A 256,890-nucleotide genomic window follows, 5' to 3' on the forward strand; every position below is an offset into this window, starting at 1 on the left:
TCTTGGTTTGGGCCATTGTCTCATAAAGGAAATTCCTTAACGGTATCCAGCTGTGGTTAGGGAGGCGGTAGCTGGGGCAGAGGCTAATGATAATCGGCTTGGTCAACGACCTGTTAGCCCAGCGAATTAATCTTGATAAACGTGGCTCTGTATCAGGCCCCATAGTCAAGGAAAGCGAAATGCCAACTTTATTTGAAATCAATAAAAAAAAAATACCAATTCAATTTATATTTGAAGCTCACAAATAGTCAATTTTTTGTTTTTGCAAAGTTTAGTCATGTTTTTCGTAAACTTTCGATTGAAACTTTTAATTGATTTGCCATAAATAACGCCTGTCCCCGAATCCCGAAACTGAAACTGAAATCTACAAATTCAGCAAGCCAGATTTTGCAGAAGACCCCCCATTTGTGGATCGAATAGATTTTCAGATCTCATCTCCAGCCGCAGCGTCCACCAAACAAAATGAACTCCGACTTCACTCACATGTTCCGTGGGGGCGGCGGCGGCGACGGGTGGCACACTAAATGGGTGTTCGCCAGCTTGCGGATAGACTGTTATTTCCGTTGAATAGAATTTGCATTTCCTTGGGTTTGGTTTATTAAAAAATTATATAATTTTTTTTTAGCCAAGAAGCTAGCAAATAGCGTAAACTGTCACACAAACACACACACGCGTGGACTCTGGGCGGGCGCCTCATAAGCACATTTGCCACATTTGTTGTTCCTGTGTCTCCTTTCGAGCTGACCGAATTTTGAGGCGCTTTTCCGAAGACTTTTCCGACCGAGGGCGACGAGCATTCAAATGCGACTGAAAGCTGAGGCTGAAGCTGAAGCCGAAACAGCGACTGCGACTGCGACGTAAAAGCGACTGGGCGCCCGAAATGAACGCACGAGTGGGGCGGTGGGGCGGTGGGGTGAGTGGGAGCGAGGGATAGCACGAGGTAAAACAGCGCGAATCTGCGTGGAAAGCGGGAAAGGCGAGCATAAGAAGAAGCAGCTGACACATATTTCGCTTTGTTTTGGTTGTGACCCCCCGTGATAGTGTGTGTAATAGGGTGGTGGACGGGTTGGTCGAGAGGGCGGGCACGTTCACAGCAGAGCCGGCATTTCATATCTCTCTCTCTCTCTCTCTCTCTCTTCCCCTCTCTTGACGCCTGCGCCTGACGCACCTCTAAGCCTAGTCTATTCAAAAATAAAATCTAAAATTGTACTTTAGCCAGCGCCAGTGGAAATAGTGGCTCGGTGGATGTTTCAACAAAAGAAAAGTCTCCGTGCACAGATTGCGATTCCAATTTGATTCTTCTCATTCGGTTTCCATTCAATTCTCATTCGGTTTCCAATCCCCACTTGCGTGCCTGTTTATTCTATCGATTTCCTTTTGACCAATATTCCGATGAACGTTTTTGTTTACGAATTTGTGTACCACAAGCCAAACCAATGAATAAGTGAGTGAGAGAATGAATGAATGAATGCACACACACAAACGCACAAAGCATGGGCTCCTTCCTCCATTTAGGTTGAATGACATTGGGCACAGGCTGCCCTCCCTCCTCCGATCGCCCCCCTTTTCTGCATTTCCCGTTAATGTAATGTCACACGTTGTCCTCAATTCCGAACGGGAAGCCCGCGGGTGTCTGTGTGTGTGTGCATGGCACGTCATCGTTGTCTAATGCGATGCACATGCACCATGGAGATAACGACCTGAGGGCTGGCGACCCTAAATGAGCAAATCAACAGCCAGCCTCCTTGTGTGTGGCGTGGCTGCTCTATTTGCTCTATTTTAGCTGGGGCGGTGTAATATGGTAAGTGGGAATGCTGGTCGTCTCCTCTGCTCCTCCGGACAGTTTTCAATTACACGAGTGCTCCAGTGGACCAGAATCAGTTGAGTATCAATGAAGCAGACAAACGGAACAATTTGACATCTGCTACTCGGCAACTAGAAGAACAGCTGGACAACTAGGCTTGTTAGCTTCTGTTAAGAACTAGTCACCTCTTCTCAAGGATCCCAAAAGGATACTGTTTTAAGACCTTTTCCATCGCGAATTTTAAAGGATAGTTCTGAAAGTCGAAATATTATATTACTACAACTACATGACAACTACATGTATTCTACACCAAAAGTCAACCCAAAAATATGCTACGATACATCACCTTTGCGTCATAGTGTGTGCGCATAAATAAAACGTAATTTACCAAGAGTCAAATACAATTATCGCCCGAAAGTGTTCAATTATCTGTGGCAATCAACGCTTTAATTTAACCCGTTGATAAAGCTTTCGCTGGTTCACAATAGCAATTACACTATGCAACAGCAAACAAAAAAATCTGGCATCAATATTCTGAAGAATATTAAATTTTTAATTTGAAAGTTTATTATTTTTTTAGGTTGCATTTTATTATCGAAATTTACCGATCAGTACCTCTGCCTCAATGTAGTTCTTAATTTCCTCCGAAAACAAACTTTTTTAAAATCAAAAATAATAGAATTTTCAGCGTATTGAACGATTTTTAAAATTCCCAATTGTAAAGTTCTTAAAATCAAAAAATAAGGAAAGAAGAGAACCGTGCACGTTACGTGCAACACATATGTATGTATGTACATATTTGGCGGTCAGTTATGCTTATTTTTTAATGGAATGGAATTTAATGAAACTTTCATTCATTTCATTTTTGCAATAATCAAGTATGCTTTTGAAAAAAAAACTGTCAAAATTTGCACAAATTATTGTTTTTGTTGCTATTGCTGATATTGCCGTTCGCAGAAAAACATTATTTTAAAATGCGCAATACCATAAAAAAGGTGGTTTCTTTTGCTGCATAGTGTTATTTCAACACACTCACAGATAAGTAAGCAAATAACACAAACAAAGCGTCGAAAATAGTGGGCAATAAATGAGTAAGTGTAAACAAACAAAAAACTGCCGGTAAAACAAATGCTGAACGGAATAAATTATTTAGAAAATAATACGTGCCGCATGATATTCAAATTCCACGGTAAACTGCCGTATTAAAGCGCGGCTTGTGGAACTTTGTACATCAGTTGAGTAGACGCGCGTCGCGAGAGAGCTTCGCTGCTCAGAGAAGAGATCAGGTCGAATCTCAATACAAAAGTGGAAAAGAGAAAGAGCAAGATTCAACAACAAGAACGATTTCCAGAGTGCAGCAACATCAGAAAAAGATATAACATCAGAAGCAACAACGAGAAGGTGCGGTTAAAAATGAGCAGCGACGCAGAGGAGAAAGAAGCGCAGGTACAAACTTCAAGCAATTTAAACTTTTGCTGACCCTTCCCTTGGTTCTGTCACTCTCTCTCTCTCTCTCTCTCTACCAAGCCCTCTCTTTATACATATATGCACTGGGCGAAAAAGGAAAGTTTGTAGTGTTGAAACGTTCAAAGTTCATACTAATGTCGGGTCGAGGTGGGAGATCATTGGGAATGTCTTACCTTATATAAATAAACCTTGTGTGAGAGAGAGAGAAAGAAAGAGCGAGAGCGTGAGTGTAGAGTGGTGAGTGGTGAGTGTACTCTCCGCGATTATATTGTTTGGACTGTGTTCGATAGCCACAAAGGCAACAACACAAAACTTGCGTTCACACATGGTACTATCATATTAGGTGAGGCCCGCTCATCGTGGAACATACACAGACAACGAATTTTCCTCGATTTTTGCCTTTTATTTATGCGTATACTTTATATTAATAAGTGTGAAATGAGTGGTATTTTTTTGCAGCAATGGAATTTTATCTGTTTAGGCAGCGAGCTCTAATGAGTTGTCCTTACCTTATATAGTTATGCCATGGCCAATGGCTATAGCTATCAAAGTTATTCCAAGTTATAGATACAGTTTTCAGTTCAGTTACTGTTCGATCAGTTGAGCGCGTTGCGGCCAAGCGAAAGGTTGCCTCCAATTGAAGCAGTGCAACCAGTTAGTGGTACGATGAGTGTCAGTGGCAACGACAAGAGCGTGCGGCGACGCGTCATAACGCCGACCAGTGATCCTCACAACACAGATCCTCTGTTGCGGCAGCGGAATTCGCACCTGTATGAGGTAAGTGCCTCAGCTGCGAGTAATTGCTCTACGATTAGATTGCCTAATTTCGGGTGGGGCATAGGTAATCTTCCCGTTGATTGGATGGCTCCAACACGAGCATTAAAATAACCGTGAGCCAATTCCTACGTATCGGTATTGTTTCTTCTGCTCTTTTTTTTTTACTCTGTCCCCCACTAACCCTTTTCCGGCCATTCCTTATCTATGTTCACTAATTAACGAACCGCGGATACCCTTGAGATATGATACCTTCGGAGCCCTAGTTGCAATCCCCGACTATATCAGCCCCCTGTCTGGCCCACTTCCGTGGAACCGCCAGTCGAACTGAACCCCTGGCAGAAGGAGCAGCCGTGTACCCGCCTATCGAGAACTGTTTTAGGTGGCAACCGGCTCTGGGGGCTTCGCCAACAAGTTGACCAGAGATAAGATAGCCGATGATGGATTAAATCTAACATACGAGTCGGTACACGAATTCGGTCTGCTTTCTACAGCTGTCGTTTCGGGTGTTAAATGATTGGAAACTGACTCACGGACTGTCTATCACGGTAGCCCAATTCTATCGCAGCAAGAAACACTAACTATTCCCACTTAAATGTATCATAGGAACGGCTGTTCCTACAAGAACCGTGTGATATGCAAGAGCATAATGCTTCTGACTCATAATGCTGAAATATTAAGGAGGGATGGGATCTTGATTGCACAGAAACAATAATATAATCTATCAATTTCGAAATGGTTTCATTCTTCCAAAAAATGGCATAAAGCTAATGATTACACCCTTTTTTCTACCGATCTTTAGCAGAATAAACCCAATGGCTGTGAGCGCGCCTTCGTAGAGTACAACAAGATCAAATGGTTTTGGGCACCGGCCTTCTTTGGGTTCTGGCTGCTGCTGTACGTGGCCATCTCTATTCCGGCCTGCCATCGGCTGCCGCGCCCGCTGAGCATCAAGGATGAGGCCAAGTATCCGGATCGATTCATTGCGGAGCGGGCGGAGCTCAATCTGCAGCAGCTAGTGGCGCTGGGACCCCGTGTCGTGGGCAGTAAGGAGAACGAGATGGGGGCCGTGAAGGTCCTGTCCGGCAGCGTGCAGAAGATCCGTTCGGGACTGGGCTCCGCCAACGACATCGAGGTGGATGTGCAGGTGGCCTCCGGCAGCTACGTCCACTGGACGATGATCAACATGTACCAGAGCATCCAGAACATTGTGGTCAAGGTCAGTCCCAAGGGAACCAACAGCACCACCTATCTGCTGGTCAACAGCCACTACGATTCGGTGCCGGGTGGACCTGGCGCAGGCGACGACGGTTCCATGGTGGCCACTATGATGGAGACCCTGCGAGTATTGGCCCAGTCCAAGCAGGCCCTCAAGCACCCTGTTGTTTTTCTGTTCAACGGAGCCGAGGAGAATCCACTCCAGGCCTCGCACGCCTTCATCACCCAGCACAAATGGGCCAAAAACTGCAAGTAAGTGATCTCTGAATGTTTCTTTCGGTATCCAGCTAATCCTGCCTCTCACAATTCGCAGGGCTCTCATCAATCTGGACTCTGCCGGCAACGGCGGTCGGGAGATCCTCTTCCAGTCGGGCCCCAACCATCCCTGGCTTATGAAGAGCTATCGTCGCGCCATCAAGCACCCGTACGCCTCCACCATGGCCGAGGAGATGTTCCAAAACAATTTTATTCCCTCTGACACGGACTTCCGCATCTTCCGCGACCACGGCGCGGTGCCCGGCCTGGATATGGCTTACCAGTACAACGGTTATGTGTATCACACCCGATTTGACCGCCCGGAGATCTTCCCCCGCGGCAGCTTCCAGAATACTGGCGACAACCTGCTGGCTCTAGTGCGGGAGATTGCCAACTCCCAGGAGCTGGAGGACACCTCGGTAAGATGCGCTCAAAGAATACCAGAGAACTGCTCGACTTCATCACCGATCTGATATCTGCAGAAACACGCCGAGGGCCACACCGTCTACTTCGATGTGATGGGCTGGTTCCTGGTCTTCTACACCGAGACGGAGGGCATCATATTGAACGTGATTGTGTCGCTAGTGGCCATCGGAACCTGTTTGTATGCCTTCAAGCTGATGGCCTCCAACTCGGGCATCAAGCTGGAGAAGATCTTCAAACGGGTGATGCACACCTTCGTGGTCCAGCTCTTTGCTGTGATTACCGCCGTCACGCTGACCGTATTCCTTGGATGGTTCATGGATCTGGTGCACCTGCCGATGTCCTGGTTCACGCACTCATGGCTCATCCTCGGGCTCTACTTCACCACCTTCATCTTTGGCCTGGCCATAGTGCCTGCCCTGTACTATCACTACACCCAGCATGTAAGTAGCGAAGACCAAATCAAACCATATATCCGCATTATTCATCTTTGATTTTATTTCTTTTCCAGGACAAACTGCCCATTGGACAGCGGGTCCAGATGCTGCTGCACTGTCACTGCCTCTTCCTGGCCATCTTCACCATAGTGCTAACCATCTGCGGCGTCCGATCAGTTTTCGTCCTGATGCTGTCCTGTTTGTTTTACACAATGGCCCTCATCATTAATCTGGCCACCAAGCTGCACAGCAAAGGTGAGAAATAAGTTCATGGATGTTCGCGTAAAGCTCCGTTCTAATCAGCTTTCTTGCTCTTCATTAGATGTGGCCTGGGTTATTCCACACATCATATGCGGAGTGCCTCCATTTGTGTTTTTCGCCTACTTCTCGCACGGATTCTTCCTCACCTTCATTCCCATGTTCGGCCGCTTTGGAGAGAATGTTAACCCGGACCTGGTGGTTGCCGTCTTCAGCATTGCCGTGGGTCTCCTCACCTGCGGCTTCATTGTGCCCGTACTGCATCTGTTCCGCAAGTCGAAGACCATTATTTGCGCCCTCCTGGCCATCACGTTCGTTTGCGTGATCATTGCAATAACGCCAATGGGATTCCCCTACCGACCAGAGACAAGTGTTCAGCGATTCTCCGTGCTGGTAAGGATTTCCCCTACGATCTGCTTAGAGTGGGACTAATACGCTTGACTGTTTTTATATAGCATGCCAAGCGGACCTTCCATGATGCCGATAACAAAGTGCGTCGCCAGGAATCGGGCTACTTCATCATGCCCCAAGATAGACGTACCTACTCCGTCAAACGTATGTTCGATTCTTTTTTCTGTTTCGTCATCTCGCTTATCATATCCGAATTTTAGATGATGTCATTAATATGACACTGGCTCAGAAAATCGGCGACGATTGCCAGAAGGAGATGATGTGCGGTCTACCCTTGTACAACCAGCGCTGGCACAAGACTAGGTAAGCCCATGCTCTTTTTCCCAGTAACTCATTGAACTGATTAACCCCCAATTGTGAACCCCAGACAGAACACCTTGTGGATACCTGCCTCCGAGCCATTGCTGGGCAGTGTGCCGGCCGTCAAAGTGATCAGCAAGAAACAGGTGTCTCCCAGCAAGATTCGCTACGAACTCCAGTTGAGCGGACCCGATCATATGGCGCTGTTCATTCAGCCCTTGAACGGAGCTATCATGAAGGACTGGTCCTTCCATCAGGTTGGGACTCTCAAATATTTATATAGTGCCTGGAAACCTCTAATGCTATCTCTCTACCTTTAGGCTCCACTGCGACTAAGCTTTCAGCCTCCTTACTTTATCTACTTCTCGTGGGGCGTCAATGGAGATCCCCTTAACTTCTGGCTTGAGCTTGAGGTATGTTTCGGTACGACACTTGAATCCAGTATCTAAATATTCCCATTCGATATTTGCAGAAACCCAAGGGAGACTTCAAAACGCCCACATTTGAGCTGGGCCTGGGCGGCCATTGGACCCATCACAAGGAGATGTTGACGCCAGACTTTAAAAAGTTCCTCGACAGTTTCCCCAAGTATGTGGATGCCACCCCTTGGCCGGCATCTTATGAGACCTGGATCTACTAAGAATCGGGAATTAATTGTTTAAAATAAATGTACTTTTAATTAAAGACAACACATAAATGTTAAACAATATCTAGTGAACTTTGGACTAAAGATACGAGTAGACTATAGATGACTGATTGGTTTCAGATATGCATGTAGTGCGCTTCATCAGTAATCACTGAACCATGGGAATTAAATGAATTATAATTAACAACACATCAAATGATAAGAAGTGTGCTTCAAGTTCATTAGGAATAGCTATCCTGATAATGTACCTATGATTATGAGTATACTCGTAATGTAAAATTCCCTATTCGCCTCATGAGTACATGACAAGTCCAGAAAGTGTATAGCCCCTTCGGTGACTTCCAATTTGAGATTATCAAATTTAGTACAAATCGACTTTTATGATTGCGACGGGGGCTAATCAGCAATCGATCTTTAATTTATAATCCATTCCTGTATCGGGCTTGTGCCTTCGACATCGACGCAACGGAAGACCCAAGAAATCCCCGCTCACGAACAATTGTGGAATGTACATTCACCAGAAGTGTGGTGCAGTTTCGCATATAAATATAAATCTGTCTGATTTGTAGACAGATTAGAAATCCTTTTTAATAATTCAATACTTAAAGTACTCATGTACTGTATATATATGTGTGGTAAGCATATCCGATTATTAGCATGAGTAGGTAATTGATATCAGAACTAGATTAGGGCAGTTAATTGAATCGATCAAGAATACGTATATGTACATCATTTATAAGGTCTAAATTGCTTCCTTCTATCATCTTTTGTGTAGCAGACAAACTCCACACTAATAACAGAATATATAAATATTTATATATGAATCTTTATATGTATTTACGTAACGCATTGAATACAGTTGCCCTGACGATCACATAAATTGAACTCTCTGCAGTATGCATATGTGTACTCGTATGTCACCCGACACTCGACACTGGACCACCCAATATCGTGGTTCGGTTACATATGTGCCCAGTACTTACATTTGTACTTAGATGGAGGGCACTAATGCTGATCGTGCATGTACTCTGTAGACAAACAATCACTTCAACACTCCGATGCTCGCTCAAGTCTTAGCCTAAGCCAATCAGTCCTTCTCTACACTGCAAAGCGACCGGATCTTTTTACTGTAAAGTATTCAGTGTTTATTTATTAGAAGAGTTCTTTAATAACAGTGAATTATTTCTTAGAATGGTCATCAAAGATAATAAGGTAACTCCCCCAGACAGTTAGTCATTATTTCCAAATAAATTGTTATTAGTGCGAAATTGAAAATTTTTTTATTTCACCTATGGAATGAATGAAGTTGAATAGATAGGTTCTGCCAGAGGCTGGTTAAATTTAAAGACCTTCGAATTTGTGAGATTTCAGGGATTCAAGTTTTGGATTTATGCTTATCGATAACAGGGGTGTGTGTGTATCACCCTCTAATGAAATTATCATAAATGGGGGCCCGGTACCCCACGCCAAGAATTCTTCTGTACTTATGGCACTAAGATCTCTGCCGCCACGGGAGCGGTGCCCTAATCGGTTTAACTGGCGGCCATCAAGCTATAAAGAGCAATAGCTCCTGCTGTTTTTAAGATCGACTATCGCTAGGATGTAATCTTTTTATGCCCAAGAACCCCAAAATGATAAGGGTTCTGCGGCGGCGCCGCAACCATTGGGATCGAACCGGACCTGGCCCTACTTAATACTTGGGACACGGTCCGGTGCGTGTCAGTTGAATTTATATTTCATCCAGTTCAGGTCCAAGTCGCGTGCTAGAAGGTTGGTGAGGCTCCAAACCGGTTGCCATAATTCACAGTGAACGGGCGAAAGATTACGATCTGAAGGAATTTTCGTTGTGCTAGAGATTGCAGTGAACAATTTTTTCCGTTAAAATATAAGACATGCTGTAAAAAATGTGGAAAGAACGTCTGTAGATAAGCATAGCATAAATGTCGAGTGAAGGATTCAAGGAACCACCGATATACATATATTGAAGTTAAAGTGTAAAGGATATATAAAGATGAAGGCTCTTTTCAGTTTTCATTCCTTACTCTGGATTTGTCTTCAGTATCTATTTTAGATAAGAAAGTGAGAATATCTATTATATATGAATCAGTGACATAAGTGATATATGTACATATGGACCTCGTATAAGGTATATGTGATGAACGGGGACATACATATGTAGTTATCTTTTATTTTTCCTCTCTTTGGTTGATAATCCATTCTGATAAGGATGTTTATATCCGTTGTAAAATATTATCGGATTCTTATTTTAGCCCACCAATGGAATTGGCCATCAGGCCATTTGCATCATATAGTCGAACACTCTTAAGGTTTAATTAGTTTATGATCTTCCTACACTTTCCCACGAAGTTTATTCTACCAATAAAAACATGATAAAAACGTTCCTGGCTGAAAAGGTTTATGGTTCCAAATCGATGGCAGTATTCCGATCACGTTCAATTTCAGTATATTCATAGATTGTGGGGCTTAATCGTAGATCGTAATCGTATGCCTTTTGATAATCGTAAGTTCCGTAAAGTATGCAACATAGGGAATCAAGTTGAAGATAGCAAGGCCCGAAAATATGTTACAGAATTTCTCCCTTTGTTGGATCTTTTGCATCATCTCTGGACACCCAGCCTGAGTATCTGTATTTCTTATCGGATTCCCTCAATTTCAGATGTCGTTCTCCGCCGTTGACATAACCACCGAAAAGGATGGGGGGAAAACTAGGGATAAGAAATGGCCCTGGTACGGAGCACCCATCTATGCGGCCATCTGCTTTGCACTCTTCTATGTGTCCGTCCTGCCCAGCTTCTACTCGTACCCCGACATGCTGTACCAGCGCGACGAGGCCCAGCACCCAGATGAGTTCATCGGGGAGCGGTCAATGAAGCAGTTGGCAGAGTACGCGTCCATCGGAAACAAGATGAGCGGCTCGATAGCCAATGAGGTGCACACAGTCAATTTTCTGCTGCGGGAGTTGCAGAAAATTGTGGACGAGTCGCGCACCGACCTTTACGATATCGAGGTGGAGAAGCAGTACTCCTCGGGCTCCTTCTACCTCTGGGGCATGGCCATGACGTACACCAATCTGTCCAATGTCGTGGTAAGGATCACCCAAAAGAGCCAACAGAACGACAACTATTTGCTGGTCAACTCGCACTACGACTCGGAGGTCGGAACGCCGGCGGTCAGTGATGACGGAGTCATGGTGGTAATCATGCTAGAAGCACTGCGTGTAATCTCCCGCTCGGAGAAGACACTGGCACATCCTGTCGTCTTCCTCTTCAACGGGGCCGAGGAGGCCTGCATGCTGGGGTCACATGGCTTCATTACGCAGCACAGATGGGCAGCCAACTGCAAGTAAGTAGTGTAGACGCATAGCCTCAGCTAAGTCATCAGCACTGACTGATGAACCAATGTCCTTCGTATGTAATCAGAGCCCTGGTCAACCTGGACTCGGCCGGCGCTGGCGGACGCGAGATTCTCTTCCAAACGGGACCCAATCACCCGTGGCTGGCCAAATACTATCACCAGAGCGCGGCTCATCCGTTTGCGAATTCGATGGCGGAGGAGCTGTTCCAGAACAACTTTATACCCTCGGACACGGACTTCCGCGTCTTCCGCGACTACGGAAATGTGCCCGGTCTGGACATGGCACATGCATTAAATGGCTACGTGTACCACACCAAGTACGACAACTTCAAGAACATAGAGCGAGGCACCTACCAATCGACGGGTGAGAATGTGCTACCCCTGGTTTGGGCCCTGGCCAATGCCCCCGAATTGGATGACACCGCCGCCCACGAAGAGGGTCACACGGTCTTCTACGACTTCGTGGGCTGGTTCATGCTCACCTACACAGAATCTGTGAGCATAGCCATCAACGTGACTGTTTGCCTGATATCCCTGGCGTGCATCGGCATTTCCGTCTACCTAATGACAATGGACAATGGGGCAGATGCGGTCAAGGCCGTGTTCCTACGATTCGGCATCATATTCTTGGTTCAAGTGGGAACAGTATTTGTGGCCTGTGGCCTAACCATTCTCGTGGCTGTCTTCATGCAGGCTGTGGGCCTGTCGGAGTCCTGGTACTACGGACACTGGATGATCTTCGGACTGTACTTCTGCAGCCTGTTCTTCGTGCTGGGTCTGCTGCCCGCCGTCTACATTGGCTGGACGAAGCGGAAGACCAACATGAAGCTAGACCAGACCATAGCCTGCTTCATGCACGCACACTGCATTGTGATGATCGTTTTGTGCATCATCATGACCAGTCTGTCCATTCGCTCCGGCTACTTCCCCATGATTGGCATCTTCTTCTACACGATCTCGGTGGTTGTGCAGATTACCCTCAAGCTCTCCTTGAAGAGTAAGTTCGTTAGCAGCCCCAAGAGCAGCAGTGGATTCTAATGGATTCTCCTTTCGTTTAGAGAGCTACTTTGTGACGAGCCACTTGATCTGCCAGGTCCTGCCCTTCATTTACTACACCTACATGTGCTACGCGATTCTGATTGTGTTTTTGCCTATGCAAGGTCGCGACGGCCCCGAAAGCAGTCCCGATGTCCTTGTCTCCGTGTTCATCATTTATATGTCTGTGCACTTTGCTGGATTCATAGTAAGTGATCTTCGAGAATTCCCATCTGTCGATCGATATCCTAACACTGTCTCTTTGCAGATCCCCATTATGCACAAGTTCCGCAAGCCCAAGATTATTTTCTCCATTTTTGGAGTATTAACCATCATATTCATTATACTGGCCACGACATCCGCGGGATTCCCCTTCGTCAAGGAGCTGGCACCACAGCGATATTATGTCCTGGTAAGTCACTAGCTCTAGAAAGTAGAGTCCTGGTCTAAACTAATCGAATCACTTGCAGCACACCACGCGAACATTCCACAATGCGGACAATACCGTCAAACAAGATTCCGGCTTCTATATACAACCCGTGGATACGCGGCTAGGCGAGCTGGACGGTACTACGTTCCAAAATAGAGAACCCTCCAGTTGGACTGATGCTTCCTGTGCTGCCGAGCCCTTCTGCGGATTGCCCATCTACAGCGGTCGCTGGATTGACTGGAAGTAAGTTCTACCTCACACAAAGCCTCAAAAGGAGGATGGGAATGGTTTATCTAATGCTATGTGTATTTGTCTGAATAGGGACTCTGCTCGGTGGATCTATAGCACGCCTCCACAGCTCCCCATAAACATCGATCTGACGGAAGTCTCTAAGGCATCTCTGGGACAGAACAAGGTTCGCTACGAGTTCAGCCTGCGGGCCAGCGATCGCGTCATGATCTACATAGCTCCAATGGATCAGGTCAAGGTCTCGGACTGGTCATTTGACAAGACACCCCTGGATGAGGGGCACACTCCGCCCTATCTTATGTACCACATATATTCTATGACCGAGGAGCCCTTCGACTTCTGGGTGGAGCTCGAGCACGAGGTCAGTAATACGGAGGGACCGTATTTTAAACTGGTAGTCTCTGAGCACTTCCTCTACCACAAGGAGCACTACACCGAGGACTTCCGGGAGTTCCTCGGCACTTTCCCCGACTGGACCTACACCACCGATTGGTTTTCGTCCTTGGAAAGCTGGGTATTGTAAGCAGCGAATAGTTTTAAGGATACATCGATTTGTTAACTTAATACAAAATTTATAGTATATTTTAATAAGCTAATTATAATCTTAAATCTTAAAGCATTTATGACGTGACCAGGAAACTGGCACTTTGTTCGATGGATTACCAGGATAAGGAGGATAAGGCTATCCCGGGGGACATACATGGAGAAACATTAACCAAATTTAAGAGTGACTGAATGGCAACATTGGGATTCAGTTTGGTTCGATTGTCGACTGTACTGGGGAACACTTAGAGCTGCCAGCTGTTGTAGGAACCAATCCAGGAGCTTACATGCGCCCACGGCGGAAACGTGGCCAGGAACTCCCTGAACTCCTCATCTATGTACATGTCATGGTGTGTTCTATGTCCCATTATGGCAATCTTGAACGTGTCTCCAGACCAGTTATCGTTTTCATGCTCGAACTCCATGCTGAACTGGAGGGGAGTGGGATCCAAGGCGTACGACCAATAAACATAGTATGGTGGCTTCACGTTCTGTTCGAGAGGCTCCTTGGTGAAGGTCCAGTCCACCAGCGTAGTGCCGTTCACCGGCTGAATGAATATACTCGTGTGGTCGGGCCCCGCGATCTCTAGTGTGAACTTGATGTTTTTAGCAGAGCTGCTGGACTTGTCGATTATGCTCAATGTGGGCAAGTAGTCCTTGTTGGGCTCTGGGCCCGGGACGAAGTAGCTGTTGTCACTTCAAAGGTACTGATAAGTCATAAGCTCACTTCTGGTGCTCAGCTCACTTACACTGCGTTCAGCCATCGAGAGCTGTATATGGGGTAGCCGCACATAATCTCTGAATCACAGTCAATTGGCTCGGCCTTGGAGTAGTTGGTGTTGTCGAACAATATATCATCAAGGGTATGGGGACGACGATCCACGGGAACGACAAAGTATCCGGAGTCCGTGTGGTTTACGGTGCTTGCTCGATCCGCATTGTGGAAGGTACGAGCCGTGTGCTGTAAGAGAAGGCAATCAAACGGATTTAGCAAGTAAGATATGGAAATATTTGATAGATAGCACTTACCACAGCAAAGAAACGCTGGGGGGCTGTCTTCTCGGCATAGGGGAACGCAATGGGGGTGGCGGCAAATATGATAAAGAGTAACGTACACACGCCGAACATCGAGATGATAGTCTTCGACTTGCGGAAGAGGCAGAGCAGAGGCACCAGAAAGGGGGCGAATAGAATGACCATCAGGGCCGTAAAGAAACCCATCAGAATCTCGGGATTGGTGTTGCACTCTCGCCCCTGCATCGGCACGAAGACCACGTAGAATGCATAGCAGCAGTAGGTGTAGAACATGAAGGGCAGCACCTGGCACAGGCAGTGTGGGATGAGCCAAAGAAAGTCTGAAAGGACATGCAAGATATGTGTGTTGGAGTAAACTCAGAGATGCACTATCGAATAGATACATACTTGTCTTGTGTGCCCGCGTGACCATATTGATGATTACGGAAAGGGTATAGAAGGCAATGCAGAGCATGATAACAAAGGCCGATCGAATGCTGTAGCTGATCATGACCACTGTGACGACGGTCAGGATGAGACAATGGGAGTGCATCAGCAGTTGTATGCCATAGCCCAAGGGAAGTCCATGCTAATGAGGTAAAAGGGGAAATAGTTAGTTATCAATGAACCAAAGCACTTTTATTTAATCCACTCACCTCCTTTGTGCGGCTAAAGTAGATGGCTGGGACGATGCCCATGCCGAATAACATGGGACAGAAGTAGAGGCCAAAGAGCATCCAGTTTTGAGTAAACCAGGACATGGGCAGATTCACAGCATCCAGGAACATGGCTATGGATAGGACCAGCCCGATACCCAAGCCCACCCCAGCCACCTGCAGGGCAGTGAGAATACCGAACTTGGCCCAAATCCTTCGCCTGAACATGCCTGTGCTGCTCGACATGATCCAAATGTAGCCCACAATGGTGGCGCACACCACAACACATACGGATATATTGATGATCTCGCCCGTGCTCTCCGGATAGTAGACAAAGAACCAGCCAAGCACATCAAAAAATATCATGTGTCCCTCGGCGTATTTCTGCATAATTGCTGAAGCTATTAATATGAAATTGTCGTTTGTTATGTGAATAAAACGCACCGAAGGATTCTCCAATTCTTCGGCATTTGCTAGTGCCTTCACCAGAGCCAAAATATTATCTCCCGTCAGTTGATAGGTGCGTCGCGGGATAAGATTGAAGCGATCGTATTTGGTGTGGTACACATACCCATTCAAGACCTGTGCCATATCGAGTCCTGTTTAATGGGAATATATACATACATTTATTATCTGATTTTTGGAAGGCAAAAGAATTCCGTACCAGGTATATTGCCAAAGTCACGGAATACTCGAAAGTCCGTCTCCGATGGCACAAACCCATTCTGGAACAGTTCCTCGCCAATAGTGGAAGCAAAAGGATGAACTATGTTCTTGCCGTAGTACTGAAAAACAAAATAGGAGATTAAAATGAGCTCCAAACTGAAGTAATGCCAGGGTCTGTGCACCTTCATCAACCAAGGATTGTCAGGACCAGATTGAAAGAGAATTTCCCGTCCTCCGCTGCCTGCCGAGTCCAAGTTCATAACCGCCCTAGGGGATAGTAAAGTTGTGATAAAAATATATATGCTCGAGGTCCCAGCATCACTCACTTGACGTTCTGGGCCCAAGGGTGCTGTGTGATGAAGGCGTGGCTTCCCTGCAGCGGATTCTCCTCGGCTCCATTGAAGAGGAAGACCACCGAGTAGGTGAGCGGGGTCTCGTACTTGGTGATGACCCTCAATACTTCCAGCATGATCACACACATCATGCCGGCGTCTCCCGCTCCCGAGCTGCCCGGCACCGAATCAAAGTGAGTGTTGATCAAGAGGGCGGCCTCGCTGGTGGCGTTTTTGGGTGACAGCTTGACCACCACGTTCTGGACACTTTGATAGACATTCACCATGGACCAGAGCAGGTAGTTGCCCGACGCAATCTGCACATCCTTCTCGATGTTGTAGAGATCGGTACGAGCACCGTCGATGATGTCGGTAATTTCACTGAGCAGGAACTGCACGGCCACCTGCTCGTTGGCCGCACTGCCCACGACCTTTGGCCCAATTTTGGATAGTCTCAGGAGGGTGTTCTCGGCCCGCTCCCCAATGAATTGGCCCGGCTGCTGAAGCTCATCCTGTGTTGTCTTCAGGCGCGGCATCCGATGGAAACTGGAAACCGCCACCAAGTAGAAGAGCAGGAACCAGAAGGACACAAAGAGAGGCGCCCAATACCAGCCGATCTTACTCCGGTTATAGATGATCTTCATGTTCTCGTACTTTGATTTCATCTTGAGCTGCAAGTGAAATCGAAAGTTAATGAATTCTTGTATATCGTTTGTCACCAAAAAATGAACAAAAAGTGTCACTGTCCTCCCCCATTAATTGACTTCAATTGTCTGTCGGCACTCGAATATGGAGTGTGACACATTCCGCTGATAAAGCCAGATATTCCACTGTCGTGTCATCGTCACTAATCTCTACACTTTCGTCGGTCAAATGGTCTGATGGGGAGGGACTAGGGTTGAAGCCGCCAATTCAACGGCGAGCACCGATTTAATAATTAGGCTCTCAGATAAGCGAGTGCGATCAACTCGAAGATGTCAGGCCACAGCGGATTTCCACTGAACGATCCTCATCGGTTATGTAGAGTGGCACATGAATCAATCAGAGGAGGTGTTTTCTAGAATTTTGACTAAACAGACACTGATAAGAGCACAGAAAACATCGATTAATAGTGACTATCATAGACCTCGAAAGTTGAATGAATTTTTCCTCACAGAACGACACTTAATCAAATCATCTGCTACAGATAATACCTATCAGATTGCTCAATAAGTAGTGGGGAATGGGCAGGAAATGAAGTGACTGGAGTGTATAGACTAGACGAATATGAAATCTTGAGTGCCCTCAATTTTGGGGGAAACATGAACGAATCGGAGCAAGAGATTAGCTGGGAAAATACTACTATTTTGTTTACCAATTATATGAGCCACATCTAAATTAAAACTGTACCGGACAACATCTGTTGACCATTCCGCGGCATTAATGACAACGACGACGATGAAATGCTGCAGGGTTTCAGATAGAATGTATCGACAGGAATGGCTGTTGGCAGAGATGCAGCCTTCCAAAACAATAAACAATAGACCAAATATTTATATTCAGTATTTGAATAATCTGACATTTCGGCAAAAGTACAAGAAAAGTCGTAACCATCAGCATCCGAAGCAAATCAGCATTGAACGGGACACAATTTGTAATTTTTTGAGCGATATTTCATTCTTATTTATAGCCAGCTGGGTCGTAATATTTTCGTTTAATGTTCACACATGTGTGTGGGGGAAATATCTAATAACAAATTGGGTACATTTTCTCAGGCTGAATAGACGATACACTACTAATCTGTTAGAGAAAGATCAGGGGATTTTCAATCATTCAACATTTCTGCAGGGCATACAAAAGTGTTTCACTTTCGTACTTGCACCGCACCAGATGAATGCAGTAAAAACAAAAGCTCTGCCAGAAGATCGCCCAGTATCGCATGGTCCATTTTGTTGAATGTGTACCACAAACAACTTAAGCTGCTGAATTGCGCGGAGGCAAGAGGATCACCGACTAGTAGGGCAAACGGCGACAAGTGTTCTCTCTGCTGCCAAGCGAATCAGAGTGCTCTGCATATTGCAATTTGGGTCGCACGGCGTCGCGACTTCGACCCATTTCCATTGACTTCCAAGTGACCCTGCAGAGGCGGCGATTACGAGTGCAGCGGCATTGTGCATCGATTGTGCAGTGAAAAAGTGTCGATTAGCTGCTGCGGCCTACTGGGAGTAGGTGTACACCCCGCTCTCTGCATGATTATTCCGTTATCGAGCTACCCAATCATCTCGCGTACAGCCACTCAAAACAAACCAACAAACAGTGTCGGAGCTCTCTGTGTGTGGGTGCCACGCCTACTTAACAACAAAAAGAGAAACGGCAAAGGAGGGGGGGAAGAAGAAGGAAAAACTATTTAAAGACCATTTGAATGGGGGAAAGGAAATGCAGAAAGATCCAAAACAAAAGTAAAGTCATGAATAAGAGGAAAAAGAAAAGAACGAGGCGGCGGCAATCAACTGTGACAAGATGAAGCGTGAAAGGTCAGCCTAGGGTTCGACGCTTTACATACCCTTGGATATCGATCGTAGTGGGAATTACAGGATATAGTCCTACGGTTCGTATGTACTGCTTATGGTAATATCTAGGGCTTTATTTACATTCTTTTTATACGTTACAAACACCTGATGAAACAAAGCATACTCTCTGCAAGGGAAGGGTATACCAACAGCAAGTGATGCCTGCCGGCTACAGAAACAACGGTCGCGACAGACGAAGGCAGCCGGAAAGAAGAGGTTCAAAAAACAATCATAGTATCTGCCACAAACAAATGCAGATGCTTGCCGCCACACACACACACACGCGCACACAAACAATACAGAACAAATACATATGTATATAACGCGACACGCTGCAGGCTAAAGTCAATAACCTGACGGAAAGGAAGTTTGTTGCGGTTGCACTTGCGGTTGTTTGTTGTCTCTGGAAAGAAGGCAAGCGGAGGGAGCGGACGATCTCGCCGAAGCCTTGCAACTGGAACTCCTGCACTCTCTCACCTCCCGCATCCAGAACTTTTGCGAACAGAACACTCCTATGTGTTCTGCTCTCGACGATCGCTTGGCACTTGGCACACTGTGTGGAGACACCGACAACAAATTGTTGGCACACGAAATTATTAGCACATCTGCCCAAAAATAAACCCAAACTATTCGGCTTTCACGTTGACAGAATTTGGCCGAAATCGTATTTGAAACGCGGTCAGTAGAGACGCGAATAAGTGTCCAAGTGTCCAAATGTCCGAGGGATCAGCTGATTCACCGAGAAGCGCATCTGTCCCGTTCAACGGTCGGCGGAGGTCTGCGTCTGCGTATGCTTCTGCCTCTGAGGCTGCTGCGTTTACCAACTGAATGCTCTTACAGGAGAGATGCGGCAGAGACACGATCGCTCGAATGTCGGAGAGAACTGGCTCTCCCTTTCGCTCTCTCGAAGCAGTGGTGTGCTTCGGATCACTCTCACTCACTTGCTAGGCTGATGCACTTGTCACGTCACTGGCTATTGTTGACCCGATCCTCCTCCGCTCTGATCTGAAGAACCCAATGTTCTCGGTGGACGGACTGGGAGCCGACTAAAACGATCGCTTATGGCCAGTGGCAATTTTATAAGTACTCAGTTGATGGATTTGTGTGTTGGATTTCGGCTATTTCCAAGTGCTTGAGCCTCAAGAGCCTCCCGACGCTCTGCTGGGGCTTATCGTGGAATTATCAGAATTGGACACCTAATCAAGTAATTTGACAGGAATAGAACACACACAAACACACCTGCCCAAGAGGGGGGCTGGCAGGCGGCAGGCAGTATGCAATAGGCATTGACATTGGCCAATCTGTTTTCGTTTTCTGGACACGTTCCTTGGCTTAACTTGGATAAGCACCGCAAAGTGCCAGGGATTTCATCAATAATTAGCCGCAATCACGATTAAGGGGGGCTTCGTAGACAAGTGAGACGCACTTGGCGATACAGAGGCTGAAATCATTTATGATAAGGATGCGGTGCGCATAGTGGCGATAACTTGGTCTCAAGTGCCCATTTCTCTCCCCACGACAGATCTTCGGCAGACATATTTATTTTATTGTTCCATTGCAATTTTGAACGATACGAATTATATGGCCCATTGGAATGTGTGTTTTATCGTACTTAATACAGTACCTAAACAGAACTTCTTAGGCAAGATAGTGGCTAATTGGCAGATATACTCAATAAATGCATCATATATATTCCTTTTGATGTTTTGCTGAAGCACTTTCCGATGCATTCTAATGCTTCTGGATGCTGGGGAACGGGAACTGCCAGTTAAGGTGACTCTGCGCCGTTCAGTCGAGCGAGAAAATGGGTTGACATCATTTGATGGCAGCAGCCCAACAGTTTTCCCAGCTCTGGAGTCCACTCAGCCGGAACGCGTGCAACAACAGCGATGATCCATTGGGCAGGTGAATCTGAAATACATACGAAACTAATTCAAATAACGCAAAATAGTTTGTTAATCAAGCGAGTTAAACAACGGAACCCGATCCCAGATGGAGGATTCGCAAATAGGGGGGACAAGGCGAGGCAAACGATAGGCAAACAAAAGTGGAATGACACATAAACGAAACGAAATGAAATCAACGACAGACTGGCAACAACACAGCACAAATTAATTAGTAAACTCTGTAGAAATGCTAGAGCAGAGCAGGCAGGGGCATTGCGAAACAAGTGCCAGTGCCAGTGCCAGAGACAGAGGGCATGGGCTTCAAATAGTACAGGGATCGGAACTGTCATTGGGGCTGGGTGTGTTCGGAAACTGAAGCTAATGTTAGTCAGTCAGAGACAACGATAGCAAAGACCCACAGCTCGGGTTTACGGGAAAAGCTGGCGCATCTGGTGAATCTGTACGGAAGAAGAACCTTCCAAAGTGGCAATCTTTATGAGCAGTAGTACAGTAGTAGTACGGACTAATCAAGCCGTTTCTACACCGTGTAGATTTAATGGTTCCAAACTTCCAATTCGAAGGTGCCGCCGCAATTGTGTATCTCCGAGGGCTGCAGGCTGGCAACAACAAGAAACGGGGAAATACGAGTATCTAGGAACTTGTTTCTGCGCTTTTACGATACACAAAGGCATTTCTTCATAATAAAGATAAAACTCGGTTGGCAATGGCAATGGATCTATTGTTCTACCGCACACTACTGTAGCCCCCGAATGCGAAAACAAGAAGTCTCATAAAATCCCATCCGCACGCGATCGGAACCCAAAGGGGTGTGTGGTGTTTCACAATCGGAGCAGCACTTAAGATATTGTCGAGCCCACGATACCGATAATTTACCTATTCGGCGAATTCCTGAAAGCGTTGGACTCTCATATATCTTTGGAAGACCGACCAGACTCGAACCTCAATCGGAATTCAAGGGTGACGGGGCCCAGACGTGATCGAGCTTAAGGAGTTACGAGCAAATCCTTAAAGTGTCAGTGCTTCGGATTTGTCGAAGGATAAATCCTGTGGAAATCTCAATATATAGAAGTTCCAGCAATCTATAAAAATGAGTGTACGTATGGAATTTGTGTGGATTTATGGAGTGGCAACAATATGAACAGTGCAAAACAAGTGATTTATGAAGTGAAACTAAAATCCTTATAGTATTTTACTTTGTTCTTAAGAAGAAGCACGCCCCACAAGTGAATACAATATTTTGAGAGAGTCAGGAAGTTTTATTTAATTCTGGGAAACATATTAGAAAATGAAAGTGTTTGTTACATAATTAGGATGTATTAAAATTGAAATAGAAATAGGAGAGATCCATAAGCAATCCAAGAAAGGCAAAAGGATGAGAAGAGCTCCTGGTCAATGTCCAGAAAAAATAAAACAATCGCTATGACAGATTATATGCTCATACGTACGAGTAGATAAGAAATCGATTAAAAACCATGAACCAATACAAAAATTACACCCTTCAAAGATGCCGCCGGTCTCGCCAATTCTTTTTCTTCGTTTTTTGCATGTTCACTCCATATGTTTGTAGGGTTATTTGTTCTTTATTAATCGGTTATCGGTTTATGGCCTCAACTTGAACGGTTGACGGTGGATCCAGCGCAACCTACCGCTGAGCACACGCCCGTGAATCATGGATTAACACGCGACGATGAATTCCTTCAGTGCTGACCGTTGTTTAATCTAGAAATCAAAAAAGAAAGTAGAGAATGTCTTATCGGTTAACGGATTGTAAATCAATAAATGTTTAACTTTGTATTCGCCCAAAAGCCTGGGCACAATTGAAATGCATCGCATCGGATTGTGAAGTTCACGTGTTCCGGTATTGCTTCGATTAAAAGTCCAAGATTAGATATGGATAAGCTATAATTACCTATATACACGTAACGGAAATTTATAGAGCAACCACCTTATCACTGGACACTGCAACACTCTCTCTTCAACAGTTCAATTCCAAGTATCACATCGACGTGGACTTCGAGGTGCCCAAGAAGCTGCAATGGTACTACGCCCCCGTCTTCTTTGCCTTCTGGCTCTGTCTGTACCTGTCGCTCGTCAACACCCAGATAAACAGCATGCCCAAGGCCCTGATGCGTAGCGATGAGGCCAGCCATCCGAACTCCTTCATAGCCCAGCGCGCCGAGGACACTCTCATAGAGCTGACCCGCATTGGACCCCGCGTCGTGGGATCTGCGGCCAATGAGGTGGCTACCGTTGACTTTCTGCGCGCAGAGGTGGCCAAGGTAGAGGCCGAGATGAGCGATCGTTACGAGATTGAGATCGATGTCCAGCAGGCAAGCGGCGCCTACATGCACTGGGAAATGGTTAACATGTACCAGGGCATTCAGAACGTGGTCGTGAAGCTGAGCGAACGGAACTCCAGCAACGAGAACTTCCTGCTGATGAACAGCCACTACGACTCCGTTCCCGGCAGCCCCGGTGCCGGGGATGATGGGTCCATGGTGGTTTCCATGCTAGAGGTCATGCGTGTGATAGCCAAAGCAGGCGAGCCACTGGCCCATCCAATTGTTTTCCTGTTCAACGGGGCCGAGGAGAATCCCCTCCAGGGCTCGCACGCCTTCATCACACAGCACAAGTGGGCCAAAAACTGCAAGTAGGTGACCCAGCAGCTGCAGCTAGTCAAGATCATCCTCATTCGCTCATCTCCAACTCCACAGAGCTCTCATCAATCTGGACTCTGCCGGCAGCGGCGGTCGGGAGATCCTGTTTCAGTCCGGACCCAATCATCCCTGGCTGATGAACTACTATCGCAATGTTCCGCATCCGTTCGCCAACACCCTGGGCGAGGAGATGTTCCAAGCTGGCATTATTCCATCCGACACGGACTTCCGCATCTTTCGCGACTATGGCGGCGTTCCCGGCCTGGACATGGCCTACATATTCAACGGCTTTGTCTACCACACCAAGTACGATAGGATAAACGCTTTTCCCAGGGCCTCCTTCCAGCACACGGGCGACAATGTGCTGTCCCTGGCCAGAGCTCTCGCCAATGCACCGGAAATGGACGACACCGCCGTAAGTAGAAAATATTCTTAGTCCGCTCTCGAATGCCTCAAAAAATGCCGCATACTTTCAGGCGCACGCTGAGGGCCACAACATCTTCTATGACTTTCTGGGCTGGTTCATGATATTCTACACGGAAACCACGAGCATCATTGTGAACGTTGTTGTGTCTCTGCTGGCCCTTCTGGCCATTGGCATCTCGTTGTACTTCATGTCCGTGCGCTCGGGATGCAGCTGGAAGGGAGTCCTGCTGCGTTACGCGATCACCATTGGCATGCAGCTCGCCTCCCTCGCTCTGGCCGTGGGCCTCGCACTGCTCGTGGCCGTCTTTATGGATGGTGTGAATCGCTCGATGACTTGGTTCACCTCCACCTGGACGATCTTTGGCCTCTACCTGGCGCCGATCATCTTCGGAATGAGCATCCTGCCAGCCCTGTATCTGGAGAAGACGAAACGCGATCCCCTAGGCCTGGGGTTCCGCATCCAGCTGTTCATGCACTCGCACTGCTTCTGGCTGATCGTGATCATGGTTACGCTGACGGGACTGAGCATTCGATCGGCCTACTTGATTATGCTCTGTGTGCTCTTCGATATAGTGGCTTTGATTGTGAACTTGGTCACCAAGTGGCACCGCAAAGGTAAGTAGAAAACATAAAGGAAACTTAAAACTATTTCCATCCTTCGACAGCCTATTTGTTTGCCATTGCTGTCACGGTCTGTCAGATCCTTCCGTTCGTCTACTTCACCTATTTGTGCACGGCGGCTCTCCTAACTCTGATGCCCATGCAGGGACGCTCGGGTTCGTCCTCCAACCCCGACATGGTTATCGCAGCCCTTGTCTGGTTATTTTCCCTCATGTTTGCTGGTTTTGTTGTAAGTGAAAATTGGATCGCTTGTGCCTGACTTGTGGCTAAGAGAACTCCTTCGTAGGTTCCACTGATCATGTTCTTCCGCAAGACGAGAACGATTGTGCTCTGCTTCCTCGGGATTACCATTCTGTTCATTGTAATCGCCGTCACGAATGCCGGATTCCCCTACAAGGAGAAAACCTCAGCTCAGCGCTACTCATTGATCGTAAGTGACACCTTAATCGCTACTTAAACTATCCTGCTTGGATCTGATCGTGGCCCTTTCTTAGCATGCACATCGTCGGCTACATAACGCGGATGGCACCACTCGCATGGACGAATCAGGCCTGTACATATATCCCCAAGATCGACGCATCGAAATAGCGCGAGGTAAGCTTACTCTTTAAATTCATAATTCTCTGGATTAATACGAGTATCCCATTTGATTCTCAGACGAAATAGATTCCATCGGAGAGGTGCAGAGGGTCAGCGACACTTGCGACGAGGAAATGTTTTGTGGGCTGCCCCTGTACAATCATCGCTGGAACAAGGCTCGGAAGTACAGCCTGTGGGTGCCTGTGCCGGAGCTGCCAGAGATACCCACGGAGTATCCATCGCTCATTCTGCAGGACAGCAGCGAGCTGGAGAGTGCCACGCGGCGGCGTTTCAGCTTCTCACTGAGTGGACCCGACCACATGGGCATTTTCGTGAATATGAAAAATGATGCCAAGCTGGTGGACTGGTCCTTCAACGACACTCTCGTTCGGGAGAAGGCAGAACCACCGTACATGGTGTACTTCTCCTACGGACTGGACAACAGTTCCCTAGAGTTTACTATCGACGTTGAGGTGAGCTCAATCCACATTTAATGGTATTCCATATTCCATAAGTATGTGACCTAACAAACCAATTTATTGCTTGCAGAAGACAACTTCGACATTCGATACTCCCACTCTGGAGATTGGCATTGGCGGACACTGGGTTAATCAGGATATAACTGCCATTGGAAGGCTGAGCAAATACATAGATCGATTTCCCTCGTATGCCTACATACAGGGCTGGGTTGGGACCTACGAGACCTGGTATTTCTAAGGGGAATTACTCACAAGAAGAGATTGGGCTTGCTTTACTAATTGTAGTCATTAAGCGTTATCGATTAACTGTATAGAATCTGATAAAAAGTATATATATTTTATTAAACCATTAAACCTACGAATACTACAAATATAATGGAACGTCTTTTTGAGTATTTGTTTTGGTAAATTATGCATTCCATTCCCCGGTTGGAAAGGCATGTTCGTGAAAGGAAAAGTGTTTACTTAAGGCGTACGAAACAGGGCCAATATAAACAACAGGTGGTACGGTGGAAGCAATTAGCCACAAAAATATTATTCCACTAGGACTATCTGCTAAATTGTAGCTAGAGAGCCACTAAGGCACATGCTAAAGGCCCAGTCTATCTTCATTTCGAGACCGGGGATAGCTACGCTCGGAAGACGCTCTCCAAAACCTACGAGATTACACACTACATACTGTAGAGTGTATATGTAGAGTGTCTATGATAGAGAGCACTGCTACAAGAAACAATATAGGCTCTTATAAAAAGCTTAAAATAAACACAGAGAGCCCACGAAATTCCAGATTAAATAGTCGAATAAGCATCGCCCATGATGATGATGATGAGGCTGAGAGAGATCACATCTCAGTTGGATTGTTCATGCCCAACGGAGATGTGGGGAGCCCTGCGTACCCGATTAGATTCTTTCGAGAGCGAGGTGAGGTGACTTTTGGTGATTAGTGATTTAATGGGCCCGTCCACAAGGTACAATTATGATAACACAATTCATATATTCGAATAAGTGTGTGCATCATTTGATTAGCTTAAGTGTCTGATATTAGTGCCATAAATCGGTTATCAAGTTTATAAACTCAATTAGGGAATAAGTATGCATATGTTCAAAGTTTGTTAATGGTGTATCCAATTGATTTTATGCCTCGCCTTTGTGAAGATATTCGCCAAGCCCCAAATGATTTACATACATGTGCAAATACTCGTACATATGTATGTATGTATGTGTGTATATACTCGGAATATAATAGGAAACAATAGATGTTCGGTTGCGGTGGTCTGGTTTAGAGCCATAAAGATCTCCTATCTGTGAAGAAAGGAGCGGAGGTGATTGAGATAAGGCCATTCAATTGATATCAGTAATTATACAATTATACAAGTAATGGTTATAAAAACATAAATTTCTTGCTCATAGAAGAGGGCTGTTTGAGAAGTCCTCTAGGAATGGATGACGGATGGTTATTTTGGTTATTGTTCCGATATATGTAGTTCTCCAGGATATTCTTCTATGGCTATCCGGATTCAAGAATGGAAAGCCTGGATGGGTGGCAAACTATCCTGTTATTTGGAAATTAATTTCGTTTTGCTCCTCATTTAACGCTGGTTTCGTTATAGCCACCCTCGTTGCGATGAGACTAGTATCCAAGAAAACCTAATATAAATACATCCATGAGCACATATCAACGTAGCACATACAATAAATTAATTTGTATCATGGAGTATTCAATTGGGCCCCCTTGGTTTTTGGCGGATATAAAAGGAATTGATGTTGGGTTTAGGCCAACTAGTCCCATTCTGGAGGGTTCAGAGTGCAGAGCTGTAGCTACAGAAAAGGGAAATGGGTGACAAGGACAAGCTTGTAAGGGCCACATGGAAAACTGACATTTTCCGTTTCCACTAAATATCCGGGGATATTTCTATTGCAGATTTCTGACGAACCCGTCGAGGCTGGTTTGCTGTCGCCGAAGAATGCCAGGAAACAGGAGCAGACCTCCAGAGGTCCCTGGTACATGGCCAGTGGCTTCCTTCTGTTTTGGCTGCTCCTCTTCTTTGCCGTAGTGGTGCCACTCTTCTACCGCCTGCCCGCGGCCATGACCATCGAGGATGCCTCCAAGGGTGTGTTTATTGCCGAGCGTGCACAGGGTAACCTGTACGAATTTGACAAAATCGGACCCAAAGTGGTGGGCAGCGATGGAAATGAGAACAAGACCGTACAGTTCCTGCTCAAGGAATTAGCGCTGATTGAGGCAAATGTCCTGGACGAGTACTTTGACATTGAAATTGACCTCCAGATTGTCTCCGGCTCCTACATTCATTGGACTATGGTCAACATGTACCAGGCGGTGCAAAATATCGTCGTTAAGCTGAGCCCCAAGAACTCGACCAGCGACACCTACCTACTGGTCAACTCCCACTTCGACTCAAAGCCCACTAGCCCTTCGGCCGGCGATGCCGGTCAAATGGTTGTCACAATCCTGGAGGTGCTCCGCGTGATGTCCTCTACCAAGCAAACCTTCGAGCATCCAATTGTCTTTCTGCTCAACGGTGCCGAGGAGAATCCCCTACAAGCCTCCCACGGCTTCATCACCCAACACAAATGGGCCTCCAAGTGCACGTAAGCAATGCAACACGACTCCCAAGCTAACAGAGCAATCAATAACACAGACGACTCCCCACGTTACAGGGTACTCATCAATTTGGATGCAGCTGGCAGCGGAGGTCGCGAGATTCTCTTCCAGACTGGACCCAATCATCCCTGGCTTGTAAACGTAAGCAACCCTTAAGCCGCTGCCATCTGATGCAACGATTCTATACCACGATTTTCCATATTGCAGTACTACAAGACGAATGCCAAGCATCCATTCGCGACCACCATGGCTGAGGAAATTTTCCAAACGGGTATCCTGCCCTCAGACACGGACTTCACCATATTTACAAAATATAGTAAACTCGTCGGTAAGAATGACAGCAACAACAGCAACCGAAAAATGTGCAACTAAATGATGACAAATATAATCGATTCCTTGCTCTAGGTCTGGATATAGCCCAGTGCATCAACGGCTACACGTATCACACCAAGTACGATCGCTTCGATGTCATTCCACGCACTTCTATTCAGAACACGGGTGAGAACGTTCTCAGCTTGGTCCGCGGCCTCTCTAATGCCACAGAGTTGCATGATCCGGAGGTAAGTTGATCCAGCCCAACCGAGAAAATTCTCCTCATAATTTGAACTTATATCAGGCATACGCCTCGGGACACGCCGTCTTCTTCGACGTCCTGGGACTGTACTTCATCAGCTACTCGCAGAGCACTGGTGTGATCCTCAACTATGCCGTGGCTGGAGCTACCATTGTCCTGATCTTTGTGTCAGTGTGGCGCACAGCGAGTGTCTCCAATGTCTCCACAGGCCACATTGTTGGCTTGTTCATCCTGATTTTGGTGGTACAGATCATTGGCTTTGTGCTCGGCCTGGGAATGCCCGTTGTGGTCGCCTATTTGTTCGACATGTACGGCCTCTCTCTCACCTACTTCGCCACTCCGGCGTTGATGATCGGCATATATGTGTTCCCCAGTCTCCTCGGACTTAGTTTGCCCTCGTTCATCTACTTGAAGCTGCAACGGAGTGTAAGTAGATTGGATACCATTCATATATGCTTGGGACTAAATACATGTAACTTTTGTTGCAGGAGAAGATTTCCTTTGCCCATCAATTGCAAATGGTGCTGCATGGACACGCGATTGTCCTGGCCACTCTCGGCATTGGAATAACTTACTACGGCCTGCGATCCGCCTACGTGATAACATGGACGCTCATCTTTTACGTGGTTCCCCTGACCATCAACCTGCTGACGACTCTGCACGATCGCGGCTTCTCCTGGACGGGCGTCGTGAAGATTGTCCAGATCGTTCCCTTCCTGTACAACAGCTATCTGTTTTACACCTTCCTGGTTATCCTCAGTGCAATGATGGGCCGATTCGGCAGGTCGACAAACCCCGATCTGATTATCTCTGCTCTGAATGCCTTGGGAACTATTCTTGCTATGGGCTTTTTGGTAATGACTCTTTTTATGAGCTTTCTACAGTTATCTAACGATGCAGTATCATTTAGATTCCCCTTATCAACGTCTTTCGCCGACCAAGTATGATCCTCTTCGCCCTGCTGGCCGTAAGTGCCCTGAGCATCTACACAGCCAGCTCCACCCAACTCGGATTCCCCTATCGCCCCAAGACCAATGTAGAGAGAGTGCCATACCTGGTGAGTACTTACTGGACAGTGGTATCTCTTGGACATTCCATTATAGCTAACTAACTCCATTTCCAGCAAGTGCGACGAACCTTCTACGAGTACGATGGGTCCGTCAGCAAGGAAGACTCCGGCTACCTGTTCAACTTCCAGGATCGCCGGGGACCTGCACCCCTGAAGGGTACCAAGGCGAACCTAACTGGCTTGGTTGGCATCGAGGCGGATTGCGCCAAGTACATGATGTGTGGCTATCCCCTCTACGATCACCGTTGGGTGAAGAACCGTCTAAAGGGAATGTGGCTGCCGCGCGAAACACCCGTCGAAACCCCATCGGTGCCCACTTTCGAGCTTCTGAACAAGACCGTGCTGGAGGACGGAAAGACGGTGCGGTTCGAGTTCAGGGCGGAGGTTACCGATCACACCAGTGTGTTCATCCAGCCCTACGAAGACGTGGCCGTAACCAACTGGTCCTTCCCGATCGATTACATTGGACAGCAGACGACTTATCACATCTACTTCGCGCATGGCAAGGATAATACGGCACTTTCATTCTTCATTGAACTTTATGTAAGTGTTCGGCGGATGGTGTACAGTTTGGAGTCCATTTTAATTTCTGCATTCTCATCCATTACCACAGAAACCCGATGGCGACTTCGACGTGCCCGTTTGCCAGGTGGGAGTGTCTCATCATTTCATTGGCGACGAAGGCGATGAGCTCAGCCAGAAGTTTGCGAAATCCTTCCCGTCTTATGCGGCGCTGGTCCAATGGCCCACCTCCTACCGGCAATTCACTTACTGAGTGTTTTCCTTCTGCCTGTATTATTGTAAGACCCCTCTACAGTGGAGCGCAGACAGTCCATGAAAGCAATCGTCCAGCCCGAACTTCAGCTTTAGATCCGACAACGCACCTTGCCTTGTCGTAGTCCACTTGAAACACCAATTATTCTTGTCACAAAATAAAAATATGATGAACACACGCCCGTGCAATCAAGCTCTAAATCAATCGTGATAAAAATCTGCGCCATAAACGTTTTATTACAGATTTAACCAATTATACGATTGTATAGGAGGAATTACAGTCAATACTGGATTTTTCTAAGTGAAAATTTCGCATCTGGGATCTCATCTGAGCAGCCCAGCCTCAGATTTTGTTTTGCGAGCTGAAATAATTTGTTATACTTTATTAAGAAGATTTGATCTCCGGTTACCAATTGGTGAAATATTCCAAGACAAGGTTTGGCATAATAAATTTGATTATCAAGCGGCGATTAGGATAAGTTGTCTCGAGTACGTGCTCCAGTAATTGAAAGGCGGCAGATTAGTACTTGGTGAACTTGACGCCCACGCCGCATATATAAGAGTATCTCGACCTTTTCTTTAGGCAAGCAGTTTTATTCCCGACAGCGGCCAGTGTGTTTCTGCAAAATACTAAAGTGATGGGAGACAAGGACAAGCTCGTAAGGAAACCCCTTTCGTTTCCCCTATTATATTTATGAATATGCAAAATTCACAAATTGGCAGATCTCTGACGAGGAATCCGTTCAGGACAAGGCGGCGATTGCCGAAAAGGTAGCCACACTGGCAGTGAAGGCGAATCGCCACTGGTACTTTGAAGCGGGATTCCTCCTCTTCTGGGCCACGCTCTTCCTGACCATCGTGGTGCCGCTCTTCTATCGCCTGCCCACACCTCTGACGGTTCACGATACCAACCAGGACGTATTCATTGCGGAGCGGGCCCACAAGACATTAGCCGGTCTGGCCAACATTGGCACGAAAGTGGTCGGCAGTCAAGGAAATGAGGTCTATACGGTGCAGTTCCTGCTAGCTGAACTGGAGCTGATCAAGCAGCAAGTCCTGCTGGAATACTACGACATTGAGATCGATGTTCAAATTGCCTCGGGCTCCTACATTCATTGGACCATGATCAACATGTACCAGGGAGTGCAGAATATCGTCATCAAGCTTAGCCCCAAGGGTTCCACCAGCGAAACCTACCTTTTGGTCAACAGCCACTTTGACTCGAAGCCCACTAGTCCGTCGGTGGGCGATGCTGGACACATGGTCACCACTATGTTGGAGGTGCTGCGGGTGATCTCCACAAGCAAGCAATCATTCCAACATCCGATTGTATTTCTCCTAAACGGAGCCGAGGAGAATCCCCTACAAGCCTCTCATGCCTTTATCACCCAACACAAATGGGCTCCATTCTGCAAGTAAGCAATCCATCCCTTGATCCCAGCGATTACTAAAGAGTTAAGATTGCATATTGTATAATTACAGGGCCGTCATCAACCTCGATGCCGCTGGATCTGGTGGTCGCGAGATTCTCTTCCAGAGTGGCCCCTACAATCCCTGGCTTTTAAAGGTAACTGTTCCGTCAAAACATTTCCCCAAAGGGCACTAAATGTACGTACCAAATTTTGTACAGTACTACAAAGAGAGCGCCAAGCATCCGTTTGGAACCACCATGGGCGAGGAAATCTTCCAAACGGGTCTCCTGCCCTCAGACACAGATTTCGGCATTTTCAACACCTATGGAAACCTCGTGGGTAAGTCCAAAGGAACATCTGCACGTGGTATTTGGTTTTCAGATATGTTTTGCTTCCCAAAAAAGGGTTCGACCTTGCCCAGTGCATCAATGGCTTCGTATACCACACCAAGTACGATGAATTGGACGTGATCCCTCAGGGTGCCCTTCAGAATACGGGCGATAATATCCTCAATCTGGTGAGGGCCTTGTCAAACGCACCAGAGCTCTACGATACTGAGGTGGGTCCCACTGCAGCACAGTATAGAAAGGTGTCTGAACGGATCTAATAATCTATCAATTTTTGTAGGCCTTCACTTCAGGACACGCCATCTTCTTTGACTTTCTGGGCCTGTTCTTCATCAGCTATTCGTCCAGCAATGGCGAGTATCTGAACTATGGAGTGGCTGGTGCCGCCATTATCTTGATATTTGTATCCTTGTGGCGCATAGCGGCAGTCTCGAATGTTTCGCAGGAGGATGTAAGGCAGTGGGCTATCCTGGTGCTGGTGATTCAAGTCATCGCCTTCGTTCTTGGCCTGGCACTTCCCATTGTTGTGGCGTACGCTCTTGATCTCTACGGAAAGTCGCTAAGCTACTATAGCAGTCCCCTGCTGGTTGTCGGTCTGTTCGTGTGCCCAAGTCTCGTGGGACTGAGCTTGCCCTCCACCATCTACTACACACTGTACCGCAATGTAAGTGTCCACTGGCACCCATTAGCTGCCACTTACCAAGTCTTCACTCTATTTATACGTTCTATCGTAGAGCAAGGTCTCCTTTGCCCACTACATCCAGCTGGCGCTGCACGGACACGCTGTTGTCCTGGCCGTTCTCGGGGTCGCATTAACATACTATGGCTTGCGATCCGCCTACGTTATAACATGGACGCTCATCTTTTACGTGATTCCCTTGGCCATCAACTTACTGACGACTCTCCACGATCGCGGCTACGCCTGGACAACCATCCTTAAGCTATTCCAGATCTTCCCGTTCCTGTACAACAGCTACCTCTTCTACACATTCGTGGTTGTGCTCACTCCCATGATGGGACGCTATGGAATGTAAGCAATGCGAAGCCACTAGCTGCACTGACTTCCTAACCAACCTGTCTCATCCCATTTTAGGGCAACCAACCCGGACTTGATTGTCTCTGCCTTGACTGCACTGGGCACCATTTTGTCAATGGGCTTTTTGGTATGTTGCCCTGTCCCGATACAGTACTGATCGGTGATCACCTTCTATAACTGCATCATTACGTCTACAGATTTTGCTTGTGAACATGTTCCGCAGACCGAGCATAGTTTTTGTCATTCTGCTGGCCGTAAGTGCCCTATCTATATTCGCTGCCACCTCCACCGATATCGGGTTTCCCTATCGTCCCAAGACCAACGTGGAGCGGATCAACTACTTGGTTCGTTCACTATCTTACTAATCTACGGCAATATTTGACACATTTAAAATTCGATTACAGCAAGTGAGGCGAGTGTTTTACGAGTACGACGGAACAGTCAGCTGGGAAGACTCCGGCTACGCGTTCAATTTCCAGGACCGACGTGGGCCAACTCCCTTGGAGGAAAGCGGCATGCCCCTAGAGGGCTTGGTCAGCCTCGAATCGGACTGCACCGAGCGCATGATGTGCGGGGTTCCGCTGTATGATCAACATTGGGTAAAGAGTCGCCTAAATACAATGTGGCTACCGCGTGAGCAGCCCATTGAGACACCAGCGATGCCTACCCTCAAACTTTTGAGCAAGACTGTGCAAGCCGACGGTATAACCGTACGGTTCGTGTTTGAGGTAACGGGTCCGGATCACACGAGTCTCTTCATTCAGCCCTTCGAAGATGTGACCATAAGCAACTGGTCCTTCCTGCAAAGCTACCTGCAGACCACCTCTACGTATCCCCCACCGTTTCATATTTACTTTTCATATGGAATTGATAGTTCCCCGTTGAACTTTTTCATTGATATTATGGTAGGAAAATGACTAATTCCAAACTGTTTAGAACTGGAGTTTACTATATTACTCATTTGTATTTCACACAGAAACCCAATGGCGACTTCGACGTTCAACTGTTCGAGCTGGGTTTGTCGGGACACTTTATAGGAAGTGTTGGAGATGCTGAGAGCGTGAAATTCGCTGAATCATTCTCAGCGTATTCGGCCATTGTCCAGTGGCCAGCTTCCTATCAGAGATATATCTTTTAAAATAATTGCTTCAACTGGTAAAGCTGAAAAATATATAAAATTATACATGCAAATACGATTCTTTGTGTATCATGAGTGATACGGATACGATACGGATGCGGATAACGGATAGGTTTCATATAAATACATACCAAGGGCTATTTTTTTAAATCTTGTGCTACGGAAGAGGGTAAATTGTCATGGAAAGACGCTTCGCTATAGCACAGTCCGTCTGTTTTTAAGGTCAACTAGTTGCAAAGTTTTTTATAATTCACATTGATTTATGAAGGGGCAGATCATTCGTAGTTATCGGAATGATCGAGTCATTAAATTAATGGTTCCGCGCAGAATGGGACCACAAAACTTTAGCAGTTGTGTTTATGATTGGTTTTTCTGTAGGATTTGTTTTATAGAGTATTATAAAGTACTGCATTGAATTCAATTTCCAATCGTATTTAGATTGTTGTTTAGTTTGCAATGAAAAAATTAATTTTAAATGCCACAAATGTTTATTTATACAAAAAAAAAAAAAAAAAAAGTAAACAAAAATGTGTATTTGGAAATACAAGAATCGAATAGCCTGTCAAAGTAAGTTTAACGAAAACCATCCATGAAACTTTGACATCGAGAGAGGAGAGGGAGAGGCACTCACGCAGAAAGTATAGTCTTTGAGATTTGGGCCTACAATTCATATGAGTATGCCATAAGTGCCTATGAATAGAGAGATCTGCTTTAAGAGAGCCAACAGGGAAATTTTTTGGAAGAACATGAAATTTTCATTTAACATGAAAACCTCGCATTTCAGTTGGATTTGTGGCGGGGACTGCGTTTGCGATTGGATGTCATCCAAAGAAAGGTGTGCGATGTTGCCTAGGAGTACGTTAGGCAATAACCAAATTTATTTATAATGCTTTTGGGTTTGATTATGTTGATTTATCAAGATAGTGTCGAGTTATCAACAGAAGTGTGTCTCATATTAATTTTCCCAGTAATAAACCCCATAAAAAGTCTGCGATAATTGAACATTCATGCATTCATAGATTACAGGGATTCTGAATTGGCAACAGTTGTTGGGTTGCGGTGGGTCTGAAACTATAAAGATCGTGTTTATCAAAAGAAAGAAATCGGAGCATTAAATTTGTATAATCATATACACGTTTTAGTTATTACCGAATGGGGGGAAAAACGAGAAGAATAATAATGCGATAAATGTACAAAAAATGGAGTTTTTAATGACTGTAAAGCATATTGAATGATATGTCGCTTTTCGAGGAAGTATTTAAAAGCCGCTGGCATTTTTCGTTCAGTCTCGCCCGGGAAAAAAGAAGACCAACATGGGCGACAAGGAACAACTTGTAAAGACCATTTCCCAAGAACAACATTAATCCCTTTCCTTAACCACATTTCCATTGTATTTCCTTCAGATATTGGACGAACGCGTCGAGTCGGCGTCTCCTAAAAATGTTAAAAAACAGGAGAAAGATTCCAAAATTCCCTGGTACATGGCCAGCGGCTTCCTTCTGATCTGGCTGCTCCTCTTCTTTGCCGTAGTGATGCCACTCTTCTACCGCCTGCCCGCGGACCTCACCATCGAGGATATCTCAAAGGGAGGATTCATTGCCGAACGCGCACAGGCTAACCTTTACGACTTTGCCAATATCGGCACGAAAGTGGTAGGAAGCGATGGAAATGAGAACAAGACTGTCAAGTTTCTGTTGAAGGAGTTGGCGCTGATTGAAGACCAACTCCTGGACGACTACTTCGACATAGAAATTGACGTGCAGATTGCTTCTGGCTCCTACATCAAGTGGGAATTGGTCAACATGTATCAGGCGGTGCAGAATATTGTCGTTAAGCTGACCCCCAAGAACTGCACCAGTGAAAACTACCTCCTGGTCAACAGTCACTTCGATTCACAGCCGACAAGTCCCTCTGCTGGCGACGCAGGCCACATGGTTGTCACGATCCTTGAGGTCCTTCGAGTGATCGCCACCACGAAGCAAACGTTCGAGCATCCAATCATTTTTCTTATTAACGGCTCCGAGGAGAACTCTTTGCAGGCCTCGCATGGCTTCATCTCCCAGCACAAATGGGCTCCATTCTGCAAGTAAGCTACGGGATAACTACATTTTGGTGTGACATAATCCAACGATATATCTAATGTTTGCAGGGTTGTCATCAACCTGGATGCAGCTGGCAGTGGAGGACGCGAGATTCTTTTCCAGACTGGACCCAATAACCCCTGGCTCGTAGACGTAAATAATCTGGGGAAGCCCTTCCATGCCTAAGATTCTTATTTCTGTCTACTTTTTGTTCTATTTCAGTACTACAAGCAGAACGCCAAGCATCCGTTCTCCACCACCATGGCTGAGGAAATCTTTCAAACTGGGCTCATCCCATCGGACACCGATTTCGGAATTTTCCGCACATATGGAAACCTTATTGGTACGCACCTATGAAAAACAGTTGTGACAACCTATCTACGAGAGACATAACATATCCTTTTCCCTCCTCAGGATTGGACATAGGACAGTGCTTCAATGGTTACGTCTATCACACCCGGTACGATCGCGTCGACGTTATCCCCAGGGCTTCTCTTCAGAATACAGGCGACAATGTTCTCGCCCTTGTGCGAGCTTTTTCCAATGCCACAGAGCTCCACGATACCACGGTAAGACAACTGAATTAACAAAGCCTTCACAAATTATAAGAACATTTGTCGTAACAGGCAAACCCTTCAGGGAACACAATCTTCTTCGACGTCCTGGGACTGTACTTCATCAGCTACTCGGAGAGCAATGGCATCATCTTCAACTATGCCGTGGCTGGAACTACCATTGTTCTGATCTTTGTGTCCTTATTGCGCACCGCAAGCTCGTCCAATGTCTCCGCCGGACACGTCGTCGGCTGGTTCATTCTGATTATCGTACTCCAGGTCATTGCTTTACTGCTTGGCCTGGGTCTGCCCGTTGTGGTCGCGTATTTGTTCGACATGTACGGCCTCTCCCTCACCTACTACAGCACTCCAGCGCTCCTGATCGGCCTTTATGTGTGCCCGACTCTCATCGGTTTCAGTTTACCCTCTTTCGTCTTCTTGAAGCTGCAACGGGATGTGAGTAGCAACCAAATCCGATTCTATACCATATACTATATCCATCCATCTGTTTAGGAAAAGATTTCCTTTGCGAAGCAACTGCAGCTGGTGTTGCATGGACACGCCACTATCCTGGCCATCCTCGGCATTGGACTCACGCTCTATGGACTGCGTACCACCTACGTCGTCACGTGGACCCTTCTCTTCTACGTGATTCCCTTGGCCATCAACCTTCTCACGACTCTGCACGATCGCGGCTTTGCCTGGACGGCCGTCCTTAAAGTCGTCCAAGTCATCCCGTTCCTGTACAACAGCTATCTCTTCTACACATTCATTGTGGTGCTAACCCCCATGATGGGTCGCTTTGGCCTGTAAGTAGTGTCTGACGGTTTTGTGGGATGATTTCTCGTTCAATCCCTCTCTTTTTAGATCTACCAATCCAGACTTGATTGTTTCTGCCTTGACTGCATTGGGAACTATTTTCTCCTTGGGCTTTTTGGTACGTTATTCTGCTGCTGTACGCCACAGTCAGTATGTAAAACCATTTAAATATTTCCTCAGGTCCTGCTTGTGCATATGTCACGGCGCTCCAGTCTTATTTTCCTCGGCTTGCTGGCTGTGACTGCCTTAACTGTATACATTGCATCTTCCACCCAAATCGGATTCCCCTACCGTCCCAAGACCAATGTGCAGCGAGTCCCATATTTGGTAAGTATTTTAAAAAATTGGGTTTATTCCTTTAATTATGTCACTCTTTAATCGTGGTTGCAGCAAGTGCGCCGAGTGTTCTACGAGTACGATGGAACAGTCAGCAAGGACGAGTCCGGATATCTATTCAATTTCCAGGATCGTCGTGGGGCTGCTCCCCTGAAGGGAACCAAGGTAAACCTTACTGGCTTGGTCAGCATGGCATCGGACTGTGAGAAGCACATGCTGTGTGGCGTGCCTCTGTACGATCACCGCTGGGTGGAAAGTCGCGAAAATGGGATGTGGCTGCCGCGGGAGCAGCCCGTCGAGACACCGTCGGTGCCGGTTTTGGAGATGCTAAGCAAAACGGTGCTGCCCAATAACAAAACCGTACGGTTCGAGTTTAATTTGACGTGTCCGGATCACACGAGTCTGTTCATTCAGCCGTACGAAGACGTGACCGTTAGCAACTGGTCGTTCCTGCTCAGCTATACGGTACAGTACACCCCTCCGTACCATATATACTTCTCATATGGAATAGATAATGCACCATTGAACTTCTTCATGGAGCTTACGGTAAGGAATTCATCGGTTATGAACTTTTAATAAAAACTCTCTAAACTTGCGTCCTTCCTACTCATCCCACAGAAATCCGATGGGGATTTCGATGTACCTCTGTTCCAGCTGGGAATATCGGCTCAGTATATGCATACCGAAGGCGATGATCTGAGTAGGAAATTCGCTGCATCATTCCCTTCATATGCGGCGATTGTTCAGTGGCCAGCTATATATCAGAGATATATATATTAATCTGTATTTTATTTATACGAGTATAAATATTTTGAATATATTAAATCTGAGATTTATATGCAAGTATATTGAGCTAGTTTATTTCTAATATATATCGACTTGAAAGGCAATTGGCATTCTTTACTTGGTACAAACGTATTGGGAAAGAATTTCCATCTTTCCATATGTATAATCCCCTATGTGAAGACTGAAAATATTGATTATATGCTTCTATATACATATATAAATATATGTTTCTTTCTTATGAATGGCCTCTCCACAAGATAATACGCAGGATTTCGCGAAGGGGGGATTAAAATAGGTTTCAAAATAGGTATTCATCTTATTGGAGAATAATTTTAAAACCAATAAAACCATTTTAATTACCAAAGTTCGCTTTCTCATAATTAGGCGACAAAAATAAATAACATGTCCTTCAAAATCAAGTCCAACACACTTCAGATGCAACTCAAGATCCATATAATAGAATAATCAATATTTAATTTTTTCGGCTATAGTTTCTGCATTCAAAGCATGCAAGTCTATAAAGACAACAAACTCTTCAATTATTTTCATTGGGCCTTGGTAAAACAAGGGATTAATTGAAGGATGAAACTTTAAGGAAATTTAAAAAAATGTAAGTAAACATACCCCTCTGGGTACGCCCTTGCCTCTCTAAGCAATAAATGTTCTGGCATTATCATATTCAAAAACTTATCGGAAGATACGAAAAATAAAAAGTACCATGAACATAATATTTTATCTATTTAATCAGTGACCGATAATATGTACATATGTATAGTCTTGGCGACATATGTATGTATATATGTATGCAATAAAAATGTAGGAGTTCGATGCAATTAGCAATTTTTGCGCTAGGGACAAGTGTATAGATTGCTGTTTATATGGGATCCATAAGGAGCTCTTATCTGCGAAAGCGAAAGAAGAAAAAGACGGGAAGTAATCAAAACTGCTTCAGATAAAACACATTCAACTTTGATCAGCTAATACTCATGCTTTGCTTTTCAGATCCGAAATTTCCATGAGTAGTTTGTATAGTTATGAACCAAAATAGTCCCAATCAAAATATAAGCTTATTCAAAGAGTTTGAGGCTAAAGGACAATGAACATACATTCATTAATTTGTTCTTAAATATAGTTTTTATTTACTTATTTCGTTAAATATTACACTGGCCGCAGTTTCATATAAGATTAAATATTAATGAATATATTTTAAATATAGTTATTCTTGTATACCGCACCACTTTAGATAAAGTATATTATGGGATTGCTTTTAGTTCTTTAGCCACCCTCGCATAAATTGTCTTATAATCATATAAAACTGGTAAAAAACTCTGAATTTTAACTATCATTTGAACGATAAATGCGAATAAATCACCCCTTATAAACGGCCATTAAATCATATCATAATCGCATTTCGCTTTGGATATATAAGCACCTAACTCTATTATTTACCTTCAGTCGCGTTCTCGAGGAGTTGAGCTGGAGCCACCGAAAATGAAAATGGGTGACACGGAAAAAACTGTAAAGAGGATTCTCGGATTGTAACCCCTTCACTAAATATTAATATGCCTTGTTTCTGTAGCAGGTTTCATATGAGCGTATCGAAGATGGAGGAGAACCGCAGGAATATAGGAAAAAAGTGGAGCAAGACTCCACAGGTCCATGGTACTTTGCCAGTAATTTTCTTCTGTTCTGGGCTCTCCTCTTCTTTGCCATTGTGGTGCCCCTCTTCTACCGGCTGCCTGCCGCTATGAACATTGAGGATGCCTCGAAGGGAGGATTTATTGCTGAACGCGCTTACGACAACCTGTACGAATTTGACAAAATCGGATCCAAGGTGGTAGGGAGCGATGCAAATGAGAACAAAACCGTTCAGTTCCTGCTCAAAGAACTAGCGCTGATCCAGGAGAATGTCCTTGATGACTACTTTGACATGGAAATTGACGTGCAAATTACTTCCGGCTCATATCTAAAATCGGAATCCATCTACATGTATCGAGCGGTGCAGAATATTATTATAAAACTCAGTCCCAAGAACACCACCAGCGAGACCTACCTCCTGGTCAACAGTCACTTCGATTCAAAGCCGACCAGTCCCGCTGCTGGCGATGCGGGTCACATGGCTGTTACTATTCTTGAGGTCCTTCGAGTGATGTCCTCCACTAAACAGACGTTTGAACACCCAATTGTGTTTCTAATCAACGGAGCTGAGGAGAAATCACTGCTTGCTTCCCATGGCTTTATTTCCCAACACAAATGGGCTCCATTCTGCAAGTAAGTAATTTAATAACTACCTTTTAGTGTCACATTATAATCCAACGACTAACCTATTATTTTGCAGGGTTGTTATCAACCTGGATGCAGCCGGCAGTGGAGGACGCGAGATTCTTTTCCAGACTGGACCCGATAACCCCTGGCTCGTGGACGTAAGCGATCTGTTTTGGGCAAGCCTTTCCATGGACACGAATCCAAGCTCTGAATATTTTTTCTGTTCTATTTCAGTACTACAAGAAGAACGCCAAGCATCCATTTGCCACCACCATGGCTGAGGAAATCTTTCAAACAGGGCTCTTACCGTCGGACACGGACTTCCGCATCTTCACTAAATATTCGAACCTCATAGGTATACATAAATAGAAACAATTGAATAGCCCTAGCTCACATACGTCTTTGTTAGGCTTGGACCTGGGCCAGTGCATTAATGGTTACGTGTATCACACAAGGTACGACCGCATTGACGTCATTCCCCGAACCTCCCTTCAGAACACTGGGGACAATATACTTGGTCTTGTCCGAGGTCTGTCCAATGCTACAGAACTACGCAATCCAAAGGTATCTTTTATCTTTATATGATATCATAATGATTAATAAAGCCATAATTCTATCTTCGCACAGGAATACGCAGCGGGACATGCCGTCTTCTTTGATGTATTAGGATTGTACTTCGTCCATTACTCGGAGAGCACTGGTGTAATCCTCAACTATTTCGTGGCTGGGGCTACCATTGTCCTGATCTTTGTGTCCTTGTTGCGCACCGCAAGCTCGTCCAATGTCTCCGCCGGACACGTCGTCGGCTGGTTCATTCTGATTATCGTACTCCAGGTCATTGCTTTACTGCTTGGCCTGAGTCTGCCCGTTGTGGTCGCGTATTTGCTCGACATGTACGGCCTCTCCCTCACCTACTACAGCACTCCAGCGCTCCTGATCGGCCTTTATGTGTGCCCGACTCTCATCGGTTTCAGTTTACCCTCTTTCGTCTACTTGAAGCTGCAACGGGATGTGAGTAGCAACCAAATCCGATTCTATACCATATACTATATCCATCCATCTGTTTAGGAAAAGATTTCCTTTGCGAAGCAACTGCAGCTGGTGTTGCATGGACACGCCACTATCCTGGCCATCCTCGGCATTGGACTCACGCTCTATGGACTGCGTACCACCTACGTCGTCACGTGGACCCTTCTCTTCTACGTGATTCCCTTGGCCATCAACCTTCTCACGACTCTGCACGATCGCGGCTTTGCCTGGACGGCCGTCCTTAAAGTCGTCCAAGTCATCCCGTTCCTGTACAACAGCTATCTCTTCTACACATTCATTGTGGTGCTAACCCCCATGATGGGTCGCTTTGGCCTGTAAGTAATGTCTGACGGTTTTGTGGGATAATTTCTCCTTCAACCCCTCACTTTTTAGATCTACCAATCCAGACTTGATTGTTTCTGCCTTGACTGCATTAGGAACTATATTCTCCTTGGGCTTTTTGGTACGTTATTCTGCTGCTGTACGCCACAGTCAGTATGTAAAACCGTTTAAATTTCTCCTCAGGTTCTGCTTGTGCATATGTCACGGCGCTCCAGTCTCATTTTCCTCGGCTTGCTGGCTGTGACTGCCTTAACTGTATACATTGCATCTTCCACCCAAATCGGATTCCCCTACCGTCCCAAGACCAATGTGCAGCGAGTCCACTACTTGGTTAGTCTTTCATCCCATATCTGAATTAATCTGAAACTAACCCCGTTGTTTGCTGGTTGCAGCAAGTGCACCGAGTGTTCTACGAGTACGATGGAACAGTCAGCAAGGATGAGTCTGGATATGTGTTCGACTTCCAGGATCGTCGTGGAGCTGCTCCCTTGAAGGGAACCAAGGTGAACCTTACTGGTTTGGTCAGCATGAAGTCGGACTGCGAAAAGTACATGATGTGTGGAGTTCCCCACAACTACAAAAGCAGTCAAAGCAGCCGTGTTAATGGGATGTGGCTTCCCCGTGATCAGCCCGTAGAGACGCCATCGGTGCCTGTTTTAGAGCTGCTAAGCAAGACTGTGCTGGAAAATAACAAAACCGTACGGTTCGAGTTTAATTTGACGTGTCCCGACCAGACCAGTCTGTTTATCCAGCCGTACGAAGACGTGACCATCAGCAATTGGTCGTTCCTGCTCAGTCACTTGGAAGAAAATACATCTAGTGGCAGTCCGTTCTACATTATCATCTCGAACGGAATAGAGAGCTCTCCACTAAACTTATTCATGGAAATTACGGTAGGATATTTGGATCATTTGTTTTATTGAATCTAACGGTTTTCAATTTTACGTGCATTCAATTTTGAACAGAAACCCAATGGCGACTTCAACGTACCCCTCTTCCAGTTTGGCGTATCGGCGCTTTATATACACAGTAAAGGGGACGCAATGAGTGTGAAGTTCGCGGATTCCTTTCCATCATTTGCGGTTGCCATCCAGTGGCCAGCAGTCTATCAAAGATACATTTTCTAAGATGTCAGAAATATACCGTTTGACTCATAGAACTGTATGTTCTATGTTTTATTAAATTTGAATGCTTTCAACGTTTGAATTTAAGAATTTAAATAATTTGGTACTTTGCAACTGTACAGAAATGTAGTTGTCACGGAGGCACCTGGCGACGAAATCTGTCAAAACGGCGTGTCTACATGACTTTTACATGGGTTTTACAGGGGTTCATTGCGACTGATTTTTTGTTGAACTATTTTGTTTAAACCTTGTTTTAGTCAAAATACAATAAAAGCAAGTAATAAAAATAAGCCAGTTAAGTAGAAAATTGATTCATCAATGGGCTAAAATTATGTGGGCACGGCTAAATGTTCTATATAGCTAGTAATATTCAACGGAAGAAAGAAAACGAGGAATATGTAAAATATAACTTGAATTCGTCAGTATATTTACGGTATATTTTTCAAATGAGACCATATATATATGAGACGGTATATTTGAGCGATAAACAAGCGATAACAAGATGCCGCCGCTTTAAAAAAAATCTAAAAAAATTTCTGCCAGATAAAAAAATTTAAATATAAATACAATTCAAGTAAGTAAAATCAGAGACGGGATACCGATACAATAGCTAAAGTACATATCACCCCTAGATGCACGTCGATGACAATGGCCTCGAGACAGACAATGACTTTGGAATTGCGCGAATCGCTATTGACCAAATTGACAAATAATTTGGTGGAGATACGCATGCGGGCCCTGGAGCAGGTTGAGACGCGATTCTTTCGCTGCTTGATGCTTCACGAGAAAATCGCGGTGAACCCAGTGTTTATGCTCAAACAGCTAATACGATGGTTTGGCTGCAAGCCCCCCCTGGCCGCTGACCGTGTGCTGGCCATTCTGAAGGACTTGCTGCGCTCCGAGTATGCCGAGGAGGTGGTGAAGAAGATACCGCATGAGCGGCTCTCTGCGGAGTTGGACAAGATCAAGAAGATAATACGGTCCCTGGAGTCCACGCGAGCAATGGAGTTGCTGGACGAATTACAGCTTTTGCTGCCCGATATATATTTAAACCATAAGCCCACCCCGCCGCCATCGATCAGTGAGGCCGAATTGACGAGCGAGACTGAGTGCAGCTGGAAAGATCAACTGGTGGCGAGATTCCAGCCAGAAGACTTTGAACCGGCCTGGACACAACCGTGCACGGAGGATGTGGTCACCATGAAGGCCATGATCGACATGGAAGACCCGGATGCCGAAATGCATGAAAAGCTTACCAAGTTAACAATCAAAATGGGCGACTATCCCAGCGAGTATTTCCTTCAGGCGCCACACATTTTCTTCAAGCTTGTAAAGATTCAGGAAAGGGCAGACTCCAATCTTCTCAATGTGAATCGGGCCCTCATCAAATATCTGCTGCAGATGCAGAGCAGTATAGAGGTGCGGAAAGCCACTCTTAGCTATTCCTGCAGCATCGACCCACCAGACGCTCGCCCCAAACAGCTGCGTGTGGAAAGTGCCCTGTGCTTCCTCCTGAACAGCTGCACCAAGCTGTTGGACCCGGTTCTGCATCAATTTACCAGCCAGAATTGGCTCATCCTGGAACTAATTATGACGGCTGTACGAACCTATAAAGCTCTGTGTTGTCCCGTCTCAAACTTATTTATAGAGCGGCTAGTCGGCCTAGTCAAAAAGGCCCATACATTTTGCTACAATACGGAAGGGAACGACCTGGCAAAACTGGTGGATAAACTCGCGATGCCCCGTTTGCAGTCACTTATTTGCAATGGCCTGCTGCATGATTCAATTGCGTTGAATATAACCTACGACATATCCATGGACAGAAATCAAGCCAAATTACGGCTTCTACCTGTCATGATGGACAGCACCTATATGATGTGCATGCCAGAACGCGAACAATCGATCAAGAAACTTGTCTCTGCTATTTCACAACCCTCAACGACGGATAAACAGCTGAGTAGGCTATACAGGGGCTATAATCTGGCCATCAATCAATTAAATCCGCTCAAAAAGATGACTTCAGAGGACGTACTCCTACTACAGAAGCACATCTGCCTGGTCGTCAACCAGTTGGGCAGCCACAGTTTGCTGAAGGAGCTCTGCGACGCCCTTCTAGACTGCATTCTGCAGTATACCAAGAACCCAAAATTGCGTAAGGAAGCCGAGAGCTTGATGTATAGTCTGATGAACATTCGCGATCCAGAGCTGCGCGGCCACTTCTATCACCTTATGTGGTATCCTTGTGGTTTGTTCTTTCACGCAATCGTTCAAAACAGCGTCTATCAGAGGGGCTGCAGTAATCTGGAGCTGATACGTCAGCGTATCTTTGGACTGCCGCTGAACACCAAGCTGCTACGTCAGTTTGTTTTGCAGAGCTGGCTAGAAGATAAATGGGATAGGGTCCGAGTCTGGTGCTTACAGTACCTGGACATGCTACTCAATTTGACCTGCACCCTAAGAGATAATGACTTCAGTGCAATGTACGAATTTCTTCAACCCGTGATGGTTCCCCTTATGATCTGCCGTTCCGTTACGAACAGTACCATGCACAACAAATTATGGAAGATTGTTTGTCCGGCCGAAGGAGATGTGCTTCTAAAGCTGCGCGCAAACGTCTGCTACCTATTCCATCCCGATCCTCAGATAAGAATAGAGGCCGCGGCTAGACTGGCTTACATCCTGCAGTACGTTTCCAAGGGCGACGAGAAAAAGGTGCAGGGAAAGATATTAATTTATGACTTCGGATGGGTGCAACCACCTCGGCTGTACCAAAGCATTTTCCCGGCGACCACCGAAGAGCCCTTTCTGGGAGAGCGCAGCGTGGACGCCCTACTGCGGCTGCTGGAAACCAAAGATCTCAAGCCAGCTATCAGAAAGTCGTGTCTGACACAGCTAAATGTTTTGTTGCAGAACTGGAAGGCCTGCGAGCACTTTTCGAAAACAAACAAAGGCTTAATAGTGGTCATGCAGGCTTTATACATTGGTCGCGCCAACATAAGAAACTCGGAACATGCAGATAATCTACTGACAACTGTGAGTATTCTGATCAAAATCCATTTTTACAACAAAGTCTTTCTGCAAGAGTCGGGGTCATCCTCTGAAATGTATTTACTTCTAACGTCGCTCCTCTTTGAAACTGCTAACGATCTGGAGTTTCGGGAGAGTGTCCTCATCTGCCTATTCCAAATGCTCTTCCACGAACATATGACGGCCACCAAATCGAAGCTCGTCTTGGATGTGGATCTTAGTTCTTTGATCATCCCCATAACATATGAACTCGATCTAACTGAACCACCGTGCACCGCCACGGAGGGGCTGGCCTTGGAGCATACCCTTCGGCAGACCCATTTCGGCCAAGATGCCGACAGGGCTGCCCAGCATTGGCGGCTAAATACGGCGATTTTCATATGCGGGACCCTGGAGGATATTACGCTGGAAGCGATCCAGAAAGTGGACATCAAGGAATCGCTAAAGCTGACGGCTGCGGATCTTGCCCTGATCCAAGCATCACAAGTCGGCCCACAGCTGGGTCGCCAACTCACGGCAGCCAGCAACTGCAGCAGCCACGACGAACTCAAGCAGATTGTGGCAAAAATCCAGATATATCTGGTGCTGCTTCGCACTAGTGTGCCTGAAGATGCGGGAATCAGCCTGTGGAACTTTATGCACAAGTATCTGCGCGTAGCCCCCGCAAACGCAGCCGATCGAGAGGTATACATGTCCGTGTCGGAACTGTGCCTGAGCTGCATTCGCTTCGGTGTGCAACATGTATGGAGCGGTCTCAATCGGACTCTGAAACTAGACGCACTCCACAGTTTTCTGTTGATATTGTACGATCGCACCACCGACCTGAATTTGCTCCAAGCGATCTGCCAAATCTTTACAGCTCTGCTCGAGGCCAAGATGCAAGTCCCCGCTAAAATTAGCTGGCACGGACAGTTCTTTATTCAGCTGAGTGCCGTGGCCAGGACTCACTTTGAGCTGCGCCAGCTACTGCACGTGCGCTGCATTCTCAGAGTGCTGCATTTTGTCAGCGAGCGGGACCTGATGTTTAGCGACGATCAGCTGATGGTGAGTGCCAAAACAGATTCTTCCGTATTTCGACTTAGCTAAGACATCTATTACCTTTGCAGTTCTATATCCGACACTTTGTGCAACTTTCCTCCGACCTGAGAAACCCCACACAGACTGGATCTCAGTGGCAGCGGGACTGTCTACACATTGTATGCCAGCTCCACACACGGTACTTGGGAAAATTCGCAACGACTGCCACATCCGACGATAGGGATCAGTTAGCCTACAAGATAATTACGTATCTTTTGGGACTGTGCGGGCACAGTGATGGACAAGTGCGTTCACTGGCTTGGGTAGCGATAGCCAGTTGGCTATCCAATAGTGGCTCCAGCGCGGGAAAGATCTTGCCGCACCTAAAGTTTCCGCCTGGTGATCTGATTGAATGCTGTCTGTCTACCATGCAGCATGTAGCGGAAATGATGCTGGTACGAGAGCTGGCTGGTCGTATGTTTATAACGCTGATGCCGCAAATGGATGCGGAGAAAATCATCGAGCTACTGCAGCGTCATAACTTTCTGGAAGATGCGCATTACGCTTTGGAAACGCTGCATGTGACTCCCTGGCTGGACAAACACGCACACGGAGAGAAGAACTCTTGTGGAATAATCAGCTGTTACATAGCTATTTGTTCGCGTCTGGTGGTCCTCAAGCCGACTTGGTGTGCCCTGCTCTGTGAGCACAGATTTATGAACTGCCTCAGCGATGTGATGAAGAGGTCGCCGCCACCACAGAATTTCTCGGATGGCTTTCTGGAGCTGTGCGCTGATATCAGTGAACTCTATGCCCTTTGCTATTCTACTAACTTCGAGTTCTTGCAGCGCAGCATTTGTCGTGATCCCGCCCTGCTGCAGAGCTACATAACGCTGATAGATACTATACTGGACCTGGAAGAGCCCGATCGCTTTTTGACAAGGTTTATTAAGCTATTTCTGGTTTTCTGCAAGGACCCCAACGCATATGACTTTTTGTTCGAGCAGCTTTACATTCGACCCACTATTTTAATCGAGATATTCCTATACGGAACGAATCTAAAGCACAAGGGAACATCTCTCCAGCAGCACACTCTCTCGGCTTTGACTATGGTGTGCCTCAAGGCTCAACATGCACCTGAACATCTCAATTTTGTGAAGAAAATGGAAAAAGCCAGCTTGCCGGTCAGTGTTGACACTAAAGATAAGACTATGAATGAGCAGAACAATATGAATGCCTTGAATAACCAGCTAAAGCCGAAGTCGAACCGAAAATTTGCGAAAGGCGATGCAAAGCTTTCTTCGGTTACAATATGCCACGATGGTTTGCCTGTTGTCAGTGCAGTGGTGATCCTCTTTCAATGCCTGAACCGTCTTTTTGATCATTATTTCCCAGCTAAGACTTTTAACTTCTTGCACCCTCCCGGAACGGGTCATGTGCAGATCTGTGAAGTGCTCGGAGCATTGCTGAAGGTCTCGCCCTATGCTATTGATGTCGCTCAAACGCTTAAGCTGTTGGATCGAGTGTTGGGTCTGCTCGACGCCTTTCTCAGCGACCTCGACATTGGAAACGCCACCACTTATGTGAAGCGCGTTGGCGCCCACAAGTCGCGTGATATACTGAACAATCTTGTGTTGCTGCTTAACATGATGGTGCAATGGCACAGTTCACCTTACTCAGTGATCAACGAAGCATCGGTGGCAGTCATATTTGTACGACTGCAGATACGCATTTGGCCCTGGTTGTCGCACTCTCCACACCTAAAATTGCTTTGCGTTCAGCTGGCCATGTCCCTCACCGAGTACTCATTGGAAATGTGCAAGCATAGCTCCTTGTTGCTGTCCGGACAATCCCATTCGCTGCTGCAGCTGATGGTGCGGGTGGCTGACTACGAGACCACCAGGAAGGAGACTCCCAACGCCATACCCAATCAGAGTCTAGTTCCTGCTTTGCGTGTGATGGTCAACTGCTGTGCCTGCCTCGAGGGTCGTCTCAGTCTCTTCAAGATGCATGTGTTGGACATGTTTGACACGATTCTGCCCGCCACCGTAAGCGGGGCTCATGCTTCCAAGATCGGACCCGCTGCTTTGCTCGCATGGCTTAGCTTTTGGGAAGTCTACTCGCGCTATGATAGTGGTTCCAAGATCTGCCATTTGCATGGTCTCATCACTGCTATCCGGCGCATGCCACCGCTCAGCCAGGGTAGGATTCTCTGCCTTCGCATCCTCCGCAACATGAGCTTCTCCGTTGGAAATCGCCTGCCACTAGTAAACAATGCCGACTTTTTGTCTATGCTGAGTGACATTGTCTCCCAACCGGTCAAAGATGTGGATGGTGGCGGGGACGGCAGCCTAGAATCATATGAAGAGCACAGCTTGGTGGTCCTGATTCTGTGGAAACTCTTCTGTTTCATAGCAAAGTACCAGGCCATTCTGCGAGGCACCAAATTGATGAAAAAGTTGTCCTGCCTCCAAGAGAAACTGGCCGTCTTTAAACAGGAGCGTCCGGGATTTTTCCAAGAACTATCTCATGCCGCAGAGCTTGAAGAACTGCTGGAAAAAGTCATTGAATGTATGGAGAAGTAGCCCGCCAATGTCCACCCAGTATCTGAATAAAGTACAAACCTATTGCATAGTTATACATACCATGTTATTTGCATTATAAGTACAATTGCTTCTTAAATAAGACACCTTTTAACCATTAACCTTGTACTTTAAAAATCAGATATATCATAGTCGAATGGAATTCTCCTCAAAAAAGGTACTCGATTACGGCCCTGCCAGGGGGACATGCGATTCTAATCTCTTCTGATTTATTGTATTCTAATAAAATTCAAGTGATAATGGTTGTTTAGGTTTTTCCAGCTGTAAATGCTTTCTTATTGTGATTTACGCTTACGACTCGTCAAAGTTCCATTCAACTCAGCCTCTGTAGTGTGAGGAATCTATAATTCTTTGTTGCCTCAATAAGAGGATGTACTGAGGTAGCGAGAGGTGTACTCGATAAACACAGCAACCGTCTAGAGATATAAAGATAGGCATTGCAATGCTCAGCATGTGGCTATTGGACAAACAAGCGTGCCAAAAACATTCCAATTTTAAAGCGTTGTAAAGATAGGCAGGGCAGGGCATAAATCTGCCATTATTTAGATACCACATTTCCCCAAGGAAAACTATGGGGTTTGTCACCACCTCGTATCAGGCGATATATTGCTAGCAGGAACCGATTTATCTTTATGGGATTCAAAGTGCGAATCAGTGCTGATAATATCCCTCTAGCTCCAAACTGAAGCTCTCAAGGCAGATATAGTCAGTGTTCCGACGACTGGACAAAGGCATTGTTAGACCTTTCTTAGCTCTTGCCAAGGACAGAACGCCATGAAGCTACCGAGCGGGAAGGTAAGTTTAAATATATGAATCCATCGCTTCTAAATGATTACCTGGTAATCTTTCTTTTAGGACTCCAGCAAATCCAAACATCATTCAGATGTCTCCCTCGTCCGGGTCTTGTCACAGCAAAAGCAGCTAAAATCAAGACTGCCCTGGTACTATGCACCTTCGTTCCTTCTTCTATGGGTGGCGCTCTTCTATGCCGTGGTGATCCCCCTTTATAATCGACTGCCAGACGGAATAAGCATTAAGGGGGAGTCCCTGAACCCCGGCGAGTTTGTGGCAGAGAGAGCACAAAGATGGCTCTACAAATACGATCGCATTGGACCCAAAGTCGTCGGCAGTGTGGCGAATGAGGTGACAACTGTTGCCTTTCTTGTGGATGAAGTGGAAAATATTCGAACGGAAATGCGCAGCCATCTTTACGAACTGGAGATTGATGTCCAGGCGCCATCTGGCGCTTACATGCACTGGAATATGGTGAATATGTATCAGGGAGTACAGAACGTGGTAGTCAAACTTAGCTCAAAGGGCTCCAACAGTATAGCGTACCTTCTGGTAAACAGCCACTTCGACTCGAAGCCGACCAGTCCAGGTAAGTGATTCTCCTCCGTTTCCATTGATGGATCTAAGCAAATGCGAACAGGTTCCGGAGATGATGGCACTATGGTGGTGGTCATGCTGGAGGTGCTGCGTCAAATGGCTATATCAGAGATGCCCTTTGAACATCCCATAGTCTTTCTGTTCAACGGAGCGGAGGAGAACCCTTTGGAAGCCTCGCATGGCTTCATCACCCAACACAAGTGGGCGCCCCATTGCAAGTAAGAAGAAATTGAAGATCAATTTGGGTTTGCGGCTAAAGAGGCTGTTTTCTACAGGGCCCTGATCAATTTGGAAGTCGCTGGCAGCGGAGGACGCGATCTGCTTTTCCAGAGCGGTCCAAATAACCCATGGCTTATGAAGGTATGTACAGACATGCATACTTTGTATCGAGTGTACACACTTTATAGAATGCTTTCGCTGAGAACGTGAGGCAATGAGCATAGTCATTGGCAGTTTATTAGCATTGTAAACGGTCATTGTGTGCCGATACTAAAACGCTTGATTGCCCCAATTTATTTGTTGGATAAAAGTGTGCCGAAAAATTACATGATTAATTGTCGTTTTATTTTCCCGTTATAGTACTACAACCAAAATGCCAAGCACCCGTTCGCCACTACCATGGCGGAGGAGATCTTTCAGTCGGGAATTCTTCCGTCCGACACAGATTTTAGAATTTTTCGCGACTATGGCCAGGTACCAGGTGAGCTGGAAAGCTTACAACTTCCATACACAAACGATAACAACCTCAACTCTATCTATCTATAGGTCTGGATATTGCCCAAATCAGCAACGGTTACCTATACCACACGAAATTTGACAATTTTGAGGCGGTTCCCGGTGATTCCCTTCAAAATACTGGCGAGAATGCACTCGCCCTAGTGCGGGCCTTTGCCAACGCCAGCGAAATGTATAACCCAGAGGTGGGTGGTGAATTTTACAACTATACTTGGACCTAGTCCACTAATCTAATATTACTGCAGGAACACAGCGAAGGCCATTCCGTGTTCTTCGACTTTCTGGGGCTCTTCTTTATATATTACACTGAGACCACTGGGATAATCCTGAACTGCGTCATTGCGGTGGTCAGCCTGGTGCTGGTTGGATGTTCACTACTGAGAATGGGTCGCGAGTCAGAGGCGACACTGGGTCAAATCCTAATTTGGTTCGGCATCATTCTGGGGCTGCATGTGGTGGGATTCTTCCTCAGCATTGGTTTGCCCCTTCTTATGGGCGTGCTCTACGATGCCGGAGGTCAGTCGTTGACTTATTTTAGCAACACCTGGCTGGTGATCGGCCTGTACATCTGTCCAGCTATGATTGGCCAGGTTCTCCCCTTGTCCCTCTACTACACATTGAGACGAAACGTAAGTTAGCTGAAGGTCGAGCCTTTCGGAAGGGCGACTAATGGTGAATTTCTCCCATAGGATAAAATAAGCCACCCGAATCACCTGCACATGAGTCTGCATGCCCACTGTGTACTCCTGGCACTGATCGCCATCATTCTCACGGCAATCAGTCTCAGGACGCCCTACTTGTGCATGGTCTCGATGCTCTTCTATGCCGCTGCCCTGTTGATCAATCTGATAAGCACCCTGCATGATCGAGGTAAGTACCTGGCCGACACATGTATTCTGCTTTCTAACATCTTGATTCATTTGAAGGCTACTATTGGGTGCTGATTGTGCAAGTTCTTCAGCTGATGCCGTTTCTTTACTTCTGCCACCTGTTCTACATGTTCCTGATTGTATTTTTTCCCATGCTGGGACGCTTCGGGCACTCCACTAATCCCGATCTTCTAATAGCGTTGATATGTGCCATGGGAACTTTCTTTGCAATGGGATTTGTGGCTCCTCTGATAAACATGTTCCGCTGGCCGAAGCTCATATTGCTAGGCCTAGGTGTCGTCACCTTTATATTCAGCATGATCGCTGTTTCAGGAGTGGGTTTTCCCTACCGCGCTAAGACCAGCGTTATGCGGGTGCACTTTTTGGTAAGTCCGTTTGCAATAATTATTTCCCCAGTGCTCGATCCAAATCTTATGATTTTCCATGTTCCTGCAGCACGTTCGTCGCATCTTTTATGAATACGATGGTTCCGTAAGCCTTAATGACTCTGGCTACTACTTTGACTTCCAGGATCGTCGTCTCTATTATCCACTCGAGGACACTTCGCTTAATCTTACAGGTTTGGTCAGCACGGAATCTGACTGCAGCAAGTATCTGATGTGCGGCGTGCCGTGCTTTAATCATCGCTGGTGCAAGACCCGCTCAAGCAGTCATTGGCTGCCCCGCGATGAGCCGGTGGCCATACCAGGTGCATCGTCATTGCAGCTCTTAAGCAAAACCGTTCTAGACTCTGGAACAGCCGTGCGATACTCATTTGAAATGTCTGGTCCACCACATATGAGCTTATATATACAACCCCTGGATGGGGTCACAGTGGAGGATTGGTCCTTTATTCGAAACATTCTGGACGAACCCGAAAAATACTCGGCGCCATATCATATATTCTTCGCCTATGGCAAGGACAGTACGCCATTGAAGTTCCACATTGATTTTGCGGTGAGTTCATGGGATTCTTTTGCAAAATTGGATTTTTATGATAACTATTTTTCAGATATCATCTGGAAACTTTGATGTGCCTGTCTTTGAGCTGGGATTTTCATCGCACTTTGTCAGCTATGATTTTGATCGTGACGCAGTTGGCTTGCAATTCATTTCCGATTTTCCGGACTTTGCTCATCCGATGGAGTGGCCTACGTTATTTGAACGCTATGTATTCTAAGTCCATGAAACTATTGTGATTGTCTCTTATTTCGTTTGTATGCCTTAACTAAGTAGATATTAACTAATATAATAGATTGTAGACCTAGATTATAGAAATCCACAAGTAATTTAACAGAATTATTCCTTCTACATAAGCATTTAGCAGAGTGCCCAAAAGTCGATCTTAGTTATGCATAGACTATATTCTGCCCCGATTGAAGTGGCCTTCGCTCTCGCGTTCTCTCTCTTTCACTTGATTAAAGATTTATTGATAAGATTTGCAGCAAACATCAAAAACGCATTTAGATTTGAAACTGCTAAGAAATCTACCACAATTCAGATACTACATATCTGCACTTGGCCCGAGTTATGGGAACTTTTGTTTGCCAGAGAGTTCGCCTTCGGGCCTCGGTCCCCTATCAAGGCACACACGACTCTATCTATATAGGCTTCAGAGGGAACAGAAGCAGCACCCCGACAACGTTCAGTTTAAAAAAATCCGGCCATAGGCAACGTTCCGTCTTGCGGAGAGTTTGCAGAAAATATGGAATCGAAAGCTCAAGGAACTGATAATGTAAGTTCATATATTTATATACATTTGTTATGCATTAATCACCATATTTTACAGGGCAACTACTCGGGCACAGTACTTTACAATGTGTTGTCCAAGGAAAGGGCACTCAGATGGAGACTCGCCTGGTACTATGCGGTGGCCTTCCTGCTCCTCTGGGTGGCACTCTTTTACGCTGTCGTGATACCGCTCTTCCATCGCCTACCGGAAAAAATAACCATTGCACAGGAGTCACTTAAACCCGGAGAATTTGTGGTAGAGAGAGCGCAGAATATGCTTTACCAATTCGATCGCATTGGACCCAAAGTCGTTGGCAGTGTGGCGAATGAGGTGACAACAGTTGCCTTTCTCGTAGATGCTGTACATAATATTCGCAGTGAAATGCGCAGCGATCTCTACGAGCTGGAGGTGGATGTGCAACAGCCAACAGGGTCCTTTACAATTGGGACAATGACCAGCATGTATCATGGCATCCACAATGTGGTTGTCAAACTCAGCTCGAAAAGCTCCAACAGCTCGTCGTATCTCCTGCTTAACAGTCACTTTGACTCGAAACCGAGCAGTCCAGGTAATCAATTACTCGTATATTGTTTCCATCACGTCGATAGTAATACAGTTGAACAGGTTCCGGCGACGATGGAACCATGGTGGTGGTCATGCTGGAGGTGCTGCGTCAAATGGCCATATCGGAAACACCCTTTCAACATCCCATAGTCTTTCTGTTCAACGGTGCCGAGGAGAATCCACTGCAAGCGTCTCATGGATTCATCACCCAACACAAATGGGCAGCCAACTGCAAGTAAGTATATATATATATATAATCGCTTCCGATCTTAAAGCTCTATTGTATTGCCTGTCGTCAGGGCCGTTATCAACTTGGAAGTGGCTGGCAGTGGGGGACGTGATCTACTATTTCAAAGCGGTCCCAACCATCCTTGGTTAATGCAGGTAATCTTTATATTGACCTAATATATTTGTACGACAATTCATTCTCAGATATATGATTGCAGTATTATAAACATCATGCTAAGCATCCGTTTGCCACTACCATGGCTGAGGAGATCTTTCAGTTTGGAATGCTGCCATCTGACACAGACTTTAGAATTTTCCGCGATTATGGTCAGGTGCCTGGTAAGATGCTCTTTTAAAGTTTTGAGTACTCGCTTAACACACTGTACTTCGTGTTTGAAGGTCTTGATATTGCACAAATTGACAACGGTTACGTCTACCACACTGTCTTTGATAACTTTGATGCCGTACCAGGACGTTCCGTACAGAGCACTGGTGAAAATGTCCTGTCGCTAGTACGGGCCTTTGCCAATGCCAGCGAGATGTACGACACGGAGGTAGGTCATCGATATTTAACCAAATCGTAGAACAAATGTATCCTCTATTTATAACAGGTGCATAGCAAAGGCCATTCCATCTTCTTCGATTTTCTCGGTCTCTTTTTTGTGTCCTACTCCGAGAAAACTGGGATAATCCTCAACTGTGTCATTGCCGTGATCAGCCTGATTCTGGTGGGAGTTTCCTTGTGGAGAATGGCCCTCGCGTCTGAGGTGACAGCTGGTCAGATATCTGTTTGGTTCCTCATCATCCTAGGGCTCCATGTGGTGGGGTTCGGACTCTGCCTTGGGCTGCCCCTGCTCATGGCCGTACTGTTCGACGCCGGCGATCGATCTTTGACCTACTTCAGCAGCAACTGGCTGGTGATTGGCCTCTATGTGTGCCCGGCAGTCATTGGCCTGGTGCTTCCACTGACCCTCTACTACACGCTCAAGCCAAACGTAAGCAGAAAGTATGTTAGTGGACCACATTTTTAATATCTTAATGTCATGCAGGGACAGTTAAGCCATGCCTACCATCTGCACATGAGTTTACACGCTCATTGCGTTATCCTGGCCTTCTTTGCCATCATCTTGACTGCAATAGGGCTGCGCATACCGTACGTCTGCATGGTATCGATGTTTTTCTATGCTGCCGCCTTGCTGATTAATCTGCTGAATTGCTTACATGATCGCGGTAAGATCTCTGTAGCGAGATTTGTTACCTTCTTGCTGAAGTTTGGCTTATTTGCAGGGTACTACTGGGTATTGATTGTGGAAATTTTCCAGCTGATGCCGTTCGTATACTTCTGCTACCTCTTCTATACATTTCTCGTGGTCTTCTTTCCAATGATGGGCCGAAACCGAGACTCAATCAATCCCGACGTGCTCATAGCCTTGATTTGCGCTCTGGGAACTTTTTTTGCTTTGGGATTTGTGGTAAGGAAGATTACATTTAGTCAGTGCCGCAGCCACTCCCACATTTGTCTTTTTCTTTGAAGGTTCCCCTAATAAACATGTTTCGCTGGTCTACTCTAGTATTACTCGGCCTTGGAGTTGTCACCTTTGTATTCAGTATGATTGCTGTCACGGACATTGGTTTTCCCTACCGCCCCAATACCAATGTGATGCGGGTGAACTTCCTGGTAAAGAGATCACATCACGCTTGTATTTACGGATATCTTATTTTTATCCCTCTTTTTACCAGCACACTCGTCGCATTTTCTATGAATACGATGGCTCCGTGAGTGTAAATGATTCTGGGTATTACTTCGACTACCAGGACAGGCGAGCTCTGCGCCCTCTTATGCATTCATCCGTCAATTTGACCGGGCTAACGTCCATAGAGCCCTACTGCGACAAGTACGTGGTGTGCGGTATGCCCTGCTTCTGGAGCAGCTGGTGCAGAGCTCTTTCCAGCGCTGCCTGGCTGCCCCGAGACCAGGAAGTTATTGCACCCGCCAACTTAAGGTTAGAGCTCTTGGATAAATCAGTTATCGTGGGGGGAAAAACCGTGAGATACGCATTCGAGCTGGCCGGTCCGCCGCACATGAGTCTGTTTATACGACCACGGAAAGGGGTCGTTATCGAGGACTGGTCCTTCATTAGAAATATGCTGGACGAGCCGGAGAAATACTCTGCGCCATATCAAATATACTTTTCATACGGCCCGAGCAGTGCGCCCATAAACTTTCACATTGATTTCGCAGTGAGTAGAGTTTATTTATAATGTAGACGGATGAGAGCTATAAACGTTTCGATTACAGACATCCGACGGAGATCTCGATGCACCGATCTTTGAGCTAGGAGTTGTGGGTCACTTCGTTAGCTACGATTTCCAGCGGGACGCCGAGAGTCTCAAATTCATGGCGGATTTCCCAGACTTCGTTCATGTTATGGAGTGGCCGGCATTATTTAAGCGATATATATTCTGAAATCTTGAAGATCTTTATAGACGTAGATACTAGATTATGTATTATTTATTGTGTCTTCCCCAGACGCTTGGAGTCGGGACTGAGATAAGAATTATCGCGTTAATATAACAAAGCGTCAAGCGTCACATCCATCGGACTTTCAGTCAATGGCTAATGATGACTAAGCTGTTAATCGCTGCTCTCGTGCGTCGGAATCTCCGGCTATATTGAAGTTGGGCAGTAAACTTCCTCCAATTTAGATACTCTGAACTGGCACATGCAGAGCCCGCCAATGTGAGGTGTGCCTTAAGGCAAAGCGACCACTACCAAAGTCGGCAGCAGCTCCATATCTTGCAGCGATACACGACCCTATCTTTATGGCCTTTAATTTGGGGTTTCAAGTCGATCTGCCCGCGGTTCAGACGTTCAGTTATGCGACGGCCGGACGTCGCTAGGGTTTGACTCTGCAGAAAAGATGGAAAAAAAGACTGATAAAGTAAGTATGAATTCTTGGAAAGACGGACTATTGAACTGAATAACCAGCGTCCCGCCCAACCAGGACAGCTCATCCGACGATGCGCTCGTCAAAATTCTGTCGGGGCCAACCGGAAACTCCCGCAGACGCAGACTTTCCTGGTACTATGCGCCCTCCTTTCTGCTCCTTTGGGTGGCGCTCTTCTATGCCATCGTGATCCCGCTCTATAATCGACTGCCAGACAGAGTGACTGTTGCCGACGAATCCCAGAAACCAGGACAGTTTGTGGCGGAGAGAGCCCAGAGACAGCTCTACGACTTCGATCGCATCGGACCCAAAGTGGTTGGCAGCATAGCCAACGAAGTGACAACGGTTGCTTTTCTCGTGAACGAGGCGGAAAAGATACGTGCCGAAATGCGCAGCGATCTCTACGAGTTGGAGGTGGATGTGCAGGCGCCTTCAGGTGGCTACGTGTTCATCGACATGGTTAACATGTATCAAGGCATTCATAACGTTGTCGTGAAACTGAGTGCCAAAAGCTCCCAGAGTGAATCGTATCTCCTGCTCAACAGCCACTTCGACTCGAAACCGAGCAGTCCAGGTAAGTGATTCTCCTCCGTTTCCATTGATGGATCTAAGCAAATGCGAACAGGTTCCGGCGACGATGGCACCATGGTGGTGGTCATGCTGGAGGTGCTGCGTCAAATGGCTATATCGGAGACGCCCTTCGAACATCCCATAGTCTTTTTGTTTAACGGCGCCGAGGAGAATCCCCTGCAAGGCTCGCATGGCTTCATCACCCAACACAAGTGGGCCAAGAACGTCAAGTGAGAATACTCAATAGAAACTAAGAAAATATCTTTACCGAGTCGTTGCTGCAGGGCTTTCATCAACCTAGAAGTGGGTGGCAGTGGGGGCCGGGAACTTCTTTTCCAGAGTGGTCCCAACAATCCGTGGCTAATGAAGGTGAGACATATTTCTGCGAAATGCTGCTGGCTTATGGCAGGCCACAAAATTAACTTTGAAGCCAATTTTACTGCCTATTTTATGGCCAGTTCGTGAAATGTCGGAACGTTAAAAGGTTTTGCTTCTTTTCTCTAGTACTATAGAACCCATGCCTTGCACCCATTTGCCACAACCATGGCTGAGGAGATCTTTCAGAGTGGAATTTTGCCATCTGATTCAGATTTCCGAATTTTCCGTGACTATGGAGATGTTCCTGGTGAGTAACTAAAACACATATGTATATGCCAATAATTGAATTGCAATCCATGTCTTTCTGCAGGCCTCGACATTGCCCAAGTTAGCAACGGTTACGTGTACCACACCGTCTTCGACACTTTTGAGGCCGTTCCTGGACGTTCTGTGCAGAACACAGGTGAAAATATTCTCGCCCTAGTGCGCGCCTACACCAATGCAACCGAAATGAGTAACCCAGAGGTCGGTTAGAACTCAATGTTGTTCCGATCTATGGATCCGATAATAATCGTATATTTTTTGACAGGAATATGATGAAGGGCATGCCGTATTCTTCGACTTCTTAGGTCTATTTTTTGTGTATTACACCGAGACCACTGGAATAGTACTAAACTGTGTCATTGCCGTGATCAGCCTGGGTCTAGTCGCAGTTTCCTTGTGGAGAATGGCCCGCGCGTCTGAGGTGACAGCTGGTCAGATATCCATTTGGTTCGGCATCATCCTGGGGCTCCATGTGGTGGGCTTCGCACTCTGCCTTGGGCTGCCCCTGCTCATGGCCGTACTGTTCGACGCCGGCGATCGATCTTTGACCTACTTCAGCAGCAACTGGCTGGTTATTGGCCTCTATGTGTGCCCGGCAGTCATTGGTCTGGTGCTTCCCCTGACCCTCTACTACACGCTCAAGCCAAACGTAAGTAGAAAGTATGTTAGTGGACCACATTTTTAATATCTTAATATTATGCAGGGACAGTTAAGCCATGCCTACCATCTGCACATGAGTTTACACGCTCATTGCGTTATCCTGGCCTTCTTGGCCATCGTCTTGACTTCTGTTAGTCTGCGCACTCCGTACCTGTGCCTGTTGTCGATGATCTTCTACTCGGCCTCGCTGCTGGTGAACCTGTTGAGCACTCTGCATGACCGTGGTGAGTGTTGTTCAAGGGATTTGCCGGAGATGTGCCTGGACTAATGAGATACTTCTTCAGGCTACTACTGGACCATTACCGTGCAGTGCCTTCAGCTGCTACCGTTTTGCTACTTCTGCTATCTCTTCTACACCTTCCTCGTAATATTCTTTCCTGTCCTGGGCCGCAATAATAGCGGCACAAATCCTGACTTGATCATAGCCCTTATCTGTGCCCTCTGCACCTTCTTTGCCCTGGGCTTTGTGGTGAGTGTGAAAGTTTCCTTGGGAGCCTTTACCTTTGCTTTTCTCGTTTTCATATCTACATGCGAGTATGTATCACACAGGTGCAATTTATTAACATGTTCCGCTGGCCAAAGCTCATATTGCTCGGACTGGGGGTGGTCACTTTCATATTCTGCATGATCGCTGTCTCGGATGTCGGTTTTCCCTACCGCCCCAAGACCAATGTAATGCGGGTAAACTTCTTGGTACGTATGGACTCCTCATATACATATGTACTTACAGAGTCTCATATTTTCATTGCTTTGCAGCACACACGCCGCTTTTTCTATGAGCAAGATGGCTCAGTGAGTCACAATGATTCTGGGTACTATTTCGACTATCAGGATCGTCGAGAACTCAATCCTCTGAAGGACTCCTCCGTCAACCTAAGTGGTCTGGCTCGAGTGGAGCCTGACTGCGAGAAGTACGTTATGTGCGGCATTCCGTGCTTCTACTACAGCTGGTGCAGTCAGCGTACGAGGGCTGGTTGGCTGCCGCGCGAGACGGAAGTGGTTCTGCCCGAGGTGGAGCTTAAGTTTGAGCTTCTGGGGAAGAGTGTCTCAGAGTCCGACAGAACGGTACGTTTTGACTACGAGCTGGCGGGGCCGCCCCACATGAACGTGTTTGTCCAACCACTGGGAGGGGCAAAGGTTGAGGACTGGTCCTTCGTCAGAACAATGCTGGACGAACCCGAAGAGTTCTCGGCTCCGTACCAGATATTCTTCTCCTACGGAAAGGATGACTCTCCGTTAAAATTTTACATCCTATTATCGGTGGGTTTCTGGTTTTATAAATCATCAAAAAAAGGAGATAAAGATTCATATTTTGAATTATTCTAGAAATCCGATGGAGATTTCGAAAGCCCCACCCTCGAGCTAGGGATTGTGGGACACTACGTGAGCTATGATTATGAGAGGGATCCAGAGGCTCTGCAGTTCATTAAAAGCTTCCCCGACTACGTCCATGTCATGGAGTGGCCATCGATATTTAAGCGTTATATATATTAGACCTATCATAGCTATAAGTGTGCCAATGCCCGTACCCATACTCATACCACTCGAAACATTTCCACAATAAAACGCGATCCATAACCTGCCTGAAACTGGCCATGAAAATGATTGCCTTCTTATTCTCACGGTTGCCGAAAATTCTGCTGCTGATTATGTTATCTTCACATCCCATTTGATCAAGAGAATATAAAACCGATACATTTATTCCTATGCTAATAAAATAAGGTACAGTTTACGTACCCAATTATTGTATTGCTTTTCATAGAACACGGCCCGCAATAGTGCCGGAGAAAATAAATCAATGAATTCGACTTTAGCCCTCGAAAGATTATAAAATCTATATGCTCGTGTGCTAGGCCATAAATATCGGGGGGGAACCGTACTCAACCCAGCATATCAGATCTGGTAAAAAGAACCTCGAATTCGCTTGAACTTCAAAAGCGTGTCCGTTCGGAAACCCGCCTGAAGCTACCTCTTCGTTATCAGAGTTACCAACACATACATTTGATTTCACTATAAATGTTATCATTATATCCCATTTGATTTAAGGACTATAAAACCGATACATGTACATAACGTAAAGCCTATATTAGAGGTTGATATCTTTGAGCAGAAACCAACTAGGAACTCACAGACTTTCACTCGATAAGATCGGTACATATGGAGGATTGGTATCGTATCTAGATGCTATGCAATGACAATAAATCAATAACTTCACCTTATTAAGATTGAACTCGAAGCGACTTTGGCCCCTTAATGGATTGTAAAATTCATGTGCATTGTACAATAAATCTCGTTGGTAAGGCGTGTGTGCCTATATTGCTTATGGGATCTCGGCTGCAGATAGCATATCCAGTCTGATAAAAGAGAACATTTTCGAGAAGTTCGCTCAGTTCTGCGCCACTTTTCGCCGTGATCTGATGGTGAACACGGCAGGCAGGGAATCAGGCAACATGGGAGAGAACAATACGGATAACTTTGCGGATGCCGTTCCGGAGTACACGGATCCAACAAACGGTTTTAAGAGCACCATGCAGCTAATGACGGACACGCAGGATAGCGAAGACACGAGAATCGACTTGAATGAGAAGGGTAGGTCACCCAAGCAGCTGCCCTGGTACTATGGGCCGGTGTATCTGCTGTTTTGGGTGGGTCTCTTCTTCGCCGTCGTCTATCCCCTCTTCAACCACCTGCCCACGGGGGTCAAAGTGGAGGAGGAGTCCGCCAAGGCAGGCAAATTTGTGGCACAACGAGCAGAGACCACTTTGCTAAAAATCGATCTGATGGGTCCAAAAATCGCTGGCGACTATGTGACCGAGGTACTCATGGTTCAGTTACTCCTCGAAGAGATAGAAAAGGTGCGTCAGGAGATGCGACAGGATCTCTATGAGCTGGAAGTGGACGTGCAGAGGGCACAAGGCGCCTTTCTCCACTGGCAGATGATAAACATGTACCAGGGCATCCAGAATGTGGTCGTCAAGCTGAGCGCCAAGAGCTCCAACAGCACATCTTACCTGCTAGTCAACAGCCACTACGATTCCAAGCCCAGCAGTGTGGGTAAGTCCATCCTCTCACCCGGTTTACGAATACTCTTCGGTTTTGAAACTCGAAGCTCTTTCCTGCAGGCACCGGAGATGCTGAGTTCATGGTGGTGTCCATGCTGGAGGTGCTCCGCCTGATGGCCATATCTGACGACCCTTTCCTACATCCCATTGTCTTCCTCTTCAATGGGGCCGAGGAGCAACCGTTTCATGGCTCGCATGGATTCATCTCGCAGCACAAGTGGTCCGCCAACTGCAAGTAAGTGGAAGCACCACGGATCATACAGCACTATGACCACTACAATTTTTGTTATCTTCTCCTAGGGCTCTCATCAACTTGGACTCCGCTGGCTGTGGCGGTCGTGAGCTCCTCTTCCAGGGGGGTCCCAACCATCCGTGGCTAATGAAGGTAAGTCGATATCGTGAATATTATCTAAATTAGTGCTTGGCGAACTGGTTTAGTGGCCTTGTTTATCTAATCTGCACTTTAAGCTCCCTCCAGTCGGCTCGCTTATCTAATGGAAACTGCGACCTTTTTTATTCCAGCATTACAAAAAGAGTGCCAAGCATCCGTTTGCTACCACAATGGCCGAGGAGGTCTTCCAGGCTGATCTTATACCCTCGGACACAGATTTCCGCATGTTCCATAACTTTGGACCAGTTCCAGGTGGGGTTTATTAAAAGATTGACACAAAATACATGAAACTTCATCGTATCCATGAATCTGATCAGGTCTGGATTTGGCGGGCGTCTACAATGGCTTTGTATACCACACGAAATTCGATCGCTTCAGTGCGGTGTCCAGAGACTCGCTGCAGAACACTGGGGACAATGTTCTGTCCCTGGTACAGAGTATCTCCAATGCTGAGGAAATGTACGACACTGAGGTAATATTCACTTTCTGAGTAGCCTTTTATTAAAGCTATTCTAAGCACACTTTACCTATCTTTACAGGCACACTCTGAAGGCCATTCGGTGTTCTTCGACTATCTGGGCCTCTTCTTCGTGTACTACAAAGAGTCCACGGGCGTGGCACTTAACATTTGCTTCTCCCTGGCGGCAATAATTCTTGTCTGCCTCTCGCTGTGGCGCATGGCCAGGGTGACGGACCAAAAAATTGGCACCTATGCCGGCGCCTTTGGAATTATGTTTCTGCTGGCCATCCTGGGATTCCTTCTCGCCCTGGGCCTCCCCCTGCTCATGTCCGTGTTTTATGACTCAAGCGATCGCACTATGACCTACTTTACAAACAGTTGGCTGGTCATCGGTCTGTTCATTTGCCCCTCCGTGATCGGCCTTGTTCTGCCGATGACGCTCTACCTGTCTCTTCGACCAAGCGTAAGTTGAGCAGAATAGTTTTAATTCTGTCACTAAACTCTTCCGATTTATATTCCAGGAGAAGATCCCGCACGCCTACCACCTGCAGATCGCGGGACACGCCTACTGCATCTTTTTGGTTGTGCTCTGTATACTACTCACGGTGGCCAGCATTCGCACTGCCTACCTCTTATTGATCTGCATTTTCTTCTATGTGTGCGCTCTCATTATCAACCTGCTGAGTCGTCTCCATGATCGAGGTAAGTTGGCGGAGGGGACTCGAATCCCTTAGGAATTCTTTTAATATATATCGTTTCTTTTCAAGGCTACCTTTGGTCCCTGGTTCTGGGCGCTTGCCAGATACTGCCGTATCTCTACTTCACCTACTTGTTCCACAGCTTCCTGGTCATCATCATACCCATGACCAGTCGCAAAGGCATGGAATCGAACCCGGACATGTTCGTTGCACTTCTGTCTGCCTTAGGTTCGATCTTGTCAATGATTTTTGTGGTAAGCAAGTGATGCCACCTCGTGGGGATTATAGACAGCATTTAAGCTCTTTCCAGGCCCCTCTGATTAATCTGTTCCGACGACCCAAGAGCATGATAGGCGGCCTTGCGCTGGTTATGTTCATATTCTGCATGATCTCCGTCTCTGAAGTTGGATTTCCTTATCGGGCCAAAACAAATGTTATGCGTCTGCACTTTCTGGTGAGTCGGTAGCATTCCAATCGAAGCAACTCCCAACTCACCGGAACTGTTCTTTTCGATCTCTTTAGGAAGTGCATCGAAAGTTCTACGAGTACGATGGATCCCTTAGCCTGGAGGACAGCGGCTACTACTTTGACCTGCAGGACAGACGCCTGGAGGAGCCGCTGCGTGACAAGATCAACCTCACAGGATTCACGCGCCTCGACGAAGAATGCAAGAAGGAGATGAAGTGTGGCATGCCCTGCTTCAACCACCGCTGGTGTGCCGCAGTGGAAGATGCCCACTGGCTGCCCCGCGATGAGCTCGTCGAACTGCCCGATGTCCCCACCGTGCTGGAGCTGCTGAACAAAACCGTTCTAGTAGGGGAGTTCGATACACGAGTTCGATACGACTTCAAAGTGTCGGGTCCGCCTAGGATGAGTCTGTTCGTGATGCCCCTTGATGGGGTGAAGATCCTAAAGTGGTCCTTCCTAATGGGAATGCTGGATAACCCGGCCATCTACAAACCGCCGTATCACATCTTCTTTGGCTACGGTAGCGACGACTCACCAGTTGAATTCTACTTCGAGCTGAGGGTTAGTATTGCAAAAATTCTTCCATCAGGTGAGAGTTTATCTAATACGGGGAACTTTCGCATTCCAAATGTTTACAGAAAGACGATGCCAACTTTGACGTGCCCCTGTTTAAGCTGGGCGTCTCCGGGCATTACATGAGCCACCTCAACAAGCGGGATGCGGCCACCCAGAAGTTCCTGGATGATCTTCCCGATTTCGCCCATCCCATGGAATGGCCGACCTCCTACGAGCGATATATATTCTGAGAATTCCTAGTGTAGAGTTGTGCTATGTACATATGTATGAATAAACGATTAGTATAATAAAACGGAAACTGAACTGGAGACGATTACTAATTGGCCGTTACCGTTCGGATGCGACACAATGAATCCATAAATCCGCTATTAACTGCTTTACGATATGGGGCAAAGTTGGGCGTTATGATTTCCCCTAATCGGCCTCACAAAAATCGTCACGTTCACGTTTTGGAATCAATCTACATAGTACGTACTCATGTACATATGTATGTTCTGCGAAGTATTGCCAAGAGTTATATAGATTTTATATATGTATGTTGATTAGTAATTGTGAAGCCATTAGGGCCATTAGGCCATAAATATCGAATATCTTTATACTATGCTGCCGATACCAATACTACAACCATAAATGCAAAAAATACCATTTTAAAATAGGATGGCCATGGCAGACCAGACCCTTGTTAGTAGTACTCTGGCTGTAGGCAGAAATGGGCGCTCCAACGGATGGAAAGGTATCGGTGTGCCTCCAGATTTTTCTGGAATTAGTCACGGAATGAGTAATATTTATTTCCTTTTCTGCAGACCATTCAGGCTACGAGCATCGGCTCAGACTCTGCCAACCTGATCATTGAGCTCGAGGGGCGTGAAAGGGCGGCCAAGCAGTTTCCCTGGTATTATGGCCCCACCTACCTCCTCTTCTGGGTGGGTCTTTTCTTCGCCGTGGTCATACCACTCTTCCAGGCGGTGCCTACGGCTCTGAAGATCGCCGAGGAGTCGGCCAGTCCGGGGAAATTCGTGGCCGAGCGAGCCCAGGGCATACTGCTGTCCATCAGCCAGATGGGACCACGAGTCGTGGGCGACCATGTCAATGAGGTGACTATAGTGGAATATATGCTCGCCGAGATAGCGAAAGTCCGTTCGGCAATGCGCGACGATCTCTTCGATTTGGAATGTGAAGTACAACGGGTCTCGGGGTCTTATCTTCACAATGGCTTGGTCAACCACTACCAAGGTGTGCAGAACGTGATCGTAAAGTTGAGCACGAGGACGTCCAACAGCTCCTCATATTTGCTGGTTAACAGTCACTACGACACCAAGCCCGGATCGCCGGGTAAGTGCAAGATATAGTCCTATCAGAGAGCAAAAGAGATAATTCCTGACGGCCCAGGTGCCGGCGACGATGCCTACATGGTGGCGGTAATGCTGGAGGTTCTCCGACAGATGGCCATATCCGCTGATCTGTTCCTGCATCCCATTGTGTTCCTCTTCAATGGGGGCGAGGAACAGCCAATGCTGGGCTCCCACGGCTTCATCACACAGCACCGATGGTCCGCCAATTGCAAGTAAGTGGACAGACCGCCACCGGACTCTGAAGATTGCGAACAAAAAACAAAACACTTTCTTCCTAGAGCGCTGATTAACTTGGACGGCTCGGGCGGTCGTGAGCTGCTCTTCCAGGGCGGTCCCAATCACCCGTGGCTGATGGAAGTAAGTAACTTGCCTCATTCACCCGATGACTACTACTTGCTTTGTTCTACGAGTATTGCTTAGATATGAACGAAATCGGTATCGCCTGTCTGGCAGCCATTTTATCTAATCGGATTCTACTTTCAACCTTCAAAATATCGCTACAGCATTACAAAAAAAGTATCCCGCACCCGTTCGCCACAACCACGGGCGAAGAGATATTCCAAGCTGGCCTAATACCTTCGGACACCGACTTCAGGATCTTCCGTGACTTTGGCGTCGTACCGGGTATGTGACACGTGTCTTGTTAATTTAGTTCAATTTAAGAAATATCTTCTACTAGGCCTGGACATGGCTGGCATTTACAATGGATTCGTCTATCACACTGAGTTTGATCGGTACACCGTCATATCCGGCGGCGCCCTCCAGAGCACTGGGGACAATGTGCTGGCCCTAGTTCAAAGTATCTCCAATGCCCACGAGATGTATGACACGGAGGTAATCAATGCTCGATATCTCCTCATTTGATTACTTCTTTTCGGACACTCTTAACGCCGCACTGCTCTTTTCAGCCGTACTCTGAGGGCCATTCGGTGTTTTTCGACTTTATCGGGCTCTTCTTCGTGTTCTACAAAGAGTCCACTGGCGTGGTACTCAACATCTGCTTTTCTATTGGGGCCATGCTGCTCGTCTGCCTCTCCCTGTGGCGCATGCGCAAGGTGTCGGGTCACGCCGTTGGAACCTTTGCCGGCGCGTTCGGAGTACAATTCCTGTTGGCACTTGCCGGTTTCGTTCTGGCCCTGGCACTGCCCCTGATCATGTGCGTCTTGTACGATGCAGGAGATCGTACCCTGACTTACTTTAGCAACAGTTGGCTGGTCATCGGTCTCTTCATTTGCCCCTCGGTGATTGGCCTTATTCTGCCGCTGACCCTCTATCTGACTCTTCGGCCAAATGTGAGTTGTCCAAAACAAAATACTCAGGGGACCACGACTAAAGCTCCCCATGATTGACACACCTTGCAGGAGAAGATCACGCATGCCTACCACTTGCAGATCGCGGGGCATGCCTACTGCGTCCTCCTGGCGGTCCTGTGTCTGGTGACAACGGCTCTAAGCATCCGCAGTGCCTACTTATTCCTCATTTCTATCGTATTCTATGTGGGAGCTCTGATCATCAATCTGGTGACCCGTCTGCATTGCCGAGGTAACGTTAGTTACGTTAATTATTTGTTGTCTCTGATGGGATGAGTATTTCTTTATTTCCAGGATACTACTGGTCCTTCGTGCTCGGAGCTAGCCAGCTGATGCCGTTCCTCTACCATGCCTATCTATTCCACATGTTTATCGTGATACTCATACCAATGGTCGGACGATTTGGTGTCACAACCAATCCCGACACCATCATAGCCGTACTGTGTGCGTTCGGCACGATTCTGTCCTTGTCTTTTGCGGTAAGGAAGCAGAACTATCCCTCAACTTAAAGTAACTGAACGCCTTATGTGTGTAAGCAGGCTCCCCTCATAAATATGTTCCGGCGACCCAAGAGTATGCTCGGAGGCTTGGCGCTGGCGATGTTCGTGTTCTGCATGATCTCCGTCTCCGATGTTGGATTTCCCTACCGCCCAAAGACCAATGTGATGCGTGTAGATATGATGGTGAGTCGACTAATGTTTACCAAGAAATGCCACCAACTGAACTGTTCTATGGAGTAGCAAGTGCACCGCAGATTCTTCGAGCACGATGGATCCATGAGCTCGGAAAACAGCGGCTACTATCTGCATATGCTGGACAGGAACAAGGACGGGCCTCTCCACGATACGATGAACCTCACTGGTCTCACTCGCCTGGGCGAGGACTGTGACTCGGAGCTGATGTGTGGCATTCCCTGCTACCGTTGGTGCTCCGCTCGCAAAGAGGCGCGTTGGTTGCCACGGGAAGAGCCCGTGCAGCTGCCGTACCCCACTGTTCTGGAGCTGGTTAACAAGACTGTCCTGGCCAGGGGCGATCAGGCCCGCTTGGAATTCCGGCTGTCAGGCCCTCCCAACATGGGACTCTTCTTCAAGCCCCGCAGTGGAGTGAAGCTGCTGAGATGGTCATTTGCTCAGGGCATGCTGGACAACCCCGCCACGTATAGGCCACCGCTGCAAGTCCAGATAACCTACGGCATAGACAGCACTCCCATTGAGTTCTACGTGGAACTATCGGTTGGTATTACTATTTAAACTTTACAAGGCTATTTAAATGTTTGCAACCACAGCAATGTCTGTCCGTCTCCATCTCAAACTATCCTAATAGAAGCTCTTTCAGAGTCCAAAGACTTCTAAAAGTAGTTTTATAGTTGGTATATTAATATGATTCTCGATTATAATCAGGTTATCATTTCTAAGCCCCAGACTTTTCCGAGCGTTCATTCCATCTTCATTCTGAATTGATTTTGCAGAAGGACAATGGAAATTTCGATGAACCCATTTGCGAGCTTGGCGTCTCCGGGCACTACGTGGGTCCCAGGGTCGAGCGGGACGCTTTGAGCGAGCAGTTCCTGGCCACGCTGCCCGACTACACCTTCTCCATGCAGTGGCCGAGCAGCTACGCACGTTATATATACTAAGAATGTATTAATTTAAGCGCCAGATTAAGGAGATCTTGTATAAGTAAAAGTAAAGGTACCATAAGTGTGGGCCCAGACATTGACTTGCTCAACTTTAAAAAGGCCGACTAGCATTGGAAGGGGAATGTGGAAGTGGAAGTGGAAGAAATGATGCATTTCAACACTTGACAGCCGCAAGACTAACACAACACGGGAGCGGAGATGGGGAATGAAGAGCAAACAAAGAACAATGGAAACATTTGCGCAAACATAGGCCCGGCCCGCTCGTACAGACCTGTTGCATTCGGCCCTTGGCAGGAAAGGGGTTGGATCACGTATAAAAAGTGTGCCATGGCCCACAGATAGACACACTTCGAGTTGAGCAGCCTCCAGCAGCATCACAACCAAGCAAGCCCCAAGCCCCAAGCCCAAAACAAAACAAAAAATACAATATGAAGTTCTTCGCATTCGTCGCTGTCTTCGCTGCTGTCTTGTCGCTGGTCTGCGCCCAAACGCCGACAGGAACTGCAACTCCGACAACAGCGACATCGCCGACATCACCGACATCGCCTACGACAACCACCTACACGTACACGACGTCACCCACTTACACCACCCCAACCGTCACGGTAACAACAACAACCGCCAAGCCCTTCAAGCAGGCGCTCTTGTCGCTGCTGTTCAACAAGAAGTCCGGATAGAGACCTGCCACTCCGACCACCGATCCCGCCGATTAGTAGGACGCCAATGATTTGATAAGCCAAACAATAATAAAAACAACAAACAAACACAATCCCACACTTGAATACTTATTCCCCCATGGCCGAAAAGATGTTCTTTCACTGAGCGTAGCATCTCCGGTTCGGTTCTTTAGCTCTCTGGGATAACTGATATTTGCTCAAGTGTGGTGGGGCCTGGCCCATCACTAACCACTAACGCCTTTCGGCCATTCGTAAAGACCAATCATGGGATAGAAATTGAGATGCATCTGTCTCCGCCAAAGGTCAAGCAGTACGAGCACTCGCACCGTTCAGTAAGTCAGTAAGCCAGTGAGCCAGTGAGCCAGTGAGCCAATGAGGCAGACTTTATCATGGTCAGGTGGCCGTCATAGTTGTGTACATCATAATGATCATCGAAAATCGGACTCTGAATGCCACGCCATGGGTTAAATGTCTAATGATTAGCTGACAAATTGATATAAGCATTTAATGGTGCTGTCCTTGTCTGCGGCAGCGTGAGGATGAGGAGTTATGAATGCCACAAGCCGGCCACGACGGGTTTCATGTACAACACGACACAAAATGATCGAAGCACCAACGCCCCCTGAATGCAGACACTGTACAGTGGGCTCCAGCCATAGATGGATTTGAATTCTTTGGATTCTGTGTAACAAATTTAAGAAAATCGTAAGCGAGTTTTGTCACTAAATATATTCATCACTGTGTGTTGGACGACACAGGCATCGACAGGTCATCATGTATACGAGTCGTTCGACAAATTGCAGCAGCAAACACAATTTCAAATCTGTTAGGGCATCTTTGACGGGGGCCTTGCATGTGTAGTAGTGGGTGGACGCGAGCGATGGTTCACGAGCGCGCTATGGGAAGATGCAATCAGTGGCCAGGCTTCCGATCTGTGCGCCTTCAAAATGCTATACACTTGCCCAGCTTTGGGCTGCAAATCTTTTGCCTCAGTGCTGCCGCTGCCGCTGCTGCTGCGCTGCCTTCTGTATACTTCTATGGCTGTGTGCGGTAACTGTAAAGTTCAGGCCACAATGAGAGTCCCCAAGCTGGAGCCACTGAATCGAGCTTGGGTATAAATATGCAAACGGCTGGCAATTCTGGCCACAGTACCCAAACGAAGCTAGGCCGCAGCAGACGGTCGCAAAGGATCAGATCACAAATCAGAGGATACAAAATGCAATACAGAGTAAGTTCCTACCAGACTTTGTTGGCTTAATGGAGACTCAGTTGGTTCCGTTCCGCCTGCAGCTACTCATCGTCGTAGCCTTGCTGATGAGCTTGGCCCAGGCAAGACCACAAGGACAATCCGGAGAACCTATTCCCATTCTCAGGCAGGAGCAGGAGGTGAACTTCGATGGGTCCTACAAGTACTCCTATGAGACGGGCAACGGCATCAATGTCGAGGAGGAGGGCTACCTCAAGAACGCTGGCACCGACGATGCTGGACAGGTGAGTTCAGCTCAGTGAATCGTGCCCAGACAGCTTGGCATTTGCTGGAGACCTGCACCTGCCCCTCGGGCAGCTAATTTGCCAAATAAACTCAAGCTAATTTTGATTTACATCTTGTGTGCCATTTGCAAAGGTCGCGCAGGGCTTCTTCTCCTACACCTCCCCGGAGGGCATACCCATTCGGATCACCTATCTGGCTGATGAGAATGGCTTCCAGCCGCAAGGCGATCATCTGCCCACGCCCCCACCAATCCCTCCGGCGATCCAGAAGGCACTAGCCTACCTGGCCACGGCGCCGCCGCCGCCTCAAGAGCAACCGTCTGGTGGGTTCAACAACCGACGGGGCTAGACAATGTGGATCACCTACATATGTATTCCCCTGTGTGAGCAATAAATCGGGACACACAACAAGCGAATGTGGAAACGATAATAAATTGATTTAAATGAAACTGTTTGAACGATTTTATTGGTATACTAAAAACAGTCAACTAAGTTGAATGAATAAGGCGCAGAATAATTAGTTGCTGATACTTACCAGAACAATTTATTCATCCCGAAAGTATGCCATTCCATTAGATTCTATAGTCCCCTGCAGAGGATTGCTATCATACACATTCGCATAGCATACTTTTAGGCGAGACGCGGAGGAATCTCAATGAGAAACTACTGGTAACTGGTAGCCTGTCCAAAATTATCTTCGCGTGACCCCCCCAAAGAAATGTCAATGTTTGGTCCAGCCTTTGGAGATGGCTCATCGAATCACTGCAATTAATCTGCATCAAGTGGCGGCATCCACTGTGCCGGCTGCTTTCCAACAAATTATGAACTAATCGCATCGTAAACCCCGACGCTTAATTGATCAAGTCCCCCACCGGTCAGATCGGTGCCAATTAGGCACAGCAGCAGTCGCACACTTGGCCCAGACCAGACCAGGCCGGACCGTGGGCACTTACAGAATAGAGCTCGATTCTTCTCCATGTGGGCGTAGTGCGGCGTACCAGCGAAAGATATAAAGCTGGGGACCACTGGCCAAAGCTTCTCATTGATCATCTTCAACCATGTGGCTGCGTATAACGGTAGGTTGGGTGCTTCACTCGGAACAAAGGCCACGTCGGGTTTCTTACGGACTTCCTGTTGCAGATTGCTCTACTACTGGCCTGCGTGGCTGGAGCCCTGGCCCAAAGCGACGGAAGGTATCGGCCTCCTCCAGCTGCGGTGCGGGCGACTGCTGGCGACGGACGCTATAAAGGTGGTAACGACGGACGCTATACGGGTGCCAACGACGGACGCTATCGCGGAGGAAACGACGGACGCTACTCCGGCGCCAGCGATGGCCGCTATGTACACGTGGACAACAAGTATGAGCATGACGATCGAGCCGGCGGTGCTTATACCGGAGACCGTAACCGCTATGTGGGCGACAAGAATACTGGCGGCGGAGCAGGCCGTGCTGGGGCAGGAGCAGGAGCAGGGTCAGGGTCAGGGGCTCGACCAGGCGGCGGGGCAGCTGGTGCGGCAGGCGCAGGAGCCACCAAAAAACCCCAGCCGCGACCCACCATACCTCCACCGCCAGCCGTCGTCGATGTGACCGCCAATTTGCCCAAGGGACGGGGCACAGGCGAAGGCGGCAATGGTTGGGCCATCATCCGACTGGAAGATGATGTCGAGCAAGATGGCTACCACTATCTGTGAGTATACTCGAACCAAGACTGCAGCAGAGAATAAAATCGGGGATAATTCGATTCTCCCCCTAGCTATGAGACGGAGAACGGCATTCTGGCCGAGGAGAGCGGACGCATCGAGAAGCTGGCCGAGGATGATGGCCTGCGCTCGAAGGGCTTCTACGAGTACACTGGCGACGATGGCATACTCTACCGCGTGGACTATACGGCCGACGACAATGGTTTTGTGCCCAGTGCTGCTCACCTCCCAACGCCACCACCCCCGCCGCCCTATGTGGCCAAGCTGTTGGCCTACCTGGAGGAGAATGCCAAGAAGAAGAAATAGATATTGAATCGAAAGTGTGAAATGAAATCTAAGATTTGATAATAAACCGATGTGCCATTAGAACTGTTCATGGATTACAGCTAAAATAAGTGCTTTAAAACCGATTCCAGTTCCGCATTACATTTATTTCACCAACTCCAATACATTTCATTTATCATTCATTTTACCGCAGAGTGGGCAGGATACGCTGTTGTATGTACTCCAGGACTTCGTTAATGGTCTCATGAATCTTCTCGGGCTGTCAATGAACCAAGCTTTAGTAGGAAAAAGTGCGTACCCACCACATAACATAGACTTACGTCCTGTTCGGAATTAATGTTGCTTTGAGGCTGAGCCTCGTGCTGTTGCTGCTGCTGCTCCTCGCTGACCTCCGCAGGTGGCTCACAGCTCACCTCTGAGCCTTCATCGGGCTGGTGGTAGTGATAGGGCTGTTCCGCCACTCCCGTCGCCTTCTCCGTTCCCGTCTCCCACAGCTTATTCTCGTTAACGTAGCTATATTTTTTCATGTCCGGATGGGTCTCGTCGCCATCGCGCACCCATTCGAATTGGATGATCTGCCAGCCCGTGCCGTTGTAGTTGAAGTCGATCATGAAGCGCAGATGATCGCGGGGACCCAGGGCGAAGTTCTCGTTGGCCTCCTGTACACTGGCGGCCAGCTGCTCCTCGGCCTTTCGGAAGATGCTGCGCAGATCGGCGGAGTACGGCTGTCCCCGGTCCCCGTACCCGCCATCATAGGGATTGTGCTCATGCCGGTACTTTCCGCTGTCGTCCGGCATATACCAGCCCGTGGCTCCGTGCAGTTCGGGAATGTACCGGCCCCGCTTGGGCGGCCTTGGTTCCAATTGTTCCTGGCCCCAGGAGCAGGTGATGGCCAGGCCAAGCAGCGCCAGAGCACTCAATGGCAGCGTTAAGCGTGTTTTCATGTCGACTACCTGATTACGTTTGATTCGACCCCAATGCACTCGCTGGCCATTTTAGTTTGGGTCTCCACGCCCGATAGCCGTTTGGCTAATAACACCCGAGGTTTATGTGCCAGATGGCATCGTTTAATTGGATTAAATATGGGCGGGACTGAACCCGAGCTTATTCGGCGGCAGATGATTCAGCAGCCACTGCCTGGCAATAAGTAGAAGCTCTTTGCATACTAACAAGTCATCAAATACTGTAAGCGACTAACTAAGCAACTCGTTTGCATTGGCAACAGCGGGTCGCTTTTAACCTTTCGGAGACCCAATGCATTGCAGCCCCCACCAAAACGGAGACGACCACTTCGGAATAGAGATCAAACTGTGTCAAAGCCATCACACCCAGATGTTGGACAGAATGCCACCGATGACCGACACAGGATAGGATTCCACAGGCTACCACCAATTGAATAATTTATCAATTGAACACTTAACACATCCAACACAACGCCTTTCCATTGATTTGCTCAGTGCTTATCATTCAACAGCTCTGTTCCTTCGAAAGCCTTTCAACCGCATCACTTATCGATGATCGATTTGTCAGACATGTTGCCGTTTGTCACCTTAATTGGCTGGACTTTCGGCAAACCAAACCCAATAGGATCAAAGGTAATTAGTGTCGTTTAAATCAAATTTAAAACGCATTATACAAAATGAGACGCTCGTTTGTCTTACTTAAAAGGCATTTATAACAACCACAACTGTCAGTCCATCGAGCTGTGAGATCGGTCAACGGTTTGGGTTCGATATTCATTAATCACCTTGTCAGCCCATTGATTTGGGCAGTCATACCATTCATAACATCGCTGTAGATCCCATAGCCCGACAACTCTAGAATGTTGAGGCGGTGTCAGAAATCGAAAGCGACCACGCCCACGCCTGCTGCCAGACAAGGTATCGTTTCCGTAGGCTGGGGTCTTGACTTGAACTCTTGACTTGATTGAACCTTGCAAATATTTCAAATACCTGATCGTGGTAAGGAAGTGAATGATGATTGGGTGCCGTGAATCATGAGGTCGTAGAACCTACGTAGAATCATCACGGATTACTCACTTATAAGTGATTCCGTTCGATCGATGGATCGCTCGTAGGAATGTGTATGTATTCTATTAAAACTGCAACAACAGGTTAGCATTTATCTCTCTCTCTCTCTCTCTTTGGGATCTGGATTGGTGGCGGGACTTTAAATTATTCGCTGGAGATAAATAAAGAGAGACTGCCCCTGGCACTGAGTCGCCAGAAACGCGTAATTTGGTGTTTTGCATGCAATTAATTAATTTCACAAAATGTTCGCTTGCATGTTCATGCCTGCACCTCCCCACTGCCCCTCTGCCACCACTTGGCCCGCGGAGCGTCCTTGGGGGGAAATTTATGAGAGTGCCGAAAAGTATCACCGCTTTAGGCTGACAATTGGCAGGATATGGCCGTTTACTCGTAAATTGAACTCAACTTAAAGTAAAATATTTAACGACAGTTCTGTGGTCAGCGTTAACGTTAACCCATTCGAAAGAAGCTCAGCCAGCGGAACTAGAGATTTCTGGGGAAGTTTATACAAGATTGAGATTCCATTGGCATGATGTCATACCGGGGGCGATTGTGAAATAAAACACATTTCTCTTCTTCGCACTTGTCGGGCTGGAAATTTATTTATATGCGATTTTTCCATTTTATATAAATTTATTTTATGCGCTTTTTGGCCAAACGACAAGAGAGATTTAAAAATTGAAGTCACCCAAAACATGAATGCGTATTTTATTTAGCACCTTTAGATTTTACAATCGCGGCGGTCGGATATTGCTGGGGTCCGACAATAATTTAGGAGAGGATCTTTGAACTCGCTTGCAATTTGGGTCCCTCAGTCCCAGTCCCAGGTGTCAGGTTGAAGATCCCACATATCACATATCACGAATACCAGACTGAAGAGGCATCAACTCGTATCCAATTACGCCTCATTGTGGCTGGTAATTTGTTTCATTGTTCTGGAGTCTGCTCCAATTGCAGTTTGTCAGTAAGCCTGATTTTTTTGGGTGGGTTTGCCTCGGACCTACAGCAAAATGGCGCTTTGTAAATTAATTCGTTGGGCGAAACAAATGCCAGCAATTAATGGCACAAATCGTTTGTATTTAATGGGATCGATTAAAATGTGAATGCGCCGTGTGCTACCAAAAACCATCCATCTATTCTGGCATTCGGTGGCCAAACTGGCTTCAGCATCCACCAATATTTATAGACGTTCCATTTTGATTTATACCACCCGTGATGCCTCAGAACATACTAATTAAACCAAAAAGAGAGCAAATGATATATAAGCAACAAATATTGAGAAAAAATCAAACCTAAATAAAAAAGGAGACGAGTCGCATTGACAGTTCCAGTGTGTGTGAAAACCCACGCAAAGTCGGGGGTAATTTATGGACAGAAATACAATGCCAGCCTATAAAGATTTCATTTGTTTTGCACGAAATGCTAAAGGCTGTCTGTCCAAAAGGCCGACTTAGAGGGGGTGAAAATACGCGTAAATCATATGTGGGGAGCCCAGTCTCTGGAACGGGAACGGGAACAGGAATGGGAATGGGAATCGAACTGAACAATGCTGTCATTATAATATCCAATTAAATTCCACTGGTAAACCCCGGGCTTGGCCAAGGGATAAAGTGCTCAAACAATCGATAGGAATCGATGAGCGCAAATACATATTCGCATCTGCGACGCATTGGAATGGCAAAAGAAGAGGCATCGATCGCATTCTTGATAAGAGCTGTCCGCCTCCCAATACAGAGAGCGAAAGAAAGACAAAGAAGCAAACAACGGTGCATAATGAAACATCTGTTATCTGGAAGCATTTGGAGAGAGAGGAACGGGGAGTGGAAGCAGTTGCTCAAGGTTTATTCGAATAATCCAAAGAAATTTCATGCATACCCAGTATGTTATTTCATTTCACTTCAATTGTAATGCTGCAGAGCACTCGGTGATATGAGAACGCCCTCCAAAAAAAATAAAACTTTTGTCGGTTGAGATTAATTTTAGTTGATCAGCGACTGCTCCAGAAGGGTGCGTATTACTCATAAATTATCTTTTTTAAACATACGAGACTTTCCTTTCCCACTGTGCCTCCAGTTCTCTTCGGGCCCTCGAAGCGCAAAGCTTGTATCGGAAACGCAAGCGCAAACGACTTCGGAAGCAGAGTTACTCGTATTCTATCCCCGGAAATAATGGGCATCGGAACCAAGCTCTGGCCGACTGTGGGAGCAGTGGTTTTCCTAATCGGAAGCGTGGCAGTCGGCGAGATTCTCAAGTGCTACCAGTGCAACGAGGCGGACCAGACGTGCGGCGGCCCGCAAAAGCCCCTCGGACACATTGGAGAGTGCCCCCACTCAACCATGTGCACGAAAACCGTATTAACCATGAGCCTACTGGAGGGAAACCAGTGGATCAAGACGATGCGGGGATGTGCCCAGCAACTGAGCACCACACACGTCTTCGTCAACAAGTCGTGGGAGGAGAAGTCCGTCGTGGAGGAGCCGTACGAAGAGGGCTGCATCGAGGAGAAGGTGAACTTCAGGAACACCGTTCTGCTCTGCCACTGCCGCGGACACTTGTGCAACGCATCGAGCAGTCCCGCGCTTGACGGCCGAATGCTGCCGCTGATCCTCATAGGCTTCATCTGGTACTGGAGCTATAGGAAATTACACATGTGATCGCCTACTAGTCGGGGGCACTTTTTGGGAGTGCCCGTGTTGATACTTCCTGCTCTCTAAGCCGACTCAAATTGTTTGAAATTAGTTTTAAGCAGATTAAAGATTTATGTGCGACACTTTCCGGAGGAGAGATGCCTCGTCAATGAAATAAAACACACTCAAACTTGTTCTGACATTGGATATGGATCGTAAATACTTGAATTCAGCGGAGATTAACATCCAACCGAGCCCATCCAAGCCGATCCAACCTGGTCGTGTGATGTGATAGTGACGCATCGTATCGAAGAAAGTGTGAGATTTGGACAGAATGTGATCCAAGGTCAATGCCAGTGCTGGCCATTAAAAATATTTCTCCATACAGATATAGTCTGTATGTGTGGATTTTTATAATAAAATAACACCAGCAGCACCCTGCGGTGTGAAGATCTGATCTGATTTCTGATCGCAAATACTTGTAGCATGCAAATCAAGTGACAACCGCCCGGGCATCACAAATCGAACTTGTAATTGATTAAAAAGACATTTTATTTAAATATTTATTAAGTATTTGTGACTTTTATGAATGCCCCCCCTATATAGTATGTAGAAATCGACAGAGCCCAAAAACAAACGAAATGATTCAAAAAGTAACAATAACAGCACGCGCCGTGATTCACACAACAATCTGGCTCTGCTTTGGGTCGGGTCTGGTATGGCCTGGTCTCTGGTCTCTGGTCTGTGGTCTCGTTTCATTCCATCTCTGCTGGTCTGGCTCCCAGCCGTGGGTTCAGCGTACGACCTTTGGAGTGCACTGACTGTGACGCATCATCGATACTTGGTACTTGGTGATCGGTGCTCGGTACTCTTTACCCTCTGCCCGTGGCCAGCCCGACACTCGGCTTCCCGTGTCCCAAACTGTTGCGTTTTAATCACAGTTTATGTTTATGGTCGTTATTAATTGGCTTAAGACCGGCAATGTGCGCTGACAATCCTTCTCCGTTTCGGCTGCTTGCATCTACATACAAATGGATGTACCTAGTAGTATATCGGTAATCTTGGATTCATCTCCAGACTCCGAAACCGTTAAGGACAAATTCCAAGCCGATCCCCGAGCTGTCACTGCCGCAGCTGCTGGCGGTGTCAACGTTTGCTACAAACAATTAAAATCATTTTTGTCAACATTTTTCTTATGCCGGTTCAATCCGAGTCTTATTCCGATTCCGATTCCGGTTATACTTATGCATATGTCTGTACATATGTATGTATGCTGTGAGAGACCCAGCCCCAATCGCAGCCCCATCCTCATCTCCACCTCGAAATCTCCATCTCCAGCGTCGAATTCTGCTTCAGCTTCAATATTAATGCATTTCGCGTTGTGGCAGGCGCGCGCATTGTCTGAATGGTTATTTATTTTTTTTTATTTATATTTTTTTTTTGTGTTTTTTTTCTTGGCTGTATTTCCGCTGGTGCGTAATTTATGATTTCATTACGGCACTTTTATGGCGCTTCCGAGTGCCTCCAGGTAGTTGGGACATGTATGTATCTCCGATGCCGACGATGTTGTCATCGGTTGCCAAAGCTAGTTAACGTTGGACCCCAGCTGAGAAATTAACGGGCGTCTGAGCATGGCTAAAGCGATCCAGGGAAGGAAGATCCAGCCCAAGACCCTAAATAATGCCATCCTCCGCAGGATATTTATCTTTCCCGGAAACCATGCACATCGTCAATGTCAATGTATCTTCGAGCCTCTCTTCAAGAGGGGGATTTCGTATTTGTTTAAAATCATATTAAAAGAATTCGGGGTGTTCCCCGAACAAAGTTTTGAGTGTCACTTACATATCGAAATATGCTAGTTAGCTGTTGAATTCCTTCCTAGCAAAACTTTATCTGTTAGACTCTTCAGTATACAATTTTCATTGGCTCTGTTTTGCCGCATGTCCTTGACTTAAATAGGTATTTTCCCTTTATTGTGCGACTATGACCAATCAAAACAAATTAATTTTTATTTTTCAAAAGTCGTTATCTGCGCTGACTTTATGACGTCTGGGGCCTGAACTTTACCTTCGATTATCAGCAAATGAAGCGATTTCCAAAAAAATTGCTCGCTCTCATTGTTCGGCAGAATTTTGATGACAGTTCGCATCGAAATCACGGGAATTTCTTCAGCAGAAGCGTAGTAAACAGCGCGTCATCCACTGCCATATATCCTGAGCTGCAGATCGCTATAGTTCAAGTTCAAAAGGTCGCTGAACCCGAGGAGACGACGTTTGCCAAATTATACAAATTTTTAATTGATTATATATGTAATTACGATTATTGACGACATTGATAGCCTTATAAATGATTACCTCAGTTATTGAGCTAATGAGAGCGTCTAAGCTGCATTCCATGCGAAAGCCAGTAGCGAGATGAGACGCGCACAAGACAAGAAGAGTGCGACTCGTCATTGTCGAAAACCCATAAGGGAGTAGCCGGAGAGAGAGAGAGAGAGAGGGTGCCAGAGCTGTTGTTCTTCTTTCTTATCGAATTGAACTGAGGTGAACCGGTACGTACACACACACACACAATCTCACACACGAAGCAGAAACAGAGCAGCCCACAGCAAACGAGCGCGCGGATGCTGAGCCGGCTGAGGCTGAGAATTTTAGGAGCGTCGTTGCGCCGAAAGCACAGCCACCGGCACATCTCTATATAAATGGGGCGTACTTGATCGAACTCCAAACATTCCTGTTGCAGTCGCCCTCAGAGAAGGATTACCAGCGAGAACACATCAGCCAGCAGAAAACAGCAGCAACAAGCCCGAGGATAATTACCCAAAGGATATCGACTATAATCTAAGAAAAGCAAACATGTTCACCCAATCCATGCTGAGATTCTCCGCTGTGGTGGTCGTGGTAAGTAATCCAGTGCCCAGATCCTGCCAAGTGACCAGAGTGACGCCCAGTGCTGGCGGTAAACGTGGTGAACAATACGTGTATTACGTCTCCGTCACGTTGCCAGCGCGAGTTCAATTAGCAAGAAAAGAAATAAATACGCATTTATTTAATTACCTCGTGCCGACTCGATTCGGAGCAAGTTTTGGCACAGGCGCCGCTGATTCATTAGATCCGGAGTACATTCAACCCGTCCGCACTTTGGGGGCCACTTCCTGTCACTGTTTTAATTGCATTATGCAAATCAGTTGGTAATCATCTAACCCCTCGCCTACAGGCTCTCATTGCTGTCTGCCACACCAGTCCCGTCCCTGACGAGGACCTCAATGGCAAGTACACGGTTTCAGGGCAAAATTCTAACGCCGGCAAATACAGATCAGTGGATGACGGACGCTACCATCCCAGCTCGCAGAATGAAGGTATTTCGTGATCCAACTCTATTAACGCGCCTACCCACGCCCACTGACTGCATGCGGTTGCTGTTGCCGCCCACTAACCCCCAGCCAAGAGCGAATTGGCTGCCACCAGAGCAAGCCCGATCTTGCCCAGCTACCAGTACTAACACACATGTACAGACGTGCCCGAGAGCATGCGAATATGCGTTGATTCCGATAACACACTTATTTATACTCGTACCAATAATCTGTTGACTCTCTAACCAAGTTCAAGCTCAAGGTTGGCCCGGCCTTTGAAACGTTTTAAAATTGCAAATCCAATTCCGAATCGGAATATCGCGATCTTGAGCTGAGCTTCTTCACTAACCGGAGTACACTCTTCCCCCCTCTCCCTAGCACTTAAACATGATATTAAACATTCGATTTCTTATAGGCCGGAGTGGTACACAGGATAGTTTAGGTAAATCATTGAAGTACAAATGAAGGAAAGAAGCCATTCCATTCTTTCAGTTCTTTGTAGAGAACACCATCCACACTATCACAAAATCGATACTCATCTGCAGATTAGGGATGAAAGCTGAACTTTTGCCGTTCTGGCCTCACTGTAGTTGTTTGACTGTAGTTTAACTCAAAACCGAATCACTTTCAGACTTAACTGCAAATCCATTTGTACATTTGTACATAAAGGAAACGAGAAACTAACGAAAGTTGTAAATATCTAATGGCAGATATGCTCGTAACTAAAGGGTCCGAAGTTACCCGCACAACACCCATACTCACACTCACACAGACTCACACAGTGCTTTTCCTATACACAGACCCACTAACCATTGACTTCTGTTGCACCCCAAAGGTCGCTACAATCACATGCCTCAGCCCTACACTCATGTAACGGATCACCGCGAGCTTGGAGCCTACCATCACGTTCCCTACCCCTACGACGGTGGCTATGGGCCATATGCCGGACTCAATCTGCCCTACGTCCACGATGCCAAGCCCTACAAGTGAGTGTAACTGAAAATAATAATCTGTAGTGATATTAACGGAATGAAATCGTTTCATTTGCAGCCACGATCTGTACACAGTAAGTAATGCCGAGTTTAAAGTACCTGAAATCCGCTTGGAGTACGGCTTTCCCGAACATGAACCGCAAATCGCAACACAAACCCATCTACAACCGAGCATCCAGCACTAAAGCGCCAAAAGCCCCAGCCCAGCCCCCAGAAACCCCCCGCAATCCGGCAATTCCCCTTCTGTTCCACCTCCTGCTTTCATAACCAACCAAAATGATTATTTACGAACGTTTTCGGCTCTGCAACTAAACCAACCATAACGCGCTACATGAACACCTCATAAGGTATCCTGCATGATCCAACCCGAACACGAACCCGAACCCGAACCCGCATCCGAGCCCAAAAACCCTTGAACCCTACTCCTAAATCCATGCCCACGTACACGCATGCAACCCACAAGCACACACACACACCCACACAAAAATGAGCAAAATGATAACAAAAAAAAAAACACCAACTACAACCACACAACACCGCACCACCACTCACAGTCCACGACGACGACAACGACGAAGAAGCCGACTACAACGACAAAGCGGACCACCACCACCACCACCACGACCACGACCACGCCCAGGAACATCCTCTACAACTACGACGATGAGGGACGCCACAAGATTCTGCACCAGGAAGAGATCCGCAAGAAGGACAAATACGATCATGCGTAAGTTTTCCATCAACGAAATTCCCCTTCCGTCCAAGCTAATGTCCCGAACATGTCCTATCCGAAACAGTTTCCTGACCGAGAACGGCATCTACGGCGAGGAGGAGGCCAAGATCCATCACACCGGCGGCACACACGCCAAGGGATACTACGAGTACACCGGCGATGATGGCATGCTGTATCGCGTCAACTACGCCTCGAACGATGGAGGCTTCATGCCCGAGGGCGATCATATTCCCACTCCTCCCCCCATTCCCGAGGCCATTGCACGCGCCCTGAAGTACGTGGAGGAGCAGCACAAGGCCAATGGTGGAGCCCAGTTCGATCATCGTGGCTTCCGCATCAACCACATGACCAAGGACATCAAAGCCCAAATCAAGTCCATTCATCTGGAGCGCATGCCTAAGGAGTTGAGTGACCAGATCCGTATGCTCGAGCACGAGGTCGAGCTGGCCGAGGAGGAGGAGCGCGAGGAGGAACGTGCCGAGCAGGAGCGGCAGAAGCGTAAGCGCCTGTCCGACGTACATCCCACAGTGCAGCCAGTTGTGCCCCACTAGGTTCGCTCTCAGACTTGCCTCATCAACAGCCATAAGGTCCCTCTACCTCTACCAACCACCCTCCCGCCCACCCAAACAATCCTAGTCCAACCACCAACACCCCACCATTCCCTTGCATTTGCCGAGTGATCATCGGGCAAACCCTATAACAAGCCATCGAAAAAATCCAGGAAAAAATCCACAAAAAAAGGAAAAGGAAGGAGACAAATGGAGGAATCGAATTGTAGTCGTATATGTAGTACTCTCCTATGTTATTTCGTATTTATTTATCTATCTAACTCAATGTGACAACGTTGCTAAGCATAAGATAATTAATATTTGTTACTTTATATATCAAAATACACACCCAACTATGATATCTGTTACGAAGAATCAAGTGTTTTTTTCCAACGAACGAAAAACTTGAAGATCATCTTGAGCCCTTGAGTTGAACGAATGTTTTATTATTCTGAACCAAAGGCCACATCGCATCGCATTTGATAATGAAACTGTCTGACATTTTGCCAAATTATATTCCACATTTTGAATACCCAATATACGGGCTCCGTTTAAAATTAATGGGTTTCTTGCTCTCCCAAAGTCGAGACAAAAACAAGTCTCCGTCTAAGTAGTCGCTGTATACTCGTACACCGAGTACTCGTACACTCACTATTCACATTTCCGATAAGCGAAAGTTGACCCATTTTTGTCGGCAGGCCCAGCTTGAGCTGGGGGTAACCCATAAGAGTGATTTACTTAGTTTTAAAAAATAAATAGAATAAAATAGAAAGAGACGACTTTTTCGAGAGTAAATGATTTTGTATTAAATATAATTTTAGGTTTACTAATTATTTCTCAATTGTTTTCAGAACAATGCTCTGCATATCCAGTATTCTCCAAGCTCACGCTAAGAAAAATGCTTCCAATATTAACCAGTTCTTCAACAATAAGCTTAAGTGGGTGTATTTGTATTTATGTTATCGAATTGTACTCGATTAAAATTAAGCAGTATATAATAGATATATATATATATATATATAATGTACTTAAACTTATTTCAAACAAAGCAATTGGAAAATAAATGATTCAATCAACTGTGGAGAAATTTTGTTTATATTGGCAAAGGAAGGAATGAGTATATAATAGATATATAAATAATGTACTCAAACTTATTTCAATGATTCAATCAACTGCAGAGAAATTTTTGTTATGTTGGCAAAATTCAAATGTTTCATAAAAAAAGAAAAAAATCGATTGTCATCCAAAAAAATAAAAAATTTTAATAATTAAAAATGAATTTAAAAGCACACTTTTGTGCTGAAGACTTAATTGAAAAAGCTTTCGTCGTAGTATTATTAAGAAGAGCTTATGTGGTTTAAAAAAATCAATCGAAAGAAGCCAAAATGGCGTTCGTCAGTTAATGGCCACATGTGGTTATGGAGGAGGAGAAGACTATAAGCATTACGGTACAAACTCATGTCATTGATAGCGCTGCGCTCTATTATTTGTATGAATTACTTTATTCGATCTATTTTAAGCCTGTTTGGCATCTATTGATAGATAAATCTAAAGATCGTCAAACTATAATATATCTGAGTGATTTTGCAGGGAAATGGTGGATTCCAGATTGGTAATACTCTTATCAATAGTTAAGAGGATCAAATACAAATGTTCTGAATCAATGGACAAGCAATGCCTAAACTAACTGCGGTGTGCATTTTTAGAGTCATGATTCAGGGGCGTTCAAAGATCAAATACGATTTGTAAAGATTATATTTTTATTAAGAAGAAGGCTGAACACACTTATTTCACTCAAGTAACAATGAATAGGAAGGAATCTTGCCTCAATGCTTCGTGTAGACCACATTTGCCGGGGCAGGCTGGCTGGCATAGAAGGCAGAGTTTACGCCATCATCTGAAAGAGAAATACATCACTGTAGTGTTTAGCTCTTGCACTATCACACTGGGCATACTGACAGGTGATCACTGGACGGAAGCCGTTGGCATCGGCCACGTATTTGACGCCCACGCGCAGACCCTCCGGCGAGATGTAGGAGTAGGCACCCTCGACCTGTTCCTCCTGCTCCTGGTTGCCTATATTGACGGGCACACCGCGCTCCTCGCCGTGGATGCCGTTCTCCGTCTCATAATTGTAGACATAGGATCCCGTGCCGTAGTTGGCCTCGTTGGACTGGGCCACAACGCGGGCCTGGGCGTTGGCAATGAAGGGGTTGTACTTTTTGTAGAAGCCGTCGTAGTAGCGGCGCAGGTTGTACAGATCGCGGTTTTTGTAGTACAGGTCCCTGTAGTAGGGGTTCCTCAGATACGGATTGTATTGGGTCTGCCCCTCGCAGGCGATCGCGGCCAAAACCAGCACGAAAAGGCACGACAACTGCAAACACATCAACTTTAGATTAGAACACATCACTTCCTGGAGGGCACACTATGATTTACCAATTTTAGAGACATTTTTAATAACAACTTTCAACGCTGATCTACCCGACAGAACTGTAACAGTTTCGCAGACCGACGGATCGTTTTATAACCAACTTTGGAGACCAATTTAGCATAAGCATCAAATTTCAGTCTATAGTCCATAAAGTTCATTGTATTCGGTCAACGCTCATCTCTAACTTTTGCGAACGGAGAGTTTTGTCAATTTCCGTTTAGAATTTAGATTGCTTTTTATTATAATTTGCTGACTGTATAAATAATTAAAATCAAGAGCAAAGAGTGAAGCTTCTTTTGAACCAATCGCTGCCAAAATGCGGCAAAACGGTTGGCAAGGCAATCGAATAAAATGGCTAAAACACAGTTGGGGGGCGTTAAGTGTTTGCCTAACCATATGAAGTTGTACATACATACATATATGCAAATGTCTGCTATATGAATTTTATATATTCAGTAGTGAAATTCGAGAAGCCACTGAATAAATTATAAATAAATGTTTCTATTATTTTCCAGCTTCTCCCAGTGGCTTACATGAGCACTATTGGAAATCACATAATAATTAACTTTCTTTATATAATTGCATGTTATATTAACCAAACAACTTTTAGTATCTTAAGGACCAGAGTTAATCAATGATGAATAGTTTTTTGATAACAGTATGTATGAAAAGTTATACCTAAACAACAATTGATTCGGATCTAACTTCAATTAATTTCATTACAATTATTTATTAATCAAGGTTGTATAATACGTATAGTCATCGCACCAACAATTTTATAATTACCTCATATTTAACAAAACAATTAGAATATTATTTATTCAATAGACAATTATGTAAAGGACAATCGATGGACGTTTTCCTCCCTTGGAGGGTATAAAGGCAACGATTGTCGAAAAACACAAACCAGTTAAGAGCTGGAATACAAACCTTTCAAAATGTCAGAAGTCGGAAAGCAGCAAAACAAAAAGATGCAGGAGAAGCAACGCGAATACCAGGACTTCACCTTTTTGGCGAACATAATGTTCAAGACATTGGGATACGACTTTCTGGACTCGGTCAGGCCATCGTGGCAGAAGGGTCTCCTCCGCTGCTACTTTTTCGTATGCATTGCCAGCAGCTCTTATGAGGCTTTCTTCGTGGCCCTCGAGTGTCTCCAGGTGGAGTCTGTGGCCGGGAGTCCATCCAAAATCATGCGCCGGGCCCTCCACTTTTTCTACATGCTCAGTGCAGCAGTGAAGTTCGTCACCCTAATGATATACCGCAAACGACTGCGTACGCTTATCCTAAGTTTGAAGGAATTGTATCCTGCGGACGAGTCGCTGCGGAGGGAGTATGAGGTTAACAGATACTATCTTCCCCGATCGACGAGATATGTGTTTTACTCTTACTACTGCTTCATGGCCGTGATGGCAATAGGGCCTCTTCCTCAGTCGTTTATGATGTATTTTCTAAAGGGACATTTTCCCTTTCTACGGACCTTTCCAACGCAGCTCTGCTTCCGCTCGGATACTCCCGTAGGCTATGCGGTAGCCTATTTCATGGACTTAACCTACAGCCAATTCGTCGTCAATGTCAGTGTGGGCGCAGACCTCTGGATGATGTGTGTCTCGAGCCAGATCTGCATGCACTTTGGATATCTGGCCAAGAAGCTGGCCGCCTACCTTCCGAGTCGAGAACGAGAAAGAGAGGATTGTGAGTTCTTGGCCAGCCTCGTGCAGAAACATCAGCTGATCCTCAGGTGGGAATTTTTCACATCACGGGTATTTAATAACTGCTGATGCTTTGCACTTTGTTAAAGGTTGCACAAGGAGGTGAATCAGATTTTTGGCATTCTCTTGGCCTCCAATCTTTTTACCACAGCCAGTCTGCTCTGCTGCATTGGCTTCTACACCGTTGTCGAAGGCCGAAGTGAGGAGGGAATGTCCTACATGATCATCTTCGTCGTCGTTTCTGCCCAGTTCTATATGGTCAGCTCCTTTGGGCAGCAGCTTATCGACTTGGTACGAAGTACATATATATAATCTCGGTAAACACTAAACTTTTCCCCTTCAGAGTTCCAGCATTTCCATGGCTGCCTATTCGCAATATTGGTATGATGGATCCTTACGATATAAGAAAGACCTCCTCCTTATTATGGCTCGCGCCCAGCGTCCAGTGGAGATATCCGCAAAGGGTATTATCATTATATCCCTTGACACCTTTAAGATCGTAGGTAAACCTTTCGTTTTTTGTTTTAATTTGAATAATTTTCCAACTGGTTTGACAGTTGATGACCATCACCTATCGATTCTTTGCGGCTATTCGACAAACTGTGGGAAAGTGATCTATTCTTCAGTATATAGAATTTGATTAAACGTCATTTACTATTTATTCTCTGTATGTATAGAAAAAAAATTACCTAATTTTTTAACTTTTATTTTTATTTGATCGATAATAAATTATGTTTATTGAAATATACTCGTGTGTCAGAGTTTTCTAATCCATAACTGGATCTCTTTCAGCATTTTCTTTGTATATATTTTCCCATGTTTTCCCACTCTTCACCTCAACTCGATTCAGTCAAATTTAATTTATTATTTCCATCAGAAATTGAGGTGAATAAAGCATGAATGGGGCGACTGAGACACGGCCCCATGAATGAATATGAATGAAGTTGGTGTTGGAGTTGGAGTTGGCGTTGGAGATGATACATGGAGTGGAGAGTAGTGTAGGGGCATTCGGGCTGGGGAGGGGAATCATCTCGATTGCATAGCCGGCCTTCACATTTCGCGTGCGATTTGACAGCACTCAACAAGTGCAACAATAGCGCTGTGATTGCAGCTACACTGTCCAGCCAGAGTCACGTGCCAGCCGGCCAAGAATAGTTAAAAATTCCACTTTTGTTTTATTAATTGGAACCTTTTATGCCTATCTTAAAACGAGAATATGGCTCATTTGATATAATAAAATTTGCATACGATATCGTAGAGTCTCGTACAAATTGAGATCAGTAAGCAATAAGAATTTGACACCCAAAGGTCCAAACAAACTCGGTTTTCATTCAAATCGAAACCACACTTTGCTCTCAACTGGACCCATAAATGTCCAAACGCTGCCCATTCGGAGACTTTACTGCTGGAGTCTTGGGTCTTTTGGAAGAAGATCTGCGGAATGCGTTAAACAGATTAGCCCAAAGCCCAAACAAAAGATCTTTATTGGCTGTTTTACATAAACGAGCCGTTGAATATTTGCCATCCAATTAATTTGCTCGAATTTATTTAGCTTCAGTCTTTAAATATTCACTCCGGAATTATGTCAGCTCCTAATTCGCTTCATCTATCGGAAGATAGCAGCCAAACTCGTTATCTGAGGGCTTGATAAATGTCTAACAAATGAATTTATCATGTAATCCAAACTAAATAATGGTTTCTTGTAGATCGGCTCGTGGCAAATGAATAACAAACTTTCAATTTAGATGTTCGATGGTCCTACTGTATTAGATCAGTACCTCTGTGCTGATTGCTAATACATATAGTACTGAAATATTAATATACGTAAATCATACACCCATCAACGGCTTGGTAATAAAACTAATTACCTCACACTTGAGTGCCAAGACAATTAGAACATCGTTTATTCAAGCGGCAATTATAGTACATATGCATGGAAGTATTGACGAATCGTGTAAGCCAATCGATTAACTTGATATCCGAAAGCTTTTGAATTCCGTTTGTTCTTAATATTAGTTAAAAGAGCGTAACAAAAGTGTTTAGATTCACTTGACATATGACAATTGGGGAGTTGCTAGAAGACCCACTCCCGCATATCAATTGTCTTGGCCGCGATTTGCATTAATTAGCCATGATTCGTAATCGACGATGCCTACGTGCTGCGGATCGATCCCTCTGCCATTTAAGACCGCTGTCAATTTGCATAAATCACATTAATGCGAAGACTATGAACTGTGCCCAAAGATACCCCTACTCCGACGCGTACCCAGACGGATTAGCATCGATATCAGCATAAACTGCAACTGCATTTTAGTCGGCGTCATAGAACCCATTCCAATGCTGCTGGCTTCAAGGTCAGAAGATGATTCAGCCCCGACAGAGCTCCAGTTACCAGTTCAGCTTCCCTGACCACACCAGACAAAGGCGAACCAGTTTACGCTGGCAAAGCGGAGCAAAGTTACTCAAGTGCATCCTTGACCATGAAATGGGCAGCACCAACGTAACCCGCGCGGGGTAGCCATTGCCCATTCCAAGATCCCAGCCCCATGCTCCGCGTAATCTCCGCGTGATGCCCGCAGCGGTGCAGTAGCTGTTTTCTCGACATGACCAGAACCACTGACATTTAACCACCGCAACTGGTTCGACGTCTGCAGCAGTGCAGCGGTGCATCGGAGCAGTGGTGCAGCGATGCAGCGTCTCCAGCCATTGAGTGCTACTGCTGCTTCAGCCCCAGCTATGCGCAATTATTTATTTATGCCTTCATTGACATTAGCATTAGCCGTTTCAAAGTATGCCAGGCCAGACCGAAGACCATGCCAAAGGCGGCTCTAGCTTCTTACGCAACAGCTAAATCAACGCGGGCCTATTCAGGTGGAGAGTCGAGCTCTAAATACTCTGGTAAGGATCTGTTGGTGACATGAGACTTTTATTCTTCTCAAATAATCTATCAATTGGTTGTTGGTGGTGAATTCAAGACTCATTTAAATTAAATCCTCTTAATTTGTTAACAATTCAAAATAGTTTGATTTATCGAGGTTCGTTGAGAACCTCATGTTTTGAGTGTACTGCTGGCTCATAATACCCTGCTCTGTGCTAGGTATCAAATTGCAGACGCTGCGCAAACATCTTTAAAACAAATTACATTACGTTGTGTGCCATAAAGAACCCGCCGCGACCTTCAGAGTGGACAGCGGGCGAGAACAGGTTGAAGAAAAGTACCAGAACCAGACGGCAGACAGCGACTGACATTTTGTGGCATCTGTGTAGTTTGTGGCTCGTAATCAGAGAAGTCATGCGTAATACATATTTCAAGGTTCTTGCCCAATAAAATTTGCACACAAAAAGCCCTCATCTGGGAGCGGAAATTCAGTGAGCAGCGAGCGAGCAATCCTAAATTAAACATATTAAAAAGTAGAACAATAAATATTATAATTATTGCAGCCGAATGTCTTCATAATTGCGGCCACCAGAAACGCCGAGGGAAACAATCATCAGACAAACGGCACCCGAGTTGGACCTCCACTTCGAATCCAACTTTAGCCGAAAACAAGCTTGGATTTTCGGTTGCCAAAGACAATAGCAATACAATAGCAATAGTACGAGTATATGCTCACAATCTTTGGGACAATCTTGTCACGAAATTCTACCGCCGTCTGTGTCGGGGCTAGAGTCGGAGTCTTGGAGTCTTGGAGTCAAAGTCTGGCCCCATCTGCTGGCCCAGGCTAAGTATTCATTAGACGCGCCTACACTTTGGCAGCGACGACGACGACTACGATGGCCCCTTGGCGTTTAGCAATTTCTGGCATTTTGACCTCCTGCACAGCTTCGACTGCAACTGCAGCCTCAGTCTGAGGGTCTTGCCGCCTGACTTTGATGCCAATAGACGATTAATGGAAGCGCATTTAAAACCCCGAAAACTCTGAGGCTGCCCCATTTCGAGTCAGGTGGCAGCGCCGCCGGGCCTGATGGGAGTGATACCGATATCCCTCCCCAGTATCATTAAACCTAAGACCATTTTTCGTTGGCCGTTTGCTCGGTGTTTTCTTGGTGCCTTACTATTTCCGCTGGCTGATGCAATTACCATTACCGGCAATCTATTTAAATGTGCAGTCTGTCTGCAAAAACCTGAAACAATTGCATAAATTAAACTTAGTACAAAGCTGATTCTGAACTGCTTGCCCAGAACAGCTGAGTGTCGTGGCTCTGCCTGCAGGCCTGCCTGCCTACCCCTCCGGTGCCTCCTAGCGGCCGGTGCCTGTGGACAGACTGACTCTCTGCCTCTGCTGCTCTTTCCGAGCGCTGCGCCGTCGACATCGGCGACTTAGGCGTTGAATCTTTAGTTTAGTTTTTCTTCTCTCTTTTTTGCCTCCACATACCGCCCACCGCCCGCGCACTCTATTGGTTTGGATTCGTACTCGTGTAGTAGATGCTTGCCTCCGTCTATGTGTGTGTGTGTGTGTGTGTGTGTTTGCGATGCTCTGCCGCCGCACCGTGCATTTTCGTATAAATAGACTCACCTGCCGGCATTGGGTATCATTAAATAGAAAACGTTTGTTCAATTAACAACTCCAGTGCTAGGCCCAAGCCGAAAGGATAATTCTGCCTTTGGATTACAATATTGTGTGTGGAACAACATGAAAAATGTAAGTGAATCGCACAAGTTTGGGGATTTAAAACCGTTGTTGAAAAGGATTGGATGAGCAATATGGGATTGGATAAATAGAAACATAATTAGAGGAGGCAAAAGAAAGGATGCGATACCTTTCATTATCCTCAAACTGCTTTCATTAATTCTCTGCCACACCGACTCCCAGACAGAGCCAGACACACATTTGAGTAGTAAAAGTGCAGACAGCATAAATCAATCGTAAAATCGTACACCGCTAAAACGCACATTAACACATAAGACCCTTCAAGACCCTTCAGGGACCTTCGTCATAACTTCCGCAATTAAAGTACTCCCCAGGCGTGGGAGCTTAGGGCACAGGGAACAGTGGGGAACAGCCTACGGTGGCAGCAGCAACAGTTTGCCATTTAGAGCGGCTAAAAGGCAAAGGCAATTAATGGATGCAGCGAAGACGTGTGCTCGAAATGGCTCTCAGTAGAGCTCGGGCCCGCATGCAATTCAAAGGTCAGACCAACACCTGGCAGCTGTCCATCTGGCCGGCACATTAAACTGAAAAGTTCAGACACGAAAATGGAACCGAAGCCCAAACCAAGTTCCATTCAAAGTGTTTTTGGGCAGCCAATTGCCCAAGAGTCGATCTGGGGTGAACCTACATAGGTTTCGAAAGAAACAGACACTGGGAAGGTGACGATGATGGCGACGGCGACGATGGCGACGACGGCGACAGAGATGAGACGGACGACCGACCACGCCCCACAATTTTCAATGCACTTTTGTGCACAAGTTAATTGGGAATACGTCGTGTGTGTGGAAATGTGGAAAATATTTAATTGGCATCTATTTGCCGACCTCAAAAGGTGTCTAAAACATAGTATGTGAGAACAGCAAATAAACGCGCTAAGGCAATAAATCTCGGCTCCCAGGTAAACAAGTGGCGGGGTGGGGGGCCTTGCATAATATCATCGGAGCACGATTTCAAGATGTTTACTAACTCGAGTAACATTTGCGGCCAACACTCGCTGAAACACTCTCAATGCCTTTCTGCCTGTCTTCCCTTTGCAGTTCGTTTTGTGCCTGGTCGCCACGGCGCTGATGTGCCTGGTTGAGGCGGCACCGCAGCGGGCCGAGGAGCCCATTGCGATCATCAGCCAGGAGTCCAACATCGAACCAGATGGTTCCTACAATTATGCGTAAGTTTGACTCCATATTATCCTACTATAGAATTCTTATTGCTCTAACAAATGCTTGGATTCCCAAAGATAAAACTACAAAATAAAATGAAAGCCCATCCTTCATCTTTCACCTAAACTGCGCTAAAATTAATTTGTTCAAGGAAGTCAAATTTTGATTTGATATAGCTAGCTAGACAGGATTCTCAGTCCTGAGCACATAATATGACTGGCTAGTTTTAAGGACTCTTTGGGATTGTATCTAAAATTTAATTGAAGCCAAATAGAAATTGTTTGAAAGCGAATGAGTGACACGGATATGAATGCAAATTTAATAGGATAATACTACAGTATTATATTATAATTATACCCGATACTCAAAATGAGTATTGGGGTATATTAGATTTGTGGTAAAAGTGGATGTGTGTAACGTCCAGAAGGAATCGTTTCCGACCCTATAAAGTATATATATTCTTGATCAGCATCAATAGCCGAGTCGATTGAGCCCTGTCTGTCTGTCCGTCTGTCCGTCTGTCCGTCCCCTTCAGCGCCTAATGCTCAAAGACTATAAGAGCTAGAGCAACGATGTTTTGGATCCAGACTTCTGTGATATGTCACTACTCCAAAAATATTTCAAAACTTTGCCCCGCCCACTTCCGCCCCCACAAAGGGCGAAAATCTGTGGCATCCACAATTTTAAAGATACGAGAAAACCAAAAACGCAGAATCGTAGAGAATGACGATATCTTTTAGACTGCGGAATCTGAATTGGATCGTATTATTATTATAGCCAGCATCAAGAAAACAATTTCATTTTTTCTCGCCCTGTCTCTCTCTAACACACACGTAGCATAGGCGGCTTTGCTTAGAGTAAAACATTAGCGCCTAGATCTCAGAGACTATAAAAGCTAGTGCAACCAAATTTGGTATCCACACTCCTAATATATCGGACCGAGACGAGTTTGTTTCAAAATTTCGCCACACCCCCTTCCGCCCCCGCAAAGGATGCAGATCTGGGGATATTCATAAATCTCAGAGACTATTAAGGCTAGAGTAACCAAATTTGGTATCCGCACTCCTGTTAGATCTCACTATAAAACGTATATCTCAAAATTTCGCCCCACCCCCTTCCGCCCACACAAAGGACGAAAATCTGTTGCATCCACAATATTGCAGATTCGAGAAAAACTAAAAACGGAGAATCATAGATAACGACCATATCTATCAGATTGCTGAATCTGGATCAGATCAGATAATTTTTGTAGCCAAAAGGAACAAATCAATTTGCAGTGGCTACGCAGCGCCCGACGTCACGCTCAGACTGATTTTCTGTCTCTCTCGCACGCACTCTTTGTCGTGTCGTTAAATATTAGCGGCGTCTGCCGGAGGAGAGCCATACTGACTTAGTATCGGGTATAACCGTAGAGTTGCGGTGTCCGCAGCAACTCACAACGTTCCCCCTCGTTTAATGTTAATACTTATTATTATAATTTCATTATGCTCTAGACCCGTTATGTTTTGTTCGGTGCGGTGCAAGCACTTTTATACCAATCAGCTGCTGTGCACTAGCACCTGTTAGTGATTAGCGCAGCGCTGTTAACCTATAACAGAGTTTTGTGGTGACTGTTAGGCGCAGCATTATGGCTTGGAATGCGGGTATAAAAAACGTCTAGCGCCAGTTAGTGACTCATTCAAATATAAAAAAAAGCCATTAATTTTAAACAGAAATCGCGAACTTAAATTAATATTGTCAAAGAAATTTCGCAAGATTTCAAGGTGAATTTGGTTAAACCATTTTAAATTTGGTTTTTATTTCTTTCTTTCGTTCATTTCGGTTGCGCTGCCTGGTACTTGCAGCTATGAGACGGCCAACGGAATCAAGGCCGAAGAAACGGGCACCCTGAAGAAGGCTACCTCCCCGGACAGCAGCGACGTGATTATCGCCAGGGGCTCTGTCTCCTACACCTCGCCGGAAGGAAATCTGATTACCCTGAACTACTCGGCCGATGATGAGAACGGTTTCCAGCCACAGGGCGACCATTTGCCGACTCCGCCACCAATCCCGCCAGCGATCCAGAAGGCCCTCGACTATCTGCTGAGTCTGCCGCCAGCCAAGCGCCGTTAAGGCGCTTCCTCTGGATGACTCCTTCCAGTCCGACCCATGCCAACATTCTGACCCTGATATACTCTACGGTCGATGTGATGCTGCTCTGTTGCTGTTACCACAATATGCTCGTACACCCCATTATCTGCTCTCCCCCCACTATCTAGACAATCACACAAGGGCTGAAGCCTCCCCAGGAGGTTGTTAGTGGATTTGACTGAAGAACACAATCTCAAACGGAATTGAGGGACATGACACGATACACACACACACACACACAACCAATACATTGACTCTATTACTTCATTTTGTCTGCTATCTTGCTTTCTTCCACTTTCACTTTGACACGAATTTCTTCAGATCTTTTAGTCGCCGGAACTTTGCCATTTTCGGACTCATGTGATATCGTCGATTTATCAATGAAATGAAAGAAAATGTAAAAAAAAAACATACAAGAAATAATATACAGGAACACTAATTATCCACAGCAAACTTTGTGTAAATAGTCTGTAAATTAGGAACATTTACACATTATATATAAGCGATGACGTCGACGAAGACGATGGCCAGCCACCCGAACCAGCTTATGGGACGGGTTAGCGTTCCCGTCCGTTCGCGTCGGAAATTATGTAAACACTTGAGAAGACCTACATATAAAAAAATTCGTTAGGCTTAGCTGCAAATAAAGAACTAAGGATTCTTTCGAAAAACGAAGAGCAGCCTTGGGTTTTATTGGTTTACTATTGCCGATTCGAAAAGAAGAGCCAACAGCTTTTAAAGTCCCCTTTCGAATATCCTACGCATCCGCATCTTTAATAGGAATATTTTAAGCTTCTGTCGAAGCCATAAATCTGGATTCGCAATATCTCGAATACCTGCGATGACAGCAGCACCCACAAGACAGCTAATGAATGCATATAACTCGTTGGGAAGATGCACACTTGAGGATATACTTAGTAGCTTATAAGCCAATCGATGGGTTCTTAGATTGATCTGTCATATATTCATAAGCTGCGTCCAAAAATAACGCTTGTTTTTATTTTTATTTTTACACCTCAAGGCGAGGATTTATAAATTTATTTTATGCAAATTCGATAGACACAGGCGACAGGCAGTCAGGCAGTCAGGCAAAAATGCTGTCACGTTAGTTCCAAACTAAACAAAAAAAAAAAAAAAGAGTGAACGAGAACCAGAATCAGGGTGATGCTGATGCTGGTGACAAGTTCCCATAGAAGTCGACACGGCATTATTATTATTTATTTATTTTGAAAACAACGTGGAAGCGTACGAAACGAAGCGCCGGATCGGGTTGAAGTTGTCTGCACCAAATTTCACACCCATTTTCGAAAGGCCAAACGAATCGAAACAAGTTCAATATTATTTATTGGCCAAATTTTAATTCATGTTAAATATTTTAGTACAGGAATGTTTTTTATGTGGCTCTCCTCTCGGAATCCGCTAATTCCGTTGCCTATATAAGAGCCTTTGTTTACCAACTGGAACTGACAGTCGCTTCGAGACACTTGCTTGGACTGTTTTAAGATTATTGACTAAACATATTACCGGTTACTGATTGATCGCAATGAGGACTCTACTGCTGCTTGTCGTGTTCGTGGTCGCTGCTTGGGCCTCGGACACGAGTGACCTGATCTCCCAAGAATCCAATGTGGAGTACAACGGAAAATATCACTATCAGTAAGTTCAGTCCAGTGGGAGAATCTCGGCAGAGCAGAGCCTAACAGCCACATACTCCCCATCCAGCTACGAACTCGCCGATGGCTCCAAGGCCACTCAGGACGGACTCCTAAAGACGGTGAATGCCGAGCACGATGGCGAAGCGGTCCATGGCAAATACTCGTTTGTGTCCGACGATGGCAACACCTATGTGGTGTCCTACACCGCCGACGAGAATGGATATCATGCGGTGGGCGATCACCTGCCCACACCGCCGCCCACGCCCCTGTCTGTTCTAAAGACTCTGGAGTACCTCAAGCTGCATCCCTACAACCCCCCAGAGAAGCAGCACTGAGGATCCGACTAGGACCAAGCGCAAATGTGATTAGAACCAAAAGAACTGAGAACAATTAAACAATACTATGATCAACTCAACAGGCTGACTTCGACTTGGAGCTTCCACGCCCAAAATATGTAGAAAAACGCTGATCAGAATGCTTGAAAGTCAGGGGCGTAGTCAGGAAGGGAGAAAACTGACTATTCCGGTGGTTCCTTATGGATCCCCCCCTTCATCTGAGCCCCTGTCTCCGAGTGCCCAACTAGCCACATGTGTGCCAAAATGTGTGTGAAATTTGCCTTAGTTTGCAGTTTTTGCTCCGCTGCCAGTCTTGCTAAACAATTACTAATTGAAAGCTAACTTGTTAAATAAGCAATTTGAACCCCAAGCAGACTGGCAAACAGCTGAAGGCCAAGTCCGGTATACCCGAAGATTCAGTGAGAGTTGGTCGAAGAGATCCAATGAGCCTCAGAACTCCAAATTCGATTTGATCAGAATCAACAGGAATTATGTAATCCAAACAGAAACCGAAAGTGTGACTTGTTCGTTTCTGGTTTCATTCGTTTGATTAGCAGACAAGTGTTAACTTTAAGAGCATATCGTATGAGAAATTCAACTTAAAGGAAAGAACAATGGAAACTTGGCTTTGTCTGCCCCAAATTAATCAGATATGCATCTGATGACAATTACCTCTTCTTTTTAAAGAGTTCTTTTGGTTTTTTAGCGAAGTTCATTGACCATTCTGTTCCATGCCCGCTGAAGTCTAGGGCTCTATGACACAATTGTGGTTAATATTCGCAGCATATAGCCATCATATGTGTGAATGTTCCGAACCTTATCAATTCGATTTATGGCCAACAATACTCTACATTTTTATGGCCAGCTTTGTCTCCATCGTTCACCGTTAGAGGCCCGGGCAGGTTTTCGGCCAAATTATTTCCATAATTGAAACGTGTCCGCCATGCGGAATTATCAAAGTATTCTTACTCTCTCATTGGGTATGACTTATAGAAATATTCCAAAGCACTGCCAAGCAATCGCCAAGAATGCGTGCTCTCCCTCAACTCAAATCCTTAACGGAATCTCGAGGAACCGCCATCCGACTCAACGGAACTAAGTTGCGATGACTCCCAGCCTTAAGAATTATTCGACTACGAGTATTCTGCTCAGACCCATCACGTATGTAGCTGTCAAGACCGCCAGTCAGACCATGGGGCGCAGAGATATTGTACATTGGATAAAGGGAGTAGAGGGGACAACTGTCACCTGTTGACACCGTCGCTTCATCTTCATCTTCTTCTCTGCGATCTGGCGGTCTGATCTGATGTTTACTCATCGCGGACAATAAAACTGAAACCAAAAACCGAAAAAAACCCCAAAGAAAAATTAAGAAGAAGAGCGCCCGCTCGTAATTTCTGCGAGAGAGTACTCGAGAGTACCCGCCGCTTATCTAGTGCGCCCATCGTAATGGCAATCGCAAGCAGCGCTGCCGAAGCTGCCCAGAGCAGACCCAGAGTACTACCAGAGTACCCGACCACCAGACGACCAGACGACCAGACGACCAGACACCAGACTATAAAAAGACGCGGCTCGGCTGTGGCAGTCAACAGTCGCACCGCAATCTGCTGGATATCACCCGCACCCAAGGAACACTCAAGGATAAACGGCCAATCAAAATGTACAAGTTCATCTTCATCGCCTACTCTGCTATGCTGCTCAGCTATGTCCTGGCCCGGCCACAGGACCAGCGTGCCGCTGGAGCAGGCGTCACCACCACGACAACAGCGGCCACCATTGTGAAGCAGGACAATGTGAACAATGCCGACGGCAGCTTCAACAGCAGGTGAGTGTGGGAGTAGTTAGATCAAGGGACAAAGAGCGTTTCCTAAGAAGCGACCTTCTATGACAGCTACGAGACGTCCAATGGAATACGCGTGGAGAACATTGGCTACCTCAAGAAGATCATCATCCCCAAGACGGAGACATCCGATGGCCAGGTGATCGACGAGCACGAGGAACTGGTCCTCGTCCAGACAGGCTCGTACAGCTACAGCGACCCGGAAGGCAACATCATCACCCTGCGCTATGTGGCCGACGAGAACGGATTCCAGCCAGAGGGCGATCATCTTCCTGTGGCACCGCAATAAGTTCTGGGAACCGTCCTGAATCTAAATTATATTTTGATTGAAAGTATTATACACTGCCTAAATGCCATACGAAATTGAAATGTTTTGTGTAAATCTTACCTTCCGTAGTTAGTCTTAAGCAAACACACACTCACACACCTCACACTCCGAGTGGAGAAATAAATATTGGGAACGATAATGAAAATGACAACACAGATATAAAGGTATTTGTCCCATTGCCGGGCCATGAGCGAGTGCTTCTCAGCCTCGGATGGCCTATAACATTACCGAACCTTACCCATTACCGAATTTGCCCTTCACGCTTGCGGTTAATGCTGATGATAGCGATCGTGGAGTAGATGCTGTGGGTAGTGATGATATTTGTTTGCACTCGCCAGCATATGGTAAGAGCCCCAAACACTTGATATTTTCAGTGATACAGATGGGCGTACGGTTTCACTTGTTTAGCCAACTCAATGGGCCATACCAGAATATCGAACAATAGCCAAGACATCAGGCAATAATGTTTTAATTGCTTTACAATTTCAACAATTAAACTGTCGTTAGTCTTGGCATGTGGCATGGGGCATGGGGCATTTCATTTCATCAGGGGCTAATGGATCAGTTGATCATCAACAATTGAGACATCGAAATGTGGAGATTGCTCTGGACCATTGGCTTTATGGCCAGCTTCCTGCAGACGCAGCGTGCAGCAGCGGCCAACGTTTTGATAGTAAGTTACTCTGTACGTCTCTACTTTGATCTAAAGACTTCACATTATCTACGTTTCAGCACCAGGGCTACTTCGTGGAGATGAGCCAAATGAACTGCGTGGGAAATCCCATATACTTTACCAATATAAACTGCAAGATTTTGCCGCCTCTGAACAGGACCATGGAAAGTTCTGTTGAACTTCTGAAAAATCTTCCCACTTTAAGCGCTACTCTCAGGGTATCACTGCCCAATCCGAAAAAGGTATACACCCAGATATTCGCAATCACCTTCGATGTGTGCAAAGTAATACGAGAACGCAAGCGGAAGATGCTGATTGATTTTTTGGTGAGCACTTTGGCCCGAAACAGTAATGTGGTCATGCGATGTCCCTTTCCAAAGGTAGGACATGGAACATCAGCATCTCAGTTCTGTACTAAGTTCTACAATTCCAGGGTAATTACTACTCGAAGAACATATCGGTAACCGACCTGCCGCCCATGCTGACCGAGAACGATTTCATGGCCCATTTTGACATCTTCATACCCAAGGTCGCCGTCGTGTTGAATGTAACAGTCCGGGGTCATCTCTTTGACACTGCCAAGGAGAATGCCAGGAAAAAAAAATATCTATAATGCTTTCAATCTGCAGAGCATCTCAATATCAATTAAATTGCACATTCAGACCAAATTAATCGAGTCTTCAAAGTCAATCTAACTGACCGACTGACTGGTGATTGACTTGTTTCAGCGGTGATTCTATTCTTCACTACCTGGTGGTATGCAGTATCCCGCATATGTAACGTTATCTGATCTCCTGATCCTAATCTGATTGAAATAGTTAAATTTTGAATTAATTATAATTAATTATATTTTTAAGTGGCGCCACTAAAAGCCGATGGAAAAATTTGTCAAAACGGTTTCTCCGATGTTTCGTCAGGTGTCGCCACCAAAATGTAGTTAGAATGTAGATATTTTGGGGCTTCTTCGCCCATCCCACTTGCGATTTTTCAAGAATTAACGAGGCTGTCGTTTGGCCCTGTGAGATACATTTGCATCTGTAAGATACATTTTTATCGACCCATAACTATTTTATATTATAGACAGATAAGTATAGACTGTTGTTATTAATTGTTATTTTCCGACCGCATAAAGTTAAAATCTGTGGCATCCACAATTTTGAAGATACGAAAAAACCGATAACCAGATTGCCGAATCCGGTTCGAATCGGATCATCCAGAATAACCCAAATCGTGGATCCTCCCCCATTTACCAACGAATCAGGGTTTTTACGCAGAATTGATCGCTTTAATCGTTAGATAATTGCTGGAATATTATTGTATGCTATGGATATTTTATTATTGCAATATCTATATAAAAATCTATGAATCAATGAGCTCACTAGCTCACTAAATCATTCAGCCTTAGTTGGTTAGCAACTGACCAAGAGTGATGTTCTACAAGTGGTTAATCTTGGTAGCGATCCTCCTCATCACAGGCAGCGAGCCCAAGGTACGAATGAGGGTTATACCTACGAGTGTTATCTAACAAACTGAATATAATCATTTTCAACAGGACAGACGTCTGAGGTGGGATTGTTTTGATTGCCAAACGTTTCCACAATATGCAGACCATCTGAAATGCCAGATTGCGGACCCAAGGCAATCTCTCTTGAATGTGGAAGTTAATTTGCTAGAAGCAGTACCATCCATTAGGACTTACATGAAGATCTCCACCCGATTCAAGCCATCGGAAGCGTATCGGAAGTTCCTTGACATTTCCTTTGATGGCTGCCGCCTAATATCGGATTTGTCAAAAGGCACTACCATGATGGCTAAGATCTATAATGCCGTTGTCAGATTCAGTAATCAGCAGCGAAAATGTCCCATAAAAAAGGTAGTTTAATTAATGGAGTAGCTAAAAACTAAGTGACATCTTTCCATGATTTTCAGGGCTTCATTTACTATCACAACATAAGTATAGAGGAACTTTTACCCTCGTTCCTGCCGGCAAGCAGTATTTTAGTAGAGATCCACTTTTTCCATCCGAAGAAAACGTATTTGAATATGACTCTAAGAGGAGACATTTCAGAAATATAAAAGAATCCATACAATAAAATTCTGTCAAGTTCAGAACACAACTAAATTGGATTCCGACCTTTTCGTTTGTACCCGTGTCCATACAGTGATCGGGAGATAAATACAGAACAGTATTCCACTTAAAAAACAATCACGAAAATAGGTATCTATTACTGGGGCACAATTATCAAAACAATCAACCGCAACTGTTCACACTTATAAGCCGTGATTGGGCCTTGCAGCCAGACAGTACTAATTGTTCGGAGCCCGATCATGGTTAAATTTCACTGGCTGTTCTTGATCGTTTTTCTGCCCTACCATGGGAAAGCAGCGAAGGTATTCTTAGCCAAAAATAAATTGGAAATATTTGAATCAACTCTTCGACAGATTTCGCCTTCTAAGAGTCGCCTGAGTCTGCAATGGAAAACCTTCAATTGCGCATCGAACCCACTCCATGTGAGCCGGCACAAATGCATCATCCTGGATAACGATAAGTCTCTGATTACCATCGAAGTTGACTATCTTCAGGCTATATCTCAGCTCAATGCCACGTTCAAATTGTTTTTGCCTCGACCACCCTTCAAGGAATACCACAAAATTATCGATCTGAATGTCGATGTCTGTCAGTTCTCCAAAGGCCTGTATGGCCACAAGTTTATTGGGGTGATCGTGAAGTCGCTTGGCAAGAAGGCGAGCTCCCAGCTGAAGTGTCCCCGTCCAAAGGTGAGCCTCGATGCTAGCTTTGGCTGCTGATTTGTGACTACAGCACTTCTAATTTTTCTATAGGGCCTCTACTCATATCCCAATATAAGCATTGCCGATAATTTGCCAGGCTTTTTGCCAACAACCGATTTTAAAGTCGAAATCAGTTTTCTATCACCTGACTCTATGTTAAATACGAGTCTCAGTGGAATGTTATATGATCCAGCCAAAACGAGGGGCAAATAAGGTAATTGAATGAAACTTAACTGATTGCTCAGCGAAGGAGATTCTCGATATGAAGAGGTGAAAGAATCTGAACGAATGCAGAGAAATAAACGAAAGCACTTTTGAACAAGTGGTGTATTAAAGTTTAGGAATTAATTTGGTTCTTTATGGCCAGACACTTGTCGCCTACGCTGTACGTGATCTTTATGTCAAGTACTGTGGACGAAACTGTCATCGCCATTCCTTACTAGAGCGTTATTTACGATTCAAGCTCAAGATTCGCAGCATTGACAAGACATTTCACAACCACGAGCCTGGAAATTTATGGCCAGCATCGGGGTTCTGTAAACCAGTCGCTGTCTCAGCGGATGACACTCACACACCGACAGAGTCAGAGCCAGAGCCAAAACCCAAATGTCAAATGTTGTTCAAAAGAACAGCCACAAAAGCAGCAGCAGCAGTAACAGATCACGGCAAATGCTAAGAATGTAAGGGTAAAAATCGTTTGACATTTACAGCTGCCTGCCCCCTTTCGGATGTGGCAGATCCCAGTCTTGTGGTCAGTGTGTGAGTGGGGCAAATTTGGTGGGGAGACTGCATTGGACAGCTAACCTTGCCTAGCTTTCCTTTTCATTTTCTTTTTGGTCTGTGCCTGTGGCAGCATCAGCATCAGCAGCAGTTGCACAACTTGGCGCGCCAATAAGTGACTCACCAGACGAGGAGGAGGCTTGGTTGCTGTTGCTGTTGGAGTTCCAGTTGCAGTTGCAGTTGTGGGTGCGGAAGATGGAGACGCCGACGTGGACAGACACAGAGGCACAGAGGGACGAGGCTTGGAGCACAGCGAAGAGGTCGTTTGTTGCAATAGGCGTCGGTGTTTTCTGCTTTTGGTTCGCCCGGTTTTCATACCCTCACCGAAAGTCCCATAACTTTGGCGAAAAGCTGCTTGCCACGCATGGAAACCATCCGTTGTGGCACCATTTGTGGTGCACTCACATATTTTATTTCCATTCTACTGAATATGAAACCAAGGGTATCTTCAAAATCGATCCCCAAAGTCTGCTTTGACTTTATGTCTTTTTTCGGGTTTTCGCCGGCTCTCCGCCGGTTGTTCAACCCTCGGCGGCATTGTGTTGCAAGTGTTGGATCTCGATGATAGTTAAATTAATCTTTTTTCCTCTCATTGCTGCTGATTTGGATTCTCTTCCCCACAAATTTTTGCAGATTAACCCAATTGTATGGCAACTAATTAACATTTGCGAAGACAAGAGAATACCAAGACCGACCCCGATGCGCCCCGCATTGAACTCAATTATCGTCTTGCCTCACCTCATCGGCAAGACACTTGAATTGTTACAACAATTTTCGTTTCAGTTCACTTGTGGTGTTGTTAGTATGTCACTCTCCTCGCGGATGGCATCCCAATCCAAGCCATCCACGAATCGTCTGCAATTACAAGAATCCGAGTCCGAATACGAATCCGAATGTGAATCTGAATCCGAATCCGAAGCTGCGGAATCTCTGCTGCGCCTCAGATGCATATATCATGGGGCAAGAGCTGCAGAGAGCCCCGAGTAATCTGCATTTGGCAAATACAACAACAAATGCAAACAAAAAACTCGTTCTGGCTTGTTTCTAAATAACGGCATTACGAAGATGAACGACCGGACGAGCGCACAGATGGACAGACAATCAGCAGACATTTGAGCTGTACCTATGTACATATGTTTGTCTGTACGTGCCACACAATCGAAATACATGCAACCGAAAACTCGACTTAGGTGTGGGCCAGAGTTGGGGCATCTCTAGATCTCAAAAAACGAATTTCGAGCGGAGTCTACTAGAGCCAATGGAACACCCTTTTTCCCCCAAGAATTGTCAAAAATTCTGTCTTTGATCGGTATGAGATGATCCAAAGTATCCATTTCTACTGTCGTCCAATAAAATACCAAAATTCTGAATATGTTAAAGTTTCCATGCCACGTGATGGAAAACTTTGGTACTTTGGTCTGTAATAAGTTCGACAATTGATTTTGTTTTTGATTTTAACATTTAAGTATCACTGAGCGTACAAACAACAATTACCCATCGGTTGGATCTGTTCAGTCGGACAACTATAGCAGCAGCAACAACGACAAAGAGAGCTGCAGCAAGAGCAACTATGGCCAATGCAACTATGCAGCCTCTCCAACCGCTGCATCTGGCGCTGTGTGCGTGTGTCTCTCGCTCTCCCGTGGAACCACTGGCAACACTGCTGTGTGGGTAATGGACGAGGCCAGATGTGCAGGAGGAGGCCAGACTCGGAGCGATTCGCCTATATAAGGCTTAAATAGGGCCGCGCTTGGCACAGTGTCTTGCGGAGCTGCTTTCACTTGCCAGTCGTAGTGCCAGCCAAACGGGCGACAAATCGGTCGAACAAAAAATCACCAATCAGTGGATAAAAGACCAATCCCAACGAAATGAAAGTGCTTGTAAGTCCCGTGCCGTCCCCCTCCCCCAGACGTAGAGACCATCCCAGCCGCATCTGTGATTTGTGTGAACTGTGAACTATTAAACTGCAACTATCGTTTGCAGATACTCATCTCGATGCTTGCTCTGTCCTGCCACGGCCAGCATCAGCACCAGCATCATAACCAGCATCACAGCGCCAACAACATACCGCGGGACGAGAAGCCCGACCATCATCGCCACGAGGATCTGCGCGAGACGAGTACATGGATACCCATTCTCAAGTACAACAAGGAACAGAGCGAGGACGGCAGCTATAAGACGGAGTACGAGACGGGCAACAACATCATCCACGAGGAGACGGGCTTCCTCAAGGACTTTGACACGAATCCGAATGGAGTCCTGGTCCAGCATGGCCAGTACTCGTACCAGTCACCGGAGGGCCAGCTGGTAAACGTTCAGTACACGGCCGATGAGAACGGCTTCCGTGCCACAGGCGACCACATACCCACCCCGCCCGCCATACCCGAGGAGATCCAGAAGGGACTCGACCAGATCTATGCTGGCATCAAGCTGCAGCAGGAACGACTCGAGCAGCGGGCCAAAACGGACCCAGACTTTGCCCGGAAGCTGGAGGAGCGTCGCGTTGCCAATCAAAATGGGCAATATATCGGTCTGCTCGAGAATCAATAGATGTGTGTTCTTCAGATTCCCCCATCCTTTCCACCCCCCACCGAACTGATGATCCTGGAAACGTGCTGAAAACATTTGCTAAACATTACTAATCCGCCAACCAACATTCCCCGCCAGAACAACAACAATAAGACTGTGATTTCATTTGCAAATTCGTCCAAAGCTTCCCATCTGGAATCTGGAACCACTCTCCGCTCGGAAAACTATATCGACTAACATGAAATTTGCATAACTAAGATCCACTTACAGAAACACACACGCACTCGCACACGCACTCATCGCATCGGGCACTCAATAAATTATAATTTTGTTAACGAGTGTGAAAGTTTTGCCGCTATAAAACAATAAAAGAAAAACTAACGTTTCCATTACGCCAAACCGACTTGATGATTTTCCCATTTTTCCCATTTCACTACGAGCCACTGCTCCTCCTCCACCCTCCCCATCCATCCATCGTCTGGTGTCCATAATGCTCAGACAGACGTGACAAAGCGTTTATGGGTCTTCATTATTTTTTTTTGTAATTTTTCCTTATTTATTGTTATCATTTTCGTTGCTGGTTTACTGTCTTTTTTCGCAGATCGAGTTTCCTCTGTCAGTTTATTGATCCCATTCCATGCAGCGCAGGTTGAGCTTTTCCCATTTTCCATATTTCTACATCGACTGCCGTCGACTCTTCGTCTTCTTCTAGTGCTGCTTGCTGTTGCACTTACTGCTGCTTGATATATGCATGGAAATTGTCTGTCGAGCGCCTCTGACTGGTTGCTGGTTGCATAATTATGACAGTTTGCGAGATTGGGATTGGGAACGGGGAGAATCGGGTCCACGAGCCGTACAGACGTAGTGGTCCATGAATGGGTTAGTGGCCCAACTCCAGCCGGTCTCTCCACTCAATCGGCCAATTATTTCATAAGCTCATGGCCCAAAACTATTTTACCGTTGGCCTTCGGTGAAAAGTAGCCCTTAGCCAAACAAGCAACGAGAAGAACCAAAAATAGCTGTCATCAACAGGCTGAAAGAACAAACACCAAACGGGCAAAAACCAGCTAGATCTTTTGTGCCACGAAACGGCAAGCGATTTGGCCACATATTTGCATAAGTGTAAGCATACACCTGCGGTCAAAATATTGGTATGGCCAAAAAGCTCTTAAAAAAAATATAATAAAAGCCGTTTAGTTCTATACCAAATATAAGGATGGGTTTGAAGAGCTCCATTTTATAATCATCTAATTTTGTATGATTTAATATAGTATTCTATGGCTAATAATATAACTTGGATTAAATTTGGTGCAATTATTTAGGAGCCTTGGAAGGTGCTACTACTATAAGAAGACAAACTAAATTTATTCGTGTTTAGAACATGTCAATCACAATAGTTTTACCCATAAAACTATTCAGATAAGATCAAACAATACCAATAATGCTTTAAGTTTTCTATTAAGAGTTATTCAAAATTGCAACAAGTTCTACAAACCACCCTCTATAGTCGTCAAACCATAAGCAATCATAATGCCAGTGTGGTGTAGTATTTATTCTATAATTGCGACCCATACTGTCGTATGGTATGTGTTAAGAAATATGGAGAGTCCACCAAAAAATAAATCAATTCCGCTGCATTTTCACCGCCATGGCAGGCAGAGCATAGACCCCAAAAGCAAAACTCCAAAGACTGTTTATTCGCCATTAAGTTTCAACGCTCTTGCGCATAATTAAAATGAAAAAAAAATAAGTTTAACAAAGGAAAAATTTCTATGGCCTGTGATTAGAAAGAATCTTTCTTCTCGGTGTCTGTCTGACCAGAGCTTGGGCTTTGAATTGATTTGGCCAACGTCAGTTGCCGTTTAGAAGCCGTCGCGTGCAGATCACGAATCATCGTCTACGGGAAACCCGAAGATATTGGGGAAAAGAGGAACAGAGGTACCTGGAGAATCTAGAAGGGGCGGACAGGTGTTCGTCGGTTGGTCGAATTCGCGGGAGCGTTAAACCGAGAAGAGGTAGCGGTACAAGTGTGGAGTGGAGTGGAGTGTGTAGTGGCGTGGAGTGGAGTGGGGTGAAAAGAAATGGAGAGAAGTGGAGACGGGGAGAGCAACAAGAGCAAGAAGTGCGTGCGAATATCGAATTGACATCGAAGCTCCGTTAAAGCACGCGCACAATGGTTTGTTATTGTGGCCGCCGCTGAAAACGAGAATGAAACAATAAAGCCGCTGAAAAACTAACTGTAAAATATACGAATAGGTATACTCCAGCAATCAGCAGAAGTGGCACACGAGAGGCCGCGATAATATAAACAGAAATCGAAAACAAAATCCCATCCGATAGGTGAGATCCGAAGATGGTTAGTCACCCGCACGAGTGGATGCTGTGGCTAGTGGCCCTCAGTGGCTGTCACCTGATCAGCGCCCAGCAGCTGCAGGGGCCGCCGCCCCGTCCCCGGGGACGTATACGCATTTCGGATATGCAAGCACAGATTCCTGGTCCAGACCCGATTCTACGAAGTTGGGCCAACGTGGGCGCAGTGCCGGTCAGCTCCACGGTGCACACCCACATTCCGCTGCTGCGAGAGGAGAGCGCCAGGCCAGCCACGCCCAGGCAGGAGTCGTCGGTGGTGTACGGCAACTGGAAGCCGGAGCATCCGGAGAACCCCTACGAGGCGGACACGGAGCAACAGCCCAAGGAGCGGGTCTACGGGCGGTTGGAGGCCATGCTGATGGGAATGCCAGCTGAAGGTAAGAGTGCATGTTTCGGTGTGTTCCAACCCTAAACGCCTCAGTTTCAGGCATTGATGCGCAGCCATCCAGATCCAGCGAGGAACAGCAGGCTCCCATCGCTCCTGGAGGCTATCAGAGTCCAGGCTTTGCGCGTCCCGCCAGCTTTGAGCGATCGCCGGAGAAGCACGGACGTCGGCGCATAAGCTCCCAGCAGGCGCCGCACCAATTCGAAGTGGTACAGTTGAATGCCACCGATCCTCTACTTAGGGCCATGGCCAAGCAAATCAATGAATCTGTGGAGACGACAACGGCGGCCCGTCGACCATCTCAATCCACCACGGACGACAGCTGGATGCCTTTGCCGTATCCCTATCCCTATGACACTACAGTGCCGGCTCCATCTTCAACCAGCTCCTCGAGTTCAAGCCTGCCGCAGTCATCCATGGTGCACCCTCCGGCGCCCACGCAAGCCACGAGGTCAACAACGATCTCGCTCAACTGGCCCACGGATTTTATCGACAGCTCCTCGAACACCGCGAGCACTGAACCCGAACGCGTGGATAGGAATCTCAGCATGAACATTGACAGGCGCGACGATAGCGTTGGGGATTCTGTGGATGACTACAAGTACTACGAGGACTCGCTCAACTCCGCCCAGATGCACAGCGAGCTGAGTGTGCCGGAGACGCTGGTGCCGCAGCGGCCGCTCAATATCACCCGCGTCGGGATACCCTACGAGGAGCGGAACGCGGCCGAGGAGCCTACCATATGCGTGCCCCTAACCGTCACAGAGACATCTCTGGCCTCGGACAGTGCCACGCCTCTGGTGTTGGAGGTTGAGCGTGTCTACTGCTTTCCCCTGCCTAAAGTGGAGGTCCGTCCGGGCAGCGTCATACGCCAACAGGTGGAACAGATCACAAGGTCGAGTCGGGGAGAAGTCCCCGAAATGGACATGGAACCAACGGAGCAGCCAATGCCAACCGAGGTGACAGCCGGGGCCAGCCAGACAACCAGCACACTCGCTGCGACGCTATTCCTCCTCATCGGCTACTGTACCTGGCCAAGGATTTTGATTTAGAATTAGAATTACCACAGATCACTTAATAACTCAGGGGCTAATCGTAATATACAATTAGTTACACAATAAAAGCAAAGCACACGCATCCTATCGGCTCTGCAGATGCTATTTGTTTATTTTCCAATCGGAGAGCGTTGAACGATAAGCCATTATCAATGTTTATTGGTCCGATAAGACGTTTCCATTCATAAAAAGCGAATATTATTATGAATGGCTGAGGATAGTGAGGGCCATGATACAAACACAACGATAAAAGAGTACTCTACTCTTTTAAATAATGTGCTCTGATTCCAATGATTCATTTTTAACACGCCAGACAATATAAAACAATCTATTGCTTCCCTCTTTAGCGTTTTCAAAAGAGAGCAGAGCACCCATCGAAAGACTGGAAAATGTTCTTATGTCTCCATTCTATTGCTTTTAAATGCATATCTTTTAAATCATATTTTAATCAACTAATTAAAGGATTGTAAATATTCATATGTATCTATATACATATATATATGTACATATTATCAGATCGTTCAGATCTCACTTGCCTGTTCCGTTTTGGGCAATAAATAGTTCGCGTGACGTCTTGCGCAAAGTCTTGCCATTGACATTGGCCGGCAGCTTATGGGTGAACTGGACTCCGGCATGCAATTGCTTTTGCAGTGCAGGTAACCGCTTGGCCACGTGATCCGAAATATCCTTTGCTGTTACTACAGCTCCTTTGGCCTTGACCACCAAGGCGCCGGCAGCATCGCCCTCCCGCTCATCGTACACTCCAATGACGCACACGTCCTGCACTTGCGGCAGCTCCGAGATGACACTCTCGATCTCAGTCGGCCAATAGTGAAGGCCCTGGTACTTTAGGATCTCCTTTTTGCGATCGACTATGTAAAGGAAGTTCTGCTCATCGAAGTAGCCCAGATCGCCGGTGTGGAACCAGCCCTCCACGTCCTGCATCTGAAGTGTAGCCTCGGGATTTCCGAAGTAACCATTCCATGTCTGCCCCCTATCCACATAGATCTCCCCAACTTCATTGTATGTCAAGTTCTTTCCATCCTCGTCCACAATGCGCATTCTCACGCCCGCGACGGGTTTGCCAACCGAAGCTATATTGCTGATTCCAATACTACTCGTTATGATAAAGGTCTCCGTCAAACCATAGCCAGAGGTAAGCATCGCATTCTTGCAGAGCTCTTGGGTCCGCTGCAGGGTGGCCATCGAAACCGCACCGCCGACATAGTGGACGTTCTTTAGGGGTGCCAGATCTTCCGGCGTGGCGTCCGGATAACTTATCAGGGCAGAGAGATGGCGAGGCGGCAGCACGGCACAGTCGATCTTGTACTTCTTCACCAGCTGCACAAAGTACTCTGGAGTGAAGGGTTTGCTGGTAATGATTCGGGTGGCACCAAACGCAGTGCTATAGATAAATGTGACCACGCCGGTGACCCAGTCCAAGCCACTCGATGATAACATGCTCAGTTCGCTGTTGATCAGGCTGTGCAAGAATAATATAGAACAAATTAAAATTTTTAATTTTAATTCTAAAAGTAAATAGTTCTATACTCACGGGTTATCCTGCATCAGAACATTGTTGGAAATGCAAACCGCCTTGGGCAAGCCTGTTGTTCCCGAGGAGCACAAAATGGCCATGGTCTGGCCCCCTCCCTCCTTCAATGGCTCTGGCCTACAAAGCATCTCGCGTTAGTCAGAAAATAGATATTTCCTTCGTCACTCACTGGTATCCCGCTTCAGTAGTGGTGGGATCCAGAAGATCCTCTATCTTGTGCACTCCCTCTACGGGATCTGTGATAGTGTAGATCTCCGGCTGCCATCCAGCAGTCGCCGCACGAACCTTGTCGTACACATTTCCATCGCAGAATATCAGACTTGGATTGGTTATCGAGAACACATGGGTTACGGTAGCTGCGTCAACAGATTCCCATACTTATTACTCAGAAATTGTTAAGCGATACTCTTGATGGCAGTACCAACCTTCGTCTTGATCCGGATTAACCGAGTGGAATGGTGTTCCATTCATTAGGCAAGCCACTCCCAGGGGCATTAAGTAAGTACAGTTCTTAGCAACAATGCCAATAACATCCTTGTTACTGAGCGCACGCTTCTTGAAGTACTGAGCAATCCGAATGGCCCAGGTGAGACCCTGTTCGAAGGTGACTGTGACTCCATCAATGTCGTTTATCTGCATGGAGTAGAAATCTGTAGGTGGGTCTCTTCGGGGCGAACCCAATTGGTTCTGACTCACCTGCCACACGTTCTTGGGCCAGATCCTCATAGTGTTAAAAATAATTTTACCAATGGACGTGTCATAGTGGTATAAGGGGCTGCGTTTGGTTCCACTCCAAATTCTCTCCTTCTCATCGTATGTCGTGGGTATTCCTGCCATATTTGAAGAGCTCCAAGAACGACTTTGTCGTTCTTTGTCGACTGTGCCGTTCTCTGTTGTGGAAGAACCTATTTATAGGGACCCACGGCTGAGCACTGTATCAATGTTTGAGGTCGATAGTACATCACAAGACGCCTGTTGTTGCGCTAGGCCCCGACTACATGATACCCTGCACCAGCAGGGCATTCATATAGCAAATAATCTATTTCGCTTGAGCAAAGAGCTTGCAGCTCTAGTCTAAAATATATTTATCCGAAATACCTACTACTGACAGAGACGTAAAATCAGACATGCACATAATCGTTATTCAGCAGTTTTACATATCTTATCAGTGCATAACCTACATATAGTCCACTAATTTTATATACTTGAAGCTATCGCACTTTGATTGTTTAGACTTCTCATTCTATGTTCTATGTTAGAAAAAGCTCTTTTCTACGACATTCGATTCCAAAAATGTTTTCAATTTGTTTAGATACATTTCACCATCCAAATTGATATCAGTCCTAAACAGCTAGAATTTAACCAAAACGTTTGCCTTTGCCTTATCTCTACAACTGTAAATCCCAATTGAAATCAAAAGATTTCATTACCAACGTACGAATAAGTCGTATTTGAGTATTTTTCGGCCTAAAAATATACCATCAAATTTGTAGGGCTTTTAATGAAATCGAGAATACGATATTCTTAAAGATTGATTAACTATAAACTACGTTTGGTGTACTCGTAATTACAAGTATATTTTAAGGCATTCTGATATTTTGTACACCATTCTTTTTATATACTTTTTATATGCATCAAGGACCTAATGTGTCTGCCAAGCGAAGGTATATATAGTTTTAGTCAATACAAAAATAAGATTCCGAATACTTCTGTGAAATCTACCCATCAGTACGGCTATTTCGTTTATCTTAATAGCTTAACAATTGGGAAAGAAGTATTGCTGGTATTGCTCATAAAATTATTGATCAAATTTAAACAACAAGGTCTAAAGTCGATAAACTAACCTGGTACTCGACTTTGAACATGTGGCAAAAAAACAGTCTCCAACATCAGAATAGATTTAACCATGTCCGTATGCATGAACATCTGTATCCTGGAGATTATACCTGCCAAACTTTGTTGGTGCGAAAAATCTGAAGCTTCTATTGGGTGGAGTTTTTTTAATCAACTCATATATAACTTATCTTCACCGGTGCATCGATTGTGAGAGGTGCGTTCTTTCTTGTGCACATTTCACATACATATGTATGTCATTGATTCAATTCCTTATTTGAGAGCGTTGATAGAAGCCCCACCGATATAGAAGCCCATTCATAAGAACTGCATCTTATCAGCAATGCCTAAGAGCTCAAGCTTGCTGAGATATCATAGCTGGTCTTTACAAATCCAGGCCAAAGCATGAAAAAGGACGGATTATTTCTGTTTCAGGAACACTTTATTGCTGACCAAAGGTTCGTCTGTATTGTCGAGTGCTCAGAACTAAAACACTCCAACTGAATATTATTCTTTGAACTTATCTGACACACTTATGATTGCAAAATATAGGAATATATATATGTACTTGTTAGACCGTTGAGAACTCACTTGCCGGTCCCGTTTTGTGCAACAAAAACGTCGCGTGCCGTCTTGCGCAACGTCTTGCCATTCACATTGGCCGGCAGCTTGTCGGTGAACTGGACTCCGGCACGCAGTTGCTTTTGCACTGCAGGTAACCGCTTGGCCACGTGATCCGAAATATCCTTTGCTGTTACTACAGCTCCTTTGGTCTTGACCACCAAGGCGCCGGCAGCATCGCCCTCCCGCTCATCGTAAACTCCAACGACGCACACGTCCTGCACTTGCGGCAGCTCCGAGATGACACTCTCGATCTCAGTCGGCCAATAGTGAAGGCCCTGGTACTTTAGGATCTCCTTTTTGCGATCGACTATGTAAAGGAAGTTCTGCTCATCGAAGTAGCCTAGATCACCGGTGTGGAACCAGCCCTCGAAGTCCTGCATGCGCCGTGTCTCAACTGGATTGCCGTAATAGCCATTCCAGGCCTGACCTGTGTGCACATAGATTTCTCCAACCTGATTGTATGTCATGTTCTTGCCATCCTCGTCGACAATGCGTATTCTAACCCCTGGAATGAGTCTGCCGGCCGAGGAGATGTTGCTGATTCCAATATTGATCGTTATAGCTCCAACCTCTGTCATTCCGTAGCCGGAATTGAACATGGCACGTTTGCACAGCTCCTGGGCCCGCTGCAGTGTGGTGGTGGAAACCAAGCCCCCGCCATAATTCAGATGCGTTAAAGGTGCCAAAGCTTCCGGGGTGGCATCCGGACAACTGATAAGGGCCGACAGATGGCGAGGCGGCAGCACGGCATAGTTAATCTTGTACTTTTTCACCAAATACACAAAGTATTCGGGGGAAAAGGCTTTATTGGTAATGATGCGAGTGACACCGAAGACCGCGCTAAAGACGAATGCCCACAGGCCGGTGATCCAGTCCAGACAGCTGGCTATGAAGATAACCGATTCGCTGTGGACCAACCTGCGTACGTAGAACAGGGAGGATCACACCTTGGACGCGATTAAATGGGGTTCTCAAACTTACATGGAGTCTTGTATGAGGTTACTGTTGGAAATACAAACCGCCTTGGGCAAACCAGTTGTTCCCGAGGAGCACAATATAGCCACAGTCTGGTCGCCTCCGTCCTTCAAATTTTCCGGCCTAAGAAACATCTTGGGTTATCCTCTGTATATTTTATTATTTGGATGAGGCAGTTCCACTTACTGGTACATCTTCTCTGACGTTGTGGGATCCAGAAGAGTTTCAATCTTAGGGACTCCTTCGACGTGGTCTGTGAGCGTGTAGATATCCGGGTGCCATCCAATGGTTGCGGCATGCACCTTCTCGTATTCATTGCCATCGCAGAATATCAGAGACGGCTTAGTTATCGAGAACACATGGGTTATTGTAGCTGCATTTAGAAGCGGATTTACAGATAATTCAGTGAGTTTTAACATTAACGTGCAGAATGGAAAAACGCACCTGCATCCAGCACTGGATTGACCGAGTGAAATGGTGTTCCATTCATTAGACAACCCACTCCCAGCGGCATCACATAGGATGAGTTTTTCGCTGCAATTCCAATTACATCCTTGTGGTTGAGTCCACGTTTCTTGAAGTACTGGGCAATCCGAATAGCCCAGGTTAGACCCTGTTCAAAGGTTACTGTCACGCCATCAATATCGCATATCTGAAGTGAAGAGATAATCTATAAGTGTGTCTCTTCGGGACGATCCTTTTCAGCTAACTCTTACCTGGCACACGTTCTTGGGCCAGTTCTTCATGGTATTGAAAATGATTTTACCTACGGACGTGTCATAGCTGTATATGGAGTTGCGCTTGGCTCCACTCCAGACGTTATCCTTCTCGTTGTAGGTAGTGGGTATCATTGCCATTTTGGGGTTTCTGGAATAAATTGCGTGCTGTCACAGCCTGCAGTTAACTGTAGCGTAGGGCCAGGTGCAGGTCTATTTATAATGATCCACAGCTCTGAAAATTCAGGCCGGAGACACCTTGAGTGGATCCACTTGCAATGGCAAACACCTGTAACATCTTATCTTCTTCCTGGAGACGATAGTGCACCGCATGAAGAATGTCGTGAGCTTGGGCCATGCCTGTTGGATACCCTGTATTAATGTACAGAGTTATAAGTTCCTTTCCGAAAGCTATCAAATTTATCATAGTTTTCCACATTTCGTCTTTTTTGAGAGAAACATTAAAGTGATATTCCATAACGCAATAGGACCCGTGATAGGTATAGCTCAAAACTGCAACTACATTCATGTGTAGGCAGTTTTCTTTATCTAATCTGTTCAATTCAATACTGAATCGAATCAAAAGGAAATTCCAAATCACGAGAACTACGCTATTCCCCAGGAGGCTACTCACTTGTTTATGGTATCTACGAGTATTGCAATGTATTACTTATAAGATTTCCACAATAAAATTTAACGAGCCCTAATCCACAGAGTGCTCGTCATACTGGTTCAAAACAAGTAGTGAACAACTTTTTAATTTGTGTCCATGAGCGTTTGATAATCATTTATTTTCTTGTCTTAACATAAATATTGCCGATTATTTTGGAGTTGAAAACGGAGATAAAACGGAAGCTGAAAAGTATAATACTATTAATGTGACAAATTTAGTTTGCATAGGAATAGGAAGATAAAGCCAGAATCTTAGTTATCTTAGTTGTATCTTATCTTAGTTTTAAGTTTGTACAAATGTGTTTGACCCGACCATTGATCACAATAATAAATTTTTTGATCGATATACATATATACATAGATATGCAGGCTCAGAAAACACTGCTCACACGGTCTGCACTCAAATTGTTCACCTTTTTAAATGGAGGGGCGTAAACTAGGTTTAGTTCGTTCACTCGATTATGGTATATTGGTATAAAATGCTATATTGGATCAATTTTATCAATCTATTGAATCTCATTTCAAAGGTATATTGCATGCATCATTTATTCCAATGGATCGCAATTAAATCATTTTCGCTTATTCACTTTCAAACAATTTCTATTTGGCGCTCAAGTTTGGTGGGACTTGCTCTCTTTTTTTGGGATTTGCTCTCTATTTTGCGATATCATCTCTTAGTAGAGGAATTGCTTCTCGCCTTTCCCTTTTTTTAAGCGCAATAAAATAAAAATTAGTACTTAAAAGTAACTAATCTCTTAGAAAATTTATTTATCAATGGCCTAAAATAAGGGTTTTAGTTAGTCAGCATTATTCAACGGAATATCGAAATTGAGCTTTAGGAACTCTCTTTTTTGTTTGACCTTTTTCGCTAAAACCTTTTTTAATCAAAATCCAATAAAAGCAAGTATTTCAAATAAACCACTCAAGTAGAAAATAGGTTCATTAATTGCAACAAATTATGTGGGCAGGGCAGAAAAATCTATCTTGCTAGTAATATTCGACGGAATATCAAAAAAGAAGAATATGTAATATAACTCGAATTCGTTATTATATTTACGGTATATTTTTAAACTGAGACGGGTTGACGTTGCTCTCGCAACGAAAAAAATGTCGTGATTTCGAATAGGCTTTAAAAAAAGGTATGGACAACAGGCACAAACAGACATGGCATATTGCAATTGAACCTCACCTCGCGGTTGAAGGACAATTTACCTTGAAGACAAAAAGCCGATTTGTGTTCAAGGTATATTTAGCAAGTGGGGTGGACTTTACCTTACATACGTTTCATTTTCTGGCCCTCTTGCCAGTTGTCCATACCCTCTTTATAAAATAGCCTCCATGGTATATTTAGCAAGTAGAGTGGGTTTTACCTTGCGCTCACTGCATTTTCTGAGCCATTTTGGCCGTTGTCCATACCCCCTTTTTTCGACCATTAGGTAACGACGTAACAGACTCGCAATTGAATTTCATTAAATTTACTTTACTTTCAAATAGCCAGCGGAAGCGGCGCTTTGTGATCGATCAGAATCACGCAATCAGTTAAACAAAGTTCAGTTTGGAGAAGTGCTTCGTCATGCAGTGTCCGTTTTTAAACAGATTTACTACTAACTTCGTCCGCAATTATGCGGAGGTGTTGTGTCAGTCATATGGAATGTACTGTCCCGTGGTTGGCAAGACGTTGAGTGGGAGTGAGAAAAAACTTTCTCTTGTCGCCTCATTGCCATATGCAGCAACTGTTACAAGGTCGTTATCCAAACGCGAATACTCAACCGAGAGTAATCGCTTTGGGAGTGACGTTAAAGGGAACCATGAGAAGGAGAGGGCAGTCGCCTCCGCTAGGGATACATTTCCCTACGAGAAGTTCTTCAATGAGCAAATTATGAAGAAAAAACGGGACCACTCCTATCGCGTGTTCAAGAAAGTGAACCGATTAGCTGGCGATGGGCTGTTCCCCCACGCACTGGAATATTCCGAACGGACGGAGCGACCAATTACTGTGTGGTGCTCCAATGACTATTTGGGCATGTCTGCACATCCCAGTGTGAAAAGGGCTGTGCAGGATGCTCTGAATATGCATGGCTCTGGCGCAGGTGGAACACGGAACATTTCGGGGAACTCCTTACATCATGAACGACTCGAGGAGAAACTGGCCGATCTTCATCAAAAAGAGGCAGCTTTGTTATTTACCTCGTGCTTTGTGGCAAACGATTCAACGCTGTTCACGCTCGCCAAGCTTCTGCCAGGATGTCATATCTTTTCTGACGCTGGGAATCATGCCTCAATGATTCAAGGAATACGGAACAGCGGAGTCCCAAAGCACATATTCCGGCACAACGATGTTGACCATCTGCGCATTCTCTTACAACAATTGGACAAAAGCACTCCCAAGATCGTTGCATTTGAGACCGTACATTCCATGACAGGGGCGATATGCCCACTTGAAGAGCTGCTCGATGTGGCCCACGAATACGGTGCTATTACGTTCATTGATGAGGTCCACGCAGTGGGACTGTATGGGGATCATGGTGCCGGGGTTGGTGAACGTGACGAAGTGCTGCACAAAATGGACATCATATCTGGAACCTTGGGAAAGGCCTTTGGTAATATCGGAGGGTACATAGCAGGGTCCGATAAGCTTGTCGATATGATACGCTCATACGCGGCTGGATTTATTTTCACAACGTCGTTGCCACCCACGGTGCTTTGCGGCGCTCTGGAAGCTGTCAATGTTCTGGCCTCGGATGAGGGTCGTCATCTTCGTAGTCTGCACCAACGAAACGTTTCTTACCTAAAAAACTTGCTGAAAAGAGAAGGTACGTGTAATTTTACGCTTTACGTAATTTGAAGGTTATTTTCTGAATAATCTATTTTTAAATTATTTTGTCTATGAATAGAAAAACCATTGTAATATCTTATGATATCTAAATGCATCTGATCTAATTGTCTGTTTTGTGTACTTTTTGGTTTTAGGTTTTCCAGTAGAGGACACGCCCAGCCACATTATCCCAATTAAACTTGGGGACCCATTGAAGTGCACCCAAATCTCAAACATGCTAATCGAACAATTTGGACACTACCTACAATCCATAAACTATCCAACAGTTGCCCGCGGCCAGGAGAAACTTCGACTAGCTCCGACACCTTTTCATACTTTCGAAATGATGAACGCCCTAGTTACGGACTTGAAGAAGGTGTGGCAAATGGTTGATCTGTCGACAAATGTTCCGCTGTCACCGAACGGCTGCATGTTCTGCAACACTGAGAGCTGCGGACACCAGGATACGTGTCCCGACCTCGAGTGTGGTATCCCCAACTGCCCGCGTCTGGAAATCTCTGTAGCAGCATAGTTAACCAAAGCATTCAAAATATTCAACTTTGGCTTAAATTCTTTTAATGGTTTTGGACAAATAAACAAATGGTTTTGGTGCTTTAACATGATGATTACTTACTTTAATTTATTTATTATCACGCGATTCCCTCGTTTGATGTGCACATAAGTCTTCGCTCGGAGTGTCATCTTCGATAAGAAAGTGCGTGTGGCACATGCCGAGTTCAGAAGCAGGACAGGTGGCATGTTAATCAGAAAATGGACTCGAAAACTTCTCCTTGAACTTTGCCCCAAAGTCGAATAGCGAATTGCTAGTACCACTAGTTCGCTGACCATCTACCGAAACGAATGATGAAATTGATAGCAGCTTATTCTGGGTAATTGTGACTCTGCATTTGGGAACAACATATTTTTAGTAACCTGATAGCCATTGTCCGATTGCTGATTATTATTATAATTTCTACAGTTGTAATTTATTAAAATATTTAGCTTAGTATTTGAAGATTATAAACAATGATTCTGCCAAACAGATCTGAACTAGACTCAAATACAAACTTTATCTTCGAACAACTTTTTGTAAGAGATACATCCTTAAAGTAAAAACGCTGAGAAGAGTTGATGTCTTCGGGATAAAATGTCTCTTGGTAAGTGGGATCTCCTTCACACGAATACACCAAAGCCGTAAACTGCTTACCAGCAAATCCACCCTGAAATTGCAAGCTCACTCCACTGACAGTGCGTGGCTCATCCAGCGTCAATATTATCCATTGAGGGGTTCCCTGGCCAAAGTTAAAAATTGCAAAGAGAATATGGTAAAGACACTTGTGCTGTCTCAAGATGCAGACTATATAATACCTCAGCTGAGCTCCAAGCGGAATCATCGTTCGTATCAAACATGTATTGCTTTCCATACTGCTTCACATCTTTATTTAACACGGAACTCACTCTGTGGAGGTACAATAGATAATTTACTGATACTGGCTCATAAAGGTACGCTTGTGAGACATAACCTGCATGTATAGTTTACTTTCGTCAAAACATTCATCTCAATTCAATCATATCAATTTTAATCAATCGGCATAAACAAAACAACAAATCCACGTTGGGTGACATTAGTGATGGCGATAACACGCACCTGTTACTTGTGGTATTCTACTGCACTTCAAGCTAAGGCCGGATCTGAATAACCTATAGTGTCGATATAGTGGAAGTGAATCAGCAGTGAAACGAAAAAATCAATTGATACTATGGAAAAATAATTTGGCTGGTCTGAATCTGCAGTGCGTTTTTATCGACTGTCTCACTTTTCAGATCCAATTTGGCTAGAACACATAATTTTGTTGCAAATCGGAGACGGCTGCAAAAACTAATTTTGCGTATTGTCTCTAATGCTGTCTCTCGCTCCAAACAAAGTTAGTTTAGTCTAGTGTCATAAAGCTATCTGACTAAAGGGGTAGTGAAGAAGTGTAGTGGGTTCGGACAAAATATAGAAAGGAAGCGAAAGTATCGTAGCATTCGATAGCTATCTTGAAAGAAAACAGCTGGTTGCTCAAACATTGCAGGTTGTGGAACTACTAAACAATTAGAAATGATTAAAGCTATTCTTGTATTTAACAACCATGGGAAGCCGAGGCTCTCCAAATTTTATCAATATTTCGTAAGTTTATCTCTTTTAGAATCAACTGTGCCCTCAGTGCTTGTGCACTCAATCGTTCGTACACTTATGACGACTGCAGTTTTTATACACTATATTTTATTTTCCAGGATGAGAATCTGCAGCAACAAATCATTAAAGAGACTTTTCAGCTTGTCTCCAAGAGAGACGATAATGTTTGTAACTTTCTAGAAGGCGGCAGGTGAGTTCTATAAATCCCAAAGTCCTCCGTGGACGTACATATTTACATAGTATGTGGCTAACAAAATTTGTTCTTACCAATAGCTTGATTGGTGGATCGGACTATAAGCTGATATACCGCCACTATGCCACATTGTACTTTGTCTTCTGTGTGGATTCTTCAGAGAGCGAACTGGGTATTCTTGACTTGATACAAGTGTTTGTTGAAACACTAGACAAGTGCTTTGAGAACGTTTGTGAACTGGATTTAATATTCCATGCTGATGCCGTACATCATATTCTATCGGAATTGGTTATGGGTGGGATGGTGCTCCAAACAAATATGAATGATATAATGGCAAGAATTGAGGAGCAGAATAAGATCGTCAAACAGGAGGCGGGTATTTCAGCAGCTCCTGCTCGAGCCGTTAGCGCCGTAAAGAGTATGAACATTCCTCAACAGATTAAAGATATAAAGCTACCCGATCTGCCCCAGGCAATTAAGGACTTAAAGTTCTGACAAATGTATGTTCCACCATAGCGAGAGAAAAATGTTTACCCATTTCATTGACTCTAATATCTATTTTTCCTCAGCTCTATGAATTCCCATGAGCACAACGCCGTATTCCACGTTTTGATGCTTTAATAATATTAGGTCATGTTGGATTTATGTACCCACTCTCATTTATCGAATAAAATGCAGCTTATTTATCTATAGATACTTATTTATTTTGTTTAACATGTAACATGTACATATGTCAACTATTGGGTCCAGCATTTTCTCTATCATCCTCTTCTCCGACTTCCAGCATAACTTGCATTATTTTCCGTTTAAGTCTCTTGCGTGAAATGTCCGAATTCAGGTTGCGAAATTCATTAGCTATTAGTTCACCAAACGAGTCCCACTGATCCCGTGCAATGCTGACGTGTGCTGGGACAGACACCGTTCCTGACGCATCTACTTGTCGTGTTGGAATAGAGCTTGTGCAAGTGGTCGGTGCAGATAGGATAGTGGATGCATATTCAGGAACGCACGTTTCAATTGTTTCACAGATGCTTTGATGCGCTTTACTTTCGTCTACAACAGTGACCAGTTGGTCCATGGACTCGAATTGGCCTTTCGATACTAAAGATGGGCTTTGTGTTTCTACTTCTTCTCCATCGTTACTGACGCCCTTCAGTTTTGCACTCAGTTTCTAAAATAGCCAACAAGAATGAATTTAGAAGGAGAATACTTCGGTGATATTTAGGCTACTCACCTTGCATTGTGCAGGTCCATTTTGTTGATATCCAGGTCTCGGCTCAATAATAGAGCGCAAAAACATCAGAGATTGAAAATGTTCCCACCGACAAGTCGTCTTGTCAGCCATGGGACTGGAATCACCACCCGTCTCCTCCTGACGACGCTCCAACTTTTTCAATTCTGAATTGAATTGATTTCGCAAGTTATGCACTTTTTTCCCATAATCGTTTTTGGTGATTCCAAGAGATGAACAAATGCTTTCAGTCGCCTTCGTGCGACAATCTTTGTTTTTATACAAATCCGAGTAGTGGTTCCATAAACAATCCGATTTTCGGTACAGCTGGATTAGTTTGGAAATCTTCTCGCGGCTCCATATGGTTGGCTTGCGCCGCACTCGGCCCTGTCTCTTAGCTTGGGAATAACATCCGACATCATCAAAAGGTGCAGACATTTTAAGATAATTTATTTAATTAATTAGTCCATGAATGTTTTGATTTTTCCTTCCACCAAACCAAACTATTGCGATAGCTATCGATGACACAAGTCGCAGGTGTTTCAATATTTTGTTCCATACCATACATATTTAATTTAATTTAGAGTTTTAGACTTTCAACCTGCAAATCTGTGGCCAAACACTACCTGAACAGCCGAAATAATATTTATTATAACTATAGCACCTGACTTGACTCTGAGTTCTATCGATAGTTTTCAAGTGCCATCAATAAGTGTCAGTCAATTGGTCGCTATATCGTCATGCAACTCTACAACCATCGCTATATAATGTTCTGCAGATATAAATAAAATAAAAAATACAGTTAAATTAAATTATATTGAATATGTATTTTTGCTGGTTTTAATCTATAAAAAATTGTGTACGGCACATGCAATTCAAAACTAAATCGTTATCCGTGCTGGCTATGGTGACGAGGGACCATTTTACTGATAAATACGGCCGACGCCCACTGAGCAGAATTTCCTTTTCATGAATTTTGGACAAATATAAATAGGGTAATGTAAATAATTAAACTGCCCCTTTTGTATTTGATTGTATATATGTGTTGGTTTGAAATTGCAGACTGGATACGGAACACATTTCGGCTTTTAAGGAAACTCAAACGTGAGCGTAATGTCACAAGTAGTAGCAAACACGCCCACACCCCAAATGCTGACGACATCAACGTTAACGCCTATAGAATCCATGAAACCACCACCAGCGTTTCCGACACTAGCAGTCGGCACACATTTAAATGAACAGGCGTCAGATATAATACTTAGAGCCTCGACCATTTTTGGCGATCTTAAGCATGATTCGGCGCCATTGGATCTCGAAAATGTACACAACGGAGTTGAGACTGAGAATAACCGGAATTCAAACGGAGATGGTTCACAATACACCGGGAATTCTAAAATTCGCATAATGCCCACCATCAAACTACTAGCTACTCCACATGCAGCTGACCCCAAACGAAAATTCGTTTGTCCCTACGAAAACTGTACGAAAAGCTATGGAAAAAGTTCTCACCTGCGCTCCCATCTCACATGGCACACAGGCATCAAGCCGTTTGTTTGCAGCGAACCCAAATGTGGAAAGGGTTTCACCCGATCGGACGAACTCAATAGGCACCTGCGCACCCATACGGGGGAGAAGCCTTTCGAGTGCGTGCAGTGCACCAAGAAGTTCTCCCGCAGTGATCACCTAACAAAGCACCTGGCCACACATGACCGGCAACTAAAGAGCAGCACTCCTAAACGTTCGATACCCAACAATGTTCGGTTAAAATCATCCAGGAAACAAACATCAGAGCCAGAGTCGGGGTTCCACTTCATGGCTGTGCTGGGTACAGGGGAGCAGAACATAGACCGACATCAACAACAGCCTGCGGATATAGTTGATTTTCAGCACAAGCCACTGAAAATCAAATTGGAACGACCCGAGCATAGTGACAAGTACCAGATTGTAGCACCTTTACCTGAAAGTCAGTTGCCATCTTTCCTTAACTCCAAACCTGAGGTCAAGTACGAGCCTGCCGACGAAATTGTAAATACACTGTCTCAATTGCCGCCACAGGATGGTCCTAGTACCTATGGTATACCTCAGTTTGTGCAAGATCGTCCTTTTCGCTGCCGACAATGTGAAAAGCGATTTAAACGGCAGGATGATCTTAACCGGCATATACGAACGCACACGGGCGAAAAGCCCTATGCCTGTCCTCAATGCTTACGACGCTTTGTACGAAGCGATCACTTGAAAAAGCATCAACAGACGCATTTGAAAATACGATAGTCTCTTAAATATTCAATAAGTTACAAAGCCATTGGCATCCCAATTTATATTGGCTAAAACGGGCGTGTGTTGGGTGACACACAGTACAATAAAAATAAATAATTCTGCAATTTAACAATATTCCTATAAATATTTATTCCTGGTTCTGTAAAATCGTAACTTTTATGTGTGTAAATACTTTTCTCTCTGTATTTCATATGAAAATTTTGCTTAAATGAATTTGTGTTTATCAGAACATTAAGATGTATGTATTTTTAAAATGTTTGCCTTTTGGACTGGGATGTTTACATTAAAAGAATATATATATACTACATAGTCAGTATATCTGTGTCTTCAAACTTCAAATGAACTTAGTAAATTGATCTGCATGCTTAAATGTACAGTGGGACGATCATTCCATACGTTGAATTATGTCCGAATGGTAATTAAAATATTCTTCACGCAGGAAATTAAAATAGGTATTTGAATTTTTCTTGAGCATATCGATAGTGATACCGTAGTATCGATCTATTTTTACACTATTCTGCAGGGTTACCATTTACGGTATATTATATACCTTTATTTATATTTCCATAACGAAATTGTTTTGAAGTTATATTGATGGTTTATATTATCAATCTATTATTCACTTATTCACTTTCAAACAATTTCTATTTGGCGAGCACTTCTCGTATAAAGTCGATGGTATACTCTCTTCCCCGAGGTGATTTCAAATTCCGTTGCCACTATTTTTTGTATAACTTTTTTTAACCTTGTTTTAGACCTTTTGTTTAACCTTTTTCGATAAAACACTTTTTCTAGAAAAAATTCAATAAAAGGCAGTAGATAGAATTAGCAAATCTTGTGAAAGTTGATCTATCAATCGGGAAAAATTATGTTTTCAGGTATGAAAGTCCTACCTAGGTAGTAAAATCAAATCTAACATCAGGTTTCCAATCCTTGACGGAGAACAATTAACCCATTGTAGACCAAGAGGTATTTTAATATTCCACCGAACAATATATAAATTAAATAATTTTGCGCTGTTCAGGTGAAAGAAATCCTGTTTTTTGGAGGTTCAGAGGAAAGATGGCATGGATCTGCAAAAATAATTTACAATCAGTAATAGTTACCGCCATTTCCCTCAAGTCGTTGAACTGTTTAAATATAGGGGGACTTAGTGTGCTAAGTTCGCTTTTTCACCTGGTCTGCAAATTATTGTTTACATTTTTTAATAGAATAAGATGTGCGACTTTGATGCTGTGTGGCTGGACGTGCTGAAAATATTTCCAGTTCTGGGTGGTGGGGTAGGTTTTGTTATTGATAGCATGGATATTTTTATTATTTGCATATTTTCACAGAGCCCTGGGCCTTCTCAGCCGGTTGAAGATGCGGTGTACGAGAATGTTCGCCGGCACCTACAGGAATTGGGCAACATTGACACATTTGCGGCAATTTTGGATCTAGAAATTCAGTCGGTGATTCGAAATGTACTTTCGCCCAAATTCTGGAAGCATTTTCAAGGAGACAGCGTACCAACAGATCTGCAAACATGCATACAAGACCAAGCGCTAGTAATAGAAGCCCTTCCGGATAAGAACAAATTGTTCACCCAGTTCATTGATGCTATTAACGAGCTGTATCATAGCTTTAACATTTTAATGCAAGTTAAACCCCGACTTGCACGTCTTATGAACCCGGAAATCAGTTCAGGCCTAAGCTCTGCGAAATTATTGCACGAAGATTCCATCAAATCCTACCTGCGTGATTCGTTGTTATCCCAGTTGCCACCAGCATTCAGTGTGGTTGTGGGAGCCTTCTATTGGGTTCATTTCAAACTCTACACCAAAGCTTCGCATCTTGCTTTAACAACAGTCGGTACGTACATACAAAATTATGGATAATTTACTTTGCAGGCTTATGATTTATAATTTGTAGACTCTGAGGTATTCGACGAACTGTTATGCGTCGGTTGCAATTTCGACGTAGAGCAGTGCTGCTGTCTACGACTTACTGAAATGGTGAACAAGACCAATATGAAATTGTTTGAGATGAACTTAATAGATCGTTTGACTGGCAGTGCTTTAACATCCCTCATAAAGCTCAAAATCAAAGAGCATATAAACGACACGTGCCAGGGTATTTTTGATAGAAGTCACCTTAAGCAACTGGAAAAGGTAGGCCATGCAGTCCTCCAATTGGAGACTAACTTGTGCTAACTGTAGGATATCCTTTACAGTGGCTGGCAGATGTTATAATGACATGGTTGAAGAGCATTTTCACAGATTGGCAAACCAAAGATAGTGCGAAGGAACTGGAAGTTCCCTCATCTGTTCAATCCTTTAAAGTCAAACTCACGTATTATATGTACGAAACGTTTGCCCAGAGCGTTATTGGCCAATTCTTCAGTATTATAATTGGTAGGTTATTATATATTCATTCCTTTCCTATCTTTACACATAAAACCATGTACATTTGTACCGCAGACTATCCAGATTCAATACCAGCCATAGATGACTTGAAGATTTGTATGGAGAAAATTGATATGCGAGTCTACTTAACGGAGTCACTGAGAAGCTCGTTGGAAGCCAGAATTCTCCATCCTGGGGTTAATACGATGGATATATTAACTGGATACGTAGCCGCCATAAAAGCAATTCGTCATTTGGACCAATCTGGGGTAATTTTGGAGATGGTTACTGCCCCGATCAAAGATTATCTGCGTAAACGCAGCGACACAGTTCGACGCGTTGTAACAGGACTTACAGAAGAGGGACCAACCGACTTGTCCGAAGAATTGGCCAAAGGGGAGTCAATCAAAGATGGCAAGGAGTCTGGCCCCGACGAGTTCAGCAATTGGGAGAACTGGGAACCGGATCCATTTGGAATAGATGCTAATCTCATGAAATACAACAACTCAAAGATAATGCGATCCGCTGATATCATATCAATGGTGGTTGATATATATGGAAGCAAAGAGCTATTTATGACTGAATATCGCAATTTGATGGCAGACAGACTGCTCGCACACCTCGATTTTAATTCAGAAAAGGAAATTCGAAATCTAGAACTGTTGAAAATTCGCTTTGGGGAATCGCTTTTGCACAGCTGCGAGGTGATGTTGAAGGACGTAACCGATTCAAAGCGAATCAACGCGCACATTCACGGCGATGGCAATAGCAATGAAAGTGAGTAGCAGCCAATCAATCAATCGAAGTTAATCAGATGTATTAGCATTATTACTACTGCTATTTTAGATCAGATGTTTGACATCTCTTCGCTCATTGTATCTGCACAGTTTTGGCCATCCTTTAACAAGGAGAGTCTTCAGTTGCCAGAGGAAATCGAGAATGAGTTCAAAAAGTATACCAAGGCCTATGAGGGGTACAAGGGAAACCGTACTCTCAACTGGCGTACGGTAACCGGTCGCGTCAATATTGTTATTGAAATCGGAGACCGAACAATGGACATGGTGGTGAGCCCAACGCTGGCCGTGATCATATACCATTTCCAGAACAAGAGTAAGGAATATGCCATTGAAAAGAACTATCAGAAATCCATTTTAAAAAAACCAATCTCAACAGGTGAATGGACCATTGAGGAACTTAGTTCAATCACAAAAGTTCCTGCATCAGCGCTCAGGCGTCGGATAAGTTTTTGGCAAAATCATGGTTTGATTTCAGAATCTTCCCCGGGACTATTTACACTTCTAGAAAAGGAAACTGAAAAGTCACAGTTTGAGGAAATGAGTCTTGCCGAGGCCGACGATGAAGATCTGGAGTCGGCCATGGCATCTGCTAGCGATCAAAGGGAGGAGGAACTTCAAGTAAGTGCAGGTCAGACTCTATTCAAACAGATTATTTAATTGGAAATTACTTTAGGTATTTTGGTCCTATATTGTGGGCATGCTCACGAACCTCGATTCCATGCCCATCGATCGAATCCATCAGATGCTAAAACTCTTTGCCTCGCATAGTGGTGGCGTGGAGTTTACTCAAGACGAGCTTAAACACTTCCTGCAGCGTAAAGTTAGAGAACATAAGCTTCTATTTTCTGGTGGAGTTTATCAATTGGCCAAGTAAATCGGGAGCGTTTTGAATAATGAATAGTACGCACACGAATGAAGAAATCAGTTCATACAAATGATAACATTTATGAAATTCAACGTTAGAAGAATCGATTCTCTTATCAAACCGTAATCGCACCTTATCAGACTGTTTTTCAAGTGTTCTCTTCTATGAAGAGTCACTCCGCTCAAAATGAAGTCGTTACTTTTTGAAATATATAACTTTTGGCTTTGTTAGTTAATGGTTTTTGGTTATTTATGTAATATATGTATATGAAAGGGTGCACCTTTTGGTTTCCAGACACAGTAACGCTATAAAAAATACATCTAAAACTTATTTTATTTAGCAGTTTAATATTATCTTATCCCTCTATCAACAAATCCAATTTCCTTATGGTACTAAATATTAGCGGAAAAGCAAAATGAAATTTCGTTTGACGTGCTAGCCATTACAGGTTGAATATTTTTTGGCTTGGAAAAGGTCAATCACAAACTCAGCGGATACATTGATTACTCAAACAGTGTGCTTAATAAATGTCGTAATCGTAATCTGGCTAAATTGTAATATTTACATCAACGAATAATTCAGGTATGAATACAAAATATAAAACGAATTATTCTACATTGCGGAATCGAGCCTTGTAGACTTGTTCTCTGTGATTTGGAGTCAGGATGGGATTTAGAATTGGAGCTACACGATGTATCCTCTGCTGGAATCGGAAACGATCCCGAGCCATCACTTGCCACTCGCTCTTCCGCGCTGCCCGATAAGCAAAGTCCCAGGCGAGCATAACATGTACTTCGGGCTTCAAGTTGAAACGCACCTATTAAGACACAAATTTAAGGATCAAGAGCATTTATATTTATGAAGAATTCTATCAATACCTTTTTGTTTGTTGTCGAGCTGTCGTTGCTGCACTCACACACCTCAGACTGTTCGTAATCCTCATCATCATCGCTGCATGCTGTGTGTTGCACGCTACTTTCGTCATCGTCCTCGAAGCAAATATCAAAACTATTATCGCTGCATTCCGAAATACTCCTCTGCCGCTGCATAGACTTCTTAGCAGATGAACCAGCCGTGTCATCAGCATTATTGTTCTTGTCGTTGGATAGATGACTAGTGCTATTGCCAAACTCTTCTTGAGAGTCCTTAAAGCGGTTTGTAGTGTTTCGCAGATCGATAAAAAAGTAGCAAGAAGACGACGGTTCGCATTGATGAAACGCATCGAGCCCGGGCATTGCAGCGTTTGTTGACACCTTCGACGTCGCTCGTTTCTGCAAGGCCGTTTGCATTTGGTTGACAACATTAATCGCCATCAATTGGAGAGAATTGAACATGTTGGCCAAAGGTTCTGGCTCAAGTGCATCCATGAGCAGGTTCTCCGTACCCGTTCGCTGTTCAAGCGAAGGCGCTGGCTCTGATTCCTGCATATTGTTAGGTGTCCACAATGATCCAGCATGCTGGCGCGACGGCGCGCATCGGTAGTGCTCGTATATTGGGGAGCTCATGCTGCCAATCATTCGAAGAACAAAGAGGAGGAAATAGTCAAGCAACGTTCCCATAAGGGTGTGAAATTTCGACATCTATTCTTCAAAACACAAGTTTGCGTGTGGAATTCCTTTTGAAAAGCCATTTTCTTGTGTTTTGTTTTGGGTGGCATTTTCCAAAGCCAACTTTAATTTGAGGCAGATTTATACATGATTACTGATGAATTTGTTCAAGTGGAATATAGAATGAAATCATGCATCCAAGTTGTGAAATGTTACGTATATTTCTCATCAGTTCCTTTCCGAGTAGATTTTTAAACAATTGTAGCCTTGCACTGCGTTGTTTTTGCATATACACATATGTTGTCCAGTTACGAAAATATATTTTACACGTTTTATTTATCGCAAAGATTTTCCGTCCGACCCTCATGAATAAAACCAAAATATACTGTCTGATTCTAAAAATATACCGTAAATATACTGACGAATTCAAGTTTTATTTTACATATTCCTCGTTATCTTTCTTCCGTTGAATATTACGAGCTATAAAGAACATTTAGCCATGCCCACATAATTTTAACCCATTGATGAATCAATTTGCTACTTAACTGGCTTATTTTTATTACTTGCTTCTATTGTATTTTGACTAAAACTAGGTTTAAACAAAATAGTTCGATTTATATGTTACAAATACTGCTTAACCTTCCGTCTTTTAAGTGTGACCGCGGACTAATCGATGAAACAGACCCTCATGAATAAAACCAAAATATACCGTCTCATTTTAAAAATATACCGTAAATATACTGACGAATTCAAGTTCTATTATTCATATTCCTCGTTTTTCATATTCCGTCGAATATAACCAGCTATATAGAACTTTTAGCCGTGCCCACATATTTTTAGCCCATTGATGAATCAATTTTCTACTTAACTGGCTTATTTTTATTGCTTGCTTTTATTGTATTTTGACTAAAACAAGGTTTAAACAAAATATCAAATACTGCTTAACCTTCCGTCTTTTAAGTGTGACCGCGGACTAATCGATGAAACAGACCCTGATGAATAAAACCAAAATATACTGTCTGATTCTAAAAATATACCGTAAATATACTGACGAATTCAAGTTTTATTTTACATATTCCTCGTTATCTTTCTTCCGTTGAATATTACGAGCTATAAAGAACATTTAGCCATGCCCACATAATTTTAACCCATTGATGAATCAATTTGCTACTTAACTGGCTTATTTTTATTACTTGCTTCTATTGTATTTTGACTAAAACTAGGTTTAAACAAAATAGTTCGATTTATATGTTACAAATACTGCTTAACCTTCCGTCTTTTAAGTGTGACCGCGGACTAATCGATGAAACAGACCCTCATGAATAAAACCAAAATATACCGTCTCATTTTAAAAATATACCGTAAATATACTGACGAATTCAAGTTCTATTATTCATATTCCTCGTTTTTCATATTCCGTCGAATATAACCAGCTATATAGAACTTTTAGCCGTGCCCACATATTTTTAGCCCATTGATGAATCAATTTTCTACTTAACTGGCTTATTTTTATTGCTTGCTTTTATTGTATTTTGACTAAAACAAGGTTTAAACAAAATATCAAATACTGCTTAACCTTCCGTCTTTTAAGTGTGACCGCGGACTAATCGATGAAACAGACCCTGATGAATAAAACCAAAATATACTGTCTGATTCTAAAAATATACCGTAAATATACTGACGAATTCAAGTTTTATTTTACATATTCCTCGTTATCTTTCTTCCGTTGAATATTACGAGCTATAAAGAACATTTAGCCATGCCCACATAATTTTAACCCATTGATGAATAAATTTGCTACTTAACTGGCTTATTTTTATTACTTGCTTCTATTGTATTTTGACTAAAACTAGGTTTAAACAAAATAGTTCGATTTATATGTTACAAATACTGCTTAACCTTCCGTCTTTTAAGTGTGACCGCGGACTAATCGATGAAACAGACCCTCATGAATAAAACCAAAATATACCGTCCCATTTTAAAAATATACCGTAAATACACTGACGAATTCAAGTTATATTTTACATATTCCTCGTTTTCTTTCTTCCGTTGATGATTACTAGCTTTATAGAACATTTAGCCGTGCCCACATAATTTTAGCCCATTTATGAATCAATTTTCTACTTAACTGGCTTATTTTTATTACTTGCTTTTATTGTAGTTTGACTAAAACAAGGTTTAAACAAAATAGTTCAACAAAAATTCAGATTTATATGTTACAAATACTGTGTTCCAGTGTGACCGCGGACTAATCGATGAAACTGACCCTCATGAATAAAACCAAAATATACCGTCTCATTTTAAAAATATACCGTAAATATACTGATGAATTCAAGTTATATTTTACATATTCCTCGTTTTCTTTCTTCCGTTGAATATTACGAGCTATAAAGAAAATTTAGCCATGCCCACATAATTTTATACGATTAATGAATCAATTTTCTACACAATTGGTTAGTTTTTAGTCCTTGCTTTTATTGTATTTTGACTAAAACAAGGTTTAAACAAAATAGTTCAACAAAAAAAAAGTCGCTAAAGCCCTAGTATAGGCCTTGGAATACCCTATTTTGTTAATTTTATATGAAGATGAAACGTGATTTATAAAGACCTTTTCTCAAATTGATATTCTTTAGACATATTCATGTACATTATTAGTATCTTGTATATATTTATGTCGATCCTGATACCTACGGAGTCTTGGATGACAAACATTTTCTCAATTCTATAACATCCATTTCCCCCAGGGTATGTGTGCATGGAATGGGACTCATTGTTGTGAACCGGTTATGACGACTATTTCTTGGTTAATCTTTCTTCCGTCGAATATTCCCAGCTATATAGATCTCTTATTTTTGCCCAGATAATTTTATACGATTGATGAATCAATTCTATACATGATTGGCCTATTCGAAATACTTGCATTTATTGCATTTTTATATAAAATTGAAAATTAAACTAATAGATTGATGAAATTGACAAAAATACCATGGGAGCGCGGCGAAAACCAGTATTTCTACAGTATGACCCTCAGAACAGCACCGAAATATACCGTCGTATTTTAAAAATATACCGTAAATATAATAACGAATTCAATTTAATTTAATTTAACTAAATAGTTAGATCGTTCAGCCATGCCCACATAATTTGATCCAATTAATGAATCTATTTTCTACTTGATTGGCTTTTTTTAAATACTTAAATTGGTTTGTTTTTGCCTAAATTCGGGTTTCTCAACAACAATATATAGTCTCGTACGATGAAAAACCGAACTTAGCCCACCTAAGCCCCCTCTATTTAAATAGTTCAACTACTTGAGGTAAATGGCGGTAAATTTTACCGATTGTAATTGGGTAAATTGTTCTCCACCAAAGATTGGAAACTATAACTTTATCAAATGAACCTATTTTCTACTTGACTGGATTGTTAGAAATACTTACTTTTATTGGATTCTAAGGTATCCAATTATCGCCGAACAATATTCTGAATCTGCTCCACGTGAATATGGGTTGACCTTTTCAACGGCTAATTTGCATAATTTACAAGGACTCATTGTTGCCTCATTGTGGATGGTGCCAGTGTGAATCGGAGTTTCACATCCATCAAAAAATCCCACCGTTCCCCCGGGATGGGCTCAGTGTGCAGAGCCTATTACCCGCTTCAAGTTCGGTTATCGATAGTTCCATAATGTTTCACAATGAATAAATTGTACACCCAACAAATTCGACCAGTTCAAACAGCTTCGTGCATATAATCGGATAATATCTATATTGAAAAATGTTGTTAATTTATTTGTAATACCTGTACCGAACATATAACAGAACTGATTCTGATTTTTGAGGTGATGAACAGCTGTTTCATGAAATCCATTTTATGATCGTATTGCACCGGAATTCAAGTCCAATCTAGAGTGCAGGATAACGAGACGATGTTAACCAAGGCAAAATCAAGCCAAATTATACATTTATAGTAGATTTTCGGCGAAGCAAAACTTGATAAAAAAAAACTTTCGATAAGATTTTTATATCTGGTCTAACTGCGTGGTTTTAATAATTACAGTACATAATGTGTTCTTATAGAGTTATTTGTGTTAATTGTTATTATTAATAACAAGCGACCAAATCATAAAAAAGTCAACCTGCCTTAACTGGTTAAGCAGATGAGGATTTATATGAGAATATATGATACAGGAAGAGATGTATTTACATAAAAGCATGCACACATATAGATGCATTTATCACATTATCAGGATGCGCATAGGTGATCGCAGAATAACAAAATGAATTTGAATTCCGAAACCATTTAAAGCATCATCTTTTTTTATGACGTGCAAAATTTTTAAAAACTAAACTATTTAGAATAGAATAGAATATTTAGAATGCCCTAATAATACATATTTGACGGAATGTACAAAAAAAACGTGACTTGATCCGCGATATGACCAAAAAATTAATCACGCGTGTCCAAACACGATTAAACACCAAAAATTATTGTTTTTTTTTTTAATGTATAAAATGCAGGTATAAACCTGCAACTGTAAAAAAATGCAAGTGCTTGTTCCGCCGCGTCATTCTGGGATATAGATGCATACATATTCACATATGCAAGCATATGTGTATCCATATGTATATGTATATATGTACTTAGATCGCTTTGAAGTAAATATGTATATACATATATTTATGTGCATTAATAATTAACTTGAATTGCTTATATGTATATGCATACATAACCACATCAATATATGGACATACTATATATGCGATTAGATACATTATTATACATATATATGGATTTATAATACGTATTATTCAGATTTTACATGCATATGCATGTACGCAGCCAGTATTCTCGCTTTTTGTGAGTATACATCTTTGGATGTGTATGTATGTATCTATGTGTGCCATATGATTAATACACACCGAAACAGCTGATTCATACGCGTTCCATACATACACACACACACACACACTCTCTCTCCCACATGTTACTCACACCAGCTAGGTGCAACAGTTGAGAGTCAACAACAGGACCGAATCGAGGGTTGGTCGTTTGTTCTGATTAATCAGACGCAGTTTTGATTTTCAATAAATTGGAGAGTTCATTTAGGGACACCTGCCCAGTATAACAAAGTACAATAACTATTTAGCATTAATATGCTTAAATACTATATCTGTGGCCACAAAAATATATGGAAAATGTTTTTGGAGCCCCAAATCAACTTCGATGCGTCACTGGCTGGTCGAGGAAATAAGTCTGGTTGAGAGAGTCATTGGGCACAAACACAAACAAGAATACACAACCTGCTCTCTCGCTCTCGCTCTCGCTCTATCCCTCTTCACTGCTTAGCAAAATAAATGCACAGCTCGCAAACAGTGTGCGTGTGTGTGTGTGTACTTTGTGTGCTCGTATGCGAGGGATTCAAGTCGTAAACTTTGCAGTCTGTTCATTCGAACCGAACAGCTGTGAGTGATCAAGACGCCGTTGTCGGGGACAAAATATAATACATATATATGCGCCATACATATATGCACATATATTCATATATATTTACATATATTCACCGTGCATGTAGCAGAGCGCATAAGAAATAAGTACAACAAAAAATAATAAGTATATGCACAAAAAAAGTAAAAACGTAAAATCTTTTGCGTAGTTTATTTGCTCGGGTCGTTCGTTTGCTTCACTTGAACTCGTATCTTCGTCGCGCTGGATGTCTTGTGCGGGCGCAGTACTGACTGGCTTATTTGCTGCTGCCGATGTTTTGACCAGGACAAGAAATGCCCTGGCTGTCGCGACACTGTCGTTCGCCTGTTCCGTCGTCCCGTCCCCTAACCACCCAGCAGCACTAACCGTAGCCGTAGTGAGCCGAGACACCAAATAATAACACAGTTACACAGCGCACAGTACCAGACCGCGATTAGCCCGACTATCACGCAGTTCAACTGCAGCTCAGCTCAGTTGAGGAGAACTGAATCTTGTAACAATAACAGGAACGTGTGTGCATACATCAGATTGTGATTGAAACGAAAAACACTAGAATAAAATAAACCAAACCCCGTTTAGTACCCGAGATACTTATACGCAATTGGTCTCCCATTGCACTGGGAAGTTGTGAGAAAATTCTACGATAACGTGATAACATTGAGGAATATCCAAAATAAAATTCAACAAAACTGCAGTACGTAAAACTAACATTTCACAAGTGTGTGTTTGGGTGTGTGTGTGTGTGTGTCTGTGTTTGGTAACCAATTCAATCCAATCTATTAAATACAGTGCATTTATGTATAAATTAATATAATGCTCAGCTGAGAGTGTGCATAAAAAACTAAAGATATACATATACATATACGTATAAGCACATATATGTACATAAGTATAAAACCATTGCACAGACGCAACGCGAAGCGAACGTGAGTCTTGGAATATTGCAAACACAAAACAAAAAATAAATAAATAACGAGGAACCAGTTTCACCTTGAGCACACACATTCACATTCACAATCAAAGAAGACAGAGCAAAGTATCTGTGTGTGCGCGAGTATATTGTTAAATGAAACAGCACGATCGGGCAGGCGACTACGAATACATAATCGTACATAAGTTACATGCATAAACATGCACAGCACAGGGTAATGTGCGGTTAAAATGCTAACCGCTCTATTTAATAATACCCGATAAAATTGGAAGAGCCGAACCTTATCACCAGCTATACAGTTCCAGCTACATCAACATCTCCATCTACAGCTACGACGAGTGCACACAAACAAACCAATCCAAAACCAAAACCAATACCAATACCACTGCCAGCCAGACCCACAAATATGTATCTACTACTGCGAATGCTGCTGCAGATCTAGACGAACGCACTCGGAAAACTAACTGTGCGATGCACCCCACTAACACAGCGCCCCACACGCTGCAAATTTGAGATACAAGTGGAAAGATGATAGCTGAGCCAACTCAGGGAACTCTTGATACCAACACCAACACCGATACGGATACCGATTCGCTTACCAACGGGCCTGCTATTAGTATTGCAACCACCCCAATAAACCCAGCCCCAACTCAACCGATACGGATACGGATACGGACACCAACAAGTAAAACACAAAGCGAGCAAGCTATTACTCATTCGACGACGGCTGTGGCTGGGACTCTGCCTGTGCCTGTGCCCTCGCCTGTTGCTGCAGCTGCAGCTGCACCGAACCCCCCCACACCCACATCCACATCCAGATCCAGATCCAGATCCAGCATGGACAACGAAAGATCTCCAGCACAGGGCACTCCCAAAATGACAGTCATAGTCCTCGACGCAGATGTGGTATTTGGTTCGGCACGGGTGCCTGTCAATTCCAGTACCCCGTATTCAGATGCAACTCAAGTAAGTTAATGATGCACTCCTTATCGGCTCTTATGGGGAAACTGAACACTTACATAGATAAGCCCTAAGAAAATTTTGCAGATATTTTTGGGCAAAAGGCCTACATTTATACTCGTATTCTACATGTGTGTGTGTGCTTATTATTTTTCCAGACTGGACAGATCAACAAAAAGTTTGACTGATAAGATTTCCTGTAGATTAGATTCTATTTCTCTTGCGATTATTTCTTTGTTTACAAACACAAATATGGCAGAACAATTAAGCAAGATTAGTAACCGAATATGTATACGAATGCGTACCAATATCATGGTATTTATTTAACTTTTGACGTAGGGCTGGATGCAGCTGTGTGTTCTTATGATGAAATACTAGTTTCCGCGGACGATATGTATGTATGTATGTATGTATGTATGTATCGATCATGACCGAATACCCTTCTGATGTATCCCTAGACATGGGTAGTGCTACCATCCATGGATTCAGTGGAAGTGCAGTTTCTTTTATTTATTTTTTGCACCCATGCATATTTTTACGGGGCGGTCGTACCCGCGATTCGCTTCCCTTAATGATGACTCACTTGCATTTGTCGTGTAGGAAATACGTACGTATGTACATGCGAGAGTGTATGTCTTTATTTATATGCATTTGTGTGCAGTACACACGAATAGTAGGTGATTAAGAGTACCAATCATGATATTACACTCTGACCGATACCGAAACTCGTGTCATATGATAGCAGCGTCACTTCCATGCTGATCAAAAACTTGATATGGTAGGGGTAAACGTGATCAAAATCCGATTGATCTGATCATCACCCAGCATCGTTTCTAGAACATATCTAGAACCTCTTCTTAAGGACTCCAAATGCAATTTGAAATATACATATATGTACATGTGAAGAATATATAATATTAGCAATGAAATGGAATGTCCGATTGTGTGCACATATACACACAGACGTACGCGTACAAACTCATAGAACATTTGGTGCATTGACCTTGCTTAGCAGTTTGTTTTTTACGGTTATTAGTGCGGACTCGGGGGAGTGGAGGCAATGGCTCCGCCAGCAGCAGCAGCAGCAGAAGCAGCGTCACGAACGCCAAACTCAATTGCGTATTACTTACTATACGTAGATATATGTACATACATATATTGTACACACACAAGACGCACATAAGGACACATGTATTTAGTGAGACGTCGTTGACTTCTGTTTATAGTACATTTGTATCTTTATTGCAAAAATATTGTATATGCATTTAATGTGGCTTGTCAGTGTATGAGTACTTGGACTGGATGACCTTTGGCTCTAAGCGTGCAGCAGGAGCGGCCCTCCGCCCACAGCCGCCCGAGCGAAGAACAGTTAAAATCGAAAGCCAACGAACAGCCCTCCCAGCCCCATTTCATCACTTTTACTTATTCGAGTGTATGCATACATACGTACAAATGTACGAGTATCTTACGGATGCGGGTGTCTGCACAGTCAACTTCTGTTTATGTTTGCGTGTATCTGTGTGCACTGTCTGTGTTATGTGGTGTGCGTGTGTGTGTGTGTGTGTGTAGATCTACGAGAGTCGGCTGCTTATTAGACTTGAACTGTCTGACGCGACATTGAGAGTGAGTATTGGAGCAGACTTGTGGCGAGGGCAAAGGCAAAGGCAACAGCAAGAGCAACAGCAACACCAAAAGCAAAAGCAACAGCCACGGCGATGGCAATGGCCGTTGGAGCATCGCATCACATCCAGCCCACCGTCGGTGCCCAGCTCTCTTCGGCTTCCATCACTCGTTTCGGCGGAAAGTCTGCTCACTGCTCACTGCTCACTGCTCACTGCTCACCGCTGACTGCTTGCTGCTCCCTGCTCAGGCGTCGTTACTGCCAAGGGTATCGTGTGGATGAACTTTACGAGGTACACGAACTGCTGCAAGGTCGAAGTTAACGCTATTAATAGGTAGTTTTTGCCGTCTCTCTTTTGTGTGAATAAAACGGTTATTCACATTGGCCATGTTCTCTCCTCTGGCGTTGGCCGGCCATACGTTGAGGGCGGCGCGTCACAGCGATGACCTATTCCAAATGGTTGTCGAGTTCCTGCGTTCCTGCGTTCCTGTGTTCCCCAGACACGACACTGTTCTGTTTGTGATTTCGTTCGATCTGTCTACTGATTTAAAGGATTAAGTGCACAAAAGCATAACCAGGAAGCAGCGGCGGAATTGCTTATTAATTGAATGCATGCGAGTACATTCGTGCACTTGTCTGTGTATCTTAATAATCGAATGTGAATATACACAAGTATACTCGAACAGATACAAATACAGATACAGATACATACATATTTCGTTTTTAGGAGCGTTTTATTAACCTTGGCGAGGGACATTGAACTTCAAACGCTGCGAATACGTATTTTTCGTACAGATACAAATGCATACAACCGAACATAGACAAGGCGATACACAAAATGCATATATGTAGGCTACACAGATATACGGTACGTACTATATATCCGTGCAAGTGTGCGTGCAGTCAGTGCTTTCGCTTGGTGTGAATTTGTATTTCCTAACTCTTTATCTGTGGAACGTTAATATGGAATGAACACTCATATGTATATATGTATGTATGTACATCCATACGTATATAAATGAATTTATAATAGGGAAATGTGTTTTCGTATAAAAACAATACGAACAGAGTGTTTTACATATATTATAGATGTATCCATTCGAGGTGTGCTTTCAATTCCGCGATTGCATACACTTAAAACTTATTCGGGGAACTTATTGAAATTTAATTATCATTCCGGAATCAACATCAGCGATTAAGATCTATGATCATCTTAATACTATCTGGTTTCACAGTTAAAACACTAATGATTGTTCAGTTTCCCCTTCACTCTTACTGTGTATAAGTAAATCTGTTTTAATTGACAGATTAATTCTTTAACCCTCGCTGATGATTGTTTCACCTGTTCTTTTATTCCAGACGAAGAAACATTCTCCCGGCCATATCAAGAGACCCATGAATGCATTCATGGTGTGGAGTCAAATGGAGCGTCGGAAGATTTGTGAGCGAACGCCAGACTTGCATAACGCCGAGATATCCAAAGAATTGGGTAGACGATGGCAGCTCCTGAGCAAAGAAGACAAGCAGCCCTACATAGCCGAGGCAGAGAAGCTCAGGAAGCTGCACTTGATCGAGTATCCTAACTACAAGTACAAGCCACAAAAGAAGCAGTCGAGATCTCCGGGAGCGCTAAAGCAGAATCAGGATGCGGATGGAAGCGAAGTTAAAAATGACACACAGAATAGCACTTTGTCCACTATTGCAATTAATGGAACCCCCACTGCCGGCCGGAAAAGCAAAAGATCTACCTCTACATGTCAAACTGGTTCAGTTTCGAAACGTATAAGAAATAATGACACGGGTGATACTTCGAAACCTAAATACAATGTAAATGTAAAAGCTCCGATAGAGCAACAGCACAATAATGCCGTTGATATTATGTTACCATCAACCGATAATCTTTTAAGCTATCAATCATCTGAATATTTACCTCTGAACACGAATAGCAATGCTGATTGCGATCTAAAACTACACTCAGACCTAAATGCAGGTCAAATGGAAAATCTTTCCCCCAATCCACGAGAGAATTTAACCGACGATGTTTACAAGTATTACTCATTTTTCGCAAACTCCACCGACAACGAGGACTCCCAGTTGGAGGTGAACTCTTCGTCCAATAGCCACCACAATCAATCGGATCCAGCCGCAGGGCTGATGGAGAATCTATCCGATATAGGTCCGCTGAATGCCACGGAGGAGTTCTCCGAAGATGTCCAGAAGTATTTGCCATTCTGTGACGAATCCTTGTTAGATGTGAACTCTGTCAACAACAATGGAACCAACAACAGTTCCCATACGAACTTCTCGGATTGCCACAATATTATTGAAGACAACATTTTAAATGATGCCAACTTGCATTCGGCCAGCCATCAAATACCTCCGTATGTGCCTGACACTCCCGAGTGTTTTGTGGAAGACTGCGCTGGTGGCGACAACTCGTCCTCCCATCAAGTTCAACCGCAAACTGTTACGATGAACATCGAGATACACAACAGCACTCGTCTATATGGGGGAGGGGGAGATGGCGGGCATACATTCCAAAATGACGATTTCAATCCGATTCCGACGGCGGCTGAAGACAGCGAGTGCAGCATACTGACCGCCTCACATTCGCCCCAATTCGTCTTCAGCAGCATAAGTAATAGTTTCGTTGAATCAGATGCTATGGGTTCACACCCATGTACATATATAACCCAAGACTACACCGGAAACGTAATTGAAACAAACAATGATCTCAACTACACCGCACATGATAACAACGGAGCTCTCCTAGCTTACACATCTGAGGATTTACCCCTTCAGCCTACTGGTAGTCATTTAGAGTTTAACACTAACAAATATGAGTTTGAAAGTTATTATAAAATGTGAGAAATACCTTTAAGTTTTGTGTAATTTATAACTAATATAATTATACGTTTGTAATTTTACACCAAATTATACATATATATATATATATATTCCATAAATTCTATATATACGATTATATACATAAAAAAAGAATAAAATGCTTTGCATTGAAAATATTTATACCGGAGCGCTCTTTCCTTTCCTTGAAGTTTTGCTTAGAGACCGTATGTTCGGGATCTAAACACTGGAGGTAACCGAAGAACCGTATAATAGCTAGCTCTCAAGGAACTCAAAATAAAGAAAAGAAAAGAATCGTTTTGTTTTGCGAAGTATCTACATATGTTTATTTACACGTATATATATTTTACATCAATCATTGGTGGCACGGCACAGATCAATCAACAAGAAACATCCAACATAATAGAGTACACTATGACATTAAACTATGATCATTTGGGGGGTTACACGATAGAAATAATTTCGATAATAAATTAGTATACTTTAATTTCAATTTTGCACATTCCACAGCATGATAGTTTATCCAAATTACAAGGTGCTCGCTTCGATATGTGGGATATTGTGTAGGCCGGTGTCGGGATTGGACCAGTAATAGTTGGGGGGACCTTGGCTGAAGCAATATTTCATGTCAAGAGTCTCCCCATGGTCCACATAGTACATAAGGTAAAAATTGCACATTTCATCTTCGTTGGTGGGGCTGCAAAGGACACGAAAATGTACTTCCTGGCGGTAGAAACGGTACACGAGTGCGTGTGCTATAGATATGATGTACATACCCAATTTTAGTTATCCGATGACGGGTATTTTTGATGGTACACCTCATGGCGAGCTGATCGCCGCTCAAAATGGGTTCGGTGTTCGTGACATTGTAAAACATCTGAGGCGTAAGCGGATCCCGCTTTCCAAGTTGAACCCATTCTTGAATTCCCTCGCTATTCGATCGCACTCTATATCCAGCCACAACCTTTCCCATTTCATGAGTGTGCACACGATAGGCAAATGGAAATAGTACTTTATTCTCAGTTATTTCGCAAGCTGATTCCATGTGCTCTGTTTTCATTGCGGGAATTATTCCGTCTGTGCCCAATAATAGTGTGCCAGCTAACTTTTGAAGGCTGTTGAGAAAGTGTGTAAGACCCTAATGCAATCGCTTAAAATGAAAGAGCAGACTTACGGCTTTTCTGTGTAGTCCAGGAACACGCCAGAGTCATCGGTGGAACCATCTGGAAACCAAAGCAAAAACTTGTTTCACTCGTACGAGTACCACCCTCCCACTGAGGAAACTTGTTGTTTACTCACCTTTGAATCTGTCAACGTGAGCGTAGTGCACTTGCAGTACCAAATACTTGGTTGGCGAGTCCTTGCCAACCTTAAAGCCAACACCCGCAGGCAAACTTACCTTTTGGGCATCTCTCGCCCATGCATATAGGATCTAAGTTGAGAACAAATATATACCATACACACATTAATTTGGTAGGCACTTTACAAATGTACACAATTAATAGTAAGCCACGAGCAACCTCGGTTCTACAGTATATGTAGCTACTCCGCACAGTGTAATCAGTTAACCAGAACAAAACGTCTGCATAGACATACATATGTACATATGTAGGCATTTGCTTACGAGGTTAAAGTCAAGGACTGGTTACATTACAGCTTTTGCCTTGAACACAGTAAAACATTTACGTATTCAAAATGTAATGGAATCACTATCGTAGTAGTATCTATCAGAATAAGTTATATTTAGTTTTATTTACGTATTTTTATAGTAAGGAATTAGTATTGTTTTGATTCTAAAATCCCCTTTGGACATTGCAAATTTTGAGTCTGTAAGTTTTTCACCAAGAATTTAGCCAAACATACATATATTGTTATATATGTTATATGTAGTTTAGAGGATACCCCATAGGTACATATTTGAAATATGGCCCCTACGATCTGCTGCAAGTGCGATAAAGAAATAGACGACCAGGCAATATGCAGCTCTGGCAAGTCGTACCATCCGGAGCACTTCACATGTACGGAGTGTGAGAAGCCCATAGGAATGGTGGAGTTTAAGCTTCTGAAAAACGAGCTGGTTTGCAGCGAGTGCTTTCTGAAAAAGCATGCCTCTAGGTGCTATGCCTGCGGCTCTCTTATTCTGGAGCGTGCCATTGCTGCGGTTGGACGCAAGTGGCACGAAGAGTGTTTCAAGTGCGTCGGGTGCTGTCAAAACCTGTTGACTTCGACGTTCTTCGAAGTCAACGGGTATCTGTTCTGTAAGGATGACTTCCGGGAAGCCTTTTCGTCCCGTTGCGCCGGCTGTGGAGAGCCCATCGACAAGAAAGCCATTGTCGCCTTGAACACGAAATGGCACCCTCGTTGCTTCGAGTGCTTTAACTGCGGAGAGCGTATTGCCACTGATAACTTCAATATCGAGGACGGAAACCCGTTCTGCCTAAAGTGCAGTGGAGAACCCACCCGAAATCAAATTACAAATTAAAATGTTCCAAAATTTAAACTGTTAAATAGGATTTTGTTAGCTTCTATCACACTACTGGTTCCCAATCGAAGGATTATCACATTTACCTGAGAGTGAGAACGAGGTCCGCAGGGGCTGGCCTTTTCCTCAGCCGTTGCTTGGGCCATTTCTCCGCAGTTCCTGTTTCAGAGAAAATACATACGATATTTTATTGGTTGTACAAGTATATTGAAAAAAACTCACCAAGTGCTTTTGGTTGTTCCTGGCTCGCCACACCCGTACAGAAGCATGTGATGAGCCGTGTTCATGGTTGCATTCGGATTAAATCCAACTTTAGAAAAACAATGAAATTACAAAATGTTTAATGGAAAGCTTCTATGACTTTTTGACGTACCAATATAGTATGTGGTAGTTGGATCGACTTTTATTGGAGTGCACAAGTACAAATCCGGCTATATGTTAGTAATAAGTACATAAAAAAACAAACAAAATAATTTTAGATTAGTTATTTAGAAACAATATGCATACTCGAGGGTTCTTACAAGTGCAAAGTGTATATTATTAAAAGTATTTCCCCCACGCATATATTTTTTTGTATGTACATGTGTAATTATGTATCTATCTACAGAGCACCGCGCAACTTGCAGGCCGTGTCCTAGGGCAAACCGCAATCTACAGGTTTCAATGCATCCCATATGGCAAAGTATATTTGTGTGTATCTACACAGAAATAAAAGAGTAACCAACCATATGGAACAGTTTCTCTGTATAACTTATTAATTTGTACATAATATTATTGCTATTGGATTTTTTGCGGAGCATCTGTAGATTGTTATACATACATACAGGCACATGTAATCGTACTTTTGTGGCACAAACCATATGACACTTGAAAAAAAATTAATTTCCGATGTACTACTCACAGTTTTCGGTGAAACCAAGGGCATCAGGAAGGGGAAAGATCCTGTGGAGCCTGTTGCGGATTCATAACTATTCCTTCGGTACATCCCCTGGTCCACCAGGCTGTAAACACTTATTAAATTGACTAGCAAAATGTAGCAACAAGGCATTGAGATTCCAATCTTTCGAGCCATTTTTGCGTCCTTTTATGTGTCTATATTCTATTTTAATATTAATTAACGAAATTAAAACAAAGAATCTACGTGGAAGAACTGTTCTGCTCGTTTCGTTTGCCTAGGTTTTAGTTCTGTGTATTTGTGAGATACATTTTACACACGTAGGCCCAGCTTAGTGTATGTGAAGGTTGTTATCGATGTTTAAAACCCACATATCGATAACATTGCTGGAAATATCCACAAACCGCCCTGAACATATGGTTTATTTTTAAAAATGCAACAGCGTAATTTGCTTGTAATTTCATGCTCAATATTCTGAACAGAAATAAAATCTTATTAAAAAATGTGCAAGTGAGACCGTATCCAATTTGAATGGCAGTAACATTATGAAAATGTTTGTTCGCATGCGCCAACCAATTGATTTTTGTGATAAACACAGTTCCGTTCCCATGTTTAGAGTGTCTTATTTTTATATTATTGTAGGCTGCTTCAAATTATAAGATTGCACAAGCTGAGCTGGAAAATATTTTAACTATAAATGGCGGATCAAAGCGTCATGGTGGAACCTACTAATGGTATGCCCCCATAAACCCAGTCCATCTATTGACCCTGGCGTAGCTATGGATTTGTTTTGATTTTGTCATTAAGAATTAAACATATAAAAAAATGTTAAAAGCTTCTACTATATAGTATTCAATTGAATGTCAATCAGTATTTTGTCAACAAAATTAAGCAAGTAACAGCAAATAGTAGCTCAATGATATATTATTTGCAGAAAATGCGGATTTCATTTAATTAGTGGCAAATTATATGTATTTCAGGCGAAAGCACTTATCAAGACACATCGAGTATTTTAAATATGATGGATCCAAACGCCTTTAATATGCCGCCTCCCAACTTACATTCGTCGAAGGGGATAAACCCAAATAAGGCGATATTTACGATAGACTCAAACACCGGACAGATCTTCATTGTGAACAACAAAGCATGCCACTTGTTGGGATATACGTCGCAGGAGTTACGGAACAAAAGTTTTTTTGATTTACTAAATTGTAAAACGGAAAGTCACATTTCGTCATTGGCGGAAATGCAGATTGATGTCGATGAGGGAAGAGTTGTCCTGCTCAGTGGCAAAGTGATAGAAATGAAGACAAAACAGAGCACTAAGATATTGGTTTCGCTCTGGATTCGACAAATAGACAACGAAGGACGGAACATAGCTGTCGCCGAGCCGGTTCAGAGACACATTTGCCAAATAGGCATTGACCGCTTCGGTGCGATAACAATGGCCGACGCTGCCACTGCTACAATATTCCTTTATTACTCCACCGAAGACGTCGTTGGAGTGAATATTACAACACTAATACCCTTCATAAAACTCCCAGATCCGGACAGTAGAGAGATACCGAAGATCCTGCGCAAGCAGAGAGCCACAGGACGCACCACTGACAATGTTAAATTTCCGCTCTGCTTGCTTATAACTACACCGGAAGCGATTGGTTCTTCAACAACGCATTCCTGCAATACGTGCTTCAACATAACCGTGTGGGTTTTCCAAAATCTGAGTGGGCTTATTGTGGTAGATGAAATAGGCAACATTCAGACTTGCAATCAGCCGTTCTCTGTGTTGATGTTCGGATACGGCCAGGAAAAAATAACAAAAATGCATATATCTTCAATTTTACCTAACTTCGGCAAAGATTTTCGCGAAGATAAAAGCCCAAACGTCTCGAATACATCCATTACCAGCAATGATTGGGAGCCCGATACAGATCCGTTTATCGTTGACAACGAGTCCTCACTTCAATCTTGTAAAAAACTGTCTGCAATCCCACCTGCAAGTGAACATTCTCTCTACGACGCGGGACTCAATGGCGGAACCCACTTAAGCTGTAACCAGGAGGGTAACAGCGACATGATTTCCGAAATTCGTCCACTCGAAGACATTACAATAGACGAGATTTTGACACCAGTGAATCCCTCGAAAAAGTTCCCCTCTGACGAGTATGAAGAGTCGCTATCCCACCTAAATGAAATGAGCTTGGACAAGGTGAAGTCCCAATCTATAGAGGCTTGTGATGCTTCAAGCAGTAATCCAGCCACGAGGCTACTCAGTTCGATTAATGGAAACTTTCTGGGAGAGGCGATTCACGCTGATGGCACTGTCATAGACGTTGTGTACTCGGTATTGCTCCATGTGTTGCCCTGCTCCCGCCGAGTGTATTGCATTTGGGTGTGTCGAGACCCCTCCAATCGCTTAGAGAGCGACAAGTACAACTATGTCAATCTCACATCAACATTCAACAGCATGGCAAGCACTATCGAGCAGTCCCTGGGGCAAGTAATTAAGACAACAGCAGCTCAGAATTCCAGCAGGCCCAACTCTCTCTCATTGATGTCCAAATACGAAGACGAGCTGTACTCGGGGGACTATAGCAAGCACTACACTTCGATCCGGCAGATTGGCAAGGGAGCTTACGGCTATGTTAATATGGCTTTTCGGAACACTGATCGGCTATTGGTTATAACCAAGTTTATTTTGAAGGAGAAACTTTGCCCTCAATTTATGATTAAGAACCGGGATGGTAAGGAAGTTCCTATCGAGATCCACCTCCTGCAGACCTTAGATCACAAGAATATAGTATCGGTGTTAGATGTTTTTGATAATGATTTATTCTACCAGCTGGTGATGGAGAAACACGGTTCGGGAATGGACCTATGGACGTTCATTGAACGACGGCCTTTAATGGAGGAGAAGTTGGGAAGCTATATTTTCCGGCAAATTGCGGATGCTGTCTATTATTTGCATGATCAGAAAATACTCCATCGTGATATAAAGGACGAGAATATAATCATTGATCATCATTTTAACATAAAGCTAATAGATTTCGGTTCAGCGACATTCATGGAAGAAGGTAAATACTTTTCAACGTTCTATGGAACGACCGAGTACTGCAGTCCCGAAGTCCTGGCTGGCAATAGATATGTCGGTCCCGAGCTTGAAATGTGGGCCCTCGGCGTCACTCTGTACGTCTTAATGTTTTTCGAGAACCCATTTATCGACGTCGAAGATACTGTAAAGGCAGAAGTCCAAATACCAAAGATGGTATCGGAGCAGCTGAGTCGTCTTTTGACCTCCATGCTGAACAAAGATCCCAAATACCGCTGCACAATGCTGCAGCTAGTAAACGATGCCTGGCTCACGCAAGAAGTCAATTCTGCGCACTTTAATTTTGCATGGATTGTTCCATGCAAGGCGCATGAGGCAGAACCGGACACTCATTTCATGGGCTACTACTCCAGCACATCAGTGTTGTCAACCATTTCGCCGCAGGAGAGCTTCTCCCATATTGAAGACTGCTCCATAGGCGGGCCAGACGAGGACACAAAGCTGACGGCAACACAAAAAACAGGCATAAAACTATGGAAAAATAATGAAGGTAAGCGATGCAATGCCTATTAATGTATATTTGTATTTTTTTGAGTAAGTATTTTTGGTTCTGTCTATGCCACAGATAAGCACAATAAGATGGAAACACTTTATGCGAAGCAATTTCAATTGAATTCCTCAATCAGTAATCATGAGCTGAGATTATCGCTTCCTGCTGCGAGCCACACTGAGACAGAAAAACAAATATGCTCTTCAAAATCGGAAAACGACATATTTAAACACAAACTTGAACCATGCGTCTCTGCCTATAACGTAGTTAGCTTGCACGACGTTAACACAAAACCTAGAACCCTGAATTTGAAGTAATATGATTTTGGTTTTATTATGTGTGTAAATTATTATGAGTGTCACCAATGTAAATAGCAGTATATGTGAAGAAGACAATTAAACAAAGGTCCTGGAATCTTTTAAAATGAACAAAATAAATCGAATATGTATATTACTGTTACTATCACAGTCTTTATGTTCGAATCGGGGAATCCACCATCCACCACATACGCGTCACTCATAGATCGGGGGAGATATAGGTTACATGCCAAAAGGTAATGTCTTACTTGGGAGATCCCAGTTAAAATCATCCTGTTGCTTGGTAATTTCATTCAGCAGAGGTTACGATACTATACTCGTACCGTAGTTGTAAAAAATGTCCAACATATTATAGCGCAACAAATAACTGAATAACATTTTAATTGCATCATATGGAATTGTCAGATAATTAACACCTACACACATAGATATATTTGACTACGAAAAGTAAGCTGTAACTTAATATCTGTTTTAAAACAATGAATGCTTGTGCGACTGGATTGGATTATGTTTACTGTATGCCAAAAGCTCATATGAAATTGCGTGGTATTTCCATTTTTTGTTCAAAGCCATGGTTTGACATATTATAACTTTGGCCAATTCGTAGTACATTGAGCCATGTACTATGTACATATGTACATCTATCCAGTTACCAACGATTGCTTAGTGAATACACCTCACAAACTTTATACAAATACAATATATATTACGTAATCACATGTATACTCTAAAATTGTTCTAAAATATTGTATTGGCGATGTCGTATTTACGGTCCCAATATCCTCCAGTATAGTTCCAATCTTCGGTTTTGGTGTGGGGGTTTGTTACAGGCTTAAACCATCTAAAAATAAGAATATTTCGACATATTTTAGCTGTAGATCATGTAATTTATGGGTAAGATTGTTACCTTGGTATCCAATTATCGCCATTAGTGGTTTTTCGATGCTTGCGAGTGTGTCTTTGCTTTTCTTCTAGGCGAGTCTTCTCCTTAGATGCACCATCTAAATTTCCTTCTTCGAGGTATAATATATCAGGTCGCAGACGCGAGTCGGTAGGGCAAAGTGTTAGCGGTGGTTTCATATTTTTATCCATAGCATTAAGCTGCAGCGCAAAGTTTGTAAATTGGTAGTACTGCAAGTATAAGGTTATTGAAAATAAAATCATATAAGATATCTAATATATTGTACCTCGTTGCAGTTGGAAGGTCGTGGCTTGCAACTCCATAATACGGTGGAGTCTGGTACATCAAGCGAATATGCAGAGTCGCTCTTTGGTATGTCATTTGTCTCTTGCTCAAGAGGTGGAATGTTGTCGCTCTACAAAATATTTGGATGTTAAAAAAGAACTTATGTTTTTGGGATTCTCGAACTTACATCTTGTATGGACATGCTGCGAAAAGAGCTCAGCTTAAAGCTGTTCAATTTAGAAAACATCCTCTTCGGGGTTCCATCAGGTGAATCACCCGGGTCGCCACCGTCATTCTTTCTGGTTCCCAGTTTCATATATTGCGCATAGGATTCCGCAGAGCAGCATTTAATAAAGTCTGTCCATTTACCATACAGAAAGAATATATTCTTTTCGCTAAAAATATGTGATTCATAAATTAAGATTCATTCTTCCGAGATTTTTGCATCCTTTACCTTGAATCCCGTACAAAGCCCTCAACTCGATGCAAGTTTTTGGCCCCAGAACCAGCTGATTTGAAAGTTAGGTTCGCAATGTGACCGGTGGAATGATTTGTTATCACCATCTTTCCATACTGCTCTATCCACAGTGTTCCAACTATAATGTTGTGCACGCAACAGTTTACATTAGTCCAGGTGTAAGTTTCCTTCCATCTGACAAAAAGCGGATACCGTTAGCATGATTTAATGAATTTATATGTGCATACCCACTTTGGAAACTCAATGGTGACCGTGCCTTTGGGATTAACTTCGACACTTTTTCCCCAGAACTTAATCTTTGGGTTAATGGAGCCATGGAATTTAAAATCATTGGACTCTGCGTGAAATGCAGAAACTGGTGGATGGTGAGAGACCTGCTCACAAACTATTCGATAATCGTCTCTCTGCAATTCGTAAGTTTCGCCCAAGAGAGGGTTAAATGGTTTTCCGAGTCTCTCCCAGTTGCAAGCCAAAGCAGAAACGGCAAAAGCTAAAAGTATTTAAATTTATTAAAATAAATTATAAATTATAAATTAAAATAAAAAAAAATATACTTGGTCACACTTTTTCACTTAACACTTGTTGAAAATACAAAATTTTTGCCGTGAACACCCTGTTATTGTTCAACAAATCCATACTGTTTGTTGCTTTAAAATAACTAGTATAAGTGAATCATTACTACCTGGCTAGCTGTGAAAGAAGTGAATACCGATTTATTCGGCTGTCCATAAATATGTCATGCGTACAAGACATAAATACTGTATATAATGTATGTACATATGTGGTTAAGTACATATGCACTTACATGGTCTGCTTGCTGTGTAATTAAATGAAAATCTACGAACCACTCAATTTAGATACTTGCCTGCAACATATTTCATTCGATCTTCTGGAGTGTCCTGGCGAGCTGCTTGTGTCAAAAGCTGTGCATACTCCATATATTCGCATAGCCTCTGCAGGAAGCTCAGGGGTTCGTTTAGCATTACCGGCATGGTAATTTTACTCAAATCCTTTCCAATGCAGTTCTTGAGGATAGCCCAGATACTTACTTCCCTCCGTGATATCATTGGAGCTGGAAGCTCGGTTCTGCGAAGGCGAAATGTTATTATTATTACAACCGAAAGTAATATTTTAATTTTGTATTCTTACTGTTTGAAGGAACGGAACTTACCTTTCGACACGTTCGATCAAATCTTCCTCTGCCATTTTTGAATTTAATTGAACGTATACTATTGATTGACTTTTGTGCTGTTGGTTTGAACACGTTAAAACAGTTGAATCTGCTTCTACAAAGACTTATGTGGTAGCGTTGGGAAGAGACATGTGGGAGAATGAGTCCAAACTCTGAAAAGGGTTAAGTAAAGTAGGTAAGGCATTAGATTAGTTAGCTACTTGATTACACATTCACATATCTATACATACTATATACATATGTATGTGTACGTATGCGTGTCACCAGAAGTGTCTGTCTGCTTTTGAACCTAGCTGTTAATTGTTGGACTGTAAATCTTGTGACCAAAAAGTGTCGTTCATTTATATTCCAAGTGCAAATAAATGCTCTGATGTATGTTTCAGGTGTTTACAAAATTTCAACCTCCGATTTTATTTTCGTTACATTGTGATAAGCCAGTGGTTTGGATTAATATACATTATTAAATTTTCGTGTTGTATCTGCCACTTACTTCTGAGTTTCAGCTTCTTGGAAAAATTTAATCAATAGAGTGATAAGAAAGCTTTTAACAGCTTTGAAAGCAGGAGCTTTTCTTCAGAGATGATTTTATTGAATCGATTCATGAGTTCAAGTGCACCGATTTTGATTAAATATAAATACATACATACATACGCACCTAAAAATACATGCATACATATGTGTGTGCGCACACAAATTGGCCTTTATCAAACAATTAATGAAGCTGTGGCAGCCGAGTGTTTTGACTCGACAGTAAAATGCCCTTTATTCTGATTTTATTTACGGCGGAGCGGAAAGCTTTAATTTCGAAATGACCAATATGCATTGCGGTCATAAATGTTTACACATTCTGTGCTCTGTGAAACACCTGATGACCTTTATCTATTTTTGACTCGGTGAAAAAGCTATATCTATTCATTTATGGCCGTTTTCGCGTTTATAGGTTTATGGAGGGGAGAACGTGGGAGTGCCGCGATGAGTCGGCAGACGTGTGGGCGTTTAGAAGTCCAACATTGTAAACAAAAATTCAAGCAATTCAAATCAGAATTTTTTAATTAACCAGATAATATATTTATATATATAGAACTTTGGATGTTGTATAATTATTTATATTCCATATATACAAGAAATAAAAACAACATTCTCTTATGCGTACGTCGGAACTAATTGACTAAAATGTTGTGAGCAGTTCCTCTTGGATGCTATTCGATCGAAGCAGTTGAGTTGGTGTAGGTCCACCGGAAACCGTATTGAGGACTTTGGATGATGTAGCTGTGGCGTTTTTGTGGTCATGGTATTCATCGCAGAAAGACTGATTTTAAAAGAGAAATGAATAATCAATTTCAAACCATTTATTGGCATAGGATCGATCGAGCATTACCTTCAGACGATTACCCAAGAATATAGCGCGCTCTCGTTTTCTAACCATATAATCAGAGGACATGAGCCATCTATGCTCCAGGCAATCTTCTGTGTATGGCCGTTTGCTGAAATGATTAATGAAATGTGTAAAATGAAATTAATTGCATTTTATAAATGCTCAATAAATATAATCGTGTATTTCTGGTGTACTTACGTAGGATGACGCTTAAACAAGAGCATAATAAATCGTGTTGCCTCTGGGGTAACTTCCCTGAACAGATTTTCGAATCTATATCGCACAAAGGAAATATTCTGCTTCGTTTCGTATTCGTCGTTTCCGCGGAATGGGCTGCATCCGGATAAGAGCAAGTATGTCAGTGCACCAACAGACCAAATGTCACTCTGAGGGAATATTGGCTCGTCGTTGATCATCTCTGGCGGCTGGAAGTCAAGCGAGCCGCATGGTGTAACCTTGACGCCCAACTTATTCACCTTCTTGGCCGCACCGAAGTCCACCAATTTGACTTGAATCGAGCGAACCGAGGCCATTACCACGTTGTCGGGCTGTATATTGAGATGGCAATATCCACGCCAGTGCAGATATTGCAGGGCGTCCAGCAGCTGGGTAACAACGCTGGCCACCATTTGCTCGGAGTACTCGTGACGGCTGCTGAAGTAGGTGAGGACGTCGGCTCCCTGGAGCTTCTCCATCACGAATATGGCTATGGGCACGTTCAATGGCTTGTAGGCACTGAAGAGTGCGGGTATGCGTTCATGCCGCAACGTCTTGAAGTTGTCAAACTCGGCCACAACCGAGTCCTCGTTTTCATCGGTCACTTCGAGAATCTTGGCCACCACCACTGTGTCGGTGGACTTTTGAATTCCTTTCACGATGGTGCTGAACTCCCCGCGCGCTATCTCCGAGATGAAACTGTACTTGTCGCTCACGGACGAATCGGTGACCCAATTGGGGGGCTCTCGCTCGCAGTGATAGTCGGTGTGGACGCGCTCTTCTTCGGGTATCACCTGATGACCATTCTCGGTGAGCTGTTGTAAATGCTTCATTGCCTTGGTGATGTGGATCTTGGGGGCGTCCTGGCCCACGGTGGTTGCGGCCACAGGGATTCCCATTTCACTCCAGCCAATGCGATTTTTAGAGGCCAGCCTGAACTGGTAGCTTGTGTTCGGCTTCAAATCGTGCAGTAGGTAGAATTCATGATCGATATTGTCGGCCACCGTGGTCCAGGCATCGCAGTTGCTGAGCTTGTACTGCAGACTGTAGCACAGGACCGTAGAGTGGCCATCGTCACGGGGCTGTTTCCATCTGAGCAGAATCTCCGTGCCACTGCTGGCAGAGATTTCGGGTGAGTCTGGTGCATCTGGGAGAGTGGCCACCACGATGCGGCATCTGGCCACAGTTTGGCCCACCTTGTTCCTAGCCACCACCTTGTAGACACCAACATCGAAGTGGGTGGCTGGCTCAAATCGCAGAATGGAGCGACCATCCTCATCGACTGAGATTTTGATGCGCTTGCTCTCAGACAGAACCATGTCGTTCTTAAACCACTGGACGCACGGCTTGGGATCGCCGACTGCAAAGCAATGGATATGACTGGGCTGGTTCTCGGTTATTGCAATCGTCTGCGGCTTCTCCCGGAAGAAGGGTGGATAGCCCTCGCGCTGGGTCTCTATCATGGCCTCGGCTTCAGTGTACTCGTCCAGACGTGGGCCCAGCTCCGTGCGCAGGCGCCTGATGGAGTAGGAATCATTGGCCGCATACATGCTGATGCGACTGCGCGTGCGTTCGTCGTCGATTTCCTCATCCATAATATCGGTGAACCGACGTCGTTCGCGGATCACAGGCAGCTGGAAAGGATATATAACAGTTAACCTAGATACCACGAGTAATTAAGTAGGCTAGTGTACTTACCGTCCAATCCACAGAATCGTTTAGTGCAAACGATGGGGATCGCCTATGGGCCACCTTCATGTATTCACGCAATCTTACGGGGAAGTTTACATCCCGCAGTTGCAGTAAATATGTATCGGGACCATACTGGTAACTGGGAACATACACAGTAAGAGAATTGAAACGATTTATTGGATTGTATACTGGCTTATACTTACTGGCTTTCCGATTGAATCAGGCCTAGCTCGTAGTCGGGGTGCAAGTATTTCGAAACAACTTCCTCGCGCTTCGCTCTCTTGCGTGGCTCTGGCAAAGGCTCTGGTGTCGCCTCCGGGGTATAAACGTGACCGGGGGGATATACCATTTTCGATGGATGTTGGAAGCAGCCACTCAGACGACGTCTGCGGAAGTAGTTCTTGCAAGATGCATTGGCATACCAGTCCCTGAAGTGATCGTAGTAGTTCCTCAAACGATCGGTTCGGATTTGATAGTCATGGTCGGAGGCCTGGCGATCGAGCATAAAGAACCATGGATGCTTCAGAGCTGTCTTCACATCCATTCGCTCCTCTGGGCTGTAGAGGAGCAGACGGCTAATAAAGTCACGGCCATCATCAGAGATGTGAGTCCACAGCTCGTCCTTGAAGTCCCAGCGACCTTCTCGAATCTTGGTCAAGGTCTCCCTATCATCTATGCCCAGGAACGGATTATGCCCACTAAGCAGTACGTAGGTGATCAAGCCCACGGTCCACATATCGTGGGAGTAGTTCACGCCTTCCTTATTAACAACTTCGGGAGAAACAAACTCTGGCATGCCATAATCCAGTGTCGATAGGTTGTGCTTGTTGATTTTCCTCGACAAGCCAAAGTCCGATACCTTAATGTAATCACTGCCGACCACCGAAATGAGCAGATCCTTGATCTGTAATTAAGAATATTTAGAAAGATTACAGATTAGAGTTTGCTTCCAGGCGTCGTCACATTTTCACTCGCTTACCGTGAGACCCATGTGGCCCACTCCCATTTCATGCATATGCTCGAGACCCCAAAGGGTTTGTCTGACATAGTTGGCTATATCCCGCTCTGTGTAGTAATCGCGTCTGAGTAAATTGTCCCTGACCAGCTCGCCTCCCGCCGCCAGTTCCATAATAAGAGTCACGCTGCGGTCAGTGTCGTAGGCATCGTAGGGACGAATCAAGTGCTTGTGATTGAATGTGTTCATCATCTCCAGCTCGTTCAGCATGAAGGGGCGCAGCTCTGGCCTACCGTACATGATTTTTGCAGCATAGTTATCACCGGTAGCACGCTCGACAGCATGATAAGTAATGCCCTGAGTGCCGCGTCCAAGCTCATCGCCAATATCGTACTTGTCCTGGTAGCGCAGCTGCTTGGATCGCACATACGGATGTCTGCCGTACGTCTTGTAGATGTACTGATCCTCGTTCTCCTCAATGTGCACGGTTACCGAGGTGCTAATGGAGCCAGCAATGTTCCTAGCACTAATCGAATATAGTCCGCCATCCTTGATGATCGAATCGTGTATGGACAGAACGTAGATGTCGGGGTCATAGGAGCTAATCTGGTCTCAGAAGAACAATAAGCAAAACTGTAAATGCCCTGCCGTAGGAAAATCGAATCCGATAAAAATATTTACCTTGATGCGAGATGATTCTGCGATTGGCTTCCAGTCCTTATACCAATGAACCTCTGGCAAGGGAATTCCCACCAGTTTGGCCTCGATTCTTCCGTTTTTGCGAGACATTATGAAGGTTTCATCCGGCCGCTTCAAGAACCGTGGATGCTCGGCAATTTCCAATCTCACTCGCTGTCTAGCCTCACCGTGCTCGTTCGTGGCGACCGCCTCATACCAACCCACATCGCGGTCCAGCATACTATGGGTATAAAATCACATATATATACGGTAATAAATATCTTGGAAGTATAGTGGGTTACGGCTCACTTGTTTATGAAAAGCGTGGCCTGTCCATTTCGGGTGTAGCTCTGATCGAATCTGCCACCCGACTCGATAATCATGTCATCGAAGTAGTAGGTCATCTTTGGTTTCGGATAACCATAAACGAACCACATAAGCTCTGTATTGTGGCCTTTCACTCCGTAACTAATGTCGTTCTCGCGAAGCAGGAATCTGTATGGCAAAAATAAAACCATGTTTATGGGCCCGTTCTGTATGATTTAGCCATGCTATTAAATTACTGAGGAGACTGGGCTAATCCGTCATGTGGCGGCCTTTCAATATCAAAGTCCTTGGGGAAGTAGGGCGAAGTCTCCGGTCTGAAGTCCGTGCCTGGTGGCAGGTAGGTGTACGTTTTTGGTGGCTCTGGCACCAGTTTTTGCCTGAAACAGAACAATTTAATTTATAAAAGTGTATGCTTTAGAGGCGTCTTCTGCTCACCTGTAGGTTTGAGTGTAAGGACTAGGATCGCTCACGCCGAACTTATTTTCCACTCGTATCCTAAATCTATAGTCTCTAAATGGCTCCAGATTACGGATGTCACAGGCACAGCTGCGTACTCCAGTTCGAAGGGTACGCCAGTCTCCTTCAGGTAGGTCCATCATTTCAATCTATTATGTTGCAAGTGACGTCAATAATAATTGGGGTTAAGTTAGAGTTGTATCATCATTTACCTGATATGTGATGGGATAACGTGGCGTCAGAGGGACCGAAGGGTTCCACGACAGGAGCAATCCCCGGTCTGTCATACGAGATATAATTGGACCGTCCGACAATGGTGGAGGAGCTCCTGACTTTTTGTACTTCTTGAAATCGGTGTATTGATCTTCCAGTGGCTTCTGCTGGCTATCCAAGGCTGCAACATCAATAATCTTAGAATAATCTGAACCCAAGCGAGAGCACCTGTACCTACAGTCGTAGAACAGTTCCGCGTGGCAAATATCATCTCCATATGGATTGAAAATGCGGCAAGAATAACGTCCCACATCGGACTCGGTGACATTTTTTATTGTCAGCCGCAGGAGTCCGTTCGGCTCGACGTCAATCAGGAACCTATCTGAAGGGAAGAGCCTCTGATCGTTTTTAAACCACTCGACCTCTGGCTCTGGATATCCCGTGGCACAGGCTGTGAACTTGGCTATCATGCCCTCGTAGATGTCGCAGTCGCCAATCTTCTTGAGAAATACTGGGGGCTCTGAACGCGAATGCTTCTTGCTGCGATGAGTGGATCGAATCGTATCAGAAAAGATCTTTAGGATATATACGGATACTCACATTTCATTGACAATATCCAGACGTCCTTGGGTTATGTCTTTGCCCTCCCTGTTGCTGGCGATGCATTTGTAGACGCCTTGGTCACCCTTTTCGCAGTTGTTGACAATTAGCATGTGATGATCGCCATCGTTCTTGATGCTATACTTGTCCGACTTGGGAATGGGCTTGTCCTGGAAGTACCACACCAGATCTGGATAGGGAACTCCGGATACAGTCACCGGGATCTTGGCGTTATTGCCAAACACCTGCTGTTGATCGGAGATCTTTTGGGTGAACACTGGCGGCTTGTACACTTTCCGGACATTCGCGTTGCAGGCGGATGAGTCCTCGCCCAAGGGATTGGCCAGCAGGCACGTGTAGTTGCCCGAATCGGCAGCCTCGGCTGGCTTTATGCTCAGTCCGATGTGTTTGCCATCGCAGGTCATCAGCAGACGCTCGCTGGGAGTGAGCGTGACTCCATCCTTGGTCCAGATCACCTCGGGCATTGGGTTTGCAATGAACGGCGCAGATAGAACCAGCTCTTGACCCTCGTCGGCATTGACATCCCGTAGAGCCGAAACAAACTGGGGCGCTTCTTCAGTGGCCGTTTCGTCTGCTTTTGGAGCCACATAGAGCTTGGCCTTGGAAGCAGTGGAGCCCTCACAGTTTTGAGCTATCACCTCGTATAGTCCAGAGTCGCCGGGAACGGTTTTCTCTATGATTAGGCTCGTGCTGTTGTCTGGATTCTCCACAATCGCAATGTGCTTGGGGTCTGGCAGGATTTCGTGGCCGTTGTGGAACCATTTCAGTTTTGGTTTCGGGTTGCCAATCACCTTGATGTCCATTTTGACAGGGAAACCTTCGATGCTCGATGAGTCCTGAAGCTCGGCCACAAATGCGGGCTTGGACTCCTTGGGCACGATTTCCACCTTGGAAACGCCCTCCATCTCTCCGCCCTTGTTGATTATCAGACATTTATAGACTCCGGCATCTTGCGGTTGTGCGGCATCAATGCTAAACATTAGGTAATACATGTAATTCGTATTTCCAGTAATATATCAAGCCTTACATCAGTCCAATTTTTCCATTGGGATTGTTGATAAAGTTAATCTCCGGACTAGGACGAAGCAACATGCCGTCCTTGTACCATTTAACCTCAGGAGCTGGGAAACCGTACACTTCAGCCTCCAGCTTCAGGGGTTCACCCACGACAACAGTTTGGTTGGCAATTGGTTTAGTGAACCTCGGCTGCACCTCCTCAGCTTTATTTCAAAGGATTCTAATGCAAATATCAGTGGGTAAAGAATAGTGGATGCAATACACACGTTTAACAGCCACCGCACACAGGGCCACCTTCTGTCCATGTGGATTGGATATGATTAATTTGTAGGCCCCAGAATCGTTGGGTTCGCAGTGGTTAATCTCCAATTTGACCAAACCCTCTGGGCTGGTGGAAATCTTCACACTGAAAAGAAAGGCATAAGTGGTATATCATTGGGTGTTCGTGCTCGTGGCATACCTTTCGCTGGGCTTCACTTCTTCGCCGTCCTTTAGCCATTGGACAGTGGGCAGAGGACTTCCATCCACGGTGCACTCCAGCACTAGGGGTTCGCCCTGCAGCACGTCCAGGGCATTGTCCAACTTCTTGACAAAGCTTGGTGCCAGGGAAAGCAGAGCCAGCTTGAAGGGTGCCTTTGTCACTCCGATTTCATTGGTGGCCACACATGTATACTAATAGAAAAACACTCCAGTTACTATACTTTTTATACTGATTTCTTATGGATGTTTTACCGTTCCAACATCGTTTTCCCTGAATGTTTTTATATCGAATACACCTTCGATTTGATCGGATCCTTTCTTGGTGTCCTCTTTTTTGTAGAGCTTGTCCTTATGGGGCTTGTTAATGGCTTCGTAATTAATCGGCTTGTCGTCCTTCAACCACTCAAGGGTTGGCAGGGGGACACCGTGCACCAAAACCTTAGTGGAAACAGGCCTATAATCGTGAATGCTCTGGCTCTCAGGCTGGACAATGAATGTGGGCTTCTCCACTGAAAAATGTTTGAATAATTAGTTGTAGCAGTGAAGAGTCGCATCAAGGACAAGATACCTACCAAGCACAGACAAGTTGAATTCAACACTGGACCTTCCCTCGCTGTTGACCGCCGTAATGGTGTATTTCGAGGATTCACTTGGGGACACCGCCTGGAAGACGAGTCGGTACTTATCGGCATCCACGTCGGCGATCACCTCACAGTTCTCGTTGTTGCAAAGGTTCTCATTCCCCCTGGTCCAGGATACCTTCGGCTTCGGGTTGGCGAGCACCACGGCCTCGAAGCAGATTGTGTCGCCGGGCATGCACTTGCGGTCTTCCAATCCGGAAATCTCTGGCTTGGCCAGAACATCGATCCATCCGCTTGTGGCCAGCTCTCCGTACTTGTTCTTTACCTTCAACTCATATCGTCCCGAGTCTTTTATATCAGCTGCACTCAAACATAGATAGATATGTAGTTTTCTAACTTCAAATAATAATTTTTACCGCAATACCTTCCAAAATATTCAGCGTGCAAGTATATTGCTGCAGACCATGCTCAAGTTCTTTCTTTTCCACCTTTAGCTTGAGGTTATTGCTCTCCTTCACTGGCTGGCCGTCCTTGAGCCACACGATTTCGGGTGCGGGATCGGCTGTGAATATGACCGGCTCAGAAACCTTATCTCCCTTGTTCACCTTTATGTCCTTCAGGCCCGATCCCTGGGTAAGTATCGGCTTGCGATATTCAGCCACACCTTTAAACGCATGAAAAAAAAAAAAAATAATTATTATGAAAACGACAGATTTTCGAATGGTTTATCCTACCTGAGAGAGACAGATCTCCTTGATGCGACTTCTCGCCACATTTGTTTTGCACAACCACCTTGTACTCTCCAGCATCGACAAGATCTAGGGACTGCACCTCCAGCTTATAATGATCCTGGAATATATAAGCCGTTTTACAACCATATATCAACACAGATTGGCATTCATTTGAAACAAACCCCATCCACCGTAATCGCCGTATGCTTATCGGATGTAATCGGTTTCCCATCGTGATACCATATCGCTTCCGGTTTGGGTATGCCCGTGGCGATGACTTCATATTTGAGTGGAACACTCTCGAAACTGTGCGTCTGGAAGACGTCCACGTGGAGGATCTCAGGAACAGCTACAAAGTAAGGAGCCATCAGTACTCGTGGATCTGCTGGATGCTGAACTTAAATGCTACTATTTTATATCTGTACAGAGATTCGAGAATATCGAATTGTATGGTTAGTGTTTGCAGTGCAGCGTTTATTTATAAAGTTGGATTGTAATCTTTCAGAATTATATCACTGAAAGTAATGAAAGACCCCACATATCCAATAAAATAGAGAAATAAATATATTAAAAAGTGTTTGTTTCAGTTCCAGAACGATGATGATGGAGATCTTCCTGTGCTGGAGCTCTGAATTGTTTGCGAAAAAATCCAGAAGATCCACATTTGAATATTTTGAAGAGAGACATATACAAGTGATCAAAATGATATCACCCCTAAAGCAGTGCATATGTACATATAAAGAGACATTCAAAAAAATCATCAGCCTTATAGACTAGTTCTTACAAACTATTTTTAGGTTTTACTCGTACTATTACTCGAACACTGAATAAAAAGTTCAGTATAGTATGTATGATTCGATTTCGATTCAGTCGTGCGTTCTCATTTGATGCTCGTGCATTTTTGTAAGTACTCCAATAATTTCCTTAGCACGATGCACACAGAAATTCGCGTTTTATACAGATTAGAGTTAATAGTCTTCTGAATTAGTATTTCTCTTTGTACAGTTGTAATGATGAAATTATGTTAATGTTGTATGCTTAGAAGATGTTTGATCGTGTTCGATGTTAATTTGTTGGTACTGAGATTACGACTAGACCAATTATTCATTCACATCCATATGCATTTTCCAAATATGTACAAGTGCAAGTAGTGTTAGATTATGGTCTTTAGTTGATGTATTGAAAATGTTTGTGGTTTACCCCCTTCTTCAGGCTGTTCAGTCGTCGCAATCATAGTTTTAGTCACTGTTTGTTCCAGAGACATAGTGTCGCTTGCTGTATCGAAATTGCATATTGAAGATTAGGATATTTTAAATGTAATTTCAAAAAAGAAACCGCTATGAGACAATTTTCACCAGTTCTACGCCCTAAATTTACCAGTCGTTTCCCCAATGGAATAATATAGAGAGAAATAATAGGCCTTGCATCTGTTATGTCTTGGAAAACTTACTTAAAACAACGACCTTGCAGGTGGATGTCGTCTCGCCAATAAAGTTTGCTGCCTTGACCTCGTAAGTACCCGAGTCTTCAGTTTTAGCCAGATTCAGAGTAAGGTAATAGTTTTCAATGCGCTGCGAGTCGCGGGAAATCTTAATGCGTGCATCTTCATAGATTTCATGGCCGTCTTTGAACCTAAACACAAGACAATGGTTGAGTATTCGCACCCACAAAATATATCAAATGCATACCATTTAATATTCGCCTCTGGCTCGCTGTACACTTCGACCTCTAATGTAAAGGATTTTCCTTCCTGTACTTCAATGTTCTTAAGACCCCGCTTCACCTTGGGCTTGCCTTGAGTTGGAAAAGATAAAGATTAGGCAGGGAAATCAAGCAGTTTTGATTGACACTTACAGTTGACGGTCACAACGGAATTGTCTTCCAGTTTTCCGTAGTCGTTCATTATTTTGCAGCAGTATGTTCCTTGCATATTGGTTGCCGCCTTATTCAAAACCAATTTGAAGTCGTTGCCCTCCTCCACATGACGGAACTCGTTCCTCTTCTCGTCGATCTCGATGCCGTCAATGTACCACTTGACGTGTGGACGGGGATAGGCATCGACACCCACAACAAGCTCCACATTACAGTCGCCTTCTGCTACGGTAATGTTTTTCATCTTCTTGGTGAATTCCGGGGAGCACTTGATCAGCAGCTGGGTGGAGCTGGTCGCCGACCCGTGCTCATTTGTGGCCTTGACCGTATATTTGCCAGCATCCACGCGAGTGGCGCCAGTTATCTTCAGAGTGTAGGCGTTGCCATCGGTGCTCACGCTGTACTTCGAGTCTGTTAGCTTGATCTCGGTTTCATCGTGGTACCAGATAAGCTTGGCTTCGGGGTAGGCATCTATCCGGACTGTCATCTGCACGTTCTCCTTTTCCCCGTGGATGTACTCGCTCTCGAAGGGCTTGACTATCACTGGCTTGGATTTGACGGTGCAACTCCAGTACTCGGACGTCTGGCTGATATCGTTGGTGGCCCTAATCGAGTAGTTGCCCGCTTGTGCTAGCTTTATGTCCGAAATTTCGACAACAACCTTCTCCACGCTCTTTCCAACGGAGCTCGATGTGATCTTCACGTTTTTCTCACTGCTCACATCCTTCGCATTGTTAGTCACAATCACGGCGGGCTGGGGGAAGCCTTCCACTTCGATTTCCATTTTGATTGTCTCTCCAGCCGAGCAAGTAATGTCCTTAATCTTCTTTATCTTCGGTGGAGCTACGAGCGCAAAGGAAGAGGTTATATCCTGATTCAGATCGTAGATAATAGTGTTGCAGTATTACCTTTTACGACTAGATTAATCGTCGACTCATCATGGCCCAGTTCATTCACAGCCTCAATAGTGTACTCTCCGGCATCAGCGGTGTTGATGTTCTTTATAATGAGCGACATGCTCTCCTCGTCCTCGTACATGAACTTATGGCGGTCATCCACCTCGACGACCTCGCCCTCGTGCTTGAAGAGCACGGCTGGCTTGGGGAAGCCCTTGCACTGTAGTTCCAGGATGGCCGTTCCACCGATGCTCGTGTTGGCCTCGCGGTGCTCGATCACTAGTGTGGGCTTCTCAGGCTCCCTGTTCAGGGTCTGAATGGCGCCCTGAACCGACAGCTCGGCGCTGCAGGAGATATTTCCAGTTGATGTTTGAGCCACACAGGTGTAGATGCCGGCATCCTCAGGCTTTACATGCTGGAAGACCAGAGCCAGCGAGTCCTCGTCCTCGCCGAAGAGTACTTTGAACCGTTCCTCGGGATCGAACTCCTCTCCGTTTCGCTTCCAAGCGAACACGGGCCTCTCCCCGGCTGGCAGAATTTGTCCACTGAGCGCACCGAACGGATTCCTGTCCTCTATATGTCAAATATGCACAATAGGCACATTAGAATTTCTCATCGACTAGTAGTACTTACCCACTGTGGTTGCTACAGCTTCACAGCTAGCATCGCCATACTTATTCGAGGCCTTGCAAGTGTAGGTTCCACTGTCAGTTTTCTGGACGTCGGCAATGACCAGCTCATAGAATCCCAAATAGTCCTTGTCTCTGATTATCTGAATGCGATCGTTGACTTCCAGGATTTCCACCTGATCCTTGTAGCTGAAGGCAATTGAAATCAAATATAAAATAAATGCCCTTTTGTTCTAAGGCTTTCTTTTTCTACTTACAACTTAACCCTGGGCTTGGGATCGCCTTTGATTTTGATCATGAAGCGGAATAGAGTGTTCTCAATCATTTCAGCATCCTTCAAGCTAACCAAAAATGCTGGCGCCACATTGGTTTTAGTCTCATCATGGCCAGGTGCTGTGGGCGGAAGAAAAGTGTGAAATTAATGAACAAATCTTCATAATTTGAATGTGCTAAACGCATACCTTGGCCCACAGCCAGTTGCGCCGATAAAGTGGTCGTTTCGGACGCGGATTGAGCGCGGATGGTGTAGGTTCCCGCATCGCTCTCACTGCAGTTCTTGATGTCCAACCGGTACGAATTCATTGGAGCACTAGTCTGAATAACTCGATCAGCCAAACGATCTTCCAGGGGCTTGTTATCCTTTAGCCAGGTCACCAGTCCGGGCTGGTCCTTGAACTGGATCTCAAAATGTGCGGTCTCTCCAACTGAAAATCATACATTGCATTGCAGCCGGAGGAACTTATGTGTGAGAGTACTTACTGTCCACCTGGACGCTCTTTAGCATCTTTACGACAACAGGCTTGTCGACAGAGCGTAGTGGTCGATCCTCTAGTTGACGGGAAGCAGACCGGATGCCAGATCGCGATTCGGCCACTGAATAGGAAGCCCGGCTCTCAGCTCGGCTCTCGGCGCGGCTCTCTGTGCGGCCTGTCGCCAGGAGGGATGAGCGTGCCTCAACCTTGTCAACGGAGCTACGATCGCGTCTGGAACTTACTCCATAGTGCTTCTCTGCAGTGCTGTCATACGAAGTACCTCTATCGTAGTCCCGAGTTCTGGAGGACGCTGCTTTCGAGATCGAAGCATGGAAAGTATGGCAAAGTATATTTTAATACGATTTCAATTATCAATTTAAGACAATGAAAAATATTTGCACACTCGTCAAAGATTAGTACATATATTTTTGCATCGTTTTTCTTTAAAATCTGAATTGACTTGCAACCAATTGGAAAACTGACAAGGATTGGAAATACGAGTATGTGGGATTCAATGGAGGATTGTGAAGGTAGACACGAATAAATTGTTAATTAAACAAGCAGAGTCTGTGTATTTGATCTGAACATTGAAATGGTTGTTTTTAAACACAGTTATTTACGTGGAACGGAACGTTTGTAACTCTACAGAGATTTGAATGAAAGACGTGCCACAAATGATGTACCTATAAAATTAAGACTTTGATTAAAACAATGCACGAAACTCACGTAAAAGTACATGAAACTTTCTTAATTGTATTGCTGGAAGATAGAACGTAAAACGTTTCATACGCAACCTATACTTTACATTTGTTTACTTTTATTAACATTTAACAAAGGCATCCCAACGATCGATAGTCACACAAATTACTTTTAGGCACGAGTATTCGTAAATAAATATATTTTAGCTGGAACGGAACTTTCTGGAACTTACTTTCATAGCGCCGTTTGGAAGCCACTGAGTAGCCAGAATAATAATCATCCATGCCACCGACGCTTTGGCCTCTGGCTTCAAAATCTGCACTTGGCTCTCTGAAATCGTCAGCAATAGACTCAGTATAATCGCGTTCAAGCTCATAAATGTTAACGGGCTCCTCGACAATCTCATAAATGGGTCTTTTTTTAACGGGTGGGGTAAATATATGCAAGAAGTCGCGTGCTTTGGCCTTTTGTACAGTATCCTGAGCGTAATTAGTGGAGTCCTTCGATTTGAGAACCGTATTCTTAATGCTCCGCATTTTCTGCTTGGCATTGCGAAGCGAGGTGTCCGACGAGGATACGTCGTAGATGCCTTCAAAGAAGTTCTGTGTCTTCTGCTCTAGACTCTCAGTATGGACTAGAAGGCGCTTAATGGTTGGCGGCGGCGGCGGAGGCGGTGAAGGTGGGCGGGCTTTGACAATTAGTATCTCAATGGTAGTTTCGTACGAAATGAGCGGAAGCGGTTGGAAGAAGCCGGGCATTCGTGTGAAATGAGGCGGAATAGGAGGCGGAGGCGGCCCTGTCTGCTGCAGGAATTGATTAGCGCCGCTCCTGTCGTTGGCGATATTGGTAAGTCTGTTATTCCAAATGGTTAATGAAGCATTATCGGTTATATTAGCAGTGTATCCCTGTCGGCCCTGCGAACCCCTCGGCGCAGTGTCGCTATCCTGAAGGGATTCGCTGTAGCCAACGATATCTTTGAGCTCTATGGGTCTGTGCTTAGTTACAACAGTGTTATCGTTTTCTACTGGATTGTATACTTGGATTTTTGGAATCGAATATTGTGAAGTATTAGGCTTTGCCTCTTCGGGGCTCTTACCAGCTAATATATCAATCTGACTGGTTTCGGTGGTAGATTCTTCTTTCAGAACAACTGATTCGATTGCAGTTGACTCAGTTTTCTCAGATACAGATACGATCTCGTGTATTTCTTGCCTTGCAATTGAACTGGTGACAGCCACAGGCTCGATCACTGGTTCGACTTGTGGCGATGTTTCGACTCCCTTGGAATGTGAAGCCGATTCTGGAGCTAAGACTGCCTCCGGTTTGGGCTGCGGTGGGGGTGCAACCTTTTTGACGGGCGGAGCCGGTGGAGTAGTCTCTGCGGCCCTAGAAATGGACTCTTCTCTGATGGCTCCAGTCTTGGTATGAATTTCCGAAGTAGAGTGCGACTGCGAGCTAGAAATTTGAACTGCCTTGGACTCGACCTTGGTATGCTTTTCGGCAGTTGTCTTTGAAGAATATTGCCGGTCGTGCTGTTTCTTGTACAGCTCGATGGACTCCTGCTCAAGCTTCAGCAGTTCCTGCTGCTCGAGCTGCAGCCGCTCTTTGGTCTCCTTGCTCAGGAAGTAGTTCTCAGCAACATCGGAGGGACGAATACTGGAACTTGGATCATGCGCCTCTGCGCGTTGAGGCAGGTGCAGGAGCAGCTCACTTTCGGCAACTACTTGGGAGGAGTCTACTTTCAGATCATCTGCGTTGTGCTCTTGCAGTGTAACGTCTTGGTTGACGTACGAGGAAATCTCTTTGAACCAGGTCAGGGTAGCCTCTTCGCCGTGGGGCCTAATGTTAATCGGAAAGATTGAGTTTGCGTCCGGGGCTTTCAGGCTTATAAGAATCTGCTTCTCGTCGGCTTTGTGCTCGACATTACAGAGAGGAAGCTTGACGATGTTTTGCAAAATAAATACGGATCTGCTCTCTGATATTTTGCGCACCTTGGTTACCAATATTCTTGACTTGAACAGAAAGCAGTAGCGCTCGTGCGCCTTGCCGTCCTTATCAATCAAAGTGCACCACTCATGCAGCAACAGGCGCCCCAATTTGTAGATGTTGCCGCGACAGCCCTCGATGCTAGAAAGAAATCTGTTGTCATATGCTCTACCCGGCACACTAAGCATTAACTCTAGGGCCCGCTCCAAATCTTTAACATTCTCTTTCAAGCTTTGTGAGTATTTAATGAAGTCCTGCGAAAACAAACATTTATAGTAGTCTTAGCATGAAGCATGATGATTAATGGTAATAGTTAAGATTTGCTTGCATATTATTTTAAGGTAAAGTAAAGTAAAAGATTGCAGAGTACCACTAAAAAATTATATGTACTATATGTATGTATGGGCATGTCCAAACCTTGAACAGAAGTTGATAGTCGTTTATCCGTTGGATGGGGAGCTTAAGATGTTCCGAAAGAGATTTATCGTCCCCAAGTTGTTTTGAAAGTTCCTGCAAGACATGAAAAGGTTATACATTAATGAAATGAAACCCTCTAGCGATAATCTTCGAATTATAATGTTCTAGAACATTTTGAGATGTAAAAGACTCATAGATACTCGTACAATATGTACTCTATGAAAAATCGAGTGTATTGAAAAATGGAAAAATGGAATAATAATATTTGTTGATATTTGCGGATTTGATAGTTTTCTGCATCCGTTTGGATTTGCGCCAGTCCCAGTCTCAGTCCCCGTCCCCCTCTCCGTCACCGTCCCCGTGAGCATTGAATATTCACTTATACATTTAAAACAAAATGTTCTCTATCTCTCTCGCCATGGGTTATTTTTGGAACGATGTTTAAAAATTTATCACTTGTTGCAAAAATGAATATGTGTGCGTGAATGATTTTCGGTTTGGAAAGACATAGTCAGATGTATGTACCATACGAATATGAATATGTATGTATACTCAATATCTGAATACTAGTCGCGAAAGATGTGAATGATGTTTAGAAAGTTTCACTCTGTCATAGACTTGGGTGTTTTTTATTCACTCTTCATATTCACAAGACCACGAATATTCACTGCTGAACCAATTACGAGTAGACACGATCTCTTTAAAGTCAATGTTACAATATATTTGCTTGTCCCGTATATATTTGAATACTTTTAGATGTGAGGTCAAATATGTGTGCTGGGAAAAAGTCTTCGCATATGTGCATACATATATATTTATAAATATATATGTACGTATTAATGTATCTTTAAATATATATGTACACAAGTATTATCGTGCACAGTAAAATGTCGGGGAAATAATGTTGCATAACGGGAAAACGTCACAAATATTAACAAATTGATTTCAAATATTTTTTTCCTTCCTTCCTTCCACTTTTCACACTTGTATCGAAAGCTGGCCGATTTCAAATCGATTTTTGATGGGTAAAAGTTTTTCAACATATATTTAAAGAGTTTCAATTGAAGATATATAGGCCGATAGCAATAACTTTGTGGGTCTCATTTATGACAATAGTATAACTTCAAGTACCTAAAGCGAAACGATTACGTATAGGAATAATTAGCACGACACGACCGCCAACACCACTCAGAATCAACTGAAAACTGCGAAAGCTTTAGGATGGAAAGCGTCTGCCTTTAAAAATAAACCGAACTGATATTCTCGCACATACCATACACCATACCCACACGCATAATATGTGTAGACGATCCCACGTTTGGGGCAGCGCAGCTTCAATTCAACCAATAATTACAGAAATAAAAGTCAAAGATATTCGTTTTGGCCAGAAGCTTGCCAGGAACGGAACAGATGAAACGAGAGCATTATCGACACCGAAAATGATCTATGGGGCACGGAACCTATGTACATATACCCGCGCACACCCCCAAATCAGACCCGGGCCTCTGTAGATGCCGATTTTGAATCGCTTGTGTTAAGGATACTTACTTGAAAGTATTTGCTTGCTTCAGGGTCGGAGCTCAGGTACTCCTGGGCCAATGGCTCGTTCTGGCAGTACTCCACATGCTTGTCAAAGTCCCTCTCCAGGCGTAGAAAGGTTTTGGCCACCATATTCGGCTGATTACTGTAGCACTTAAGTCCTTCCTTGAGTACACTGAAATGGTAAATGTACGATACTCTTCTCTGATCGAATCGACCCTGGATAAACATACTTATTATGAAATTCCGCAATGTGTAGAAAGTTGCAGAATATGACATCCTTGTTGTCTCTCACTGATCTGGGGACTACCGGTTTATCAATGCCTTTAATGTATTTTTCCACTACGTGGAGCAGATCCCTGGAAAATTCTTCCTCGGTTTCTACCAACTCCCTTAGGATGGTCCTGCAAATAGCCAGAATAATGATCCAGAGAGCAGTAGATCTTTAGCTCTTGACGCTTACTGCTTTTTAAACTCCGCATCGCCGGTTTCTTTACCATTCGAGTTGTTCATGTTTGGATTAAATTCTAGTATTTCAATTGGTACCCAACCTTCCTTGGGGGCATCGCCACTATCGAACATTCTCACAAAGCATCTGAAAGGCGGAAACAAAAGCCTCAACAACAAATCGCCATCGCTTTTAAAACTTCTGAATGAGATTGTCATTCCAATCTTTAATCAATCTTTGGTTAGTGCAACGTACCTTGATTTTTCAGCGGCTTTTGTACTCAATAGTTCGACGAGGTCTCCACGGGAAACACTGATCTCGTCAGCGGCCAACGTTTGAGCCTGATAATCCCGACTCACGAACACAATGTCTGGAACCTGTTGAGTTGATTACATTTTGTACAATAAATATGCAAAAAACACTATGTGTAGTATTCTTCAAGTACAAGAAGAAGAACCACAACGGAGAGTTAAACAATGCTTCGATGTACGATTACGATAAGTACTGCGCGCAGCGTATATCTTTATATTGAAGAGCGGGAAAGCTTTCCGTTTGTTCAGATTTATCGGATCTGGCCTCATAACATGTACTACTGCGTGTACGAGAAAAGAAGTGCCTCTGTGCAAAAATTAGCTCGTTAGCTGAAAGTCTATTTTGCGTTGACATAGACAGGCGAGCATGGCTCGTCTATTTATTCCGCTTTTCAATTTTACTGAGTGCAAAGCTTGATACGATCGACATCAGCTGATTGCACGGCAGCACAGTGTCCTCTCGTTAGTAGGGTTTCCGATCGATTCGATACCCTTTCGCACATAAACTCGGAGTTTCCCGGAGTCGAATATTACACTTGTGAATTTTGCTAGTCTGGATGCACTTTTTGGAACAGTTTATTGATTATATGTGTATGTATCACTGAAATATTTACCATTGGAAAAAGAAACTTTTCTCAGCGATCAGATAAAGGGCACTTATAGGGATTTATTTTCATATGATCTATTCGAAAAGAGCTCAAGTTTAATCCAAAGAACGCGTTCGAATTCAAATCCTATCGATTGTCTCACAGTAATAGTGCTCTATATACATATGTGTGTATACTCTCAGTGTATGTATTTGTATATGTGTGTATGTAGGTTGCGTTGCACAAATGTATTAATAAGTAATTTTTGGCACATGTTCATATCTCGCACGAATTTATGTTGTATGTTTACGGGCACGCATGACTTACGTTATCCATGGTTTTGGATCTGATTGACTGGCTATCACTCGATTCACTTCACACTCTACATAAATGTATGCACTTCTGTGGATGGGGATGTGGATGTGTATTGCATAACTTATTACTGCAGGCAGCTCAAAAATTCGTTTCGATTTATTTGCACAGGGTTTTTGGACATGCTCTAGCCCCGTAAATCGATGATCGGTTGGTTGTTTATATTCGGCTGTGTGCACCGGAATTCGTTTGTCATAATATGTTCGCAATATTCGATCGGTTCGGATGCGGGCATGGGCATGCAGCGTAGTATATTAGATTTCCCTATAGACTGTAGTCGCGAGACAAAAGCCAGCCGCCGCGTGCAGATACCAATGATTTTAACTGCATCCCGACAACTGTACGACTGATCGATATTTGCTGATCACAACAAAAGCTCTCCTCGAAAAAATCGTTTCAGAATTTAAAAATAATGCACATGCACCTCGCATGCATAGCTACATATGTGCTTAGATTCTCATCTACTTAAATACAAACACACACGTTCTAAAAGTTTATAGCTGTCACACGCTACTATGTATTAATATATGTGCATATGCATGTATATTGCAACACCACCCTTCCCTCGCATACCTCACTCGTACTGTATATACATACATACATACACATATAGAAATCAGTTTTATAAACATATAATTTAAAGATTTATATTATGTTTACATTTTGTAATAAACACAGGATGAATTATAAAATATGTGTATTGTGGTTTGGATGACTATTGGCATGATGTGTAAGGGGGGGCTAAGCATCCGAGTCTAATTATTCCCAATACTGAATATAGAACCATCTGGTCCCAAGGGGTACTGCAAAAGCTTACAAACCTGAGCAAGATCATCATTTGATCAAATCTCATAGAGAAATTCTTGAGCTTTTTCTCTCAGTTTTAGATGATTCATCCCCCAATTTCCAGCTATCCTAGCACACCGACTAGGAACACCAACTGAAAAAAATGCGTTCAATCTTTGTGGTAAAGGGCGATTTCTAGTATCTTACAACTGAATGTAAGAAAAAAGCTACATTTCTCTTGAAAATAATCATCGTTTTGTTGCAATGCACTTTAAAGCTCCGTTACTGTATTGAAAATACTGAAAATAAGAAAACTTATTTTAGTTTTTCAACAACCAAGAAACTAGTTTTGCTAGTCATTATAGCACATAAGCCCAAAACTAGGCAAATGCTTTAGATCTGGTTGGAAATAGTTTTGGGTAGGCATCGGACATTACATTTGGAAGATGTGTAATATGAATTTTCCCTTCATTCCGCCACACAACTAGTGATATCCCACACTTTCACGGGGCAGAAAAGCACAGGCGATGGCTGCGAGGAATCCAACGAATCCATAGATAGATACGGCTTGTACTCTGGAGGTCTCCATCAGCACTTGGGCCACGAATGGGGTAAGCATGGCGCCGAGTCGGGCCAGCACAGAGCATCCAGAGACACCTATAGATCTGAGGGCAGCGGGATATATTTCCGGAGTGTAAACATATATCGCTTGGAATATTCCGGAAATCGCTCCTCTGGCAATGAAGAGAGTCACTGAAGTTGAGAATCGACTGGAAGACGAACAAGTTAATATTATATATGTACGAGTATAAGATGTCATTACATTACCTAGAGACTGTCGTTAACACGAATGTACAGAAGACAAGCACTAAGTATTGTAAGACAATTGTTTTCCTCTTTCCGAACAGTTTAATCACTTTAATTGTCAACAGTATGCCGGGAAACTCCGACAGGGTGATCCAGAGTAAGTCCATGAAATCTGAAGTCATAAATGTGACGCACTCATTGGGATATCTTTCCTTGTTTCTGGCGACCAGCAGCTCTGTGGTAACCAGCACCAATCCGTAATAGCAGAATGCCGAAGCTAGCCATATAAACCATAACAACAGAGTGGTCCGATACAGGCTGGGACTCAGAAGCGACCTGAAGCTCTCGGTGGAGTTGGGCTCTTCATCGGCAATCAATCGACCAATAAGCATATGACGCTTATTATTCTGAGCTATCTAAGCAAATCAAATTATATATTAGGATTTACACGACTATATGCATGAATTTATCCTTACCTGCTCCAGAACCTTTAGAGCTTTATCATTACGTCCATTATTTGAGTGATATCGAGCTGATTCGCTAAGCCACTAAAAGTTTTTAATATATTTCTTTGATGTTAATAGATAATCCATTTAAATACCGGGGAGAGCAGTGTGAAAATTAATAGCGGGGTCGCCGACAATCCCAAAAGTCCTCGCCATCCAAAGTAGGGATATATAACCAAGGCCAAGACCACCTCGAAGCACGCTCCCAATGCCCAGAAGCACTAGTAAATATAAAACTAAGCTATATCCAATGTTAGAGAACCAACTCTGAAGCACTTACATCCATTAGGACAACGCACTTCCCTTTGTGTTTGGTGGGCAGAAACTCTGCATACAACGTCACACTACAAAGTACATTTATTGGAGAATGGAAGAGTTCAATTTTTACGCCAAGGCTATACTCACGATTGCGGTACGCATCCGATGGTGAACCCAACGAGCCCTCTCAGCGTTAAAAGCCAAGCATAGCTGGGGGCAACTGAGCTTAGAATGCTATATAAAACTAATAATACTCCAAACAATGTAAGTGCCTGCAAAGATATTTACTGATTTCATTTAAGACTATTAAAGACTAGGTCGAATCTCACCGATTTGCGGCCATATCTGTTGCTCAGCTGGGTCCAAAAAGTAGAGCTGATCATCATTCCCAAAAACACAATTGTTGTCACAGAAGCCTGCTGGAACTTGGTTACGTTCCACTCGCAGAACAATGCCGGACCGATTATGCTCAGAATAGCCATCTCCATGGAGTCCGCCATCCAGCAGAGCCCCACTAACAGGGACAACTTCACATGAAACCATCCAAATCCGAATGCATTAATAGCTTGCTGAACCGTGTAGGTATCTAGTAATGTGATAGAACCAACAAAATCTCAATTATCTTGAATGTTTAGTTGGGATTCGTTACGTACCATCGGGGTTAATGGATACAGTCTTTAGCTCTAAGTTGGATGCGTGTGCTTCTCTTTGGGCGTAGTTTTCCGTCGAGGGAAGAGTTGGTTCGTTAAGATAATACATGTTGTAGGCTGTGTAATTAAAATATATAATTTAAGCACATCCGTTCAACCGAATAATGGATCCGCTCACCTGGCGACCAGCAGCACCTGCGCAGCCCCTCCCTGTTCTGAAAAGCAACCGATCGATCCGTTCTATTTGCTACCTTTATTGGGAAGTCTGTCAAAGAAAGTTGCTTAAGAATTTGGGAAAAGGGTCTTCGCGGAATTAATTTACAAAATGCTAATTAAATTACTAAACATTTGAAATGTTTCTGCAAGTACTACTACAATCAGCACATCGAAACTTTCTTAAGCACTTTCTTTTTTCCAAACACCAAACAGAGAGGAGAGAATCAGATGTAAGGTAAACAACAGGTAACAACACACAAACACATTGCAAGCAGCTCCCATAACTCTGTTAAAAGGCAACGACTGGCTGATATCGATAGACTGCGTGAAAATCGACTGAAAAATTCAAATGAAAATTATGAACAATGTTGGCTGTTATTTTGAATTCCTGATTCACATATCTAGCGCCCATAAGGCATACAACACACAGTTTTTTCAAGTCTACGAATAACAAGTATCAAATAAAATAATAATTCTACGATGGATAACAATTCCTGCCAAAATTTTTCATTCGGCTCAACATCCAGCTCTGATTTTGGGCTACCACCACCTTGTGTTACCAAGAAGAAAAAACCAGATAAGATTATTGTTGAGCAGGAAGCGTCGCCACAATGCTCGCAGGTAATTACCTCGACATCATCGTCCTCCTCGACAACCATATCGATGGGGGCATTCGACTCCGATTGCCATTTCAACAAAGCCCTAGTTAAAGAGCCTCCAAATATTGACTATGAACTGAATGTGGCCAAGGCTATAATGCAGCAGTACAGCACATTAAGTGGCGATAACTTGTGAGTATTAATTGTGACTGTAAGTATTTTCTATATCCCTATTTATCTTTGAAACAGATTTGATCACTTGAGCGACATTATCAAGCGGGTTATCGATGAACGCCCTCCGAATGTGATTGATTTTTTTGAAGAATTCAGCAGAAATGTACGCGAACAGAAATTTCATTTGCCCGAGCGTTTTCCTCCCAATGGAATATTTGATGAAGTTCGCACCTTCAGGGTCGCAAGGCAGATTCTCCAATCAATGCAGGTACTTACGATTTATTTAAGCACAAAGTTGGCTATGTTTTAATGCTTAATGGTCCTGGTAGCTCCCATACAACATTGAGGGCGAAGACTTGGCAGGAGCAGAAGATTTATATGGCGAAGATGGAAAAGCAATCGACGACGAAGAGCTTAGGATCGTCATCGACGATTCCATGCGTCTGTTCGTTACATTCAACGAACGCGTTCAGCAACTGCAGTTTTACTGGAATCAGTGCGGCTTCAGCATAAGCAATGATGACATCTTCCAGTTGGCTTGCGCCATGAACCGATTGCAGACACATTCCTCCATAATGCAGTGCCGCTTTTGGGGCTGCATTAATGGGTTGAAGGCTTCCTACTATATTGTGGAGGCTACGCTCACTCGCGAGGAAATACAATCGCGTATGGCGATGATGGCGGACGAGCTGCGGGAGAAGCAGCTGCCACTCAAGATGCGGCACGACAGAGAGGAGAAACCATTGCCGCCGCACATTGGTCCAGAGCTCACTCCAGGAGTCTACGGTTGGGAAAATTACCCCATTGAAGAACTAGAGATCATGAAGCCAAAAGCTCCAGATGTCCCGCTGGTTGAGGAAATTGAGTTCTACGATATACCACCAGAGTACATCGGAGTTGGTTGCAATCGCTATTCGTACTTTGTGGTGAATTCCTTATACGATGATTGGATTGAGCTACCCATTGTGACGCCCCGCCAGGTGGTCGTCTCCCGGCAAATTAAGAAGTTTCTCACTGGCGATCTAGAATCGGATGTTATATCGTATCCATGTTTTCCGGGAAAAGAAAAGCATTATCTGCGCGCCTTGATCGGCCGCATTACTGCTGGTACTTACATCGCCCCCATAGGCTATTACAGGCGTATGACTAAAAAGGAGAAGCGTATGTTTGAGGGCAATGATCTCGATGAAGGCGAAGAAGAGGAGGAGGAGGAAGAAGATGAAAGCGTAAACGAAGGCGAAGACGACCAGATTGAAGGTAAATAACGAGTATTCAAATGGGTTTTAAGCCCCATATTTTCATTCTCCAATTATCCTGTTGGAAACATCAATTTACAGATAACGACGTTATGCTTCTAAAAAATGAAAAATATGAAACTGAACCGCTGGGATCCTTGTCCACTCCAGTGGCATGGGTCCACGTCCGATCGAATATACTAAACCAAGGCCGCGTCGTATGGTTTGATGAGGAAAAAGCCCAAAAAGAACGCGAGAAGGCCCTAGCTCTCTACCTGAAAATGCGACTTTTAGAAGAAATGGAAGAGGAGGTGGAGGAGGAAGAAGAGGTCGAGGATGAGGAAGAAGGCGAAGAAGAAGGCATGATTGACGGTTTTAATCAACCGGAAACAGGACCCAGTATTTTGTCCTCGTGCGCCAACGACATGAGCCCGGAAGTTGCAGTGCCGTGGCTGATACGCCAAACCAGCAAGTACACCAATCAGAAGGAACGTGTCCTCATCATGCAATCGAATGTGTGGCCAGGTGCTCACACATTCATATTTGAACACATTTGCGAATCTATATATCTGGGCTGGGGGCATAAGTATTATGCGCGCAACATGCCGTTCAATCACTTACCCATGGTGCAGGAAGAGTATACCCATGGGGCAGAAGACTTCATCGAGGCCAGTGATCCGACTGTTGAAGAGGAGGCTGCCTATCGCGAATGGCTCCTCAGCAAGCAAAAGAAGCCTGCTTCTCTTGGGGAAGCAATCGAAGAATATGACGATGAAGACGAGGACGATTCCGCTGAACACTCTGAAGATGATTAGTACGTAGCCCACCGAGGCGAAATTATGTTAAATTCAATGTTTCTTGTTTATTATGTATTGAAATAAAATGTATTGTGATTACAATAACTAGCATTGACTCGACTCTCTTGCTTTGTCTGACAAAAAATATCAAAATTGCAATGTCTTATGAGCTTGAATTGTTTATTATTTGGACATAAAATGCATATTGTACCTATAAAGAAATATATTGCATTGCCTTACAAACTTTTATTTACAATTACCTTTTCTAAGACGGACTTTAAAAGTAAACTTAACTGAAATCACACGAGTACTCGTACAACCCCCATCATATTTTTGGTCATTAAATTAGATAGCTCTCCGAACTATATGTACATTGCAGTTTTCGTGTGTTAAATGTAATATTTTTCAATCGTTGGCTGTGACTTTCCTACTTAGAGCCCACCAAGGCTTATGGGCTATGGGGATTGAATAAATGTTAGCTTAGACGAAATTCCACCAATGTACTTGTACAGTATTGCATTTCTTACAGTGTGGGGCTTTCCTGTAATTTGACTGTGGCATTTCCTGACGGATTTATAAATTCCTGACCAGAGGCTTTGACGTCGGGCTGTCGAACCAATTTTTGTAAAAATGAAAACTTCAACAAGCTCGGTTGCTCATATAGACTTTACCTTTGGAATAATTGATGCATCTTCGCCGTTTGTATCCATACGCTGGATGCAAAAATTCTTCAACTGCTCAACAGCAGCAGAAAGCATTGTATTCTTGTTGGTTAAGAGGGATATCTTAAAGGATAATGAGAAAGAAGAATTAGGAAGGAATCACAAGGCAAATATTCGATCAAAATATTACTTCTTTTTCAGTTTTATCCAAGGCCTCATCAAAGTTTGTTACTTTTTGCTTGTATTCCGGCCAGCTATTGCTTATGGTGGCCACATGCGATGTTACATTTTCCGAACGATCCATCAAATCATCTATTTTGGTCTGAAAATGGTCAAAGGTAAAGTAAAGCAAATATTGAGGGCCGAATTAGTTACTTTGTGCAGTGATATTTCCTCTCCCAGCATGTTCGTTGTTTGGCTTAATGTATTATTCACGACTTTCAAGTCGTTTGACAGCATCTTCAAGGAGTTAAGTGTGGTTCGATTAAGATCTGCAATATCATCCGATAAATTTGTGGGCAACTCGTTGGCATGCAGCATGGGCAACTGTGACAAATTAGCCTGAAAAAGTTTTGACACTCATTAAATTTCGGTATTATTATGATTGCAGAACAAATACCTTCAAAGCTTCCGTTTCCGCTTGAATACTTTTCTGAACCTCGATATACTTGTTGTAATGCTCCTTTATACCTTCAATGTCTGTAGCGACTGCTTCTATCTTGGCTCCAAAGTCGGCCACCATCTTCTCATCCTTTCCGTGATTCCTTTGAACAGCCACTGCTGCCTCCAGACTGCTAAAGTTCATGCGCAAGCCCTCTACAGCTTTTTGCAATTCATTTATTTCGTAAATAACTGCCGTTTGATTCTTCATCAGATAGGACGATGTCTCATGCCACCTTTGCAGAGTATCCGGGAAGTTTTTGCTCATGGCAGATACTACAACACACGTATAAGAGTTACATAATTACTACACATGTCCCATATGCATGGTGGTTTATTGATAATTGTGACCTTACCTTCTTCGATTTTCTGACGGTAATCAGACATTTGTTGGCGAAGATCGAAATAGAGCCAGTACAATATAGAAACAATTAAAATGCCAATGATCCCTAAGAGTAGGGGCCCACACATGCGAAAGTATGCCATTTTCCGATGGCTACGACGGGTAGCGCCAGCAACATTTGTCTGGAAATAAACCAAAGGTAGGTGTAAATGTATTCCTGGTATTTATTACATGCGTTCAAAATAATCACGTAGGTATGTACTTGCTTTATCCACTCGGCCATGACATCGATCAAGGTTACAACTAATTTCATATTACATCGTAGATATGTATATATATAGGTTGTTAACGAGGGGAGGAAAACTCCTCCTCGATTTACACGTACATATTTACATGGATACATATGTATTCACCAATTAGAATAACCTTGTACTTGACGTCTCGGTTCATTATTTTTTGGTCCCTTCTTACCCATGCATAATCCTCTGGGTCATCCGTTGAAACTGAGAGTAACTTGTCCTGGGAGTGCGTCGCTCCTCCAGTTCTACGGGTGTTTCTTTTGGACGAAGATGACTGTGCTATAAGGGCATCGAGCTCCCTTCGTTTTTTCATTTTCTTTCCACCTCCAGATCGCAAAGGAACTTCAATCCGATGGACGTCCATTGTGTGGCACCAAATATAAGCGTATATCCAATTGAAGCCCGCAATAGAATACTTTGTAGTCTATACAACGCTCAAACTATTACATTTTCTTAATGTAAATCTCTTTGTGGTTTTGAAACAACATATACTTATACTGATAAAAATATTACTTCTGCGCATGATTTATTTTATGTATAAATAATTCTTAAGGGCCCTCAGAAATATACCAAAATATACCGTAAATATACCGATGGAAGCACAAACTTAGCCCACTTAAACCCCCTTTCTTTAAACTGCATATCAAAGCCGCCGAAGACAATACAAATAATAATAAGTACACTTGCAGGTACACCTTTCCCTTGATCTTTGCTTAAAAAAAACTCGAGCTCAATTTTCGTGCTATGCGGCTTGTTTGAAATTTTGCAGCCCAAGTCAAAGTGGATATCGACACGACCCGACACTATCGACTGTTCCAGAAATATTAACATTATTAACAATTAAGAGTATATTATATTATAATTATAAATCTTTGTATATTATTTATTTATTTTATACAAATATTCTTTCGATACTATTGAATCGATTTTGCCAACGATTGCAGCCCAAGCGAAAGATCCGTTATGTTATGTTTTGGCCGTCGCCTCGTTGTTTTTGTTGTTGTAAATTTGAAATACAGCTCATGGAAAAATGGAGCGGGATCATCTACAACCTAATTTCCACTACTTCAGTGGAGAATTATCCGGCCAGTCAGTCATCCGAGTCCTTGCGAACATTTGTCAAAAAAAAAACCAGCGCAAGCAAGAAGTGCTAAGTCCAGGAGAGAAACTTTCTTCTCTTGTAGTCCAATATTTCTTCAATAAAATGACATCAGAAGACAGCAGATATTTGGCGCTAAACATGAAGAGAGTCTTTCCGTTGGAGGCTGAAAATTGATGTTTGAAATAGACAAGGACAGGACTAGGACTCTCAGGACTCTCAACCAAATATCGATTCATCGCTGGTAAATTTCAGAGTTTGAAATATTGTCTGACAACATTTTCTGGCCCAAAATTACATTGATGATGAGAAAAATCTACCCTCCAGAAAGTGCCGATCCACATAATAATGTAGAAATAAATTCAGCGCAATATATAAATATTTTAAAAACCGATGTAATTTAAGAAAAAACATCGATGTAAGCTGTCTAAAAACATCGATGTCCAACTTACTTGCATTGATTTTTACACTGGACATTGGTGCTTTTATTATATCTTTTGTAGTTAAATTAAAAGTTAGTTTAGTTTAGTTAGTTAAAATGTTTTGTGCGCTATTACTTATATGCTCGAAGTTCCCATTTAGTGTATTCTAACAAAAGATACTTATTTGTTCGTGTATTGTATTGTTATGATAGGTGCAGCTTAAACTCATTTCAAAATGGCAAAATACAGCTTTAAAACAATCAGTCAAAAGCATAAAACGTTTCCTACAGACGGTAACATGTATGGTATGAAGTGCAAGTCGCAGTTATTGGAGGAACAGGAAAATGTGACATTAATCATCAATCGTCGAAATTCCGTTCGTCCCAAACCAAAGAGTTTGACCTGGAACGTACTTCGCTGCAGATGGCAAAAGAAACTAGTTTTGTTATTAATACTAATTTGTATGTGTGTTCTTATTATTTACGCCAATACACATCTATTAGTTCGAGGAAATATATTATCAGCATTTCTTTCGAGTCGGCTTAATAAATTATCGCACATTGAAAAACAGGAGACAAGAAATTCCGATGTTCAACAAACAACGACAGCCGTTCAGCCCATCCTGAAACCTACCCACTATTTGCTGAACTATTCGTCCACGCAACTGGAATTGGGCGGACAATTAAATGACTTTTCTTCAGACTATAATATATTTATAATTTATACCAGAGAAAACTACCATCTAAACTTAAAATTCGATCTATTTGCACATAGTCTGCTTAAACACACGAGTGCCCAACTTCATCTACATGTCATCACCGATAAGGAGTCGTCACCGAGCGTGATGGAGATTCTTCAAAGGCAAATTCGAAGATTTCGGAGAACGGTGATATATACGATGTATGACGTCAAAGTCTGCTCTAATATAATAGAGGATATAGCTGCTAAGTTATCCCCATACTTTAGCTCAGCACCCAACTCATATTATAGCGACTCACTGTTTTTTTTGTCCCTTGGATTGCATAGGATTGCCGATGCAAGCTTAAATAGAGCTATTCTGCTTGATTGTGATATAGTCTTCCGTTCCGATGTTCGACTACTGTTCAATGAATTTGATCACTTTCTGCCGCATCAACTTTATGGATTGGCGCCAGAACTAACTCCTGTATATCGTCATATCCTGTACCGCTATCGCGTACGGTATCCAAAGACAAGCTTTGGAAACCCATATTATCCAATGAACCACGACATGGGAAATCAACATAATCACAACCATGAGCGCCATGGCTATCCAGGTCTCAACTCTGGAGTCGTACTGTTGCTTTTTAATCGCATAAGAAACTCGAAATCATACCTGGAAAAGCTTACAAACTCGGAAGTGCAGACGCTCGTCGCCAAGTATTCATTTAAGGGTCATTTGGGAGACCAAGACTTTTTCACATTACTGGGATACGAGTACCCTAACTTGATATATAGATTAGATTGCGTATGGAATAGGCAGCTTTGCACTTGGTGGAAAGATCATGGCTACAGTGACATATTTGATGCATACTTTCGCTGCGAGGGCAATATAAAAATGTATCATGGCAATTGTAATACACGTATTCCAGAATAAATAAATAGTTAACAAATTGTTATAGTAATAGAAAAAGGTTTTGTATTACTTTAAAATCTCTCAATGATGATCGCCCACCGCGATTTTGTTTAGATTTTGTTTCGCTGTTAAAATTTTCTTTGAAATCATATAAATTAGTGCTCCCGTTTTCAAACTCGGTAAGATATTAAAATGAAAACACTTTCCTCGACGAAATGAAAAGTAAACGGCTTTTTATATAACAAAACGAATCTTAATTGGAAAAGGAACAAAATATATGACTTATTTGAGAACGTTAGCAGGGCAATTTAGCTTGTGACTTTTCTATAAATAATTTTGTGTGACCCAACCTCAAATTTGGGTCGGAAATAATTGGACTGGGCAACAGCACCTTTCGTTTTCGTTCAAACAGCTGGCGCTGTCCGATTTGGTTATCGGAACTTTAGCAAGACTGGGCTTGTAACATGCGCGTGAGCCTACCTGATAGAAAAATTAATTTGAGAAGATATTCGATAATTTATTTCAGTTTAGTTTTTAGTTAAAAATGTTCTTAAAAACATAAAAATGCATTGCAAAACATATTGCTGCAGCAAAGCTTTTACAATCAGTAATATTTACCGCCATTTTCCTCAAGTCGTTTAACAGTTTAAATAGAGGGGGGTTAAGTGGGCTAAGTTCGATTTCTTACCGAAATACGAGAGCATATTTTATCAATAATCCAATAAAAGGAAGTATTTAAAATAGGCCACTAATCGGATAAAATTATATGGGCATGGCAAAATGTTCTATATAGCTGGGAATATTCGACGAAAGATCAAAATTGAGGAATTCGTCGTATTTTTGGAATCGGTAATGGCCCTGTTGACAACATTTAAATCCTTGACATTCACATTCAAAAAATTTATATGTGGCGCGCACCTCTCGTAAGGACCTCTTTTACCTTTTGACAACAATGAGACTAATTCCATACACAATGTTGCCCATTCCATACACGGGCAACGTACAAATTATGTGGGCATGGCTAAATGTTCTATATAGCTGGTAATATTCGACGGAATATGAAAAACGAGGAATAAGTATAGTAGAACCTGAATTCGTCAGTATATTTACGGTATATTTTGAAAATGAGGCGGTATATTTCGGTATATTTCTGAGGATCCGGTCACACTGCCGAGTACACGAGTATATTTTGAGTTAAGACTAAAGTAAATAGTTTTGTAAATAAATCACACGATGGCGCCGAATTTAGCTGTACCAGTGGAGCGATATGAGCCCCAGACTATTGGAATCAATGCAATTTTGTTAGGACCGCCGGGTTCCGGCAAAGGAACGCAGGTGGGTTCAATGTTACATAATGTGATTAATGTGACAGACGCACGTTTGCATGCATGTATGGCGTGTGTGTGTAAACGTGCACCTTGGACGCATTTATCTCTTCCTTTTTATTAAAGAAATTAATATTACATAACTACATATACATATATATAAAAAAAGCATTCATTCAAGCACATTCATACACGTGTCCATATTTACATCACATTTATCTCACTTAATGATGTATTTCCACCTGTATATAGATTATGAAATTCATACTCAGCCATATAAAACCGATTTCAGGCCCCCCTTCTGAAGGAAAAATATTGTGTCTGCCATTTGTCAACAGGCGATATGTTGAGGGCGGAAATTTCCTCCGGCTCCAAGCTTGGCACTGAATTGAAAAAAGTTATGGACGCTGGAAAATTGGTATCAGATGAGCTTGTGGTGGATATGATTGACTCCAATTTGGACAAACCCGAGTGTAAAAACGGATTCCTTCTCGATGGATTCCCCAGGACTGTCGTTCAAGCTGAAAAGGTAACACAGATTTATTTGAGTGTGTCATGGTCTATACCCTTAATGCATTTTTTTATATTAAGCTTGACTCACTACTTGACAAGAGGAAAGCTAATCTGGATGCTGTAATTGAGTTTGCCATTGATGACAGCTTGTTGGTGCGGAGGATTACTGGGCGATTGATCCACCAAGCAAGTGGGAGATCTTATCACGAGGAGTTTGCTCCTCCCAAAGTTACAATGAAGGATGATGTACGTAGTTTAATCTCATTTTCTATCAGAGAAAAGTTAGTTCCTAACACAGTTGTATTTTAGATTACTGGCGAACCTTTAATGCGACGAAGCGATGATAACGCTGAGGCTTTAAAAAAGCGACTAGAATCATACCACAAGCAAACTCGCCCATTAGTTGACTACTATGGCCTGCGGGGACTGCACTACAAAGTCGATGCCGCCAGGAAATCCAGCGATGTCTTTTCCACAATTGAATCGATATTCCAACGCCAACGTACCGCCCAGCCACAATCGTGATTTTTTCCAAAAATATGATTACGAACTGCAACTGCCTCCTGACATTTTACTATGAAACACACAAAATTTAGGTCTAAAGTTTATGATACACCTAGAGATCATAACAGGACAAAACTAATCATTTGAAAAAGGTCTACAGATACTTTCCTTGTACAGATTTCCAAATTGTATATGTGTTTGTTACTTTTTACATTTCAATATTTGTAACTACAATAAAACATAATTAAAAAATATATGTATACAATTTTTCGTTGAATTGATAAAAAACAAACTTCAAATTCGGAGAATACGATTCGAGCACGGTTCTGGAATATCCAAGGACATACAAGTGCTTGAAGGAGCAGAACATATGGGTTCCTGAAATAGTTTGCAGGGATTTATGTTGGGAAGCACAACAAAAATATTCCTTGCTTAAACGTGTGTAACAGACTGGGAAAGGTCATTAATTTTATTGCGTTTACACGTTATACGTTGAGTATCCACAAAGCACTTTGAGTCTGAAGTGGTTCATTCGTTTTAAAGTCATTTAGCACAAACACGACGATTTGATAGTTCGTAGAATAGCTTCGTATGTCACTTGCTTAATATTAAAATCAAATTAAGCATGTTTAACTATCCGCATACACATTATATAAAGTTATAACGTCGATTGACTAATCACCGGGTTGACTTTTTAGCAATAGCAATTTGTGCTTCAAAGTCTAAAGTATCTACAATCCTAAGTCTCTGGTCTCTGGGTCTCTACTCTCTGGGCTGTACATATGTACAGCCTTACTACACGCTTACAAATCGATGTCTGTACGTATATATTACACCTGAAGTTCAATCGTAGCTAGGTATAAAAGCGAACTTCATAGACACAGTTTGTCAGTTAGTTCAAGCTGTTGCATTGCTACGCATCTACCTGTCGTTCGTCGTTAACTTGTCGCTCTCCACTGTAAGATAGCTAATATTTACATTTAGTGCTGCTGATTGCATATCTAATTTATTCAAAGCCGAATCAGCCGATTCGGCAGAGGCTGAACCTGTTTTTGCTAGTCTAGTAATTAATGTGAATCGCGTTTAGCAGTGATCAAGCCTCAGTAGGGCATCTGAATCAGGCAATCATAAGTAGTGCTTTATGCAGTCCCACTCAGATACATTTGTATCAATAATCAGATTGAAAGCGATTTCATTGACTCTGTCCATCAAAGCCCCAAGATTGTGTTAGACTTTAAACTGGTTTGTTACCAAAACATATATGCATATACTGAGTATTTGAGCTGTAGAGTGTGACCAAAAGTGCCAATCAACGACTGCTAAAAAAATTTCGAAAGTACTCCAACTAACACTTCATTGTACTTTTTTCGCAGCTCCCTTTCAAAATGAAAATGCTACTCACGCTGTTGCTCCTCGGAGTGGTGCTGGTTGCTGCCGAAGAAAAATATACCACCAAATATGATAACCTTGATGTGGATGAAATTTTGAAATCGGATCGACTCTTCACAAACTATTTCAAATGTCTGATTGAGACTGGCAAATGCACACCCGAGGGACGGGAGCTGAAAAAGTCCCTGCCGGACGCCTTGAAAACAGAGTGCAGCAAGTGCAGTGAAAGGCAGAGGTCCAACACTGACAAAGTCATTCGGTTCATTATCGACAACAAGCCGGAGGAGTGGAAGCAGCTCCAAACCAAGTTCGATCCCGAGGATATTTACATCAAGCGTTACCGTGCACAGGCAACGAATGCCGGAATCAAGATCTAATTCTATTGATCTACATAATTCGATTGCCAAAAAATCTATAATTGTTGTTATCTGTTATTATATATCTATCTGCTCATCAAAATTTTATATATTTCGATCGTACGCTGAATAAAGAGATTCGTTTTGTACATAAGGCTTTGTCTATCACATCGGATTAGATTAGGGGATTTCGAAGGTGGGATAAGAGCAGTAGCTTTTGCCAAATCAGGGAATGATATTACGTAGGTGTATTGTATGGACTATAATAACCCACTTAGAATGTGTTCTATTAAAGCCAAAGACAGCAAATTATCGATTTGATAATATACAAATGATACTTTCCGTCCCGTCTGTACATTATTATATGGTGAGTATATTTGCGTCATCTTTGGCTACAGCCAAGGCAACAGAGCTACGACTATTCGGGCATTGCATTGCGTGCGTGTCTAGTCTCTGACGTGTTCCTAATAATATGTATATTATATAGTTTGATGGAGGGGCAGTGAAACGAATCCGATCGCTTGTCCGTCCACTCAACCGTGAAAGGAAGAAACAGCATGGAAGGACAGTCTTCAAAGAACGTCCAATGCAATAACAATGGTTTTGTATGTCATGGAAATTGGTAATACATAAAAAAAATTATTCAGAAAATATATGCAATAGCTAGGGGTTTATCATTATTTTTAATTGTCTTATAAATGTACAAAGCTTAATATAAATGTGAGAACATAGCTTGGGTTGAATTTACGTTAATGTTTCCCCTTGAGCTACACAGGCTTCCAAATAGTCTATGCGCCGCTCTAGGATCGTTAGTTTTTCGTTGAGTACCGCCAATCGAGACCGACAGGACATATCTGAAAAGACAAAAAGTTACATATGAGATTTGTTAAACGAAATCTGACAATATTAGACCAATTAATTAAAAAATCACATACAATTTCAGAAGGATAAATCATAGCTTACAATATATGTACAAAGATTATCAGTTTGAGAACGCTATAGATGTGTGGACTCGTGAGTCAAAAAAGCTCTGAACATCCGGAAGAGTTTATCGTGAGCATCATTCATTTGTAAGCACATAACAGCTACCGGATAATAATACGAAATCAGCACCTGATTTCGGACAGACAACGTGCAAACTACGCCAAATTCGCACGTTATATGTAGAGTTCATTTAAAATTCATAACAAGTGTAAATATGTACACTTACTGGCAATGACACTCTTTACGTCTGCCTATAATCACAAATCGTACACACAAATATGAATATATAAATTGTTTGTATGAACAGGGCCGGCATTTGGGCCCATTGGTGGCTTGAAGAATCGAAAAAGAGTTTAAAATATAACATTTTTAATTCAGGATCAAAAGTGAGCGTCTTCGCAGCCAATGAAGAATCAATCGAATTTTTAATCGAAATTGATTCCCATTTGATATCCGATAATCTAAAGTTGCAGACGGAAACGCCTGATAATCTGTTAGAATGATGTGAGTGTAAATGTTTCTGGTAACATTGAAATTTCTCCTGATCCACCTCGATGGCCAGAAATCCTCAACAACAAAAGTTTCTGAATGACAAAACACATAATTGGAAGCGTTTTCTAGAAAGTCTTATTATGATAGCTACGTTTCTCGCTATACACAATCTATCATTTTGTGACTCATCAGACAATCTTTTCACGCAGAATACGGGAAATTTATTCGGCCTAGTGGAGTTGTTTGGTAAGTTCGACCATTAAACGACCATTATTGTGGTAAAATGATTCAAGGGAAATTGATATATCTTCTGGCAAACGACGTTTTAGCCGAAAATTATATAAGAAGCGCGATATTACTCGATTATCTTATCCTTGATTTCAATCCATACTGAGAAAATGTAATTTACTGTGAGACTTGTGAATGTCAACGATAACAACGTGAGCATCAAAGAAAGAGCCTTTTCTAGGATTCGAAATTGCTTCTTCGTCGACGGGGAGGGACTGACGAATCTTCTACTTAAAATTCTTGAAGACAACTTCAATAATTTCCTTGGACAAGGCATAAGCCTGTAACACGAAAAGAAATAACTAAGAATTCCAAAATAGGGTCCTAAATCCGAGAGCCGCATTTGGCCGTGTGGATTTTGCACAAAGCGTTAAGCAGACTGGGCACGGCTAAACCATTAAATATCAAGCGAATGAAGTTTATTAAGCTCTGATGGAGATTTTATACTCCGATTTAAAAGATCCTGGTGTCCAGTAGTCAAGATGAGTCTACAAACATCACACTAGAAGATCAATGCAGAACTGATTATTTAATTTATCTTGATACGGCTCTCGCTGCTGTGAAGGAACGATTTAAGCAGTTGATTGATTTAAACATCATGAAAATCGATGGAACTTTTAATACGATTTCTGTCCTTGCTCACAATCTCAAGAAAGGTTTTTGATGTGAAATTTCGGGCTTGTGATTGTGAAGTTGCGTACCGCCCTCATACCTGAAAGGGAATCGGAAATAGATTGATTGGATCTGTATAAACAGCTGCAACAATTAACCGACCTTATAAGTTCTTCAATATCTCTCTTTTATACTAGGTATACAAAAATGTGTAGGGTGCTGCGTAGGCACTGCAAATTTATTTGTTCCTTTTGGTTACAATAACCATCTGATCTGATATAGATTCGTCAATCTGGTAGATATGGTCATTCTCTGATTTTTTGATTTTCTCACATCTTAAAAATTGTGGAGGCCACAGATTTCCGTCATTTGTGGGTCTAGTTCTTATAGTCTGTGAGATCTAGGCGTCAAACAAGACGGGCGAACAGACGCTGAGCAATAATATATGTATATACTTTATAGGGTCGGAAAAGCTTTCTTCTAGTCGTTACACACATCCACTCATTTAGAGTATCGCATATAATAACAAAATCATAAGACCTAAAGCCGGCCCTGTGTATTTATGCATTTATGTACATATCGGCAGATGTGACACACTCCCTCACATGTATGTACGTGCTATATACTCGGCTATGTTTTCTTACCAAATGAGTTTAAAAAGTCCGTAATACGTTTAATGCTGGCTGTTATGACTTCAATGTATTCCCTATTCGCCCAATCCTGATGAATTTGCTTCTGAATCGCCTCTCTGTGAGCACCACTCATTTTTATATCTTAAAATGTTTATTTTCTTTATTTCTTGAATGTGGGTGTGAATGTGACAGTGTGACCAAGTAGAAAAGTAAGGCTATTAAATATCAGAAATATCGAATCCTAAAATACTCCTTATCGATGTACCGCAAGATTAAAATGCAAATATCTTATAATTAAATGAAATTACACGAATATTTTACTTATTGACTTTTTTCACAGAGCCCATCTTCGGGGAAAAAAAAACAGCTTATAATGAATAAATTTGGAATTTTTCTAGCTATAATCAAACTCTACAAATAACCTAGGGACAAGCAACCTGCACAATCGCTTCGCTCGCGCGAATATAAATTTCTGGCGACGACAGCCCTACACATTTTTATATCAAAATTTGAAGCAGCGTGGCTTGGAATTTGGTTTTCTCCTTCGTGCTTCTCCTCTCATTTCTGCTGATCCTTCTAATGTTCATCAGGTGCCTTTTGACGGATGGGGAATGTTGGATGCCAGTGTGAATCGGTGTTTCACGTCTGTCCAAAAATCCCACTGTTCTCCCAGGATGTGCTCAGTGTGCACAGGGTATTAGTGATACCGATTGTTATTTTTCAATTCTATTTGTTCCAATTAATTTTTTTGACGTTGTGTTGGCACACATACAGCATATACATATACAAACATACATTTCGGGCTAAGTTTTCGTAAACAAAAATGGATTTTATTGACGATTTCATAGAGGAATACAAAGTGAATCCGTGCTTATGGAAAGCGGATTCCGTGGACTTCAGAAACAGGAGCAAACGGCAGGAGGCTTACATGAAGCTAATAGAAGTGGCGACTAAGCATGGAGAGATGTACAATGTGGAAAGAACAAAGCAAAAGATAAACAATCTGCGGTGTGCATTTCGTCATCAATTAAGAAAATGTAATGAAATTAAAAAGAAAGGCGAGAAATTTGAGCCCTACTGTCCCAAGCGGCGATATTTTGAGTCGCTTATGTTCCTAAAAGACGAAGAAATTCCTGATAAAAAGACAAAGCGTCACGATAACCCCCCGCTGCAGCAACAATATTCCGAGAGCACTGTAACTTTAATCCCGGCGGAAAACTGTGAAGAACTATCCGATGCCGAGAGTCTGCCAAAGCCACAAAAAGCGGATAATCAAAAGTTATCACCCAAAAACTGTGCAACCGAATATTTATTCGAAGATGCATCTGCTGCATGCACTGCTGACCCTATTATCAGTATTCAAACAGTCAATGCCAACAACAACCATCCATCAGGAGCTACTATCAAGGAGGTGGAAATTGTCATGACATCGTCCGACAGCAGGGTTATTTCGGAACGAAGAAAATCCCTACCCGATATTCCCAAACAAATAGATTCCGAGCAGGCCAGGCCAGTCCAGGCCGCCATCCAACAAAAACCGAACAAAATAAGTCGAAAGCGCTCTTCTTCCCTATCATCTCAAGTATCCGACGATAATGAAGTCGTGGCGCCCGCAGCCAAGTTTCGAGCGGATATATCTACAATAGACTTTGAGCGGTTGTTTTCGCTGGCGCTCAAGAGTGCCGACCACCAGCTCGACGATCACTTCTCGAATTTCGGAAAAATTATTGCCCACAAGCTGCGTTCCATGGAAGCCACCCAAGCTATATATGCGGAGAAAATAATCGCTGATGTTCTCTATCAGGGCCAGATGAAAATGCTCTCCACATTGAGTATACACCAGTTCTTGGGCGTAGATAATGCAACAGTTTATGTTGATAGTCACAGTAAATAATTAATTGTCTTTAAATGCATATATAAATTTATAGATTTTATATAATAATAAGAAGAAGAAAATATACATTCATGTGTACAAAAGTTGTATCACTTTATTTTGTTTGTTTAATCGGAGTTTTTTTGTTGGCATGCCGAACCAAACCAGGATCTGGGTAATGGTACCTCGGAAGCAGCAACCAATGATCACAAAGCCAAATGCAAGGACGTTGTACGTGAGAGACCCCGAACAGACCCTGCCAGACACAAAGAGCACAACAGAATACAGAAGTAATGTGGCAATTTTTCGATACTACGATTTTATTTTTGAATTCATGGGTATAAATAGCCTGTGTGGGTATATTTAGACACTTTGATATTTCCTTATAAGCATTGCCCAGACATCGGGGTATCTTGTTTGTAAAAATGTTGTTAGCTTTTGCGCCTTTTGAGCTTGTTGAGGCGAACAGTTTCTGCATTTCCTGGTGATAACTTCTGGCAGAGCAGCTGCGAATGGTTATGATTGAATAAAATATTGTGAATGTAGCGTCGCAGCTTTTCGATGTCTATAGATGTTATACGCTGTTATACGCTACCTTTAAGTTGCTGCCCCAATTGGTCGCATTCGCTCTTCTCAAGAATGCACATTATTTGGCGACTGACCACGACCTGGTTATTCAGCAGCTTGTTAATATTTCTCTCTTCGGCTTGGGCCTTTGAAGAAATAAAAATGATGAAGAAAATAAAATAAAGAACCAAAAACTGCGCCTGATTTTTATTTAGTGAAAGCATTACTACTCCTTCGAACACGCGACTGTGTGACTGTATATCTGAACGAGAGCCAGAAACTGTGTATCCCATTTATTCGTGCATGCGCAAAAGAGGCTGGACCTCGAATGCCATTAAAAAATATCTCCGCGTAGTCACCATTAAGGTACGGATAGGAATCGAAATCTCAAATGAGACGGCAATAGTACTTATCGCTTGAAAAAAAACACCCATGCCAGATGAGCGATTTTCTACACTAAATACTCTATTATCTAAATAATTTATCATCTAAGCTAACACAAAATACGAAAGAATTAACATAAAACTTCCAGCAGGAGATACTTTAACTTTCAAGATACAATCTTGCTGTGATCTTTGGATCTGCTCTAGAAACAATATCCTTTATACTTGTCGCCTCAATCATAGATTGCGATTCGGATCTAATCTCAGCAGAAGCAATGCTTAATCGATTCGAAAATGGCTAATAGCAATGTTACATAAAGCTAAAAATCTAAGAATATCTAGTCAGGATACAGGCTGGGCCGTCGAAACGGGGTCTGGTCTGTCGAGGAAACTATCCCGGGCCCGTCTCCTCTTGGCCCGATTACGTTGCGTTGCGTTGAATTATCAATGTAGAAGGGCCCCTAAGAGCCCCAATGCGGCTGTCGACAGCCCTTGGTATGAGCAAATAAAGTTACTTAAAATATTTAGAGCGTTGTGCTTAAAAGTTCTGCTTTACTAAAACACAAATTACTTTGAAAGGCAGTCAAGACAGAAGTAGTTCCTACGCTACAATTATATAATAGTGTGTAGAGTAAGACAGCTTAAGTGTAATTATATATATTTATATGTATGTATTTGTATGTATGTATGTCTTATATACATTTCCTAAAACTTGAAAGCTTTATTTAAATATTTTTTACATGCAAGTATGAAAATACATTTGACAATATAGCGAAATATGTTTTATTAACTTCTATTGCGATACAATGGGGCTCTTTTTATCTATATCAGATATATTCGCGTTGTTCTGCGGCGCAGCACCGTTGCCGGGACTGGCTGGAATATTTCCCGCTCGGTCAATACTCCACGGATTCGAGCCAGAGATGGGCGAGTCGGCGTGACCGAATCCGGTGTGATTATCGTGCTCCACGGCATTGGTACCGTCATATTGCGTGTTCTCCAGCCGCGTTATCAACCGCTCATCCTCCTCACCAAACTCCCCGCCCATCAGGGTGGGCTCACCCACAACCATTACATCTTGCGAGGAGAGGGAAAAGCTGGGGCCAGAGGGTGATCGCTTCTGATTTGTCACAGGCGGAGTGTTTGCATTATTGGCCCCGCCGCCCGAGTTGGAGCCTTTCCGCTTGCGCCGTTTATTGGCCGGCCTTTGGGGATCTTTTTTGCCCGGCGGTGCTACCATACGCTGCCATTTTTGAAATAAAGTTGTCTTCAGGCAGTCCCGTGGACTAAGTGCATAGGCCTTGTGTCGAGACATTAGCTCCTGCATCGGTTCAAGTATAACACATAATCGTAGATAATTTAGTGTTGAGTTGGTTATGCCAGCTCTTGTAATGTTCTTAGTGATTTGATCTAGAAGCATCGGATCGGGGGGAAGCGAGGTGCCAATCACGGATCTTGGAATGAGTTCCCTGTGTCCCTTAATGGTCATATGCCAAGACTTGATGCGCATATAGTCGTCATACATGAACTCCAAGATCAGCCTGGCATCAGCACATACTTTCGTAAAAAACGGCTTGCCATGTTGAGTTATTACCGTGCACTGATCACAGTCCAGGGTTATAGACGTATTGTGAAACGACTCCTTAGCGTGCTTCAATTGAAAGTACAAGTCAGACACTCCGCCTTCATATATGCTTCGGAAGAAGCGCGGGATGAGTGTTCGGCCAATCGTATACCTTTTTGGTCCGTCTTCCAGGCAAAACAGGATTGTCAATCTGGCATCGTCCTCGAAAAACTCCGTTGTGAATGAGTCCCACCAGCAATTGTCGCTTTCTTCGTTCCGCTGCTGAAGGCGTTTGTTTAGCTCGAATACTCGGTGCTCGGTGTGACTGAAGTACGAGTTGTGCCTCCTAAAGCCTTGATCAATTCGGTCCATTTGCTGGGGACCGCCCATCATGGGATGATTCCCTCCGTGACCGAAGGGAGATGCTGGTGGCATTGGGTTGAATTGACCGCCCACTCCAAAGACCGTGGGCGATGAAAAGTGGCCAGCCTGTCCGCTGTTGAAGGGAGTGCCCGAACTGGCTGGTCGACTGAACTGACCCAAGCCAGAAGATGGCGATCCAAAGGGTCCTCCCACAGGACCATTGAAGTTTCCAGCTGTCGCCGACTGTGGATAGTTCCCAGGAATGTTCTGTGAGCCAACAGGACCCGGCGTGGATGACCCCGAGGGTGCAGGTGAAGAGGTATATTGAGGTGTATTCGATCCAGGTTGATTAGAGTTTTGAAACACTAAAGACTGATTTCCAGCGGGAGAGGATTGGCCAGCAGGTGGATATGGATTGCCACCCGAGTTGTACGGCAATCCTCCTTGTGAAAACCCACTCTGGTTGCTCCCATCAGGATTCAGAGCTGACGAGTTCGACGTGGGCAACATAGATCCACCCTCAGAAACTCCTTTCCAGCTACCGTCGTCAATATTTGATTGAGAAGACATCGTATTTCCAGAATTTAAACCTCTACGATTCATGCCTACAGTAATTATTTAAGGACATGCGGTTCGGCCTGAAATTAATAAACGTATTTTAGGTACAATTGTATTATTCCGTTTAAATCATCGTGTTTATAGTCGTTTTGTATATTAATACGCATGTACGTATGTATGCACTTGTCTTAAGGCCCAAGTGATTTTAAAAATATGTGTATATACATTTAAGAACACTGTTTTTCAGCCAATAATATTTTAAAAACGAATCGTGCTAATGTTCCGCGATAATTTTTTGTTTTAATTTGACTTGGATGTTGCCTATATTTACCTTTGCAAAAGGCATACAATATTTCAATTCTTAAGCCACAAACACATATAAATGTATCTACATTTCAAGAAAACGGATTGGCCCCTGCCGATAGTTTGCCATCGCTTTCTGTGCGACCCTGTGCGATATACACGCCACAAATGTGAAAACATGTGAACATCCCAAATGGGATGGTTGAAACGGAACATGGCTGGATTTGTATACATTCGGGCAGTCTTCGGTTTTCCTTTACTTTTGCGAATTGGCAAACAAAAACAGAAAATACGCGATTTAAGAAGATTAAGACATCTTAGATGCATAACAAATTAAATTGCTAATTACATTTTGAATTATGGGTGGCGGAAAACAGTTTTCTTTACCCAGATGTTCAGTTACGCGCATGTTACGGGCACGTTTTTAAAAAGTAGATCACAAAATTTGTGTGCAAGTGAAAACCGGACCCTGCCTTAATATTTTCTGCAATTCTGATACAAAAATCTTCTAAGGATTTTTTACACCAGACTTTAAATAAATCTAGACCCAAACACAGAGATAGCGAGAGACACAAGGATAAATCAATATTGATCCCCATCTCCACAATGCCATCCGTCAAACAGCTGTGTCACTATTTCTGCCATAACGATACTTACCAAAGCCACTTCTAGCCACAAAGCCAAATCATATTGGTATACTATAGTTCTTCCTGCAACAAGTTCGACTACATAGCCCGACTAGAATATATGCTTCTCTCGCTCAAACCGCCTGATTTTACCATCATGTCCCACTCTGTTGTAAAATAAATCTATACATTTATACCATGGATACTGAAGTAGCTAACACAAATTAAACCATTATAGGTATAACTATAACAAATTAAAAAGTATTGCAATAATAATAAGCAACATTAATGAAGCCATTAGCTACAGTAAGCTACCACTTACTTCACTCGTGATTAATTTTATAGTTATTTCCTCCGATAGCAGAGTATAACATCGATGTTGCGAGAATTATTTCAATTCATGTGTTCCATTGAAATGCATTTGACGCCGCACCCTTGACTGAATGATTTAGTAAGTGCCGTATGAATTTGTAATCAAAATATGGTGTTTGAAACTGTTGCTTGAAAACAAACTACAGTTTTCGTTTATATTTTATGTAATTAACAATTTATATTTTGCAAAGTATAGATTTATGTGATTAACTCATATGTTCAACTCGTCCAGTCCACGTGTATTTGTGTATGTATGTTATATTCCAAGTGCATGAACACTCGCTTCGATGTTTGTGAAACTATAAATAGTTTTGAAGAATATTTTGGTTGAAGCGACTATTGAGTTTTTATCCACATCAATATACATAACTTCATCGGATCCTAGATGGATTTAAGCAATTAATACCAATTTAACTCAGTTGTCGGCCCAAGTGTACATGCGGACATACATGCATAATAACATATTTATCTCTGCTGAAGTATGCCGAAATCTAAAACACTTATTTTTTTAGCATTAGAACAACACTCACATATACCATTTACTATTTCTTCTTACAGATAACATATACCTAAAATGTCAACGGAAAGCTTAAGCAGCCTGAGCGACCTCGAACTGCATAGAAAGCTGATTCAATGCGGATTTCCAAGCACTCCTGTGACGGAAACAACCAGAGCGGTTTTAATTCAAAAGTTAAAAAAACACAAAAAGGCGGAGAAACTAAAGAGAAGAAGTACCAAGTATGCCCTGTACTCTCCAGAGCAGCGCGAGCAACCTATATTTAAATATCCACAGCGTTTGTCTGCTGTAGACAACAACAACGACATTGAATTGTGCAGAAATCCTTCAGTATTTAACCAGCGTAACTACGACGAGCCCGATTTAAACACACTGCAAATGTCGCCTTCCAAGATGTATGCCCCACCACCTGTTGTGGCAGCCAATTACGATAGTGAGTGCATGCCGCACAATATGAATATGAATGGCACATACCGCCCACAGTGCTCCATGCCCTTCTCGATTGACTCGTCCAACAGCTATGCCAAGCAGAGTGGAAAAGTAAAAATTTCAGATGGAGGCGTGGTTAATAGATTGCTAAGCTTTCGGGACACCACACTGCAGAGGAAGATCAGTCCCAAAGTCACGCACGCTGCTCAAATGTCGAGGATGCCGCAACCAAGGAATGGAAAATTTAAACGTTTCGTCTTATCCGATCTTAAGTCGTCTTTTAAAAACCCTGATATTAGACAATACATCATACCACAAATGCTGATTGGTCTCTTGGTGATATTTCTGGCAATAATTACAGTCCTCTATACGAGCAAGAAATTCGATCAGAGCCCCATGGACAAAACAGCATTGAAGTATACATTGTGTAACCAAAATGACTTGCAATTGGCCACCGAGAAGGTGCACTGCATAGGAAAAGAATCTTTAAAGAGTTCGTTGCTCATGAGTGAGGAACTTTTTAAGCGCTTGAACGAGCGAGCCAGGCTCCATCACTGTACAGATGCCAGCCAGTCGCCAAGCCTTGACGTGAGCGAGTTTGTCAGAGAGCTAGTCATTAATAGCAAGACTCCGAGGGCGAATATGGAGAGCAATCTGCTGGCCATTCAATACCTAATCTCGGAGAATCCGCAATGGATGATAAACATTTTGGGTACAACGGGCTCGGCCAACACTCTGGAACAGGGCTCCTACTTTGAACTGTCTGAACCAAATCTGCCTCTCAAGTGCGTTGTTTTTAAGAAAATTAAACGCTTTTTTGCAGTAATGGGTACTCTCATACTGGTGGTATTCGGCGTCCTCATGGTCTATTTTGGCATAGTAGTGTATCGCATGCAACAAAAGAAAGCCCTGGTTGCTGTGGACCAATTAACAAAAGACATCATACAAGAACTGAAAAACCAGAGCTTGCAGTCTGAAAGCCCTGAACTGACATTGAACCAGCTGCAGGAAAAGCTTGTGCCTTCGGAGAAACGCTCTAAGCAACTATCGTATTGGAATAAAGCCATCAAGATGTTGGAGAAGATCGATAGTCGGGTGCTGTTCGGCATGGCCTTACGAGACGGGAAGACACTGCGCACCATTGCCTGGAACCGGAACTTGGAGAAAAATGAATTGGGCAAGAAGTGGCAGATTTCCGCACTCGATAATTCAAACAAAATTGCGAACCCACCGACACCCTGTCTGAAGGTCAGGCACATGTTTGATTTGACAGAAGTCGAACAACCCAACTTGAAGCAGTCCATCGTGGAGTCAATCATTGAGAAGGTCGGACCCCGCTGTAAGATATGTGACGTGCAACTGGATATACAGTCGTGCTGCGTCTATATCCGATGTGCAACTGAGGAGGACGCTGGCATGATACACAATGAAATCAATGGATGGTGGTTCGACAATCGCCTAATATCGATTAAATTTCTAAGACTTGAACGCTATCTAAGCCGTTTCCCAAAACCAGCAGCCGAGCCCCCATATTTTCTTCCACACGAGGCAGCCAACACTCACTCATAAAATACAAATCTTCAACTAGATACTTAAGTTATTAAATGCGAATTTGTTTTTACATGTAGTAAATGTGTTTCCTCCTTTTTTAAAGTCTATTTATGTGGTTTCCCCGGGACCGGCCAGGGGCGGGTATGGGTGCACTCTAGAAATTATTGGTACAATTTTGATTGGCTTTTCATCAACAACCTTTTCATTGTATAAAAAAGTTACAAACACATGTTAATAATAGAATTGGCTATTGCTTCGATAAGGAATTCGAGGACAGTGCACTTTCTCCTGTTTCCAAATGTTTAATGAGACGATATAATGCTGCTGCTTCCTTAATTTTGCTAAAGCCAACGCAGAAGGCCTCAATTTCAATGAACAATTCCTGCAATTGATTGAATGTAATATTAAAGCCATACTAAATCGATAACTCCGTCACTTACCTTGACGTTAACGATCTTATTTCGAATTAAAGACTGTAGAAACACACATACTAGCCGTACCAGACGGGACTGCATGTACTTATCTTTGACTGTTTCACAGGTTGAGATGCAATTGCTGATGTACAAATGAATGAACTCTGTGGGTAGAGGACCAGACGTTGTTAATCTGAGTAGGGGGAAAGGACGAGACAGAGTTAACTTAATGTATAAATAGTGAATTTTTTGTGACAAACTTACCTGTTGACCACCTCCATGGAATGCAACGTTATGTCCATATTAACCAATATGTTAAAGTACTCTGTAATATCCGAGGTCATCATCAGTCTTAATAAGATTTCGATGGAAATGAGTGGATTGTTTTCAACCAGCAGGGGAAGCTATAAAAGACATTTGGCTATCAATCAACACAATTTCAATGAAATGAAACATACCTTTGCAGGTGTCAATCCATATTGGTGCGTAATGTCGGAGTTCTGTTTCAGCAAATCATCAAACAGTATCTGTTGATCCTGAAGACTTAGAGGCTGTATAAATGCTTGTTCAATAAGGAGCTTTGTATTGGGGGTAACATAATTCGATTTGTCATATAATATTTTCAGTTTTCCACTGTTTGACTGATTTATCCACAGCAATTCGTCTTCAAAGTCCATTAATGGGGGGGCGATAGATAGAAACATGTTTGAGTACAGTACTGATATTATGATGGAGCTCCAACTATAATTAATCTATCTTAATAATATTGTGTAGAAATTTTTGTATAAACAATGTAAGATGCAGCTTAGAGTGACCTTAACTGGAGAGCTACAAAACGGCACCGCATCTTCAGTGAAATATTCGGAACGAAACACAAGTCACTTTTCACAATAACATGTTCACATATTCACAGTTAAAAACGAGCAATTAAATCTAAAAATGCTTCTACTTATATAGACGGGTTGTTAGAAAGAAATCCAATTAATTGCTGTAAAGTTTATTCTTAAAAATTCACTTGTAAATTACTAGACTCAAAAAACAAAAAAGACAAATAACTCTTATTTGTTAATTAGCGGAAGGACTTTATGTATTCAGATTTACAACATTCAGAAGACATTTTTACTATGATGTTAATAGCAACAAAGTTTATGTATGAATGTGTATTTATTCCATCGTTTCAAAGTCGTCCCAACAACGTGGAACCCGTTGGTACACTTCTGCTCTCCAAACTGCCACTGTCGCACTTCATGGAAGCTGGTCACACCTGATGTGTTAATCCTCATAATAAAGTAAAAAAATGGATCGCGGAAAAGGTGGATCGGGTAGATCACAGAAAAAGGTGCCACTTGGTGGGGAACTGTTTGCGCTTGGAACAAAGAGCTGTCGAGATGATCCAAAATCCAAAATTATTCCCATTAAACCCATATTGTCATCAGAAAGAAAGCGGGAAGCATCGTCCGCCCTAGGAAATCCATCCAAACGATTCCGAGGAAATCTGAAAGATTCTGGAGCGGACACCTCCACTGGCAGTAGTCAATATGAAACATGGGAACAGTTTGCCGTCGAATGCGACTTGGAAAATATTATTGAAGCCATATATGCAGCACTGGAGCAAAACGACACTGATTCCGTGGGTAGACTAGTATGTGGAGTCATAAAGCACACGACAACAAATGCATCCAGATCCAAGGTGGATAATATTGGCATTCTTGCCCTGATATACGTGGCGAAACTGCAGCCACAAGTATTCTGCACAGATATCGTTGCCTTCGCTCTGTTGTCCTTTTTGCGTCGCGAAGCCAATGTTAAGATGCGGTACAATACTAATCTGCACATACTGTTTACGAACCTGCTAACCAGGGGATTTGTGGACGTACCGCAGTGGCCAGAAGTACTGCTGCGAACGTACATCGACGATGCTGTCAACGAGCGCTACTGGGCGGACAATGAGTACTGTGCGTCCTACGTTAAGAATGTTTGCGCAGCTTTCAAAACACGCACTCCCCACCTAAGCCTACTCCGCTGGGATGCGAGCACGGCCATACCCTCGGCTCACAGGGATAGTGTTACCATCGACGACGACTCTGGAGATAATTCGACGCAAAGTCTAGATGCCAGCCCCTTAAATTCCGAGCTAGAGCCGTTGCCAGACTCAATTGGCGCCGTCAAGGCACGATTCAGCGATGAGACTGTTCAGAAGCATGTCAGCGAAGCGATTCGGGACCAGTTGAACAAACGCCAGCAGCAGGATAATTACACTAGGAATTTCCTGAAGTTCCTCTGCACCACGTCAGGCATAGCCGAGGTTCGCTGCCTGAGTATTTCCCGCCTGGAGCTGTGGATACACAATGGCAAGCTCGTAAAGTTCGCCCAGCAACTTCTCTCGTATATCTGCTTCAACATTAAGGGGCGCAACACTCAGGATAACGAAGTTCTTTTGGTGTTGGTAAAAATGCGTCTAAAAACTAAACCCCTGATCAATCATTATATGTCCTGCCTCAAGGAAATGATCTACTTGCAGCCCGATATATTGGGCACTGTCATGAAGCTGGTGGTTCAAAACGAGCTTTCAAACACCAGAAACCCAAACAATATGGGAATGCTAGGTGAGCAAACAGTTTTACTAAACATTACCTTTTATTTATACTCTTCTTTTTATAGCCACAATGTTTCAAACATCTGCGGACCAATCGGCTGCAAATCTGGCCGAAATTTACCAGGAATTTCTACTACAGAGGGACGATTGCCTGAGGACATTACGGGTCTTCTTGAGGGAGCTTGTGCGCATGCTGCGCTTCGACGTGAATCTAGTTAGGTTCTGCAAAACATTTCTTAGCGAACGAGAGGACCTCACCCCGCAAATAGAACAGTTTGAGTTCAAGGAGCGCATATTCCATTCAATGGTAGACATTGTATGCCTCTGCATGTTCCTTTCGGCCACACCGCAGGCGCGTGAGGCCAGCCTCTCGCTGAAGAACAATCGCGATGTGAAAAATAACCAAGCCCTGCTCAAGCTGTATAACCAAATGGGACAGATTCAACTGGACACGGTGTCGTGGATGTACGAAACGGTGCCGAACGTTTTCAAAATAACTGGCATTGAGTACCACCAGGCGCTGCACAAGCTGCTCCTGCTGGACACACCCGAGCAGTATTCACGGTGCGATCAGTGGCCCTCGGAGCCAGAGCGGGTGGCCATATTGCGGATCATCTCGGAGACGCCCATTCACGAGGAGACCCTGCTGCGCATTATTTTGATTGGAATCACCAAAGATATACCCTTTTCGATTGCCAACACCTTCGATATATTGTTTTTGGTTATCAAGCGCGTTTCTGGAATGAAGACCAGCAATATTCCCGCCGTGCAGGCCAATAAGTTCGACATAATAGACTTCCTGTTTAATATGTCCGAATACCACCATCCGGAGAACATTCGACTGCCCTCGGACTATGAGCCCCCAAAGCTGGCCATCATTGCCTTTTACTGGAAGACCTGGCTGATTCTACTCATGATATCCGCCCACAATCCCTCGACATTTGGGGCCTTCTGCTGGGATCACTATCCCACAATGAAAATGCTGATTGAGATATGCATCACGAGCCAGTTTGTGAATACCGCGGCCAGCAAGGACGAGTTGCAGGTAAATTGTAAACAAAACACTAGCATTTCCATTATCCGATTATCCCTCTTGACATTTACAGATAATGACTGTGGAAAGAGACCATATCCTGCAGTTTGAAACATATTTGGCGGCGCAAACGTCTCCGAATGCAGTCATTACGGAGGAGAACGCAATTCTGATTACCCAGCTAATGCTAATGGCTCCGCTGGGTGCACCGCGCAAGGTCCCGTCTATGGTATTGGATCAAATGAAGTTCCTCAATCAGACCTACAAGCTCGGCCACTTGTTCTGCCGCTGTCGCAAGCCCGACCTGCTGCTGGACATAATTCAAAGGCAGGGCACCACTCAGTCGATGCCGTGGCTGTCGGATTTGGTTCAGAATAGCGAGGGAGACTTTAGTCACCTGCCGGTGCAGTGCCTGTGCGAGTTCCTCCTATTCAATGCAGTTAATATTAACGAGGAGAACAGCCGTGATGCTGAACTGGTGAATTTCCTGCGCAATTTAACATTTGACGCCAGCCTCAACCATCAGATCGTGTGCGAGCTACTTGATTATATATTCAGACGGCTCTCCTCCACTGTGAAGCAGTCGCGGGTGGCCGCTCTTTCCGGCCTCAACATCATCTTCAGGCACTCGGATGACTACGAGCATGAATGGCTATTGAAATCGATCCAGCAGATACCGCATTTCTTCGAGGTGAAACCGTTTATAATTCCACAGCTGCGAGCTGCCTGCCAAGTGGAGAACTGCCCAGAGCTGATCATGGCCTACATTCAGTTCATTACGGCCCACACGATGGGCGATCCCGTGAACGAAATGCTCGACCATGTGATCGATATGGCCCAATTGATTGTGGAGCGCAGCACCATGTTCCAGCACATTATCATATCACAGGAGGACTATGACTATGCGCCAGACGATACTCGCATCCAGACGCTCAAGTGTTTGTTTGTCATGTTCAACAACTACATTATCAAGCTGAGGGAGTACCACGAGCCCTACGAGTGGACCGAGTACCCGGATCTGTTGATGGTACAGTTCGATGATGGCGTGCAGCTTCCTCTGCACATCAACATCATACACGCCTTTATTATACTGCTCACGTATTCGAACAACAACATGCCAGAGTCCATACCGATTCTGGATTACTGGTTTCCCCCCGGACGACCGGCGCCCGTCGCCTTTCTGCCCAGCATGCCGCAGGAGCAGGTGCAACTGCTGCCCGACTGGCTGAAGCTGAAAATGATCCGATCCTCGGTGGACAGGCTAATCGAGGCCGCACTCCATGACCTGACGCCCGACCAGATTGTGCTCTTTGTGCAGAACTTTGGCACCCCCGTGAACTCCATGTCCAAGCTACTGGCCATGCTGGACACGGCAGTGCTCGAGCAGTTTGATCTGGTCAAGAACGCCATACTCAACAAGGCCTATCTGGCGCAACTAATTGAGATTCAGCAGGCGCGTGGTGCCAAGAATGGACATTATACGGTCCAAGCCCTCGACCTGCACTCCCATTCCCAGACGGTGCCGGATCTGCCCAGACTCAGTGTGATTATTCAGGAGAATATTGAAATTGGGGACTATGATGCCAACGATGCCAGCAGTAGCAGAAGCATTAGCAACATCACCAGCAGCAACAACTTAACCAAACAGTTGGTTCAGAGGGTACTCACCCAGCCAGATCAGGGTTTAATTTGCCGCACCGATTGCCGGGATCTGATCCATCATCTCCTCGAAATCGTGATAAGTCCACATAGAAGCAGCAGCAACAACGATCTGCTGGCCACTGTAACCGAGGTGGTGGCCAAGCTGCCGCCCGATCGTAGCGTGGATTTTGAGAGGGCCATCATAATGAGTCGGCATGCCAGCACCCTGCTGCGGGCATTCTTCAGCTGTATGCTGCACCGCGACAGCTATCGCATTCTGGAGAAAAGCCTGCAAAAGAATTTCAAAATCTTCAGGCAAAATTTTAGCCTAGATCTGAGCCTGCTGCAGAGCACTGAGCTGTATCACGATAGCCTGGTGTTTATGCTGCGAAACTCCCGGGACATTTACTTTCAACAGTTCAAGGGCAACAGTGCTTTATTGGCCAGGAAGAAGATCGTTAGGGACACCATCAAAAGTTTCGATGCACCGAAAATGGATAGCAGCAGCAGCATAAGCCACAGTTGCCACAATGAACAGATCTTCCAAAATGGTCTCTTTATCGATTGGCTATCTGAAGTAGATCCCGAAATAGTGTCCAGCCAGCTGCTGAAGGAGAAGTTCCTGTTCTCCAAGTCGTGCAGTGAGTTTCGATTCTATCTGCTGTCGCTGATAAACCACCAGACAAATTGGGACACCATCGAAAGGATAGCAGAGTTCCTGTTCAGGGAGTTCCGGGCAGAATACGATTATAGCACGGTACTTAACTATTTCGAGGCACTGACCACCAATCCGAAACTGTGGAAAGGGAGGGAGAAGTCCTCTTCCAAGAATGCCCGCCCCGATCCCTTTTTCCTGCTCAAAGACTCAGAGCTGGAGCCATTCACACATTTTATGCTGCACGAAGGAGTCTCCGAGATTAAGGTCGACAGCAGAGGCTACGACTTCAAGCTATGTTCCAGAATGCAGCTGCTGTTCAAGCTAACAGAGAAGCGAAGGGACCTGATGGTCAAGGTTATGGATTATGTGGAGGAGAGCTCGGTGTCCGATTATCTGAAACTGCAGGTCCTGCAACAGATGTACATCATGTATCCGCGCATCAAGTTTCTGCGGCCCAGCAAAGATGGCGAGAGATCGTATAAGTTACAGACCCTGAAGGGCTGTCAGGCCGACAATGTCTCGAATAATTTGATAACGTGCTTGGGTAGCCTAGTGGGAAAGAAAGACTTTGAAACATTGTCGACTGACACGGAGCTGCTTCTGCGAAAGCTGGCCGCATCCCATCCGCTACTCTTTCTGCGTCAGTTGAGCGTACTCTCTTCGATAATGCAGGGCCGGGCACAGATCACCATGAAAGCGCTTCGCGAGGAGCATCACTTCCATCGGTTCGTGCAGATCCTTAGGACCCTGGAGCTTTTGCAGCCAACTATTTTCGAAGACTCGTACAAGACCGAAATCCAGACAACCCTCTCCTGCTATTTTAACTTCTTCAAGCACCACAGCTCGGTCAAGGAGGCCTTCCAGATGCTCAGCAAGTTTGTGCAGGTACTGCAGGCATATATCAACTACAACCCGTCCAGTGCCCTGCTGTTCATCGAGCAGTACGTGGGCATACTGATGGAGCTGGCCGCCAAGTACACTTCGCTGGGCAAGCTGCAGGTCCTCGTCCAGGCAGTGGCCCTGCTTCAGCACAAGTCGAACTTCCTCTCTGAGCTGGACGACGAGGAGGTTCGGTACGAGTATGAGCTGGACGAGCACTTTGAGGTGAAGCCATCGGCTAGCAAGCCAGTGGTAGCCGAGATTGAGCCTTTAGAAGGCACCGCGAGCAATGTTCCGGTGGCAGACGTCGTGGGTGTCCGAGGGCCCTCTTCAGTTCTGACTTTGAGCTCGTACAGCAGATCGAACTACACGGACATATCGCCGCACTTTCTTGACCTAATCAAGATCATCAAGCAGTCCAACATGGAGGACGTCGTGCTGGGGCCAATGCAAGAACTGGAGTGCCTCACATCTAAGAGGTTTGTGTTCATCAACGAGCTCTTCGAGCGGCTGCTCAACCTGATATTCTCGCCGAGTGCCCAGATACGATCGATTGCCTTTATAATCCTGATTAGGCATCTGAAACACAATCCCGGAAACTCGGACATCAATGTGTGCACCCTAAACGCCTACATACAGTGCCTGAGGGACGAGAATTCGTCGGTGGCAGCGACAGCGATCGATAACCTGCCAGAGATGTCGGTACTACTGCAGGAGCATGCCATCGAAATCTTATCGGTTGCATTTTCCCTGGGCCTCAAGTCGTCACTGAACACCTGCCCTCCCATCCGGAAGGTTCTGCAGACATTAGTGATCCAGCATGGCTATTAAGTGTCCATTGGAGGTTGTTTTCACTCCTAATCGGTGAATACGTATTGTAAAGATAGTCTTATCGAGTGTTTAAGTTGCTTGGCCTGCGGGGCCCTGCGGACAGGGTGGCAAACAAATAAATAATAAGTTATATGTTTCATTCATTTTCTTTATTTCTACTGAAAATACAAATTATGTAGAAAATTCTCTTACAAATTGGCGATCTCAACAGGATACATATGTTTTGATCGCTGTTTTATGCATGCCTTTCTTGTTCGTTAAATGCAATGCACAGTGCTTTCTCCATACAGTTTATTGGCGGTCAGTGGCGCGAAGCTTCTCCTCGACGGCTTCCCGGGAGGCTTCGGACAGATCGGTGGCTTGTATATACTTTTGTACGCCCACCAGCGATTTCTTGAGAGCATCGAAAGAGCTGGAATACAACATCTTCTTCTTAACCTGCAACAAAAAAGAACAAAGAACAAATGTGGCATTAATTAACTGTAATTAACCCACACATGGCTGGGTTGGGTTATCTTCATACCTTAGCAGTATCGGGACACCACGACATAAGGAACAGCTTTTGCTTCTTTGAACTCTCAGAGGTGCCTTGGCATTGATGCATGTACTCAAAGTCGAACAATCCATATCTGTTGAATTGAAATAGAAATCGGTTATTATAGGCTGTCGAGTTATACGTTTTTACGAAGATTAAGCTACATTTACAATCGCAGATCTGCTTGGTTCGTGCGGAGGACACCAATGCTTGGTGAATCCCGCTTTTAAAGTCTTCGATGTTCGGATGCGATCCGGATACGAATAGACAAAATAAAGATAAAATAATGGGAAAAACGTAAGAATCTCAGAGGAACAGGTCCCTTATACTATTAAGAAATAATAACTGAGGGATCACATTTAATTTGTCTTGGATTTTAAAATGTGGATGCATGCGGAACAGACACTACTATATATGGTACATGGAAGTAAAACTTACCGGCATTCGCCAGGACCGCATTTCTGGATATCTTCTAGAAACTGGTCGTATTCGCTGTTGCGATCTGCCACAGTTTCCACATCGATCTGCTTTTCGTCACGGATGTAGAAAATGACATAACGATGCTTTTTGTCCTTTTTGATTTCCTCGTATGTAGTCTTGCAGACATCGGACACAGTTACACCTGAAGCCTGTCAAAATTCAAAGTAAATATTTTCCATGTTAATGGCAAGAACTAAATGATTAATTTAAAAGTTTGTAAAGGCGCCAAAAACCATTCTACCGTTTACTATACATGTGTACCCCTGTGTGTGTATTAGTGTCTGGTGTGCGTCAACACAACTCAACTCCCCCTGTGTCTGAGCCAACACTATTGCCGTCTCTTTTTAACTATATGAAAATGTTGCAGTCATTGCCGGCAATAACAACAAATAAGTATGCAAAGTAATAACTTTTTCTTTATTTTATCCGTATTTATGCACCGTATTTATTCATAGCTTATTTATTTATCTTAAAATGGTTGCAATAAAATCATTTTCCGAAAATAATTTACAGGGATGGCAGTGGGTGTGGCACCATTTACAGTTTCAACCCGGCAAAAGTTCAAGGGTAATTTTACAACTGCCGGCAAAACTAAGGGCAAACAAAAGTAATAAAACATGAAATGCTGTGGGTTTTAGTCGAAGTTGAGAAACGCCACATGGTTTAATAATTTGAAGACCCTTACTTTCTAAGTACTCAAGGATTTACACATATTTTCGTGCAATATTCGGCAATCGGGAATACATTTTTCCTACATACAAACGTCTGTGGCCATCACACACACATTCATACAAATGCAAGCGAGCATGTATTCAAGCATACACACGCACAGGCGGCGGCAGGGAAATGATCGGATCGCTCTCCACACACCTTAAATATGTATTCCGGCGATACATATATGGATATATATTTATACATATTTCGGTATAGTTATATATTTGTACATTCGTCCGTGGGAGAACATGCAGATACATACAGACATGTGTACATATTAATAGCCATCGAAATAAAAAAAGCGGCATATACCTACACACACACATGAATACATATATTTGTGTGTAAAAATATATACACATGCAAAAGTGTGTGTGTATAAGCGTGCCTATTTTTCTCCAATTTTTCTTTCTGGTTCGGTTCGGCCAAGACGCCGCCTCCGCCACCCATTTGGAAGAGAAAATTGTACATACATATGTGCATATGCACCGCCTAAAACCTTTTCTTCTTCGATTAAGTTCTGCAATTGCCATTTGGCAATTTGCGTGAATCGCGAAAAGTATGGAAGCACTTTAATAAATGAGTAATATCCGTTCCTACCAATGACTAATTTGGTTTACATACATGTGTATGGAAGCATGCATACACATGAACATATATCGCCGAATATAGCCAACGTTGGTTATATATGTATGTATATTTGCAAAAAGTTTGAACAGATGTACTATTATTTTATATATATTATAAATATATGCACACCCTTGTAAAAATATATGTCCAGATATCAAACACATATACAGTTTTCAAAGGAGCTGCATATGATTCATCCAAACATACAAATATGCATGGATTTGTGTATCAAGATATACACTTAAATCAGCTATACCTATGAATATATATGTACATATATATGTATAAATATATAAATACATATATATTTATATGGTTGGTCCTTTTTATTTTTATTAATAATTAAATCGTTTAAATACATACCATTTTTCTTTTAGTTTAGCACTTTCACAAAATTTCAAAAAATCAGATTTATATGTTACAAATACTGCTTAACCTTCCGTCTTTCGCTAGTGATGGTGTAAAAAAACATCGATGAATCGAGCATCGATGTTTTTCTGCCGATGTTTACTGATGTTTTCCGATGTTTTTACTTCTACCGATGTCGAGTAATGTATCGATGTTTTGCAAAACATCGATCAATTAATTTCAAATCTGTAAGCAGCAAACACAGCAATGCCTGCCTCATTTGAAAGCAATCCTTCGTGTTTTTGGGACGGTGTAAAAAGTACCTATCCTAATTTATACAAAATTGCAATGCAATTTCTACGTTAATGGCATCTTCTGGGTGTATTTTGAACGGGTGTACTCAGCGGCTGCTAACTATTAAGTCGAAAAGGTAATAGATTTTCACCTGTGCGACTAAGCCGCATTTTGGTTTTTGCTAAGCATTGACAAATAGTACTTATTTGAAATATTAGTTATCTCTGATGATACCTACAGTGATACGTAAAAGACTGCTATGAAAGCATAATCATTTCTTTTATGTTAAATATTGTTTCGTTTAGTCCTATGATATGTAAAACTCTGCTATGAAAACTCAAGTTTAATTTTTCCTTTGTTGAATATTCGGTTTTATAATCAAATGGGAAAGTTTTGAAACATCGGTCATCATCGATGCATCGAAGAATCAATCAGATGTATCAATCCAACATCGATGTTTGATTTTGAGAACATCGATGGACATCGAATCCATGTTTTCATTTAAATTTACATCACTAATTTGGTGTAGAGGGTATATAGGGTAATATCGATGGTTCAATGTTTCGATAGTGGGCGATAGTGGGAAGCACAGAATAACCGTGCAAGCGTCTTAGCCCACTAAAGCCCCCTATATTTAAATAGTTCAACTACTTGAGGTAAATGGCGGAAAATATTACTGATTGTAAATTCTTCTTGAGGATTCATGCCATCTCTACTATAAACTTTAAAAAAATCACGATATTTTTCAGCTGAACTGCGCTAAAATGATTAAATTTTCATTATTTTCAGTGGAAAATTGAAATACCCCCTTGGCTTGTAATAGGTTAATCGTTCTCCGTCAGGATTGGAAACCATATTCCTCATATTCTTTGTTCCGTTGAATATTACCAGCTATATAGAACCTTTAGCCATGCCCACATAACTATATCCGATTAATTAAACTATTCTGAACTTGACTGGCTTATTTTAAATACTTGCTTTTATTGCATTTTGCGTAAAAAGAGGTTTTAGCGAAATCAGTCAAACAAAAAACAAGTAGCGAAATAGGTCAATCAAAACAAACGAAAAAGGAAATTCGTTCATATTGCTCAATTTTGATATTCCATTGAATAATGCTGACTAACTAAATCTCTCAGCAATGCCCACATAATTTTATACGATTAATGAATCAATTTTCTACAAGATTGGATAGTTTTTAATCCTTGCTTTTATTGTATTTATTGTAAAAAAAGGTTTGAACGAAAAAGTCCAACAAAAAAAGAGTCACTATGTTGCGTGTAGGCCTTTGTACACCCTATTTCGCTAATTTTATATGAAGATGAAACGTGATTTATAAAGACCTTTTATCAAATTGATATTTTTTAGACATATTCAAGTACATTATAAGTATCTTGTATATATTTATGTGGATCTGATACCTACGGAGTCTTGGAAGACAAACGTATTCACAATTCTATAACATCCATTACCCCCAGGGTATGTGTGCATGGAATTAGCAACATGTTTGTGCATGGAATGAGACTCATTGTTGCAATAGCGAAACTGCGGCGAATCGGGTATTGCCTATATTTCAAGCTATATAGATTTGCCCACTTAGCTTTATTCCATAGATAAATGTATTTTCTACAAGATTGCTTCTTTTAATTACCTTTATGTATTTTATTTTGACCAAAAAACGGTTTTCAAGTAAATGTTGCCGCAACTTTTGTGTATGGAATGCGCAACATTTGTGTATGGAATGAGACTCATTGTTGCTAAAGCGAATTGGGGCGAAATGCGGCGAACTGCGGCGAACGGCGGCGAATCCAAATTCGATTCAAAAAACGACCAATTCTTTGTTCCGTTGAATAATACTATCTATATGGAATATTTAGCCATGCCCACTCAATTTTGCACGATTTATGAATCAATTCTATACTTGATTGGCCTATTCAAAATACTTGCATTTATTGGATTTTTATATAAAATTGAAAATTAAATTAATAGATGACAAAAATACCATTTAGCACTAAAAAACACCACATGGGAGCGCGGCGAAAACCAGTTTCTACAGTATATACGGTCTCACTTGAAAAATATACCGAGGGGTGCGCGCCAAATCGAACTTTTTTGAATGTGAGCGACAAGGACTTAAATGTTGTCAACCGGGCCTTTATCTATGCCCACATAATTTTATACGATTAATGAATCAATTTTCTACTTAATTGGCCAGTTTTTAGTCCTTGCTTTTATTGTATTTATTGTAAAAAAGGGTTTAAGCAAAATAGTTCAACAAAAAAACAGTTGCAATGTCGCTGGAATTTGAAGACATAACGCTTGTATAGGCCTTTGTACACCCTTTTTCCTCAATTCTATAACATCCATTTCCCCCAGGGTATGTTAGCAACATGTTTGTGTATGGAATGGGACTCATTGTTGCTAAAGCGAATTGGGGCGAAATGCGGCGAACTGCGGCGAATTCAAAATCGATTCAAAAAACGACCAATTCCTCATATTCTTTGTTCCGTTGAATAATACTATCTATATGGAATATTTAGCCATGCCCACTCAATTTTGCACGATTTATGAATCAATTCTATACATGATTGGCCTATTCGAAATACTTGAATTTATTGCATTTTTATATAAAATTGAAAATTAAATTAATAGATGACAAAAATACCATTTAGCACTAAAAAACACCACATGGGAGCGCGGCGAAAACTAGTTTCTACAGTATATACGGTCTCACTTGAAAAATATACCGAGTGGTGCGCGCCAAATCGAACTTTTTTGAATGTGAGCGACAATTACTTAAATATTGTCAACCGAGCCTTTATCTATGCCCACATAATTTTATACGATTAATGAATCAATTTTCTACTTGACTGGCCTATTTTAAACATTTGCTTTTATTGCATTTTGCGTAAAAAGAGGTTTTAGCGAATATGGTCACACAAAAAAACGAAAGAGGGTAGTCGTTCCTATTGTTCAACTTTAATATTCCGTCGAATATAGCTAGATGAAACATTTTGCCATGCCCACATAATTTTATCCGATTAGTTAATCAATTTTCTACTTGACTGGCCTATTTTAAACATTTGCTTTTATTGGATTTCTTTATACCGTCGAAAATACAATAAACGGTGACCCGAATCAATTTTTTTAGCGGAGTTGCAAAGCGAAGTCACATGTCTTTCAAATTGGCACGATGGAATCGGCACATCGGGAGTACACGGAATTATTTTGTATCAGCCATGCAAGATTCTTACGATTTAAGAATGGTAGTACATAAATGCCCAGTTTTAAATATATTCCTTTATGCTGATGTTTGAAATTTCTATTAATACAATCGGAAATTTATTTTCGTATATCTTAATATTTCAATAAAATTATTTTCGTTTTCCGTTGACAGGTTAAATATCAATATCAATAGCTGGCATCGGTTACAGATGACGTTCGGTTGTTTTTTATTATTTTATTTTTTTCATAATAATGAGATTGCCAAACCGGATGCATGTTTCAACTCAAAAATTTCAATTTTCAAAAGAGAAACACACACATTTCTTTATCAAGTGATATATCTCAAAACAATTTGGAAATTAAACACTATCGAATCCACAGCATTCGATACATATTAAAACCATTCAATGTATTTCAATTTAATTCCTAGTTGTCCATTAATTTATAAATTAAATCTTTTGCTATTAATTGCCAATCGAAGTGGCAGCACAACGATCTGGCAGTGTCAGACAAAGCAGCTGTATATTTGTGGTTGTGTGTGCAGAAATGTGGAAAGAAGGAAGCGTTCGACGAAGGATCCGGTAAACATCAATTACTATGAACAAACTCATATTATTTGTATTATTTTGTCGCTATATATGTTACATACATACATTCAAATGCTTGTAGTATGTATATTTATAAGTTTTCCTTATAGATCAAACATTAAAATATTTTTTTATTAGAATAAAATACAACGATTGTGATGAATATTTTATTTAACAATTATTTTAAGGGGGGTATTAGCTTGCAGATTAACTATAATTATGATTTTCTAGGGAAGAAAGCTGTAAACCTTTAACAAAATTAGCATATTCCTTCGTCCTCGTCTTCGTTGGTTGCCTAGGTGTTAGAAAAAAATGATAACTTAGTGTACTTCGTGTAACTCGCGAAAATTGAACTTACAATGCCAGCATTATCTTCGGATTTCTTCTCCAGCTGCATACCTTCTGGTAATGGAATATTTTTAGCTAAAATCGCGTACTCCACATCCATATGTCTGATAAATGGAGTTGCCAACATTCTGGACGCCATTTCAGCATCTTCTTCATCAAATGCATTTAAAAGTGTTTGCAGTGTAGACACCTCTTCGGGCTCGCAACAACTTCCCCATTCCTTGAATGCCTTTTCTGCTTCCACTGAATCGCCACGGGCTAATTGAACCAGCACCAAAGCCACAACCAAGCGCCCGATTTGGCCATAGGATTCCGTTTGCTGATATAGATCCATCTCTTTCAGAATTGCTTTTGCTGCTTCATCGTATCTGAAATAAGTGGTGGACTTTATACATAATACTGTCATTGAAATTGTAACTGTATTACCTCCTTAATTTGACTAGTATTCGTGACACTTTGGATGAATATTCAGTTGCCTGACGGATGGAGTCGTCAATCTTAAAATTAATCAATTAATTAAATTTTTTCCAATGTTATTTAAAAAGATACTTATATATCAAAGACTTGACTTACCATTATTACTTCTATAGCATGCTGGTAGAATCGTAGAGCCATCTCAGGATGCTTTTGTTCAGTTAATTTGGCAGCTTTATCCAAAGCGGATGCGGCTGCTTCCGGCGAACCATGTTGTTGGTATAAGCTACAAGCTTTGTTCACGTATTCTTCAATCTCCAATAATTTGTCTGTATCTTTTGATAGCAAAACAATCTTAAAGATATTCAAATGTAATACAATATAAAGTCAGTTCTCAACTTATTTCTTTTTGGAAAACCTTGTAAGGTTGACTGTTAAGGCCTTATACAAGTTGCAGGTAAAGTTCGAGTAGGATTATACACACCTGCTCGTAACATTTTGCGGCATGGAACCAAGATTTGTTGTTTTTGTAACACTCAATGGCCTTCAATTGATAAACCTTGCTTTTATCAAAATTTTTTGCTATTCGGAATGCAGTAGCTGGAAATAATTGAATGATAAATGGTTATACAGGTACTACTTAATCGAATACAGGTACATTTATGCACAAAATATATGACTGGGAGAAATATTAATGAGGTTTTCGATTTAATCTTTATTTACATGTACAAAAACATGCATTCATATGCACATATCCCTATACACAAAGTGTATACATATGTATATACACAGACAACTACAAATCCAACAGAGCCACGAAAACAGTTTTTAAAGCTTTGTTACGTTCATTGGTTTACTTATGTATGTATAAATATGTATATATTTATATAAATTTTATATTTATATATATATTATATTTATTTATTTATTATTTATTTATTTATATTTATATTATATATATATATAAATATAAATATAAATCCCGAAAACATATCTGGTAAAAATATATAAACATAGATTTAGACAAATGTACTTTACCAGCTTTGGAATACTCATCAGCTGCACTGTCATAGTCAGGTACCCATTTCAAGAGCGATGTTTTTAGACTGCAATGTCATGATTTGTTCATTGGCTATTTAGGTATATAAAACATTGACACCTACCTTTTCTCTGCCTGTCTAACTAGTTCCTCCGCTTCGGCCACTTTTTTGGCAGCAGACATTTTTTATAAATTTTTTGTAGATTTTGCAGGAAAAATCAATTGTTTACATTTATATTAGTGTGGCCGAGTGTTGCAGATAAAACACCACGGCTTAGGTACAGTAATTTTACACAATCGATGGGAAGCGCATGCCCGTTAGTTGTCCCAGTTTTTTGCATACACTGGAAAAATGTTCTAAACTAGTTTTAAAATGGGTTTGTTCTAATTCTGACAAAATAATGTGCTTTACAAAATTGTGTTTGACATTGTACTATCTTGCGACTTCTGAAATACATTTACTTAACAACTACAGTAACTTTACTTAAAAAATCATGGTAGAAATATAATTTTTTATCTTTGAACTAGCTATGATTTTTCTCTGTGTATTGCATACTGCGTTCATATTAATATAAATATGTATGTGGGTACATTCTTGAATCACTTTTTGGCAAATTCCAAGCAGATGTAAAGATTGAAACTGAAAGGAATTCCTTTTTATACTTTAATTAAACTGTGCACCGAGGTAAGAGGAGGAGTGTGAAACTTAGGATTGCTTGACTGCCGCGGCGTGATTTTGATTGGATATTTGTAGACCTAGATTATTCATGAGGTCTATTACAGTGGTCGATTGGCTTTCTAGATCAAAATCTAAATTTTATTACTTTTAAATATTTTACAGATATTAAAATGTCCCACAAATCTTGTGTAGAATTAAGCGAAATCCGAAAATTGGATAAGATAGTGCAACAGTGTGAGATGTACATGTCCAATAACAATATCAACGATGCCGCAAAAAAGCCGCCTTTGAAAGAGTTTAAAAGAAATTGTGTAACAAAGTCTAATAAATTTGTTGAAAGAGAACTATTTTCCCTCATGTGCAACCTCAACAAAACTGAAAAGAAACAAGTTTTTGTTTCAGATATATTGATAAACGCCAGTATGTTCGATGACAAAAAGGAGAGTTTATCAAGATTCCCGAAAAATGTGGCGGAGCACGGCACCCTCGTCTATCATAAATTCCTACGGGCCAGTGACAGCAGCGTTTCCATTGATCTCAAAATCAAATCGAAAGCTGAAGGGAAATACGAGCACAGTGAAAGGAATATAGCCGACTGCTACTTTTCGCCTCTGATATTACAAATTAATAATAAAAAAGAATGTTTGAAGAGAGTCAAAACTATTAGAAGTGAACATCAACTTGAACCATCCAATATTACTTCGAGAGGTGATATTAAGTCGACACAATCAAAAAGCTATATCAATAAAAAAACGGTCAAAAAATGTGTGAAATGCGATAAAAAGAAACTATATTTTCGGTATCAGAGTTCAGAGAGAGAGTGCGAATCGTTTTGCTCGTATAAAAACAATAATGATGTTTATCGAAGTCATAAGGGTAGTAGCAGCTCTTATGAATGCATGCTTAATAATATCAAGTACAACCGCCCGATTGAGAAGTCGGTTGAGAACGGATTGGGAGAGCACTTCGACGATGTTTTGGACAAAGAAGCTCTGCTTGGATCAAAGAGTGAACCCAAGATGCAAGAACCCATTGAGACGGTATGTATATTTTAATCACATGAATCGTACTCTACTTCAGTAACTTTCATTACTTTTCAGATTATTTCTTTACGCGGGAACATATTACATGACCAAAAGCTGCAAAACAACAAGTACCATAAATGGACACTTTTGCACTACTCGCCATTTAAAGCTGTATGGGATTGGATTATTTTAATACTTGTTATGTATACTGCAATATTTACGCCATATGTTGCTGCATTTCTGCTGGGTGAAAAAGATTACCAAAGAAGAAATAACAAATATATAAACTCAGATCCCATTGTCATAATAGATTTAATCGGTACGTATTTGTACTTCAAGGTCCTCGAATGTTATGAATTTTGTAATTTAATGAATAGTCAATGACCATTCTTGTAGCTCTTACTAATCTTCATGAATTATTTCAGTCGACGTTACATTTATCGTCGACATTCTTATTAACTTTCGAACTACTTTTGTGAACGGTCAGGATGAAGTGGTATCCCATCCAGGACGTATAGCCGTTCATTATTTGAGCGGATGGTTCCTTATTGATTTGGTGGCAGCGGTTCCCTTCGACTTGCTTCTGGTTGGCGATGATGAGACCGATGAGGTAAGCGATGAGGTATATTTGACCCACCCATGGGTCCAAACTAAGATTAACCTGCGATCAGCCACTAATAAAAGTAAAATTCTTATAAAATTTCTCAGACTACTACCCTAATCGGACTACTAAAAACTGCTCGACTCTTAAGATTGGTTCGTGTTGCACGTAAAATTGACCGGTATTCGGAATATGGTGCCGCTGTACTTATATTGCTAATGGCCACGTTTATTTTGATTGCCCATTGGTTGGCCTGCATATGGTACGTTCTTAATGTTAAAATTACTGTTACTGTGAGAATTTGTCTAATTTTGTATATCTATTTCCTTCAGGTACGCAATTGGAAACGCTGAAAAATCAATGGCTACGAAAAATATAGGCTGGTTGCATTCCCTATCTTTTGATATTCAAGAGCCTTATTTTGAAAACAAAACTGGTGGACCTTCAATAAAGGTACTCAAATATTTATTTTGAAACATTAATTCTGATTCGGTTTTGTGCATAGTCACGCTATATTACAGCTTTGTACTTCACATTTACGTCACTCACCTCTGTTGGATTTGGAAATGTTGCGCCTAACACGGATGCCGAAAAAGCGTTCACAATATGTGTTATGCTAGTTGGATGTACGTTAACGAGTTTCCTTATATGTTAAATGATCATTTGTAATGCGATTAATTTGTGCACGTTCTTTTTTATCTGGAAAGCTCTCATGTATGCCAGTATTTTTGGAAACGTGTCAGCTATAATACAAAGACTTTACTCGGGAACTGCAAGGTACCATACTCAAATGTTGCGCGTTCGGGAATTCGTGCGCTTTCACCAGGTAATTTGTGAAGATTAAAACCGATTACAACCATTTAGGTTTATTTTTATGATTTCCTAGATTCCAAATCCTCTGAGACAGAGACTGGAAGAATATTTTCAACATGCGTGGACATACACCAATGGAATTGACATGAACTCGCTCTTGAAAGGCTTTCCAGAGTGTCTCCAAGCAGATATATGTTTGCATTTGAATAGAAAGCTATTGACAACGTGCCCAGCCTTTTCAAACGCTAGCCCAGGATGCTTGAGGTGTGTATATGACAGAACTGAAGTAATTCCACATATGTACATTTATAAATTTGTTGCAGAGCTTTCTCTCTTAAATTCAAAACCACTCATGCGCCACCAGGGGATATTTTAGTACACAGGGGAGATGTACTTACCTCTTTGTTTTTTATTGCACGAGGATCGATAGAAATTCAAAGAAACAGTAACGCGATCGTCGTCTTAGGTAAAACATAAAATTTGAATTATTTAAGGCAATCCTTGTTACCGTTGTATAATTTTTTTCAGGAAAAAATGACATATTTGGCGAGAACCCATGCATGTACCCAACGCTTGGTAAATCTAATGGTGTCGTTAGGGCGCTGACCTATTGCGACATTCATAAGATACACAGAGATGATTTGCTGGACGTTCTTGATCTGTATCCTGAATTTCTTGAAAGTTTCGTTAACAACCTGGTCCTTACATACAATATGAGAGATGTAAGCAAGCAAATTTGAATTGGAAATGAAATTTCCTCACTTTATGTTCAGAAACGTGTAATACTTTTAATCATGCATCTTACAGGACGATAATTGCGGTGTCGACGTTAAACATCGCTACTTGAGGGCAAGGAATTCTGATAATATGAGGAGCTCAAGTGATATACCTTCTATAAGAATGTAAGCTCTATACAATATAATTACCCTTTAAGGTATAATTCATTTCTTTATTTCAGAGTTGGATTACGTTATAAAAATCATAAATTAAATACTTCTGTCCATAAAGTGAAAACGGAGAATTCCCGAGATCTTAATATATTCATTGAAAATGAAATCGCAAACTATCATTTAGATCTATTTGAAAATAATAATTAAGCACAGATACAATTAGATTGCAGATGTATATGGCCATTTAAAAGGCACAAAAGCACCTTGCACCTAAGTCTGTACAACCAGCAAATTAAAATGTATTTATATCCGGTATGTCAAAAATTATGGTATATTAAATGATATTTTAGATGCGCTTAGATCTCTCTCTCACAATCTTCCTCGACCAGTGTGCACTCTGGTGGAGTGGGCGAGATATAACCGCCGGATGTAAATTCGTTGGTGGAACGAGAGAGAGAGAGATTCGACGGAATGTGCTATGTGGAAACTGCGACTCGTCTAATTTTTAAACATAAGCCTAATCTTAGAAAAAATCATTGAAATAATTTCCAAGATGTTCAACAAGGATGCACCAGTGAAAAGGCCAATTACACCTCCAATGGCAACTGGAAATCAAAAAAGTATATTTAAATAAACTCTACAAAAATGCTAATTCCAAGAACTTTTGGAAAATAACATTTTACCTACTAAATCCAATTTTGTTTGAGTGACTGCTCTGAAATATCTGGCTGTTGGTGGTGATGTTATTTCGATTTCTACCATGATTGAATCACCGTATTTGTTGAAATTTTTTTCTCGAGACCTTCGATGTTTTAGTTAGCGTAATCCGTTTCAAAATAAACTTTTTCACTTACCCAACGTAGCTTATCTGTTGTTCCATGCAGGATGGTAAGCATACCATATTAGAACCAACATAGCTCTTTACTTTAGTTGCTAGATTTTCTGGAAGAATTTTATATCCAATATTTAGAATGTATTTACTTTGGAATAACTAGAATACCTTTGTCCAAGCACACGATCCCTTCAACTCCGCAATATTTTAGAGGATCTAAATTAAGTTAGAAATAAGATAGATTGGAAACAGATTTTAAGATCATTTTATGAGAATGCAAATACTTTGTTCACTCTGGTTAAATAAAGTACAGTTGCAGAGTTTCATTTCAATTTCACTTCGAATTTCGGACATGCATGAGGAAAAACTGGAAAAATTTTAGATTAATATATCTCTTATAGCTATGTGTATGCAGTATTACAGCAAAGTACTGATGACTTGCCTGTATAGAACCTTATTGTCATTGGTCTCCGTGTCGAATTTGCACATTCTTTGAGAGACTGGTTCATCAATAACATCGTGGTGGTTGTCTATTCCTTCCACATTGAAACTGTGTACTGATGGATCCGATGTAATCGTATAGGATAAAGCATTAAAGTAAGGCTGGTTTTCAGGGCTGTGAATGTATAACTACAATCATTATTATAAATACATGTTTCTATGTTTTATTATTTGAATGTAACACACATCGTATCGATATATTAGGCCACTTCGAAGAACTAATCTTAGATTCCGGTATTCGTCCAATGAAGAATATACCAAAGGCATTGTTTCGATATTTTGACTATAAACATTTTAAAATATTAATATTCTAATAATAATTTAATTCTGATACTTACTAATCAATCAAGTTGTTGGCTAGAAAGCAATATCCCATTTCTAGTTCGTGAAACTTGAATATTTCCTCGCAGTTGGGTAGAAGTTTTTCAGAGAAGTAAATTTGTTCCATAAACTCTGTACACGAGCTGGCAAACAACTATGATACGGGATAATATTACGAGTACATATTTCAATAGACAACTACATCTGTGCAACTGGAGAAATGTACCTCTTTTCTCATATCTAAAATATCAACCCCACAGGTCGAATTGAATTCCTTGCAGTATTCTTCTTTTAAATACAAGTTATTTGGATTTATAAATAGGTAATCATACAATGTTCTTATGTATGTATACGAAGGAGACTGGTTGTTAGCAGCGCGACGTTTCACTGCTTCCGAAAACTCTTTTGTAATCCTGTTTTTAGACAAGCATAAGCTAACGGCAGGGAAGGTATTTATCCAACTAAGATACGACGTGGTTACCCCAATGCTTGTCGAATCTGTATCAGATCTGTTCTTCATAAGAAGAAAAATCGTAGTCATATTCCAAGCGGAAAGAAGGATCACACATATCCAAAAAAACCTGAAATTAAATGAGAGTAATCGAATCAAAAGAAGTATCTGTATTTTTTAACTTATTATTATTATTGTAAAACTTTGTAAGTATATTTGAGAAATTAAAACATACCTCCTGTTGGAAAAGCTGTTTAGTAAAAATCCTATAGCAGCTTTGCAATATTTTCCTGCCATTGTTCCCATACGTTTTTACCGTTTATTTAAATCAATATCAAAAGGCAATGAAATGATATAATCACCCCCTACATTCCGTGCTTAGTGCAATTAGTCCTTCTACATGTATTTTGTGTGGTTCCCGTGGACGCCCATACTTCTGTTAAACGTGGTGAATAATCATACGTACTTCAGGCAAGGGTATAAGGATGATGCAGAGATGCAACAATTACCAAAGAGAAGATGAGCTTGCCCAAGCGTGTATTTTCATGCTTCATAGCCCACACGCCGAGAAATAAGAGATTGCAAACAGAATCTGCAAACTCCTAAAACAAGATCACTTACACTTAATCAAATGTATGTGGAAAGGTCATTCATAAAATATCAACACCTACCTAGTCATAATTATTTAAACACATCTATCAGCTGCTGGTTAAACTTGATTGACACATCAAGTGCTTTAGAAATTTAATAATGAAGATGAATGGATAGATTGAAAATAATGATATTATACCTTTTCAGAGTGAATGATTACCAGGTTAACAATACTTCAGTCATCTGTATTAACGTTGTTGCCTACATACACACATCGATATGTATTACAACAAGATAGCAAAATGGGAGTACTTCAGATACACAGCTTACTAGTTAGTGCAAGTAGTCTTTTGTAGTCTGCAGCAAAAAGGTATTGACCAATATGTTGGGGAAAGTGAAAGTTAATTTTGTTGTCATTTACATGACAATAGGTAAGAGATGCTAAGAACCTAACATGTACGGATATTTTTACTTCAATTGGATTATATTACATTAGGAATCGCTTACGTACTAGTTAACATAACTGCATCTTCTACCTACATTGGACCGAGTAGACAGGTATGAATTCAAAATTGAACATTTATCCAAGAAGAGTACGAAAACTTTTCAATAAACCAAAATTAATTTTTTAGATGTGGCCTGTAGAGCCTCCACCTTACATGTTCTATAGACAACAACCAAATGCTTTGAGAAAATTCTATTGGTACAATGCCAGGACTCCAATTTTAGTTGGCAAAATGCGATTAAAAAACTTTATGCGTAATATCCACATGTTACCCAGATATGTACATTCTCCTACACCATACCATGATATATATGGATCTTCCAAAAGGTATCTATTATAATGTATAATAGATTTACAATACTTTGTCAGCATATCTTAGCATTTTAATCATTGACGTCTATATGATTTTCCAGAAGCGTCTTTAGAAATGTTAACACTGTTCCAACTACGCCAACAACCACAACGGACTACAGCCTGGGCCCCATCAACCCCTTTGTACCTCTGACAGCAGGAACGATTCCCAATCCTGAATTTTCAAAAGGCGTCGAGAATAAGAGGAATTACTCCGACTTTTCAAATAATGGCTGGTCCTTATGCCAAGAAAGTATAACAAACACAAGAACATCAGATGACTGTTTTAAGAATGCTTTAAATCGTTTTCCAAGAGAGGAATATACTCGCAGCCTAAATAGCGTGGCCAGCGATTTAGCACTGACAACAACTAGTCTTCCATACTTAAATTATATTACTCACACCTACTTTACCCTTGATGATGTGATTCTACCTCGTTCAGGGAATAGGTTTACAGACAGCTCAGCAAAAGAAACCAATGAGTATCGTCTGAAACCAATCATTATAACAACTGAAATGCCCCCTTCCATTACTACTGAGGTTCTTCAGACTACAACTAAAGCGATACCAACGACAGAAGCGCCGATCCCGATCCCGATACAGACAACAATGACCGTTTTTGATGTCGAGTACAGCAGCAGCGCGAATCCCGTTATCTCTACAGAAACAACTGAATTCGCACTTCTATTAGAAAATTACAAAAATTGGACAACAGTGCAAACCATCAAAGAAAATCCATCTTACTTACCAATTGTAACAACAGAATCTTTTAAACCCATCCTAAAACCGGAAAAAGTTAGAAAAAATATGACACCAATAATGCGGAGAAAATTAAAATCACTAAAACTACATTTCAAAAATATTGTAACCACAAAAGAAACCCCGAAATACCGACAAAATAAGACCGAAATAGCTAGTAGTGACAATTATAATAAATTAATCGAAGCGTCAACGTCCACGATTCCAGCGACGATGAGGCCTAAGCTAAAGCGGACATTTAGAAAAGCCCGCATTATAACATCAACAAAAAAAACTCCCGTTGAAATTACACGCAACATTACTGAAACAAGTAATTTTAAACTGAAGCAAAAAAAAACAAGCAGGATCTTTCAAAGACGGAAACAATTAAATACTACAATTTTGCCCGAGCCTTTAAAGAATATTACAAGTGAAAATGACTTTAGCAGCAAATTTAAACGTCGTTCAACTGCTACAACTCGCAAGTCCAAGACAATTGAAGATACCGAACACGCACACGTACGCAACTCAACGAAATCTAGCAACAGTAATGGTCTTCGATCACGGGCAGACGGAATAATAGAAGACAAAGCAACGTTGGTCACAGAATCGGCCATTATGACTATATCTAGTGGCAACATTAAGCTGAAACAACCAATATTGAAACTAAAGTCACACCCGCACAGCGGAAAAAAGATAAATTACATAGAAAATGATACCGTAATTCCGTCCCTTCCAATTGAAGTTTATTTTAAAAAAGTTAACCAACAATAAGAAAACAGTTACAATTATACATGTCAATATTTAAAATAACAGAGATATTATTTCGCACCTTTCAAACGTTAGTTTTATTATTGTTTTTTCTGAATTAAATAATTTCGGAAACTATCGTCAATTCGAATTAGTTTAGTTTCATCGTTCCAAAAAATGATAATCTATCGGATGAGCACATTGAGAAAAATTCAGAGTGGCATTGGGCATTCCTGTTTTGTTGATTATCGACCGGAAACAAAACGTGAGTCTCATTCGATAGCAGGGTTCTTTCGTTTTACATCTTCGGTTGGAACAGTCGCTTGATTCACAAGTAGGTGTGCTATTTTTATAAATTTGCGGCTTAAAAATTTGCAAATTCATTCGGCCTACTTGATAAAAGTTTTGACCCCCTGGTTGTGCGCTTGAAATGTTAAAATGCAGTCGGCAATAAAATTAACCTATGACTGCATTCATGTGCAATCTAGGTGGAAGAAAGTGTGTACATACAGACATACACACATATGTACATATCTTGATTACACAAAATGATCAGGTCTTGGCATTGTCCTATGTCTCAACAATTTTAGCAAAGTAAATAATGGAACATTGCAGTGTAACTTGCCAATTTTAAACTAAGTGTGTGTGTGTGTGTACATATGTATTTCGGAATATACATATGCAGACATGTATTTACATACATACATACATATGCCAATGAACTTGCAAATTTATGAATGGATATACATATGTAGCATGTGAATGTACTTCAGTGCTCTTGTGCGAGGCTGGTAACAAATAAATTAACTAATCAATACATTCTTGTGTCGTGGCAGATATGGCAGACCTAGACGATCATTTTGACACGGCCGATTCCGGAGCATCGACCACTTATCCGATGCAATGCTCGGCCCTACGCAAAAACGGATTTGTTATGTTGAAGTCAAGGCCATGCAAAATCGTCGAGATGTCTACATCCAAGACCGGAAAGCACGGACATGCTAAAGTTCATATGGTTGGAATTGATATTTTTTCCAACAAGAAGTAAGTATGTTTTATGTGAGCCAATGATTTATTTAACGTTTGCATTTGTATTCGGACGTTCGTATTTGTGTATGTATATGTAAGTTCTATATGGCGTGATAATCTTATCTCAAAATTATCACCCTTAAGAAAGAAACAAAATTAAAAGCGACGTACGAACCAGTTTCTGACCAATACATACAAATATGTCCAAAACATATTGCATTTATAATAAAAATTTTGATTGCAGGCAAAGCACCTTGACATTTCTTTACACACGTGTATTTTGTTGCTTTTTATTACAGATATGAGGATATTTGCCCATCTACTCATAACATGGATGTTCCCCATGTTAAACGTGAAGACTTCCAGTTGATTGCCGTCAGTGACGACAACTTCCTCACCCTAATGTCGGACGGCGGAGACTTGCGTGAAGACTTGAAGGTACCAGATGGTGAGATTGGCGAATCATTACGTGCTGATTTTGATAATGGCAAGGAGTTACTGGTAAGATACTTTAAATATTTCGCCTACTGGCATTTGTTCATATTCATTAATTTCTCCTTTTTGCAGTGCACTGTGCTTAAAGCATGTGGAGAGGAGTGCGTTATTGCAACTAAGAACAATACGGCTCTGGACAAATAAACAAAACGTGTTGCCGTTAATTTCTGTTGCATTTACATCTGAAGCAAATTTATTCAAAGATGCTGTTATAGGCTAGTTGGCTCTACATCTTAAATCTGGTTCTGAAGATCGTAATAAATAAAACAGAAACTCGAAGCATCCATGTTTGAATAACTAAGTAACAAAATAAACGTTTGCCAATAAAATTTTTTACCTAAACGTCAACATCAATTGCTACAGTTTTAATCTTAATAAGGAGTGAACTGAACTTGCTTTACCCTCTTGAACTTTCCATGCACATATAGACAAAACGATATTAAAGCCTTTACACCCGGCTGCCGGCCGGTAATACATACATATGTATGTATTTATGTTGCTGATTTGGTCTTGAATTTCTTGGTGAAGGTAGGTCGTGACGGACACACGAACGGAAATCGTGGACTAGTAGACGCAGAATATTTTGATCAATACAAATATTTCCGCCCAAACGTAGCTTCGGCCGACATCAACGCTACGTATGTGCGTACATACATGGGCCAATCGAATGGTCAAATTACAGAAACAGAATAAAAGCTAAAATAATCCAGTCTATATACAAGTACATACATACTCTTACGTTATTTAATGGCTGAAAAATGGTTAAATTAGCAAATAAAACATGGTCCGTATGTATGTATGTATGTATGTAAACAATAAACAAAGAATAGAGTGACCATCACTGAGCAGACACGCTAATTTTTTGAGTGACCTTACCATCGCATTTCAGTTCATTTCACAACAAAATATTCATATGGTTAAAATCATAACTTATTTTTACCCGAATAAATCTGATATTATATAAATAAATAACAAACTAAAATCATTGAGTAAAAACAACAAATTATTGCGCTTATATTATTATTAATATTAGTTTCACTTCCACGTTCCATTCGATAGTAGTAATAACGATTTGTATTATTTTTATTTTCGATAAGTGTCGACGATAGGTGGTAATAACACACACTAACCGGAAATCGATAAGCTTCTTCTTTCTTTTTCTGTGTGTCTTTTTGCGGTACAGTACAGAGCTAAATATGTCTGTAAAGAAATCGTCTAATATTAATGTAATCTTAACATTACAGCAGCCTTTTGAGCCACGATACAACAATGCCTCCCAAATTTGATCCTACGGAAGTAAAATTGGGTACGTTTAAGAATTTCGTTGTACATATATTTAAAAAATTACTCATAAATAAATGTGTAAATTTTTGCATGCCAATTCATTCTAAAAATGTCTATTAAAAATGCTGTGTTACTTTCAAATTTCAGTGTACATGCGATGTGTGGGTGGCGAAGTTGGAGCTACATCTTCCCTTGCCCCTAAAATCGGTCCACTTGGTCTGGTGAGTACATATGTGATTTGTTTACCTGCCGGAACGGTCTCAACAAAATGACTTCAGTCCCCTAAAAAAGTAGGTGATGACATTGCCAAGGCTACTTCCGACTGGAAAGGTCTGAAGATCACCGTGTGTCTGACAATTCAAAACAGACAGGCAACCATCTCCGTGGTTCCATCGGCTGCGTCTCTGATCATCAAGGCCCTGAAGGAACCTCCACGTGATCGCAAGAAGCAAAAGAATAGTAAGTTTATAGCTCTGGGTATATCCAGTGCAGTATCCGATTTCTAAATTCGTGTCTTATTCCAGTTAAGCACAGTGGCAACATCGCCTTTGAAGATATCTTGGCCATTGCACGTACAATGAGGCCCAGGTCGATGGCCCGTGAACTGAAAGGAACCTGCAAAGAAGTCCTGGGCACCGCCCAGAGCGTTGGATGCACTGTCGATGGCAAACATCCCCATGATGTTATTGACGAGCTCAATGACGGCTCGCTCGAGGTCCCCGCAGAATAAACGATTTCTTTTTGACAAAGACTAAATAAATCGTTTGTGTTACACTTTGTAATAACTGAATTACTCGGGAATGCATTTTACTTCGGCTATACATAGTGCAAAGTGAAAAACAAATTTAAGGAATGAAATAATAGAAAAGCTATCATCGAGGCTCACTACGGCAAGAGTCTTGTTAACATGAGCATTAGTTGCGGAATGAGTCTTTAGTAATATCAATTGGATGAATTCAGCCGAGACTATGGGAACTTGACAATGTTGGCCCAACTAATAGCAGGTGGTTAAAGTCGACTGGGAGTCTGATAACTAAAGCAACGTCGACCCAACGAAAGGTTCCAGTTTGGTATTTATGTAGATCAGGACTAAATAGATTGATTTCAGACATGGTCAGTGAAGAATGTTCATTGACAATGTGCATTCTAATCAAAGTCAAGCGAGGCCCAATGCAAGAAAGTTTGAATGAACCCGAGAGATCGATACAATGCGAAATGAAGAGACGAAAGCATATATAGACGAAGAGTGGGCAGTGCAAATATCGAAGAGTATTAAGTATTTACTTTAAGCTAAATCATTGGCTATCATATATAGATATCAGTGCTATCGGGGTGATTGACCAACACAATACGTTTGCGCCATCCTCCACTAGGACAAACAAGTTTTAAAATGCCTTAATTTTGGTCGAATTTTATAATTTAATGGGAATTTTATAATAGAGCAGTACTCGTAGCAAGGCAACTCCTGGCTAACAACAATGCCGTCGAATTTACTGTGGCCGGTAATCTTTTTTGTAATGCTTGATTTGCGCATATCCCAGATCCATGTGTATCATAAATGAAACCATTGATTTAATCCGAACTTCGGTAACGAATCTTTATTTTATATTCTTGAAAAGATATTTAGCATTTCCACAGGATTAAATGCGTCTACATCAGCTGCTTACAGCTTCAACTTGGTGCGCCTCCAGTGACGACGCTTAGCGTTGTACCTAGAAATAAAAGTTAAATGAATATTAATAATTACGAAATTGTCCATTTGTGTGTTTGGGAAGAGTTTCATAATATTGTGCGCCAACTATCAAGTGACTAAAAATTCAACCTATTTGTTACAACTAACCGCAAATAGACGTTTTGTTTTTGTTTTATCCGTGGCGGCAAACTTTGTTATCAGTCTTGATTTACACAAAAACCACGTGACAGCGCGTTAAAATTTATATATTTTAGATCACTAAAAAATCATTATCACAACATAAAAACATACTGTCCACACAAGAAACATTACATGAACACAATCCATACTGGTGAACAAATTAGTTAATTGGAAATATTTAAGTGATTTAACAACAAAGGGAAACAAAAGAAAATGGACACGGGCCACAAAGCATAATACCACAACTTCAGTACAAGATTTTCAGCTAATTGAGATATTAGCATTACTTACCGGATTGTGTTGCCAGTACGTAGGCGAACCCATTGCGGAACCGATCTGTTCTGCTTCAGCTTTTTAGCCAATTTCTGCTTTATTCTGAACGATTTATGTGCAGCCTAGTGGAGAAAGACAGTAAATTTGTTTTAGTAAATGAAACTTGACATACAGTATTATGATTTCAAAGAATTTCATCGATTACGTACCATTTTGTCTGACCGATTCAACGAGCCACACCGGAAAGAAGGAAAGGACAGGGATGCGCATCGTTCGATATTTGCATGTATACATCGAAGAACACTATTAGTGTTTGCCGATACTAACATTTCGGAACGGTGGTAGAAGAATATGTTCAATTAAATATGGAGACGGGTAGCAAACATAAGACCATTTTTTATCTTCCTATATAACATTTTATATGCGTAAAACTTTTTGAACAGCGTATAAAATAAATATAAGTTGTCAATTTCTTCACAGTTCCCTTAATATTTCCACAGATATAATTATCTCCACAATGCAATTAGTTGAAGGGTTGTTCCACTATTTGTTGCAAAACACGCACAGCTGATGAGTTCCAGCTAACATGTTATTTCATAGCCTGAATTGAATCAATATTTTGTATGCTCACTAAAATTCAAAACTAAAACATTTATATCTCTCGCTATATCTAGTCTCATTGCGTTGGAATACTGTAACAAGTTCAATATAGGGTAAAGCGAAAAGAAGAAGAAAAAAAAACAAAACACATATGTGCACAACGTAAATATGACAGAAATATTCCTTTACTCCATGCTCCTATGTTTCATGTAATGCTTCCTACCAACATATATTAAAGACCATTTTTTCGCGACTATCTGTGTTGTAAAACCACACACGGATGTGATGTGTCGTTAACTCGAACGAAGTCTCACTTGGATATATCCAGGCAGTAAAGACCGACAAAAAGAGAGAGAGAAAAGAGCAGCTGGTATGCTATCTTTAGGTATATGGCATCCATGTAAATTCCTACTTCATTAGTAAGCAACTATGTGGGTGTGATGTGTAATTTCCCGTGGGTTAATTGCTATTTATATTCCCGCTTTTATACGGACCGAAACCAGATTCAGAAGCAGGAGTGGAGTTGCCTTCTAATTTAATATAAGCCCACTACCTAGATAGGATAAATTTTTCGCCAGTGAAAACAGATGTGAATGGGTAGCTATAATAGCATATTTATTTATTTATTTTTGCAGATCGGCACCACTTGATGATTTATTTACTTACTAATTTGATCCGTTTCATTATAGATGTTCTTCTTCCATCACTTAAGCCATCCATAATTATACTCTTATACATCTAGCAGCTTCAATATGGCCAGCGTAACGATTGGTTTAAAGTATTTTTGTAAACGATTTAAGGATACTTTTATCTCTTCACTCAGCCTGTTTTGTTTTGGTCACTATTTATGTTAGTTTCGCTGATAGGCAGAAGGGGGCAGCAAAGCGCACATATAATCTATTATACCGAATAAACGACGCACCAGCACCAGTTATATGACGAAACTGTCTGCCACCACTAGCGGAACCGTATTTTATTATGGCTATAAGAAGTCACGAAATTCCGCGCCCTGGTACTCAGGCTTGATAAACAAAATACCGACTATCATCAGAAATCAGAAGATGTTAAAGTAAAGTTTAATCTTATTAATGCAGTCGAATAAAGCCCGATTGTATGGGCAAATTATAGGGAGATCAAAAACACGCTAATTTCATTTCATTCCAGCAAGACTTCTTCCGTCTTCTCGTCTTCTACCAAATAAAAGGGCCTCCAATCTCGAAAACTTTCATTAGCGAAAAATGTATCTCATGTAAATACATCTATAATTACTGATATATTTTGTATGTAATTTTCCAAGCGCCATAGTGTGACCATAGGCTACGCTGCTCAGTCAGCTGTTTATCTTCGACGGCTCTATTTACGCATATTTAATATATCCTCGGTCCAAAAAATATTGCAACTATTTTTTTGTATTCTCTTATCTGCTGTCGCCAGTGGTTGTTGTTTTCAGTTTCAGCTGAAACATTTTTTTAGTACAGCTAATTCTAAATTAAGTATAGAAATACACCACTAAACATAGTCATTCTCTATATATCTGCCTTTTTGATTTTATTTTCTTGTTTATCGGGCATAATTATGTTGTTATTGTATTTAAACACACAAACATTAAATTTTCAACATTATTTCTCTATTACATAAAATAGTTTTGGGTTGTCGTCGTTTTCTTTCGGGGGATTTTTATTGATTCTTTTGAAACTGACATCCGTTTAATTTTAAAATAATGTTCAGAAATATTATGTCTCAAAAGTCTAACTACTAACTACTTCTAATAAATTTCTGCAATAAATAAATAAATCTTGATAAATTGCATTCCATTTTTTTTTTTAATGTGGGCTTGTGGCCTAGTTTTCATATTTAATTCTATATTTTCAGGACACAAAAAATCTTTTTAAGCCCATTTTGATTTTAGTTTAAGCAAATCTATCAGTTAAGACTATCGGGGGAGCTCACAAATCTGGGCACACCATCGTGTGCAACTGCCTTAAGATTTTTTCGTTCTAAAACCATTATTTCATTTCCTCCATACATTTGCTCCGTTCCATTTTCAATAAGTGTCAGTGTCATCATTTATCAATTATCATTTCATTATATTTTATAATATAATATGTGTTTGATAAGTATAAAATACAATCCATTGTAAGGATTATGGAATAGTGAACGACAATTTGTCAACGTATACATGCATTTCATGCACTAACGCGCAATGCCAATCCATCAAAAATATCTTTCTCTGTAAACTGTTTTTTATTTAAATAACATATACATAAACAGTGTACAGTATAAACACGTACAGGAGATACATTTGCATCTATATTATTCGCATCTAATACAAAAACTCGATTAAATATGCGCGAATTTAAAGTTGTTGTGCTCGGATCTGGCGGAGTGGGTAAATCGGCCCTTACCGTTCAATTTGTTTCGGGATGCTTCATTGAAAAGTATGATCCTACAATTGAGGACTTCTATCGCAAGGAAATAGAGGTAAGTAAATTTTCATATGGATATAAAACATAGCAGACATAATTAATTTCTACATGAAACACACACACACACGAACGCACATGATATGTACATACATATGCGTAATCACAAAAGGCATGCATATACATATGTACGTCTGCTCAAATATATGTATGCATACATATGTTTGTGTGTATTAATGCGAGAATAAATGTACATATTGTTGTTATATATACGTTTATATGCTCATTTAAATGTAAAAATATAGGTATATATACACACATATGTATGTAAACAGCGTACATTAATCTACTATGTAATTCATGTATATCCGTGCCCACGGGTGTGTATGTAGATATTTACATGCATATGATATGTGCACATTTATGCATACTCGTAGGCGTGGGTGTTAAATCGAGAGGACAGGGTTTTAAAGTCAATTTCAACATCAATTTATGCCGCCGATTCACAATATATTATCCATGTGACATTTATATTTATTTATTTATGGGGCAAATATACAAATTATGCGCCTAAGATTTCGCTAGCATAGTAGTACATACAAAGTACATATTTCATACATATTGTCTTAAGTTTTCGTCTGGCAGGAGGGAGGAGACATTTTCCACAGACAGCACATACCCAGCGATGGGTGGGCGTAAAAATAACCCTTAATAAGGTTGAGTTGAACATTTTCAATCAAATCAAAAGACAGAACTCGTGCTATTAAATCAGCACGTACTATTCCCACCCAAACCCCGTTTAAAGGCGTTTAAAGCATTTTTGTATGTACTTTGCCATTGCATCTGCGCAATTTTAATTTATTTACATTTAGATTGACTGCTACGAGTCCGGTCCGCTAGAAAAAATGTACTATAATAGTAATCCATAAATAAAGTGGAATCAGTTTGTTAATATGCATATATTGTTCCTACTATTTACAGGTAGACAGCTCGCCTTGTGTTTTGGAAATATTGGACACAGCAGGAACAGAGCAATTTGCCTCCATGAGAGATCTATATATCAAGAATGGACATGGCTTTATTGTAATGTATTCACTTACGAACCATCAAACATTTCAGGTATTTATAGTCTAACAACATTAAAGAGAGTTTCTCTAACACTAATATTTTCTCTCTTCTCTTGGCCAACAGGATATTTCTAGTATGAAAAATGTCATCACTCGTGTGAAAGGAAGTCAGCCAGCACCCATCCTACTAGTCGCGAATAAATTTGATTTAGATTGCCAAAGAGAGGTATCCACCGCTGAAGGTAAGCGTACAAATTGAAATAAATCATTAAGAGCTCCCATTTATATCGCAGTCCTGTGCATTTAACTTGATAATCCTTTGAACGTCAAACAATGGCTTCTAAGAATAGACGTACATTATAATAGGTGCTTGCATAAACGATTTAAAAGTTGAGACAGAATAAAGAGATGTGTCTATTAAGAGACTCCCTGGCACATCCTGAAATTATACCACTCAATATTCGATTATCCCAGAAATGTATTGCTCGTCGAATTGCATACTTAATTAACCATTATTTCTCTCATCCTTCTCACTCCGTATATTCAACTAAACCGCTTTTAATTGATTTGATTTTATTTTTTAGGTAATGCCTTGGCACAGCTTTGGGACTGTCCATTTATCGAAGCATCAGCAAAGGATCGGATAAACGTTAATGAAGTATTCGCAACCATTGTTCGCGAGATGAATTTGACGCAGGAGAATCGGCAAAAAAAGAATTACTGTTGTTGTACGCTTTTATAGAAATTTTGTAAGATTGTAAGATTATTATAGTTAAAAATAAAAATACTAATATTTAATAGATAACGAACATGCCAAGAGTGTTGACCATTATTAAAGAAATTATGAGGATGAAATTCAAGTTGAACAAAGCTCAAGACGCCTGCAACTGTGACTGTGTTAAAGGCGGAGTAGTTTCGCAGGCTTCTTCGACAGCCCCCTGTCTTCTATACTCATCAGGATGCCAGATCCTGCAGATTGGATATCATTACGGAACGAATACATATTTCTTGGGGCTCGACAACTCCCACTTCCGTCGCATGCGGAAGCCCTCACCCCAGTCTTCACTGCGATACAAATTCTGCTTCAGAAGAGAGGGGGTGATGTGTTCTTCAGAATGAGTCACTGCTGCTGACCACGCCTATGGTCTACTCAACCATAATCAGATCAGTGCAATCGACAAACCAACGAAGAGCCATCGGTAGTAATGCTTGCTGCCAGAATTATCTGGTGCAGTTTTCTGCAATCTTGGGGCATGTGGGGGAGTATAGCAGAGCGCACAGTTTTATGACAATCATGACTCATATTCATACGTTTTAAATGAATGCACAACACACACCAGACAAGCTTCAATAATGTGTATAGAAATAAATACTATAAAATTTGAAAAATATTTAATTTAGAATAATACAAAATATAAAACTTTTAGGTCTAATACAGTTTGTATACATGTGAATTAGTTTATTTTATACCATTCCAAATCGTCTGGTTTGTGGGAAGACGGCGGATTCACAATGGTCTGTGCGTCGTTGAACAAATTAGTGCATATATTATCTTCAATCTGAAAACACACACCGAACATATAGTGCCAGTACTATCTGATAGATCAGTTACATACCTGTAGGGATGACACTAAGTTATCTGGGCAGTCAAGCCCAGTAAGTCCAGATTCTGGAAAAAAAAAAAACAGATGGGGAAACAGGTGTGAATATACGTTTGTACGAGTACATATGTATGTATTTTATTGTTTATTCAACCTAATCAGCTTTTTACTTCACTTCGAAACTGTCTCAAAAATCCGCACAAAAGAGCCTTGGGAATGACGCGAATTTACCCCAACCCCCACAGAAGATCCACGATATCATTTGTTATCTTGAGATAGATAACTGATAGCGAAACAGATCCCATGGACTTGGACGAGGAATATTCTATTCCCTATGGTATACGCTAGTGTGTTATGGTGGAACAAGACTTACGCATTCTGGGATCAATCCATGAAGTCGTTCGATCAATGTGATTTATAAAATATATATCTCCGGAATCAGTAACTGCCTGTTCCCAACCATCCGGCAGTGGACCCAAGCTGTTAGCAATAGTCGATGTGGTAGTTTGTTTTGTAGTTTGCAAAACATCTATTAAACAAAAACAATGTATTACAAACCAAAATAAATTAAAAGCAAAACAAAAGCGGAATTCTATCTGGAATTGGATGTGGCCTGGCGCCCTTTGAAAATAACAAGTACGCGTGTTAATTGGGGGACACATAATTCGGAACATGTAATAATAGGACGAATTCACGAATACGCTAAACCAAAGAACACCCGTTCTAAGGCCTATCTGTTGGGCCATCTATCAATGCACATTATTGGGACTTATCGTGCGGGAACTGCATCGCATCGCGCTTCTCTTTTATGTGACTCTACCATATCTCTGCTAACTCTCTTAGAGTCCACTGCAGAAGAATGTTTTCTGGGGTTCAGAGGATAGTGTAGATAAAGTTTTCTAACGGAAACCTTTCATTAAAAATGGCATACATGAATGATCTGGGTTTATTAACAGACAGTTGCCATGTGTACAGTCGAAGCTTGATTCATTTTCGGTACTCTACTGAGCTGCCCCTGCCCTTTCCTTTCTTTTCCTTTCCACGCAGGGGTTAGTGAGATCGAACGGTTCGAAATTAAACGAAAGCATCAGTACATTTCTAGCCCCGATTGAAATTCGGATTTAAGACCTACCGCTTTGCTTGATTCGTTCGGCCATTAGGCGCTGCTGCTGTTGGCGATATTGAATTCTTGGATCTTCCCATTGCGTAGATTTTGTTGTATGACTGAAAGTAAATGCAAATGAATCAGATTTCTATATGTTAATGATCTAAAAGCGTTTAGAATTAAATTCAAGGATGGGCCATTATAATTATAAAACGGATATAATTTTATACACATATCTCGTAGATCCATAGTGTCATTCAATACATGTGTACATATGGGTGTATTTGTGATAACTTACTTCAAGTAATAAATCTGGCCATCATTAGTTTTTGCCTGCTCCCAACCTGGTGGCAATGCTCCCAGTTGGCTTTGCAACTGGATGGGGCTTACCACATCGTACGATCGCTGCTTTTTATGCACTGTTTGCGTGGACATGGGCATGTCCTGGCCCCCCATGCAGGTATTCATGCCATCTAGCTCAATAGTGTTGGCAGCACTGTTGGGGAACTCGGCACTGTTCTCGGGATACGTCGGTCCTTGGCCGCTGGGCCCCGGATTGGCGTCGCTCCTGGAGCGCACGTTGTAGTTCTGCTGCAATGAGGCTGGGCTGCTGCGAGCGCGAAAGTGATGTATCGCCAGGCGGCTTTGTTGTGATGGCTGGATCTGTGAGATGGCTGGCTGCTGCACGTCCACGGGCTGCGCAGTTTTGTTAATATTGGATTGGGAGCCTGCGTCGTATGTGGAGTCCGCACTGTTTGCTCGCGAGTGCGAGGGGGCTGGTGGCGTGAAAAAGGAATTTGGAAGCTTCCGCATGCGAAAGGGGAGCTGTAAAGGGCGTTTTGCATCTCCGGGATTCAACACGCTATCGAATAGGGCCTGCAAATTATCATCTGTATCTTGATTCACGCGAACAACCAAGTTGTTGGACGACTTAATGGGCGAGAGCATATCCTCATCGTCGATTTCTTTCTCGATTATGTTGTTTGTATTGCTTGTAGACATCGTCGTTAACATAAAAAGAACACTTATCTTATTGTACAAATGTAACTAATTAAAATTATTTTCAATCATGTATGCGCATATATATATGTTCATCCATATATGTATCACTCCGTCATTATAGGCAAATGTATAACATTAAATTGTTAAATTAAAATTAAACTTCGTTGCAATAAATAATAGTAATAATAATAATTCAATGGAACTGCCAACATAAAACAAACACACTTCGGGAACACCATCCAGCACGCTTTGTCAACATTTTAGTATTCGATTACCTTATATCGATATAGTACACTGAAATAAATGTGACCGAATATCTGAAAATAAAAATTATATTAAATTTAAATTCAAATATTTATGCAAAATGTGAGTTCCTGGCTCGTATATAATGATTAATAATAAATAATGATTATAATGATAGGAGCCAATAAAATTAAGGCTCCGAAATCTTACGGCAGAGCAAGCAGTGTGAGCGAGATAAATATATGAGCTAGGATCTGATAGTGATAGATATTTCATTTCTTTATATGTCGTTTCTAATCGAGCTGGTGGCAGCGCAACTGTAGATTTGATCAGCTGTGTGTGCTAGAAAAAACCTTTTGTCGCAAATAGTACGACTCTTGCACTCTAGATTTGACTTGAAGTCTAACACCCTTGAAAAGAGCTGGCAATATGAATGTTAAACGCGAGTATTTTTTTATTGATCCAGTTTATTTTTTAGAAAGTTTAAATGAATATTGATACAAAATATTTACAATTAATCATTTTTACTATCGCATCACAGTGAACATTCAATAGTGGCAGAAACTATCGGCGTTCAGTGCTTTTCTTGTAATCGAGTGTGCCACACAATCGAATATCGATTACTTCTATGATTGTATATAAAGAAAGACAAGGGTTCTCAACTTTTCTTAATATTTTAAGTCTCAAGGAATTAATGTAGAATCAAGCAAATGTAAAATGATCTTCGAATTACTTAATATATTCTGGATACCTTTTGCTGGATTCATATCGTTTCTGATATTCATATCAGCAATCAACAAATCCATCGGCGTCCGGAGGGCATATGTAAATCTTCTTTTAAGGATATTTGAGGTAAATTTGTTGTGCCAGTGACACCCAACCACCCATCGACATATTAACAGCCATTAATTTCGTGCTCGTACCTTCAGTTGATTGCCCCTGTCATGGCCAACTGATAGTTAGCTATTCCAAAGTCCATAAATATAGTCAGCCTAAAGTACATGCATACATTGATACGCACAGGCGAGCCAATATGCAGAGGCCATACCGATGTATGCTAAAAGGTGTTATTTTATTGTAATTTTAAAGGCTTTCGGCTGTATTCAGAATAGTTATGAAACTGGACAGCTTTTTCTTTGAACACACCCACCTATATGCTCATGTAAGAGTTGCTACGAGCTTATCTTTATGGTCGGTCGGTCGGTCAGGTCAGCCATCGAAAGAACTGTTGTTATGTTATCAACCTGTTTCCTTCTGCTTTCATAACTGTTAACTCTTTGCCCCATCTATAGATAAAGGTCCCAGACATGTAATTAATGTATTATTTTATCTTTTATATTATCGAATTTTCAGTATGGTCGAGTTAGCATAGAGCATCAACAGCTTTCCCAAAATAATCTTAAGACTGACGATACAAATTCAGTGCAGTTCGTCGATAATGCCGATTCCAAGGAAAGTACAAATGGAACAACAATAACCAGAGATGCAGTACTTCTTCCACAACCTCAAGAGCCTGCGCCAGAAAAGCCAGCGTCCTCAAAAAAGGTACAAGAGGTCATCCGATGCCTTTTCTTGTCTATTATAACCGCTAGACGAAACATCTTTATCTCAATTGTTGTTTTTATTCAGGAAGAAATTACCTTTGACTTTGAAAAATGCCTGGACTACTTGAAGTCCGGAGTGGAGTCCATAATTGAAGATGATGTGACATCCCGTTTCGAGGCGGAGGAGCTGAAAAGCTGGAACATGCTGACACGCACCAACAGACACCACGAATTTATATCCTGGAAGATAACGCTCATTTGGATGGTTGGATTTTTTGTGCGATATGTATTCTTAATGCCATTGCGTGTATTAGTTTGCTTTGTTGGTGTAAGTATAAACTTTTATGTATGTTTGTTGTACAGAAAATACTTAAAAGTTGCTAGGATTCCCTTGCCTTCGACAAACATAAAGTGTTGGTATAACTATTCGTATGCAAGTGAATCAACGCAACAAGCGATTAATTCAAGCCGTTAGGGATACATTACCTTATGCTATCCCAGGGACAAAACTGTCACAGCAAGTACTAGGCAGCAATCATTCTTGCGAAAGACAGAAACCAATAGTAAGTTGCCTCAAATGTAACATATTTTACTCTGGAGCCACCGTTCTATAGCTGTTAGCTTATGTGTTCCATATGGGAACCCATTCGTCTATTTATTAGTAGTAAACTCCAGCAATTTATCGCGTTTCACAAATAACATTCGTGGAATGTGGAAAGTTTTGGGTCATCGACGTTAGTTCCCCTGAATAAAGCTACAAGTTCTTTGGGCATCAGGTATGATAATAAAAACGTCCTTACGTGGAATCAGAATATTTAATTGGCTTATGTTGAACCCATATCGACGATTATCGCTGGAAGTTGGTACGCTCTGGATATTTTAGTCCAGAAATTGGGATGTCCTTGCTCCCAACTGCTCTCATCATGACGTGGCACATTGATGCTTGACACGAACACGCGAAGAAAATGCTCCAAAAGAGAATGCCGGAGAATTATGCATAAAAACAACATAGTACGAGTGTCGCAGCACATTCATGCATGACACGCACAAGTGAATGCGGCAAAAGATAATGCCTGGGAGTTGCAAAAACCAACATACATGGCGCGTGCATGACGCAGCACATTGATGCTTGACTCGAGTTTGGCCCAGAAGGGTTTTTTGTTGCTTTTGTTGTTCAAAAAGCCAACCCACCGCTGTTTAAGTCCATTACCAGGGTCAAAAACTGGGACGTGATAAAAAATAAAGTCCTAGTAGGAGTACTAAAATTGATGAATTGTCTTAAGCTTTAATCTTGTAATGAAACTTTTGTTAAACCACTTCTTATGTCGCTTAAAAATAGTTATGTTTATTTAGTTTTGATTTTGTACAGAGCTCTGATTACTCGTACTATTTGTGCTAAGCATTATTTGTAGCATTCTAGCTTTGTTTTCTCAACATAATTGCGTAGAGTATACGAGTACGTACGAGTATATTGTAATCCTTTGCTGTGTTGCAATATTTTAGACGTTCTTTTTAAGATCTTTTGTTTGATTTGATTGTTTGATATTGTTATGTGCCTGTATTTATTATTTAACATTTCTCTAATACAAATATTTGATTCCTAGGTTTTATTTGCAGTTTTAACAAACTCTATTGTGGCTCTAATACCCAATCGATTTTTGCGGCTCCTTTTAGCGGACTTATCGTTTAAAATTACGTTCCGTCTTATAGCAAGTTCTTTGTCATCCCTTATTAAGTTTCATAATAAACAATACAGGCCCACCAGATCCGGGTTTTGTGTAGCAAATCATACCTCTCCATTGGACGTGGCAATACTATCGACAGACCGTACCTTTTCTTTGGTGAGAAAGAAGTTTTATATTTACTGCTACATATAAAAATGGATTGATTTTAATTGTATAATTCATGCATGTAACCCCGAACTCTAAACTCTCGTCCATCTCTTCAATGGTACATTCATATCTTTCGTAAATGCACTCAATCTCAATTCTCAATGCCATTCTCAGCAGACAGGCTATCCTTCCGTCCCTCCCTGGGTACGAGTACCTATGGATTTGCAGAACGTAGCTCTCTCTTGCTCATACAAACATACTATTTATTCAGTAAGCGGTAGTAATACAGACCTGAAATGTACCAGTATCTGTACGTTTTGATAACCCCTCGGGTATAACATTGTGACGAAACCTCTTATCTAACGATAATTCCATCATTAATTACACCTGGTGACTAGTTAAGACCTTAATATGCGTCTGGGAAAAGCACCGGCCGACTATTCGAGAATTCATGCATGAATTTAATTAGAATAAGTTCAGTTTTATGTGTAGTATTATTCTATGTTTCTGTATTCGTATCTTGGCTTTTGTCATTGTCTTCGCGTAGTTGCGCATCTGTATGTACTTTTAAGTTTTGTTTACATTTTGATTGCCACAGCGCTTATTTCTTAGCACAGTTAAGAATCAGGTAAGAGGAGCGAATATATTTAATTTATTACTACCATTTAGTTAATGATTTTACGTTGAGTACTCCTAAAGTGGGCTCGTTTCTCTGCCGTGTCCATTTGGTCAGCTTCCACGCTGATTTTTTGGGATATTTGCTTGGGTTGATTGTACCGACTGATTCCACTGAGCTGATGCGTGATTCGGAAGAGTTCTATACATATTGTTGATAAACATACGTGGAAGATTGCAAGAAACTTGGATACATCGCTGGTCTATGGGCCTATGGGTCCCTGGGAATGTTCTCTCTCTCACCTCCAATGCGTTTTTCACTTTTGTAGGAGTTTAGTTCCCCCTTAAACATTGAGCAAGCAAAGGTATTCCAGCAAACCTCCACACAACACACACAACAATACTTTTTACTTGAATGCAATGCCCTGCCAAAATATTACCATAATATTACTTTAATATTTTATGCCATCTTAGGTAGTATGGCTTACAGTGTGTACGGCCGCTGTGGGCTATCTGAAGGAGGGACAAACAAAGCGTGCTATCGTGAATTTAGTACTGGGGACATGCTTTGGTGTCCTGTCCAGTGCGATTTCAGCAGTTATAACATACCATAATGAGGAGAATCGCCCGTTGTCTGGCATTTGCGTCGCAAATCATACCAGCCCCATCGATGTGCTGGTGCTGATGTGTGACTCGACCTATTCCCTGGTAAGGCAATTTTTAGACCTAAAGGATACTAACTATTGTATGGAAACACTTGTGAATTCCGTTTCGTTTCTAATTACACTACAACTTTTTTAAGTTTTCAAGTTCTGTAAAGTACATAAAAAACCCCGTAGTGGAATGGTAGATGTATAAGCAGAGAGCCCTTATTTCTTCTCCCTTCCTTTGTTGTACATACTAATTATTATTCTTTCCTAAAATTAATAGTTTTTTTTTTGTTGTTGGAATGCGGTTGGTTTGGAAGCTGTTGCCAATCAAGAACCAATGTTATGGGACTGCTGTAACGTTCAGTCAATAATCGTGAGCTGAACTTCTGTGTGAGAGCTGTTTAGACTTTTCTTTTTTCTTATTCTTAGGTTCAGTACTATACGAGTCAGCTTTTATAATGGTTTATCCCAATTCTCGGGCATTCATACCATTAAAATTAAGGTTATATGTATATTCCTAATTAATGTTGACATTCCTCGCCTCGCACAAATGTAGGTACTAATTTACTAATACTTTCTTGGTTGATGATGCTTGATTATTGTTTTAATGTTTGGTTTTTGGAATTTTGTATGTTGTCTGCTTGGTGAAAGAGTCTCTCCATTTGCAGGCACATTAAACAGTTTCTCCAAATATATTTCAGATTGGCCAACGTCATGGCGGCTTTCTTGGCGTCCTCCAAAGGGCACTGGCCAGAGCGTCGCCCCACATTTGGTTTGAGAGAGGCGAGGCAAAGGACCGTCACTTGGTCGCCGAGAGGCTAAAGCAGCATGTTTCGGACCCAAACAATCCACCAATTCTTATATTCCCGGAGGGAACATGCATCAACAACACATCCGTAATGCAATTTAAAAAGGGAAGCTTTGAAGTCGGCGGTGTCATATATCCGGTGGCCATAAAGTGCGTACAGTAGCAGATCTGTTGGAAGAATACAATTATGATAATCTCTTGCCCTTTGTTTCTTTAAGGTACGATCCGCGATTTGGCGATGCTTTCTGGAACAGCGCAAAGTATTCGATGATGCAGTATCTTTACATGATGATGACGTCATGGGCAATCGTATGCGATGTCTGGTACCTCCCGCCGATGTACAGACAGGATGGAGAGTCCGCGATTGATTTCGCGAACCGTGTGAAGGGTGTTATTGCAAAGCAGGGAGGCTTAATTGATCTTGTCTGGGACGGACAATTGAAGAGGATGAAACCAAAAAAAGAGTGGAGGGAAATTCAGCAGGTTGAATTTGCGAATCGTTTGAAGGCGGAATGATAATAATTTTAATGATAATGAAAATACTTCTACAGTGACTGTAATTTACATACATATACATAATTCGTACATACATAATTTTTTTCTTATTTGTAATATGTATAAATTACGATTAATTATTGCATGGTTTAAATAAAAGATGAAGTCAAATGTAAATAGCTATTCGTACGAGTATATAAACTGATTAAATTATATTTGATATACTGGTAACCCAGCAAACCAATGTTTATCTCATCTTAAGACGAGTAGTCTGTTACCTTGATGCGAGCCAAGCCGAACTGTGACAATTATTGATTTCTTTGTTATGTTAAAGCGCTAAGGCAGGTGGGGTCGTCGTGCTTTTTTTCACAGCAATCCCGTGCAGAAAGCGACTCCACTCGAAGTCTTGTTTGAAGGTGAGGCCCAGGCTGGTCGAAAAACTGCTACCAGGTCAACGCCCGCTTAAGTTTCTTGAATATTGATATTCTATCATATTGATAGGATAGGTGGTTTAATTGGGAGTAGTAGGGGGGCATTGTCATAATAAGAGAGTACTCGGCTGTCGACAAAAATTCCTAATAGTTAATGAGCACACCTCGTTCTAGGCACCGTTTTGGGGCGGAATAAAATTGTAAACGCTTTCAGATGCGTGGTATATTCAATACTTTTTCAGTTCCGAGCACAAGCAGAGCAGAATGTGTTTGTTTTTGTTTTACCTCACGAGTCATACCCGTAGATCGGATCGTAGATCTGGCCTTCATAAATTGTTAGGCTCATTGCCAATCGCAATTGAGCGATTTACAATTAATAAATACATACTTATTTATAGATTTTATATTGTATAGGTATATGTGGGCTGGGCACTGGCACCCCCACCATACCATGCATACATTTGCTGAATTACTGAATTTCGAAGGGTATCAAGATTATTAATATTTTAATGGCTTCGAATCTGCACAAAACCATTGTTATTTTCCATAAAAACATACATTCAGATGGCAATCAAACACTTGGGGGCTACATATGTGATCCACTTACATATGATGGGACACACATACATACATGTACATATGTATTTACAAACTGGATTATTTGCACACACTGACCATATGATCTTACGTGTGTGTATGCATGTACATACATGTATGTAGGTATGTACATATATTCGATCGATCACATCGGATAGATAGATCGCGGAGCAGAGGAAAATATGTGCACATACTTGTAGGTTTGTACATACATACATATGTTTGTATGTACTTAATTACGAACGGATTTAAACATGGCCTTTTGACCCCGTTCGCATCGGTCTGCATTTCACATACTCGTACATATCTAAATTTATTCGTTATATGTCCATACATATGTACATCCTACTCCCTCAAATCTGAAAACATACATATGTACATATATGTATGTATATTGTACAGTGTGTATCTATGTATCTATAAAGCCAGATGAACAGATGAATCTCTGTTTTGTTTTTATTGTATCTTTTCCTTATTGTATGCTCGTATGAATTTAGGAAATGAAAAGCCCCAAAAAGATATGTATGTATGCACATACAATGTACAACAAACACATGTAAATATTTCAATATTTCAATATGAACAAATGTATGCGTAAGGTATTTATTTATGGAACTGGGTTGAGCAGTTATGAGTTATTTATATATTTTTAGAGACGCCTAAAATAAGGCCATGAATGTACTTTGATACATATCCTATGTATGCATGTATGTATGTATGTACATATTTATAGACTAAGACCCCCACCGTATGTACATAAATACATATATGTAGATGTACGTACATATATATTCTATAGTCGCTATAGTCGCTATAGTATAGGTTAGTGTGCGTGCAGACAGCTAATAAATTGTCCGTTGTGCAGAATTACTTTGATACACGTACGGACACACACCACACTTTCAGATACAATTTGCATATGCAATTAATATACATAAATAGTTATATGCAAAAATATATTTAGAATCTTATGGATCAATATATGGAACTACTTGCACCGACATACAGAATGCGAAATCCCATTGCTTCGAAATAGCAGAGTGTACGTTGGTCCATTGTCTGGGAGCTGAAAGTTACTATGTTGCTACCGCCCTGAGTGGGTGGGGTGTAGTAGTAGCAGTAGCAGTAGCATTAGCATTAGCCGAAAGCGATGCGATGTACACATAAATGTGTACATACATACCATGAACATGTATTGCATGATAAATAATGATATATTCAGAAAGTGCTGTTTTTATTACGCAAACTGTATTTTCTTAGTTGTGCCGTGTGCATCCACAAATATAGACTACCTGTGTACAGAATCTTTCCAGTCTAGTCCGCGGCATTTCCGACGAATAGGAACTACTTCACAGAGTACCTCCGAAGGTATACATCACATCACATCCATATATATGTACATATATGTATATATGTACACACGCATCGTACGCTAGCGCAGTTACATATACATATGTATACATAAAGTTCTTTTCTGCCTCTGCCCGTGGGATATTACTGAAACGCTGCCAATTCGCATTGGCCATCCAAAATCAATTGCATTTAACCGAAGTTTTTGCCTGTCTTTGCCTTCCCTCTCCCCCCGCAGACAAACACAAACACACACATCAAAATGCCTTTTGTTCCCGTGGAAACTCCCAAGTGCCCAGCATGCGGAAAGTCGGTCTATGCCGCTGAGGAGCGCGTTGCTGGTGGCTACAAATTCCATAAAACATGCTTCAAGTGCAGTAAGTATTGCGAGAATCCATAAACCAGAACTATGGCCTCGATCGAATCGATCTTTGCCTGGAGCAACATGGCATAACGTTTTGCTTTCCGTTCCGTTTAATCACAAAAGGCATGTGCAACAAGGCTCTGGACTCCACAAACTGCACCGAGCATGAAAAGGAACTGTTCTGCAAAAACTGCCACGGACGCAAATACGGACCCAAGGGTTACGGTTTCGGTGGTGGTGCCGGTTGCCTGTCCATGGACACTGGCTCTCACCTCAACAGAGAGTAAGGACTAAAATAAAATATGTTTTGTATGAAAAGTGTCAAATTCCTTGAATTAAATGTGTAGTTTTGCTTGCTATTAGAACCTGTATGTTTTACATGTTGTTTTATTTGTTCTACTGCATTCCCCCATGGATACACCTCGTCTATGAACTTGTCACCTTTGTGCCCATACATTTCTGCGAGTATGGTATGGGATGGTACTCTCGATCAGAACAGCTTTTATGTATACCTTTTGTTATTTGTCCAAATATACACAATGTATTTTATGGTAAAAAACAACTCAATTCAATAATAAAATGTAAAAATGTAACGGGAAAAACTAATAGAATTCAAAATCTTTTGTTCTGTCTTTTGTTCTTTGGTAAATATTGTTTCTCCCAATGACCTTGCGTTGGTCCCCAAATCTGTTGCTAAGGTCTGTCTTCGTTGATGTTTTTTCTTTGTATCAGCAGTGCCATATAATGAGAATCATCCCCTGTTGAATGTACAATTATGTATTGTAGTGGTACTCGTACTCGCTTAATTGAGGAAGCCATCTGAATCACTCACCTCACTGAATCATTATAGCTTTGTTCCACCGAAAATTCCGCCAAAAGCGCCCGATGGTGAGGGCTGTCCCAGGTGTGGCATATATGTTTATGCAGCGGAGCAAATGCTTGCCAGAGGGAAGGTAAGCCTTAGGGTATGGTGTGTTCTTGGGCAACAGACACTTAGACATACATATATGTACATATATGATTATTAAAATCAATTCTTTATGAATGCCTTCTCCGAGTATGATTTCAAAGAGCTTTCATTACGATTCCAGGGGTACCATCGCAGATGCTTCAAGTGCGTTCAGTGTAATAAGACACTGGACTCCACTCTTCACTGTGACGGTCCTGATAAAGATATCTACTGTCGAGGTACTTTTCACTTTCAATTGTTTACAGCTTACGGACAGCTTTTGGGGCTGTTTGGGGTTCAGAGTGTATCAACAAGTATCATTTTACAGGATGTTATGCTCCAAAGTTTGGAACCAGAGGCTATGGCCAGCTGAATGGCTTAATGTCTGACATTCAAGACTGCGAAAGGCAAAGGTACGACTCATTCGTGATGAAGTTAGAGTTTCATTTTGCTGTTGAAATTTATGGCTTTGGTTTATTAACATTGGGCATGCCATTGGCCTCATTTTTATAGTGAAATGGCTCCGAAAACCGCTGCCATAAACGTGGAACAAATTCAGGCACCACTGGGAGAGGGATGTCCGAGATGTGGAGGTGTTGTTTTTGCTGCGGAGCAGGTCCTGTCGAAGGGGAGGCCCTGGCATAGGAAGTGCTTCAAGTGTCGGGACTGCACAAAGACCCTCGACTCCATCATTGCGTGCGACGGCCCGGACAACGATGTCTACTGCAAAACGTGCTATGGCAAAAAGTGGGGGCCGCATGGATATGGCTTTGCATGTGGATATGGTTTCCTTCAAACCGATGGAATTAGGTGGGTATGGGTAGTCCACTTCTACACGATATTATAGTCCAACTAAAAACCTATCCCATGGCCTTCCCCTAGTGAAGGCGTATCGCAGCGACCCTTCGTGTGTCCCGATACGACATCGATCAAGGCGCCCGAAGGCGAGGGATGCCCGCGCTGTGGTGGAGCCGTATTCGCCGCAGAGCTGCAGCTGTCCAAGGGGAAGATGTGGCATAGGCAATGCTTCAGCTGTGCCAGGTGCCACCGACCCCTGGACTCGGTCCTGGCCTGCGACGGTCCAGATGATAACATCTACTGCAAGCTGTGCTACGCGAAACTGTACGGCCCCAAGGGCGTTGGATACGGTCACACCCCAGCTCTAGTCTCCACCAGCTACGAATATACGCCCACCAGGTATGGACCCCTTCATCGCTATCGGCGAACCCGATTGTACATAATTTTCCGTGTCTGTTTCAGTTGGGGACAGCTTAACCGCTGCGGTGGCCAATCGGAGGACGGATGTCCCCGTTGCGGATACATCGTGTTTGCGGCCGAGCAGATGAAGAGCAAGAACAGCATATGGCACAAGCTGTGCTTCTACTGCTCGGGCTGCCGAAAGTATCTGGACTCGACTAACCTAAACGATGGTCCCGATGGCAACATCTACTGCCGATCCTGCTACGGCAAGAACTACGGACCGAAAGGTGTGGGCTATGGAATCGGGGCTGGCACGTTGACCATGGCCTAACGGGTACGGTGTGGAGCCAAAAAAGTGTACTTTTATAAGACTGGACCAGTAATCCAACCAGCTCCAAATGGATATTGAAGTTTCAGTCTTTAAATGAACACTTTAGAGGAGGCAGACCCACAAATATTCGGATTTATTTTAATCAAATCACTGCACGAGTAGTATTGTATTTCTCGGAATAGTTTCCTTTTGGATGATGTATGGGATCAAAGCTCCAAAGCCATACATATTTATTCAACTAAGCGTCGTTGGTGGTTATTAATATTAGAACTACAGATGGTGTACATCCTTCAAGTATCTTTACAAGCGAAATCGATATGTATGTATTGGCGGTCGAAATAAACGAAATATATATTCTGAAATGCTATGAAACAACGAAAATATACAAGTTGTTTACTTTCAGAGAGTGTTAGACCCAGAAAGCACAGTTTGTTTTTATAAAATGGAACGTTTTTTTTCAAGAAATCTTTATTTAAAATATCTTAACAAGTATAGAAATAGTAGATAGTATTGTAATGGTTTTTGGGATAATCAATAAGCTACCTGAGCTTGTGGAATTACAGCAATCGGCTGAATAATATAGAATTCTGGGGTACAACGATTTCCAAAAGTTGATTCTCTGATTTTTGAGTAAATTATCCGTATTGAAGTTCTCGTCGATCAACAGAACCGAATCGTTGCTGGGAGTCATTGCATTCCACTTGACGTATACGTTGGACTTGGTAGGGTTCGAGGTTTTCGCAAAGTTTGCCCATAGGGTCATGATAATTTCGGCAATTTTCTTGTCGGTAGACTTCCACTCCACGGAGTTTGTCATATATGGGTTGCCCCAGACGAAGACCTGATCGAAATACTTAGGCACGTTTATCCAACTGGGAAGATCCTGAAGCACGCTCTTGGGGCGTGTCTTGAACAGGTAGCTGTAAACGTGCTGATCCTTGCTTATCATGTCTGCAAACATTTGCATCGGCGTGATATAGAACTTTTCGGTGTGGGCACTGATTATATGTTTGTTCGCCTTTCTCATATCGTTATCCGTCTCGTTGTTGTACATAAAATGGATTGCCTCCGAGATCAATTCGTAGTTGGAGCACCATTCGTAGTTCTTGACCAGCTTATGCATATCATTCACTGCTATGTCGTTGAAGAAACCCTCCAGGTCGGCGGCGCTGATTTCTGCATCGAGATTATCCTTGAATAAGGTCAACACTTCTTCCATGTCGGTTACTCCAATGATGACCGGCACCTTGTGATAGCTCCCCCTTTTGAACAAAATCTCTGGCTGGTTTTCGATGAACGGATATGAGGTGTTACTCAATCCAAAGTCCAAAACAGGACCCCAACTCACGGAGGGAAGGTTCTCGGAGAGTCGCTTTCCGTCAATTTTCTTGAGGCACTGCATAAACATAGACGTGGGTCTGCGTGGACAGCCGAAAGTGCTCGAAACTTGGTCCAACGAGCCTTCGTAGTCGGATGGTAGTTTCACAGAGTTAAGTGGATTGCCCGACATTATAATAGCCTTATGGAAGCCCCCCTTCGACCACTCGCCCGAGGTCATGTGCAGTGCCACGCTTATTGCTCCGGCATCGTGCCCCATGAGGGTGATGCGATTTGTGTCGCCACCGAAGAAGTTGATGTTCTTTTTTACCCAATACAAGGCTGCTGCCTGATCCATTAGTCCATAATTTCCCTGGGCTTCGCCATCGTCGGTTGTAAAAAATCCGAAAATGTTAAGCCGATACGAAAAGGTTACAACAATCACCTTTTGCTTAAAGACCAATTGAAATGGGTTCACATCAGCAGGGCTTCCGGTGGAGAAGTCCCCTGAATGGATCCACACAACGACTGCATATCCATTAATTTCAGGCAATCCTGAAAATGTGAAAGGAAAATGGAAGAAACGGAATTTTGAATACTTACAAACTTAGGAAAGATAATAATGATTAAATAATTATAATAATTTTCAGATGGACAATTACCACTCACCATCAGGTACAAAAACATTCAGATACAAACAGTTCTCTTCGTATTTCCTGGCACTGCCTGATTCCTGATTGGTATCGGAGGACAAGATTTTCAGGATTTGGTCGGTTTCTTTACCCATGGAAGGCATTGGATTTTGCAAGCAGTCCGCTCCGAATGAGGTTGCGTTAAAAATTCCCTTCCAGGGTGTTAGTTCGATATCTGGAGGGGAAAATCTTCTAGCATGGGCATAGCGAATACCGAGATAAGCTTTAATATTTTGGGTTCGAAACATTTTCAAATATGTTCCAGATATGACTCCATTGCCCGGAATATGGATGAACGGAGCATCCACACATAGCACGTATATACAAAAAAAGCTACTAACTAAATAGAAAAAAAAAGCTAAAAATGTTAGGAAATTCCTTTTGCACTTCATTTTCCGTACGTATCCTTCACATCTTTCTATGTTTTGAAGTTAAACGACACTGTTCAAATCCTGCACGACACGCGAGCCTCTGGTTGCTATGGTGAAAATACACAAAAAAATATTGTTGCTAGGATTTTGTAACTATGGTAGTCGTCATCGTCATCCATCTCGCCTTCCTCTGCTCTGCGGTTGTGTTTATTTATTTCGGCTACGTCAGCCACCAGAATGCTGTTAACCCATTGTTACCGTTGGCCCCACTCTGTAGCCAACACAATGTCCCGACGCAAGAAATAATTGCAAATATTATACTACTATTATTCATACTATGGCTAAAAAGGATCTCCATTAACGATCTAGAATCATTAGACAATCAAATAATGCTTTGCAAGCTGATGTTGAAAAAACACAAAAAAAACTTTATAAATATACTTTTGGAAACAAATTCAAAAGGTAGTAACTCATTGATTATATATCAGTCTAACACAAAGCCTCAACAAACTGCGTAGCTTATCAAAATGAGTAAAGATCAGAAATCTTTGGAGGCGAAGAAATTGGAAGCAGCTCGCGTGGCAGAGTCATCTAGCAAGACCAATGACAAATGCATTACAGACTTTCTTATGAAGGGTGCCAGCGGCTTGATAATCGGCACTGTATTCACAGTATTTTTCACACGGCCCCGAACATATCCGATCTGGTTGGGCTTGGGTGTTGGCATGGGCCTGGCCTACGACTGCTGCCAGAAACGGTTGGCCACCGTGGACGATAATCAACGATAATGACACGTACGCAGAATGAACACAGGCGAGTAAATCTAATGATACTCATCACGTACTTTTTGAAGGGGACTAAAAAAAGAGTTTTATTTACAGCAGACCAGACGATGCTTTGTACCACAAAAAGAAAGTCCATTATGTGGTAGAGGCTCCCTCCAAAAGCGCTGTTTTGGTCCCGTCCCTAACTAACTGCTAATCCAGACTTTCTTCTAATTCAAATTCAATTTATCAGCAGAGCGAAGCATATTTAATTAAATCATTTTTCAAAATGGTTTTTACATGTTAAATATTTAACAAACGCATGGGTTGTTTCACTTAAAGAGTTTCTTTTATTGCAGATTCTTCATTTTCAGTGTATTTTTGCAAACAAAAGTATTAGATATTCGATAAAAAGATGTTTTTTTTTACTGAGTTAAGTATTTTGATCTTTTTTACTCCATAATTTTCATGAGAATTCGCTCATGGCTCACGAAATTTGTTCGAAACGGCACGAAACGAAACCCATGGGGCGCATTGATATGAAGAAACCAAACTGGTTTTCTCGCATCGTGAGTAACCCTAGTTCGGGCACCACAAATTAATGATGTTGACGTTCTCTTCGTGGCGCCTGCGCATGTGTGCATGCCGTGGTAACTTTGTCAGAGGTACTTTATGCTTCGTCGTGGCTTAGACAGCGGACCAAATCGCATTGGACAAATCATACTTCAAACATAAAATATATGTTAAGACATATACTCGTATTTTGTTTCTGTTGCATTGTTGCCCCCTTGTTTAATGAGTTTGTTTGAAATGTGTGTTGGACCAGTGCATATAACGAAGTGACTACATGGATATGTATTTCCAAATGCATTGAATGTATGTATGTATCCATCTATTTTATGTAGCTGCTGTGATTTGTTAGTAGAAACATAAAATACTCGTATCTATTTACAAGCTATCTATGTACTTTATATATGTATGTCCAACAATTGTGTGTGAGTGAGTTATCCAATTAAATGAAACAGTGTTTTTGCAACCAACCTGAATAATGATGTAGGCCTTTCTCTATTCAATGTTTCTCAATGACCAAATGTTTCATTGTCTCTATGTGCGCCTTGTCTTTTCTTTGTGCTTGTGTTTGTGAGTGGTTACATACTGTGGGTAACAAAAGTTTACGGGCCCGTTCAAACATTTTGGCTGGCAAATGTGTGTGCACAGACTTTTTTGACCGCTGAATGGATAAGACCCCCGCTCCACACTGACAATCTGTAGACCTTGGCGCATAATGTGGAGTATGTACAAGTGACCAAAGCAAAGCCACCTAAACAAGAATCAACCCACATCCCCTAAGCCAGCCAACAGCAGACCGAAAGCGAAAGGCAGGCACTGTAGAAATATTTTGATATTCGCGTACCAAAGAGACACCCTACTTAAAATTTGAACGATCACCTTTGCTGAGCCAATGCCACCGGATCGGTGGCGGTGCGGTCGCAAAGTTCGTCCTACTTATTTCGAGATATTATGGATCTCAATTAAGGTCTGAAAACTACATTTCTTGTGGAATCGTGAAGAGACTATCAAATGACTATTGAAAAATATACGTAGGTCACCGGAAAAGAAAGAAACCAAACTTATTAGTATTACAACGGCACATTATCCAAGAAGTTACATAAAGCCCAAAGATAATTGACTGAAGAGATAGTTAAATCACAATACTTATGTATATGTTTCAGCTCTAAGTTTGGTAATATGTATATTCCAACTTAATTATTATAATTCGAATTTTAATGAATAGTAGATTATACGAGTATCACTCATTTGCCATGTATAAATTACGAAATTTTTAATTATTTTTCAGATTGAATTTATTTTTCCCCAACTTTAAATCTGTGCACCCTTCACAAACATGTTAATTTACTTGCTTATACTTTGTGCTTTAAAAAGCGGTAAGTTTATTAAATAAATAGATGGTTTGATTTGATATTTACTCAAGTTTCAAAGTACAAACTACACATGCAACAAAATA

At 42.8% G+C, this 256,890-nt stretch overlaps 73 protein-coding genes across 93 annotated transcripts in view; 50 read left to right on the plus strand and 23 right to left on the minus strand.

Annotated features, from left to right (window-relative positions):
* Positions 1–3,040: 3,040 nt before the first annotated feature.
* LOC6589908 (endoplasmic reticulum metallopeptidase 1) lies at positions 3,041–8,056 on the plus strand. 4 transcript variants are annotated; one of them, XM_026985858.1, is made up of 11 exons: positions 3,041–3,250; positions 4,848–5,515; positions 5,577–5,937; positions 6,001–6,384; positions 6,453–6,633; positions 6,701–7,029; positions 7,092–7,191; positions 7,248–7,350; positions 7,415–7,604; positions 7,668–7,760; positions 7,820–8,056. In XM_026985858.1, exons 1-11 carry the CDS (start codon positions 3,218–3,220, stop codon positions 7,985–7,987), a joined length of 2,610 nt encoding a protein of 869 aa, XP_026841659.1. In that variant the 5' UTR covers positions 3,041–3,217; the 3' UTR covers positions 7,988–8,056. The 4 variants fall into 4 exon arrangements, with proteins under 4 accessions (XP_026841659.1, XP_026841660.1, XP_002016517.1 ...); XM_026985859.1 differs by having other exon boundaries at positions 4,851–5,515; XM_002016481.2 differs by lacking the exon at positions 3,041–3,250 and adding an exon at positions 3,875–4,048 and having other exon boundaries at positions 4,851–5,515.
* A 2,066-nt stretch (positions 8,057–10,122) lies between these two features.
* LOC6589909 (endoplasmic reticulum metallopeptidase 1) lies at positions 10,123–13,640 on the plus strand. Its single transcript, XM_002016482.2, has 7 exons — positions 10,123–10,139; positions 10,671–11,356; positions 11,434–12,365; positions 12,427–12,611; positions 12,672–12,815; positions 12,874–13,076; positions 13,155–13,640. The coding sequence occupies exons 2-7, from the start codon at positions 10,671–10,673 to the stop codon at positions 13,603–13,605; spliced, it is 2,601 nt and encodes an 866-aa protein (XP_002016518.1). The 5' UTR covers positions 10,123–10,139; the 3' UTR covers positions 13,606–13,640.
* LOC6589910 (endoplasmic reticulum metallopeptidase 1) lies at positions 13,634–19,858 on the minus strand. 2 transcript variants are annotated; one of them, XM_026984869.1, is made up of 10 exons: positions 19,320–19,592; positions 16,288–16,964; positions 16,144–16,228; positions 15,960–16,080; positions 15,740–15,894; positions 15,296–15,679; positions 15,048–15,228; positions 14,655–14,980; positions 14,375–14,586; positions 13,634–14,321 (listed from the first exon to the last, which is right to left on the minus strand). In XM_026984869.1, exons 1-10 carry the CDS (start codon positions 19,326–19,328, stop codon positions 13,871–13,873), a joined length of 2,601 nt encoding a protein of 866 aa, XP_026840670.1. In that variant the 5' UTR covers positions 19,329–19,592; the 3' UTR covers positions 13,634–13,870. The 2 variants fall into 2 exon arrangements, with proteins under 2 accessions (XP_026840670.1, XP_002016519.1); XM_002016483.2 differs by lacking the exon at positions 19,320–19,592 and adding an exon at positions 19,784–19,858 and having other exon boundaries at positions 13,871–14,321.
* A 1,236-nt stretch (positions 19,859–21,094) lies between these two features.
* LOC6589911 (endoplasmic reticulum metallopeptidase 1) lies at positions 21,095–25,887 on the plus strand. Of its 3 annotated transcripts, none has more exons than XM_026984870.1 (10): positions 21,095–21,244; positions 21,310–21,842; positions 22,732–23,399; positions 23,464–23,821; positions 23,883–24,447; positions 24,498–24,682; positions 24,740–24,883; positions 24,948–25,047; positions 25,111–25,505; positions 25,582–25,887. In XM_026984870.1, exons 2-10 carry the CDS (start codon positions 21,837–21,839, stop codon positions 25,747–25,749), a joined length of 2,589 nt encoding a protein of 862 aa, XP_026840671.1. In that variant the 5' UTR covers positions 21,095–21,244; positions 21,310–21,836; the 3' UTR covers positions 25,750–25,887. The 3 variants fall into 3 exon arrangements, with proteins under 3 accessions (XP_026840671.1, XP_026840672.1, XP_002016520.1); XM_026984871.1 differs by having other exon boundaries at positions 21,095–21,188; XM_002016484.2 differs by having other exon boundaries at positions 21,095–21,842.
* A 1,420-nt stretch (positions 25,888–27,307) lies between these two features.
* LOC6589912 (endoplasmic reticulum metallopeptidase 1) lies at positions 27,308–30,752 on the plus strand. The gene is made up of 10 exons (XM_002016485.2): positions 27,308–27,365; positions 27,433–28,121; positions 28,191–28,275; positions 28,342–28,462; positions 28,540–28,694; positions 28,751–29,134; positions 29,197–29,562; positions 29,619–29,765; positions 29,832–30,320; positions 30,391–30,752. The coding sequence occupies exons 1-10, from the start codon at positions 27,345–27,347 to the stop codon at positions 30,550–30,552; spliced, it is 2,619 nt and encodes an 872-aa protein (XP_002016521.1). The 5' UTR covers positions 27,308–27,344; the 3' UTR covers positions 30,553–30,752.
* Positions 30,753–31,189: 437 nt separating this feature from the next.
* Positions 31,190–34,484, plus strand: LOC113565188 (endoplasmic reticulum metallopeptidase 1-like). The gene is made up of 11 exons (XM_026986544.1): positions 31,190–31,210; positions 31,275–31,966; positions 32,034–32,118; positions 32,182–32,302; positions 32,368–32,522; positions 32,591–32,974; positions 33,045–33,340; positions 33,404–33,473; positions 33,544–33,690; positions 33,751–34,251; positions 34,323–34,484. Exons 1-11 carry the CDS (start codon positions 31,190–31,192, stop codon positions 34,482–34,484), a joined length of 2,634 nt encoding a protein of 877 aa, XP_026842345.1.
* Positions 34,485–35,797: 1,313 nt separating this feature from the next.
* Positions 35,798–39,054, plus strand: LOC6589913 (endoplasmic reticulum metallopeptidase 1). Of its 2 annotated transcripts, none has more exons than XM_026986347.1 (11): positions 35,798–35,818; positions 35,888–36,570; positions 36,634–36,718; positions 36,788–36,908; positions 36,980–37,134; positions 37,192–37,575; positions 37,633–37,928; positions 37,987–38,056; positions 38,119–38,265; positions 38,329–38,820; positions 38,893–39,054. In XM_026986347.1, the coding sequence occupies exons 1-11, from the start codon at positions 35,798–35,800 to the stop codon at positions 39,052–39,054; spliced, it is 2,616 nt and encodes an 871-aa protein (XP_026842148.1). The 2 variants fall into 2 exon arrangements, with proteins under 2 accessions (XP_026842148.1, XP_026842149.1); XM_026986348.1 differs by having other exon boundaries at positions 37,639–37,928.
* A 1,473-nt stretch (positions 39,055–40,527) lies between these two features.
* Positions 40,528–43,902, plus strand: LOC6590584 (endoplasmic reticulum metallopeptidase 1). 2 transcript variants are annotated; one of them, XM_026985993.1, is made up of 11 exons: positions 40,528–40,578; positions 40,640–41,331; positions 41,399–41,483; positions 41,560–41,680; positions 41,735–41,889; positions 41,953–42,336; positions 42,394–42,689; positions 42,748–42,817; positions 42,880–43,026; positions 43,089–43,589; positions 43,662–43,902. In XM_026985993.1, exons 1-11 carry the CDS (start codon positions 40,552–40,554, stop codon positions 43,821–43,823), a joined length of 2,640 nt encoding a protein of 879 aa, XP_026841794.1. In that variant the 5' UTR covers positions 40,528–40,551; the 3' UTR covers positions 43,824–43,902. The 2 variants fall into 2 exon arrangements, with proteins under 2 accessions (XP_026841794.1, XP_002016523.2); XM_002016487.2 differs by having other exon boundaries at positions 40,534–40,578; positions 40,643–41,331.
* Positions 43,903–44,468: 566 nt separating this feature from the next.
* LOC6590585 lies at positions 44,469–50,568 on the plus strand. Its single transcript, XM_002016488.2, has 2 exons — positions 44,469–47,891; positions 47,954–50,568. The coding sequence occupies exons 1-2, from the start codon at positions 44,469–44,471 to the stop codon at positions 50,447–50,449; spliced, it is 5,919 nt and encodes a 1,972-aa protein (XP_002016524.2). The 3' UTR covers positions 50,450–50,568.
* Positions 50,569–51,196: 628 nt separating this feature from the next.
* On the plus strand, positions 51,197–54,919 carry LOC6590586 (endoplasmic reticulum metallopeptidase 1). Its single transcript, XM_002016489.2, has 11 exons — positions 51,197–51,262; positions 51,323–51,848; positions 51,900–52,074; positions 52,132–52,216; positions 52,436–52,556; positions 52,622–52,776; positions 52,837–53,220; positions 53,281–53,461; positions 53,518–53,846; positions 53,917–54,417; positions 54,473–54,919. Exons 1-11 carry the CDS (start codon positions 51,242–51,244, stop codon positions 54,638–54,640), a joined length of 2,646 nt encoding a protein of 881 aa, XP_002016525.1. The 5' UTR covers positions 51,197–51,241; the 3' UTR covers positions 54,641–54,919.
* Positions 54,920–55,043: 124 nt separating this feature from the next.
* Positions 55,044–58,576, plus strand: LOC6590587 (endoplasmic reticulum metallopeptidase 1). 2 transcript variants are annotated; one of them, XM_002016490.2, is made up of 12 exons: positions 55,044–55,195; positions 55,250–55,760; positions 55,817–55,991; positions 56,056–56,140; positions 56,203–56,323; positions 56,384–56,538; positions 56,596–56,979; positions 57,034–57,214; positions 57,272–57,456; positions 57,519–57,662; positions 57,725–58,225; positions 58,284–58,576. In XM_002016490.2, exons 1-12 carry the CDS (start codon positions 55,166–55,168, stop codon positions 58,449–58,451), a joined length of 2,640 nt encoding a protein of 879 aa, XP_002016526.1. In that variant the 5' UTR covers positions 55,044–55,165; the 3' UTR covers positions 58,452–58,576. The 2 variants fall into 2 exon arrangements, with proteins under 2 accessions (XP_002016526.1, XP_026842283.1); XM_026986482.1 differs by lacking the exons at positions 55,044–55,195; positions 55,250–55,760; positions 55,817–55,991 and having other exon boundaries at positions 56,128–56,140; positions 56,189–56,323.
* A 273-nt stretch (positions 58,577–58,849) lies between these two features.
* LOC6590588 (endoplasmic reticulum metallopeptidase 1) lies at positions 58,850–62,393 on the plus strand. Its single transcript, XM_002016491.2, has 12 exons — positions 58,850–58,926; positions 58,990–59,506; positions 59,558–59,732; positions 59,787–59,871; positions 60,007–60,127; positions 60,191–60,345; positions 60,410–60,793; positions 60,848–61,028; positions 61,089–61,273; positions 61,354–61,497; positions 61,561–62,064; positions 62,131–62,393. The coding sequence occupies exons 1-12, from the start codon at positions 58,906–58,908 to the stop codon at positions 62,296–62,298; spliced, it is 2,640 nt and encodes an 879-aa protein (XP_002016527.1). The 5' UTR covers positions 58,850–58,905; the 3' UTR covers positions 62,299–62,393.
* An 834-nt stretch (positions 62,394–63,227) lies between these two features.
* LOC6590215 (endoplasmic reticulum metallopeptidase 1) lies at positions 63,228–66,746 on the plus strand. Its single transcript, XM_002016492.2, has 11 exons — positions 63,228–63,858; positions 63,927–64,101; positions 64,167–64,251; positions 64,389–64,509; positions 64,575–64,729; positions 64,797–65,180; positions 65,239–65,419; positions 65,485–65,669; positions 65,726–65,869; positions 65,938–66,444; positions 66,522–66,746. The coding sequence occupies exons 1-11, from the start codon at positions 63,255–63,257 to the stop codon at positions 66,687–66,689; spliced, it is 2,709 nt and encodes a 902-aa protein (XP_002016528.1). The 5' UTR covers positions 63,228–63,254; the 3' UTR covers positions 66,690–66,746.
* Positions 66,747–67,168: 422 nt separating this feature from the next.
* On the plus strand, positions 67,169–70,829 carry LOC6590216 (endoplasmic reticulum metallopeptidase 1). The gene is made up of 12 exons (XM_002016493.2): positions 67,169–67,192; positions 67,263–67,791; positions 67,849–68,023; positions 68,090–68,168; positions 68,315–68,435; positions 68,491–68,645; positions 68,720–69,103; positions 69,173–69,353; positions 69,416–69,600; positions 69,661–69,804; positions 69,862–70,353; positions 70,590–70,829. Exons 1-12 carry the CDS (start codon positions 67,169–67,171, stop codon positions 70,755–70,757), a joined length of 2,637 nt encoding a protein of 878 aa, XP_002016529.1. The 3' UTR covers positions 70,758–70,829.
* A 262-nt stretch (positions 70,830–71,091) lies between these two features.
* On the plus strand, positions 71,092–71,519 carry LOC6590217 (protein PRY2). Its single transcript, XM_002016494.2, has one exon. The coding sequence runs from the start codon at positions 71,189–71,191 to the stop codon at positions 71,435–71,437; it is 249 nt and encodes an 82-aa protein (XP_002016530.1). The 5' UTR covers positions 71,092–71,188; the 3' UTR covers positions 71,438–71,519.
* A 1,134-nt stretch (positions 71,520–72,653) lies between these two features.
* Positions 72,654–73,321, plus strand: LOC6590218 (endocuticle structural glycoprotein ABD-4). Its single transcript, XM_002016495.2, has 3 exons — positions 72,654–72,665; positions 72,728–72,928; positions 73,062–73,321. The coding sequence occupies exons 1-3, from the start codon at positions 72,654–72,656 to the stop codon at positions 73,275–73,277; spliced, it is 429 nt and encodes a 142-aa protein (XP_002016531.2). The 3' UTR covers positions 73,278–73,321.
* A 581-nt stretch (positions 73,322–73,902) lies between these two features.
* LOC6590219 (larval cuticle protein LCP-30) lies at positions 73,903–74,998 on the plus strand. Its single transcript, XM_026985397.1, has 3 exons — positions 73,903–74,004; positions 74,069–74,616; positions 74,683–74,998. The coding sequence occupies exons 1-3, from the start codon at positions 73,987–73,989 to the stop codon at positions 74,933–74,935; spliced, it is 819 nt and encodes a 272-aa protein (XP_026841198.1). The 5' UTR covers positions 73,903–73,986; the 3' UTR covers positions 74,936–74,998.
* A 41-nt stretch (positions 74,999–75,039) lies between these two features.
* LOC6590220 lies at positions 75,040–75,873 on the minus strand. The gene is made up of 2 exons (XM_002016497.2): positions 75,235–75,873; positions 75,040–75,173 (listed from the first exon to the last, which is right to left on the minus strand). The coding sequence occupies exons 1-2, from the start codon at positions 75,856–75,858 to the stop codon at positions 75,099–75,101; spliced, it is 699 nt and encodes a 232-aa protein (XP_002016533.1). The 5' UTR covers positions 75,859–75,873; the 3' UTR covers positions 75,040–75,098.
* A 2,935-nt stretch (positions 75,874–78,808) lies between these two features.
* Positions 78,809–79,755, plus strand: LOC6590221. Its single transcript, XM_002016498.2, has 2 exons — positions 78,809–78,951; positions 79,018–79,755. The coding sequence occupies exon 2, from the start codon at positions 79,113–79,115 to the stop codon at positions 79,596–79,598; it is 486 nt and encodes a 161-aa protein (XP_002016534.1). The 5' UTR covers positions 78,809–78,951; positions 79,018–79,112; the 3' UTR covers positions 79,599–79,755.
* A 2,566-nt stretch (positions 79,756–82,321) lies between these two features.
* Positions 82,322–85,564, plus strand: LOC6590243 (larval cuticle protein LCP-30). Its single transcript, XM_026986203.1, has 7 exons — positions 82,322–82,471; positions 82,788–82,929; positions 83,339–83,365; positions 83,759–83,909; positions 83,974–83,989; positions 84,470–84,642; positions 84,713–85,564. The coding sequence occupies exons 1-7, from the start codon at positions 82,427–82,429 to the stop codon at positions 85,197–85,199; spliced, it is 1,041 nt and encodes a 346-aa protein (XP_026842004.1). The 5' UTR covers positions 82,322–82,426; the 3' UTR covers positions 85,200–85,564.
* Positions 85,565–87,022: 1,458 nt separating this feature from the next.
* Positions 87,023–87,647, minus strand: LOC6590244 (larval cuticle protein LCP-22). Its single transcript, XM_002016500.1, has 3 exons — positions 87,633–87,647; positions 87,156–87,570; positions 87,023–87,093 (listed from the first exon to the last, which is right to left on the minus strand). The coding sequence occupies exons 1-3, from the start codon at positions 87,645–87,647 to the stop codon at positions 87,023–87,025; spliced, it is 501 nt and encodes a 166-aa protein (XP_002016536.1).
* A 918-nt stretch (positions 87,648–88,565) lies between these two features.
* Positions 88,566–89,953, plus strand: LOC6590245 (odorant receptor 49a). The gene is made up of 4 exons (XM_002016501.2): positions 88,566–89,368; positions 89,429–89,630; positions 89,683–89,838; positions 89,897–89,953. The coding sequence occupies exons 1-4, from the start codon at positions 88,566–88,568 to the stop codon at positions 89,951–89,953; spliced, it is 1,218 nt and encodes a 405-aa protein (XP_002016537.2).
* A 3,949-nt stretch (positions 89,954–93,902) lies between these two features.
* LOC6590246 (endocuticle structural glycoprotein ABD-4) lies at positions 93,903–97,949 on the plus strand. The gene is made up of 3 exons (XM_002016502.2): positions 93,903–93,982; positions 95,029–95,156; positions 96,993–97,949. The coding sequence occupies exons 1-3, from the start codon at positions 93,974–93,976 to the stop codon at positions 97,258–97,260; spliced, it is 405 nt and encodes a 134-aa protein (XP_002016538.1). The 5' UTR covers positions 93,903–93,973; the 3' UTR covers positions 97,261–97,949.
* Positions 97,950–98,409: 460 nt separating this feature from the next.
* LOC6590247 (endocuticle structural glycoprotein SgAbd-3) lies at positions 98,410–99,348 on the plus strand. The gene is made up of 2 exons (XM_002016503.2): positions 98,410–98,934; positions 99,001–99,348. Exons 1-2 carry the CDS (start codon positions 98,822–98,824, stop codon positions 99,266–99,268), a joined length of 381 nt encoding a protein of 126 aa, XP_002016539.1. The 5' UTR covers positions 98,410–98,821; the 3' UTR covers positions 99,269–99,348.
* A 1,523-nt stretch (positions 99,349–100,871) lies between these two features.
* Positions 100,872–101,593, plus strand: LOC6590248 (endocuticle structural glycoprotein SgAbd-3). The gene is made up of 2 exons (XM_002016504.2): positions 100,872–101,093; positions 101,160–101,593. Exons 1-2 carry the CDS (start codon positions 100,927–100,929, stop codon positions 101,395–101,397), a joined length of 405 nt encoding a protein of 134 aa, XP_002016540.2. The 5' UTR covers positions 100,872–100,926; the 3' UTR covers positions 101,398–101,593.
* Positions 101,594–102,028: 435 nt separating this feature from the next.
* Positions 102,029–102,731, plus strand: LOC6590249. Its single transcript, XM_002016505.2, has 3 exons — positions 102,029–102,109; positions 102,169–102,489; positions 102,543–102,731. The coding sequence occupies exons 1-3, from the start codon at positions 102,029–102,031 to the stop codon at positions 102,720–102,722; spliced, it is 582 nt and encodes a 193-aa protein (XP_002016541.1). The 3' UTR covers positions 102,723–102,731.
* A 701-nt stretch (positions 102,732–103,432) lies between these two features.
* LOC6590250 lies at positions 103,433–104,185 on the plus strand. The gene is made up of 3 exons (XM_002016506.2): positions 103,433–103,452; positions 103,640–103,982; positions 104,039–104,185. Exons 1-3 carry the CDS (start codon positions 103,433–103,435, stop codon positions 104,183–104,185), a joined length of 510 nt encoding a protein of 169 aa, XP_002016542.2.
* Positions 104,186–104,437: 252 nt separating this feature from the next.
* On the plus strand, positions 104,438–105,112 carry LOC6590251. The gene is made up of 3 exons (XM_002016507.1): positions 104,438–104,500; positions 104,567–104,887; positions 104,951–105,112. Exons 1-3 carry the CDS (start codon positions 104,438–104,440, stop codon positions 105,110–105,112), a joined length of 546 nt encoding a protein of 181 aa, XP_002016543.1.
* Positions 105,113–107,472: 2,360 nt separating this feature from the next.
* Positions 107,473–108,558, plus strand: LOC6590252 (endocuticle structural glycoprotein SgAbd-2). Its single transcript, XM_002016508.2, has 2 exons — positions 107,473–107,559; positions 107,663–108,558. Exons 1-2 carry the CDS (start codon positions 107,548–107,550, stop codon positions 108,227–108,229), a joined length of 579 nt encoding a protein of 192 aa, XP_002016544.1. The 5' UTR covers positions 107,473–107,547; the 3' UTR covers positions 108,230–108,558.
* Positions 108,559–110,533: 1,975 nt separating this feature from the next.
* Positions 110,534–112,016, plus strand: LOC6590980 (flocculation protein FLO11). Its single transcript, XM_002016509.2, has 2 exons — positions 110,534–110,955; positions 111,006–112,016. The coding sequence occupies exons 1-2, from the start codon at positions 110,562–110,564 to the stop codon at positions 112,013–112,015; spliced, it is 1,404 nt and encodes a 467-aa protein (XP_002016545.1). The 5' UTR covers positions 110,534–110,561; the 3' UTR covers position 112,016.
* A 530-nt stretch (positions 112,017–112,546) lies between these two features.
* Positions 112,547–114,413, minus strand: LOC6590981 (4-coumarate--CoA ligase 1). Its single transcript, XM_002016510.2, has 5 exons — positions 114,270–114,413; positions 113,999–114,206; positions 113,743–113,929; positions 113,574–113,690; positions 112,547–113,501 (listed from the first exon to the last, which is right to left on the minus strand). The coding sequence occupies exons 1-5, from the start codon at positions 114,408–114,410 to the stop codon at positions 112,547–112,549; spliced, it is 1,608 nt and encodes a 535-aa protein (XP_002016546.2). The 5' UTR covers positions 114,411–114,413.
* A 1,419-nt stretch (positions 114,414–115,832) lies between these two features.
* On the minus strand, positions 115,833–117,899 carry LOC6590982 (4-coumarate--CoA ligase 1). The gene is made up of 5 exons (XM_002016511.2): positions 117,722–117,899; positions 117,450–117,657; positions 117,192–117,378; positions 117,012–117,128; positions 115,833–116,948 (listed from the first exon to the last, which is right to left on the minus strand). Exons 1-5 carry the CDS (start codon positions 117,860–117,862, stop codon positions 115,994–115,996), a joined length of 1,608 nt encoding a protein of 535 aa, XP_002016547.1. The 5' UTR covers positions 117,863–117,899; the 3' UTR covers positions 115,833–115,993.
* Positions 117,900–119,894: 1,995 nt separating this feature from the next.
* Positions 119,895–121,832, plus strand: LOC6590983 (5-aminolevulinate synthase, erythroid-specific, mitochondrial). Its single transcript, XM_002016512.2, has 2 exons — positions 119,895–121,206; positions 121,364–121,832. The coding sequence occupies exons 1-2, from the start codon at positions 119,967–119,969 to the stop codon at positions 121,738–121,740; spliced, it is 1,617 nt and encodes a 538-aa protein (XP_002016548.1). The 5' UTR covers positions 119,895–119,966; the 3' UTR covers positions 121,741–121,832.
* Positions 121,833–122,174: 342 nt separating this feature from the next.
* LOC113565151 (nuclear receptor 2C2-associated protein) lies at positions 122,175–122,785 on the minus strand. Its single transcript, XM_026986251.1, has 3 exons — positions 122,732–122,785; positions 122,577–122,667; positions 122,175–122,500 (listed from the first exon to the last, which is right to left on the minus strand). Exons 1-3 carry the CDS (start codon positions 122,764–122,766, stop codon positions 122,207–122,209), a joined length of 420 nt encoding a protein of 139 aa, XP_026842052.1. The 5' UTR covers positions 122,767–122,785; the 3' UTR covers positions 122,175–122,206.
* Positions 122,786–123,309: 524 nt separating this feature from the next.
* On the plus strand, positions 123,310–124,272 carry LOC6590984 (AP-3 complex subunit sigma-2). The gene is made up of 4 exons (XM_002016513.2): positions 123,310–123,378; positions 123,486–123,577; positions 123,661–124,080; positions 124,150–124,272. The coding sequence occupies exons 1-3, from the start codon at positions 123,310–123,312 to the stop codon at positions 124,073–124,075; spliced, it is 576 nt and encodes a 191-aa protein (XP_002016549.1). The 3' UTR covers positions 124,076–124,080; positions 124,150–124,272.
* Positions 124,271–125,290, minus strand: LOC6590985. The gene is made up of 2 exons (XM_002016514.2): positions 124,815–125,290; positions 124,271–124,751 (listed from the first exon to the last, which is right to left on the minus strand). The coding sequence occupies exons 1-2, from the start codon at positions 125,247–125,249 to the stop codon at positions 124,314–124,316; spliced, it is 873 nt and encodes a 290-aa protein (XP_002016550.1). The 5' UTR covers positions 125,250–125,290; the 3' UTR covers positions 124,271–124,313.
* A 361-nt stretch (positions 125,291–125,651) lies between these two features.
* On the plus strand, positions 125,652–127,202 carry LOC6590986 (zinc finger protein Xfin). The gene is made up of 2 exons (XM_002016515.2): positions 125,652–125,806; positions 125,874–127,202. The coding sequence occupies exon 2, from the start codon at positions 125,925–125,927 to the stop codon at positions 127,080–127,082; it is 1,158 nt and encodes a 385-aa protein (XP_002016551.1). The 5' UTR covers positions 125,652–125,806; positions 125,874–125,924; the 3' UTR covers positions 127,083–127,202.
* A 1,094-nt stretch (positions 127,203–128,296) lies between these two features.
* LOC6590987 (anaphase-promoting complex subunit 2) lies at positions 128,297–131,346 on the plus strand. Its single transcript, XM_002016516.2, has 8 exons — positions 128,297–128,368; positions 128,423–128,939; positions 129,000–129,238; positions 129,301–129,481; positions 129,548–130,249; positions 130,319–130,582; positions 130,646–130,887; positions 130,943–131,346. Exons 1-8 carry the CDS (start codon positions 128,306–128,308, stop codon positions 131,141–131,143), a joined length of 2,409 nt encoding a protein of 802 aa, XP_002016552.1. The 5' UTR covers positions 128,297–128,305; the 3' UTR covers positions 131,144–131,346.
* A 115-nt stretch (positions 131,347–131,461) lies between these two features.
* Positions 131,462–132,991, minus strand: LOC6590988. Its single transcript, XM_002016517.2, has 2 exons — positions 132,013–132,991; positions 131,462–131,951 (listed from the first exon to the last, which is right to left on the minus strand). Exons 1-2 carry the CDS (start codon positions 132,712–132,714, stop codon positions 131,742–131,744), a joined length of 912 nt encoding a protein of 303 aa, XP_002016553.1. The 5' UTR covers positions 132,715–132,991; the 3' UTR covers positions 131,462–131,741.
* A 5,232-nt stretch (positions 132,992–138,223) lies between these two features.
* Positions 138,224–144,615, plus strand: LOC6591043 (putative transcription factor SOX-14). Its single transcript, XM_002016518.2, has 2 exons — positions 138,224–140,062; positions 143,037–144,615. Exons 1-2 carry the CDS (start codon positions 139,625–139,627, stop codon positions 144,543–144,545), a joined length of 1,947 nt encoding a protein of 648 aa, XP_002016554.1. The 5' UTR covers positions 138,224–139,624; the 3' UTR covers positions 144,546–144,615.
* Positions 144,616–144,839: 224 nt separating this feature from the next.
* On the minus strand, positions 144,840–148,111 carry LOC6591044 (peptidylglycine alpha-hydroxylating monooxygenase). Its single transcript, XM_002016519.2, has 8 exons — positions 147,926–148,111; positions 147,398–147,455; positions 147,247–147,334; positions 147,111–147,183; positions 145,842–145,974; positions 145,717–145,765; positions 145,319–145,657; positions 144,840–145,239 (listed from the first exon to the last, which is right to left on the minus strand). Exons 1-8 carry the CDS (start codon positions 148,094–148,096, stop codon positions 145,071–145,073), a joined length of 1,080 nt encoding a protein of 359 aa, XP_002016555.1. The 5' UTR covers positions 148,097–148,111; the 3' UTR covers positions 144,840–145,070.
* LOC6591045 (paxillin homolog 1) lies at positions 146,339–147,050 on the plus strand. Its single transcript, XM_002016520.2, has 2 exons — positions 146,339–146,371; positions 146,433–147,050. The coding sequence occupies exon 2, from the start codon at positions 146,467–146,469 to the stop codon at positions 147,022–147,024; it is 558 nt and encodes a 185-aa protein (XP_002016556.1). The 5' UTR covers positions 146,339–146,371; positions 146,433–146,466; the 3' UTR covers positions 147,025–147,050.
* Positions 148,112–148,591: 480 nt separating the features above from the next.
* Positions 148,592–152,097, plus strand: LOC6591046 (PAS domain-containing serine/threonine-protein kinase). The gene is made up of 3 exons (XM_002016521.2): positions 148,592–148,653; positions 148,900–151,518; positions 151,594–152,097. The coding sequence occupies exons 1-3, from the start codon at positions 148,617–148,619 to the stop codon at positions 151,833–151,835; spliced, it is 2,898 nt and encodes a 965-aa protein (XP_002016557.2). The 5' UTR covers positions 148,592–148,616; the 3' UTR covers positions 151,836–152,097.
* Positions 152,098–152,573: 476 nt separating this feature from the next.
* On the minus strand, positions 152,574–154,705 carry LOC6591047 (oxysterol-binding protein-related protein 2). Its single transcript, XM_002016522.1, has 8 exons — positions 154,671–154,705; positions 154,365–154,585; positions 153,731–153,989; positions 153,476–153,673; positions 153,209–153,416; positions 153,023–153,151; positions 152,743–152,966; positions 152,574–152,676 (listed from the first exon to the last, which is right to left on the minus strand). Exons 1-8 carry the CDS (start codon positions 154,703–154,705, stop codon positions 152,574–152,576), a joined length of 1,377 nt encoding a protein of 458 aa, XP_002016558.1.
* Positions 154,706–155,718: 1,013 nt separating this feature from the next.
* LOC6591048 (obscurin) lies at positions 155,719–174,853 on the minus strand. 5 transcript variants are annotated; one of them, XM_026984904.1, is made up of 37 exons: positions 174,497–174,852; positions 173,527–173,648; positions 173,287–173,418; positions 173,057–173,227; positions 172,833–172,998; positions 171,285–171,377; positions 169,114–171,121; positions 168,190–168,495; positions 167,892–168,134; positions 167,688–167,823; positions 167,435–167,619; positions 166,814–167,374; positions 165,888–166,748; positions 165,722–165,827; positions 165,484–165,665; positions 165,234–165,308; positions 164,216–164,382; positions 164,037–164,151; positions 163,727–163,966; positions 163,294–163,662; positions 162,974–163,230; positions 162,702–162,913; positions 162,508–162,647; positions 162,252–162,444; positions 161,204–162,196; positions 160,842–161,143; positions 160,603–160,784; positions 160,370–160,539; positions 160,171–160,311; positions 159,917–160,102; positions 159,611–159,848; positions 158,954–159,535; positions 158,178–158,878; positions 157,981–158,113; positions 156,265–157,916; positions 156,070–156,175; positions 155,719–156,000 (listed from the first exon to the last, which is right to left on the minus strand). In XM_026984904.1, the coding sequence occupies exons 1-37, from the start codon at positions 174,503–174,505 to the stop codon at positions 155,860–155,862; spliced, it is 12,576 nt and encodes a 4,191-aa protein (XP_026840705.1). In that variant the 5' UTR covers positions 174,506–174,852; the 3' UTR covers positions 155,719–155,859. The 5 variants fall into 5 exon arrangements, with proteins under 5 accessions (XP_026840705.1, XP_026840706.1, XP_026840709.1 ...); XM_026984905.1 differs by having other exon boundaries at positions 155,860–156,000; positions 168,190–168,492; positions 174,497–174,853; XM_026984908.1 differs by having other exon boundaries at positions 155,860–156,000; positions 168,190–168,492; positions 169,978–171,121.
* Positions 174,854–175,610: 757 nt separating this feature from the next.
* On the minus strand, positions 175,611–177,854 carry LOC6591049 (synaptic vesicle 2-related protein). Its single transcript, XM_002016524.2, has 9 exons — positions 177,727–177,854; positions 177,552–177,665; positions 177,228–177,484; positions 177,046–177,170; positions 176,921–176,984; positions 176,736–176,861; positions 176,611–176,682; positions 176,156–176,550; positions 175,611–176,097 (listed from the first exon to the last, which is right to left on the minus strand). The coding sequence occupies exons 2-9, from the start codon at positions 177,655–177,657 to the stop codon at positions 175,812–175,814; spliced, it is 1,431 nt and encodes a 476-aa protein (XP_002016560.1). The 5' UTR covers positions 177,658–177,665; positions 177,727–177,854; the 3' UTR covers positions 175,611–175,811.
* A 384-nt stretch (positions 177,855–178,238) lies between these two features.
* On the plus strand, positions 178,239–180,671 carry LOC6590997 (radial spoke head protein 4 homolog A). Its single transcript, XM_002016525.2, has 4 exons — positions 178,239–178,555; positions 178,613–178,805; positions 178,867–179,794; positions 179,875–180,671. Exons 1-4 carry the CDS (start codon positions 178,245–178,247, stop codon positions 180,585–180,587), a joined length of 2,145 nt encoding a protein of 714 aa, XP_002016561.1. The 5' UTR covers positions 178,239–178,244; the 3' UTR covers positions 180,588–180,671.
* A 129-nt stretch (positions 180,672–180,800) lies between these two features.
* Positions 180,801–182,897, minus strand: LOC6590998. The gene is made up of 8 exons (XM_026984872.1): positions 182,706–182,897; positions 182,248–182,416; positions 181,851–182,167; positions 181,607–181,792; positions 181,422–181,553; positions 181,241–181,354; positions 181,097–181,176; positions 180,801–181,024 (listed from the first exon to the last, which is right to left on the minus strand). The coding sequence occupies exons 1-8, from the start codon at positions 182,895–182,897 to the stop codon at positions 181,018–181,020; spliced, it is 1,197 nt and encodes a 398-aa protein (XP_026840673.1). The 3' UTR covers positions 180,801–181,017.
* A 1,377-nt stretch (positions 182,898–184,274) lies between these two features.
* Positions 184,275–185,702, plus strand: LOC6590999 (xyloside xylosyltransferase 1). The gene has a single exon (XM_002016527.2). The coding sequence runs from the start codon at positions 184,290–184,292 to the stop codon at positions 185,667–185,669; it is 1,380 nt and encodes a 459-aa protein (XP_002016563.1). The 5' UTR covers positions 184,275–184,289; the 3' UTR covers positions 185,670–185,702.
* A 1,179-nt stretch (positions 185,703–186,881) lies between these two features.
* LOC6591000 (adenylate kinase) lies at positions 186,882–188,246 on the plus strand. The gene is made up of 4 exons (XM_002016528.2): positions 186,882–186,983; positions 187,266–187,502; positions 187,565–187,732; positions 187,796–188,246. Exons 1-4 carry the CDS (start codon positions 186,882–186,884, stop codon positions 188,009–188,011), a joined length of 723 nt encoding a protein of 240 aa, XP_002016564.2. The 3' UTR covers positions 188,012–188,246.
* A 630-nt stretch (positions 188,247–188,876) lies between these two features.
* On the plus strand, positions 188,877–189,884 carry LOC6591001 (ejaculatory bulb-specific protein 3). The gene is made up of 2 exons (XM_002016529.2): positions 188,877–188,948; positions 189,364–189,884. Exon 2 carries the CDS (start codon positions 189,376–189,378, stop codon positions 189,754–189,756), a length of 381 nt encoding a protein of 126 aa, XP_002016565.1. The 5' UTR covers positions 188,877–188,948; positions 189,364–189,375; the 3' UTR covers positions 189,757–189,884.
* Positions 189,885–190,399: 515 nt separating this feature from the next.
* On the minus strand, positions 190,400–192,903 carry LOC6591002 (probable protein BRICK1-B). The gene is made up of 2 exons (XM_002016530.2): positions 192,756–192,903; positions 190,400–190,589 (listed from the first exon to the last, which is right to left on the minus strand). Exons 1-2 carry the CDS (start codon positions 192,874–192,876, stop codon positions 190,480–190,482), a joined length of 231 nt encoding a protein of 76 aa, XP_002016566.1. The 5' UTR covers positions 192,877–192,903; the 3' UTR covers positions 190,400–190,479.
* A 663-nt stretch (positions 192,904–193,566) lies between these two features.
* Positions 193,567–194,679, plus strand: LOC6591003. Its single transcript, XM_002016531.2, has one exon. The coding sequence runs from the start codon at positions 193,567–193,569 to the stop codon at positions 194,635–194,637; it is 1,071 nt and encodes a 356-aa protein (XP_002016567.1). The 3' UTR covers positions 194,638–194,679.
* A 228-nt stretch (positions 194,680–194,907) lies between these two features.
* Positions 194,908–195,422, minus strand: LOC6590014. The gene is made up of 2 exons (XM_002016532.2): positions 195,212–195,422; positions 194,908–195,122 (listed from the first exon to the last, which is right to left on the minus strand). The coding sequence occupies exons 1-2, from the start codon at positions 195,405–195,407 to the stop codon at positions 194,980–194,982; spliced, it is 339 nt and encodes a 112-aa protein (XP_002016568.1). The 5' UTR covers positions 195,408–195,422; the 3' UTR covers positions 194,908–194,979.
* Positions 195,423–196,263: 841 nt separating this feature from the next.
* Positions 196,264–198,121, minus strand: LOC6590015 (LIM domain-binding protein 2). Its single transcript, XM_002016533.2, has one exon. It carries the CDS (start codon positions 198,094–198,096, stop codon positions 196,360–196,362), a length of 1,737 nt encoding a protein of 578 aa, XP_002016569.2. The 5' UTR covers positions 198,097–198,121; the 3' UTR covers positions 196,264–196,359.
* Positions 198,122–199,572: 1,451 nt separating this feature from the next.
* On the plus strand, positions 199,573–201,945 carry LOC6590016 (inner nuclear membrane protein Man1). Of its 2 annotated transcripts, none has more exons than XM_026986243.1 (2): positions 199,573–199,599; positions 199,911–201,945. In XM_026986243.1, exon 2 carries the CDS (start codon positions 199,927–199,929, stop codon positions 201,865–201,867), a length of 1,941 nt encoding a protein of 646 aa, XP_026842044.1. In that variant the 5' UTR covers positions 199,573–199,599; positions 199,911–199,926; the 3' UTR covers positions 201,868–201,945. The 2 variants fall into 2 exon arrangements, with proteins under 2 accessions (XP_026842044.1, XP_002016570.1); XM_002016534.2 differs by lacking the exon at positions 199,573–199,599 and adding an exon at positions 199,816–199,831.
* An 83-nt stretch (positions 201,946–202,028) lies between these two features.
* LOC6590017 (CCR4-NOT transcription complex subunit 11) lies at positions 202,029–202,997 on the minus strand. Of its 2 annotated transcripts, XM_002016535.2 has the most exons (4): positions 202,721–202,992; positions 202,527–202,666; positions 202,290–202,455; positions 202,029–202,231 (listed from the first exon to the last, which is right to left on the minus strand). In XM_002016535.2, exons 1-4 carry the CDS (start codon positions 202,964–202,966, stop codon positions 202,097–202,099), a joined length of 687 nt encoding a protein of 228 aa, XP_002016571.1. In that variant the 5' UTR covers positions 202,967–202,992; the 3' UTR covers positions 202,029–202,096. The 2 variants fall into 2 exon arrangements, with proteins under 2 accessions (XP_002016571.1, XP_026842045.1); XM_026986244.1 differs by lacking the exon at positions 202,029–202,231 and having other exon boundaries at positions 202,361–202,426; positions 202,721–202,997.
* A 547-nt stretch (positions 202,998–203,544) lies between these two features.
* LOC6590018 (integrator complex subunit 1) lies at positions 203,545–210,039 on the plus strand. The gene is made up of 3 exons (XM_002016536.2): positions 203,545–204,868; positions 204,924–205,903; positions 205,965–210,039. The coding sequence occupies exons 1-3, from the start codon at positions 203,560–203,562 to the stop codon at positions 209,898–209,900; spliced, it is 6,225 nt and encodes a 2,074-aa protein (XP_002016572.1). The 5' UTR covers positions 203,545–203,559; the 3' UTR covers positions 209,901–210,039.
* On the minus strand, positions 210,035–212,691 carry LOC6590019 (cofilin/actin-depolymerizing factor homolog). Its single transcript, XM_026987072.1, has 4 exons — positions 212,623–212,691; positions 210,874–211,064; positions 210,424–210,529; positions 210,035–210,338 (listed from the first exon to the last, which is right to left on the minus strand). Exons 1-4 carry the CDS (start codon positions 212,623–212,625, stop codon positions 210,192–210,194), a joined length of 447 nt encoding a protein of 148 aa, XP_026842873.1. The 5' UTR covers positions 212,626–212,691; the 3' UTR covers positions 210,035–210,191.
* A 4,172-nt stretch (positions 212,692–216,863) lies between these two features.
* Positions 216,864–218,718, minus strand: LOC6590020 (gamma-soluble NSF attachment protein). Its single transcript, XM_002016538.2, has 7 exons — positions 218,636–218,718; positions 218,511–218,578; positions 217,957–218,072; positions 217,632–217,826; positions 217,485–217,555; positions 217,069–217,426; positions 216,864–217,005 (listed from the first exon to the last, which is right to left on the minus strand). Exons 1-7 carry the CDS (start codon positions 218,692–218,694, stop codon positions 216,970–216,972), a joined length of 903 nt encoding a protein of 300 aa, XP_002016574.1. The 5' UTR covers positions 218,695–218,718; the 3' UTR covers positions 216,864–216,969.
* A 627-nt stretch (positions 218,719–219,345) lies between these two features.
* LOC6590021 (potassium voltage-gated channel unc-103) lies at positions 219,346–222,741 on the plus strand. Its single transcript, XM_002016539.2, has 12 exons — positions 219,346–220,230; positions 220,291–220,534; positions 220,641–220,825; positions 220,924–221,078; positions 221,149–221,269; positions 221,322–221,442; positions 221,524–221,642; positions 221,703–221,893; positions 221,953–222,095; positions 222,158–222,351; positions 222,437–222,531; positions 222,588–222,741. Exons 1-12 carry the CDS (start codon positions 219,361–219,363, stop codon positions 222,724–222,726), a joined length of 2,577 nt encoding a protein of 858 aa, XP_002016575.1. The 5' UTR covers positions 219,346–219,360; the 3' UTR covers positions 222,727–222,741.
* Positions 222,742–223,005: 264 nt separating this feature from the next.
* LOC6590022 (acid-sensing ion channel 5) lies at positions 223,006–224,921 on the minus strand. Its single transcript, XM_026984873.1, has 10 exons — positions 224,860–224,921; positions 224,400–224,754; positions 224,191–224,327; positions 224,039–224,135; positions 223,794–223,981; positions 223,636–223,718; positions 223,520–223,567; positions 223,374–223,461; positions 223,203–223,321; positions 223,006–223,124 (listed from the first exon to the last, which is right to left on the minus strand). Exons 1-10 carry the CDS (start codon positions 224,919–224,921, stop codon positions 223,018–223,020), a joined length of 1,284 nt encoding a protein of 427 aa, XP_026840674.1. The 3' UTR covers positions 223,006–223,017.
* Positions 224,922–225,636: 715 nt separating this feature from the next.
* Positions 225,637–227,583, plus strand: LOC6590155. Its single transcript, XM_002016541.2, has 4 exons — positions 225,637–225,646; positions 225,712–225,773; positions 225,848–226,047; positions 226,134–227,583. The coding sequence occupies exons 1-4, from the start codon at positions 225,637–225,639 to the stop codon at positions 227,581–227,583; spliced, it is 1,722 nt and encodes a 573-aa protein (XP_002016577.2).
* Positions 227,584–228,395: 812 nt separating this feature from the next.
* On the plus strand, positions 228,396–229,367 carry LOC6590156 (eukaryotic translation initiation factor 5A). The gene is made up of 3 exons (XM_002016542.2): positions 228,396–228,603; positions 228,888–229,089; positions 229,156–229,367. Exons 1-3 carry the CDS (start codon positions 228,398–228,400, stop codon positions 229,225–229,227), a joined length of 480 nt encoding a protein of 159 aa, XP_002016578.1. The 5' UTR covers positions 228,396–228,397; the 3' UTR covers positions 229,228–229,367.
* Positions 229,368–230,327: 960 nt separating this feature from the next.
* On the plus strand, positions 230,328–231,149 carry LOC6590157 (60S ribosomal protein L12). Its single transcript, XM_002016543.2, has 4 exons — positions 230,328–230,389; positions 230,515–230,588; positions 230,646–230,826; positions 230,892–231,149. The coding sequence occupies exons 1-4, from the start codon at positions 230,353–230,355 to the stop codon at positions 231,095–231,097; spliced, it is 498 nt and encodes a 165-aa protein (XP_002016579.1). The 5' UTR covers positions 230,328–230,352; the 3' UTR covers positions 231,098–231,149.
* A 789-nt stretch (positions 231,150–231,938) lies between these two features.
* On the minus strand, positions 231,939–232,765 carry LOC6590158 (60S ribosomal protein L39). Its single transcript, XM_026985816.1, has 3 exons — positions 232,723–232,765; positions 232,532–232,635; positions 231,939–232,079 (listed from the first exon to the last, which is right to left on the minus strand). The coding sequence occupies exons 1-3, from the start codon at positions 232,723–232,725 to the stop codon at positions 232,031–232,033; spliced, it is 156 nt and encodes a 51-aa protein (XP_026841617.1). The 5' UTR covers positions 232,726–232,765; the 3' UTR covers positions 231,939–232,030.
* Positions 232,766–235,309: 2,544 nt separating this feature from the next.
* Positions 235,310–237,412, plus strand: LOC6590159 (ras-related protein Rap-2c). The gene is made up of 4 exons (XM_002016545.2): positions 235,310–235,594; positions 236,518–236,655; positions 236,728–236,845; positions 237,188–237,412. Exons 1-4 carry the CDS (start codon positions 235,460–235,462, stop codon positions 237,343–237,345), a joined length of 549 nt encoding a protein of 182 aa, XP_002016581.1. The 5' UTR covers positions 235,310–235,459; the 3' UTR covers positions 237,346–237,412.
* A 564-nt stretch (positions 237,413–237,976) lies between these two features.
* Positions 237,977–240,374, minus strand: LOC6590160 (transcriptional coactivator yorkie). 2 transcript variants are annotated; one of them, XM_026985370.1, is made up of 5 exons: positions 239,608–240,374; positions 239,337–239,428; positions 238,578–238,733; positions 238,220–238,272; positions 237,977–238,162 (listed from the first exon to the last, which is right to left on the minus strand). In XM_026985370.1, exons 1-5 carry the CDS (start codon positions 240,321–240,323, stop codon positions 238,058–238,060), a joined length of 1,122 nt encoding a protein of 373 aa, XP_026841171.1. In that variant the 5' UTR covers positions 240,324–240,374; the 3' UTR covers positions 237,977–238,057. The 2 variants fall into 2 exon arrangements, with proteins under 2 accessions (XP_026841171.1, XP_002016582.2); XM_002016546.2 differs by lacking the exon at positions 238,578–238,733 and having other exon boundaries at positions 239,608–240,372.
* An 882-nt stretch (positions 240,375–241,256) lies between these two features.
* Positions 241,257–246,675, plus strand: LOC6590161 (glycerol-3-phosphate acyltransferase 3). 3 transcript variants are annotated; one of them, XM_002016547.2, is made up of 7 exons: positions 241,257–241,406; positions 241,908–242,099; positions 242,184–242,426; positions 243,703–243,939; positions 245,020–245,253; positions 245,897–246,153; positions 246,222–246,675. In XM_002016547.2, the coding sequence occupies exons 1-7, from the start codon at positions 241,272–241,274 to the stop codon at positions 246,517–246,519; spliced, it is 1,596 nt and encodes a 531-aa protein (XP_002016583.1). In that variant the 5' UTR covers positions 241,257–241,271; the 3' UTR covers positions 246,520–246,675. The 3 variants fall into 3 exon arrangements, with proteins under 3 accessions (XP_002016583.1, XP_026841795.1, XP_026841796.1); XM_026985994.1 differs by lacking the exon at positions 245,020–245,253 and having other exon boundaries at positions 246,222–246,669; XM_026985995.1 differs by lacking the exon at positions 243,703–243,939 and having other exon boundaries at positions 246,222–246,669.
* A 2,155-nt stretch (positions 246,676–248,830) lies between these two features.
* LOC6590403 (muscle LIM protein 1) lies at positions 248,831–251,946 on the plus strand. 2 transcript variants are annotated; one of them, XM_026985265.1, is made up of 8 exons: positions 249,115–249,253; positions 249,364–249,523; positions 250,091–250,193; positions 250,332–250,428; positions 250,518–250,602; positions 250,703–250,999; positions 251,072–251,386; positions 251,450–251,946. In XM_026985265.1, exons 1-8 carry the CDS (start codon positions 249,139–249,141, stop codon positions 251,718–251,720), a joined length of 1,443 nt encoding a protein of 480 aa, XP_026841066.1. In that variant the 5' UTR covers positions 249,115–249,138; the 3' UTR covers positions 251,721–251,946. The 2 variants fall into 2 exon arrangements, with proteins under 2 accessions (XP_002016584.1, XP_026841066.1); XM_002016548.2 differs by lacking the exons at positions 250,091–250,193; positions 250,332–250,428; positions 250,518–250,602; ... (1 more) ...; positions 251,072–251,386; positions 251,450–251,946 and adding an exon at positions 248,831–248,894 and having other exon boundaries at positions 249,364–249,611.
* Positions 251,947–252,192: 246 nt separating this feature from the next.
* Positions 252,193–254,142, minus strand: LOC6590404 (carboxylesterase 5A). The gene is made up of 2 exons (XM_002016550.2): positions 253,707–254,142; positions 252,193–253,592 (listed from the first exon to the last, which is right to left on the minus strand). Exons 1-2 carry the CDS (start codon positions 254,119–254,121, stop codon positions 252,193–252,195), a joined length of 1,815 nt encoding a protein of 604 aa, XP_002016586.1. The 5' UTR covers positions 254,122–254,142.
* Positions 254,143–254,626: 484 nt separating this feature from the next.
* LOC6590405 (MICOS complex subunit Mic10) lies at positions 254,627–255,172 on the plus strand. 2 transcript variants are annotated; one of them, XM_026986489.1, is made up of 2 exons: positions 254,627–254,913; positions 254,982–255,172. In XM_026986489.1, exon 1 carries the CDS (start codon positions 254,628–254,630, stop codon positions 254,886–254,888), a length of 261 nt encoding a protein of 86 aa, XP_026842290.1. In that variant the 5' UTR covers position 254,627; the 3' UTR covers positions 254,889–254,913; positions 254,982–255,172. The 2 variants fall into 2 exon arrangements, with proteins under 2 accessions (XP_026842290.1, XP_002016587.1); XM_002016551.2 differs by having other exon boundaries at positions 254,985–255,172.
* Positions 255,173–255,660: 488 nt separating this feature from the next.
* Positions 255,661–256,890, plus strand: part of LOC6590406 — a 3,971-nt gene continuing 2,741 nt past the window's right edge. Inside the window, exons 1-2 of the mRNA XM_026986061.1 lie at positions 255,661–255,740; positions 256,723–256,810. Of these exons, the coding sequence (XP_026841862.1) occupies positions 256,771–256,810 (40 nt within the window). The 5' untranslated portion in view covers positions 255,661–255,740; positions 256,723–256,770. The remainder of the gene's footprint in view (positions 255,741–256,722; positions 256,811–256,890) is intronic.

Source organism: Drosophila persimilis, unplaced genomic scaffold (assembly GCF_003286085.1).
Source record: "Drosophila persimilis strain 14011-0111.01,24,50 unplaced genomic scaffold, DperRS2 tig00000002-arrow-pilon, whole genome shotgun sequence".
In the NCBI taxonomy this organism is placed as follows: Eukaryota; Metazoa; Arthropoda; class Insecta; order Diptera; family Drosophilidae; genus Drosophila; species Drosophila persimilis.

What these genes read in the sequence shown, in the direction of transcription:
- LOC6589908 (XM_026985857.1), top strand. Translation starts at nt 3,938, where the DNA reads ATGAGTGTCAGTGGCAACGACAAGAGCGTGCGGCGACGCGTCATAACG. An exon ending in CACCAAGCTGCACAGCAAAG is followed by an intron (nt 6,634 to 6,700) that starts GTGAGAAATAAG and finishes GCTCTTCATTAG; the next exon opens with ATGTGGCCTGGGTTATTCCA. An exon ending in AGGACTGGTCCTTCCATCAG is followed by an intron (nt 7,605 to 7,667) that starts GTTGGGACTCTC and finishes CTCTACCTTTAG; the next exon opens with GCTCCACTGCGACTAAGCTT.
- LOC6589909 (XM_002016482.2), top strand. Translation starts at nt 10,671, where the DNA reads ATGTCGTTCTCCGCCGTTGACATAACCACCGAAAAGGATGGGGGGAAA. An exon ending in CCTCAAGCTCTCCTTGAAGA is followed by an intron (nt 12,366 to 12,426) that starts GTAAGTTCGTTA and finishes CCTTTCGTTTAG; the next exon opens with AGAGCTACTTTGTGACGAGC. An exon ending in CACAGCGATATTATGTCCTG is followed by an intron (nt 12,816 to 12,873) that starts GTAAGTCACTAG and finishes AATCACTTGCAG; the next exon opens with CACACCACGCGAACATTCCA.
- LOC6589910 (XM_026984869.1), bottom strand. An exon ending in ACAATCCTTGGTTGATGAAG is followed by an intron (nt 16,081 to 16,143) that starts GTGCACAGACCC and finishes TTTGTTTTTCAG; the next exon opens with TACTACGGCAAGAACATAGT. An exon ending in CCCAGCGTTTCTTTGCTGTG is followed by an intron (nt 14,587 to 14,654) that starts GTAAGTGCTATC and finishes CTTCTCTTACAG; the next exon opens with CACACGGCTCGTACCTTCCA.
- LOC6589911 (XM_002016484.2), top strand. An exon ending in CGGAAATGGACGACACCGCC is followed by an intron (nt 23,822 to 23,882) that starts GTAAGTAGAAAA and finishes GCATACTTTCAG; the next exon opens with GCGCACGCTGAGGGCCACAA. An exon ending in ACGCATCGAAATAGCGCGAG is followed by an intron (nt 25,048 to 25,110) that starts GTAAGCTTACTC and finishes TTTGATTCTCAG; the next exon opens with ACGAAATAGATTCCATCGGA.
- LOC6589912 (XM_002016485.2), top strand. Translation starts at nt 27,345, where the DNA reads ATGGGTGACAAGGACAAGCTT. An exon ending in TTCTTGCTATGGGCTTTTTG is followed by an intron (nt 29,563 to 29,618) that starts GTAATGACTCTT and finishes AGTATCATTTAG; the next exon opens with ATTCCCCTTATCAACGTCTT. An exon ending in CATTCTTCATTGAACTTTAT is followed by an intron (nt 30,321 to 30,390) that starts GTAAGTGTTCGG and finishes CCATTACCACAG; the next exon opens with AAACCCGATGGCGACTTCGA.
- LOC113565188 (XM_026986544.1), top strand. Translation starts at nt 31,190, where the DNA reads ATGGGAGACAAGGACAAGCTC. An exon ending in AAATGGGCTCCATTCTGCAA is followed by an intron (nt 31,967 to 32,033) that starts GTAAGCAATCCA and finishes GTATAATTACAG; the next exon opens with GGCCGTCATCAACCTCGATG. An exon ending in ACTTTTTCATTGATATTATG is followed by an intron (nt 34,252 to 34,322) that starts GTAGGAAAATGA and finishes TATTTCACACAG; the next exon opens with AAACCCAATGGCGACTTCGA.
- LOC6589913 (XM_026986347.1), top strand. Translation starts at nt 35,798, where the DNA reads ATGGGCGACAAGGAACAACTT. An exon ending in CACATATGGAAACCTTATTG is followed by an intron (nt 36,909 to 36,979) that starts GTACGCACCTAT and finishes TTCCCTCCTCAG; the next exon opens with GATTGGACATAGGACAGTGC. An exon ending in ATGATGGGTCGCTTTGGCCT is followed by an intron (nt 37,929 to 37,986) that starts GTAAGTAGTGTC and finishes CTCTCTTTTTAG; the next exon opens with ATCTACCAATCCAGACTTGA.
- LOC6590584 (XM_026985993.1), top strand. Translation starts at nt 40,552, where the DNA reads ATGAAAATGGGTGACACGGAAAAAACT. An exon ending in ACTTGAAGCTGCAACGGGAT is followed by an intron (nt 42,337 to 42,393) that starts GTGAGTAGCAAC and finishes CCATCTGTTTAG; the next exon opens with GAAAAGATTTCCTTTGCGAA. An exon ending in ATGATGGGTCGCTTTGGCCT is followed by an intron (nt 42,690 to 42,747) that starts GTAAGTAATGTC and finishes CTCACTTTTTAG; the next exon opens with ATCTACCAATCCAGACTTGA.
- LOC6590585 (XM_002016488.2), top strand. Translation starts at nt 44,469, where the DNA reads ATGGCCTCGAGACAGACAATGACTTTGGAATTGCGCGAATCGCTATTG. An exon ending in TTAGCGACGATCAGCTGATG is followed by an intron (nt 47,892 to 47,953) that starts GTGAGTGCCAAA and finishes TTACCTTTGCAG; the next exon opens with TTCTATATCCGACACTTTGT.
- LOC6590586 (XM_002016489.2), top strand. Translation starts at nt 51,242, where the DNA reads ATGAAGCTACCGAGCGGGAAG. An exon ending in ACTACACATTGAGACGAAAC is followed by an intron (nt 53,221 to 53,280) that starts GTAAGTTAGCTG and finishes TTTCTCCCATAG; the next exon opens with GATAAAATAAGCCACCCGAA. An exon ending in AAGCACCCTGCATGATCGAG is followed by an intron (nt 53,462 to 53,517) that starts GTAAGTACCTGG and finishes ATTCATTTGAAG; the next exon opens with GCTACTATTGGGTGCTGATT.
- LOC6590587 (XM_002016490.2), top strand. Translation starts at nt 55,166, where the DNA reads ATGGAATCGAAAGCTCAAGGAACTGATAAT. An exon ending in GCGAGATGTACGACACGGAG is followed by an intron (nt 56,539 to 56,595) that starts GTAGGTCATCGA and finishes TATTTATAACAG; the next exon opens with GTGCATAGCAAAGGCCATTC. An exon ending in ACTTTCACATTGATTTCGCA is followed by an intron (nt 58,226 to 58,283) that starts GTGAGTAGAGTT and finishes TTTCGATTACAG; the next exon opens with ACATCCGACGGAGATCTCGA.
- LOC6590588 (XM_002016491.2), top strand. Translation starts at nt 58,906, where the DNA reads ATGGAAAAAAAGACTGATAAA. An exon ending in TGACTATGGAGATGTTCCTG is followed by an intron (nt 60,128 to 60,190) that starts GTGAGTAACTAA and finishes GTCTTTCTGCAG; the next exon opens with GCCTCGACATTGCCCAAGTT. An exon ending in AATTTTACATCCTATTATCG is followed by an intron (nt 62,065 to 62,130) that starts GTGGGTTTCTGG and finishes GAATTATTCTAG; the next exon opens with AAATCCGATGGAGATTTCGA.
- LOC6590215 (XM_002016492.2), top strand. Translation starts at nt 63,255, where the DNA reads ATGGGAGAGAACAATACGGATAACTTTGCGGATGCCGTTCCGGAGTAC. An exon ending in TTATGCGTCTGCACTTTCTG is followed by an intron (nt 65,870 to 65,937) that starts GTGAGTCGGTAG and finishes CGATCTCTTTAG; the next exon opens with GAAGTGCATCGAAAGTTCTA. An exon ending in AATTCTACTTCGAGCTGAGG is followed by an intron (nt 66,445 to 66,521) that starts GTTAGTATTGCA and finishes AAATGTTTACAG; the next exon opens with AAAGACGATGCCAACTTTGA.
- LOC6590216 (XM_002016493.2), top strand. Translation starts at nt 67,169, where the DNA reads ATGGGCGCTCCAACGGATGGAAAG. An exon ending in TTCTGTCCTTGTCTTTTGCG is followed by an intron (nt 69,601 to 69,660) that starts GTAAGGAAGCAG and finishes GTGTGTAAGCAG; the next exon opens with GCTCCCCTCATAAATATGTT. An exon ending in AGTTCTACGTGGAACTATCG is followed by an intron (nt 70,354 to 70,589) that starts GTTGGTATTACT and finishes TTGATTTTGCAG; the next exon opens with AAGGACAATGGAAATTTCGA.
- LOC6590217 (XM_002016494.2), top strand. Translation starts at nt 71,189, where the DNA reads ATGAAGTTCTTCGCATTCGTCGCTGTCTTCGCTGCTGTCTTGTCGCTG.
- LOC6590218 (XM_002016495.2), top strand. An exon ending in GCACCGACGATGCTGGACAG is followed by an intron (nt 72,929 to 73,061) that starts GTGAGTTCAGCT and finishes CCATTTGCAAAG; the next exon opens with GTCGCGCAGGGCTTCTTCTC.
- LOC6590219 (XM_026985397.1), top strand. An exon ending in CAAGATGGCTACCACTATCT is followed by an intron (nt 74,617 to 74,682) that starts GTGAGTATACTC and finishes TTCTCCCCCTAG; the next exon opens with CTATGAGACGGAGAACGGCA.
- LOC6590220 (XM_002016497.2), bottom strand. Translation starts at nt 75,858, where the DNA reads ATGAAAACACGCTTAACGCTGCCATTGAGTGCTCTGGCGCTGCTTGGC. An exon ending in ACATTAATTCCGAACAGGAC is followed by an intron (nt 75,174 to 75,234) that starts GTAAGTCTATGT and finishes GTTCATTGACAG; the next exon opens with CCCGAGAAGATTCATGAGAC.
- LOC6590221 (XM_002016498.2), top strand. Translation starts at nt 79,113, where the DNA reads ATGGGCATCGGAACCAAGCTCTGGCCGACTGTGGGAGCAGTGGTTTTC.
- LOC6590243 (XM_026986203.1), top strand. Translation starts at nt 82,427, where the DNA reads ATGTTCACCCAATCCATGCTGAGATTCTCCGCTGTGGTGGTCGTG. An exon ending in TCCCAGCTCGCAGAATGAAG is followed by an intron (nt 82,930 to 83,338) that starts GTATTTCGTGAT and finishes GATTTCTTATAG; the next exon opens with GCCGGAGTGGTACACAGGAT. An exon ending in TGGTACACAGGATAGTTTAG is followed by an intron (nt 83,366 to 83,758) that starts GTAAATCATTGA and finishes TGCACCCCAAAG; the next exon opens with GTCGCTACAATCACATGCCT.
- LOC6590244 (XM_002016500.1), bottom strand. An exon ending in CTTCCGTCCAGTGATCACCT is followed by an intron (nt 87,094 to 87,155) that starts GTCAGTATGCCC and finishes TTTCTCTTTCAG; the next exon opens with ATGATGGCGTAAACTCTGCC.
- LOC6590245 (XM_002016501.2), top strand. Translation starts at nt 88,566, where the DNA reads ATGTCAGAAGTCGGAAAGCAGCAAAACAAAAAGATGCAGGAGAAGCAA. An exon ending in AAACATCAGCTGATCCTCAG is followed by an intron (nt 89,369 to 89,428) that starts GTGGGAATTTTT and finishes ACTTTGTTAAAG; the next exon opens with GTTGCACAAGGAGGTGAATC. An exon ending in GGCAGCAGCTTATCGACTTG is followed by an intron (nt 89,631 to 89,682) that starts GTACGAAGTACA and finishes TTTCCCCTTCAG; the next exon opens with AGTTCCAGCATTTCCATGGC.
- LOC6590246 (XM_002016502.2), top strand. An exon ending in GATGGTTCCTACAATTATGC is followed by an intron (nt 95,157 to 96,992) that starts GTAAGTTTGACT and finishes TGGTACTTGCAG; the next exon opens with CTATGAGACGGCCAACGGAA.
- LOC6590247 (XM_002016503.2), top strand. Translation starts at nt 98,822, where the DNA reads ATGAGGACTCTACTGCTGCTTGTCGTGTTCGTGGTCGCTGCTTGGGCC. An exon ending in AACGGAAAATATCACTATCA is followed by an intron (nt 98,935 to 99,000) that starts GTAAGTTCAGTC and finishes CTCCCCATCCAG; the next exon opens with CTACGAACTCGCCGATGGCT.
- LOC6590248 (XM_002016504.2), top strand. Translation starts at nt 100,927, where the DNA reads ATGTACAAGTTCATCTTCATCGCCTACTCTGCTATGCTGCTCAGCTAT. An exon ending in GACGGCAGCTTCAACAGCAG is followed by an intron (nt 101,094 to 101,159) that starts GTGAGTGTGGGA and finishes CTTCTATGACAG; the next exon opens with CTACGAGACGTCCAATGGAA.
- LOC6590249 (XM_002016505.2), top strand. Translation starts at nt 102,029, where the DNA reads ATGTGGAGATTGCTCTGGACCATTGGCTTTATGGCCAGCTTCCTGCAG. An exon ending in CAGCGGCCAACGTTTTGATA is followed by an intron (nt 102,110 to 102,168) that starts GTAAGTTACTCT and finishes TCTACGTTTCAG; the next exon opens with CACCAGGGCTACTTCGTGGA. An exon ending in TGCGATGTCCCTTTCCAAAG is followed by an intron (nt 102,490 to 102,542) that starts GTAGGACATGGA and finishes CTACAATTCCAG; the next exon opens with GGTAATTACTACTCGAAGAA.
- LOC6590250 (XM_002016506.2), top strand. Translation starts at nt 103,433, where the DNA reads ATGGATATTTTATTATTGCA. An exon ending in ATGGATATTTTATTATTGCA is followed by an intron (nt 103,453 to 103,639) that starts ATATCTATATAA and finishes TATCTAACAAAC; the next exon opens with TGAATATAATCATTTTCAAC. An exon ending in GAAAATGTCCCATAAAAAAG is followed by an intron (nt 103,983 to 104,038) that starts GTAGTTTAATTA and finishes CATGATTTTCAG; the next exon opens with GGCTTCATTTACTATCACAA.
- LOC6590251 (XM_002016507.1), top strand. Translation starts at nt 104,438, where the DNA reads ATGGTTAAATTTCACTGGCTGTTCTTGATCGTTTTTCTGCCCTACCAT. An exon ending in ACCATGGGAAAGCAGCGAAG is followed by an intron (nt 104,501 to 104,566) that starts GTATTCTTAGCC and finishes TCGCCTTCTAAG; the next exon opens with AGTCGCCTGAGTCTGCAATG. An exon ending in TGAAGTGTCCCCGTCCAAAG is followed by an intron (nt 104,888 to 104,950) that starts GTGAGCCTCGAT and finishes ATTTTTCTATAG; the next exon opens with GGCCTCTACTCATATCCCAA.
- LOC6590980 (XM_002016509.2), top strand. Translation starts at nt 110,562, where the DNA reads ATGGTTAGTCACCCGCACGAGTGGATGCTGTGGCTAGTGGCCCTCAGT. An exon ending in GATGGGAATGCCAGCTGAAG is followed by an intron (nt 110,956 to 111,005) that starts GTAAGAGTGCAT and finishes CCTCAGTTTCAG; the next exon opens with GCATTGATGCGCAGCCATCC.
- LOC6590981 (XM_002016510.2), bottom strand. Translation starts at nt 114,410, where the DNA reads ATGGCAGGAATACCCACGACATACGATGAGAAGGAGAGAATTTGGAGT. An exon ending in TAATCCGGATCAAGACGAAG is followed by an intron (nt 113,930 to 113,998) that starts GTTGGTACTGCC and finishes CTGTTGACGCAG; the next exon opens with CTACCGTAACCCATGTGTTC. An exon ending in ACTACTGAAGCGGGATACCA is followed by an intron (nt 113,691 to 113,742) that starts GTGAGTGACGAA and finishes GATGCTTTGTAG; the next exon opens with GCCAGAGCCATTGAAGGAGG.
- LOC6590982 (XM_002016511.2), bottom strand. Translation starts at nt 117,862, where the DNA reads ATGGCAATGATACCCACTACCTACAACGAGAAGGATAACGTCTGGAGT. An exon ending in ACGTCAGAGAAGATGTACCA is followed by an intron (nt 117,129 to 117,191) that starts GTAAGTGGAACT and finishes GATGTTTCTTAG; the next exon opens with GCCGGAAAATTTGAAGGACG. An exon ending in AACCTCATACAAGACTCCAT is followed by an intron (nt 116,949 to 117,011) that starts GTAAGTTTGAGA and finishes CTACGTACGCAG; the next exon opens with GTTGGTCCACAGCGAATCGG.
- LOC6590983 (XM_002016512.2), top strand. Translation starts at nt 119,967, where the DNA reads ATGCAGTGTCCGTTTTTAAACAGATTTACTACTAACTTCGTCCGCAAT. An exon ending in AAACTTGCTGAAAAGAGAAG is followed by an intron (nt 121,207 to 121,363) that starts GTACGTGTAATT and finishes TTTTGGTTTTAG; the next exon opens with GTTTTCCAGTAGAGGACACG.
- LOC113565151 (XM_026986251.1), bottom strand. Translation starts at nt 122,766, where the DNA reads ATGAATGTTTTGACGAAAGTAAACTATACATGCAG. An exon ending in AAAGTAAACTATACATGCAG is followed by an intron (nt 122,668 to 122,731) that starts GTTATGTCTCAC and finishes GTACCTCCACAG; the next exon opens with AGTGAGTTCCGTGTTAAATA. An exon ending in CCGCTTGGAGCTCAGCTGAG is followed by an intron (nt 122,501 to 122,576) that starts GTATTATATAGT and finishes AACTTTGGCCAG; the next exon opens with GGAACCCCTCAATGGATAAT.
- LOC6590984 (XM_002016513.2), top strand. Translation starts at nt 123,310, where the DNA reads ATGATTAAAGCTATTCTTGTATTTAACAACCATGGGAAGCCGAGGCTC. An exon ending in CCAAATTTTATCAATATTTC is followed by an intron (nt 123,379 to 123,485) that starts GTAAGTTTATCT and finishes TTTATTTTCCAG; the next exon opens with GATGAGAATCTGCAGCAACA. An exon ending in AACTTTCTAGAAGGCGGCAG is followed by an intron (nt 123,578 to 123,660) that starts GTGAGTTCTATA and finishes TCTTACCAATAG; the next exon opens with CTTGATTGGTGGATCGGACT.
- LOC6590985 (XM_002016514.2), bottom strand. Translation starts at nt 125,249, where the DNA reads ATGTCTGCACCTTTTGATGATGTCGGATGTTATTCCCAAGCTAAGAGA. An exon ending in ATGGACCTGCACAATGCAAG is followed by an intron (nt 124,752 to 124,814) that starts GTGAGTAGCCTA and finishes TGGCTATTTTAG; the next exon opens with AAACTGAGTGCAAAACTGAA.
- LOC6590986 (XM_002016515.2), top strand. Translation starts at nt 125,925, where the DNA reads ATGTCACAAGTAGTAGCAAACACGCCCACACCCCAAATGCTGACGACA.
- LOC6590987 (XM_002016516.2), top strand. Translation starts at nt 128,306, where the DNA reads ATGTGCGACTTTGATGCTGTGTGGCTGGACGTGCTGAAAATATTTCCA. An exon ending in ACCTTAAGCAACTGGAAAAG is followed by an intron (nt 129,239 to 129,300) that starts GTAGGCCATGCA and finishes TATCCTTTACAG; the next exon opens with TGGCTGGCAGATGTTATAAT. An exon ending in ATTCTTCAGTATTATAATTG is followed by an intron (nt 129,482 to 129,547) that starts GTAGGTTATTAT and finishes TTTGTACCGCAG; the next exon opens with ACTATCCAGATTCAATACCA.
- LOC6590988 (XM_002016517.2), bottom strand. Translation starts at nt 132,714, where the DNA reads ATGTCGAAATTTCACACCCTTATGGGAACGTTGCTTGACTATTTCCTC. An exon ending in GCTCGACAACAAACAAAAAG is followed by an intron (nt 131,952 to 132,012) that starts GTATTGATAGAA and finishes GTGTCTTAATAG; the next exon opens with GTGCGTTTCAACTTGAAGCC.
- LOC6591043 (XM_002016518.2), top strand. Translation starts at nt 139,625, where the DNA reads ATGATAGCTGAGCCAACTCAGGGAACTCTTGATACCAACACCAACACC. An exon ending in CGTATTCAGATGCAACTCAA is followed by an intron (nt 140,063 to 143,036) that starts GTAAGTTAATGA and finishes CTTTTATTCCAG; the next exon opens with ACGAAGAAACATTCTCCCGG.
- LOC6591045 (XM_002016520.2), top strand. Translation starts at nt 146,467, where the DNA reads ATGGCCCCTACGATCTGCTGCAAGTGCGATAAAGAAATAGACGACCAG.
- LOC6591044 (XM_002016519.2), bottom strand. Translation starts at nt 148,096, where the DNA reads ATGGCTCGAAAGATTGGAATCTCAATGCCTTGTTGCTACATTTTGCTA. An exon ending in CCTTGGTTTCACCGAAAACT is followed by an intron (nt 147,456 to 147,925) that starts GTGAGTAGTACA and finishes ACTAACATATAG; the next exon opens with CCGGATTTGTACTTGTGCAC. An exon ending in CATCGGATAACTAAAATTGG is followed by an intron (nt 145,240 to 145,318) that starts GTATGTACATCA and finishes TGTCCTTTGCAG; the next exon opens with CCCCACCAACGAAGATGAAA.
- LOC6591046 (XM_002016521.2), top strand. Translation starts at nt 148,617, where the DNA reads ATGGCGGATCAAAGCGTCATGGTGGAACCTACTAATG. An exon ending in CATGGTGGAACCTACTAATG is followed by an intron (nt 148,654 to 148,899) that starts GTATGCCCCCAT and finishes TATGTATTTCAG; the next exon opens with GCGAAAGCACTTATCAAGAC. An exon ending in ACTATGGAAAAATAATGAAG is followed by an intron (nt 151,519 to 151,593) that starts GTAAGCGATGCA and finishes TCTATGCCACAG; the next exon opens with ATAAGCACAATAAGATGGAA.
- LOC6591047 (XM_002016522.1), bottom strand. Translation starts at nt 154,705, where the DNA reads ATGGCAGAGGAAGATTTGATCGAACGTGTCGAAAG. An exon ending in GTCACCATTGAGTTTCCAAA is followed by an intron (nt 153,674 to 153,730) that starts GTGGGTATGCAC and finishes GCTTTTTGTCAG; the next exon opens with ATGGAAGGAAACTTACACCT. An exon ending in GGCGATAATTGGATACCAAG is followed by an intron (nt 152,677 to 152,742) that starts GTAACAATCTTA and finishes TCTTATTTTTAG; the next exon opens with ATGGTTTAAGCCTGTAACAA.
- LOC6591048 (XM_026984904.1), bottom strand. An exon ending in AAGCAAGCAAATACTTTCAA is followed by an intron (nt 171,378 to 172,832) that starts GTAAGTATCCTT and finishes CATGTCTTGCAG; the next exon opens with GAACTTTCAAAACAACTTGG. An exon ending in GGGAAAACGATGTTGGAACG is followed by an intron (nt 162,914 to 162,973) that starts GTAAAACATCCA and finishes TTTTTCTATTAG; the next exon opens with TATACATGTGTGGCCACCAA.
- LOC6591049 (XM_002016524.2), bottom strand. Translation starts at nt 177,657, where the DNA reads ATGTATTATCTTAACGAACCAACTCTTCCCTCGACGGAAAACTACGCC. An exon ending in ATCGGATGCGTACCGCAATC is followed by an intron (nt 176,985 to 177,045) that starts GTGAGTATAGCC and finishes TGTACTTTGTAG; the next exon opens with TGTGACGTTGTATGCAGAGT. An exon ending in CTCTAAAGGTTCTGGAGCAG is followed by an intron (nt 176,551 to 176,610) that starts GTAAGGATAAAT and finishes TGATTTGCTTAG; the next exon opens with ATAGCTCAGAATAATAAGCG.
- LOC6590997 (XM_002016525.2), top strand. Translation starts at nt 178,245, where the DNA reads ATGGATAACAATTCCTGCCAAAATTTTTCATTCGGCTCAACATCCAGC. An exon ending in ACATTAAGTGGCGATAACTT is followed by an intron (nt 178,556 to 178,612) that starts GTGAGTATTAAT and finishes TCTTTGAAACAG; the next exon opens with ATTTGATCACTTGAGCGACA. An exon ending in CGAAGACGACCAGATTGAAG is followed by an intron (nt 179,795 to 179,874) that starts GTAAATAACGAG and finishes ATCAATTTACAG; the next exon opens with ATAACGACGTTATGCTTCTA.
- LOC6590998 (XM_026984872.1), bottom strand. Translation starts at nt 182,897, where the DNA reads ATGGACGTCCATCGGATTGAAGTTCCTTTGCGATCTGGAGGTGGAAAG. An exon ending in ACCCAGAGGATTATGCATGG is followed by an intron (nt 182,417 to 182,705) that starts GTAAGAAGGGAC and finishes GTTTATTTCCAG; the next exon opens with ACAAATGTTGCTGGCGCTAC. An exon ending in TGGATAAAACTGAAAAAGAA is followed by an intron (nt 181,355 to 181,421) that starts GTAATATTTTGA and finishes TTATCCTTTAAG; the next exon opens with ATATCCCTCTTAACCAACAA.
- LOC6590999 (XM_002016527.2), top strand. Translation starts at nt 184,290, where the DNA reads ATGGCAAAATACAGCTTTAAAACAATCAGTCAAAAGCATAAAACGTTT.
- LOC6591000 (XM_002016528.2), top strand. Translation starts at nt 186,882, where the DNA reads ATGGCGCCGAATTTAGCTGTACCAGTGGAGCGATATGAGCCCCAGACT. An exon ending in CTGTCGTTCAAGCTGAAAAG is followed by an intron (nt 187,503 to 187,564) that starts GTAACACAGATT and finishes TTTTATATTAAG; the next exon opens with CTTGACTCACTACTTGACAA. An exon ending in AAGTTACAATGAAGGATGAT is followed by an intron (nt 187,733 to 187,795) that starts GTACGTAGTTTA and finishes GTTGTATTTTAG; the next exon opens with ATTACTGGCGAACCTTTAAT.
- LOC6591001 (XM_002016529.2), top strand. Translation starts at nt 189,376, where the DNA reads ATGAAAATGCTACTCACGCTGTTGCTCCTCGGAGTGGTGCTGGTTGCT.
- LOC6591002 (XM_002016530.2), bottom strand. Translation starts at nt 192,876, where the DNA reads ATGAGTGGTGCTCACAGAGAGGCGATTCAGAAGCAAATTCATCAGGAT. An exon ending in GGACTTTTTAAACTCATTTG is followed by an intron (nt 190,590 to 192,755) that starts GTAAGAAAACAT and finishes TTGTCTTTTCAG; the next exon opens with ATATGTCCTGTCGGTCTCGA.
- LOC6591003 (XM_002016531.2), top strand. Translation starts at nt 193,567, where the DNA reads ATGGATTTTATTGACGATTTCATAGAGGAATACAAAGTGAATCCGTGC.
- LOC6590014 (XM_002016532.2), bottom strand. Translation starts at nt 195,407, where the DNA reads ATGCTTTCACTAAATAAAAATCAGGCGCAGTTTTTGGTTCTTTATTTT. An exon ending in ATTGGGGCAGCAACTTAAAG is followed by an intron (nt 195,123 to 195,211) that starts GTAGCGTATAAC and finishes AACCATTCGCAG; the next exon opens with CTGCTCTGCCAGAAGTTATC.
- LOC6590015 (XM_002016533.2), bottom strand. Translation starts at nt 198,096, where the DNA reads ATGAATCGTAGAGGTTTAAATTCTGGAAATACGATGTCTTCTCAATCA.
- LOC6590016 (XM_026986243.1), top strand. Translation starts at nt 199,927, where the DNA reads ATGTCAACGGAAAGCTTAAGCAGCCTGAGCGACCTCGAACTGCATAGA.
- LOC6590017 (XM_002016535.2), bottom strand. Translation starts at nt 202,966, where the DNA reads ATGTTTCTATCTATCGCCCCCCCATTAATGGACTTTGAAGACGAATTG. An exon ending in ATGGATTGACACCTGCAAAG is followed by an intron (nt 202,667 to 202,720) that starts GTATGTTTCATT and finishes TGTCTTTTATAG; the next exon opens with CTTCCCCTGCTGGTTGAAAA. An exon ending in TCCATGGAGGTGGTCAACAG is followed by an intron (nt 202,456 to 202,526) that starts GTAAGTTTGTCA and finishes CCCCCTACTCAG; the next exon opens with ATTAACAACGTCTGGTCCTC.
- LOC6590018 (XM_002016536.2), top strand. Translation starts at nt 203,560, where the DNA reads ATGGATCGCGGAAAAGGTGGATCGGGTAGATCACAGAAAAAGGTGCCA. An exon ending in AAACAATATGGGAATGCTAG is followed by an intron (nt 204,869 to 204,923) that starts GTGAGCAAACAG and finishes TTCTTTTTATAG; the next exon opens with CCACAATGTTTCAAACATCT. An exon ending in CCAGCAAGGACGAGTTGCAG is followed by an intron (nt 205,904 to 205,964) that starts GTAAATTGTAAA and finishes TGACATTTACAG; the next exon opens with ATAATGACTGTGGAAAGAGA.
- LOC6590019 (XM_026987072.1), bottom strand. An exon ending in TGCGGTCCTGGCGAATGCCG is followed by an intron (nt 210,530 to 210,873) that starts GTAAGTTTTACT and finishes TCAATTCAACAG; the next exon opens with ATATGGATTGTTCGACTTTG. An exon ending in GGTGTCCCGATACTGCTAAG is followed by an intron (nt 210,339 to 210,423) that starts GTATGAAGATAA and finishes TTTTTGTTGCAG; the next exon opens with GTTAAGAAGAAGATGTTGTA.
- LOC6590020 (XM_002016538.2), bottom strand. Translation starts at nt 218,694, where the DNA reads ATGTCTGCTGCCAAAAAAGTGGCCGAAGCGGAGGAACTAGTTAGACAG. An exon ending in GTTAGACAGGCAGAGAAAAG is followed by an intron (nt 218,579 to 218,635) that starts GTAGGTGTCAAT and finishes ATGACATTGCAG; the next exon opens with TCTAAAAACATCGCTCTTGA. An exon ending in CCGCAAAATGTTACGAGCAG is followed by an intron (nt 217,827 to 217,956) that starts GTGTGTATAATC and finishes AATATCTTTAAG; the next exon opens with ATTGTTTTGCTATCAAAAGA.
- LOC6590021 (XM_002016539.2), top strand. Translation starts at nt 219,361, where the DNA reads ATGTCCCACAAATCTTGTGTAGAATTAAGCGAAATCCGAAAATTGGAT. An exon ending in ATGTGTTATGCTAGTTGGAT is followed by an intron (nt 221,443 to 221,523) that starts GTACGTTAACGA and finishes TTATCTGGAAAG; the next exon opens with CTCTCATGTATGCCAGTATT. An exon ending in AATTCGTGCGCTTTCACCAG is followed by an intron (nt 221,643 to 221,702) that starts GTAATTTGTGAA and finishes ATGATTTCCTAG; the next exon opens with ATTCCAAATCCTCTGAGACA.
- LOC6590022 (XM_026984873.1), bottom strand. Translation starts at nt 224,921, where the DNA reads ATGGCAGGAAAATATTGCAAAGCTGCTATAGGATTTTTACTAAACAGC. An exon ending in GACAATAAGGTTCTATACAG is followed by an intron (nt 223,719 to 223,793) that starts GCAAGTCATCAG and finishes AAATTTTTCCAG; the next exon opens with TTTTTCCTCATGCATGTCCG. An exon ending in ATTTAACCAGAGTGAACAAA is followed by an intron (nt 223,568 to 223,635) that starts GTATTTGCATTC and finishes AACTTAATTTAG; the next exon opens with ATCCTCTAAAATATTGCGGA.
- LOC6590155 (XM_002016541.2), top strand. An exon ending in ACATTGGACCGAGTAGACAG is followed by an intron (nt 225,774 to 225,847) that starts GTATGAATTCAA and finishes TTAATTTTTTAG; the next exon opens with ATGTGGCCTGTAGAGCCTCC. An exon ending in ATATATGGATCTTCCAAAAG is followed by an intron (nt 226,048 to 226,133) that starts GTATCTATTATA and finishes ATGATTTTCCAG; the next exon opens with AAGCGTCTTTAGAAATGTTA.
- LOC6590156 (XM_002016542.2), top strand. Translation starts at nt 228,398, where the DNA reads ATGGCAGACCTAGACGATCATTTTGACACGGCCGATTCCGGAGCATCG. An exon ending in GATATTTTTTCCAACAAGAA is followed by an intron (nt 228,604 to 228,887) that starts GTAAGTATGTTT and finishes TTTTTATTACAG; the next exon opens with ATATGAGGATATTTGCCCAT. An exon ending in ATAATGGCAAGGAGTTACTG is followed by an intron (nt 229,090 to 229,155) that starts GTAAGATACTTT and finishes TCCTTTTTGCAG; the next exon opens with TGCACTGTGCTTAAAGCATG.
- LOC6590157 (XM_002016543.2), top strand. Translation starts at nt 230,353, where the DNA reads ATGCCTCCCAAATTTGATCCTACGGAAGTAAAATTGG. An exon ending in TCCTACGGAAGTAAAATTGG is followed by an intron (nt 230,390 to 230,514) that starts GTACGTTTAAGA and finishes TTCAAATTTCAG; the next exon opens with TGTACATGCGATGTGTGGGT. An exon ending in TCGCAAGAAGCAAAAGAATA is followed by an intron (nt 230,827 to 230,891) that starts GTAAGTTTATAG and finishes GTCTTATTCCAG; the next exon opens with TTAAGCACAGTGGCAACATC.
- LOC6590158 (XM_026985816.1), bottom strand. An exon ending in CGTACTGGCAACACAATCCG is followed by an intron (nt 232,080 to 232,531) that starts GTAAGTAATGCT and finishes TTTTATTTCTAG; the next exon opens with GTACAACGCTAAGCGTCGTC.
- LOC6590159 (XM_002016545.2), top strand. Translation starts at nt 235,460, where the DNA reads ATGCGCGAATTTAAAGTTGTTGTGCTCGGATCTGGCGGAGTGGGTAAA. An exon ending in CGAACCATCAAACATTTCAG is followed by an intron (nt 236,656 to 236,727) that starts GTATTTATAGTC and finishes CTTGGCCAACAG; the next exon opens with GATATTTCTAGTATGAAAAA. An exon ending in AGAGGTATCCACCGCTGAAG is followed by an intron (nt 236,846 to 237,187) that starts GTAAGCGTACAA and finishes TTTATTTTTTAG; the next exon opens with GTAATGCCTTGGCACAGCTT.
- LOC6590160 (XM_026985370.1), bottom strand. Translation starts at nt 240,323, where the DNA reads ATGTTAACGACGATGTCTACAAGCAATACAAACAACATAATCGAGAAA. An exon ending in CGAACGAATCAAGCAAAGCG is followed by an intron (nt 238,734 to 239,336) that starts GTAGGTCTTAAA and finishes TTTGTTTAATAG; the next exon opens with ATGTTTTGCAAACTACAAAA. An exon ending in ATGGATTGATCCCAGAATGC is followed by an intron (nt 238,273 to 238,577) that starts GTAAGTCTTGTT and finishes TTTTTTTTCCAG; the next exon opens with AATCTGGACTTACTGGGCTT.
- LOC6590161 (XM_002016547.2), top strand. Translation starts at nt 241,272, where the DNA reads ATGATCTTCGAATTACTTAATATATTCTGGATACCTTTTGCTGGATTC. An exon ending in CAGACCGTACCTTTTCTTTG is followed by an intron (nt 243,940 to 245,019) that starts GTGAGAAAGAAG and finishes ATGCCATCTTAG; the next exon opens with GTAGTATGGCTTACAGTGTG. An exon ending in ATATATCCGGTGGCCATAAA is followed by an intron (nt 246,154 to 246,221) that starts GTGCGTACAGTA and finishes TGTTTCTTTAAG; the next exon opens with GTACGATCCGCGATTTGGCG.
- LOC6590403 (XM_026985265.1), top strand. Translation starts at nt 249,139, where the DNA reads ATGCCTTTTGTTCCCGTGGAAACTCCCAAGTGCCCAGCATGCGGAAAG. An exon ending in TAAAACATGCTTCAAGTGCA is followed by an intron (nt 249,254 to 249,363) that starts GTAAGTATTGCG and finishes TAATCACAAAAG; the next exon opens with GCATGTGCAACAAGGCTCTG. An exon ending in TACGAATATACGCCCACCAG is followed by an intron (nt 251,387 to 251,449) that starts GTATGGACCCCT and finishes TGTCTGTTTCAG; the next exon opens with TTGGGGACAGCTTAACCGCT.
- LOC6590404 (XM_002016550.2), bottom strand. Translation starts at nt 254,121, where the DNA reads ATGAAGTGCAAAAGGAATTTCCTAACATTTTTAGCTTTTTTTTTCTAT. An exon ending in GAATGTTTTTGTACCTGATG is followed by an intron (nt 253,593 to 253,706) that starts GTGAGTGGTAAT and finishes TCACATTTTCAG; the next exon opens with GATTGCCTGAAATTAATGGA.
- LOC6590405 (XM_026986489.1), top strand. Translation starts at nt 254,628, where the DNA reads ATGAGTAAAGATCAGAAATCTTTGGAGGCGAAGAAATTGGAAGCAGCT.